The sequence below is a fragment of the Dromiciops gliroides genome, chromosome 3 (assembly GCF_019393635.1).
Source record: "Dromiciops gliroides isolate mDroGli1 chromosome 3, mDroGli1.pri, whole genome shotgun sequence".
Lineage (NCBI taxonomy): Eukaryota > Metazoa > Chordata > Mammalia > Microbiotheria > Microbiotheriidae > Dromiciops > Dromiciops gliroides.
The window spans coordinates 512,689,351-512,977,708 of record NC_057863.1 but is presented as its reverse complement, the minus strand read 5'-3'; the positions used below and the strand labels follow the sequence as shown (position 1 = coordinate 512,977,708).

Below are 288,358 nucleotides of genomic sequence, written 5' to 3'. Positions count from 1 at the left end.
ACAGATGAGAAAAAGTAAAATGACTTATCCAAGGTCATGTAGCTAGCATATCTATCCCTCACACAAGGCACATGATCTCCCAACTCTGCATATTTTCACCGGCTGTCCCCCATGCCTGGAATACTCTCCCTCCTTATCTCCACCCACTGGTTTCCCTGGCTTCCTTTAGTACCAGTAAAAATTCTACTTTCTTCAATAAGCCTTTCTCAATCCCACTTAATGCTTGTACCTTCCCTTTGTTGATTATCTCCAGTTTTTTTCCATATAGATGTTGTTTGCATGTTGTCTTCCTCATTAGATTGTGAGCTCCTGGAGAGCAAGCACTGCCTTTTGCCATACTTTGTATCCCTAGCACAGTGCATTCTGCCAGCCTCTCTCTCACCCTGCTACTCTAAGTATTAGGGATTTGGCTGGGAGTTGTAACGGGAGGTAAGGAGAGATGCCGCTATAGTGGACAGGGGGCAATGTTCAGGGTTGAAGAGGATCAAACTCCAGAACAATAGTAGCTTAGCACTTTGCTGGGCTTGCTTCCATGTCTAATAACCTTCCTCTATGGTGGATGAGCTGAGACCAGATGAAGTCAAAGGGCCACACTACAAATGAACCATAGATAGACCAAGGGAAGCAGGAGCCATCTAACAGGAAGTGAAGAGGAGGATTTGGCTGGTTGGTTTGCTAGTGAGTGGGGGCTCAGAGTTCATTTTGATTGGGTAAATAAATCTTCAGATTCATATACTACTTCAATCAGTCAGCCCCATTTGGTAGTGATAAGTGGAGCTTAGGGAGTCATAGGAAGCTTGGCTTATGCAAACCACTATGGCAAACATGGGAAAAGCCCAATTCCTGACCCAGACATTAACTATCAATACCACCTAGTGATTAAACTATTAAGTATAAGAGCCAAAGCTCAAACTAAATTCCCCTGACTCCAAGTCCAGGGCTCTCTCCACACTATTGCATAAGCTCTTGTGTGTGTGTATGTGTGTGTGTGTGTGTGTGTGTGTGTGTGTGTGTGTGTGTGTGTGTTCTGAATGTGGATATAGGTCAAAGCTCACACAAGGTTAGCAAGCCAAGCCTTTTCTCAGCAATTAGAAAAATCAAACTGTGAGGAAAGGGACAGGAAGACATTGAGTTGGGCCAGCTAGGTGGTACAGTGGATAGAGCAGGGTTATTGTAGGATTAATTAGGATAACACAGTGGATAGAGCACTGGCCCTGGATTCAGAAGGACATGAGTTCAAATCCAGCCTCAGACACTTGACACTAGCTGTGTGACCCTGGGCAAGTCACTTGACCCTCACTGCCCCGCAAAAAAAAAAAAAAAAGACATTGAGTCAGGGGCTAAAGTCCAATGAAAAACAGATCCAAGAAGAGAAAATCCTAGAAAAGAACACAGCAAGTTTGAGTACAAGGCAGGCTGGAGCGAAGAATCCAAGATGCAGTGAAATCAGAGACAAATGAGGTTAACAACCCTTTGTCTATTGTGGCTGAATTTCGATGGTTCTAACCCTTCTTTTACTTAAAGGGACTCCTTCCTTAAAAGGAAATTTCTATGCCCTTATAGATGGCTGGGCTTTGACAATATGGGAGGGAATTCAATAGGGAAGTAGCTAGGTAAAGAGGATGTAGGGAAGTATTTCAGTTTTTCCCAGAAAGGAACTTGGGCACCAGCTTAGGAGGGCCACAGATTAAGTTCATACCCTCTTATTTTCTCTCACAATCCTGTAATGGGGAAACCAAGGTAGAATGAGAGTTGTTACCTGTACCTGTGTATAGGAGTTGTTACCTGTATCTGTGTACAGGTAATAATTGGAACATACTGAACCTCAGTGTTGGAAGTAGTGGCCTGGATCACTACCCCCAGATCTGGTGACCTGTGGTAAGTAGATTTTCTTTCAGTTCTGACACTCATCAATCTTCAGGCACAACCATCTCTACCCTTATTCTACCATTACCCTGCCTCAGTGCAAGAAACAAATGGGGTGGGTGTGAGATGTCTTATAGTTATGGCAGGCTGTTTTCTCAACCTTTCAATGAGGGGAAATAGGAAGCAAAGATGTCCAGGAAGGGTGGAGGCAGAATGGGTACTAGAAATCAGCTTCATGCCAACTTTTGAAAGTCTAGTAGAATTTCAATTGGCTTAATGACCTTTGAAAATGATTTTCAAAGTCTGGGTAACAGGATATGTAATCAACTTTCCAGGCAAACTTTGCCTATGCTTAATTAGGGCAGGTTTTCTTCTAGAAGAAAAGCAAGGAAAGGGCCCAACAGCAATCCCGATGCCACCTGAGATGACATATAACATGTCTTTTGGCAGAGAACACATTTATTCTAGGTATATTGAAGAAGGAATTCTTGTTCTGGTAAGGATCGGATTCCATGGCCTCTGTGATGATTTCTAGCTCTGATAGTCTGTCTTTCTGTGACTATTAGCACTCTCATTCTGCATATTATGTACTTTTGCCAATGTAGAAACTTCTCTTCCTTGACTATGGCACTCAGAAATGAACAATGTCTAATCAGTCCTGAGGGGACAGTTTTGTCCCCAAAAAGTCATTTGGGGTAGAGACCTAGGATGGAAAACTATGAATTGCCCAGGGTGGGAGAAGGTTGAAACACTCTGAGACCCAGCCCCTGGGTGGAAAACCACTATAGGAGGAGAAAGAGTCAAATAGTAAGCAATAGGGGAAAATAATGGGGAAAAGACTAAAATTACCAAGGATTCAGGAAGAAAAATCTCAAAGACCTTGAACATAAGCAGATAAATTCACAGGGAAAACATTAACAGAAGGAGGTAATGTGGCCTCTAGATCTAGTAAGCAAGTTCAGGCATCTATGAATAAATACTGGAAAATAAAGGGAAATGATTCCCATTTGATAAGACAAGGGTCCTGTGGAATTTGAGGGGAACATGGAACCACAATACTAATGGTCATTCTTTAATAGAATATTTAGAGGATATAAATAGTTCTCAAAAAAGAGAATTTGCAAGTATTCACAACCACATGAAGGAATGCACCAAATGACTAATAGTAAGAGAAATGCAAATCAAAACAACACTGAGGTGTCACCTCATACCCCATAAATTGAAAAAAATGACAAAAAATGACAAGTTGATATTGGAGATGTTGTAAAATATTAGGTACACTAGTACATTGGTGATGAAGCTGTGAAATGGTAGAACCCTTTTGTTTTTGTTTTTTTGTTTGGGGTTTGTGGTTTTTTTTGGTGAGGCAATTGGGGTTAAGTGACTTACCCAGGGTCACACAGCTAGTAAGTGTCAAGTGTCTGAGGCCGGATTTGAACTCCTGAATCCAGGGCCGGTGCTTTATCCACTGAGCCACCTAGCTGCCCTCCAGCTATTGACTCTTAATAGCAGCATGATCTACAATCTCTCAGAGCCTCAGTTTCTTCAGCTGTAATGGGGGGAAATAGTATCTGCATTGCCAACAGATTCCTGTGAGGACCAAATGTTTCATAGTATATAAGGCATGAGCCCTGTCTTCTTATTATGTGGCCAAAGTATTTAAGCTTCAGTTTCACTATTTGATCTCTCTCTAAATTCATGTGAATTACCTAATGACTGCTCCTTGGGTCTGACCATTCATTTATTTTGAATTCACCTAACTGTACTATAATCTAGCTTACACCTCTCCATCTTTTCCCAAAAAATAGTATGAAAGACTTTGTCCAATACCTTGCTGAAATCCAGGGATGTTATGTTGACAGCATCTCAGTCTAGTGAGCCTGTCAAAAAAAATAAAAGAAAGAAAATGAAGTTAATCTCCTCCTCCTTTTTCTTCTTTTGAAAATAGGAATGTTTTCCCTTTTCCAGTCCTGAGACACTACTCTCATTCTCCACAGTCTCTCAAAGGTCACTCTCATTGTACTTTGAACCTGGTAGATATACCTCATTTGACAGATGAGAAACCAAGGCCACACAGTAGATTTGAACCCAGGGATTCCTGACTCTGAGATTGCCTCTCCTCCTACTTGACCTTTTCAGACATGCTGCTTTCCCAACATCTGTAAAATAAGGAAAATGGACTATATGATCTCTGAGGCCTTCTACAATTTTATCAGTCCATGTTCTGTGTTCTATATTCTTTATTCCTTCTAGCTCTAAGAGACTTTTGATTCTAAGTTTTAAAGTCATAGAGAGGTCCCAACCACTTACTTAAAGACTATTTAATGTAAATTGTTCTTTGAGGTTTGTGAGGGAAGGGAGGAAAAGGAGGGAACAATCCCCTCCCTTTATCTTTCAAAACATAATATATTGATGTGATGAGATTCTCTATCCAGATTCATCAAAGAGAAAAATTTCACTTTAATAACAAGCTCATAGGAGAAATGGCAAGAAAGTGATATGTAGCAGACTTGGAAATTAACATGGGATTGAAAGGAATTAGGGTCTGTTGAAGAGAAATTAGATAGGAACCAAGTATAATTTGAAAATAAAAGTATAAAGCATTAATGTTGGGCCATCCACATTTGAAGGAGTGGAAGGAATACTGCTATTTCTAATTGACTCTTGGTAGCTCACATTAGAATAGGAAATGAAGTGTTTTAGAGCCAGAAACCACAGGCTTGGTTTGGGTCAACTTCCCTCAGTTCCTTGTGGCTTTCTCAGTTGGAAAACCTTATAGCTCAGAACATCTGGGAATAGGCCAGCCAGGAATATTCCAGGAGAGGTTAGGCCAATGGCCAGTGTCATCATCTTGTCAACCAATGAAAAAGCATAACTAAGCATGGGTTGATGTCAGTGGAAACCAATGAGACTTCTTGGTGATTCTATGGGAGCTTTCATTGGCTGATTGATTTTGTCTGATTGTGGGGTAAATTTTCCAGATGTGCACGGTGGGTATTGAAAGTAGGACTAAGGGGAAGTAAGAGAAATTATCCCTTCCATTTTGTGTTCTTTTTGGCATAGACCTGTTACACTTAGGGACCCTTGACAAAATTATGCTTCCTTGACCAAGAGAATTAGTCTCTCTTCCAGCTACCACCTTACCTCCTGCCAATTCCAAGTTACAGTTTCATTTCAATTAGGAAACCAACTTGTGTGCACCATTTAAACATCAAGACTATACCAAGCTGTTTGGGTGCATGTGAAAAGATCTGTGCCTTGCTTCTCTTGAACTCCATAAGATTTAACTAGCAAAAAATCAGGAGTAGACTAATTCTTTAGGGTAAAGCTTCTTAAACTGTGGTTTGAGACCCCATATGGATTCATGTAACAAAAAATTGTCAGTAAATTCTTGATTTGTAGACCTATTTATTATACCTATATACCAAGGGTCGCATAAAAATTTCTTGGGAGAGAAGGGGTTGCGAGTTGAAAAAAGTTTTGGAAGCCGTACTTTAGGGGATGAAATTGAAAACCATGGCTAGGTGGCACAGTGGATAAAGCACCAGCTCTGGATTCAGGAGGACCTGAGTTCAAATCTGACCTCAGACACTCGCTAGCTGTGTGACCCTTGGCAAGTCGCTTAACCCTCATTGCCCCGCAAAAAACAAAAACAAAAACAAAAAATCCAATTAGGTTAGTTGGCATGAGAACCTTGCTAATGATGACCATGTCATTCTGTCAGTCCTTAAATGGACCAATCATCTTCTCTGAATTCCACAGATCCAGACTGATTAGATAGTCCTGAGCCAACCGTCTCACAACTATAGTCCTAGCTCAAAAGGTTAACTAGGTAAAAGAGGTGGACAAATAGGAGCAAAACTATCCTTGCTACTAGACAAATAACCCCAAATTCATAGATCTGTAGGTTCACTATCTAAACTAAGCTGGTCATTTGGTCTGTCTTGTCTTTCATGAATTTTCTGAATTAATTGTCCCAAGTACTCTAGGCTTTTTCTGAGGAATCATTGACAGTTTTTATGAAGTTGGATTAAATTCCTGGACCCTGAATAAATTTCACAATCAAATTCCTCCTTTACCTGCTGGCTCCAGAGACTCTGACCTTGTACTTTAGGTATGGGAGGAGTCTGCTTTGTTGGGGTGCCAAATGCTTTAGGGGTACCTTGGCAGCAGTCATTCCTCTTGCATTGCTGGAAATTCCAAGACTGGCTGCCAAAAACAAACCCATGCAAATTAGAAGACTTCACAGGTCTCTAAAATATTTTTTTAATTTAACTTTGTTCAGTCATTTCAGTTGTGTCCAACTCTCTTCAACTCCATTCGGCATTTTCTTGGCAAAGATTACTAGAGTAATTCGCCATTTCCTTCTCCAGCTCATTTTACAGATGAGGAACTGAGGCAAACAGGATTAAGTGACTTTTCCAGGGTCACATAACTAATAAGTGTTTGAGGTCTGATCTGAACTCAGGAAGATGAGTCTTCCTGATTCCAAGGCCAGTGCTCTATCTACCATACCACCTAGCAGCCCTTTTCCTGAAAGAAATTAGACTAGACCTAAAAGACATCAGGTAGTGAGCAATAAAGCATTTAGATGGAAAATACAACCCACTGTACCAGGATAGTTCTTCCTCAGGACCCCAGAGATTGGTACTGAGATCCAGTATTTCTAGTACTAGTAAGCGTGGTTCAGTTTCTAACCCTTCAAGAAGCATGGTATGCAGATTTTTTCACAACTTCGGCACCTTACTTTCTTTTCTGTCATTCCTTCAAGGGTGAAGTAGTCACTCTTAGAAAGGTTAAGTGAGAGTCTTGGAGGAATCAGAGAAGTAAAATATACCTATATCCACCAAGCAAAAGATGGAGCATGATGTGCAGGAAAGAGTTACACACTCAGAGTGAAGTGACCAAGATTTGCATCTTGGCATTGCTAGTTAGGAGACCCTAAACAAGTCATTTTCCTCTTGATGAAATGGAGATTAAAAAATACTTCCTTGTGAGGAAATTGTTTAGAAGTCCTTCGAGAGCTCTTTTTAGCATCAGGATGTTATGCCACATTCTGCAATTCCAAGGGAATTCTGTGATCTGTCACAGGCCTTCAAAGTCACTGAATCCTAGAAGATGAGTCTGGACAAAAACTGCTAGGAAGCCACTTGGCACAAAGGGATCCATCTCCATCTTCCCCCAGCCTACATTTATGATGTGATACGAGGGTGCTTTTTGTGATGCTCACTCTGGATGATTGGTGCTGCTTGTGTTAAAAGAATGCAGCCGTGAAAATGAATGTGACAGCAGACTTGATCTACAGGTGAACTGCTTGCAATGCTCTCCAAGGAGCCCTGGAGAGAGTTGGCAGTTTGGCACAGGGCCTGGCCAGAGACAAGAGAAGCAATTCAGTGACCTCTAGAATTTCTTTCCAACCTAGGCAACTGGCCATTTGCCAAGTGCTTTCAGTTACTGGGGGGGAAGGGGGTGGGAAGCAGTCCTTTTAGGAAATACTTAGCTACCCTGCTTCTAAATAAGCAGAATCACCCTCGCTAAGCCTCCCTTCCTTTCCCATCCCCCTCTCCTTCCTGGGGCCTCTGATTCTTGTTCCCGTTTCCTGCCTTCCAGTTTAGTGTGGGTTTTTTTGTTTAAATCCTCTCTGCTTTTCCTCCTTTTGTTGCTATGGAAGCAGTGACCTCAATGGCCGGAGCAGAGTTCAGAGAAAACCACATTGGGGCTTAAGTACTAAGGAGACTTCAGGAGAAGGGTTCCATAGAATTCTAAACAGTTACAGCTGCAAAGGGACCTGGGACATCCCAGGGCCTGGAGCCCGCTGGCCTGATTGGTGTCCGCTATTGAGATCCTAGGCAGGAACACAGAGAGAGAGAGAGAGAGAGAGAGAGAGAGAGAGAGAGAGAGAGAGAGAGAGAGAGAGAGAGCGAGCACGCGCTAGGAAAATGAAAGTTTCTGTCTGAGAATGAAAGAGTCCAGATATGTGTATGCGTGTGTCGTGGGGAGAGGGGGAGCAGAGGGGCAGGGAGTATTCCAGAAAAATGAACAGAGCAGAAAGGTTGGGAGAATCAGACAGAAGTAATGGGGGTGGCTAAGGCAGAAAAAAATGGTTAGGTGGAGAAAGACCAAGCCAGAGAAAACAGAGGTTTGGCTGGACTATAACATCTCCTCAATAGAATGGAATAACCATGGTCTACTGCTGCTGTCCATGTGGAAGATTTTAGTGTGTAATATGGCCAGAGAGATCTTTCTTAAATGTCCCAAATCCCACATTTCTCTTAGAAAAGGGTGACAGCTTTGCTTCCCTTCACAGACAGAGAGCTGGAAGGACCCTCAGAAACCATCAAGTCCACCCCCTTCATTTTATAGATGAGGAAACTGAGGTCAGGAGACATTAGGTAACTTGTCAAAATTCACACAACTAATAACTATCTAAGGCAACATTTGAATTCAGGTCTTCTTGACTCTATTCCCAGTACCCTAGCCATTGCACCATATGGCCTCATAATAATAATAATACCTCACATTTGTAGGACATTTTACAATTTCCAAAATACTTTCACAGGCATGATCCTGTGATTTGATTCTCATAACCACCCTGTGAGATAAACAGGGCAGGGATTTTTATCCCCATTTGACAGATGAGCAAATTAAGACCCAGGGAAAGCAGAGTGACCAGACAGACACTCGGTCAAGTAGCATTTATTGAACCCCCACCATGTGCAAGACACTGTGTGAATTAGTATCTGAGCCAAGGCTAGATCTTAGAACAGCCCTCTTTCTGCTCCAACATGCTGCTTGGCATGTAAGCCTCTGGGACCAGTCTCTTGCTTGCGCAACACTTTCTCTTTGCTCTGCTTGGCCTGGAGGAAGATAAAAGACTGAACCTTAACTAGGACAAGAGGCAAGAGCTTTGTTCCTGGGTTCAGAAACTGAAGGATCCTAAAAACACTTGAACTCCTTTATCAGGTAGAAACAACTAAGCTTGACACCTAATTAATTAGCAAGAATGATTAATGAAAACAGGGAACTACCAGATAACACAATCCCAGACCACCCTGATGCTTCCATCTTAGATGAGCTCTTTTTAAAATTTATTTTTTATTATGAATTTAACAGTCATCAACACACACGAATGCTTCAGTATACAAAGAAGATAAAAGATGCTTGTATCTGAAATCATTAACTTCTCTTTCTTATGAGTTTTAAATGCATATAATAACTTTAACACAGTAGTAATTTCTTTGTGCCCCTTTTTGAACATTTTTGTGGATTTCTTCTGTGCTTTTTAAAATGTTTTATTGGGGCAGCTAGGTGGCACAGTGGATAAAACACTGGACTTGGATTCAGGAGGACCTGAGTTCAAATCCAGCCTCAGACACTTGACAGTAGCTGTGCGACCTTGGGCAAGTCACTTAACCCTCATTGCCCCACAAAAATTTTTTAAAAATGTTTTACTGATGCTCTCTTCCCCTTTTGCATCTCTATCACTACCCATTTACTACCTCATCCCAATATCTGCCCTCTCTTGTAACTTTAGCAAAACAAATAGACTCTGTGGCTTGAAAATTTGTATCATTCTGCACTTCAGGTCCCTATGCTCTCTCCCAGGCAAGTACTTATCTACCTCTTAGCTAGGTAGTACAGTGGAAAAAACACTGGGCTTAAATTCAGAAGGACCTGAGTTCAAACAGGACCTAAACAATTATTATCTGTGTGACCCTGGGCAAGTCACTTAACCTTAGTCTGTCTCAGTTTCCTTAACTGTAAAATGGGGATAATAATAGTACTTACCTACCTACCTACCAGGGTTCAAATGAAATATTTGTAAAGTGCTTAGCACAGTGCCTGGCACATAGTAAGAGCTTAACAAATGCTTCTTCTCTTCCTTTCCTTTCCCCACAATCTCCTGCCTTTTGTCTCCCCAGCATTGCCTAGGTGTCTCTGCCCTCTGGCATCTGTCTCTCCCTTCCACCTTCCTCCCTTCCCCCAGTGATATTAGGATCTTTCTTCACAAAGTACCTTTTGTCAGTCTGAGATCTCTTTCCCCACACTCAACACATGAAATGTGAAAGTGCTTTTTTTATGTTACTCATCCTGGATAAGTTGGATGGTATTTGTCCGAGGGAGGGAGGAGCTCATTTCAGAAGTGTCCTTCTTCAGCTTCAGAAAATGGGCAGAGTGTCTTCCATCATGAGAACACTCTCTACCAGCTCTCTACCTATCCTAGAACCAATAAATAATGTACTGACATCCCACTTTGCTCATTGAAGCCCCCATTAGGAATTTTCAAGGCACCAATGGCTATCAAAAATCTCTTCAAGTGACCAGACATGCCTAAGGTGGGAGGTATGTATGTGTGTTGGGGCAAGGGTATTTCTCAAAGACCTGAAGCATATATCATCTCAGGAATTTATTTGGGGAGGAGTCACTGGGATTATACCTCTAAAGGTGGGTCTAGTCCAACCTCCTCATTTTACCAATAAGAAAACTAAGGCCTGTGATTCCCCAAGGATACACAAGTAATAAGCATCAGAGGTGGGAATTTGAGTCTGTGCTTAGGTCATAAATTTAAAAAAGAAAGGAGGGGCAGCTAGGTGGTGCAGTGGATAAACACCAGCCCTGGATTCAAGAGGACCTGAATTCAAATCCGGCCTCAGACACTTGACACTTATTAGCTGTGTGACCCTGGGCAAGTCACTTAACCCTCATTGTCCTGCAAAAAAAAAAAGAAGAAGAAGAAGAAGAAGAAAGGAGACTTAGAGACCAACTAGCCCAACCTTTTCCCTTTACAGATTAGACAATTGAGACCTCGAGAAGGTAAAGAACTTGCTTAAGGTTATACAAGTACCACAGCAGTGGGATTTTAATCTGGGTCCTCTGAGAGGAAAAATCTAGCAACCATTTCTGGAGCAAAGTGAACCTCTTTTCTCCCTGGATCTCATATCAGTAAGTGACAGGGTTCCACCACCTGCACTGACAGCTGAGGTCCCAGAGCTGGGGAGGCAGGATGATTATTATTCTATATTTGTTTGAGCTTCAACAGCCTGTGAACACATTAGTACACCTTCATTTTCTTTGGCTTGGCTTGGGCTGTCAGGTCAAGGTTAACCAGCATATGGCTTAATTATTACTGGCTTTAAATGTCAGACAAATGCCTGCTCAGAAAAGAAAAAATGTCTTTTCCTGAGATGGGAAGCCACATCTGAGCTGCTGCTGCTCTAATGGAATGGAAATTTGGCGGTGGGGGAAATCTGCCTTTGTAAAAGCTCTGGTCACCATAGCAACAACTGGGCCATCTTATTAAAATGTGCAGCCCATCTTTTTGGACAGACTATTTTTCCCTTATTCAGATCCATTGACGCCCCTCTATCATCATTCCTCCCCTCTCCTTCCTAATCCTCCATACCCTACCTTTCAATTGGCTGTGAGATCCTTAACCTTCTGCTTTTCAACAGCTTTGTTCCAAATAGGAGTCATTTGTCCGTGAAAGACCTACAGACTCAGAGGCCTTGAATGCAAAAGTCCTTGAAAATCATCTACTCTTGATTCCTGAATTTTACAGAAGAGGAAACAGAGAGAGGGGGAATAAACTACCAGATATCTCTAGATTGTGGTAGGTCCAGGACTAGAATTTGGGTGTCCTGAGTCCCAGATCTGTTCTCTCCTCTCTTCTGGATAGAGAGCTCTATACAGCAGCCATGAGATGAGAGCAACAGGTCTTTAGATGTCATTTCTTGCTGCGATGCCCAGGATCATGGAACCCAAGAATGAGAAGGCAGGGACGGACAAATCTACCCTTCCCACCAAGAAGGCTGGGAGTTGGGGTCCTGATTGGACATGGAAGACCTAAAGGAACAGAGAGTTTCACCTTATTCTTGGGTTGCCTTCTTTAGGGGAAAAATAAGAAAAAAGTAAGTTCTTGGAGGGCAGGGAGAGTCTATCATTTTTGTCTGTCCCTTCAGTGCTTAGCACAGTGCATTGCCCATAGCAGGTGCTTAATAATTGCTTACTAAATTGAACTGAATTTCATAGTCTCATTCCATTTCTGAGGAACTATGGCAGTGGGTAAACTTTGGGAAAATTGGGAAGAAGAAAGAATAAATTCTTGAGGATACCTACAAAGTGGTGTATTCAGGGGCTGCTCATGACCTTGGGTGTGACTACTTTGGACACATTTCTTACACATTTCTGTGGCCATTTGGGTACTATATAATCTATTTCTCACTAGTTCAAGTGATCTCTTTTGATCTAAATGTACAAAGTCATCATGTAAGATTTTCATGGCTATAGCATGAAATAGCTGGGGCAGGACCATCCAGGTACTTTCTAGTGCCATGTGTTGAATCAATTATAGCACACCATAGAAGAACCCTGACTTCTGCCATTTTCTCTAATAATAAAAAGCTAGCATTTATGTATCATTTTATGGTTTTCAAAGTACTTTACAAACATCTCATTTGATCCTCACAACAACCCTGAGAGGTAGGTGCTATTATTATAGTTTTTATAGATGAAGAAACTGAAGCAGAGAGAGATTTAGTGACACATGTGGGGTCTGAGGTCAGATTTGAACTCAGGTCTTCCTGACTCCAAGTCCAGACCTTTATCCACTGTACCACATAGCTACTCCTAAATAAGCTCCCTAGGGTCATTTCCTCTCTTTATTGTTTGCATGCCTCTTTTATCTTCTCACCACACATCTGTTCCTCCAAGGAACATTGAGGCAGTGAAGGTTGGTTAGGTACAACAAAATTCACCTACACTGGTGATACAACTGCTGGATGGCAGTCCCAAGCTCTTAGCTGTGCTTCCATTTGATTGCAGACTTGATCCTGGGTATATTACAAAGAGCTTTTACACCTTCTATGGTGTCAGGAGACTTGGGGCAGGGAATCTGTACCCACATTTATTTTGTTGGGGTGATAATAAATGCTGACAACAGAATTGGTGAGTGCTGCTACTCCCTCTGATAGGCAGCATCCAAGTTGCCACTGGTCAAACTATGTCAGTGAATTATTAGCTGTCCACAATTAAAAATTATCTCCATACACATAATTTATGAACTTCTCAAAGCCCAATTTCAAAGCGAAGAATACCAGTTTGTGTGTTGGATACTGAGTCTATAGTTGAAGCAGGAGGGAACTCTACCCCAATCAAGCCAGTGGCTAAGATTGTTACTGTCCATCGTAGAGTAATCCCAGGAGGTCCAGCAGATCAACCCATCCTGGAAAGATGCCACACTCTAAGAAAAGCCCATTGGTGGAGAGACTTGCCCCATCCAGGTCCAGGTACCTGCAACCAATTGACCAAACTACCTGCTCTTTTACTTGATCTCTATTGGTGATGTCCTTGCATCAGTCATGATCTCTGGTCCCTTGACACCTGCCTTTTCCAATTGTAACAGTCATGTCTGCTGTTCTATCCTTCAGTGGATGTTCTGTAGGTACTTGCCCTTGCATCAGGGCAAACAGAAATGGTCACTTGTCTATACCTAGATGCTGTACTAAAGATAGGTTGAACTTTTCCCCAAGTTAAATTGTTCTTTCAGGCTTTGAAATCATTCATAAACAAGTATACTTTGTCCAAAAACTGATAGAAATTTGGCTGCTTTTGTTTGCCCTTAAGACAAATTAGGAACATATATATCTCTGGCACCCAGTATACCTCACCTCCCTAGCTCCAGCCCAATTATATTTGCTTTCTTAGACTTCATTGCTCTTTTCTCAGGCCCCTCTAGTTGACTATCCATCCCCATTATAAACCTGAAGAGATGTTCTCCTCTTTGCTGAGTGGTAGACTGAATTAATTTGACATGTTTCCCATGGTGCCTCACTATACTACTTTTCTAGTTTCTACAAGCATCTTTGCCATGTGACTTTCTGAAGCCTTTAGATTATGCAATTCCCAAAGCTGTGCCTTAAACATTTTCTAGCAATCTCCCTTTTTGCCACTTAAGATGCTTGCCAATGCTATAATGCCTCAGCCACATTTCTGACCCATATAAGCAATCTTTTCTGCCTCAAGAAGTCATAGGTTCTTTCCTGAGAAAAATGGTGCAACATTGTAAATTGTGGAGTATGGAGGCCTATTGGCATTTTTGGCTGCTTCTGACACTTTGGGTGGCTTTCCCTTTAAGAATAATCCTGGGGGCAGCTAGGTGGCGCAGTGGATAAAGCACCGGCCCTGGATTCAGGAGTACCTGAGTTCAAATCCAGCCTCAGACACTTGACACTTATTAGCTGTGTGACCCTGGGCAAGTCACTTAACCCCAATTGCCTCACTAAAAAAAAAAAAAAAAAGAATAATCCTGATTATTTATCTCTAAATATTAGTTTTAATTCTCTCTGAGAGGACTGGTAATCAGTTTCCAAGCATTTTGGGAAATTCCTCTCCCACCAGGATTTTTAAAGGGTCCTTAGCCTGAGGTAACTTCAAAAAACAGATATACTTTTTTTTGGACTGTTTTTTTTTTCTTTTTCTTTTTTTCTTTTTCTTTTTTTCTTTTTCTTTTTTTCTTTTTCTTTTTTAATTTTGTGGGGCAATGAGGGTTAAGTGACTTGCCCAGGGTCACACAGCTAGTAATCGTTAAGTGTCTGAAGCCGGATTTGAACTCAGGTCCTCCTGAATCCAGGGCCGGTGCTCTATCCACTGTGCCACCTAGCTGCCCCAGCACCATATTTTGTTACTACCAGGAAGGTAGTGGGAGAGATCTAGTCTCCCCTTTTCTATAATTCTTCTTGATTCAAGGTGAGTTCCCATAGCAAGAGACTCCTCTTTTGCTAATAGATAATCAGTCCTGATTCAGCCAACTACATTTCTGTTTGGGGTCTTATGAAGATGACAGTCTCAAGACAAAGGCATGAGTGTTCCCTGGCTCCTAGAGGCAAGTTCATTGTTTTTTCTGGCCTCTTCTAGGGCAATTGAGATATTTCCATCTCAGACCTTTTCTAAGAAAGAGAATGTTCATCTTGCTTCCAAAGGTCTTACCCTTTAAATTAAATGTCTTTGTCTTTCCAAGCCCCCATCTCCCATCACTGAATTGTATGTAGATATTTCAAAGATCTATAATTTTGTTAGTTTGGGTAGTCCCTCCACTGAAACAGATCACAAACTCCCCTAGTCAATAAACTCCAGTGGCTCCCAGTTACCTGCAGGATCTAAAAGAAAATCTGTTTGGCTTTGAAAGCCCTTCATAACCTGACCCATTCCTACCTTTTCAGCATTTTCACCTTACTCCCTTCCACTTGCTCTGTGATCCAGTGGCCCTGGCTGCCTTGCTGGTCCTCAAACAAGACACCATCTCCCCAGTCTGCATCTTCACTGGCTGTCTCCCATGCTTGGAGTTCTTTCCTTTCTCATCCCCACCTCTTGGCTTACCTGGCTTCTTTGAAGTGACAGGTAAAATCCCCACCTTATGCAAGAAGTTTTTCCCTTCTCTGTGATGTTATCTCCAATTTATCCCCATATATAGCTCAGATACACGTGTAGTTTGCTTTTCCAGGTAAACAGCCAATCCAATATATACAAACACACATTGACACTTTCTTCTTCTCAAACTATGAAATCCTATCCATTCTTTTTTTTTTTTTTTTTTTTTTTTTTTTTTTTTGCAGGGCAATGGGATCAAGTGACTTGCCCAGGGTCACACAGCTAGTAAGTGTTAAGTGTCTGAGGCTGGATTTTAATTCAGGTACTGCTGAATCCAGGGCCGGTGCCTTATCCACTGTGCCACCTAGTCCCCATCCTATTCATTCTTCATGGACTCTCCCAAGACCATAATAGTTGTGCCAGAATTAGGATTTGAACCCAACTCCTGTGACTCTAGACCCAGGACCCTTTCCTCTGAACTGTCCTGGATCTCTAAGGGTCATTCTAGCTCTAGATTTTATGATCTTGTCTCTACTTGTCTTCCCCTTCCCAGAACTCCTGTAGCCATTAACTTTTTTTTGTGTGTGTGAGGCAATTGGGGTTAAGTGACTTGCCCAGGGTCACACAGCTAGTGAGTGTTAAGTGTCTGAGGCCGGATTTGAACTCAGGTACTCCTGACTCCAGGGCCGGTGCTCTATCCACTGCGCCATCTAGCTGCCCCAGCCATTAACTTTTTATACCAGCTCTCCTGGTCCCACACTGATTTTTAGCTCTCTGAGCCTCAGTTTCCTCATTTGTGAAATAGGAATAATAATGTCTTTAGAGTCTGCGTTACAAAATTGTGAAGCGCAAATGAGATAATATGTATGAAGGGCTGGGAAAGTGTTATAGAAATGTCTGTTATTTTTATCACTTCACCCATTTGTATTGCTACTCAGTTACCTATTTATAAGAGTCAACTAAGTGGTTCAGTAGATAGAATGCTGGGCCTGGACTCAGGAAGACCTGAGTTCAAATCCAACCTCAGACATTTATTATCTGTGTGACCCTGGGGCAAGTCACTTCACCCTGTTTTTTCCTCAGTTTCCTCATCTGTAAAAGTAAGCTGGAGGAGGAAATAGCAAAACTGCTTCAGTATCTTTGCCAAGAAAACTCCAAATGGGGTTGGATACAATTTAAATCACCCAATAACAAGAGTAGAACTGGGATCAGGTTGTCTTTAGAGCAAAAATGGTCTTTTTTTCCTCTTTGTATCTCCAATACTTAGCACAGTCTTTGGTACAGAATGTGTGTTTAATAAATGCATGTTCAATGAATTAAATTATTGATAATATTAAAATCTAAAAAGGGTTATAAGCTCTGTCATGACCAATTTATTTATGTACAAAAGTGTTGGGTTTTTTAAAAAAGCACAGGGAATCTGGTATCTCCCCAAACCAGAGACGCATAGGCATGAGACAGACATACACTTTTCCTTAGAGCCTTAGAAAGGCATGGCTTGCCTGTTCAGGCTTGATGAAAGACTGGCTGTGTTTTCCAAGATGTAGATATTAAAATATTGAAAATAGCAGACCCATCATTTACATACTGAAACTTACCATAAAGTAAACCTCTGATGTTCCACTTAGCTACAGACCCACCTCTCACAAAAAAACTTCATTAATTCCTAGATCAGTCAGCCAATAAACATTTATTACAGGCCTGCTATGTGCCAGGGACTGTGCTAAGTACTGGGGAAATTAAGGAGTCAAAAAGTCAGTCTCTGCCCTCAAGGATCTCACAATCTAATGGAGAGACAAAAAGCAAACAATAAGTACAAACAAGCTATACGTAGGAAACACATAGGAAATAACTAAAACAGGGAGAACTGTATATTATAGAGGGGTTGGGAAGTAAATCTATGGGATAAAAAGAAAAGTTGACTTCTATAAATGAAGGACATTCATTGCACTTAGATTCAATTTGGTAAATATTATTGCTGAGGCACCTACTATTTGTGGCACATTTGGTAATAGTATGTATTCAAAGCACTCTATTTCAAAAAATGATTAAGGAAAAAGGAAAAGAACCAATATGAACTAAAATATTTATAGCAGTTCTCTTTGTAGTAGCAAAGAAATAGAAACTGTGGGATAATGTGGAAGGGGCAACTGTAGTCAAAATTATTATTTGCTCAAAATTTTTTTTAAAGCAATATTGCTCTTATCATAGACAACATTTTCTTGGTTCTGCTCATTTTGCTCTTCACTATTTCATGTGGTCTATCCATGCTTTTCTTTTTTTTTTTTTTAGTGAGGCAATTGGGGTTAAGTGACTTGCCCAGGGTCACACAGCTAATAAGTGTCAAGTGTCTGAGGCTGGATTTGAACTCAGGTACTCCTGAATCCAGGGCCGGTGCTTTATCCACTGCGCCACCTAGCTGCCCCCCCCCATGCTTTTCTAAGATCATCGAGCTCATAATCTCTCCTAGCACAGTAGTATTCCATCACAATCATTTACCACAACTTGTTTACCTTCCTTAGCCAATGGGGGAGGCGATACAGGGACAACTCTTCAACTCCTCCCCCCGCATGGACACAGGTCAGGAGTAGATCTAATTGTGACCAGACTAGGGTTTCCTTGAATCATGTGATTTTGTTTGCTGGGGTTGGGAGGGTAGGAGAGGCAGACCTTTTCCTCAAACAGGTCTGGATTGAGAGGAGCCTAACCCCCATTTCCTCACAGGGACTATCTTTCTTTTTGTTTGTATTTATATCTCCAGAGCTTAGCACTGTTCCTGATACACATTAAGTGCTTAATAAATGCTTGTTTCTTTCCCTCCCCCTTTCTTCCTTCTTTCCTTCTTATCTTTTTCCTTCCCTCCCTTCCTCCCTCTCCCCATCCTCCCTCCTTCCTTCCCTTCCTTCCTTTTCTCTCACCTATCCAAAATCTTTATGACTGTGGCACAATGGAAAAGAGCACTGGTTCTGAAATCAGAGGATCTAAGTTTAAATTATTACCTGTGTGTCCGTGGACAAGTTGCTTGGCCTCCCTGGCCTTGGGTTCTTCATCTATAAAATGAAGAAGCTGGACTAAAGGGCTTCTAAAGTCCCTTTCACCTCTAAATCTATGGTCCTATGATTTTTCTATTCACAAAACAAGGCTATTTTTTATAAGGATACTAGTTGAGAAAAAAACAGGCTTTGAAAAGAGATATTTGGTATGCTCTGCATATTTACAAATTATTTTATTTTATTTTTTTAACTTTAGTGAGGCAATTGGGGTTAAGTGACTTGCCCAGGGTCACACAGCTAGTAAGTGTTAAGTGTCTGAGGCCGGATTTGAACTCAGGTACTCCTGACTCCAGGGCCGGTGCTCTATCCACTGTGCCACCTAGCTGCCCCTTACCAATTATTTTTAAGGCAATGATGAAATCATTTTAAAGACTAGACTTTGCCAAATTAGAATCAATATTGTACATGGGGTTATAAATAATTCTACATAAAACTTTACATATCTACACCATAAACATTATACCTATATGAAAAAAGTTCAGTACATTTTTCATAGGATTTTCTTTTTAATTTTCAACTCATGATCTATGTTGATAAAATCTAACATTCATACAAAAAGGCAGCTAGTATGACTTACAAAGTGCTCCAACAGTTCCCTTGTGCAGCTCAAAGACTGAAATAATTAGCATTATTTAAAGTCTTTTTCAAGCTTTTACAGTGAATTCAGTGGAAGATGGTACTTGGGCCAAAATTGTCATTTTTAATTTTCAGCTATTGGTTAGATTTCAAAATCATCATAAATCTAAATTGAAAAAGTGACAATATCGTTATGATAACTGTTGGCTCTGATCTTCCTGCTAGCTCTGAAGTCATTATGGTAATTTACTTTGATAAGACTACATCAATACTCCTTTCTCCACTTTCACTCCCACTGAATTGCAGTAAAAATGCCACATTAGAGACATTTTCCATATTGGAAATGAAACATTATCATCAAGATTTAAGAGCAGCCAGGAAACCCTTTGCACCCTGGAATGTAATAAATAGAAGAGCCTTCATGATGGGCAGAATCTTTGTAGGCAAAGATTCCTACTGAACAGGATGCCCTTAGCTCTGTGGGGAGAGATAAAGGAAGATAGTTCCTAACCTCCAAGGGGCTTACAAGCAAATGGAATTGTGGGGCTGGGGTGGGGGTGTAAAAGAAGAGACAAAGCCAAAATAAATTAAAGGAGAAAAAGATCAAATTAAATAATGTATATAAAGTGCTTTACCATCCTTAAAACAATGTTGATATTATTATTATTAGTAGTAGTAGTAGTAGTAGTTATCATTATCACCTTTTCCAGTTTCATGTCATCTTCCAACTTGATCAGTATGTCTTCTGTGTCTTCATCCAACAATGAATAAAAAATGTAAGATGAAAGTATTGCTCTACAAATTCTTTCTTTTTTTTTCAGGGCAATAGGGGTTAAGTGACTTGCCCAAGGTCACACAGCTAGTATGTGTCAAGTGTCTGAGGCCAGATTTGAACTCAGGTACTCCTGAATCCAGGACCTGTGCTTTATCCACTGCACCACCTAGCCACCCCTTACAAATTCTTTCTAAGGTCCCTTCCACTTCCAAATACTATGACCCAATGTTGAAGTGAACACTCTGGGACAAGGGATTTAGCTATCTCACCAGACTTCTCTCTGAGTTTAGTTACAACTCTTTGGGCCCAGTTGTTTTACTTGTTTTAACTCTATCTAACAGAGTTGAGAGAACATACATCTCTCCATCTTATGCAAAGGTATAATAATAAAGATAATAGCAATTACAACAGTAATAATAATAATAATTACCATAGGGGGCAGCTAGGTGGCGCAGTGGATAAAGCACCGGCCCTGGAGTCAAGAGGACCTGAGTTCAAATCTGACCTGAGACACTTGACACTAGCTGTGTGAACCTGGGCAAGTCACTTAACCATCATTGCCCTGCCAAAAAAAGAAGAATAATAATAATGATTAGCATTTATTTGTCACTTTAAGGTTCAAAAAACTCCTTGGCTGTAAACTCCTTGAGGTCAGGGACAATTTCATTTTTGTTTTGATGTAACTAGCACCTGAGTTTTCAGCGCCTAGCACATAAATACTTGTTGAATTGAATCTATTTATGGTATGAGGAAGAATACAATTATTACTCGCACTCAACCCAATAATAGCTAACATTTGTATCAGACTAAATTTTATAAATCTCCTTACATGTCATTTGAAATGTAAAACAGCTATATGAGGGCAGCTAGGTGGTGCAGTGGATAGAGCACCGGCCCTGGAGTCAGGAGTACCTGAGTTCAAATCTGGCCTCAGACACTTAACACTTACTAGCTGTGTGACCCTGGGCAAGTCACTTAACCCCAATTGCTTCACTAAAAAAAACAAACAAACAAAAAACAGCTATATGAGGCACATGCTATTATTATCCCCATTTTAATAGATGTGGAAACTGAGGTTGAGAGGCTAGGTGATTTTCTCTGGGACACACAGTTAGCAAAGAGAAAAGATTTTAACTCAGATCTCCAAGAGTCTGAGTCTAGTTCTCTCTTCACTGCAAGGAGACAGGTGGCATTTGGGTTGGATTTTAAAAGACTGATAAAGAATTCAAGCTTATCAAGAATCAGGACATTTCCTGCTTCTTACAGAACTTCTCTCATTGTTTTTTGTTCTCATTCAGTCATTTTTTCAGTCCTGTCCGACTCTTTGTGATCCCATTTGGGGTTTTTTTGGCAAAGATACCAGAGTGGTTTGCCATTTCCTTCTCCAGCTCAGTTTTTTTTTTCCTTCCTAGTAACTTAATGCACAGAACCCTTGTTTGGAAAGGATCCCAGAGACTCTTCAACCCACCCTATATCTGAATGGGAATCTCTTCTACCCTGCCTGACAAGTGGTCCTCAGTCTTTTCTTGAATACCTTCAGTGATGGTTAGAATGAGAATGAAACCCACTTCCTTCCATGGAGGCCGATTCCACTTGAGGATGCCTCTCATTACTAAAATTGTGTAACTTCTGCCCATTACTCCTGGTACCCAGAACTAAACACAATACTCCCAACGCAGACTGACCAAGGCACAGTACAGAGGGACTCTCATCTCCTTATTCCTGAAAGTTTTGCCTCTCATTGTAGCCCAAGATGCTATTTGCCCCTTTGGCTTCAAGAGCAAAAAATTCCTATGGAATTTTCACTTCACTAAAACCCAGAATCTTTTTTTTTTTCAGATAAACTGTTATCTAACCATGCCTCCTCTAGGTCTAGGTGAAGTTGATCACCTGCCTCATATTTAGCAGAATATAAGACTCTACATTTATCCTATTCGAATTCCTCTTTTTAGATTCAGCCCTATGTTTTAGCCCGTCTTTGGATCCAGACTCTGGCATCCAGTCTTTGAGCCATCTGTCATCCATGCTTTGTTTGTCCAATGTGGTTTTTATGTTGTCTCACCCTCTGAACTGTGAGCTTCTTGAGATCAGACTTTTTACTACTCTTTGTATCCCTAGCACTTGACACAGTGCCTGATACATAATAAGTGCTTCACAAATGCTTGTTGACTTGACTCTGTGTTATCTACAAACTCAGTTAACTTTGACTTTAAATTCTCACTGGAGCTGGAAATTTTGAAGGAAAAAATGTACCTTCTTAAAGTGGTAACATTATAACTTAAGACTTCCAACCAACTACCACACCATTGTACTTGAAATGACTACTCATTTGTACCTGGTCTTCTGCTGAAAAGAATTGGAAAGTGTGAGAGACCCACTTTGTGACACAGTCAAGTACTATTTGAGCCCTGGTCTCTGATGACCCCAAGTTTAGTATTCTACACACTATACCACACTGACCAAATAAAGCTATGAATATATATTAGTTCTCTGAGAGTGCACAGATAGCACAAACTTTGTTTAATTGAACAAAGAATTCATTTTACTCTTCCCTGTCTTTCAACACCTATATCAAATCAATTGCCAAGTCTTATCAATACTTCCACAATATCTCTCTCTTCTTTTTTCTTTTTCTTTTTTTTTTTTTGCAAGGCAATGAAGGTTAAGTGACTTGCCCAGTGTCACACAGCTAGTAAGTGTCAAGTGTCTGAGGCCAGATTTGAACTCAGGTCCTCCTGAATCCAGGACCAGTGCTTTATCCACTGCACCACCTAGCTAACCCCCACAATACCTTTTGCATCCAACAGCCTCTACCCTAGTCTGGGCCCTCATCTTGCATAAATTGTTGCAATCACCCCCTAATCGTTTTTCTGCCTCTAGTTTCTCATTTCAGCAATCCATTCTCCACAGTCTACTAAACTGTTATTCCTAAAACATAATTTGACCATGTCACCCATGCCAATCAAAAGTCTATTATCTATTGCCTCTAGGACGCAATTAAAATTCTTCATCCTGGTATTTAAGGCCAATCTGACTCCCAATTACATTTCTGGTTTTATTTCATATTAAATTAATTTCATATTAATTATTTCATAATTATTTCACAGTAAATTATTTTGTATTAATACCTTTCAAGTACTCTCCTTTCCAGTCAAACTGTATCTCCAGCAAATTTAGCTTTACAAAAGTGGTCCCCCATATAAAGGATGTATTCCTTCCTTTTCTTCACCTAGAATCTTTAGATTCCTTCAAATCACAACTCATGGACCACCTTCTACATTAATAGGTATATAGGGTGGCCATGCATACTGTAGTACCTAATGCCTCTTATACTCTGTGTGGGCATCTGCTCATTCTGTAGTCTGGCTAGCTTACTCCAATCTGCCCTCCCAATGGCATATCTAGATTCCTGGAGAAGAACACCAGCACATAGTTATACTCAAACTCTCTCAGACTACTAGGAGGTAGCCCTGTTATGAGGGAATACTCATTCCTCACTCATACTACTTAATGCTTTAGCCTCTGAGCCCCTGATAATGCATTCCCACTTATATAAAGCAGCTGTCCATAGCAGTGACACTTCTAAATCTTAAGCTAGCTATTAATTCAACAACAACAATAATAATTGTTGTTGTTACTTTGTCCTTCATTTTCAAAAAGGACCAATAACATCACGGGTGGGGGTGGTGTTTTGACTTGCTTGTGAATTGGATTTAATTGTGGCAGAGTTGCACAAAGTCATCAGCCTCACTCTTCAAGAGTCATCAAAGTCTAGTGCTAAGACAAAAGTCAGGATGACTAGCGACGGCTCAAGGTGCCCCTGGTATCTTCAATGTTTGACCAAGCTCTAAGTTCTTCATAGTGTTTGCTTCAGCTGCCTTCATGGCCACTGGAACAAATTGTTCCCATCTGCCTGCCCATGGAAGTCTTCACATGCTTGGGGTAGACATCTCCCTAACTCATCAATGGGTTTGAGGCCTGTAGGTTACCCTCAACCTAGTTTGACCCATCTCCAAAACAATTTTCTAGGGTGTGGCCACTGCACATGCTTCTTGGAGTCACAGATGAGAGTTGAGTGCCAAAGGTAGATGAGCAGCCCTGAAAAGGGCTCTGCAAGCCCTCATTGCAGAAGTGCTAGTTCTCTTTGAGCACCCCATACATCCCACAACAATAACTAGCATCTATATATGCTTTAACATTTTTAAAGCACTTTATATATGGTGTCTCACATGATCTTCACCACTATGTAAGTTAGTTAGGTGCTATTATTAGCTCCCATTTTACTAATGAGGAAACAGGCTAAAAGAAACTAAATGAGCTTCCCAGTGTCATATAGCTAATAAGTGTCTGGGACAGGATTTGAATTCAGGTTTTCTGGACTCTTAAGTCCCGTATGCTATCTACTTCAAACATCATCAAATTAAAGCAAATTCGGGAATAATGAATAAATCACAATACACAAATAGACCTGAGTCACATTCTCCCATTGATGCACACAATATCTGTGGAGGAGAATGGTCACACAAGTATAGAAATCTGCCAATGAGGCATGTATATGTGTGTGTTAAGAAAAGCCATGTGCCTGAGGAAGCTCAATTCTGAAACCACAAACTTGGGCATCTTTCTGTCTCAGAAGCTGTACATAAAAGTTCTTTGAAAAGCTTAGTCACTGTGTCAAACAGATGTTTCTACTGGTAAGTTGAGTTGATCCATGCTGTTTCATTTATACCTTACTAGGCATGACATCTGAACCAAACTAGTTGATTTGTTATGCTTTACCAGAAACTACGGTATCCACCACTTCTAGCTTTAAGATTAAAGGAAGCCGTTCTGAAATTTGTTTCTCTCTCCTCTTTCATCTCTCTCTCTCTCTCTCTCTCTCTCTCTGACAGATAAAACATTTAATTGTTTACTATATACCAGGCACTGTACTAAGCACTGGCAATACAAATACAATCAAAAAGACAGTCTCTGGACTTGATTTTTGTTGTTATGGAGCCATTGATATTCTTGATGCTCCCTATGATATTGTTCTCACAGTCCCTGCTGAATGCTTCTCCACTGCTTGGCTGAAGTTGCCACAATATCCAGCTCTAACTCCACTGAAATACTGGCTCCTGAAGGTCTTTTCAGAAAGAGTTGAAGCTTGTATCCTAAGACCAGCAGGAGTCTATGATCTGGGATTTGCCATCTCCCAAGCGGGATCACAGCTCTAAACTTCAGACATTCAAATCATCTCACTAACTTAACCTGACTCTTCAACTATTCTGTTCTACTGGCTTCTGCAGTGTGATTTTTTTTTTTTTTGCAATATTCCACTGTATAAGGGAGGGAAGAGGAAAGAGAAATTTTCCCCCTTTCTTTTGCTATACTCTCTCAGAAGTACAAGAGAAAAGGTAAAGACTAGACTCAAGAGCTGAATTCTTCCTCTGTCACTAGATTTCTTCTCAACTCATTCAGAGTAGGACCAGCCTACCTTTACTGGGTATGACTGATGCTCAGCCAGTCATTTTTGTCCAATAGCCAATGCCTGATGTAAGAACAATACCTATCTTGTTCCTGCCATGTAGGAAAACAGGAAAGATGGTTCCTGAGATTTGAGTGGTCTAAGAGACTAGGGGTCCAACTACTGATGAAGCTTTCCCAGTTGCTACATAGGCAAGGTGAGTTTTTTTTATCTTTGCCATGAAAGTTAAGCTACTCTCACCCCTATACTTCTATATCCCCACAAAGGACAGGGAAGTTCCCAAGAATTGATTGATCCTGGCGAGTGGGACCCTAACCATTGACATAGCCTCCCAGTTTCCTAGAGCATAAAAAGCCAGCCCATGAAGTCAGTGAACCTCAGACTTAATGGATGCCCCACTATTCCATGAGTCACCACACACCTCTGCCCCAACCTATTCTTCTGAACCAATGCATTCACATATGGAGGGGCTTGGGAGGACTAAAGCTACCTGAGCTAGTATTGTATCCTTGTTGAGTTTCCTTCCTATGCTCTTATTAAGCAAACTTTTTGTTAAGGTTTGGACAATTTACAAATGTCTCATTCTTTCCAATCCTGAGCCTGAATCCACAGGTTTGTATGAGTCAGACCTTGAAGACAACATCTGATAATATTATCAGGCTGTTAACATTCTTCTATCAGGATATATAGGTTACTCCTTTATACCTCATTATCATATTGTTCAGAATAATTCATTAATTTCATTAGAGACTACTTTGATACACCTCCCTTACAGATTGTAGCAGGCCCTTAATAATTATTCATTGATTTAAATGAAGGGGAAGAGGATTCAGATCTGAACTTGTTGAGATGTGGTGTTTTTCCTTACTTCTTACTTAGTCTTACTCTCAATTTGGAACTATACTAATATGTTGGCACAGGTGTAATTTTAAACAACTTTGAGATTCCACATAGATTGTTTGCCGTTATACATATTAGTACTGAGTCAGCCAGAGGAGCAGAATGCTGGCCTTGGATCCAGGATGACCTGAATTCAAATCTGTTCTCTGAAACTTATCATTTGTGGGACCCCAGGCTAGCCATTTAACTTCTGTGCATTTCCTTGGGATTTTTCCATCTTCCTTCTCAAGCTATAACTCATAGAAAGGTTGCAATCTGTGTCAGTAAAAGGACTTTCCATCTTAGGAATTCCCTTGTGTTGAGAAATCACACCTCTATCCTATATGCCTACTAAAGTAGACCAGTTGAAAGAAAGCTGTCCCTCAACCTTTAATAGATCATCATATGTTCTGAACCCAAAAATTAGGATACACGTTCAAGCAGTTTTGTCATTTGGTAATGAGTGTGCTGATGTCTTCATCTATGTGTATAGAGTAGAGTTTGCTGACTTCATGATTAGGAACATCATGGCCAGCTGTTGTTGTATATATGTGGTATACACCACATATATACCTATGTGAGTTATTCTATTTTGGACTAGTGTGTATGTGTTTTTGTGAGTAATCATGAAGCTTCTTTGGCTTGGGGATCTTCAAAATTTCCTTACTCTCAATCTTTAATTACTTAGATGTATAAGGACCATTTGTTTGTTGTATTGCTATTTATTTTAGGATATGGCTATTATATGGTGTTATGGAACATTCTGTTATTGTTCATCCTTTGTTCTCAAAGAAGACCAGTGACATCAGAAGGGTGATGTCTTGACTTGTAAATGAATTGGAGTGAGGCAGAGCTGTGCAGAGTCACTAGCCTCACTCTTCTCCAGTCATTGGAGTCCATCAGCAAGACATAGGTCAGGACAACTGCCAATGGCCCCAGATACAATGGGAGAACCTGACTTTTTTCAGTTAAGATCTTTACCAGGTCTCAGTTTGTCTGAGGCAACATCCATTCAGTAATTAAAGGATAGGTAGAAATTGAGGCAAAAGATGGCTTTAGTTTGACCTCCCAAAAGAATCAGTCTGGCTGGGGAAGACCCTCAGAGTTTCTGGCCAGAACAAAAATAATTGTTATTTACACTTGCTCTGAGCCATCCAAACCTAAACAATGAGCTAGTGAGGCTTGGGCTGGGACCTAGTACTGGCCAATCAGAGAGAGTCAGAGTGATTTGGGTTTAAAGGCATAGTCACCTAGCTTCATTTGAATCCCAATGAATTTTATCAAAGCCTGGTTTACCAGAGCTTAATTCAAGAAATCATGAATGAAAATCACATGAGACAAAAGAGTTAATTGTCCTAGTTTAATATATACACACATATATACATATATAACAAATAGATAGATAGATTAGATAAAAAGATAAGCAAAGAAAGAAATTAACCAATTAATTAATTAGTATTTTCTTTCTTACCTATTTAGTTAGTTATGGAAGATTCTAGATTCTAAAGAATTGAAAATGAGTACTGTCCAGAAAGCAATAGAGACAGGGGTGCATGGTAGGCAATGGGGAGGCTGAAATCCACTGCAAATAAGAAACTAAGATGGAAAATCAGAGGAAAAGATGTCATAAAAAAGAGGAGCTAATCACATTCTGAGAGTGATAGATGGACAGCCACTGGCATTCATGTAGACACAAAAGAAATAGAGGAAGACCTCGAGAATGGTGAGTGAATCCCCTGTATTGAACTTATGGAAAGATGAGGACAACCATGGCACAGAATGAACTGGCATGGATGGGATGGGATTTGTATTGTTGGAATGGACACCCAAATAGGTAAGGTCTCAGGCTAACAGTTTATTCTTTTGCTGTTTGCCAAAGTACTGAAATTTCTAGGGCATTATGAGGATAGTGGGACAGAACATTTGAAATCAGGGTCAAAAGGTTCCCAGACCTCAAAATAATACCACATGTCACCATAAGACCATACCCCATGGCCCAAGGCCATGAGACTAAGGTTTGTCTCCCCAGATGCTAGAATGCCAGGGATATTTGATAAAATCAATCATGGAAGCTATATTTATGAACAAACACATGACAAATGTTTTGAAAAATAAAGGCCTGGGTGAGTTAAAGCCATTCAGTTAATGACCAATTGTTATTATTGAATTGGATCGTTTTCTACTTTGGAAACTAGTTCTATATATATGCAAATTCCGTGAAAGAACATCATTGAAATGGGAGTTATGTGGTGGAAGATAAGAAGGCTCAAGTATTTGAGTGAATTTTCCCCTCTTTCAGATGTCTAGGCCTCCCTGGTCTTACAGAAAATGGTTTGACATTGTAATCTTAAACCAGCCTGGGCAGCTGCTTTCGGGCAGAATGTCATAATCCTATCTGTATTTAATTGCTGCCTATTATATGTCACTTCCAGCTGAAATGATCAGCAGTTCAATTATTCACCCTTTTCTTCAAGTACTTGGTAACTAATGTCTTCTAAATCGTTTGGGGTGATGCAGTAAAGCTGAGTTGGATGTCCATATGCTTAGGAAAGCTTTCCTTTTTTTCTTTAACTTTTGACTAATTCCTTAAACGCAACCATTGGAGAATAAGAGCTTGTTAATCACTTTCCCCAAAATGGTAAGGTCTGAAAAGCGCTTTACAAATATTATCCCATCTTTTCCTCACAACAACCCTGAGAGGTAGGTGTCATTATTTTCCCTATTTTACAGATGAGAAAACTGAGGCTTGGAGAGAATAAGTGACTTGTCTAAGGTTACACAGTCAAGTATTCTGAAGTGGGATTTGCACTCAGTTCTTCCTGTCTCTAGGTCCAGTGTCCTATCCACTATTGGAAGCAGAGTGAAGCAGTAGAAAGAGTTCTGAACTTGAAGAACCTGAACTCAAACCCTAGCTCTGCCACATGTAGCCTGAAAACCCTGCCTCTTCCTCATCCTTGACCCATTGCTACCACTGATCATTGGGTGGAATGTTCAAAAATCTGTAACAGAGGAGATAGTCACCAACTCTTTTTTCCAAGGATTTATCTACCCTTACATTGACTATGTCTATGCACACAGACTTATATAACTAAGCACAACCAAACCAAAACAAAAATGAACAAGCTCTTGTGAGACTCGGGAGGATAATTTTTTCAGTTTTAACAACAGCAACAATAGTAGCTAGCATTTACATAGCATGATAATTTTTGTCAGAGGGTACATAGCATATTTCATAAAAATATGGAATTTTTAAAAGAGTTTCATCAGAAAAACGACTTCTCCCCCAATGTTCATTACTTCTGGTTTTGTCTTACCCATGACAGGTTTTTTTCCTTCACAGCAATAGTTAGTAGCTGTTTTTTTATTGGTCTTCTTGCTGCTTTTCTAATTTCAAAAAGGCAATGCAACACTGTAGAAAGATCCATAACTACACCCTCCTTGTTGCCGGTTCCCTTGGAAGGTCTTTTTTCCCCTGAGGATTAAAGTTGCCATTTTGCAGTAATTATTTTCAATTATTAGCACTATATAATAATAATAACATTTTCAAAGTGTTTTACATGTGTTATTTCATTTAATCCTCACAATACTCCTGGGAAGTATATATTGTTGTTATCTGAATTTGACAGATGAGGAAACTGAGGCAGAGAGGTGACTCCCCCAGTGAGTGTCAGAGGGAGGCAGAATTTCAATTCAGAACTTCCGGACTACAAACCCAGCACTCTATTGCTCTGCCTAGCTACCTACCTGTGTACCATACCAACAGCCAAAGATAATGCAATTATCTTTAAGTCACTGAAGAGTGTTGACTTTTGACTAATTCCTTAAAGTAATATCCATTCTTTAAAACCACCAAATTAAAACACAACAAGCACATGAAATGTGTATTTGAAACCAGTTGTCAAATGACAGTGAATTGAAGGTGGGAGAAACCAGCTCAATCTGATTTCATGTGGTCAAGGTCCACAATTCTGCATCAATCTAGTATTAATAGAAACCCACATTTATGACCATTACTATCAAAAAGAAAACTATATGAAAATCATTGCTCGTCTTTAGTATTTAACATACCACCAGAGCATATTGGATATCCTCCAACTCTCTCTCTAGCAATATATAAACAACCATATGAGGTTTCACTAAAGAAAGAGAAATGTTTAGCCCGGAGAAAAGAAGACATATGGAGGACATGAGAGTTGTGGCAGTATTATTCAAATGTTTAAAAGGCTATAAGGTGGGGAGAAAATTCTTAGACTTGTTTTAATTGACCCCAAAAGACAAAAATAGGAACAATGGATTCCTGATTTCAAAACTCTCCTCAGACATTTACCACCTATGTCACCCTGTGCAAGTCACTTAACCCCATTTATCTCAGTTTCCTCATGTGTAAAACGATCTGGAGAAGGAAATGGCAAACCACTCCAGTATCTTTGCCAAGAAAACCCCAAAGAGAATAATGAAGAATCAGACACAACTGAAAAGTGACTGAACAACAACAACAAAAATGATTGGAGTCAAGTCAATAAGCCAGTCTTTTGTGACAGACACTTTGCCAAACACTAGGGATATAGAGAAAGACAAAAAAAAAAGTCTCTGCCCTCAGAGTCTTAGAAGGGAAAGAACATATAAATAACTAGTACTAGTACTAGCAAGTAAAACTTATGTACAGACCTTCTCTAGAAGGTAGAATTTGAGTTGAGTCTTGATGGAAGCCAAGGAAATTGAAAGGTGAAGAAGGGGGACAGCCAGCCAGTGTAAGGGCAACAAAGATAGGAGATGAAATGTTGGGTGCATGGAACAATGAACAGGTAAACCAGTGAACCTGAGTGTGTGGAAGGGATTTAAGTGTAAGAAGATTGGAAAGGTAGAAAGGGGCCAGCTTATAAGGAGCTTAAAATGCCAGAGGTCTTACATTTGATTCTGGAAGTAATAGGGAGCCACTGGAGTTGGTTGAGTAAGGGGTGACAGTAAAGAGTCAGGCCTAGGTTTAGAAAAAAAATCACTTTGGCAGCTTTAATGGAGGATGAATTAAAGTGGGGAAAGACTGGAGGCAAGAAGACCAATTATGAGGCTGTTGCAATAGAGCAAAGAAGAGGCAATGAGGACCTCAACTAGGGTTGTGGCCGTGTGAGTGGAGAGATTTTGTGAAGGCAGAAATTACAAGATTTGGCAACAGATTGGATATAAGGAGTGAGTAGAGAAACAACTGTTGGGGGTGTAAAAGAGCTGTGGGCTTGTGTCCTTGTGTTTGTGTGCTTGTTTCCTGGATAAATTTTTAAGATAATAAAGACACATTGTTCAATAGGAGTTGCCATTATTTTAACTGATTAACAAAATAATTTTGGCACCTGGATAAATTCTATACGGACATTCTACTGTAGAGATAATGTGATACAATAAAATGAGCACTGGTTTTTGAGCCAGAAGACCTGGGTTTGAATCCTGACTCTAATACTTACTTGTAATAGGATATGGCATCATCTTTGACTCTACTCTTTCCATTACCCTTATCATCCATGAGTTGCCAAATATTCTTGATTCTATCTTCATAATACCTCACATCTGCTTCCCTTCTTGTCCACTCAAACTACCACTGTTCTAGTTTAGTTTCTCATAATGACTCATAGTAATTTCCTAATTAGTCTCCCTGCTTCCAGTTATTCTTCCCCTCCCTCACCCAATCCATCCTTCATATGACTGCCAAAAGAATCTTCCTAATGCAAAGGACTTAGCACATCATTCTGCTGCTCAAAATCATTCAACACCTCCCCATCTTCCATAGGATAAATTACAACTTCCTTAGCCTGGAATTAAAAACCCTCCATAATCTGATTCCTTTCCAGACTTATTTCACTCCATTCCCTCTCACTCATCCTGCCCTCTCCAGCCTCTGCGTGGTAATACAGGCCATGTCCCTATGCCTGGTGTGCATTTTCTCTACATCTCTGCCCCATAAAATCCTTATGTGTCTCCAAGATCTAGCTCAAGTGTCACTTCCTCCATGAAGTCTTCCCTGACCTTCTGACAGCTAAAAGTAATTTCTCCTTTATATTTCTCTTAGTACTTTATTTAGATGCCTTTCTTTTCCCTTAATAAATTATATCTTGCATCACAATTTTTAAATATTTATTATTAGATTGTAACCTACTCGAGGGCAGGTACTGTGTTTTATGTTTTTATATCTGTAATGCCCAGAACATTATCTTGCCACTAGCAGGTGCTTAATAAATGTTTGTTGAATTTCAAATTGTGTAACACCAGGCAAAATCATTTCATCTTTCAGAGCACCTCAGTGCCTTAGACTGTCAAATGGGAATAAAATATTCATATTATATACTTTGGAGGCTAATTATAAGGAGCAATATAAATGTGAGCCACAGTTATTAAGACAGTCTTATGAAAATAACTCCATAAGATGGTATCTTAATTATGCTCTGGAGCCAAATTTTGTTTTCACTTAAGGCATGTTTTTGGCTGGTGGTGTGGAAAATTAGAATTCTCTAAGTAAGTGCGGGGGAAGCATAGAATATAAGCCCCTTGAATTTCCAGTTTGTGAATTTGCATTGCCAAAAGCTTCTTCCAGAGAATTCCTAGCATTGTCAATTCCTTGGCCACCTTCCAGAGGTGTTCAAGAAAGTCCAGTTCTTTGGTGCTGACATAGTTAGCTAAGAATAAAATCTCTTTTATGAAGATCGGTCATCTTCCTTGAGAATTTGAGATCTGGCAGAGATTTGGCCTGATCGGGTGACTCTGAAGTACCAGTGACATGGACCTCATGCACATTTGGTGGGACCTTAGCCAGGTCACTTTCCTGATGTGCCATTTACCTCAGTAGTTAAGGAGGGGGTCAAAATAACAGTAGAGTATTGAGAACTTGGGTTCTATTCATGGCTCTAACACTGACTATGTGACCTTGACAAATTTATCAAACTTCTCTAGGACTCCATTTCTTTTTCTGTAAAATAATAAATAGTAATAATAAAATAAAATAATAACAATGATGATGATAGCTGATATTTATATAGCATTTACTATATAAATATATAGGGAATATGCTAAATGCTTTGAATATATTATCTCATTTGAGCCTCACAACAACCTAGGGAGGTAGGTGTTATTATTATCTCCATTTTATAAATACAGATTAAGTGACTTGCCCGGGATCACCCAGTCTGAGGCTGAATTTGAACTCAGGTCTTCTTGACTCAGCACAGCCCTCTATCCATTATGCCATCCAGCTGATCTCTAAGGTTGTCTTCAGCTTGAATGTTCTGTGATTTTGTCATTCTTGATTCACTACCAAGAGGATAGAAAAGAGTTGCTTTGATTTTTCAAACCTAGGGATGGACTCATGCTTAGCCATTTTTACCAATGAACCCATGACTATGGCCCAGAGCAAAATGGAGGGGCATCAAGAAAACACTGAAATAAGCATCAATGCTTTGCAACTAAGCAAATGAAAACTGTGAATTGTGGACCCTTCCAAAAAACTATACATGCCCTACACTACATCTCTGCCTCTCCTTAATCCACATTTTCATAATTTATATTCCCTCTCTTAAAAGTCTGAGAAAGTGAGTGAATGGGGAGAGAACTCAGCAGGGAGAAGAGGGTGACTTTCTCTGGCTAATGTATGCTATGATTTATTTACTGAACAGCTAAGTGATGCAGTGGATAGAGCACTGGACCAGGAGTCAGGAAGACTCAATTTCCTTAGTTCAAATATTACCTGAGACTCTTACTAGCTGTATGAACCTAGGAAAGTCTATTATATAATTAAAAAATAATTATAAAAACTATAAACATAAAATTCTAAAACTTGAAATATAAAGTAATTACATATATTTTGTGTAGGATAGTCTGTAAGAATTATTCAAAGAAGTAGTTCAGCAAGAAGGCTTCATATGCTAACTTTCATCGGCAAACCACCCAGTTAAATTTATTTCACAAATGCTGTCAAATATGCATAGCATATCAGAGAAATGTTACAACTTGGAAGATGTCTAAGATAATGTGATAACATATAAACTTAATTTTTATAGTGGACTTTTTTATTTGAACAAAAGTTTACCATATTTGGCTCAACATGAGAAAAACACAGTCTTAAATCTGATTCTGCATTGTGTTTATTTCTGTATTTTGATTTAAATCAATAGTGAAAATGCTCACTCACAAATGTGGCCAAAAATAATAGATAAATATCATCTCTTTTGCTGACAGATGGAAATTAATTTTAATCACCTAGTCATTAAAATGAATAAGTAATTATGATATAAAGTATTTGCATTTCAACTGATTAATGACAAATGTATGAAATGATAAATGTAATAAAGTTTAATTACATATATTACTTCATTTTTAATAATGTTGATGTGTAAACTAACCTTTGTAAGGAAAGAATATCTTCAGATGTGACTTTCTTCTCTTCTACCACTACACATTGGCTACCCTCTCACAGAAACTCCACTGAACGACTGACCAGTGTTGCCAACTAGTTCATTTTAAAATTCACTAGATAGAAAAATACTAACACAAGGTGAGGATAAGTTTGCACTTGACCAACCACTGAGAATCAGTTTGCACACAAATGTAGTGGTTTGGAAACAAATTGATGACATATTGAGAAACAGTAAGAACACATTGTGTTTAGTCAGAAGTAATCAGAGTTTGATGTAGTCACTGAACAAATACCAAAACTCTTGTGCACATGATGGATGACACTTTCAAATTGCTGCAGAAACAAAGCTATATGGTTTGAATATGCACATTCTTATTTGTTGTCAAAGAGGAAAAATATATTTGTAACATAACAAATTTGGATCAACATCAAAGAATTCTGTGAATCCTTTATACCATTATTCACAAACCACTATATGGTAAACACTGCCTAAGAGTGAAGATTCTCATAGGATGTTGCAGAGATCTGTCCTTGGCTCTTGTGTTCAACATTTTTATAGATGACTTGAATGAATGTATAGATAGCATGCTTATCAGATTGAAGAATGAAAAGCTGGGAGGGAGGGCTACTATTCTGGATGATAGGATCCAAAAATATATGGATTTGCTAGAGTGGTGAGAAAATTGAATAAAATAAAATTTATTAGAGATAAAATTAAAGTCCTAAATTAAAAAAAAAAAACTTAGAAGTTCAAAATGGAGGTATTCTGTCTAGACAGAAATTTGTGTAAAAAAAGTTCTAGAGGTTTTGGTGGACTGCTTAGTACAGTGCCTGGAGCATAGAGGAGCTTAATAAATTCTTGTTGACTTGACTATAAGCTTATGAGTAAAAGGTGGAACATGGAAGTTTAAAAAAGCTCATATAGGCTACTTCAAAAGTCATAGCACAGGAGGTAATGGTCCCATTGTTTAATATCCTGGTCTCTCCATCATTAGAGTTCTTCAGTCAACGACTGAATGATCACACATTGGGGGTATTATAGAGTGAATTTATGTTCAAGTATGCATTGGTCTCTGAGATCTCTTTTGACTCTAAGCTATAGTTTCCCAAATGTGATCCAGCCTGATCTTCTACCTCTGTTCAACTCTGAGTTCAGCCCATTTTCCAGCCATCACACCTGTCCAATATATATGCACCTAACTGCATGGGTTTTTCATTCAATTGCCTATCATAAAATGGGACAGCAGGTAAGACAATCATGTCTTATGAAATAACATTTCTTGTTTCCCTTAGGTACACAATGAAACCAGCTCCTCCAGCTTCTTTCTCTCTGCAAGGAGAACTTGTGAGCTGTCCTTCCAATTAATTGGCTTCCTCTACTAGGAGAATGCCTATCAATATTCACATGATTCCTTTCTTCCACAATATAGCCATTCATCGGTGGAGAAAATTCTCACAGCCCCAAGAATCAAATGAATGTTTTAAAGGGTCTAGAAATTATGTGACTCTTAGCACCCTCTGCCTCATTTTTCACCACTGCAGAAGTGAAAGGGGACACATGGGATGGAGGGCTTTTTAATTCATATCTTTATCGCTTTTATGGTTTGTTGTGACCAAAAGATCTGTCACCAGCAATATTCTTAGGGTGAGCTTCTCTGTGGTTGGCCAGACTAATTCAATAGACCAAAGCTCCTTAAACTGTGGGTCGCAACCCCATATGGGGTCATGTAACTGAATGTGGGAATCACAAAAAATTGGCCACAGTAAAAGGTTATGTATGTCTATTTTATATACTTGTATAACTGGCGTCACGTAAAAATTTCTCTGGCAGAAAGGGGTCATGAGTGGAGAAAGCTTAAGAAGCCCTGCAATAGACAACAGACAACAATCTATCACTGGGACCATACTCAGTCTTTCCAACTTGGCAGAAACGGCCATAGATTGAGCTCCACGGGCTTAGTCTTTGAGGATACTGATCACTATCACATACATACATACATACACACATACATATACCTACATGTGTGTATATACATGTTCATGTGCCTATATGTGTAAATACTGCTTTAGGATTGACAAAATCCTTTGCTCCTGATACCCCTGTAGAGAAGGTAATGCATGTATTATTAGTTCTACTTTATTGATGAATAAACTGGGGTTCAGGGAATTTAAGTATCCTCCCTGCTCCCAAATCTTTTTTTTCCAAAATCACTGAATCAAAGCCACCAACAACTGCTGTATCCTAGCTTCTCTGTATGCATAGCCATCAGTGCAACAGATGCACATTTCTCTCTAGAACATAAGCAGGAGTTTCCTATAAGTGTCCCACCCTCCTAAAGTCAGATACAAGATGGTTGGGAGGATGAAAAGAAAATCATATCATGCCTTTCATGCCTTCTGCTGACACTGAACTCCTGAGTAATGTGGGGAATTATCTTGTTATCTCCTTCAGGACCAAGAGGGAGAAGTAAGAAATATGGGAAGGGAAGATATCAGGCCAGCTCCACCTACCTAAGAGGACAGTTGTAAAGCCCCAATGAGATTATGGGTAGTTTTTGTGAAGTATGAAGAGTCTTACAAATGAAACCTATTGTTATTAGAGTCACTGAATCACAGAATGGCAGAACCCTTAGTGATACTGGGCTCAGTGGTTCCAAACCATTTCTGATATGAAGACCCCGGATATACCCCACCATATTAGCAGTGGTAATTAGTATCTGTTAATTAAGAAAAAGATGATCAATTAAGAAAGTTGTTACAGATTCAGTTACTGACTTTAAGTGAATATATTGTATTAATCATAACAGCATTTGCACTTTTGAAAAATAGTAATTTATTATTTAGTCACTTTCAGTTGTGTCTGCTTGGCAAAGATACTGAAGTGGTTTGCCATTTCCTTCTCTAGCTCATTTTACATAATGAGGAAACAGGGTGAAGTGACTTGCCCAGGGTCGCACTGCCGGTAAGTGTCTGAGGCATGATTTGAATTTAGGTCTTCAGCTTCCTGACTCCAGGCCTGGCACTCTATCCACTGCACCACCTAGCTGCTCATTACATGGCAAATATACGATATGTTTATTCAGCCTAAAGGAGGCGTGTTTGCTTATTTATTATCATGGCTCGTTTAAGGAGATGGGTGGTTTTGCAGCTTTCAGATACTGTAAATCTGGTTGAAGTAATGAAAAATGGAGCTAAGTAGAGTTTTAAAAATACAATGCTTTGTGGACCTATGGAATTATGGACCCTTTGCAACGATGCTCACTAGGTGGGATCTATTATTAGCCCGTTCCTGTTCACCATAGCCCAGCCACTAGAGGGAGACATTGTCAATAACGAAATGGATTTTTCCTATTCCCAGGTTCCAAATCGGTCCCACCTGTTTCCATCTTAGAATAGTACTTTTCAGTGTACTTAGGTGAAGTAGCTAACCGCCTACCTGCTATGCTTTCATTGCTTCAGGAAGGCCTCTGGCCTTAGTCCCCTCATTCACCTCTTCTATGCCTGAAATTTTACCATTAAAGATTCATTCCTTTGACTTAAGGTTAGTAAAATGCTTAAAATGATCTTTAGGCTTTTTTATTCAGTCATCCGCAGTAACCTAAAATCTCATTTCCTGGGTGCAGGTTTTTTGACATAATAGAACAAATATGGAAAACTGGGGTGGGGGGAGCACTGAGCACTTAGGGGCAAGGAGGATAGGGAGGGTTCAAAGAGTTTGGAGGGGCGCTGAAAGAAAAGGTCTGGAGAAAGAAATGACAAACTACTCTACTACCTTTGCCAAGAAAACCCTGCACAGGGTCACAAGGAGTTGGAGATGACTAAATAATTGAACAACAAAAAAGAAAAGGTGCTGAAGGAAAATTCCACATACTTCATCATTTTGCTTGGCTAGCCCTGCTCAAATAAAATATATCCCAAACCAGCAGACATCCCCATAAAAGGAGCTATAAGATGACCCATAGCTCAGAAGATCCCACAGAAAATACAAATTGCTCCACAATATTACTTCAGAGAATACCCCATGGATTGTAATCTTTGGTTGACTCAGGTTAGGCAATACATGCCCCAGCCCCCCCCACCATCCCCACCCTCACTCCCATGCTATAACAGGCTTATAGGTATCTTGCTTCCATGACCTGGGTTTCAAAAATCAGTGGCCCAGGAAGACCTTAAGTATGTGCTAAATTTCAAGAGGTCCCAGAGGTGTTAGGTGGACTATTCGGAAGGACTGACAATTTGTCCTTTAATAATTCAAACCTGGAATGAGCACTGGATTTGGAGTCAGATGGCCTGAGCTGCTCCTAACTACTTGTGTGATCTTAGACGAGTCACTTAGCATCCGTGGAACTCAGTTTTCTCATCTGTAAAATCGAAGGAGTTTGTTGAACTAAAGATGATCCCACCTAACTCTAAATATGTGGTCCAAACTGGGGAGTACAGTGATTTTGGTTGCTGTTGCAAAGTAAGATAAAGGCCTTTAACTTCATCAAACCCATCTGACCCCTTTCAGCCTTACTCATGAGTTGAATTATATGGCAAGCAGGGACATTGCTGGGAAGCTGAATTTTTTTTTTATCATATTTCTATTCAGCTTCCTTTAAATATTGCTAAGAGTAGGCAGGCACAAGCATTTTGTTAAACCTCAATTATGTACCAGACACTATATTAAGCAGAACAGATACAACTACAAGATAAAATAAAAACAATCCCTGCCCACAAGAAACATACATTCTAATAGAGGAAGACAACACATAAAAGGAAGCCCCAAAAAGGTAAACACAGGGGCAAGTTGGTCAAGTCTGGAGAGACAAAAGCACAACCAGGAAGGGAGTAAAACATAACCAGACTAGGTCTGTCCCCCCAAAATGGAGGCTCCTACGAAGAAGTTACAGATGAGAGAAGATAGTTTAATCACTAGACAACTTGAAGGGGACTCAGGCTAGTCCACCGGGACCATAACTCAAACAAGAGTTTAGAATTAAAGATCAAGAGTGGTAGTGGAAGCAAAGGGATTGGAAAAGACAGACTTAATATCTGATGGCATCCTTAGTTAGCTGCTGGATAGTTGTGGCTTGTCCTGGTCTGAAATCACAAAAGAGCTAAATATTTCCTGCGATTATGAGCTACGATTGTTGAAAGATGCTCTCCCCAAAGGGAAAAGGCTAGATAGATAGTGGTTAGAGAGTCAGAGAAGCAAATGACCCTAGCTCTGCAGAGAAAGCAGCTTGCCCAATGACCTCACTACAGAATTCTGGAGGTTCTGTAGGGGGATGATTGGAAGAATTGGAGGTATGAGTTCTTCCAATCATGTGTGTTCCCTTGACATGTCTCCTACATGAATATACTTCAGTAGATGCTCCTTAGTTTTATATGTTCCTTGGCCACTAATTTCCCTAGTGTTGACTTCTAAAATGACTTTTGTTAACTAGCCCACCTGGCACCTCTGAGACCTACCAAAATTTAGTATATACTCCATGTGTATAGGATGTGTTGTGGTAACCTGTGGAAGAGTTTCAATCCTCAGATCTAAATTTGGGGTTAAAAAATGATCACCATACATGTTGGGTACTATTTCATACAGCATACAGAGTGGCTTCTTCTCCTTTGGGTCATTAGGACAATCTACCCACCTGTGGGTTCAATTTTCATGTCTAATGCTTCATTGTATAATTAGTTAAGCCACACACTCATTAGAATCCCACTTGGATTAAAAGAAATATGCCTCTAATTAGCCAGCTTTTTTGCATTCATTATGTCTGGCTACTGCCAAATGCCTGTCAGCTGTTATTGTTGGGGCTTCTTTTTCTTTGCCTTATGGAAGCCTCTGCAGAAAGGATGAAACGGCAGCTACTGCCTTAGCTCCAGTCACTGAGGGCTGGGAATGAACAATCCAGTTTGTCTTCAAGACATTTCTTTTAAAATAAATTTTCATCAGGTCACATGAGCAACAAGATGGCAGACTAGACATTTTGTCCAATCCCAAGAACCTCTCCAAAATGGACAATATAAGACAAAATAAAGCAATTTCACATGTCTCTAGAGCCTAGGACACCCAGAATCCAAAAAATTGTTTTTAAAAAAGTCAGTAACTAGTACTTACTAATTCTGAGATGAGTCAGCAACCTTCCTCTACCTCCCACGCTACTGACAGCAAGGTTCCATTAGCAGATCCAAGAACACAACACAGCCTTACATCAAAACCCACCCCTACTCCCTGGTGCCCCATCTCTCTTTGTAGTGCCATGGAGACCCTGACTTAAGGCTACAGAACTCTGTTTAGGGCTCAACAGCCAGCTTGACCATAGCCCTTCAGAAGCAAAAATCTGCCAGGGGCTGCAAAGCTGGGAACTTGTGGTGCCAAAGAAAAGAGACTCTGAACTTCTGGCACTGTGCCAGAGAACTTAGGAATAGAGGGAGTGAGACAAGTAACCAGAACAAGGCACTGTGTATGTAAAGGGCTGTACAGCATTCCACAAAGCCTGAGGGAAAGAGCATAAGACCCAGTAGTGGCCACAGTTCTGACCATATAAAAGTCATTTGGGACAGAGACATAACCTGGTGAACTATGAATTACCTAGTGTAGGAGGAGGCTGAGATGCTTTGAGATTCAGACCCCAAGGAAACTATGATCAGAGGGGAGTGAGTCCAGAAGTGAGTAACAAGGAAAATAGGGAAGAAAAAAATACTGAATGTACCAAAGATTTCAGAAGGGAGAAAATGTAAAGACCTCAAACAAAAACAGGTAAATCAACAGGAAGAACAGTAACAGAAGGAAATAGGGCCTCCAGATCTAGTCAATGGGTTCAGGCATCTGTGAAAAAATACAGTAAAATATAGAAAAATGATCCAATGCTTGATAAAACAGAGAGTCCCTTGGCATTTGAGGAAGACATGAAACCACAATACACTATCTTTGAGTGGTTTAAAAGACAAATGAGAATTAAGAGAGTAGGATTTTTGTCCTGCACAGCAAAAATAATGAGCAAAATACAAAAACTTAAATCTGAAATGGCAAGCCTCACCAAAGAAATAAAAGAGAGAACAATAGATTCACAGAAGTGAAGGACAATCTAGAAGAAGAGAAGTAAAAATAAAAAATATTAAAAGAAAATATGCTCACTATGAAAACAAAACATTCTGATTTCAGAGACAGGATTCATAGAGACAACCCAGGTCTCCCAGAAGAACAATGATAGAACAAAACATCTTAATACCATAATGAAGGAAATAATAGAAGAGAACCGCCCAAAACTTCTGAACATAGAAAATGAAATTCTAATTGAAAGCATTCACAGATTGCCTCTAGAAAAAAACACATGCACATACAAGACTGCAGACTCCAAGACACATAGTGGTAAAATTTAACAATTCAATTCAGAAACAAAAAGTTCTGCAAGCTATCAGGAGAAAAACCTTCCAATACAAATGAAATAACATCCAAATGACACAAGACTATTCCACATCCACTAGAAAAAGGAGGGGGGAATGAATAATGTGTTCCAAAGATTAATGGAGCTCAGGATACAGCCCATTGTGACCTGTTGAAAATCTAAGCTTAACCACATAGGACAAAAGATGGATGGTCAATGATAAAGAAGAGTTAGAAATATTTTTAGAAATAAAACCAGAACTGAAGAGATCATTTGCCTCTTGAACATCCCAAACAAGAGAAATGCAGGAAGACTGAAATACTTGCAGCAGGCAAAGATAGCAACAGCAACAAAGTGACAACGGAAAGACCAGTAAGAAATTTCTTTCTAAATAAATACAAGGAAATATGGGTGAAGGCAGAGATCTGGTAGAGGTAACAGTAAAGAAGTAGACTGGGAGCATTATGGACAGAACCTGGTGATTCCCTGTCTTCAGGTAAATACTTCTTTTGTGGAATTACATTCCAAGATGGGAGGGCATATAAAAAGGAGGGAAGGGAATGGGGCGGGGTGGGGGGGGGTGTGCAGATACAGAGGACTGTGTGAAGCATCAGGGTCTAATCAAGGTCTAGCAATGAGGGAAAGATGACCTCTCTGGTCTTAGGAAGAGAAGAGCCTACAGGGGAGTAGATGAGAAGAGGAAAAGATTAAAAAGATGGGGAAATGAAGGGTGCCTTACTATGAAAGTGGGAGGAGCTTCTATGGGTGAATGCTTCTGCCTGAAGAGAGATGTTTGGTGAGGGAAATAAAGATCTATATTGGATAAGGCCTTAGGGAATTGGTGCTTGAAAAGTCTACTTGTCCTGGAGGGTTGGGGGGGCGGAGTTGGAACCCTTGTGGGGAACTGGAATCTAGAAAAATGGCTGAGCATGGAGAAGGGGTAGAAATTTCCAGGCAAATATACAAAAAAAAATATAAATAAGAGAGAATATAGTTTATTAGTGAAGGACAGGCCCTACTATGGGGAAGTGTCCTCTCTGATACCTGTAATAATTGTCATTGTTCTTGGAGGAAGGAACAATGGAAAAGGGAATACATAGTGTAATCCATACAAGGAAGTGGAAGAATGTGCCTAAATGAGAGAGTCTAGAACAGATACCTTGGAAACTTTGATTACATGAAGAATACAGAAAAAAAAAGAGAGACCAGATAATTATAGGGGTCATGAATCAGAGAATGAGGATCTAGAGCAAACAGAAAAAAAGATATATAATGAAGAGAGAAATCCTTTTTTTGGAAAATGGCATAAAACGAAAATTTTAAAGATAATGAATGAACAGGACTAGTTGAAGGGAAGGACAGGAAGGGGGAATCTACTTGATTAAGTGAGAGAGAAAAAGCAGAGGGAGTGAAATATATGACTAGATAAAAAATGAGAGAAAAGGGAATTAATAAGCAAAACTATAAAAGGAAAGGAATAAAAAATGAGAAAGGGGATCAAGGGTAAAGAGAAACAGAGCCAGTAGAAACAAGGCTACCTTAAAAAAAAAAAGATGAAAGTAACTGAAGGAACATAATACTGTGTTTACAACAGGAAAAAGGAAAAAAATCTTAACCTGAAAAAAAATTAGAGACAGATGGAGGAAAATGTAAACTTAATTTCTATAAATTTAATTGTAAATGCATTAAACAATCCAATAAAATGAAAAAGAATTACAGATTAGATAAGAAAATAAAATTCTACAGTCTGTGGCTTTCTTTTTAATGTATTGATAAGTTTCACTAACTTTTTCCTCTCCAAAACATATAATTTAGGGGCAGCTAGGTGGCACAGTGGATAGAGCACCGGACTTAGAGTCAGGAGTACCTGAGTTCAAATTCGGCCTCAGACACTTAACACTCACTAGCTGTGTGACCCTGGGCAAGTCACTTAACCCCAATTGCCTCACTAAAAATTTAAAAAAACCATATAATTTATCATATGGAATGGTTCTCTGCGAGGAGGAGGAAGAAGGATACATGGGATACTATAGGGATATAAGAAAAAAAATATGAATAAAATCTTGTTAAGAATAAGATAAAATAAATTTTCACTGCTATCTTGTTTAAACCTCACCCACATTTCCCAATGTAAATTTCCTTCCCTTTCAGAGAGCCCTCCTTTATAATACAAATTAAAAAGAATAAGCAAACAATTTGTTAAAAACTAACATATTAAACAAGTTTGATATTACATGCAGAATCCTCTGGGATGTGCTGGAGCCATGCCAATTGTTAAATTTTCAAGTTATATATTTTTTTACATTCTGTTGTAAATATAGTACTATATTCTTTCATTTACTTTAGCTTATTCGTTTTTAGGGTGACCCTATTCCCAATGGCTCTCTCTCACTCTCAATATCCTTGGAATTTCATTTTCTATGTTCAGAAGTTCTGTACAGCTCTCTTCTGTTATTTCCTTCATTATGTTGTTATGGTTTTGTCGTCTTCTAGGATACCTGTCATCCTTAGATGGTTTCTGTGTATCCTGTCCCTGACATCAATATATTTTGCTTGCATAGTGAGCATATTTTCTTTTAATGTTCTTGTTTTTTGCTTCTCTTCTTCTAGATTAACCTTCACTTCTGTGAATATATGAATCTATTTTGTTTCTTTGGTGAGACATGCCATTTTAGATTCAAGTTCTGTTATTTTTTATTCAATTTCTGTTTTGCCCATTATTTTTGCTATGCAAGCCATAAATTTGGTTTTCTTAGTTCTAATTTCTCTTTTAAACCACTCAGGGACAATATGTTGCAATTCCATTTTCTCAAATTGCACAGATTTTCTGTTTCATCAGGTGTTGGATCATTTTCCTTTATTTTGCAGTATTTATTCATAGATGTCCTAACTCACTTGTTAGATCTAGAGGCCCTTATTTCTTTCTGCTTATGTTTTTCCTGTTGATTTATCTTCTAATGTTCAAGTCTTTAAGTTTTCTTCTTCCTGAAATCTTTGGTAATTTCAGTCTTTTTCTGACTCGGTATCCTCTGATGATGGTTTTCTTAGGGGCTAGATTTCAAAGTGTCTTAGCCTTCTCCTGTGCTGGACAATTCATGGTACATTAGCCCAAGTCTCTAACCCAAATGACTTTGGGGTAGACAGAACTGACCCCACCTGCCTCACACAATGAATCTTGTCCCAGTATCCTGTTCTACTCCCTCTGTTCCTCAGTTCTCTGGCCCAGCACTGGCAATGTAGAGACCTGACACCCAGGTGCTACAGGTTGATTTTTTGATGGTGATACTCTGAACAGATGGGGAGGAGGAGCAGAGGATGGGATGTGGTGTTGAGCTCTATTTCTATCCCAGACATGTGCCCTTCCCCTTCCCCTTCCCACTTCCCTCTGTCTCTGGCTCTCCTAAAGAAATATTTTGCAGCACAGAAGGCTGCCCATCATGATGCTGGGACCAAGTGATGAGCTTTGGTAGCTATCTATCTTAGCCAGAGTAAATTTTCAGGAGTCTGACTCATGCTATGGTACTGAAAAAGAGTTGCAGAGACATGGTCTGGGTTTGGGTTTTGTTGCCATACTGTGTGGGTCTCTTAGTGAAGCCTTGGTGTATGTAGTATGAGGTGGGGGAGGGGTACTGAATGAGCTCTGTGTATTTGTTGTTTCATGAATTTATTTATTTTAGTTTCTTTTGGATTCTGTATGTTTTAAATTATGGAGACAGCTGAAGTTTCTTTATCTTTGATGTATAATTTCTGTTTTGGAGAGGTTGGAGACATTGAGAAGATCAGAGAAAAGATCTAATCCTCCATCTTGTCATGAGACTGAAAGTCCAATTGTTAAATTTACAGTGTGAGCATTTGCACCTCTGAAATCAGCAAATGTTGCAAATCAGGGCTTGGTTTATTGGGGTTTTTTTGGCTGTTTAGTCTTAAGAAAGTGATGGAGAAAATGCTAATGTTGCAGATTAGATTTAAGAGTGTGATGTGAAATCTAGTTGTTAAATATTTACCAGCGCACCCCTGACTGTGTTCCACACTTATTGCCCTTTACCTCTGCAAAGACACAGGGAAGTATCTCTTTATAGCTCTTCTTTAGAAACAAGCTCAGTTATTATAGTTTCATAGCTTTTTGTTTCAGTTGTTTCAGACCCAAAGAATTATCATTGCTACCCTCAAACAGAGAGGCCTCTAGTCAGTGACTACAATCCCTAATGGAGGCACTTCTGAGAAATAGAAACAAGAATTCCACAGGATGAGGTGGAGAGGTCATAAACTTCATCTGTGGAAAGAGAACCAATAAGCCAATGAGATGACGATTTGTGCAAGGATTGAAGTCAGTTTAAAAGAAACAAACCAACCACTGGTAAATCGAAGTGTGGAGTTGGTAAGGGCAGAGAAGAGGAAGGCAGATCAAATATAATCACTTTGATCACCATCTTCCCTCAGATTCTTATGAGGCACCCTGAGTACCCTTCAGCAAGAAGTGTTTGGAATAGCAAGCTTCCAGCTAAGTGCCAAATGGGTTTTGACATTAGAAACTGATATGAATTTACCAGTGAAAATGGCATTAAAGAAGAGACATGCACCCTAAGGATCATGGGACCTTTTTACCTGACTTGCAGCTGAAACCTTCTATACATGTTGTCTACCCCATTAGAATGAGAACTCCTCTGGAGTAGGGCCTCTTTTTTTTTTTTTTTTGAGTAGGGTCTCTTTTGTTTTTCTTTTTGTCTCCTCAGTGCTTAGTCGGTGCTTTGCATATAGTAAGTGCTTAATAAATGCTGGTATTTATTCTATTCATTCATTAATTTATGCATATGCATTTTCACCATTCAGAAGATTATAGATTTAGAGATCATATAGTCCAAATTCCTCATTTTACAAAGAAGGAAAGTGAGGCCCCAGAGAGGTTTATTAACAACAACAATAATAACCATTTGTATAGGACTTAGTACTATGTGCTAGCCTCTATGCTAAGTGCTTTGCAATTTTCTCATTTAATCTCACAACAACCTTGGGAGGTTGGTGTTGTTATTACTTATGCCCAACTTTATAGTTGAGTATACTGAAGCAGAGATTAGATAACGTGCCCTAGGTCACATAGGTAGTAAGGAACAGAGCCCAAGATTTAGAATTCAAGTCTTCTGGTCCAAATGCAGCCCTCTTCCCATGACATCTTGCTACCCCTTTCTGGGAGAGCTCTTTGGTGCTTAATAAATTCTTGTTTATTGATCTCTTTCACATAGAGAACTCATTTTAGTTCTACATTCCATAATTTCCAAGAGCCATTTTAATTTGGACTATGTTATTATATGAGAAGAGTTTAGAAGTCTTTGTGGGTGAGGTCCACATGTTGCAGGTAATGTCCCTTGCATGTGAATGGGGGTGTTGTTGCATGGCTCAAAAGGAGGTAGAAGAGACATCTCTAGCCCTATTCTCTCACCATTTTCTCAAAGAGAGACTTTAACTCCTGCCAGGAAGGGATACAGGAAGTTGGGTCCATAGGTAGCCACTCTGTTCTCCTCAGAGAGAAGGGGTAATGGGCTAGAATTATATCCATCTAACTCCCTTAAATCAGGTGCAAACTAAATTTTTATTGCTATTTCATTATTGGAGGGAAGGAGGACCCAAAGCTCTATATCCAAGACTTGACCCTACTTACTACCAAGACAAGTCCCATAATGAATTATCAAAAAAGTTCCATTTACCCAATTTAGTAACAAAACAGAATTAAAAGAAAGTATACATATGAGAATATATACCAAACAATGCAGAGTGAAGGAGGTCTTCCATTTGGAGCAAGGCAACGGCTCAAACAAGAGAGAGTCCTAGATCTTCTCTTTTGGAAAAATTTCTCAAAATCTGTAGTATAACAATATGGAGATGAGGACATGTTAGAGACCACCAACTCCTCTCTCATATTTTCCTAGAGTCTGATAGGGGTTAGCCGCATCCTTCTTCTTTCTTGAACCTGGAAGCCAAAAGTGCCAAAAATGGCTGCAGAGCCCAAAGAGATTCAGATTCTCAAAGAAAATTTGAGGAAGACAACAGAGATTTGAGCTCTCCCACTCTCACAAACTCCATGTGTCCCCTAATGCAGGAATGGGGCACTGATCTCCACCAATAAGCTTTGGAACATGGAAGAAATGTTTCCCTTAATACATATCCATGTTGTATAAATAGTAAAGCTAGACATGGCTCAAACAAGGTCCCAATGTGCAAGCATACCCAATGACCAAACCAGAACAGCAAGTTAGGACTCTGGCTCCTTGATACTCATATAAAGTGGGGTGTTCTTTTTTTGTTTGTTTGTTTTGTTTTTGTTTGTGTTTTTGTAGGGCAATGAGGGTTAAGTGACTTGCCCAGGGTCACACAGCTAGTAAGTGTGAAGTGTCTGAGGCTGGATTTGAACTCAGGTCCTCCTGAATCCAGGGCCAGTGCTCTTTCCACTGTGCCACCTAGCTGCCCCTAAATTGGGTGTTCTTAAATCTGTAAAGACTCTTTGCTGATCTGTTTGTCCCCTTCTACAATTCATACCATTAAATTTGTTTATCCATTCAATGGCTTTTTAAGCATCTTGGTGGTGGTGGTCCTTTGTTCTTGAAGAAGACAAGTGACATTATGGGTGATGACTTGCTTGGGAATGGAATTTAAGTGAGGCAGAGCTATGCAAAGTCATCAGCTTCACTCTCTCTTCCAGTTATCAAAGTCCAGTAGCAAGATATAAGTCAAGACACCTGGTAATGGCTTGAGATATGCCAACAACTGCACTAAATGCTGGAGATAAAAGAGACAAAATTGCCCTTAAGTTGGTCATATTCTATTTGAGGAAAACAACATGTACATAGATAATTAAATATAAAATCATATATATATGCATGTGTGTATATTTGTATATATATGAAAATTTCATCAACAATAATAATTTGCTTCTGTGTGATGTGCGTATGTGAATCATTGTAGCTGTCGAGTATGTGTATCTGTACATTCCTTGATCTCTGGAAATCCTCAAGAATGTCTCTAATCACAGGCACACCGACTCTTTAAAGTTGTGCTGTTCTGGGTTACTTTATCACAATACTTCAGTGCAAATTAATAGATTTCAAGAGTGTATCAACATTTGTGATCAGCATCCACTAACTCTTTTGGCTTTAAGAAAAGAGATTCCTATTCTAGTATCATCCATCAACATAACTATCCAAGCCCTAGCCTTGCTTTAAGGATCAAAGGCTTCACAGAGTAAGAAAATCTCCAGCACATTATCTGCTCTCTTTACTGAGGAACAGAACTATAAATAACTAGGGAAGAATAAACGAGAGCTTTATCCGCAGAGCAAGAAATTTAGAAGGGACTGAATGTATTCAGATCCATCAGCAGGCTAGATACAAGAGTCAATTAGCACCTAAATTATCAAAAATAGTTAGTTATAAAAGGAAGCTACCAGGTAAGTGTTTTATCCCAGAGTCTTTGGCCCTGTCTTTCAGCCTAATGGCTCACCCTGGGAATAGTTTGTGATGATCATCCTGGTTGAAAAATGACTAGTTATGGCTTTGTGCTGGAGAAACACCCAAAGGGAGACTGTAACATTTGTAAACGTCTTGGTTCACAGAACCTACCATGTCCCAACCTGTTAGTTTTAGGTCCTGATTCCCCATGTGAACTTGGCTTTCCACCACTTGCTGACCACCAATGTCAATAAGCATTTATGATCATGAGGCAGGGAGTATAACAGGCCTCTGAGAAGTCAAGATGTGAAATCAGCATTTTCCTAAGCATTATAGTTAGCCAGGCTATTAGATGGGCACTCAGAGTTCTTTGTTCCATTTCCCAGCTTTGCTTGCATGACCTTGGGAAGGTCACTTATCTTCTCCATGTTTATTTCTCCCAGATACTTCCTAGAGACCACAGATGAGACTCCTTAGAAGTGCAATATACAGTCAATGGTAGTTTTGTTACAGTGCGGAGATTCAACTTTTATTAGGCACTGCCCTTATAACAGATATTGCAGAATAGCTTGTATAGGGAGATTTTGTAGTGTCCAAAATAGAGCCCCAAAGACAAGACTTTATTTGTTGTATTCTGGCCAATGCAAAACCATACCATCTCCCAATACTCCTATCCATCATGATGTTTATGCAAGCATTATTATCATTTCTTGGAAGATTGGAAGAATACAGGTTCCCTAACTCTAGGTATTCTGCATTTTCTGTGAATCAGCCCATCATCTTGCTTTGCAGTGGTTATATTCAGAATTAGATAGGCTTCCAATAATCTTTATGCCATGCCTGAATCTCATAATAGGAACATTTCTCTCCACTTCAGTTTGTTCCATAGGTTTTTGGGGTTTTTGTTGTTGTTGTTTTCAAAGTTCCTGGGGAATGAGGCCTCAGCTCTGAATCTGTATTTGGAGAAAATTTGGTCATCTTTTAGGTCACTATTCATTTTGACAGCAAGAGGAGGTGAGCAGTAACAGGTCAATGCTGGCTGGGAGCCATCGAGACAGGGAGGCTCAATTAGAGCAAAATTGTCAACACTGTGGAGACTCAAGAGACAGGCCTCAGATGTGTAAATCTTGGAGCCCTCAGAGGCTGCTTATGATGTTCCCAAAGGGGTCTTGGCTGAAATCACTGTGCCGGGAACATCTGGGAAGCTTTTTGGGTTCTTCTTTCTTATTCTACACCCTAAAAACAAGATTGCTCAACAACTAATTATTTATTATTATTATTTTTTTTACGGGGCAATTGGGGGGTTAAGTGACTTGCCAGGGTCACACAGCTAGTAGGTGTTAAGTGTCTGAGGCCTGATTCGAACTCAGGAACTCCTGAATCCAGGGCCGGGTGCTTTATCCACTGCCGCCACCTAGCCGCCCTCAACAACTAATTATTAAGAAGCCTGCAATATACAGGGCAGTGTGCTAGATGCTGGGGTGAGGAGGGTGGTCAAAGGGACCCAAAGATAAAGAAATCTTGGAGTTTCCAGTCTAATTAAGGGGATCGTAACACACATAATAGGTCACTAATGTTTACGTAGTACTTTAAGGTTCACAAAACACTTTACAAATATTATCTTAACCTGATTCTCAAAACAACCCTGAGAATAGGTGCTATTATTTCTCATCCCCATTTTATAGATGAGGAAACGGAGGCTGAGAGAAGTTAAATAACTTGCTCAGAGTCATATAACTAAGACAGTGTCTGAGGTGGACTTTTCAGGTCTTCCTAAGTCCCAAGTACTCTATTGAGTCACCCAATTGCATCCTCTGTATCTGTGCTGGTCTGGGATCGCACAGGCTTCTTGCTCCAAAGAATTTAAGTGATGATGAAGTGTGGATCTTACCCATGCTCAGGATACCTCTGAGAACAGTTTTGGATGAGGTTATGACCTATCCCCCATAATTCAAGAATAGCATGGGGAGCCTAATGGTGGTAATAGAAGGCACCCTGAGACATTCAAGTTGTCAGAGCTTTGGAATTCCACTATTATTGCTGTCATTTAAAAGCTTTATCAATTAGTTTTCAGTCTTTATATGACGCAAATGGAAACCACTTGTGTCCAGCAAAGAAAGCACTGACTTATTCATAGCCTGCTTTGACATCTTTCTAGGAAGGGAGCCTTAATGTACTCTTCACTCTTGTCTGCTGTGTAATGAAATGATTCCAGGTGTGAATTCACTATGGTCCTCTCTGATTTCTCCTCACATCATCTGTATGTCACTTTGTCACACTATGTGTGAAGCAAGGCACTTTGGAAAGCCCTCCAGATTTGGAGTCAGAAGTTCTGGGTTAGATTGCTTTTTTAATGTATTTTAAATTTTGTTAATTTTTTAAAAAAATTGAGTTCTGACTTCTCTCCCTTCTTTCCACCCCTTCTCACTCCTTGAGAAGGCAAGCATTTTGATATCTTTATACATATGAAGTCATGCAAAACATTTCCATATTACTCAAACATAGACAAAAAACAAGAAAAATAAAGTTTTACAAAGTATGTTTCAATCTACATTCAGATTTGTATTTATCAGTTCTCCCTCTGAAGATATATAGTACTTTTCATCATAGGTCCTGTAAAATTGTCTTAGATCATTGTCTTGATCAGAGTAGCTAAGTCTTCTACAGTTTTCATCATTGCTGGTTACTGTGTACAATGGTTTTCTTGGTTCAGCTCACTTTATTTTGCATCAGTTCATTTAAGTCTTCCCAGATTTTTCTGAAACTATTTGCTCATCATTTCTTATAAACAATAATATTCTACCACAATCATATACCACAACTTGTTCAGCCATTCCCCAATTGATGGGCATCCCTTCAATTTCCTAATTCTTTGCCACCACAAAAGAGCCGCTATAAATAGTTTTGTTTAAATAGGTCCCTTCCCCTCTTCTTGATTTCTTTGGGATACAGACTCAGTAGTGGTATTGCTGCATCAGAGTATACACAGTTTTATAGCTCTTTGGGTATATTTCCAAAATTGTATTGTCCAAAATGGTTGGGCCAGTTCACAATTCCAGTAGTGCAATTAGCGTCCCAATTTTTCTCTTTCCCTCCAGTATTGGTCATTTTCCTTTTCTGTCATGTTGGCCTATTTAACAAGTGTGACATAGTACCTTGGAGTTGTTTTAATTTGCATTTCTCCAATTATTTGTGATTTGGATCATTTTTTCATGACTATTATAGCTTTGATTTCTTCTTCTAAAAAACTGTCAGTTCATATCGTTTGACCATTTATCAACTGGGGAATAGCTCTTAATTATGTAAATTTGGTTGTTTCCTATAATACTTGAGAAATGAAGCCTTATCAGAGAAATTTGCTAATAAAACTTTTAGATTAATTTTTCTGACACCATGACCTTGGGATAGTTCACCTCACTAAGTCTCAGTTTCCTCAGCTGTAGAAAGAAGTGGTTGGATCCTGCTCTCGGATATTTCTCCTTCAATTGTCTGTTGCAGTCACAAGAATTGTGAAGTCATCACACCCCTCTCTTCTTTCTGCCCTCTTCCTTGTCTGAAAAGTCAAATCATGTCAATAAGCATTGATCAAGTGCTTACTACAAGCCAGGCACTTGTACTAAGTACTTGGGATACAAAAAAAGAAAAAAATACAAATTATTGCCCTCAAGGAGGCTTATTACAACTGTGACATAACTATGTTCTTCCTGCTCTCTGCCTTCTTCTTACAGAGCTCTTCAGGTCAGTCACTACAGATGTGAAGTCATTCACGTCCTCTGCACCCTTTACTTAACTTCTTCCTATTACTTCTAGGATTCATTATAAACTCCTCTGTTTGATATTTTAAAACTCCTCATAAACTGACCCCTTTCTACCAGGTCTCCAGCTATTTCTGTGCCTTTGTACTGGCTTGCCTCCATCCCTGCAATACTCAGCCCCCTCATTCCTGCCTCTTGGTTTTCATGATTTCAAGACAAAGCTCAATCCCACTTCTACAGGAAGGTCTTTCTTGGTTCCCTAGGCACCTAGCACTTTCTCTGAAATTACTTCCTTCCTCTCCCTCCCTCCCTCCCCCCCCTCCCCTCCCCCCCCTCTCTTTCCTTCCTCTCTCTCTATCTCTCTCTCCTCCAAGAGAGAAAATTTATATCATATATTTACAGTTATTTCTACATTGCCTCCATTAAAATATTATTTCCTCAAAGGCGGGGGCCATGTCTTTGCCTTTCTTTATATCCAGTGTCTAGCACACGTCTAGCAGATAGTAAATACTTAATAAATTCTAGTTGGACTTTCTACAGTCACTACAAAGATTAAACTTACCCTTTATTTCTTGCTCTTTGACCTCTTTTCTCTCACCTGTCTTCAAAGATGCTCCAGGAGTAAAGTCAGGACACGCTGGCAGCTTACTACTGGGACTAAACACACCAGTCCAGTGGTACTAGGAGTCAGATACTTACATGTCCTGCCATTTTCTCTACGAGCCTGAAACCTGCTTTTAAAATTCGGCAACTCAAAATAATTCTTTACTCCCACTCTCCCTTAAAAACCTTGTTTTGGGGAATCCTTTCCCTTCTGATTTCTCATCCTAGGGTCTATGCTAGGAAATGCAAGTAAGTAGGCAATGACCCAAATCTTGCCATTTGGATATACTACCTAACCACAATATATACAACACTTTACTTAGGGAAATTTCTTATTTTTCTCCATAATCCTTTGAAATAGCCACAGGAAATTTCCTACATTGGAGGTTTCTCTACTTAGGGAGAAGTGTGGAAAGAGTTCAATAACATTCTTGCCTGATGTTCCAGTTCCCTAGAGGAGGGGGAAAGAGAGTATCATAATAACAATATTTTTTTTCTGCAGTGAATAGTGGCATCAACTCTTGTAGCCCTCCCCATTAACAACCCATCAGCCTTCCCAATTACCTACCTTTTCAGCTTTGTTGTGACACAGGGGCCCCTAACTGAGGAGTTTATTCATGGACCTTACACTAACAGCAGTCATTTGGCCTGGGGCTAGGAAATACTAAGAGCTGGTTATAGCCCTAATAAAAATTAGCAATTGTTCAGATTCTAAGTTAGAGCAGACCTTCTGAAACCATCAATCAATGAGCTTGAGAAGTCAGTGGCAATCTTGACAGTTACTGAGATTGGAGGGCTCTTGGGGCTCCTGGGAAGACAGCTCTGTTCATAGTATTTGGCAACACAAAGAGGCAGCAAGAGAACCTCTGGGTTGAATAAGAATCACAGAATCCTAGAGCTGGAAGAAGCCTCACCAAAGAGGCAAACAGGTAAGGTAAAAGACCCGAGTTGGATCTACTGAGTCACCCAGCTGCCATAAAGTCACGAGATCTGGGTTTGGGTCTTGCTTTTGTCAATTATCATGACTTTTAATAAGTTACTTCTTTCTCAGCCTCAGTTTCCTTATCTGAGGAATGAGATTGGACTAGGTGATTTTTTCTATTTTTTTGGCAGGGCGATGAGGGTTAAGTGACTTGCCCAGAGTCACACAGCTAGTAAGTGTCAGTGTCTGAGGCCGGATTTGAACTCAGGTCCTCCTGAATCCAGGGCTGGTGCTTTATCCACTGCACCACCTAGCGCCCCAGACTAGGTGATCTTGAAGGTCCCTTCAGCTCTGATAGTCTGTAATTCTGTGACCATGTCTTTGATCCTGAGTTCAATAGTAAATGGAAGAGAAAGACAGACCTGTCTTGTTGACACAGTTGGCCCCCAGAAGCCAGGGGAACCATTTCATTCATTATATTTTCCAGACTTGGTCTGTTTTAATTACCCAGGGCAGTGTCTAAAGTAACAAATGATACTAACCAGACTTCGCATACAGAGCCATTAAAGACTTCCCCCATGTGATGCAAAAGGAAACGGTACTCCCTGCGACAAACCGTCTCAGGGCATTCCCTTTGTCCTAAGTAGTCTGGAAGGGGGCACTGACACCTGAAGACCCCTGTACCCCTGGCGACCCACATCCTTTTCAGGGACCTCTGCATCAAGCAGTTGCCTGAGCATTATAAACTGGGGGTGGGGGAGAAGCTGCAGAAGAAGGAATTAACCATTTCTGAATATAGAAGTTCAAGGGTCAGAGAGCCAGACTTGTAGTCAGGAAGACTTAGGTTTGAGCTTACCTACTGCCTTTGGAGAAGATAAAAAAAAATGGAGGAAAAAGACCATTTAATCCATTTATTATATACAATATTAAGCACAAGTTTAAGCAGCAAAGAATAGGAAAATCTTTGGCTGACCAACAATATCAATATTTGCTGTGGGGGGACACATCCCCATCTGGCTGTACAACACTGTACACCCCATTCTATACAAACCAGCAATAATTGCATGCCAATATTTACAACCAGTTACCTGATGTCACCTGGAAATATACAGCACAAATTCACAAAGCACCAAGACACATACACATGGAGCAGGGCAGGAATAACAATAGAAGGTGCCTGTGCGTAACCATCGCTGGAGGTTGGGGAGAAACGTCCAACCCACTATACTTCCTCTAGACTCTGCTCTCTCATCCAACTCTGGGGAATAAAACACTGCTCTTTCCAAAAGGGGAAAAACACCTCGATCCAATTGAAAATGCTGAGATACCTCCGAGAGTACTTTTCTAAATCTGCAAATAGTAAATGGAGTTTCCGTTTGTGTTTCCGTTCCATTCTGTAATAAATAAAGTTGTTTACGAGGTGGACAAATTTCAGAACAAAATCGTTTGTAAACACACTGCTGGAGAGCAAAACTTTCTGCACTGATAGAAGAAAATGCTGCAAATATATTTATTTATATATAACTGTATTTTTAATTCTACGAAGTAGCAAAATCCCACAGCAAAAGCATACTGCAATGGTATTATAAAGCGACATGCATTTCGTAGAACACGGGTTTGCTCAATACCTAGTGAACATACGTACTAATGAAAATACATATACTCGCAGAGTGTGCATATACATATAAACACATGCATGGCATTATGAGAGTGATGGAACCTTTTACTAAAAAGAAAACAAATATACTGGAACACATACATCCAAATGAGTGTCATCCCTCTATACTCCTTGAATGATGGTACTAATAATCAAACCATTTTTGCAACTCCTCTTTGGGCACTGCTGCCAGAACTAAGTTTCAGGCCACAGTTTACTTGGCTCTCTTGGAACAATGGTTTCCCAAACCAGAGGTAAATATATTGTTTCAGCAATTCTATGAAAATGAAAAGGATTTCATCAGCATGGACACTGTGGGGACTTACCACACTGATCCAAATCACAACTTATAATGGGAACTGCAAGGCACACAGAACTATCCAAAGTGATAGCGGCTACCCTAGGCAGTAACAAAGTTCACCATCAATAGAGGCCTTCAACTGAAGTTGGATGACCACTTCACTGCGTTATTATAAAATAATTCTGTTTAAGTAAAGGTAGGACAGGATGAGCCTCTGAGGTCTTCCAACCTGGAAATTCTGTGATTCCTAGAAAAGGAAATCAGCTTTGGGAGTTATAACTTTATTTTTGCACACACGAAAAAAATTGGTTTTACCCAGTTTGATTACCCACTTTATCCAAGAGATTTGGCACCAAAAATTGAATAAATCTACCTTTAAAGGGAGAATATTTGTCTGCACACCAAGAATATTCAAAGCAAATTACAGGCAAGATGTGGTTCAGGCATGTTTTAATCAATGGCAGCAGCATGGAATAAATGTATGGTGCCCTAAGCAGAAGTCTTTAAAGGGTATATCATTCACTTGGATGTATAAGGTCTGGTGTATTTGCTAAAAATAAAAATTATGTTTAGTCACATCACTTGATAGTTACTCCTTGTATATATGCACTTACATATATACATGTATATGTACACCATTAAATATTTAGAAGAGAAAAGAGTACAACTACTATAAAAAAAGAAAGAAACTTTCAAAAGGGGCATTTTTGCCATTTCTTTGAAGAAATTCACTACTAAAATGCTAACCACTGTCATCTCCCTTGCTGACCATTTCTTGGTAACTTGCTAAATAATCCATTTGCATTAAGTCCACACTTTTGCAGGTACAAACACTTTAAACAGTCCACACACTGAACACACATACTGTAAAACATTTAGATTTCTTCATGAAGAAAGAAACAAAGGTTTACAAAATATATACTGAGTCACCTAAGGTCTGGGGACAGGAGTTGGACTGACAAGAAGGAAGATGCATATCACACAGTCTATCTGGCAACATGAAAGAGTGTCCATGGGATTTCTCTTGCTATAGACATAGCATTCCTTTGATAAAAAGCTCAAAACCATAAAGACTGACACAAAAAATGTCTTTCAGGTACAGACAAAAAATAAACGCATAGAACTAACAAGACGGGTGCTAGAAAACATATCTCTTGGCTTTACACAGTTCTCTGTGATGTAAAGGTAGCATCTCTGACTTTTCTGGCCACTGTTCCATTAGCTGCCCCCTCATCATTGCCTCTTTACATACAGTATTGGGCTGTAGTAGGAATCTCTAGGTTCCTGGTAGGTGTTTGCATTGGGGAACCCAAAGATAATCTCCTTCTCCTTCATCACGATGTTATCTCCATGGCAACCAGAGTTCCATTAGAATTCAGCATAAGGGTTTGTGTTTTGGCCACCATAGTTATATATGCTCATAGCCATATGATAAACGGGTAGACTGAACACAAGGAATGCAGATGCTTGAATAGAGGCACTGAAGCTTACCCAGGAATCACTCAAGTCTGGGGTGGGGCTAAGCTCCAGGAAGTTTTATTCCCTGGTACCTGAGATTCAGGAGGGAGGCTCCCTTTCATGACTGTTCACAAGACCTTCTTTGTGTTAAAGACCAGAAATTCACTCTAAACAACTGGTCTCCAGATTCAAATCAACTTTTCTAATTGAGTTCAAGAACACACTGAATAGACTCCAAAGGCAAGTGCTCGTTTCTGACCCTCAAAGCCTTATTTCTAAGGGGAAGAAAAGGCTCATTGGCTTTCATTTCACTGCAGAGAAGTCCAATGCTCCTCAATGGAAAGAAGTGAATGATGTCCTACTCTGGAAGCACATTCAGGATAAGCTAAACTTGGCACTTTTACCATTGTCTGGGTAACTAACAACTGGGAAGTTCAAGAGAGCAAGGATTGAAAGAAATGAAAAGAAGACATTCTTGACAGGTTATGAAGGCCTCTTTTCTATTTTGGTGTGTGTGTGCTGGGGGGAAGACAGGGCTCTTCTGTTTTTAAAACATAGCTGAAAAATCTAGTGTCAAAGGACTACCAGTGTTTCATATTTGGTATAGCCCCTAAGAATACCCTTTGTACACATTAACTATAGGATAGGTGAAGTTTTTTTGATGAGTTGGAAGGTGTCATCTGGTCCAATTTCCTATTTTAACAAGAAGAAACTGAGGCCCAGAGATGCTAATTTGGCATGATTTCATCATGGTTAATCTATTCAATGTTGTCAATGAAATAATTTGAATAGTATATAAAAAGAGTTTATTCATCTCTGGGCTTTTCTGTACACATATCAAAGTGCCATTGACTCTCCATCCTAATAACATTCCCAGTGGTATTCTATGATAAAGGCCTAAATCTGCTGAACATGTGGATAGAAAGTCCTTTCTCCTGGTCAACACAGAAGTAATTTCAGAGAGCGCTTTCTTTTGTTAGCACTGTTTGTTAGAGAATGCTAATACACAATCTTTATTACTAATAACAATGGACATTTCTCACCTATGGCCCTTAGTGATAGAATTCAAAGGTCTCAGTTCTGGGCTTTCACCCCAGTTTTCTGTATACTACAGATGTGACAACATATGGATTATTAATCCCTTGCCTCTGAGAGGATCATTAAATATTGATGATGCTTGAGATCAAGGGGCCAATAATATCTTCAAAAGTAGTTGCTATCAGCTTAACCCTGTCACCAGTCCTAGTAAAATGGCTCAGAGATGAGGATAGGAGCATCCAATCCACTTTGCCTCTCACCTATACTCCACCCAACCCTAAAAGCCCTGGGATTTCACAATGAAAGAGATAAAGAGGACTGCCTTCCGTGAACCTTGTCACATGAACAGAGAGCAGGTTTCAACAAATGAATATGAACCAAAATCCATTCTGGATCAAAAGTTAGTGGTTTTCTCCTTCCTGCTCAAATGAAAACTCCTTTATTTACTTTCATCTTGTCAGGTTGTGAGCTCATGTTCTGGGGAAGCTGTGATTTATACATCAGCTAAATTCCCAAGATTTGCCTTAAAAGAAGAGGTCAGACAAGTGGGGAGGGAGGATTCCAAAGGTATTTTTATCTCTAGCTGTCAAATAGGTGAGACCACACACAAGATTTCACTTTTTTTCCTAGTAGACCATTGGAAGAAAAAAAAACTAGAAAAAAAAAGAATGAAGGAGAGAGAATGGTAAAATCTGAAACAGAAGAACCTTGGTTCATCCCATTCACTTTACAAAAAAGGAAATGGAGGCCCAAAAGGCAAAATGAGTTTTCCATAGCCAAGTTGGTTGTCATGGATGGTTAGATAAATACTCCTTTACTGACTGATTTGGAGCCATTTTGGAGGGGTAGTTCTGAAACCAAGGCTCACCCCTTCATGACATGGAACTTTCCAAATGTTCAAGGGAAACCAAATTGAGAGTGAGGAAACATGCCATGTCACTTTGACCCGTTCCACTCCAGGAGTGCAAGAGGAATAATAACTACCTAATATATCATCTATTTTTAACTTCGATGTCCTCCCTGCCTTGTCTAAGAAAAACTGATCAGAAGAATAATACTAAAATGCCTGTACTATATGTGCTAGTGTTTTACTAAACACATTCTTGGCAGAGGGAAGCTAAAGGCTATATCCAACCAAGAAATCTGCTGCTCGTTAACAATCGTGGGGATGAGGATGTAGGTGTATATGTAAGGGAAGATGTTCTGGGTCCAAAAGTACAAGAAATCTTCAACAAAGATGGCTGCCGAGGTCCAGAAGCTCTTTGCAAACCATCACCGAGTTTATTAAAGCCCTTTTCCCCACTCTCTTAACTAGAGAAATCTGAATAATGGGTTGGGTAAGAACAATTAAACTCCTTTGAGAAGAGGTCATGTGAGTCTGAGAAAAGGCAGTGCCATGCTCTTAATGAAAAAAGTCATATATCAACGGTGTATCCTACTTCATCAAAGTTTAACAAGTGTTTCACAGTCCAAATGGTTATCACATACATGAGCTAGGGGCCTGGGATGGGGTGAAGAAAGAAGTAGGATTAGAATATGGCTTTAGAAAGCTACTAGTTAATTACAAAAGCACAGAAGGAATAACGGGAACACTTATAATGATGGCTCTTAGAAATCTCAGTTCTAAGAAGAAAAAAGGACGAACTTCAAGAAGGTGGAGAGAGCACCAAAAACCCAAGGAGAATGACCTCTTGGAAGACACTGCTGAATCTAGGATGGGAAGGTAAGAAGAGGTTGTCCAATATCCTGGAAATCTCGATCAGGCAATGAGATTGCTTAGGGACGGCCATCCCTTTCCAAATACCCCACCTCCCTGGGGATATCTAATTTTACTTACTCACCACCCACACTGACATGCTCATAACCTTCATGGGAAGCTCTGCTGATGTTTCAGGGATGTTATGTACGTCTCAGGAAGGGTTCTAGTGATGTATAAACTTTTTTTTCATATAAAAGGCATGCAAAAAAGGAACACAGGGCTTTCGAAGGAAAAGCAATTTGGAAGCTTAACCACTCAATCAGAGAATGGTTCTGAACAGATTCTCACCAAGAGATCCTTTTCTATACAATGAAAACCACTACTTTCTATTTTCTGTTAAATTCCTTTCCAAATCCACACTTATCTTCCCCTTTCCCTCTCTTTGCAACAATCTGGTGTACTTTCATTCATCTTCAGTCATATAGGTCTCCTGTTTCCAACTACCTTTAAAAATACATGTGCTGGGGGGCAGCTAGGTGGCGCAGTGGATAGAGCACCGGCCCTGGAGTCAGGGAGTACCTGTGGTTCAAATCCAGCCTCAGACACTTAACACTTACTAGCTGTGTGACCTGGGCAAGTCACTTAACCCCAATTGCCTCACTAAAAAAAAAAAAAAATTACATGTGCTGGGGCAGCTAGGTGGTGCAGTGGATAGAGCACAGGCCCTGGAGTCAGGAGGACCTGAGTTCCAATCTGGCCTCAGACACTTAACACTTACTATCTGTGTGACCCTTGGCAAGTCACTTAACCCCAATTGCCTCACCAAAAAAAAAAATGTGCTTTTAGAGTCTTAAATCCCTATCTTTTTGAATTATTCTTGAAATCCCACCCACCAACCTTCTCCGTCTTTCTCCCTCCCCTTCTTTCCCATCCCTTTTCTTTGCCCTAAAACACTTTCTTGGGCATCAAAATTCCATGGGAAGGTAGTTCCCTGGGGCAGAGAGCAGCTCCTAGATAAGAACTTCCATCATCTCTCCATCCGAAACTCAGGTTTATGAAGCAAACTGCTGACTCGCCCTTTGTTATCAGGAGGCTTCCCCCTGGCTGGATGAGTTCTCTGCAAAAAGAAGGAGAAAGATATACATACATGTGTGCATATACACACAAATACATATATGCATACTACACACATATATACCCATATATGTGTGCATATATACACCATGTATATAGTGTGAGTGTGTGTGTGTCCATATATGATAATAGCCATTCATCAAAAGAAAATACAGCTTTAGAATCTCTTCTTCAAAACCATACTCTTTCAATATCATCAAGTATGTTTAGGGGAGAGGGGAAGGAAAGGAGGAAACCTAGCATTGTAAACACCCTTTCTAAAACAGGTCCTCAAGTTTACAAGTGGGATCCAAGGATGATTCTTGTTCTTTGCATTTGCCTGTTCATCTTTCTCCTTAAATTAACTCCCTCCCTTCCCCACCAAAGCACACACATCTTGAGTCAGATTTCTATAAAGATGTCTCATGCTTAAATGACTCCCTTAAAGCAAAGGTTTCTATTGTTCAGAACAAGAATAAAGTACCATTAATATGTTTTAATGAACCATAAAGTTCATTTTTTCTCAAATAAGAACTGTGAAGAACTGCCCTCCCCCCCCCACCTCCACCTAGGAAGGTCTAAACTAAAATCGCCCTTACATCCAAAAAAGCAGCCTTCCCTTGGCTGTGGCAAGAACAAAATACTTCTCTAGCCAATGAGTGTTTCAGAAAATGCTGATTACAAAAGCTCACACTTCCCGAGAAGCCTTTTCCAAACTCCACAGTAGTATCAACTACTGTGCTCCACACTTCACAGGGAAACATGTTATCCCTCTCATTGGGATATGGACTGAATCTATTATTTCACTGATATGAGGGCAATGATGTCAAACTCAAATAGAAACTGATCCCTGCCTGAAACACATCAAAATTAGAAAACCATAAAAACATTAGCTATGTTGTGGTTGTATTTTTATTCGTTTTGTTAATCGTTTCCCTGGTTCTCGATGGAGGCTGAAAGTTTGACACTTCTGGTGTAGGGGAACTCCCAAGGTGAGGAAATTCCCACTACAAAGCCAGGTCTGTACCCTCTCTGCAAGTTATAGTCCTAGCTAGTTTCCTAGAGCAACGGTGTCAAATTCTAATAGGAACTGGGGTCACTATACAGTACAAAAGGATCCCTGCAGACCATATTTAGACTTAGAAAACCACACATTCTATATACTGTACTTATCTTAATTAATAGATTAACAATATATTAAATAACAAATGAAGGTTGGTATATTTTATTAATCTGTAGTAATATTAATATATTAATATGATCTATTTTATTAATACATTGACACATTAAAATCAGAGCAGAACTACATTTTCATTTGGTTAGGATTGTACCTGGAGTGCTGTGGGCTAACATCCATCCTGCGTTTGACACCTCAGTCCTACAGCCCCCAGAGCTTAAGCCCTCTGCTCAGTTCACGTACCCAGTGTGTATCAAGTCAGAAGTAGGATCTGAACCTAGGTTTTCCTGGTTCTGAGTCTAATTGCTTTATTTACTACACCACTTTTGCCCTCATGCTCAAAGACATTTTGCTTTCTAACTTCAGGGAGGGAGTTAAGTTCAATAATAATTAAATACAAAGTGTGTATCAGACATCTCTAAGCCAAGATATCTCTCCTACCTGTGATCTCTACTGACCCTAGCATCCCTCTCTGCCCTTCCCCTCCCCTTACTGGACAGACACATTCAGATTCTACAAGAGGGGAAGTACTCACCCAACTTTTCTCCAGTGCCCTTGGCCCCTGTGTGTTTCAAGATGGGGCTGTTGAAGGGGTAGTGCTCAGTTTGCCACGACTAGGGAAAGTAGCCATGCTGGACAGAAGAGTTCGGGGTTCTTGTCAGTGCTGTGTGCTGCTGTCCTTGCTGCCTGTTTTGGCGTGGGAGCTGCTGACTAGAACCATGGAAGCTGCAGGAGACAGAGATGAGGCTGCCGGAGGTGGCAGGGGAGGAGGAGTTGGCAGCAAGGGAGCAGAAGCGTGGTCATGGTGTTCTTTCCCTAACAGCAGCCCTGAGAGTGAGAAAAGAAACATCTTTCAGTATCAGGAGTTTTTTTTATTAAGCTTGGGCAAGATTTTCCTTCTTGTAGGACACAGACAATGGGTTTCCTGTCTGGATCTGTCTTAAGAAAACTGGCCTCCCTCATAGGTGATGTGTTCAATGGCCTAAAAATATTCCCTCTACTAGCCTGCTTCTATTTTTGAAATTCTACCCATTATAGCCAATTTCTTGGCTGTGACTCTATGGTCTCCTGTAGACCCCTGCTAAAAAGCAAACTGCTACACACTATTCTCAAGTCAATGATTGTTTTGCCAGACTAGTTAGGAGATGGTGGAAGAAGAGGTACATTTTATTTACCTTGGGTGGGAAAGAAGGTTAAGAAAATTGGGCAACAACAGAGCAACCCCAATGGGATGGAAAAGCTCTGGGCATCTGGGATCGAGCAAACTTCTCAGTACTCATGAGGAGCTAGCCTCCCTTCCTTGACTGTATCCTGCAGACAATGCCTAAGGCTATAGCTGTTGGAGAAAGAAAATGGGTCACCCTAGACATGAAGGCCTCCTTATCCTCAGATATTTCCAAGCAAAGTTGATCAGTGAAGATCTTGTCCTGAGGCCATTGCACCTGAGAGGAAGACACAGGGCACATGTGTGACTCCTGAGAAGAATATACAAAAATGGCTAATTTTTCAAAGGAGAAACTTGAATCAAATATGAAATTTTTAGTGTGGAAAGATATATCTTTTAGGAAATGCTGTATCCAAAAATGCTGGGCTTTTACATAGACTGTTAAGTTCTATTCATCAGAGGAACGTAGGCTTAGAGTTTGAAGGGACCTCACAGGCATCTTGTCTAACCCCTTCATTTTACAGATGAAGAAACTGAGGCTAGGGGTTAAGTGCAATGGTCCTACAGAGAGTAAGTATAATAGATCAAGTCAAGTCACATCAACCAGAATTTATCAAGCACTGTGCTAAGTGCTGGGGCAGAAAGGCAAAACAGTCCCTGAGACCTTCAAAGAGTTCACAGTTGAATGGGAAAACAATATGCAACGAACTGATGTAAAAAACAAGATATATACAGGGATACCTCACCCTTATCACAGTGGGAAGGCACTGGCATTAAGGGCACCTGGGAAAGGAATCTGAACCCAACTCCTTTGAATCTAGAGTGTGTTCTTCCCTCATAACATGCTGCTTTTCTAGCCAGTTTGTCTTAGTTTGGGTAATTCATAAAACACCCACATCAGCTAAGTTTATACATCCTCTTTCCCAAAGCAGCCTAAACAATGATTTCCTCTCACTACATACAGGTGTACTTTGGCCTGAAAGAGAAGCCGACTCAGTATTTTGCTCTGAGTCGTCATCCCAAACCAGGGATATCTCAGTTTTGCCAGGACAGTTAGGAAACTTGCCTCAGCCCCTTCCCCAAACCAGAATGAGATGTTGTGAGGCTGCCATCTACTTCCGTAAGAAGTCAATGAAGATATGTGTCTTAGAGCCCTGACTCAAACACAGATAATGGGCTCTGGTCCATGGGTCATTACTGAAAGTAGAAATGGGAAGGAGGGACAGGGGAAACGGGCCATGGAAACATTTCCTGAAGACCTGAAGTCTCGAATCAGTTGCAAGGAAAAACTTGCTAACACCCAGAGTTGTCCAAAATAGAAATGGGCTGACGGAATCTCCCTCTTACTGAAGGTTTTCATGTAGAGACCACATGTCCAGAAATAGCATAAGAGGGGAATTTTGTTCAGGATAAAGGTTAGATTGGGAGACTTCCTTCTGACTCTGAGATTCTAGTTGAATCTGTTTTGGTTGACACGCCTGTTCTATGCTTAAAAGGCTTGGAAGGGGGAGGGTAGGCAGCAGAAAACAAATCGACCTGGATGAGTAGATGACATAACCGACCTTCAGGCTGGCCTCCTTCTGACATATTTCTAGCCGTCTCTTTCCTTGGGTCATCCCAGCAAGCCTCTCTATCTGGGGGCGGAGCACAATTGCCCTGGAAGGGGTCTTTGATGAGCACAGCTGCTGTACACACACCCTTCTTTGAAGTCAATTTCCTTTGAGGGCGGGGGGGGGGGGGGGGGGTGGGGGGGGGGGGGGAGGGCTGCTGAGACAAGGCTGTGGAGGGACTTCAAACAGAGATCCTGGCTGGGTAGCTTTGATCACCAGACTTCTTATCTTCATATTCCCTTATGTTCTTAACCCGCCCCCCCCACCCGGGCACTAGGCAGTCAGAATTCTCTAGTGTTCCTGGGTTTAGAACCCTACCTCTCCACCCCCTCAGCCCTCCCACTCCTGTCTGCAGTGCCAAGGGAAAATATCCCACAGGGCACAAATTCTGCTCCTAAGGAGGATCTTCAAAGGAAGCCTAATTTGTCAGAGAACTGCCCTCCCCATCTTACCCCACCACCCCAGCCGCTTTGGAAAGTCAGCATGGGAGAATGAGGAATTCTGAAAGGAAAAGATGTCTAGGATTGTGCCTGTGGACAAAACTATTTCTAGGCCTTCTTGTTCCCTAATTTTTAACCCTTAGCTATGGCATTTCTTCCAGGAACTCCAGTGGGGAGAGCACTGAACTTGGGAGTCATGGAACATGAGTTTGAATCTCCAGTCTTCTATTTATGGCCCATATGACCTTGGAAAAGTCACCCAACTGGACTCTCAGAATACTCCATTTTGTAGCTGCTGCCTGGTTTCAACTCCATGGAACAAGATACTCTGCACTGGGTCCCATCTCCAACCCGATTTCCTGTCTCCTTTTGTGTGTTGTCTCCCCTTTGCGATTTTAAGCCTGGCAAGGACAGGGAGTTTCTTTCTTTTTATTAATTGTATCCCCAGTGCTTGGCACAATGTCTGGTACATGGTAGGTGCTTAAAATATGTTTACTGGATTGGAGTGGATTGGACCTAACTTCTCGGAACCTCATTTTCTGATCTATAAATGAGGAGGCTGGATTAGCTGACATCGAACATACCTTTTGTCTCCAGATCTATGAGCCTACTATTAAGTGCGTACCTCACAAAGCCTCCACGAAGTCCTGCCCTACATAATAGGAATAACAGATATCACATCATCCACTAATGTCTTCTTCCCATGCCCCAGTGTGGTAAGTAGTGACCCCATGACCTCAAAGGCTGTGTTGGTGGGATGCAAGCTCTGGCAGGTCCCACACAAAGCTGGAAGGTGTTTGGATGTAGCCATGGACTTGTGTATCTGCCCGCTGAAAACCAACCCAGCCAAGGAGTAGGACGATCATAGACTGGAACTTGGCTATGGGAGGAGAAACATCGGGCCAGTGCAGCTCAGGAAACTTCCTGCTAAAGGTCAAAAGGTCTGAAGCTCATCAGGAGAGGATGAAGCACCATATATTTCTATGGCACGTTTCCCTTTTCAAAAAACTCTGAAGTCTATTATTTCCTTGCTCCTCACCTGGGAGATGCAGCGGGCAGTCATTAGTGCCCCTAAGAAAGGAAGCAAAGTTAAGGAACTCACCTAAAGTCTGATTCAATAAGTGACCAATGTAGGCCTAAAATGCAGGTCTCCATCCTCCTATCTCTTTCCATTGAATTGGCCTGCTCCTCACAAGTTCTCACACAAGGCAATCCATCTCCACTCACCATGCATTTTTCCCTCCAGGGCAATGAGGGTTAAGTGAGTTGCCCAGGATCACACAGCTGGTAAGTGTCTGAGTCCAGATTTGAAATCAGGTCCTCCCTGAATCAAGGCCGGTGCTTTATCCACTGTGCCACCTAGCTGTCCCAACACCATGCATTTTCACTGGCTGACCCCACGCCTGGAGCGCTCTTCCTCCTCACCTCTGGCCTCCTGGCTTCCTTCAAATTTCAGCCAAAGCCCCGCTTCTAAGAAGCCTCTCCCAGTCCCCCTTAAGGCTAATGTCTTCCTCTACTTTTTCCTATTTCTACAAAGTAGTTGATATGTTTTCTATCCCATTAAATTAGGAGTAGGGATTATTTTTCCTACTCTTTTTATCCACAGTACCTAACACAGTGTGTGACACATAGTTGGTACAATTATTAGGTACCTAGTAAGTAGCATTTATTAAAATGCTTACTGACAGACTGATATTTCACTGTGACCTGTTGTTCAGTACAGAGAACATTAAGAGGTGTGGAACTTACCGATGCTCCCTTTCCAGGTCCTCTCCTCCTTCTTCTCCTCAGCCAACTGGTTGCTGGTAAGAGACGTTTGGCGTGAGTGTGTGCCAGTGGCTGCAGCGATGGATGGGACGGAGCGGGCAGGACGTAAGCTGGAGGCATCCGTCTTTCCTGCATCTTTTCTCGATCGCTGCTGAAGGACCTTAATCATGGCATCTTTCTCTATGATTTTGGCATGAAGATTTTTTATGCTGGGGAGAGAGTAAGAGCAAAAATTCCCTAGGTTACAGATAGAATTCTCATGTGTCCCCACACAGTAATACCTTCAGAGAATGGGTGGAATCACTGATACCATCTTCAAAGTAAAATTGTAAGATGCAGGGGCAGGCAGAGTGTCTGTACCAATCTAGCCCAAACCTTGATCTGACCAATAAGGTCATCACTGGGTTCCTCATCACTGAAGTACGTATTAATGTGTGCTTGTATGTATCTAGGGCTAACTATTCATTGCAATTTAATTATCACGACTTCTATGCTGACATCTCACTTCATGGATCTAACACCAGGACTTGCCTCCCCCACCGATGTCTTCATCTAAGAGCACAGAGAATACCAGGGAAGCCAGTCTAGCAATATTTATTTATTGCATCATCTTTCATATACAAATCACACTTCCCTACTGTTAAGGGCTAAAATTCTAGCTAGTGTGTCTAAAATATCTAATCAGTGGTCACCAATAAATTATAAGCTTTAGCAAGAGTTAGACTTTTAAGCATTTATTAAGGAGAAGAAGAATTTGGTAAAGAGAGAAGAAAAGGCCTAGATTCCTATCTATTAAAGGGAGAACACATTTCTAGCTCCGCTTTCCACTAGAGTCCAAAGGAAAGAGCCCCAGTCAAAGCACCCAGCTCTTCCTTCTTCCTCCCACTGGCCAACATCACTTCCTGACGCCAAAGAAAAGATGCATGTTCGTGCCCTCAAAGACCTTCCTTTCATGGCGGAACTTTTCTACAGGAAGTCTCCAGCAGGTGGCGTCATTCCAATCATTACACTACCTTCTGCCTGTGGCTAACACCAATTCTTGTGCTGAGAATAATGCTGTTCTTACATAAGATAGGGGGAAGATAGTGACCCAGATGATCTCCCAGATCTCTTCTCACTCTTAAGGTCTGTGATTTTATGAAGTATTTTCTACATCCTCCAATTCCACCCCACTCCCAGCCCTACTCTGACCTTCAGTGGAATTAGAGGGAGACAGATTAATAGCTACAGAACACAGCTCTTGTTAACATAACCTGTTTTAAAGATGGGTTTTGGCATAAAATTACATGGGGATTTAGAAGCTACATGTACCAACTTCTCCTTTGTGGACAATAGCTAGATCTTCCTCCCTTTCTCACTCAGAAAGTACCAGCTCAGTGTCACTCAAAACTGTTTATCATAAAGGACTTTCTTTTAGGACTCCAGAGCAACTGAACAAGTAACGGGCCTGCACAATTACTTTAGTGCAAGTGTTCAAAGATCTGGAAAACCATTACAGGTTCATTTCTGGCCCCTTGGTAGAGAGCTGGTAGACTAGGGGTATAAAATGAGGCATATATTTTCAAACATGACCAATGGGATTATTTGTTTTTCTTTACTTTACTTATGTATTACAAGGGAGGATTCTATTACAGTGACAGAGGAGAAGAGAAGTTAGAGAAGATAGTGATGTTTAAAAACGAGAATATCACTGTATATTAAAAAAAGAAAAAGGAAACTTCTGTGGTTCATGAGACAAATGGTCAGAGCTGCTAAGCCCCACGGGAATAAGTGAGCAGTGGGTCCCTTACGTGTATTCCATGTCCTGGCACCTCCTATTGGCTTGCACGACTTCTTCCTCCTCCTGCCAGATGCGGACCTCTAGGGAGCTCTCACTGTAGCTGCCATGCCTGGAGTGGCTGATGATTGTGGCATCCCTGACAATAAAAGACAAAGAACACAATTCTATTATTCAGCATGGCCTGATGAAAAATTAGGTGCCTGGTCTTTCAATGCCAACAGATATCAGCTCCTATCAGCATCACAGGTAGAGATCTCTCCCCCAGCTGACAAAACACTTTCCATCTACATTATGAAGGATGGGCTTTAATATCAACAATTCATGTTTATATTAGGCTTTAAGATTCACAAAGTGCTTTCTTCACAACAACCTGATGGGAGTGAGCAGGGATGACACTATTCCCACTGAAGAGATGAGGAAACTAAGGTTCAAAGGGCTAAGTGACTAACCCAAGGTCACACAGCTAGTACAAGGAATGGATGGTGGACATGTTACTCTCCCGATACAATGAAAGCTCTCTGAGATCAGGAGCTGTTTCGGTTTTGTCTTTCTATCTCCAGTGCCTAGCACATAACAGACATTCAATAAATCTTTGCTTATTTTTTGGAACAATTTTTCTTTGTAAACGTTTTTACCTCTTTCATACTGAGTTCTTTGCATCTAGCTCTCTATAACAATAGCTTTTATTCATATAGTACTTACTATATGTCAGGCACCATGCTAAGTGTTTTACAAATAATATCTCATTGGACCCTCACAATACTGGGAGGCAGGTGCTATTTTTATCCCCATTTAACAATTGAAGAAACTGAGGCAAACAGAAGCTAAGTGACTTGCCAAAGGTCACATAGCTATTAAATGTCTGAAGCTGTATTTGAACTCAAGTCTTCTTGACTTCAGAGTACTGGACCAAGAATGAGATACTTGGACTCTAGTCTCAGTTTGGCCACTTACCAGCTGTGTGTCCTTGTGAACAAGTCACTTACCTTTCTGAACCTGTTTCCATATCCTTTCCCTTTTCCTTTCTTTTCTTTTTCTCTTCTCCTCCTCCTTTTCTTCTTCCTCTTTTTTCTCCTTCTCTTTCTCCTCCTTTTCCTCTACCTCCTCTTTCTCTTCTTCTCCTCTTCCTGTTCCTTCTTCCCCTACCTTTCCTCCTCCCCCTCCTCCTTTTATTTTGAGACTAGGTCTTCCTATCTCCCCCAAGCTGGAATTACAACAGCTACTTCCAAACCTAATCCCACTACTTATCACCATGGAAGCTTTGACTTGCTGCATTTCCAACCTGGTTTGCTCCCTCCTTGGGCAGCCTGGTGGCTCATCTGACTTCTCAACATTCAATTGATCCACCAGCTTCATCCTCCCCAATGGCAAAGGTATATGCCATTCACCACACTCATGCTAGATCTTTCTCATAAGAACTGCTATCTAACCAGGCTTCGTTTTGTGCCTGTGAAGTTGATTTTTTTTTACCTCAGGTGTAAAGTTTTATATTTATTCCCATTAACTTCATCTTATTAGATTCAGTCCAATCTTCCAGCAGTTCAACATCTTTTTGGATCATATGACTCTGCCATCTCTCTCAATCAGCTTTATTTCATCTTTAAATTTGATAAACATGCCATCTGCATCTTTTTTTACAAGTCACTTATAATAACATTTTTATGTTAGCCATTTTTATCAGTGTATACTTCTCCCCCTCACAGAGTCCTTGGAAGGATCAACTGAAATAATGTCCATTAAAGTGCTTTGTAATCTATAAAACTCTTTATAAATGTCAGGTATTATAATATTATCTCATTTCTAGGCATCTCACCAGAAATTCCTTAATTCTATACTTAAGTAACAAGCACAAGAACTTCTTAATTAGTTAATAAAGTGCCCTCCACCTAATTAGCATTCATTAAAGGAAAACCACCACCAATTTCAAAAGGGTAACCAAAGAAATATGGCCTAATAGGCCATTTCAGCTTTAATCTCTGTTGATTCAGGCCCAACTAGCCTCAGGAGATTCACAAAAGAACCTATAAGGCTGTATTTTTAGATGTTCTTTTAAAATTTTAAGCCATACTTCAACCCCAGCATGATCCTAGCCCAAAGCTTGGTGCACTTGGATTCCAGCACCCAAATAGAAATCATATACAAAAGATTCTAGTTTGGGGACATGGCTGATGATTCTCTCAGTTCCTAGTCTAAGCAGGCAACTATAGATGTGTGAGATTCAGTGGCCAAGGGGAAGCTACTTGAAAACTGTTTCCCCCCAAAGAATAAAAGCTCTGAGGGAAAATATGGACTACTTTGTTTTCATCATAGTATTCCCAGGGCTTGGCATATAGTAGAAGGTTAAAGATGCTGATCGACTGACTAATTTATTGATTGAAATTGAGCTGACAGCATCTATCCTGGAGACAATATCCACTGCCTTCAAACAGGAATTTGAGAGGTTTGGGGCTTTCTTTGAAAGAAAAACAAGACAATGCCTGTATAAGGAAGAAGCAAAGATATAGAATCAATAACTGTTAACAGCAGCAAATCCTTTCTAAATAAGCTCCCCAAAGATGACCACTTCCATTTTTAAAAATTAATTAATTAATTAATTAACTTATTTATTTTTTTGGGCCATGACTGAATATAAACCCAGGAGACAACAAGAAAGGAAACTGAACATTTTGGTTACAAGTGACAACAAAGGACCTTCCTCTTTAGAGAATATGAAATCTTCCCCCCTGGTACCCTTAGCACAGAACTTGCTATCTAGTAAGGACTTTTTTTCATTCATTCATTTACCAGCAGGGGCTGGGAAGGAGGCTTCTGTCTCCATTAGTCCCTTAAAACTGCTCTCTACATGGTTCCTAATGACTTCCTTATTGCCCAAACTAAAGGTTTGTCAATAATCATCACTCTATTTAACGTTTCTACAACATGAATCTATTGACTTCATTCTTGATGCTCTCTCCTCCCTTGGATTCCTTAGCATGACCCTCTCATTTATTCCTCTCTCTAGGAATGCCCCCTTTTTCTCTCTCTCTCTTTAACTACTCATCCATCAGCCACTTAAACATGGCTATCCACTAATGTTCTGTGTTTGATCCTCTGATATCTTTTGTCTTCCCTCTCCTGGAAATCACATCAATTCCCATTGCTTCAATTATAACCTCTATAAAAACAATTCCCACATCAATTTCTTTACTCCCTACTCCCCTGAGTTGCAGTCCCACATCTGATTATGCAACATAAAACAAGTACACTTTATTCGATGTTACTTGAATAATTCAGATCATGCCATATGAGGACTGATTGTAGAATCTCAAACTATTTGTCTTGAAGAAATGGAGGTGTGAAGGGACATATGGTTGTCTTCAATTATCTGAAGGGTTGTCATTTAGAAGAAGAATTTGGCTTTTTCTGCTTAGCTCTGGAGGGAAGAACTAAATGCAATAAATAAAAGCTATGAAGGGACACATTTAAGATTGATGTAAGGCAAGGCATCTTAACAATCAGAGCTATGCCACAGTGTAACAGGCTATCTCTAGAGTAGTTTCCCACTCCCCTGAGGTCTTCACAAACAGGCTGAATGATCACTTGTTGGGTGGGTAGATTGTAAAAGGGATTTTTTAAAAGTATGGGCTGGATTTAATGGCCAGAGAAATTCTTTCCAACATGAAGATTCTGGAAGTTTCAACTTCCTCTCTTGCTCCATGTCCAAACGGTACCTCAAACTTACTGAACTCATCAGTGTCTTCCCCAAAGCTGCCATTCCCCTTTACTTTGGTATTTCTATCAGGAGACTATCCTCTTCCTCAATTGAATCCTTGGTCATCTTTGACTCTTTCCTCTCCCATCCCCCACATTCAATCAGTTGAAAAGTCTTATCAATTCTGCCTTTGCAGTATCTTCCCCTAGAGGCCACCTCCTCTCTATTCCCACTATAACCCCTTGTATTCTACTATTCAAGTCCCTCTGTGATCTTGTTTTTCCAGCCTTAGGCTCATATGTAAACCACTATGTACAAATAAGATATATAGTGGCTAAACTGGAGATAATCACAGAGGAAAGGCTAACTAGGATTAAGGGGAGTGGGAAAAGCTTCTTGCAGAGATGGAATCTGAGTTGAGGCTTGAAGGAAACCAACAGATGAGGGGAAAGAGAATTCCAGGCATGGAAGAGAGCTGGTCAGAATTCCTGAAGTTGGAAGATGGAACCTCTTGTTTGAGAAGCAGCAAGGAGTCCAGTGTCACTAGATTGTAGGGTATGTGGAAGCAAATGAAGCAGAAGAATACTGGAAAGGTAGGAAGGGGTCAGGTTCCAAAGGGCTTTAAGAACCAAAGAGAGGGGGGCAGCTAGGTGGCATAGTGGATAAAGCACCAGCACTGGATTCAGGGGGACCCGAGTTCAAATCCAGCCTCAGGCACCTGACACTTACTAGCTGTGTGACCCTGGGCAAGTCACTTAAGCCCAATTGCCTCACTAAAAAACAAAAGAAAAAAAAAAGAAAAACCAAAGAGAGGACTTTCTTTTGGATCATGAAGGTAATAGGGTCACACAATGTGAGGGAGGATTCAAACCCAGATCTTCCTAACATTAAGTTCACCATCCTAGCCACCACACCTGCCATAATGACTTTGGTTAAAGTTTTGGTGAATTCCAAACGTGTCAGACACACCCATATTCAAACCTGGGTAGAAAAACACATCCCCAAACCAAAGTAATTTGGGGTATTTGCTGTTTTAGATTATGCTCTACTGGTTCCTGCTCATTTGCTTGGATAATCAAGAGCTTGACCATGCAAACTTTGGGACTAAATGTGCAACTGGGTATATTTACAAAGATTATAACCACTACATTGGGATTTGCTGACTCAGAGTGGTCAAACTATCAATCAACAAACACTTATTACATGCTTACTATGTGCCAGGCACTGTTAATTTAGTGCAGGAGATACAAAGAAGTGAAAAATCATGAACTGATTTTATCTTAGAACAATAAAATACAGTCTTTGAGTAAGAAAATCAGTAGTTACCTATGTCAGATCTTTCTTCATTGTGTCAGCAAAGTACTCAGTCATTCATTCCTCTGGTTGGTTATCAATGACTCTGTGACCTTGGCCTCCAAACTCAACTTCCCCTATATATACATGTCATCAAAAAATAACAGGGTCTTACCTCTCAGCTGCCGCAGTGGCAGCAGCATTCATGGCAAAATGTCGAATGGTACTCTCCTCCAGGTACTTCTGTTCCCACTTGGTCATGTCAGCTTCCAAGGCCAAAATCCTCTCTTCCTTCTCCCTCACAAGCTCCATCAGTGCTGGGGCATTGTGGTCTGCCATATTACCTGATTGGTTATTTCCATGTCTCTGGAGAGGACAAAGAAATAATAATCTTGATGCTAGGATGTACTCTGAGGCAGGTACCTTACCTTCTTTCCATGTCAGCCACCCGCAGGGATAAGGCAGCACATGGTCCATGCATGCAGACCTGTAGATACTATGAGAAGACACTTGCACAAATAACTATTCATACTACATAAGCACGTACTCCCTCCCCTACAGCAATATACGATCAACATGAATTCAAGTTCCATAGGTACAAACCCATATCCATCAAGCTCTCTCACAAACCAACTGCCTTTTCTGGTTCAAGATCATAAGATCATGGATCTCTAGAGCAGGAAGGGATCTTAGAGGGATCTAGTCTAACCCTTTCATTTTACAAATAAGGAAACCAAGGCAAATGGAGATTAGGCTCTCATAGGTAGAAAGCATCAGCAATAGGTAGGGCTTGAACTCAGGTCCTTTGTCTCCAGAAACAGGGCTTTTTCCATTGTACCAAGATTTGTCAATGGTAAAACCATCATAGTGCACTATAGTCAAGAGCACCATCATTTGAATCCTGGCTCTGCTGCTTATTCTCTGTGAAACATGCAGCAAGTCTCTGAACCACTCCTGTCCTTATTTCTTTGTCTGTAAAATAATGGAGCTGGATAAGATGAATTCTAAGGGCCTCTCCTCCCTTAAATCGGTGGTCTATTCCCCTAATGACCTAGGAATGGAAGAAATCTCAAACATCTTCAACTCCTTTCTTTCACCTCCTCCTCTCCTTCACCTCTATGGCAAGTCACCAAGTACTACTGAATTTTTCTTCAAGTTTTTCTTGTCTCCTTTTCTTCCTATTAATTCCCATTGCTATCAGCTTAGTCCATGCCCTCATAACCCCACACCTAAAATACTATACTAACCCCCTTAAGCCCAGTCTTTCTCACATACTACTGCCAGATGGACTTTTCTTAAGGACTCCCTTAATGATGTCACTCCCTTGCTCAAAAAACTCCAATGGCTCCCCAATTCATACTACATTCAAGTCTAAACTCCCTATTTCCTATTGCTCCCCAACACAAATCTTACTTTCTAAACCAGATTGTTCTCACTATCCCAGCTCTCATAGGCCCCTGTCTCCTAGATCTTCTACATACATCTAGTTATCTCACTCCTTTGCTCAAAAATCTTCAATAGCTCCCTGATGCTTACTGAACAAATTTCAGACACATCATGCCTATCATTGAGATCCTTCTAATAGCTGGTACCCCTTTATTTTTTTACCACCACCTTATTTCAGGGTCAAGACAAAATCTTCCTTACCCTTTTCTCCCAAAGCACCTAGCAAAATGCTTTCTCTACACAACTAGGTGCTTAATAAATGCTTATTATTCATTATGTTACACTCACTCTCATCTCTATGTTTTCATCAAATTCGTTCTTTTTGCTTCCCTTCTTCTTCTGCCTACCCAAATCTCATCCATCCTCGCAGGCCCTGATCACATTAAAGTTTGGCTTTTGAGCTGTGAAGTCTTATTCAACATTTCCAACTCTTACTTATCTGCCTCTTCCCTGAGCTCCTCTATTTTGTACCAAACAAGTGAACATTTAGTTATTTTTTGTTTCTGTTTTCGGGGCAATGGGGGTTAAGTGACTTGCCCAGGGTCACATAGCTAGTAAGTGTCAAGTGTCTGAGGCCGGATTTGAACTCAGGTACTCCTGAATCCAGGGCTGGTGCTTTATCCACTACACCACCTAGCTGCCCCAAACATTTAGTTATAATCTGCTGTGCATGGTTCAGTGTTCATCTTGTTTTCCCAAGTAAACTGTAAGTTCCCTGAGAGCAGGGGCCATGATATACTTTTCCTGTATACCTCAAAATGCCAGGCATTGCTGGACATATACTCTGTGTGCAACAATGAGTTACTGTTTGAATGACTGATGCACCCACATCATCACCACCCCCTCCCATTGACAGAATTTCAGAATCACAAAACTTTAGAGCTGGGAGGGACCATGAGCAGTAGAGATGGTGAAAAGGACAACAGGCTACAAGTTGTAATTCCTAGGTTTCAAGACTGGCTCTGACACTAGTTGTCTGCCCCTAGGTGAGTCACTTAATTTTCTGATCTCAGGTTCTTTATCCTAAGAAAGGAAGAGGTTAGACCAAGTGATGTCTATGTTCTCTTCCAGGGCTAACATTCTGTTCTTATACCTGCCTCTCTGCAACTTAATATTGTCAAAGAATCTTAGATCAAGAGTCGAAAGGGGTCTCAGAGGCTCTCTTGCTCAATCCCCTCATCTTACAGATGAGGCCTGGGCCCAAGGCACCAAGCATCAGAGGTGGGAAATTTCTCCCCACTGTACCTAATCCTGTCATCTGGGGCCAACAAGACAAATCAAACCCCCCTCCTCTTAACCCTTTGAATGCTTGAAGACAATAATCATCCCTCTCCTCTGACCTAAGCCCCCAGACTCCTTTTCTTTAGTCTAAACATCCCAAGTTCCTTATGGCATCATTTCTAGCCCACTCATCCTCCTGGTTGATAGTTTAGGAACTTCAAGGGGAGACATACATGGATGGAAGCACACACAAGGTAACGCAACTAGGGGTTTTCCTCTTTCCCTTCCATGGGATTGATTTCAGCCCAAGGAGGAAATAGGATGGCCGCCCTTGTATCGTAGCCCTCAACACTACCAACTCTCTTCACAACTGGTACAGGACTAGTCCTTATGCCTTTTGGTACAACTGAGGCAGCTCCTTTTGGCTGTAACGGCCGTGACGCCACTCCTCCCTCCCCTATCTATGACACAGATACCACCAAGATCTCCAGGAAAGCAAGAGAAAGGACAGTGGCAACAGCCTATGATCTTAAGTGTTCTAAAAACTAATGTCATTTAGAGCTGCATATATAACATCATCCTATCTCAACCCATCTCTTAATGGGAAGATACAGTGGGAAGAACACTGGGTTGACAGTCCATGCTCTTCCTACTGTATCTTCCCATTAAGAGATGAGTAGGAATAGGATGATGTTATATATATGTTATATATATGGCCCCAAATTACAGACCTGGGTTCAAATCCCACCTCTGACCCATACTATTGGTATGATGCTGGGAAAGTCACTTAGCTTTGTTGAGCCTCACTTTCTTTTTCTTTTTTTTTTCTTTTTTGCGGGGCAATGGGGGTTAAGTGACTTGCCCAGGGTCACACAGCTAGTAAGTGTCACGTGTCTGAGGCCAGATTTGAACTCAGGTACTCCTGAATCCGGGGCCGGTGCTTTATCCACTGTGCCACCTAGCCACCCCCGAGCCTCAGTTTCTTTATCTGTAAAATTAGGGGTTTCAACTAGATGGCCTCTTATGTCCTTTTTTTGCTCTAAATCTATACTATTATGATCCTCACAAATCAAAGTAGTACCCCAGGAGCACAGGAAGCACCGTCTTACTATAGCTTACTCCAGCAATGGGGAGGGGAAAACTGCCTAAGTCCTTTCCCTTAGCTTAGCCCATCTTGTATTTTCAAGGATGCCGAGTCTATGAATCCATGGGTGAAATAGCCTGAAGAGCCTCAATGCTAGTTTATGGAACCTCTGTGCCATCAAGATCCTCACTGGAGCTTCAAGAAGCACCAACCACTGTAGCATTTGGGCTCAGTTCCACAGTTGGCCACCAGCCCTGGCATCTGTGGTCAGTCCTAATTTAAGGCAGGGCAGGAATGAGATCAAAGCTATACCAGATGCTCCCTTGAACATTGGAGAATGCAAATTCCCAAATACAGAAGGAGATTCCTTTGCCCGGCTCCCACCTGCTCTTGGGAAGCTGTGCATGAACTCAATTCCAGGAAAAGAATCACTTTGCCCAAGCCCCATTTAGGCCCTGGCTGGAGGGCTTTTTTTGTCCCACTCTGTGTAGGGATTGAAGGACTGCTGTTCTGTATCTCAAGGATTAGTCCCAGAAGATAAGTTGGTAGCCAAGTGTGCTTACCCAGTGGAACATTTAGGCAGACAGGGAATAAACAATGTTACTCAGCTTCTGAGAAGAGGGGCAGGAATATAACAGTTAGGACTCCCACCCCCACGTGCCCCAGAGATCTCCGGATGACTTCCCTCTCCATGTTTATCAGAGTCTCATTGTGGAGGAGAAGACTTGACAATATAGTCCCTTATAATTACATAGCACTTTTATTTGAAAACACAAGACCAGAACTCCCCGAGGGTGGAGCCTGTGTTTCCATCATTGGGCAAGGAGTGACATGGTCTGGCACTTGTCTCCCCTACCACCCTTCATGTCATATGCCATTAGGGACTCGTAGTAAAGAGACACCAATTCTAATCCTGAGTTCAGCATTAATTAATTATATTACCCTGGACAAGCTACTTATCTGTTATTCAGTTTCCTATCTAAAATGAGGATAACGTTTGCCCTTCAACTTCAGAGTGATTTGTGAGAATTAAATGAATATATGTGTATGTGTATATATATGTGTGTGTATATGTATGTGTGTCCATATATACATACACACACATATATATATATATATTTACATATACACATACACATACACTTTTCAGGATACACACACACACACACACACACACACACACACACACACAGAGGAACCCTGAAAAGTACAAAGTGGCGTATAAAGTTAAGGTGATACTGGGTTTGGTTTTTGTTGGGGGAGGGGAGAAGGGATTGGTAAGCCTGTCATTTTATTGATATAGGGAACTCCCTGCATGGACTCTTCCTATCAGAGCAAATCAACAATTGCTCCATAACTTAGATGGCTTCAGGCATTGGTAGGTTGCATGACTTGCCAAGGTCACATAACCTATTTAAGTGTCAGAAGCAGGACTTGAACCCAGATCTTCCTGACTGAGGAAGGTTCTCTATCCACCATGCTATGCTGCCTCTCAAAGGTATTATTATTATTGTTATTATTAAGAGTGGTCATAGAAAGACTCAAAACTAGTAGATTTCATTCTACCACTTAAAAGCTCTTGACCTTGCCTCTCTGAGCCTCCCTTGCTTCATCTGTAAATTGGAAATCGTAACACTTGCACTCCTATTTCCCTTTACAGTATCATTATGAAAAGTGCTCCGTCCAATACAAAGCACCGTCCAAGGGCGAGTTATCATTGTTATGGTTTCCATTTCACAGATGAGAACAGAAAAGCTGTGCTTTTCTCGAGGCCATACAGGTTAAATGTGTGACAAAGCTAAGACTAGGAGTCAAGCCTCTTGATTCCCATCCCCTGTACTGTTGCCCAGAACTAGTGGAAATGATTATATTTATGCTTCATTCCTTCTGTGGCTGGGATTATAAATAAAACATCCAGTTCTGAGTCATAACCAACTTTGCTTTTCCAACCAGCCCCTCCATCACCCTAGGGAGAGGTGGAAGGTGCTGCATGAATACAAATTTAACAAGGTCAGGCAAGAGGACTGTCCCAGATGAGCTGCTCTCTAGCCAGAGATAATAAAGTCCCTGTGCCTCCCTAAGACTCAGTTTCCTCATCTGTAAAATAGGACTAAACGACCCCTAAAGTCCACATGGCTTCTAAAACCCTTATGATTCTGCGATTGTTATTTTTCAGATGGTTCCCTTTGAAAGACCTGACTATTTTTGTAATATGGGGCGTTGGGAAGAAGATGACATAACTCCTATGCTCTCTGTCACAAAGCAAGAAGGAGAGAAGGTTGTCTTGGGATAAAAAGCAGCAGTCGGTGTCTAACCCAGGCTATTTGTTGCTCTCCTTAGAAGGTTAGGTAGTTCAGCAGCTGCTCAGTGTCCTGGTATAGCCATTTCCATGATGTTCTGGAATGTCTCCTGAAGTCACATGCTTGAATTTCTGTGCCAGCCAAGAGGTATGCAAGTTCCCTGTCCTCAGCGATCTATGCTACACCCTAGATTAACAAATGAATTTGGGGGTTACCTATAGGAACAGCTGGATTGAATCCTACCAGAAATAGAACCGGTGAGGAAGGGCAGGGAACAGATGGACCTAGGAGTTATTTGAAGAGCATATTTCTTCATAGTGTCCATCCCTTCCTCCTCCTTTTTTTAAGATATACAGAAAATTCTATCACATGACCCAGCAATCCCATATCCCCCAAGGTAGTCAAGGACAAAAATCAAAGGTATGATATCTGCTAAAATACTCATAAGATCGCTCTGTGTGATAGCAAAGAACCAGAAACAAAGTAGTGACCCTTTGATATAGGAATGACTGAAGATTATTATTATTATCTGTTCATAGATCTAGGGCTAGAAAAGATCTTAGAAGCCATCTAGTATATCCCCTTCATTTTACAAAGAAGGAAACTGAAGCCCAGAAAGGTTAAGGGATTTGCACAAGGTCATATAGTCATAAGTGGCAGATGCCAGGACTTGAACTTGGGTCCCCTAATTCCAAGTTCAATGCCCTTTGCACCATCCTACTCTGATTCGAATGTAAAGGGGTATTTATTTTTATGCAGTAAGAAATGGGGACAATAAGGACTTTAGATAAATATGGGAAGGTGTGTATGAACTGATGCAGAGTGAAATGAAAAGATCCAAGAAAACATGATGCACAATACATAAATGAAATTACCCTAAGGAAGCCAAACATAATGAGAAATAGGAAAACCAAAGAAGAGAGAGAATTAAAAACATTTAATCACAGAAATTAGGAAGGTGCAGAGGCCAATAAGACAGACTATTGTATATACTTTCAGACACAGTCTCTATATCATATTTTCCCCCCTAAATTATTAAATGTAATCTTGGCCTGCATTAATATGATGATGATAATAAAAACTAAGGTTTATATAGTGTTTATTATGTGCCAGTCACTGTGCTAAATGCTTTGCAACTCTTATTTCACTTGACCTTCACAACAACCCTGGGAGGTAGGTCTATTATTATCCCCATTTAACAGAGGAGAAAATTGAGGTAAAGAGAGGTAAAATGACTTGCCCAAGGTCACTTAGTCAGTGTCTGAGGCCATATTTGAACTCAGATATTCTTCATTTCAAGGGCAGCTCGGTGGTGTAGCTGGGCCTGAAGTCAGAAAACCTCATCTTCCTGAATTCAAATCTGTCCTCAGACACTAGTTGAGTGACCCTGGGCAAGTCACTTAAACCTGTTTGCCTCAGTTTCCTCATATGTAAAATGAGGTGGAAAAGGAAATAGCTAACTACAAACCTTCACCAAGAAAACTTCAAATGGAGTCACAAGAATCAGACATGACCAAAATGACCAAACAATAACTTCTTGGCTTGAGTTCTAGTGCTCTATCCACTGCAACACCTAGTTGCCCATTAAAAGGAATATGGCTTCCAAGGAAGGGCGAGGTGATAGTCCTACTACAGTATATTCTGTCCTCATCTAAACTCATAAAGAATACTGTGTTTGGGGGTCAGCCAGGTGGCACAGTGGATAAAGCACCAGCCCTGGATTTGGGAGGACCCGAGTTCAAATCTGGCCTCAGAACACTTACTAGCTGTGTGACCCTGGGCAAGTCGCTTAACCCTCACTGCCCCGCAAAGCAAAACAAAAATAAAAAACAAAAACCAAAACCAAACAAATGGAAAAAACACACACAAGAAAACTGTGTTTGGTTATCGGCATCACAGTTCCAGTGACACTTTAAGTTAAAGTGCATTCAGAGGAGGGCGACCAGGTTACCCGGTGAAGAACCTTCAACCTATGACATACGGGGAATGGTTGAATACACTGGCTGTGTTTTGCCTGGAGAAGAGAAGCCTCAGGAGATGAACAACAGCTGCCTTCAAGTATCTGAAGGGCTTACGTTGTGTAGAAAGACTCAGCCTTGTTCTGTTTGGTCCCAGAGTGCAGAACCAGGAGCCACGGGTGGATGATGCACATACTTTGGTTTGATATCTAGGAAAAAAACTTCCTGCCATTTGGAGCTGTCCAAGAAGGGAAGAGGAAGCTACCTCTCTCTGAAGGTCTTCAAGCAGAGCCTTGATGACCATTTGTGGAATACATTATAGTGGAGCTTCCTTTGCTCTATTGGTCGCTTCCAACACTCATATTCTCTGATTCGATCTTTGTCAAGCAGAGGGTCCAGCTAGAAGGCGTGGGCAGGAAAATGGTGATGCAAAGACCAAAGGCACCAATAGAAGACTTTGAGGTGTTTTTTAAAGATACACCTAAAAATTCTAGTGTCAAAGGTTTTTACTGACCAATGTCAGTTTGCCTGCTGAGGTGAACCTCATGTTATAAAGAAGAGCCTTCTCGGGGCAGCTAGGTGGTGCAGTGGATAAGGCACCAGACTTGGATTCAGGAGGACCTGAGTTCAAACCCAGCCTCAGATACTTATTAGCTGTGTGACCCTGGGTAAGTCACTTAACCCCCATTGCCCTGAAAAAAAGAAAAAAAAAAGAAAAGAAGAAGAGCCTTCTCTTATCTGAGGCATGTAATCATAGTCACAGAGCTAGAGAGAACCTCAGAAAATCATCTATTCCATCTTCCTGACTTCCAATGGGATAATAACTAAATGATAATAATAATGGAATATAGTGAAAAGAATGCCAATTTGGGGGTCAGGTAACCTGGATTTGAATTCTGCTGTTGCTACTTATTGTCTGCATGGCTTTGCACACAGTCGCTTACCCTCTGTGGCTCAGTTTCCTCTTTTGTAAACTGAGGAGTCTGGACTAGATGATACCCCAAATCCTTTCTAGCTCTAAATCCTGTTTTGTCTTATCCAGATGAGAATCCATCCTTTTTCCAGAAACTTTATGGGAAGTTATCGTACCTTTTCAATGTTTAAGAACTTTACTGCCAATAAATTCTTCCTTTCATCCCATCTAAACTGACCAACTAAGTTGATGTTTTTTCATTTTCACTCAACACATTTTGAGGTGCCTGCCATATGTTAAGTAACAGGAGAGGACAGACCTGATGAAGTCTCTGCCATTGAATAACTTATGCCTATGAATGTCAGTTTGAAACAAATGGCACCACACATACTACCTTCACATGGCAAGAGCAGCTATGAAAATAAAACCACAGAAAAGAGATCTCTCTTGTAGCCAGTCTGATAGAAAGAGGACCCAAGCGATGGGAATCAAAGTTCTAGGCTCTCCTCTTTTTGGTTAACTATTTGATCATGGGCAAGGGAATTTAACTTTGCTGTGACTCCATTTTCTCATCTACAATGAAGTAATACTTAGGAGGTATCATGGATAGAATGCTGGCATTTGGCAGACCCAAGATCAAACCCTGCCTTAGAAACTATGTGACCCTCACCTTAAACTTTCTCTGCCTCAGTTTCCTATCTGTAAAATAAGGGGGTTGAATTCTATGGTCTCTAAGTTCCCTTACAGCTTTACATCTATCATCTGTGATAATAATTTCCATCTTCCCTCTCCTACCTCATAGAGCCAATGGGAAAAATCACTGAAAGATGACACATGGAAATTGTCTCAAATCCTTTGGAAGTATTCAGACATGCTGATTTTCTTTTCTCTTTCATCTCTATTTTCTCTGCCCCTCTACTCCCACCTTCGTGTGCTGCTAAGGACCAGCTTTGTCTCTCAGCAAGAACCTATCAATTGAAGGCTCTCTTTCCTGAGTAAAGTCTTTTTGTGCTAGGCTGGCTTCTCAAGTGTCTCCTTTTGGGCACTAACCATCTGTACTTCTGTTACTGTCTCCAATGGGATTGGGAAAGACTGAGGGGAAGGGAAGGGGATGATGAGAGGAGAACATAGCAGAATGGTCCAGGATATGCCACTGGAATTGAGCTGACTCTCCAAGTCTAACAGACTCACTAAACAACTTCTCTTATCTACAAAGTCCACACCTCTATTAATTTCCCAGAGTAAACAAAAATTGCTGTTCTTACCAACCTTGAGAATAATGGATAGGTCACCCACCATGCCCAGCATTTACAAAAGTGCTGCCCTGGGAAAGCAGGAGTCCCAAAGCATGACCATGCCCTGGCACAGATTTAAATGCAGAGCCCTAACTTCCCTGCAGAGATTCAATGAGCTTTCTAGACCTCTCTCCAAAAATGCCATGTAAAAATCATGCCTCACAGGATGTGGATGGTAATATTGGTCTTGCTATTGCATTGGGGGTGGAGGGGGGAAAGGGGGCCTTTGTGCTATATTTAGCGTGACACAGCCCAGTTTTAGAAGAGAGGGAGAAGCGAATGAATGGCTCTTTGACACCGTCAGTGGAACACTTGGAGGCAAAGAAGCAAGGTTTTGGTGTAGACTGGAAAAGTCTTTCAATAGTCAGCCAGGCTGGGGCCAAGAAGCTCCACAGCCACACAGTGATGGGTGAGTAAGGTGAGGATCCAGCTTCAGTGGTCATCTGACACAGTCTGCTGGGGCAGGAGGAGCCTGGGACACCTTTGCAAGGTGAGAGAAGGGAAGAGGATAGGCATTGTATACAGCACCTACTATGTGCAGAACACTGTGCTAAGTGCTTTACAAATATTATCTTATTTGATCTCATGACCTGTTTATCAACCCTTGTTTCCAAGAGAAGCATCCAGCTCTGACCACCTGCTGGCAGGGTTGTGGTCATTGTACTTTCTCGGCTTGCTGTTTTCCAGACAGATCCAAGGGCTATTACCTGGGCTACTTAGAATCTATTTGGGGTCTGATCCACGGGAAGCCATTCAGACATATGCACAGTTGTGCCCTGTGTGAATCCTCTGCCTTCAAGGCTCAGCTCAAGCACGACCTACAGCATGAAGACTTCCGGGATACTCACAACTGTGAAGATCTATCGCTATTCCAAACCACCATGTAGTTAAATATCCTTGCTTGTATTTATTATCTTTATATTATATGTATATAGGTATGTGTAGATTTGTGTGTATTTGTTGGGGCTTCTTAAATTTTTTCCCACTCACGATCCCTTTGTACCCGACATTTTTACATGACCCTGGGTATATAGGCATATAAAATAGGCATACATAACCTTTTACTGTTGCCAAATTTTTTGTGATTCCCACATTCAGTTACATGACCCCATATAGGGTCGCAATGTACAGTTTAAGAAGCTAGAATATATGTATATACACACACATATGGACTTCCTGTCTTCTCATTAGAACCTAAGTTAATTGAAAGTGGGAACTGTTTCATTCTTTGTACTTATTTCCACGGTACCTGGCACATAGTATGGGCCTAATAAATGCTTACTGATTTATTGACCATTTGTGAATAAGTAGCCAAGAGGCAGTATTGCCTAGTAGATAAGGTGCTGGCCTTATAATCAAGAGGACACAAATTTGAATCCCACCTTCAATATTTTTTTAGCTATGTGACCCTGGACAAGTCACTTATCTCTTAGCCTCAGTTTCCTCATCTGAAGATAGGAATGTAGCGACTACTATAGAGGGTTATAAAGATGAAATGAGATTATGTGAACAAAGTGCTTTGTAAACTGTAAAGTCCTGTATAAAGTTCAAGCATTATTTATTCAGAGTGAAGGGGAAAGCAGCCAATGTCTTGTCTTATTGAAGGGAGAATCTTGAGTATTTTATGAATGTTCAAATGGAAGAACGAATGCACATCTTATTGCTCGAAGAGGAGCTGAGCCTGAAGCTTTTGCTCACTGAAAAGATGCACTTCTCCTTCGACCCTCACATGACAATCACAAAGAGTCGGGGAACCCCTGCTAACAATTCCGGAGTCTACATCCAGATCTCAAGCAGGGCTATTTCCCTGGAGGGCTCAGGCTCTGAAATCCCCTTCCTCTGATGGCCAGCCAAAGGCTTTATTTGTCAACCTTCAGGGCACAGCAGGAGCATTTTCTGCTGGGCCTCTTAGAGAGAAGGCATGGGGAACAGGGAAAGATGAGCACACTGTTATTTATTCTCCGAGTCTTTTGAAGCATTTCCAAAGGATCTTAAAAACTTCCCATCTCCTTGTTACAAAGGCATCAATGGAAACACAGTGAAAATAAGGAGGGTATTTGGTCTCTTGGATACTTAAGTACCACAATTGGAAATAAATCTAATTAGTAGAGTAGAGGTAATACAGTTATCCCTTCCACACTATAACTTTCTCCATTGCAGAGTTTCACGATACCATGGGTTGGCATAAGAAATTAAATGGAAATTTGGGAGGAGTTTTCCAGAAGCTACAGACAACACATGAAGGCCAGGCAGACTACACAGAAAAAGTCCAGAAACTCAAAAATGCATAAAAGATATGTATAGTGTTGTATCATGTCAGCATATCTTATCTTTTAATACTGCAAACACTCCATAAAAAAAGAAAAATCAGACTTCTCTCATACAAAGGGAGGCCAAAAAATTTTACACAGATTTTCCAGATCATAGGGGCACTTCACCCTTAATCCCCACAATGTGGAAGGGATAACTGTAATTGTTTTGGGGGCGAGGAGTCCAGACCTGTGATTTTGTCAGGGTAGAGAACACCCAGTGAGCAAACTCCCTTCAGTGATGCAGATAAGCAACTTGTCTATATTTTATCATCTTAAGAACTCCCTGGGGCACTGAGAGGTTAGAGGTTAAGTTACTTGCCAAAGGTCAAGTGGCTTCTGTGTCTAAGGAACAACTTAAACCCAGGTCTTACTAACTTCCAAGAGTGCCCCTCTATATACACTGCGCCACAATGACTATCAAACAAAGTAATAATCGATATTTCTATAGAGCTTTACAATTTGCAAAGTTCTTCAAGTATATTATCTCAGTTGAGCCTCATAAGGGCTTTGTGTAGAAGGTAAAGTCCAATTCCAGTTGCTTAGGGGACAGAGATGTATTCTTGGAATTTTGCCACCAAGTGTACATAAAATGCCTACTTGTGCCTCTAGCACCGTTCCCTCCAGTAACTTACAATCTGGTTGGACCGAGAGGAGATGAGAATATGACGTCTCTAAGGAAAAAGCAGAGAACAATACTTGAGAGGATCTAATTAAGTGCTACAGATGCTATGGGACGTATTGTAAAGAGAAAAGACAGACCCTGTTCTAGTGGGACAAGGTCTATGAAAAAATAATGGGGGATTTTGATTTTTTGAGGATATGCTCTAACACCCCCACTTTCTGGAAAATACCCACAACCAGAGTAAATTACACACCGCTCTAATCAGAAAGCCAGGCTGGTTGCCATTTATATCTTCAAGTGTTTACAGGCACTTTGGACAGAAACCAGTGAGAGCATAGTTCTCCAGAGGAAGAACTCAGGCTTTTGTGTTCTCTGCTTACCCTTAATTCTCTGTACATCATGGTCACCTACCCAACAAGTGGGATATGCGATGGAGGCTGAGTTGGGGGTCATTTTTTAACAGACTTACTCATAGCAAAACCTCACAACAACCTTGGGAGGTAAGTGCTATTAATACGCCCATTCTACAGTTGAGGTAACTGAGGCAAACAAAGGTTTACTAACTTGCCCAAGGTTACACAGCTAGAAGGTGTCTGGGGTCAGATTTGAATTTAGGTCTTTCTGACTCCAAGGCCAGCACTCTATCCACTTAGCCACTTCACTCTCCTCATTCTCCACTAGACTTCCACAGGCCTCAGTTTCTTCATCTCTAAAATGAAAGGATCAACCAGAAGGCCCCTGAGGTCCCTTTCAGCTCTTGATCTATGATATCTAGGATAGATAAACGCTCCCATACACCAGCCCATGTGAAATAGGAGCCGAGGATGCTAGAGACCCTATTGTTGACCTCTTACCTGCTGCATCCTCAGGGCTTCCAGTTCTCTCTCCAGCCGGGTCCTCAGCCTCCGTTCCATCTGCTCTCTCTTCTCACATGCAGCCTGCAGTTGGGTCAAGGCCTGTTGCAACTTCTCCACCTTCTCCACATAAGCTTGTTTCTTCCGTAACTGAGGTGAAGAGAAAAGAAAATGAGAGGGGAAGGGGTTTAATTCAATAGACGTTTATAACATTTATTAAGCACCTACAGTGTACTGTATGCCTGACACTATACTAAATGCTGAGTATACAAAGGGAAAAAAACACAATCCTAGCCTCAAGGAGGCTGGATTACAATCTAATGGGGGATAGAACATACAGACAAGTGAGCATAATGAAGGTAGAATTGGATGAACAAAGGAAAGATATCTAAGGAAGGTGAAATACCTTTCAACTGGGAAAGAGAAAAATAAAAGACCACCCTTCTTTTTTATTTATTTATTTTTGTGTGTGTGTGAGGCAATTGGGGTTAAGTGACTTGCCCAGGGTCACACAGCTAGTAAGTGTCAAGTGTCTGAGGCCAGATTTGAACTCAGGTCCTCCTGACTCCAGGGCCGGTACTCTATCCACTATGCCATCTAGCTGCCCCCAAGACTACTCTTCTGTTTTTGTTTTTTTTTGGGGGGGGGGGCAGTGAGGGTTAAGTGACTTGCCCAGGGTCACATAGCTAGTAAGTGTCAAGTGTCTGAGGCCGGATTTGAACTCAGGTCCTTCTGAATCCAGGGCCGGTGCTCTATCTACTGCACCACCTAGCTGCCCAAGACTACTCTTCTAAGGAGATATTTCAATATGTAGAGATATAAGAGATATAGGTGGAACACAAGCAGACTGAAGGGGAATAAGCATCAAACAATGGTCACTACCATGCTTAGAAGCATTATTCTTGTTTTATTTTTTTCATTATTGCTTTTATTTGGTCAAGACCTAAGATTTCAGGGCGGGGTGGGGGGGAGACTCCTAATGTGGAAAGTCTTTCCAGCAATGCAGATTGCAGCAATTCATCTGTAATTTATAATCTTAGAGCTTCCTGGAGAACTGAGAAGTTAAGTGGCTTGGCCATGGACATAGCTGATATATCTGCGATGGTAGGACTTGAATCTTTCCTCTATCCATTTCTCTGCAGCTCAAAAGGATTATAGTACTTAGTGTTCAGATTTCAAGACCCTGAAGGGCAGGGAATATATCCTTTTACCTAAATTTGTGCAGCCGTTAGCCCAAGGCCTAATTGAGCCCTTAATATTGACAGTGCTTCCAGAAAATGTCTAATTATTGGAGAGCACCTTTTACCAAAGGCTATCGAGAGGTTCTAAAGCACTTTAAAGACAATGAACTGCTAACTCCACGAGAAGGAAGTTGGGGAAGCTTCATATTCAAGAAATAAACAAAACTGACAAGTAAGGAGACGAGGCCCAGAAGGTGTCAAGTTAAGGCAAACTTATCAGAAGATCTCATCAGGAACGATGATGCTTGGAATATGACGAGAACTCTAGACTCCCACTTGCCCTCCTATAATCACCAGAGCATACTTCCTCCCATGCCACAGATTAGTTAATGACCATAAATCTCGGGCACATACATCCTGGGAATTAGCTGATACTCAAAATCAGGCTGAGATGGCTACACAAAACCAGCCCTGAGAAACCAGATGCTCTTTCCTGTCATTCGGCACCTGGCCATGGAGATGCCTGGGGCTGATTCAGAGTATAAATTCAAGCTGTTCTGAGCCCCTCATGTTTGTACATGCAAGTGATTTATAGGCTCCCTGCTATGTGAGGATTCTGCAAACCACCAGTTGAATCCTGAGAGAGATCCTGGCCTCAGCAAAGATTCTGGCCCCACTAGGCATCACCTCCCCTACTGAGCGCTGCTAGAGTGGTGAGGGACATTCCTGACCTTTCAGAGAAGCACGGGGATGAGAGCTTGAAGGAGCTCCAAGCCTGCTTCGCGGGTCAGTTTTCACCCTATACTTCTCCTCCCGTGCTTCTGGGTTACTGAGAGCTGTGAGTTTAGGTCCTGGGAATGAGGAACTATTGGGCTAAGGAAAACAACAGGATTAAACTGGGAACCAGATTGTGGTTACTCTATGACTGATTAGAGAAACTCCTGAGAAGGTATACTTGGCACCACGGATGGTTTAGATGTCAAAAGCACCATAGAAGAGGCAGCTATGGCAGTACAAAAAGGAGCACTGGAGTCAAAGACCCCAATATTTGAATCCTGGATGGGCAACTTGGTTTCTTCATATGTAAAAGAAGAAGGTTATCTATAAAGATGAGCTGCACAGTCCCGTCTTGCTCTAAATTTATTATTTTATGGTCTCCAAAGTCTATTCCAGTTCTAAATTTTCTGAACCCAACAATAACACACTTTCATGGTGCATTGTAGTTTACAAAGTACTGTTCCCAGCTCTTGAGATAGGCAGTCCCAGTATCATCTCCATTTTATAGACAAAGAAACTGAACATCAACAGCGATAAGTGGGTTTCCCAAGGGTCACACAGCTAATAAATGACAAGCCAGCCCTTCGGCTCTGTACTTGTGGCTATAAGACCAATGCTCATTCCATTAGAACAAGTGGTTTCTCTACACCCTGATCGTGGTCATGATTTTTTATGTAGTACTTGGATGCAAGAGGCTCACAGCCACCTTAAATAGAAGTTCTGAACCAAGATGTTCTCAAGACCACATATGATTTGGGCATCAGATTTGGAGCTAGAAGGACACACAATTTCTAGGTGGCCCTTCCAGGTGCTTGGATCACCAGCAAAAGGTACAACCTCTTATACAAAGAAGTTCACATGAGCATCACCTCCTCTCCCCATTCCGCCACCCCAGCCCAGTCTGTAGCAGCCTGTCTTTTTCACATCCCACCAGAAAGACGCCAGTGATTTCAGTAATTGCTTTTTGCCCCTGTTTCCTCACGGCACAGGTTTGGGGCAGGGAGGAGCCTGAGAAGTCATCTAGTCTAACACCCTGATTTTATAGATGAAGAAACTGTGGACCAGGGAATGGATGTGACCTGCCCAAAGTCACACAGGGAGTAAGTGACAAAGTCATCATTTGAATCCAGGTCAACCAGTCAAATCATCAACAAGCATTTTTGTTGCTGTTTCCTTCTTTTTGGCCTTTCTATATGCAGTTCCTAGCACACAGATACTTAATAATAATAATAATAATAATAATAATAGATACTTAATAAATGTTTGCTGATAAACTGATTGATTAAATGCCTACTGTCTGCTACCCTCTCTGCTAAATGCTAGCTCCTCTGACTCCATATTGGGTGCTCTTACAGTCCCATCCTCCATTCTTGCTCCCCAGCAAGGAGGTATTTTCTATAAGAGCATCTTTGCCACTCAAGACTCCGAGCTGATGCTTCTATGGGATATGCTCGTTGTCCACAAGGGTGCCATTCATTATGAGAAAATCTCTGGGTGCAGAGCTGCAAGAGCCTCAGGTGTCAAATGTCATTGATAGTCCAGGCCTTCATCTTCCTACCTCCTCTTTCTATCTCTCCTTTCTCCCCTCTGACTCCCTGGCTAGGGCCTCAGAAAGAAATCATTCCAACCCTGCCCAGCTAGGCTTAAAGGAACAGTATTAATTTTTTTTAAAATTGTTTTAAACCTAGAAAGGTTTGGTTCCTTTAGAAAATGTCAAGAACATGATGCTTGAGAAGGGTCAGAATTTCCTGGACCATCGTGCTAGGGATGGCTGGGCCAAATCCCCAGAGTTGGACAGAGTTTTGCTGCTCACTGTACTCCTTCATCCGATTCTCTCCCTCTCCCCAGCGCTCCCCTCCACACCACCTTTTTTCATCTTAAGAAATTTGCCTTATTCTGTGTAATTCGAATGAGACTGAGGTCCAAAACACACAGCAATTGCATATTTTCCAAATTTATTCCAAGGCTGTTTTCTCTTTGCAAGTCCTGATAACTTCCTGGCTCCACACTCATTTCCAGCTGGACACTCAACAATTCCTTGGTTCTCATGTTAAAGGTTTTAGGCTCATTAATGCCTGCAATCACAGCTGCCTTTTACAGTTTGTCTGGCTCGGGGCTACATAAATTCAATTTGTATTATTTTTATTTGGGACGTTTCCCCATTTACCACCACCCCCCTCCCCACAACAACTCCAAAATTGGCACCAATTAAGGACTGGAGCTGAACAGGCCAGATGAAGAGAGCCAAGCTGGAGGTTCTCTTGGCTCAGCCTCTCCCCTACAGGAATCATGGAAGGTCTCACCTCTTCTTCCAGTTTGACGACCTTGCCTTGGGCGTTGTTCAGAGCCTGGTCCAGGATCTCCATATGCCTTCTCTGATCCTCATTAGCAGAACGTGCTGCTGCTAACTCCATCTCCAACTTCTCCTTTTCCTTCAAGTACTCTTTGTCTGGAATGGAGACAAGAACAAGATTGTCTCTATTATAACCAAGCACTCACTTGGGCCCCCCTGACAATCTTATCTTCATCTAGGTATTTTTTTTAAAAAGAAGTGAAGCAGCAGAGGGTCAAATTACCTATCACCCTTCTTCTTTGTTAATAGGGGTTGTATTTGTGGAAAGGAGAAACACAACTAGGTGATACATCCTGAAGAGAACGAAGGACTTGGAGTCAGAAAGACCTAAATTCAAATCTAGTCTCAGGCACTTACTAGTTGTGTGACTCCTAGCAATTCACTTAACCTCTCCATGGCCATGTAAAGTAGGGATAATAATGGCTCCTGCCTTACAGGGCTGTTTTGGGGATCAAATGAGTTAACACATGTACAACACTTTGCAAACTATAGAGCACTATATAAATGCTAGCTAATATTATAGTTGTTATTATCATTGTAAAACCACCACTGATGCAAGATTAATCACAGGTTATGATTTTATGGGTTTCAGAGATGAAGAATTTGCAAAGAGCTATTGACATTGTACAAGCATAAGGTTTTGGTTTTTTTAGTAAATCAATTTATAAGCATTCATTAGGCACCCACCATATGCCTGGTATGGTACTAGGCACTGGGGGTTCAAAGACAAAAATGAAACAGGCCCTTTCTTCAAGGAGCTTATATTCTATTAAAGGAGACGTGAATATAAATAAGCATGCATCAAAGAAATACATAAATACAAAATAATTTAAGGGGGAGTCAGGAAAGGTCTTACTTGGAAGATAACGCCTAAGTTGAGCTTTGATGAAAATTATGAATTATAAACGGCAAAGGTAAGAAGTGGTTCAACCCAGATATGGTGAACAACCAAAGCAGTGTGGTGTGGTAGACAAAGGAATGACCCTGAAGTCAGAAAGCTCAGGGTTCAAAATCTGCCTCCAGCACACACTAGATCTGTGACTATGGGCAAGGCATTTACTATGCCACAGGCCACTTCCCTTTTTTTGGCAGGGGAGGGTGAGGCAATTGGGGTTGACTTGCCCAGGGTCACACAGCTAGTAAGTGTCAAGTGTCTGAGGCCAAATTTGAACTCAGGTCCTCCGGAATACAGGGCCGGTGCTTTATCCACTGTGCCACCTAGCTGCCCCACAGGCCACTTTCAAAGACTATAAACTGCAGAGCTGCTGATCTATGGCAAAGGGCACTACTGCTAATCAAGCCTCTTGTCCACAAGGGTGTGATTCATTTTGAAAATGCCTTTGGGTAGGAGTTTCCATCTCAGAAATTGGCTACACTAATAAAAATCATAGGTCTAGACTAAAATATGTGGACTTCACCATATATATTACAGTATATGCACACATATATCTACTTATTTGTATGTATATGTGTGTAAATGTATATTTTTACATACACAAAAACATTTAACTTTTCAAAGTACTTTTACATCCACTATCTTCCTCTATCATAATAACCCTAAGAAGAAAGTGGGTCAGGCATTATTATTATTCCCATGTACATATGGGAGTTTAAGTGCCTTGTTTAAGGTCATAACATCTTGCTCAAATTTATACACCATGATAATGTTTGCAAAGTGCTTTCCTCACAACAGCCCTGTCAGGGATGTGGGGGAAGGCATGATTATCCATATTTTGTAGATAAGGAAGTTCAGGCTCTGAAATGTTAAGTGACTTGCCCTCTTTCCAGTGACAGCACCATCAATTTCCCAATCATTTTTGACTCTTCTCCTGCATCTGAGGAGCCAGCATGTTTGGTTGATTGCACCTTTGCAATATATTCTGAATCAACCCTTTTTTCTGGGATAATGACAGTCTGGCAATTCACCTGCATGCCCTTGTACCAAAAGGCATAAGGGATTTAGAACAGCATGGACCACACTGTAAATGTTTGCTCTGCTCATGTAACTCATTTTACATTGACAAAAGTTGTATTTGTATCTTAATTCCCTCTTTATGTTCATTTTCTCTGCTTTAGATAGAGAACTCTACCTGGGGCATTTGTTTATTTAACCAATGCTATCAAGTAGCTGGAGTTAAATGCTTTCTTCCCATTCTGTGCATGTGGTAGCCGGGAATAACCAATGGATTACTGGACTTGGTGTCACTCGAATCCCACTCCTCTCGCTTACTGGCTATGTGACCACAGGCAAGTCATTTAACTTCTGACACTTGGTTGGCTCTCCAAGACTATATGGACTATTGATGGCAGGCAATCTGACTCCAATGGAGGGACTTTCAGCCCTAATAAAATCACAGGTCCTTTGTGTATTGCACTGTGTTAGGAGTTGGGGATACAAAAGCTCTTCCACACAACTTAGCTTTGGAAGAGCTTATAATCTCTTTAAGGAAACAGAATATATTGATTAAAATAAATAAATAAAAAGGCCATAAGAAACAGATAATACTTTCAGGGTGAAATCCCAAGAGAACAACTCTTGGATTTGATGTTAGCTTGAAGTCAGCTAAAGCCTTAGTCTAGGGCCTCAAATTGTGATATGGAGGCAATGCTGGGTTCTTAAAGAGTTTGCCAGTGCAGTATAAACTCTGGCAGATGGAGTCCCAGTGATTTTCTACTTTGCACCTCAGAGAATAGGCCAAGTCACAGAAACTAATCACTAGGTTGGCCAAAGGCTGATAGATTATTTTTAGCCATATGAAATCTGGAAGACTGTCTACTAAGTTAGGGTAGAATTGTGGTCCGAGGTGGCAGAAGGAGTACCTACATTGATGAAATTAAAGATGGCAGTGTATCATGGAGGATAGAGTATTAAATCTGGAGATTAGAAGACCTCTTGGGTTTGAGCCCTACTGCTCCTAGGCTGTATGACCATGAGAAAGTCACTTCACCTCTCTAACCCTCAGTTTCCTTATCTGTAAAATGAGGATAATAATGCCTATAATGATTACTCCATGGAATATTGTCAGGTCCATATGGGATAATATATGTAAAGCTCTTTGCCAACCCCATCACACTAATTTAATGTCAGCTACTATTATCTATGATTATTACTGTAGATCCTACTGAAATAACAGACAGATATGTATAGCAGCCATACTTCCTAATGATAATGGTAACCCTTACAAACAAAATCTAAGATACCCAGATCTTGCCTTGTAATAGTGCACCTGCTAGGAACCTATCAAACTCTAGCTAGAGAAGTGTTTGCTTTTTTCTTCTTTCCTTTCAGTGGCAATTTACCTGATATTTCTGTGTTCCCAAAGCCCAAAGCCTCTTGAGCCAATGTATACACAGGGCATCACAAAGAAAGGTCAGTTGTAGTGAACCCACAGGTTTTGGTACCAGTCTCTGTGTCACCGAATCAAACCTCTCCGTCCCTCTTTTTTCCCCTTTGGAAAAGTCCAAGGAATAGCCCCATGGGCCTGGACAGCATCTCCTCTGGCCAGGTGCCAAGTGGCCTTGTCAAGTCTCTGGAGTGCATCCAGACCTCACCGTGCGAGCATTCCTGTCAATGAGTCTTTGGCATTTCAGCCTAGCTAGCTTCGTGCCCAGCTGAGCAGAAAGTTCTTTCTTCAACCAAATGGAGGACAGTGCCCAGCCTGGCAAGTTGGGGCCACGGAAATGGGTGAGGCCTGTACTTGAAATGGCAAAATCACAACTGAAACTCAAAAGGAGGGACTATAGTAAAGGCTTCCCTTCTCTTAGGTGACTGTTACGATTATGATCATGATGTCCCATTCATAGGTGGTTCTAGATAATGATTCTAATGAGTTAATGATAATAATAGCAGCTCACATTTACATGGTGCTTTGGGGTTTTGCAAAAACACTTTCTATATATTATCTCAATTGGTCCTCAAAATAACTCTGAGATAATAAATGCTATTATTATCCCCATTTTATAGATGAGAATACTGGGACTCACTGAGGTAAAGTAATTTCCCAGGATCCCAAGAGCTAGTAAGTATGTGAGTTAGAATTGGAACTTAGGCCTCATTTACTACAAATCCAATTTTATTTCTCAGAGACTTTTTTTTAATTCCCCTAATGTGCTATTTTTTCAATGCTGTATTTAAACCTCAATACCAAGCATCAATACAAAACTAATCTTGTTCTCTAATTTAATTAAGTGCAATGCATAAAGTATTCTAACACTATTTCAGATATCCCCTCTAAATTCCCATTAGAGTTTTCTATCTGTCCTTTTTAATTTGCTTTTCTTCATGTGATTATAGTTAGCATATACTCCAGCCTAGAGAAGAGGAGGAGGATGTCATGCCAGCTATCTTAAGGTATTCACAATTCTAAAATGTAGGATAGGGATTGGTTTTGAACTTGTTGGTTTCAAAGAAATTCCAAAAAGGGACTGGGCAAGGAAGTTTTGAGCTGTCCAAAAATGGAATAGTGTGCCTTTAGATAGTGAGTTTCCCTTCACTGGAGGTCTTCAGGTGGTGACTGAATGATCATCTCCCTGATTATGGCAAAGAGGACATTTCTTCAACGTGGGAGCCTTTGGGGGTGAGTAAACTGAGGCTGAGACTTACTGAAATTTAATTGATTTGCCCAGGGTTACACAGTGTCAAATGCAGGATTTAAACTCGGGTCTTCAGATAAAAGAAGGACAGTAGGAAGACTGGACAGAATTCAACAAAAAAATTTTACATGCTAATTTCCAAGGCTGTCAGACCAACTGGTCAATTGTATTGGTACAAGCTCTGGGACTAAAGGAATATTCATGGTGTTCCATGTGCCTTTGAGAAAGAAAAGGGTCAAAACTATTTTTATAGCAATCCTAGGGAGTTTTACATTTCTAATATGGTAAATTACAATAGATATAATCCATATAAACAAACTCTTTGGGGAGAACCCTAATCATTTTTTTTGTTTGTTTTTGTGAGGCAATTGGGGTTAAGTGACTTGCCCAGGATCACACAGCCAGTAAGTGTCAAGTGTCTGAGGCCGGATTTGAACTCAGGTCCTCCTGACTCCAGGGCCAGTGCTCTATTCACTGCGCCATCTAGCTGCCCCTCCCCTTACGCTCTTAAAAATGATTAGGGGGACAGCTAGATGGTGCAGTGAATAGAGCACTGGCCCTGGAGTCAGGAGGACCTGAGTTCAAATCCGGCCTCAGACACTTGACACTTACTGGCTGTGTGATCCTGGGCAAGTCACTTAACCCCCATTCCCCCCCCCCAAAAGAATGTAAGGGGATCCAGAGACCAAAAAGTTAAAGAGATGCTATTGTTGTAACATCATCATCTCCTGTATCCCTATCTAATCTCCCAACTGCTGGAGCCTTTCTTCCCAAACTACTTTGTCTTTATTTTAATTATACACTCTATTTTATCTATTTTTACATGTACTTGTGTCCTCTATTAGGTTGTAAGCTCCTTGTGAGTAGGGATTGCTTCATGCTTTGTATTTCTTCATTCCTGTTTCCTGAGAGTCTAGCACAGTTCTTGGCACATAAAAACAGCTTAATTAATAACTTGATTGGTTGATTGATTCACGTTTCTGGTAGGGATACAGACCAGGCAGCCTTCAACTCCTTCAAGATGTCCTGACTGTCTTGCCATGGTGACATTGGCCATGGCACCTGCAAGGGCATGACTGGCTCTCCCACAGTCTTGGTCTCCCCCCTCCCCCAGTTTCAAAGCTAACAGCTGTTGAGTCAGAAGAGGCCAGGTTGCAACCCTGCTGTTCTCAAGTGGGCATTAATTACTGAGCCTTTCATCAGAGCTTTGGGCCCTGACAAGATGTGGTTTCTGATGAGTTGTTCCCAAAGCACTCTGGGTCAGAGGAACCCGAATCTTCAGATGTTGCTGCCAGCCTCATCAAAGGGTGACTAAGTCCCTGGAATGCTCGGTGAGTAACAAGATAGGCTTTATTCCCTATGCTCATTCTGATGCAACCTGAGAGCCAACCCATCATAGACAGCTTCTCTAGGGCCCTGGGTCTTTCTAAGGGAATGCTCAGTATTTTTTTAAGCAAGGATGAAAATGGATCCAGACTGCTGTTCCCCTGCGGCCCCCATTAATGCCCAGATCTGAAATGCCAGCATGACTTTGCAGGCAGCAACTCTTGTCACTCACACACTGTCTTGTAAAGCACTGTAATATACTCCACAGGGTTAGGTCTCTGGCTGGAGATGCCTAGTTAGCATAGATCATAAAACCATAGATTTAGACTTGGGAGGGTCCTTCTTTAGAGGTCATCCAATCCAACCCTCTCATTATGCAGGTGAGTAAACTGAGGCTGAGACTTACTGAAATTTAATTGATTTGCCCAGGGTTACACAGTGTCAAATGGAGGATTTAAACTCCGGTCTTCAGATAAAAGAAGGACGGTAGGAAGACTGGGCAGAATTCAACAAAATAATTTTACATGCTAATTTCCAAGGCTTTCAGACCAATTGGTCAATTGTATTGGTACAAGCTGTGGGACTAAAGGAATATTGATGGTGTTCAAACTACAATCAGGCTATAAGGAACCCTAAAAAGCCTTACTGGAGAAGACTCCAAGGTCCAGGAATGGGGCAGAAGAGCTGAACCAGCAGGTCACTAATGGTAGGGATATACTTGCTAACACCTGCCCCACCAATCCAGAACCCACTACCAAAGCAAAGGCTCCAGTGGTTAGCATCACTGAGCTAAGCTTAGAAAACGGAAGGACAGTACTGATAGCTGAAGGTATAATGGAAGGGGATATAAGAGAAACATGCATCTGGATTTTGCAATTCCTCTTTTCTTTCTACTCAGTTACTTAAGATCATTGATGAAAAGGATCCGGCAGGGACCTCAGAATCCCTTCATTTTAAGGACAGAAAAAGCGAGGAAGGGAAGGGAAGTGATCTGTTCAAGGTCACATGGACAGTAATTCATTCTGTCTCTGCTATGTGTGATCTGAGGAAGTCACCCCTTTTCTATGGGCATCTGTTTCTTCATTTGTAAAATGCAGAGATTGGATTAGATGGCTTCTTCCAGGTCTGAATCTATGATCTTATGCTCTAACTGTCCTTCCCTTTATGGTTTTGCTCCTTTTATCATTCCCCCCAAAATAGGGTAGAGAAATTGGGATTCACTGAAGATGCAAAGTACAGAACAAAGAATATGGTAGTCAGTGGGTTTAGAGTCAACCTCTAACATTTACTACCTATATCCCCTTAAACAAGTCATTTAACCTCCCTTAAGGGATGCCCATCAATTGGGGAATGGCTGAATAAGTTATGGTATATGACTATGATGCAATACAATAGTACTGTGAGAAATAACAAGGGAGATGGTTTCAGGAAAATCCTGAAAGACTTCAATGAATTAATTCAAAGTGAGCAGAATCAGGAGAAGATTGTAATGATGATTAACTATTATAGACTCAGCTACTCTGATCAAGACAATAATCCAAGACAATTCCAAAGGACTCACAATGAAAAATGCTATTTACATCCAGAGAAAGAACTGATAAACTCTAAGTGAAGATTAAAGCATACTTTTTCACTTTATTTCTCCTGCTTTTTTGTACCATGGCTAATATGGAAAAATATTTTACATGATTTCACATGTACAGTTAATATCATATTGCTTGCTTTCTCAATAGGTCAGGAAGAGGTGGGGGAAGAGAGAACCCCAAATTTTTGGAACTCCACATAAAAAAATTCAATGTTAAAATATAGTATATTTTTAAAATTTGAAAAATCTACCTCAATTTCCTCATTTATAAAATTAGTGGGTTGGTCTCACTTGATTTATGATTGTGTGATCCCACTTGGTAATACTTTAAGCCTGATGTTGGTCTGTAATCCAAGAAAACTGGTAAATTTCCCACAATCTTCAATGTTTCATTAAGAAATGATATTAGGGGCAGCTAGGTGGTGCAGTGGATAGAGCACCGGCCCTGGAGTCAGGAGTACCTGAGTTCAAATCCGGCCTCAGACACATAACACTTACTAGCTGTGTGACCCTGGGCAAGTCACTTAACCCCAATTGCCTCACTAAAAAAAAAAAAAAAATAGAAATGATATTGCTGGAAAACAGCCTGGCAGAAAGTAGATATAGATCAGTATTCACACCATATATCCAGATAAGGTCCAAATTGGTTACCTGACTTAGACATAAGGGTAATATTATAAACAAATAAGGATCAAGGAAGAAATTGCCTCTTTGATATGTGGATAGGGGAAGAATTCATGGCCAAGCAAGAAACAGATAGCATTGCAGAAGATAAAATGGATACTTTCAATTCCACAGAATTGATATTTTTGCCCCCAAAAAAGTTGAAACTAAAATTAGAAGGGAAATGGGCAAATGGGCAAAACATCTTTGTAGCAAGTTTCTCTGATAAAAGTCTAATTTCTAAAATATGTAAGGAGGGGGCAGCTAGGTGGTACAGTGGATAGAGTACTCACTGGCCCGAGAGTCAGGAGGACCTGAGTTCAAATCAGGCCTCAGACACTTGACACTTACTAGCTGTGTGACTCTGGGCAAGTCACTTAACCCCAATCACCTCACACACAAAAAAAAAAGAACACTAAAATATCTAAGGAACAGATTCAAACTGATAAGAACAAAAATCATTCTACAGTTGATAAATGGTCAAAGGATATGAACTGACAGTTTTCCAAAGAAGAAATCCAAGTTATCAATAGCCACATAAAAATGTTTGAAATCATTTATAACTAGCAAATCTGAAGTTCCACCTCCATCCAGAGACTTGACAAACTTGCCCAAAGAAAGAAAATGATAAATGTTGGAGGGACTATGGGAAAATAGGCATATTGATGCACTTTTGGTGGAGTTGGGAACTGGTCTAGAAAACATTTGGAAATATACCCCCAAATCCACCAAATTGTGCATACCTTTTTGAACCATGGATGGTTCAAATAATAATAGACCTAATAATTAATAAATAATCAAATAGTTAATAGACCTAAACCCCAAAGAGATAAAAGCAGTAAAGGATCCATATGTATAAAAATATTTAGAAAAACTCTTTTTGTAGTGTCAAAGGGGTAGCAATTAAAGGAATGTGAACCAATTAGGAATGGAATAACAGACTTTTGTATATATATATATATATATATATATATATATATATATATGGAATAGAATACTATTATACCATAAGAAATGATGAAAGGAATAGTTTTAGAGAAACCTGGAAAGATTTGTATGAACTGATGAAGAATGAAGTGAGCAGAATCAGAACAATTTATATAATAAAAACGATATAACAAATAAACAGCTTTGAAAGATTTAAGAACTCTCATCAATGCAATGATGAGCCAGAGGATGGTATAGCATGTGGAATAAGATCCATATTTAGATGTGGCCAATGAAAGAATTTGTTTTGCTTGACTATGTCTATTTGTTATTGGATTTTGGTGTTTTTTGTTGTTGTTCTTCTTCTTCTTCTTCATCAGTGGGGAGAAGGGAAGCAAGAGGGGGAGGAAAAAAAATTTTGTTCATTGAAAAAATAAAATTGAACTTAAAAACATTACTCGTTTGTTGCTGAGTAACAGAATCCAAGGAACTAAAGATCTAAGGCCATTAAGATTCACTGTCTAAAACAGGCCTACTCATAAGGAGTAGGTGTCCAAATTACCACTAAAAATATTTTTCCCCAGATTCTTCCTGCTGTATAACTTCATTTACTAAGTTTTGGTTTGGATTTCCCTGATGTGCTTTATCCTAAACTGTTAAAAAGATGTCAGAAGAGGATGCATTCCAGGGGTTAACTACATTTTATTGGAGCTAAGAGGTCAGCTATACCAGGGCTTCTTAAACTTTTTCCACTGGTGACCCACTTTTGCCCAAGAAATTTTTTCCCAGCCACAGGTATAAAGGGATATAACATGGGTATACATGACCCTTTACTGTTGCCAAATTTTTCACGACCCCCCACATTCAGTTATGCAACCCCATATGGGATCTCGACCTACAGTTTAAGAAGCTAGGAGCTAGCTATACAATCAGGTCTATTAAATTGTTCCTGTTTATTTTGGGAAGGAAGGAAGGGAAAGAGTGGAAAGAAGGGAAAGTGAATAGATGAGAAAGTAGGAAGGCGACATTAAATTCACCTTAACATTTACAAAACTCAGCCTGGTGTAATGGCGCATATCTGTAATCCCTGCTCCTCAGGGAGGCTGAGGTTGGTGAATCACTTCAGCTCAGGAGTTCTGAGTTGCAGTTGGGATAAAGTCAATTGGGTGTTCACATTAAGTCAAGCACTGGCATGGAGGGCCCCTTAGGGAACAGGGAGGCCACCAGGATGTCTAAAGAGGAACAAACCATCCCAGGTGGGAGACAGAGCAGGTCAAAGCCTCAGCAGTGGTACTGGATGCACTTACAGACTGGTAGACAAAGAGACCCAAATAGTAAATTAGTCAATAAACATATATTAAGTGTCTTCTGTGTGCTAAGCAGGAGCAGCTAGGTGGCTCAGTGGATAGAACGCCAGACCTCAAATCAGGAAGACTTATCTTCCTGAATTCAAATCATCTACTGTCTGCGTGATTTTGAGCAAGTCACTTAACCCTGTTGCCTCAGTTTCCTCATCTGTAAAATGAACTGGAGAAGGAAATGGCAAACCAATCCAGTGTTTTCACCAAGAAAATGCCAAATGGGGTCATGAAAGTCACACAGGACTGAAAAATTAATAAACAACAAAAAATACCTTCTATGTGCTAAGCACTGGGGTAAATAAGAAAATATAATATAGTTCTTGCTCTCAAAGACCTCAGTTTCCAAAAAAAAATAATCATCACTCAAAAGATTTACAAAACTCATAGGGATCTTTCAGCATCAAAATACAACGGAAACAGATTTATTAGTATAGTAGAAAGAAGTCCACTGGTTCTTGAGTCAGGAGATTTTGGTTCAAATATTACCACCTGTTTAGCTTTCAAAAAGACATTTAACCTCCTCAGAACTCAGTTTTCTTAAGTGCAAAATGAGGAGAGGTGAATTTGATTGACTTCTGGGATCCCATTCAGAGCAGTAGTATCATCCTTTGACTCATTCAATGCAAAACTGCCTTCATTGGGCAAAGGACCCAATGCAGCTAGGTAAGCAGGCACCATAAGGAATCTTAAATGTCCATCTCCAGTAATCCAGAATCAGAAAACCAATACAAGGTTGCCCAATCAGTTTTGCTTTTTAAATATTTTGACAGTTTTTCCTGGGTAAGGGATCCTTATAGTTCCTCAAAAAGATCCTTAACCTTAGTATTACCAAGCCTACAAAATAGGTTGCCATGGTTTCTCCTGCCATCTCAAGACAAGGTTGTGAGTGGGTGGTTAAATAGGCCCATTAACAAACATGGAGATAATCCTGTGAGGGCCTCAAAGGGATGAGGTAGTGAACTGTTTCTGAAATGAGTTCCTTAAGAAAGAAAAGAAAAGAGGTTTAGACAATGAAAAAGGGAATAAAGATCTTGTAGAAATGGCTGTTTTTAAAAGGTGCACAAGGAACCACTTGGAAAAAGGCGCATCAAATACAGAGGCAGATAGGTTACCAAATCTAGGCTGTTCTCTGGGGTTGCTGAAAAATTCTTTCCATGAGTTTTAGACCTGATTCAGATATGTTGAAAATCAACCATGAAGACTGAGTATTGGTCAAGTTATTAATTATTCTCTTTTCTTTTCATTAGTACATGAAGTAGGACTGAGAATTTTAACAGAGAAGGGGACATGTGGGTCCCAGCCTCATTGTAAGGCTTCCAATGGAAAGATTACTGAATCTGCAGTCACAGGACCTCAGTTTGAATTCTGACATTGACATCAAATACCTGGATTCAAATCCTGATTCTGCCACTTTGTGCAGAACCTTGGACAAGTCACTTAGTGTCTCTGGGTCTCAGTTTAAGCTTCTGTAAAATAAATAGGACTAGATGACTTCTAAGGACCTTTTCAGTTTTCTATGAGTCTAAGATTACCCAATCCCTTTCATTTCATCTCATATTCTTAACTGATACAGAAAAGAATAAGCAAGCTATTGGAATACAAAAAGTCCAGGAAATGGATTCTCTGAGTGACAGGAGATAATGATTGCTGATAAACTTTCTAATTCTGGATGTTTTGTTGTTGTAAGAATTGAGACAAGATGGACTAATTTACCATCACAAATGATCAGTCTGGCAGTAAAAGATCCTCAAGGATTCCTGCCAGAACAGAAAACAGTTACTATTTATGCTTATTCTAAGCCATCAAAACCTAAACAATGAGCCATAGATTCACCAATTATTAGGAGAAATGATCAAACAAGATGTGTTCTAATATATTAACCAAAAAGCAACTAAGTAAAGCCACAGAATTCTCACTAAAATAGAGTAAAAACTACATTTTGACTATGATTTGTATATTTGGTGTTTATCTCCTTTTTGTGTTTAGAGGGTTTTTTTTGGGGGGGGTGCTTGCTGTGACTTCACTGATATAGGTAAAAATTCATCAGTCTGTAGAAATTTGGGACTGGAACTTAGGAGAAAGACTAGAGCTCAATATATTGATCTGGGAATCATTCATAGAGATAATTGAACCTATAGGAACTGATGAGATCATCAAGTGAGATAGCACAGGAAGTGAAGCTAAATGTATATATTTTGCTAATGTAGGGAGAAAAAATAGTGGATCACACCTTTAGGAATATCAGAGGCCATATAATCCAAAACTTTCATTTTAGATATTGGGGCAGGGTGGGGGGGAGAATTAAAAATTTTTTTTAAAAACTAAAAAAAGCTAAAGCCCAGAGAGATTTAAGTGACTTGTCCAAAGTCACTCAGTAAGTTATAAAGGCAGGATTTGAGCCAAGGTCCCTTAAACTCTAAAGCTATTTCCACTTTCTTTTGCTGCCTTCTTTACCATCTTTTCTTAATATCAAAATAAAACCAACAAATATTTTTAAAACAGGTACTGGGAACAAATCGGGAATGAAATCAATCTACTGAATATAAGAAAAGGAGGGAAAGTTTCTCTTCCCAGAAGCCTATTGCAAAGGTTTAAATGCATCTTACATATGGGGAACAGACTTGTTGGATAATGAGACACACCATTCTGGGCTGGATCAGAATCTTAATTTTTTTTTTTTTTTTAGTGAGGCAATTGGGTTTAAGTGACTTGCCCAGGGTCACACAGCTAGTAAGTGTTATGTGTCTGAGGCCGGATTTGAACTCAGGTACTCCTGACTCCAGGGCCAGTGCTCTATCCACTGCGCCACCTAGCTGCCCCCTGGATCAGAATCTTAACAGAGTTAAGGAGGGAACTTTGAGAACACAGTAACACACAGATTTCTACTCTCCCCACCCTAAACATGAATAGCTCCTTTCATCTGCAGTTCTGTAGCAGATCCTTCATCTTTTTTCCTTTCCATTCTAACAAGCCATAGTCTTTCTAAATAAATACAGGCTGAATCAGTAGCAGAAGAAAGCTTTATTTTTAATTGTCTGAGACCATTCAAATTTATTGGATTTAAATTTAAAATCTTCCCACTCCACCCCTAGCCTCACCAAATTTCTCTGATTCCATCATCATCCAGCAGTATTCTCAATACACTTTTGGAACCTCTAAGAGTTACAAAACAATTTACCATTAACTCCAAATCATTTAGCAAATCCATTAATTTTCTCCAGCTTATTTTTAGTTCTTTGTATGAGAAAATTATGTATGTGTATGTACATATATATACACATGTGTGTATACATTATATATAGAGATTTTTTTCCATTTCAATGAATGTTTAGAAACCTTTATTCACACTGTCCTGCAAAAAAGAAGAAAGAAACCTCTATTTATAGTGGGAGAGCTATTCAAAATAATCTACCCAATATTTGAAAAGCATATGTCAGATGACCAACAAGCCCCTTGCATTAAAAATAGCCCTGGTGCCTTAAGATAGAAGTAGAATTCAAATACACTGAGTGTTAATTTAAAGGACAGACACTAAAATAATTCATCCTAAGATTTTTGATTAAATTACTCTTCAATCATCATGTATTCTGCTAAATGATATGTGTAAATTGATGGTATAGAGATAAAAGGCCCAGCAACTATACTGAGCATTCCCCAATCCCTTCCCAAGGACAAACTATAAGTCTGGTAAATTTTCCCCAATTACTTCTTGGATGCCTAAGCCACCAGGCCCCACTATGGTAGAGCACATCGGCCAGGTCTGTGAAACAAGGCTTACTTATGCTATAGCTACTTTTTACACAACCTCTCCTGACCTCCCTCCACCCAAACACGCATTGTTGGTCCCACTCCCTTTGGGCCCCATACCAGTTTTATAAGGTGATGGCTAACTAACTAGATGAATAACTCCTACTAACACAGTCATGGATGATAAAAAATTATATTATACACTGATTGCACAAGTGGAAAGAAACCTGGGCTTGAACTCAGGAATCCTAAAAACCAGTCATGGCTCTACCACTAAATAACTGTGTGACTTTGACTAAGTAAACTTCTCCAGGCTTCAAGTATTCTCTGTAATTATAAAATGAAAGACGGCAGTGAGAGCCGCCATTTTTCATAGCCCTTGTATTTGATCAATCTGTTTCATACCGTGAGATCCCCAATACTGAAAACCCCCATTCTAGTACCAAGCAAGTCCTGTTTTAAATTGTTAATAATCCATTTTTCCTAAGTGGCTCATTGATTGGGAGCCTAAAGGAATATGCACCCCAAGTCACAGAAAAAGAGATAAAAGTTGTTGAATCATACATATAAAGGAAACCTCATTCCCTTTTCATTTTATGTATCTTTCCCAGATTTCAGACAACGAAGTTTTCAACCACCTCTAACAACAACCCTTTCCCTTTTCATTTCAAAAAGGAGGCAGCTGGGTGCAGTGAAAAAAATTCCTGGAAGTCAAAGGACTTGGGTTCAAATTTGGCTTCTGTTTAACCTGTATGAATGTGGGCAAGTGGTTTAAGCTCTCTGGATCCCAGATGCTCATCTGTAAGATGAGGGGACTGGACTAGATAACCTCTAGGATCAAACTCTAGGTTTATGATGCTGTGATCTACTTCCACCCCCATTCTACCCCTATGTTTTGATGATTTATTGGGGGCCCAGAACACGGACACAGACCCTGAAAGTATAACAATAAAAGTTGCCATTAAAAGGTAAGGTTGTGGGGGCAGCTAGGTGGCGCAGTGGATAAAGCACTGGCCCTGGATTCAGGAGGACCTGAGTTCAAATCCGGCCTCAGACACTTGACACTTACTAGCTGTGTGACCCTGGGCAAGTCACTTAATCCCAACTGCCTCACCAAAAAAAAAAAAAAAAAAAAAGCAAGGTTGTAATAAATGCATTTGCCATTTAAGAAGGTACCTTAAAGATGGTCTTATAGGATAATCTTCCTCTGATTCCTGAATTTCAAACAAGCACATAATTTCTAATTATATTTGGCATTCCAGTTTGCAACCAATTCCCTCTGTACCATCTCAAGAAAAAGTTGGATTGGGTGACTGACCAAACCCAAAGAGTAGCAATTAATTGATTTTTGTCAACATTTTTATTAATTGAAACTGGATAAGATGACATATGTAGAGTGAGGAGCCATAAAGTCTAAATCCTTTTTTTTTTTTTTAACAAATAATGAAACTGAGGCCCAGGGAGGTTGAATGGTTTGCCTGAAGTAGCATAATTTGAACCCAGGTCTTCTGACTCTTTCCACTGTACCACACTATTTCCCAAGAACTAACATTTAAGAAATATTTCTTTCCCTTTACTTCTATCCATCCACATCCCTATTTCGACTATCCCCTCTGACCACCACTACCATAATTTTCTCTTCTAGTCAGAGCTAACTCTCTCCCTCTCCCTCTCTCTGATGCCACTACAGTTCCATCACCCAAACCAGACACAGCCCAGAAGCCAAAAGCTTGGCCACTTAATTCTGAATTCCCTGCAACCTCAATTCCCTCATCTCCCCTGAGGTCATTTTCTGCCCAACTACCAGGAAAGTATAACCACTTCCTCTACCTTCTCTGAGGACTGCAAGCAAATCAAAACTATCAATACCTCATGAAGAGGTGTGTCAATGAATTGCCCTGTGCACCTATCATCCCTGTGAATTCTCAGACCAGAACACTCTATACATGTTAACTCCTGCTGTTGGAATGTAGCCTTCTTACATCAATAATGAAACTAATTGAAATCATATGATTATCTCAATAGATGCAGAAAAAACCTTTGACAAAATACAGCACCCATTCCTACTAAAAACACTAGACATCATAGAAATATATGGAGCTTTCCTTAAAATAAGCAGCATTTATCTAAAACCGTCAGCAAGCATCATATGGAATGGGGAGGCATTCCCAATAAGATCAGGGGTGAAACAGGAATGTCTATTATCACTTCTATTATTCAATATTGTACTAGAAATGTTAGATTTAATAGTAAAAGAAAAATAAATTGAAGGAATTAGAATAGGCAAGGAGGAAACAAAACTATAACTCTTTGCTGATGATAAGATGGTTTACTTAAGAGAATCAACTAAAAAACTACTTGAAACAATTAACAACTTTAGCAAAGTTGTAGGATATAAAATAAACCCACATCAGCATTTCTATATATGACCAACAAAGCCCAGCAACAAGAGATAAAAGAGAAATTCCATTTAAACTGTAGACAATATACAGTATTTGGGAGTCTACCTGCCAAGACAAACCCAGGAACTATATGAACGCAACTAGAAAACACTTTTCACACAAATAAAAAATCAAATCTAAATAACCGGAAAAATAGCATTTGCTCATGCCAAACTAATAAAATAAAAATTATAATTCTACCTAAATTAATTTACTTATTCAGTGACATATCAATCAAACTACCCAAAAATTATTTTACAGAGCTAGGAAAGAATAACAAAATTCATGTGGAAGAACAAAAGGTCAAGAATATCAAGGAAATTAATGAAAAAATGCACAGGAGGGTGGCCTAGCTGTACCAAATATAAAACTATATTATAAAGCAGCAGTCATCAAAACTATTTGGCACTGGCTAAGAAAGAGTGGCTAAGAAAGATCAGTGGAATAGATTAGGCACACAAGACACAGTAGTAAATGACTATAGTTATCTGCTGTTTGATAAACCTAAAGACTCTAGTTTCTGGGATAAAAACTCATTATTTGACAAAAACTGCTGAGAAAACTGGAAAATAGTATGGCAGAAACTAGGCATATACCAACATCTTACTCTGTATACCAAAAAAAGGTCAAAATGGGTACATGATTTAGATATAAAGGGTGATAGCATAGGCAAATTAGGAGAGGAAGGAATAGTTTACCTCTCAGCTCTATGGAGAGGGGAAGAATTTATGACTAAGATAGAGAATATTATGAAATGCAAAATAGATTATTTTATTACATTAAATTAAAAAAGGTTTGTACAAACAAAACCAATATAACCAACATTAGAAGGAAAGCAGGAAGCTGGGAAGCAATTTTTTTAGTCAGTGTTTCTGATAAAGGCTTCATTTCTAAAATATATAGAGAACTAAATCAAATTTATAAGAATACAAATTATTCTCCAATTGAGAAATGGTCAAAGGGGGGCAGTTAGGTGGCGCAGTGGATAAAGCACTGGCCCTGGAGTCAGGAGTACCTGAGTTCAAATCCGGCCTCAGACACTTAACACTTACTAGCTATGTGACCCTGGGTAAGTCACTTAACCCCAATTGCCTCACTAAAAAATAAAAAAATAAAAAAATTTAAATAAAAAAAAGAGAGAAATGGTCAAAGGAAATGAACAGGCAGTTTCCAGATGAAGTAATTAAAGCTATCTATAGTAAAATTGAAAAAGTTTTAAATCACTATTGATTAGAGAATTGCACATTAAAACAACCCTGAGGTCCCACTTCACACCTATCAGATTGGCTAATATTACAAAAATGGAAAACAATAAATGTTAGAGAAAATTGGAATACTAATACATTGTTGGTAGAGTTATGAACTGATCCAACCATTCTGGAGAGCAATTTGGAGCCATGAGCAAAGGGCTATAAAGCTGTGCATACCCTGTGACCCAGCAATACCACTACTAGGTCTGTATCCCAAAGAGATCTTAAATAAGGAAAAAGGACCCACATCTACAAAAATATTTATAGTAGCTCTTTTATTGGTGGCAAAGAAATGGGAACTGAGGGGATGCCCATCAATTGGGGAATGGCTGAACAAGTTGTAGTATATGAATATAATGGAATACTATTGTGCTATAAGAAATGATGAACAGGCAGATTTCAGAAAAACCTGGAAAGACTTACTTGAACTGATGTTGAGTGAAGTGAGCAGAACCAAGAGAACATTGTACATAGTAACAGCAATATTGTGTGATCAGCTGTGATAGACTTAGCTCTTCTCAGCAATATAATGATTTAAGACAATTCCAAAAGACTCATGATGGAAAATGCTAAACATATCTGGAAAAAGAACTATGGAATACGAATGCAGATCGAAGCACGTTATTTCCACTTTTTTGTTCTTTCTTTCTTGAGGTTTTTCCCTTTTGTTCTGATTCTTCTTTCACAATATGACTAATGTGGAAATATGTTTAGCATCATTGTACATATATAACCTATATAAGATTGGTTGCTGTCTTGGGGAAGGGGGAGGGAAGGGAGGGAGGGAGAAAAGTTTGGAACTCAGAATCTTATAAAAACAAATGTTGAAAACTACCTTTACATGTAACTGGAAAAAATACTATTAAGATTAGAAACAATGTAGTTTCCATGAGGGCAGGGACTAGTAAGTTCTCTTTTGTATCTGTATACCTAGTGTTTAGCACAGTGCTTGGTATATGATACTTAATAAATGCTTTTTCATTCATTCATATATATGCAAAAGCCACTTCCTGATTCTGACTTGTCAGAAAAGATTAGGTTTTCTTGGTGCCAATTAAGACCCTCTGGAGCAGGTATGTAGTGCAGTGGATAAAGCACCAGCCCTGGATTCAGGAGATCCTGAGTCCAAATCCAGCCTCAGATGCTTGACACTTACTATCTGCGTGACCCTGAGCAAGTCACTTAACCCTCACTGCCCTGCAAAAAAAAAAAAAAAAAAAAAGGAAAGGAAAAAGGAAAGGGAAGGGGGAAGGGGGAAGGGGGAAGGGGGAAGGGGGAAGGAAAAAGAAAAAAGAAAAGACCCTCTGAAGCTACTCTCAGGCCCCAAAGAGCTCACAAAACTAACCCATTCTCAAGGCAGGTTTTAGCCTTAGGTTCACCCCTCATTCCTATGAGAACAGGAAGTACTATTGTCCAGCCCTCTGGTTCAAAAGATGATCCCTGGTATTTCTTGCCTTCTCAACGGATGGGGGAGGAGGAGGAAGAGAATTTGGAATTTAAAATAAAGCTTTAAAAAAAGATGAGCCATGGACATGGGAAACCTATAACAAAGCTCCAGGATTCTCCATATAAGCACTTGTCTCCATGGTTTGTATATTTCCAGTGGAGAAGCTTTTAAACTCTGTTACAGTGATATGAAAAAGGGATTTAAAAACAAAACAAAACCACAACACAAAAACTAAAGCCTATCCTGCACTTGTGGGGACAGGAATCGAGGCAAGACCACCAACCAAAGACAGCTCCTCATTGTATCTGGCCTGTACCTTTAACCATGGAAAGCCACTGTCTGATTCGAGTCACTGGAATGCTGCACTTGGATAAAAGATATGTATGTATATAAACAGAGGCCCTGAAGCCTGCCCTCCCTTCTGGTTGTCATGAAGGTTTCTGGTTTCTCTATGCTGCCTGTCAAGGATGATCAAGTGGGCATAAGCGGTGACAGGCTTCGCATTACAAATCCAGCAGAGCTCTGCATTACTTTTTGGCATTTGGTGGGACTCAGGCCCATTTCTTCTTGGTCAATGGAAAAAGAGAGCTAAAATAGACACAGAGAAGGGTTTGGTAGGGGGAGGGGGATAACAAGGGGTCTACAGAAGCATTACAGAAACACTGTGGAACAGTGAGGAAAGCCCTAGCCCTGGATTGAAGGGACCTGGATTAAAATTCCATTTCAGACACTAATTAGGTGAGGAACTCTGGGTGGGTCACTGGACTCCCTGAGCCTCAATTTCTTTATTTATAAAAAGGACATATGAAGAAAGACACTACCTGTATCCAGAGAAAGAATTGAGAAATAGAAGTATGCGTAGAAAATATTTTTGCATATACACACATACCTATTTGTGTCTAATGCTAGCCATGGCGGGGCGGGGGGGGGGGGGCACAGAGCAAGTTGTACATAATAGATTTGTAGTTGCGTGAGCAGAAAAAAAATTAGGGGGTTGGACTAGAGATCTTCTGAGGTCCCTACCAGTTCCAGACCTATGATCCTACAAGTGCATTATATACTTTAATTTTTTTTTTTTTTTTGCAGGGCAATGGGGGTTAAATGACTTGCCGAGGGTCACACAGCTAATAAGTGTCAAGTGTCAAGTGTCTGAGGCCGGATTTGAACTCAGGTACTCCTGAATCAAGGGTTGGTGCTTTATCCACTGCGCCACCTAGCCACCCCCCATTATATACTTTATAAACAGAAAAGCAGCATGTTATAGTGGATAGAGAGTTAAGAGTAGTAGATAAGAGTTGTAACGATTGGAATGATGCCACCTGCTGGAGAGCAACTGTAGGAAAGCTCCACCATGAGAAGAAGGTGCCTGAGGGCAAGCCATGTGGCTTTTCTTTGGCATCAGGAAGTGATGTTGGCTTGTGGGAAGAAAAGGGGGCGAGGCTGCCTCTCTCGCTCTCTTTCATCTGGACTCTGGTGGAGAGTGGAGCTAAAAATGTGTTCTCCCTTTGATAGATAGATGAATCTAGGTCTCTCTCTCTCTCCACCAAATTCTTATTCTCCTTGATAAATGCTTAAAAGTCTAAAACTCTTGCCAAAGGTTATAATTTATTGGCGACCACTCACTGGATATTTTAGACAGTATAGCTAGAATTTTAGCCCCTTACAGAGTGCTAGGGTTGGAGTCAGAAATACCTGAGTTCAGATCCTGCCTCATTTATTTATTGGTTCTGTGACCCTAGACAAGTCACTTAACCTATCTCTGCCTCAATTTCTTCATTTGTAAAGTGAAGGAATTGGATATGATGGCCTCTTAAGGTTCATTCCAATGTTATGAGTTGTAGGCTAATGTCTAATCTGCATTAATAGACCTAATCACCTGGTAATCTATTTATCTATGAAATAATAGGCCCAGAAAAAAAAGATAACAATTACAGAGCCACTGACCCTCCACAGCTGGTGGGTGTAGTAGCTCTGATGCCTACTGAGTTAGTGGAGAGATGGAGTTACTGACTGGTTCTCTATACCAGTGAAATCAGAGGCCTGAACTGTAGAATGCCCTTTATATTCATTACTACTCCTTATAGCTCTCTGAGGTGGGGCAATTATTAATGAAGAGAAAAATGGAGGTGCTGGTCATTGATCAAAATAGTAGTAGATCAGTCAGTGAATATCTTCACATGACCCCTGGCTCTGAACCTGAGCCTATAAGGTCAAGGTAAAAGAATACTCTTAGCGGGGCAGCTAGGTGGTGCAGTGGATAAAGCACTGGCCCTGGATTCAGGAGGACCTGAGTTCAGATCTGACCTCAGACACTTGACATTTACTAGCTGTGTGACCCTGGGCAAGTCACTTAACCCTCAATGCACTGCCAAACAAAACAAACCAAAATAAAATAAAATACTCTTAGGGGAAAACGGGATAATAACAGCTCATACTTATTTAGTGCTTTGAGAATGGACTTCCAACACAAAATCAGCGAAATAACATCTCCTCTGGTTAAAGAGCAACTTTGTCCCTTCAGCCCAGCATGGTGGACATTGAGTCCAAAAAGCGATCTTTGCTCGCCTACATCACATAGCCTAGACAGATGACCCATATCTGGCTGAAATGCAAATCTTAAGATCACTCAAGAATCTCAAAGACAGAAAGGACCTCAATGGGTAAATAGCACAATTCATCCCTGAAGAAGAATCTCTCATTCAGCATTCCTGATGAGTGGAAAGCCAGCGCCACCTTCATTTACAATGAAACAATCCAACAATCACAGTGTAAAAATGCAAGTGTTAGGGTGTGGACTGAAAAATCACACCTTTACTAGAAGCCAACAGTCTACCTAAATGTTTACTTGGTTTTCCTGAGTCAAAGAATTCATATGCATAATTACTTCTTAAAATGAGAAGAATTAAAACTGTTCCTTATCTGAGGATTGTTGAGAATTGAACCATAACTTTTGTTTACCGAGCTGTTTGCATGTGATTTATCCCTATTAGCATGCAAGCTATTTGAGGTCAGGTGCTAGTTTTTGCTCTTTTTATTGTACCTTCAAATCTTACTTAGTGCCAGGCACATACTGAGAGCTTTACAAAAAAAAAAAAAAGAGGCGTACTGACTGTGTAATTTAAGATTCTAAATGTGGATTCTAATCTGTTCCCCCAGTTTTGGGGGAAACTGACTAAAATCACTGATAAAACAAGTTTAGGTTTTTAAGGGTTTATTGGAAAATAGAAAGAAAAAGACTAACCGATTGACTAAATATGAACTTGGGCGTCTCCTAATCAGGTTGGGAATCGATGCATTGGAGAAAAGAGAAAGTTTGAGTGATGTTATACTCAGTGAGAGTTTATTCTTCATAAACTATCAGACATAAAAAAGAGCCTGATTGGGAGACAAAGATAAGTAACACCCCACATCCTGGAACAACATCTGCTCTTTCCTTTGCAATGAAGATAGATGGAAGCCAACACAACTTGATGTAATGAAATCCAATGAGCCATCAGCACAATCTTCCTTGATCTCCCTACACTCCAGCTGAGTCAGTAGCATTAGTGCTGATGTCTTTGTCATTTCTGATATTCTTCCCATCTGGCTCTGCCAGGAATAAGAAACTCAGAAGTGCTTTTTTATTATATTATTTTAGAACTGTTCAGGTTCTTTGAGGACTCAAGGACTATCATAAGGCCCTTTGCTCTGGGGCGGGGGGAAAGGGAAGGGAATAAGGTATAATGACAATGAAATACATCAATATTTTTTTCAAAATCCTGGATTTAATCCAGACCCTAAATAAATCTGGCCCAGATCATTTTTTTCCTCTTAAGTTTTTAAACCCACGTGGATTTTAAGAGAAATCAAGTCCATATGTTTCTGACTCATTTACCCATAACTCATCAAAATGTTGTTTTGTAAGAATCACTGGACATCCAAGAAGCCCTTGGGGTCTTTTTTTGTTTGTTTCTTCTCTTTCTTCCTCTCTTTTGCATAAGCCCTTTTTTCTTAGAAAGAGAAACATTACCCTTTGCCCATCAGAAACTAACTTGAACAGGTCTCAGTTTCTTTGGGAGTTCCAAACCCAGAGTGTCAAAAGGGTGGCAACTTTGGTCCTCTTGTCTCTGTGTAAGTGACAAACATGTCAGGACTAATAAACTCTTTACTAAATCCTAGCAGTTCATTGGGAAGTGAATTTAAAACCCCAATAAAAGTGAAATTTCACCCTTCTCCACATATAGTAGTTACTTTGCATACAACAATTTAGCATTCAAATGCCTGGCCCCAAAGATCATTAGTTTATTGGAGGACTTAGTCCTATTATTTTTTTTTCCTCAGAGAAAATAATCAGCAAGATTTAATCCCTTGGAAAACATGATTAAGGCTCTCTTTTCTCAGAAAATATTTAAGATTTAGAAATGACAATATATTAAGAAATCATAAGAAACAATAATGTAATGAAAGACAGAGAGGTATGTTGGGACAGAGGGTCAATTTTGGAGTCAGGAATTCCTGGGTTCAAATATATAAAGAGACAGGGAGATAGCTATAGATATATACATGAGTGTATACATATATTTGTGTGTGTGTACATATACAGAGAGAGAGAGAGAAAAAGAGAGAGAGAGAGATCTTTCTAAGACTATAGCTTGCAGGGGGCAGCTAGGTGGCACAGTGGATAAAGCACTGGCCTTGGATTCAGGAGGATGTGAGTTCAAATCCAGCCTCAGACACTTGACACTTAACTAGCTGTGTGACCCTAGGCAAGTCACTTAAGCCTCATTGCCCTGCAAAAACAAAAACAAAAAGACTATAGCTTGCAGATCAACTGCCAAGTTATTTTACTAGAGGGAATTTCCAACCAGAATTTCTCTATACACCAATAAAGTCACAATTCCAGTCTCCCCAAAAATGATAATCAAAGTAATATGTCTCTTTCAAAACTGGTAAATATAGTTCTGATGTGTGTTAAGCAATCAAAGAAGTATTAACATAAAAGGGCAAAGAAACAATTTTCCCAGGGTTTGGTTATCTTTACCCTTTAAGCTAGGAGATCATTTTTTTTTTAAGTGAGGCAATTGGGGTTAAGTGACTTGCTCAGGGTCACACAGCTAGTAAGTGTTAAGTGTCTGAGGCCAGATTTGAACTCAAGTCCTCCTGAATCCAGGGCTGGTGCTCCATCCACTGTGCCACCTAGCTGCCCCATCACTTGTTTTTAAAAAAAGGGAAAAAATATTCTCAGCCTTCTCCGAAAGGATCACTGCAACACATAGAAGGGGAAAAGTGGGTGTTGAAGGAAGGGGAAAGGAGAGAAAATATAAGAATGGAAAAAAATCTTTACATTCAGAAAACTCTAAATAATGAGCTAAATATTAATACTTCTTAAAAGTTGTGAATATATTATATTAAACATAGGAACCCTGAGGGGAGAACAGGAATGGACTGAATTCACTTCACTTTTCAAACTGAAAGGAAGCCTTAATCTATCTGGATGACCATGTCCTTCTTTAGGAGTCAAGCTGAAGACAGTCAAGGCTGACATACAGCCTTTTTAAAAGGGAAAAAATCCAGCGCCTCACTGCTGGAACTCAAACAAAAAGGTCAAGAGTATTTTAACCTTTTATCAACTGTGAAACAAACAGTTCATCAGTAGAATTTCTCACGATCTTCTACTTGACTGGCCCTGAAGGAAATGATAGAGTAGGAGTAGGAGTTACACATTTAGGCCTAGAGATAAGATGGGGATGATACTTTTCATTTCCCAACTAGACTTTATTTCTCTACTACATACTTGCCAATGCCTGTACATTTTGATCTTATTTCCCTGATGGAGAGATAATAATCCCAAGGTATTGTACCCCAGACAAATGATGTGTGTATGCCATATTTTCAAAATGACACTGATAATCAAGAGAGAACCTAGAAAAAGATGGTGGAGGTGCCACTGGCTGAAGGAACTGGAAATGTTTGGCCTGAAGAAGTGAAGACTTAGGGGAATCCATCTGAAAAAAAATATATATATAGCCATATAGTTGAGGGATTTGGTTTGCTCCGCTTGGCCACAGAGGGCAGAATTATAGACATAACAGAAGCAGCATGTAACTTTCTTCATGTGATGTAGAAAGAGTTGTGGTTGTACAGATGTATGTTCAATGTTAGAAAAATATCCTAACAATTAAGAGTTTTAACAAAGTGAAAGAGTAAAGAAAGAAGCAGAGGGTCTGTGGAAAAAAATTCTGGGTGACCCTTGTACATGCTGTAGAGGAGACTTGTTCAGAAATAGGCTGGATGAAATATGCTCTGAGGTCCTTTCTATCTCAAAGAGTCTGTGACTCTGTCCTCCATGTTACCAAGAGGGGTGGCTGTTTTGCTTTACCTATTTCTAAGCCAAATGTCAAGATTCAAAAGACTCATCTGAAAAGTATGACTCTTACATGGGCAATGGATATACTTACGATTTACTCTGACAAAACATAACTTTTACAAATCTGGGAGGACATAATGAGCAGCAACAAGAGATTGTGGTATAAAAGAAAAAAAGATGAAACACGGAGAAAGATGAGTTGGGTCTGAGTCCCTGTTCTGGCATTTACTGTGATAGCAAGCAAGATATTCAACCTTTTAGAGACTCAATTTCCTCATTGGTGAAATGGAAACAATACTTATATTACCATCTCAAACACTTCCTGTAAGTAAAGCGTTCCATTAAGTGTCACATAAATGTGTTACCACTGTTTTTGTTGGGACTTTGTTACTAATGGACCATGTAATTGTGCAAGTCACAAGTCACTCTCTAGACCTCTATTTCATCTGGTTTTTTGGGGTTTTTTTTGCAAATTCTGGATCACCAAATAGTAAACAGGACTTCCTTAACCCCTTATTAACCATGGCTGAAAAAGTTTTTTGAAAGGATCAGGGCCAGACTGTGTCTGCCTTTTCCCAGATCTAACCTTCCGTGACTCCACTGAGTGACCATAAAAAGAGGTAGGTGTGGTTACATGCATTTCTGTGCTTTTAAGTGAAGGTATAAACACACACACACACACACACACACACACACACACACACACACACACACACAAAACTGCTTACTGACCTCTCAGCATTTTTGTAACTGCTAAGAAGGCAGCACAAAGGATAGAGCACTGTCCCTGGAATCAGAAAGTCCTGAGTTCAAATCTAGCCTCACATATTTATTGTTTTGTTTTGTTTTGGTGAGGCAATTGGGGTTAAGTGACTTGCCTAGGGTCACACAGCTAGTAAGTGTTAAGTGTCTGAGGCCAGATTTGAACTCAGGTACTCCTGGCTCCAGGGTCAGTGCTCTATCCACTGCGCCACCTAGCTGCCCCTCACATATTTATTAATTGTGTGACCCTGGGCAAATCACTTACCTTCCGTTTGTCTCAATTTCCTCAACTGTAAAATGGGGGTAATAAGAGCACCTACTTCTCAAGGTGGTTGTGAGGATTAAATGAGATAATATTTGTAAAGCACTTAGCATGGTACCCAGCACATAATAGGCGCTATAAAAATTCTAGTTATTCTCTTTATTCTACTATACCTGCAAACTTGATCCAAATATCAATAACACAGGAAAAGTGTGACAATGACAAAAATGACATATAGTGCCTTAAGCATTGCCAAGCATAATTCGTAAATAATTTATTTCATTGGAGCCTTACAAACCACTCTGTAAGGCAGGTTACTAAAGATATTGTTTTATTGTTATGAAGTCACTTTTCAGTTTCATTCGACCCTTCATGACCCCATTTGGGGATTTCTTTGCAAAAATACTGGAGTGCTTTGCCATTTCCTTCTCCAGCTCACTTTATAGATGAGGTAACTGAGGCAAAGAGGGTTAAGTGACTTGTCCAGTGTCACACAACTATTAAGTGTCTGCGGCTGGATTTGAACTCATATTCCTGAGTCTTCCTAACTGCAGGGCCAGCACTCTATCCACCTAACTGCTCTAAAGATATTGTTATTACCTCATTTAAAAGAGGAGAATTTCAAGAGTGATTTGCTCTTAGACCCATAGCCAGCAAATGTCAATCCCAGGTTCCCCCAGATTCCAAATCCAGCATTCACCCCACCACACCATACTGCCCCTCTAATGACACTGCTGCTCTGTGTCATAAAATGCTTTCACACTTTTTATTGAATTTCTTCCCTCTACAGTCAAAAGGAAAGATATAGTTACTTCCATTGTACAGATGAGAAAACAGAAGCATGCTGATGTAGGTCAGCCATGCACAGTTGGCTTAAGAGAAATTCTAGAAGCTCTGTCCCTCCTTTCTTTTCCCATTTTGTAAAGCATCCAAAGGAATGTGTGGGTTTAAGACGACATGTTCGTACCTGGGGATGCAGAGAATGTAGAAAGGGGTGAGCAAAATGAGGAGTAGCTGGGAGATAAGGAACAGTCTGGCCAAAAGACTGGTAAATTGTTTTGTTTTATTTTAGATTTAAGGACCAAGATTTTTTTAAGGCTATCTATATAAGTTTCATCCATGACATCTCAAAACATCTCAAAATTCTGATTCCATGAGTTTTATTCTCTGATCTTCTCTTCATTTCATCAGTAGCTATTGGATTTAAATTCTTGGCAAAGCCAAGAGAATACACCTATCAATCAGTCATCACTTGACAAACAGTAATTTAACATCAACTATATGCCAGGCATTGTGCTGGGACCTTTGAAACTGCGGATATGAATACAAAGAATGAAACAATCCCTACTCTCAAGGAACTTACATTATAAGGGAGAGAAAACCAGGATATACAGAAGTTTATACAGAATAAATACAAAGAAAACATAAGGTAGTAAATATAAAGCAGTTTGGGGGAGATGGAGATCTGCTTTCTACTATGCACCAGAAAGTGTGAATGAATTGCGGTGTATCTTGTGGGTATGGCACAAATACCTGAGGGAATGGCCTTTGGCAGGGTACTCAGTTTTCTTATCTGTTGAGTGGGAATAATAGTATCACTAAATCTCTTAGTTCTAATGTCAGGAAAGTAAGGTGATTGGGAAGCCCTCTGGAAAGCATAAAGTATACAGGGTGAAGGCTAAGTGAGAAAATTAGCCCAACATCAGTTAACCTACTTGCTTCAAGCACAATGACTGTATTCAATTTCTTGCCTATCACATACATCACAGATGAAAAACATTTGAAATGCAGCTGGTCGATTTCTGGGACCTCATATGAAGGGAATGATTCTGACTTTGAGATAAAGCAGAGTCACATTTTCACTGCTAGAAATCCTCCCTCAGCTAGAGGGGCCCCCTTTCCCATCTCCTTTGTGCCATGCCTTCAAGCCAGAAGGTTTAAGAGGTGTCAAGAAAGTTTCCATGCTCACAGAACACCAGGCACTGCTGCTCAGTTGTGGTGAGCTAGTTCTAGAAAGCTCCTGCCAGAGGCCCAGGAGATGAGACCAATTCTGATGGACTTTTTCCATTCTGACCTGAAATGGGTGATTCCAACTCAATGTCCCCAGGCAAAAAGCCAAAGTGTGAACCCATCTATACTCCTGACACTACTGCAATTCTTCTCTCTATACAAACTATAATTTACAAGTAACATGCTGAAATTCCAAACACAGCTCTCACTTAGAGAAAGGGCTCAGATTATGTAATAAATGAGGATTTAATTTAATGAGTCTGTAAGAATAAATAGGCCAGGCTGATGTTCTGGAGCAATGAACAATTGATGGTACTAATGCCAAATTGCAGACAGACAGGTCTTTAAAAGTCATCATGGATTACATGAAGAGTTGCAGAAAAAGACTCAATAGCCTTGTTTATACTAAAACCTCTTTAATGGACAGATGTAGAGGGGCATTTTTAACATGATAAAAAATAGATATCTAAAACCCAAAGCTAGCATTATTTGAAAGGGCTAAGCACTAGAAGCTTTACCAATCAACATAACAGTAAAGCAAGGAAGCTTCCTTTTTCTATTGTTATTTAACATAGTTCTAGAAAAGCTAGAGTTAGCAATAAGGCAAGGAAAATAAATTAAGGGCATAAAAATAGGCAAAAAGAGACAAAACTATCCCCATTTGCTAATGCATGGTAACTTACTACCTCAGAGAACCAGCAAAGAAACCAAATGAGACATTCACATGATAAAAGTACCAACAAAAATAACTACAAAATGCTTTTAAAAAATCTTTCAGTCAATCTTCCAAGGCACATTTAAGATCTATATAGATAAAATTATACAACATTCCTCAAAGAAATCAAGAATAACTTAATAACTGAAGGTATATTCAGCATCATGGTTGGGCCATGCCAATATTAATTTACAAATTCAATGTCATAACAATCGAACTATCAAGAGGTTATCTTACAGATCTATGCAAAATAATAACATAATGCATTTGCAGAAAGAAAGTCTAGGATCTCATGGGGAATATGTGGGAAATGGGGGAAAAAAGAATAACATTTCTTCCAGACCTTAAATAATAACATAAGCAGTAATCACCAAAACTATTTAGAACTGTCTCTTAGCTCTAATATCAGGAAAGCTATGTAAGTGATTGAGAAAAAATATTTACGAGTAACACCATGTCTCAAACTATATTAGAAAGCAGTAATCATTTAAATGATTTAACACATATTAAAAATTAGGATGTTGATCAATGGAACAGATTAGATACACAACTTGGTGAAGTTAATGAACATAGTAGCATAGTGTTCAATAAATCCAAAGACTCCAGCTAATGGGATAAAAACTCACTATTCCACAAAAATTACTGGGAAAATTAGAAAGTAGTCTGGAAAAAAATAGGTTAAGACCAACACTTCAAACCATGTATCATTATAACCTCTAAATGAAGACATGATTTAGGTATAAAAGTTTGCCTCATAAACAAATTAGAGAAACAAGAAAGAAATGACTTTCCAAATCTATAGATAAGGGAAGAGTTCATTACCAAACAAGGGAGTGAGAGGATCACAGAAGATAAAATGGACAAATTTGATTAGATAAGTTAATATTTTTGCACAAACAAAACTGATGCAATTAAAATTAGAAGGAAATCAGTTAACTGGAGGGATCTTTGCAGTAAGTTTATTGATTAATATTTAATTTCCAAAATAAAATTTTAAATGTACCTAAATTTAAAAGAATATAAGCAATTCCCCAAGTAATAAACAGTCAGAGGATGTAAAAAGGTTGTTTTCAAAAGAAGAAATTCAAGCTATTAATAGCCATATAAAAAAATGTTCCAAATCAGAGAAATGCAAAGCAAAGCAACTCTAAGGTTCTACCTCACACCCATCAGATTGACATTCTATTCCACCTCTCCTCTGCCTTGCAATCGAAATCTTGTTCTCCATCCTCACCATGACCTCTAATCAGGACTCAGCCCTTTCCTAGGCTCTTTCCCAGTTCTTTCCTCTCTTCCCCATCTTGACCCATTGATGAACCAATCAACTCTACGCTGTTCTCTTGAGTTCCTTGCCCCCTTATTATATCATCAATCTTTCCTGTCAAGCCTCAACCTTAGATCAATTCTTAGGGAGGTAAAATGGATCTGTTGTGCACTTTAGGAAAATTACTTTGGCAGCTATTTGGAGAATGGTTTGGAGTAGGGAGAGTCTTGAAGCAGAAAGATCAATAAGGAGTCTTAGTCCAAGCAAGATGTGATGAGGGCTTGAACCAGGGTGGTAGCTATGTTGTGGATGGAGAGAAAATGGATTCAAAAGATGTCAAAGAAACAAAAATGACAAAATCTAGAATATGAATGGGTATTTGAGGTGGGCAGAAAAAGACAGTATGACTAATATATAGAGTGCTAGCTAGATTTGAAGAAAGGAAGGGTTCAGTTCAAATACCTCTTCTGATACTATGTATGTAACAAGGCATTTTACCATTCTGAGCTTCAAGCAGACATTTTCTGTAAAGGAAAAATTAGTAACCAAACAACGGGTAGGGGCAACCAAAGAGAAGATGGATAACTTTTATTATATAAAACTGAAAAGCTTTTGCATGAACAAAATCAATGCACCTAAGATAAGAAGGGAAGTTGCTTACTGGAGGGAAATTACCTTTAGTAAGAATCTGATATACAAAATATTTAGAGAACCAATATAAATATATAAAACCAAAATCCAAAGGATAAGAAAGAGGGGGGAAAACAATTCAGCAAAACTAGCCAGCACAACAGCCGAGTCTGATGTCATCAGCTATGCTTCCCCCTCATAGTTTTCGACCTTTACAAAGAATGGAAGGAGAGATGTACACTTTCTCATTTCTTCCTCAGCAACAAACTTGGATCTTTGTTAGAGGAGATGCTCTCTGGGAAGAGTAGGAAGGAAAATAAAAATGGAAATAAAGGTGTTGTAAAAACAAAATAAATATATTGATTTTTTTTAATTTGGGGAAAAATATTCTGGAATGAGATACTGGGGTACTAACACAAGAAGCCAAAACTAATGGGGAACAAATGGGGTTTTGACCCAAATGTAAACCTGACCAAAGAAGATTTTTGTAAAAGAAGATAAAATATGGCAATAGTTACTGGAAGATTTAACTAATTATGCCCCTACCTCCGAGCTTTGGAGTTCTATCCAGGAATTAAATAACAATATCATGGGATAGTTGGTTTTCCATTTTAGGAAGGCTATTGTTAAGCCAGTACATAGCTGGAGAAGGGTAGGCAGGATGATAAAGAGGCTCAAAACTAGGCCACAGAAGACTGATTGGAAGAAACTAGGACTGCTTATTTAGCCTGGAGAAAAAGAGGGAAAAGAGAGGAAGCATGATCACCATCTTCCATGATTTATAGGGCTGTTGTGTGGAAAAAGGATTCAACTTATTCTGCTTATCCTCAGTGGGCAGAAGGAGGAATCATGAGCGTACATCACAGAGAGACAGACCTTAGGTTTGATTTAAGGAAAAATGTCCTAGAAATTTGAGCTGTCAAAAATAGAATGGACTGCCTCAAGAGATAGTGAGTTCCCCATCATTCTTCAAGCAAAAATGCAATGTCCACTTCTCATGAATTCTGTGAAAACTACTCCTGTCCAGATGTGAGTTTGGACTAGATGACCTCCGATATCCCTTCCCATTCTGATTTCAAGCATAATCTCACTTTCAATAATCTAAGCCTTAATCAATAGCTTCTCAGGAGCTACCTGTGTTAATGAAATATCTCCCCAACTGCTCCAGGCAGAATAAAAGCATTTTCTACCATTTATTTGGGGAATACAACTTTGTTGTAACTCAAATGCATTTAAGGGCAGAGGGCCGGGAACTGCTACTCACTTATGAGAAATAAGTGAGTGCCAGAGAGCCAGTTATAGTAACAATAGGTCCCTGCTCCCTTTCCACTCCAGATCAACCCCAACAAAAAGTAAACATCAAGGGTTAACACGTCTGATGTACAAAAGTATGGTAAAGTTTCTTCCCTATCCCCCACCTTTGGAGTCTTACCCAAAGAAAGAGAGAGATCATAAATCACAGAGGAGAGGCTAAACCTAAAACTAAATTTGTGACAGTAATATTTCCCTGTGCTCCACATTTGGCAGGCTTAAAGAATACTTGGTCTGTGGTCCAAGCAGGTTACATGCTGAATTAATGGGTAGATGCAAATACCAGAAAAGTCTCTCTCCAAGTTATCATGATTCTCTTCCACTGCCCAAGTTTAAAAAAAAATCAGAATAAATAAATTTGAATACTTACTTTGGGAAGCATAATGACCTTCTGTTGCCTTATCTTCATGCCCATCATATTCTCTGCTGGCTAGTTGCCTGATGGCAGTCTCCAGTCGGTCTACACATAAACAGGAAATGCTTTAAAAACAAATGCATATGAATATAAAATCATCAGTCTACCAAGAAAACAAAATGGGTGCCAAGAGGAGGGCAGGAGCTAAAAAATGAGGCAAGCCTGAAGGTCAAGAAACTGGTGAAAATGCTATCTTCCTGAACCTTTGGGGAAGTATGATATTTCTGTTCCCAAGTCATAAAAAGAAGATTCTCTAAGGGTAGCCTCAAGTTGGTGACTTCTACCAAATTAATGTAAGTCTAGTCCCTGGGGCATCAACTGAAGTTCCAGGAAAGTTTCTGAGAAAGGCATATTTGGATGTTTGTTCCTCTCCCACATGCCAAGACAGGAAGCCTACTGAAAAGAGGGCCCTTCCCAGGAGGCTCAGCCTTCCCATTCTGAAACCCAATGCCATGGTCAGAGGAAAAGCCCTCTGATCGGAATTTCAAACAGGACTGGTGCCAACATCTCCAAACCCCTAGGAGGTATAGATAGATGGATGGACAGATATAGATATCTTGGTTTACATACATATAATGTATCATATATATATATATGTGTGTGTGTGTGTGTGTGTATTATATATATACATATATACACACCTAGGAGGTATATATGTAACTTGAAAAAGGGACATACACACAGGGTAGAAACTTCTGATCTTAAGTGAGCCATCTGACACATTTTTAAATTTATTCAACAGCATATCTTGGGGCCAAATGTTTTATTCATTTTGAATAGTTCAGTTAAACAAATACAAACAGAGGGACTGTGTCTCATACATAGATGGCTCTTGATGAAGGAAAACCTGAAACATAATTGGGAATTGTTACTACCATGTAGTATGTGTAATAGACACTAAATAAAGGCTTGTTGATGATAGGAAGACAAGGTGGAGTTTAGAGGATGACCTCCTTCCTTCCTTTTTAAAATATTCAGAACTCTAGAGTAGTTAATCTCCCATCTCGGAGTGGTCAGACAGTCTTTTATTAAGCGCCTACTATGTGTCAGGCACTATGCTAAGTACTGGGGATTAACAAAAAGAAGAAAAAGCAAAAACAAAAAACAGTCTTTGCCCTCAAGGATCTCACAAGCTAATGGGAAAGACAATAAGCATAGAACTATGTGCAAACAAGCTAATATGATATAAAAAGGAAGGAATCAAAAGAGGGAAAGCACTAGAATTAAGAGCAGGTTGGGAAAGGCTTCCTGTAGAGGGTGGGATTTTAGATGGGAATTAAAAGAAACCAAGAGGCAGGGATGAAGAAGGAGAAAATTCTAGCCATAGCAGACAACCAGTTAAAATGCAAATGGTCCACATATTCTTTATGATGCTTTGTTCTGGGGAATGGGTGGAAAAAGAAAAATTTATTAAATTTGGGTTTTTCTAGGAAAGATTAATGTATTTTTCTGTCCTTAAGCACATCTTATCAAATAGCATTATTTTTTAACAAAAGAAAATTATATATGGACACATATAAATACATAAACACCAGTGATTCTAATGCACATAGCAACATAACATCCTACAAGGTAAAGAGAAATGATGCTGTCCTTTAGCAATCAAAAAAGGCAGTTTAGTTTCACCAGCTTATCTAGCACAGGAGAAACACTATTTCATGACAAAGAAAACTCTGAATGTTGATAAGTAAAGAATATAACAAAGTACCCAGAACTTGAAGTGGAAAATGCACACAGAAATGAACATACCTCGTAGGTCTCTGTTGAAATCATGAAGTCTTCTAATCTCTCCTTCCAATTTGTTCCTCATGGCTTTGTCCAAAGACTCGCGCTTGGTGGTAGACTTGACTAGACTCTCATACGCTTCTGAAATCCTCTGAATTTCTATTTCAAACTGAAAGATAAGAAAAAGTCAGTATGAAAAGAGAGGTTATAGTATAAGCATCTTTGATACTCAAAGGAACACTTGAAGATGGTCTTATAGACTAAGACATATTCCCCATCTTCCAGGTAAGCATGTGATTTCTACTTTGTAATCAACCTCCCTCCCTTCTCCTCTCTTAAAAAAGTACTCAGAAGTTCTACCTGGCTGATGGAACAAATATTCCAGGTCACATGTAGTATGGCCTCTAGTCTCCAGAAATGACTTTACCTAAGATTCCTTGTATTTCCTTCCATTACATAGAATAACAGAATCCAAAGAAGGAAGGAAACTCAGAAGATGCTATGAATCCCCTCTACCACATTCCTGACAAGCATCCATCCTGCTTCTGTTTGAAGCACTCAAGTGATGAGGGCTGACTGCCCCACTGCCTTCATGACCAAGATGGCCAATTTCCTGCTAAGAAGTTCTTTTCTTTCTCCTGTTAAGTTAACATGTGCTTCTATATATCTATGTCTCTCTCCATTGGTCCTAGTTCTGTTCTTATCTAAGCAGAAGTAGAATCCCTTTTCCACATGACAATCCTTCAAATATTTGAAAACAACTTAACACTCCACCTGCCCCAAGTCTTTTCTAGTCTAAAAAAAAATCTCAGTTCCTCACATTGAGCCCCTAGTGGTATGATTTCAAGTCCCTCTGCCATATTCACCCTCCAGTGGACATGCTGTAGGGTGTCAATTTCCATTTTAAAATGTGGTACCCAGAACTGGAAACAGTATTCTAAATGTTGTCCGAGATCAGAAAAGGGCAGCAAGCCTATCCCCTCCATCATCCTGGTACAATTCATTAACACAGCTGCTGTGTTGCAAACCACAAAAACCCATTAGGGCTTTTTCACATGAACTGTTGTCTAACTGTGTAATTTAAAATTCTAAATGTGGGTTCTAATCTGTCCCCCCAGTTTTAGGGAGAAACTGACTAAAATCACTGATAAACGAGTTTAGGTTTTTTAAGGGTTTATTGAAAGATAGTAAAAGAAAGAGAAAGATTGAGAACAGATTTCTTATAGCCTGAAATCCTTGCCTTCCTAAACTCCCCTGTGAAGTTCTCTGCCACCATGTAGATGTCTTGCAGCCAAAGAGGCCTCTCTTACCAGTGTCTGCTTCCTCCTTCCTGTTCCCCTCCCAGAAATGGGAGGTTCTTCAAGCTGATTGGCTAGTGTTATTCAAATTCATTGGTTCACTGGACCCAAAGGTAGTCAAAGTTCAAAGTTGTTAGCTTCTGAGAACAATTACTTTCTTAAGTACCCTTAAGTACCAGCCAGGGAAGTAAACCAGTAATCCAGTCAGCAGTTAGTCACCTTATCCAATTCAATCAGTTTAAACCAGTCTCCAGGTGGGCCCCTGAGTATCTGCTAAATCTCATCTATCACATTCCACTATCTTGACACAAACAATGCCTTTCCAATTCTTTACTTGTGTGGTGAATTTTGTTAAAGTATCATTTAGGACTTTACAAGTAATCTTTTGTACTTCAATATGATATATTAACCAACCTATTATGTTGGTCTGTCAACTTCATTTCAGATCTTTATTCAAATAACATTCAGTGTGTTAGCTCTGTAATGATTGGAATGATGCCACCTATTGGAGACTTGCTATAGGAAAGCTCTTTAACTGAACTTGTTTTCTTTTTGTCTCACTCAGTCTAATCGCCTGTGGCCTAGCGCAATCAGTGGCTGTCTCAAAACCATAAGATATGGTATGATAATCTTTCCATAACATTTTCAGGTGTCATGAACACATACTAAATTTGGCTTTGATCCAGACACATGGTGGTAAAAAGTGAGATTGCATAACTACCTCAACCCTCCGTTATATAAATAAGGGAATGTAATGGAATTTATTAATTTGATCATTGACAACGCTATAATAAGGTTTAGTAAAAATCCAGCAATTCAAACAGTTAAAGAAGAGAATCCAGTTTTCCAGACCAGAATCCAGTTTCCTCCTGATGACATCTTACCACTCCAAGAAGACGAGAGAACTCAGAGACTTTATATGAATATTTTGTTCTGCTGATTAGAATCCACATTTAGAATCTTAAATTACACAGTTCTCACTCTCCCATCTCTTAGGCCATTTTCAAATAACCTAAATATAGCAGCTATGTCCCCTATCACTTCATTCAAGTTATTGATAAAAATGTTGAATAGGGAGGGCCAATTAATAACAGAACTCTAACTATCTATGAGAAATCTCCATCCAACTTCCCTTCAATCCCTTCACTCACTATTCTCTGGTCTTCTTGATTCAGTTAAGAATCCATTCAAATGGCTTGTCATTCAGTCTGTTTTATCTATAATAATCCCATGTGAGATTTTGTAAAAAATCTTGATGAAACCCAAGTTTACTCTATATCCACAGAATTCCCCTGAAACACTGATGTAGCAATCCAATCAAAACAAGCAATGTCCTTGGTCTAACATGACTTTAGTGATAGATTTATACTGGTTTCTAAGAATCACCATTTGCCTTCCTAGGAGCTTTTAAATATATATATGGCCTTCTTATACATATAACATAAGTGCTTTTCATATATGTGACATAAGCACTTTGTTATTTTTCCAAAAGTCTTCCTAAAGCACAATTTGCTACTCTGAGCACATCTGATCTAAGAGAACCCAAACAACACTATGAACTTTACCAGAGATCTCCATAATTTTTTACTGCATATCCATATTAATAAAACCTTTTGAGCATATTTCCCTAATAAAGGACTAGGGACAAGGACAAGACCTGTGATTTTATCAATAAAGGGAACTCCCAGCTGAGGAAACCTTCTCCCAATATGGATTAACACCTTCTTTGCAACATATATTCTAGAGTTTCCTAGTGCACTTGGGAAGTTAAGTGATCTTTGCAGGCAGTTAACAATAGAGTCTGATACAGAATTCAGATATATTCCCAATCCTTCCGGACAGAGAACTTTCAGAGAAGTCATTCAATATGGTTCAAGATCGGATATAGTTCCTTCTTATTTTTTCCCTTGCTTCATTCATTAAGTTATCCAAGTATGATAAGAAACTTCCGTGTTATTAGGAGTATTTAGCAGATGAGATAACTTCTAATGGTCCTTCTACATATTTATGATCCTTTAAATCCCTCTTTAAGGAAAGTATTAGGGGTAAGAACAACGTTCATACAATTAGGACAAGAATGCTAGGTCATATTTTACTTTCTTTTTTCTTTTCTTTTTTTTTTTTTTGCAGGGCAATGGGGTTTAAGTGACTTGCCCAGGGTCACACAGCTGGTAAGTGTCTGAGGCTGGGTTTGAACTCAGGTCCTCCTGAATCCAAGGATAGTGCCTTATCCATTGTGCCACCTAGCTGCCCCTGATATTTTACTTTCTATAGTACCTAGGATTGTAGGCATATGATTTAATCATCAGGTTACATGAATCTATAGGAGATTATGTGTTTGCTATGATGGAGTTTAAATGGATTTTATAGCGGATTTCAGTAAATTCAACTTATCACAGACTAGATTATGTTCTGAGATTCTTTCTGGCTCTACATTCTATGATTCTAAAACATATATAGAAATGAGTGATAATATGATACACAAATTGACGGTATCTTGCTACTATATTAAGTGGATGATCACACAAGAGATTCTAAAGTTATTTGACCAATTGAAAAAAAAATCCACAATTTTATCACTGTGAATTCTTAGTGGGGGAACATTAACCAGAGGTAGATGAAATTATGTGTTCTGGGATCACATAAGTAAAAGGGGGGAAAGGTAGCATTTGTACCCATGTCTTACTAACTCCAAACCAGGAGATTACATTTTGCTTTTGGTTACTTCAAAGAATTATGTTACATCATCACCGTTGTCATCATCATCGCTAACATTTATACAGCACCTACTATAGGTTAGGCACTGTGCTAAGCATTGTACGAATATTATTTCATTTGATCCTCATAACCACCCTTTGAGGCAGGTACTTCTGGCTCAACATCCAAATTGCTGGTTTTTCAGTTGTTCCATTTGAACTACCTGAGGTCAACTGGTTCTCCATCTGCCTCAAAAGGCCATGGCAGACTATATCAAAGGCAAACTGGCCAAAGGATTTGGGGTTTTTTTGTACCAAGGTCCCCTTTAGACAGGATCGTGAAAATACAGAACCCTAGAATGCAGTGGTCAAAAGGGTCCTTAGTGCTATTCGATTCTGTTTTATATGTAAAGAAATTGAGACATAAAGAGGTGAAGTCTTTTGCTCCAAATCACACATAAATCTAGTAGCATCACCATGATAATGATGATGATTTGATGATGTAATTGCAGTGAAATTGATGTCTTTTGCTATAAACAGTGACATTTTTCCAAGGAGAACTTCCAAAACTTAGAATTCAAAAAGGTCCTTAATTAACCAGGGTCCTTTTCCATATAGGCATCTTGTGATTTTTTCTAAAGGTCTCCCTAAAGCACAGTCAGCTAGTCCAAGCATATTTCATTTCAGACAGCCCTATTTTCTATAATGTGGACTGCTTTTTATGTAGCAGTAGAGGGTACAACATGTCCTGAAACCATTTTCTACTTTAAACACAAATTGTTATCCTCCCTTTCAATTTTGTTTTCAAAGAGGTGGCTTTAAGACACATCATCATTTATATGCTAATTCCTTTTTTTAAAAAAGGTGACCTTTGTTTTGAACTACATACAGGCATACCTCATTCTGATCATAGGGTCGTAATTCTAGTTCACTCATTCATTCAATTTGTTTATTTACTTTTGTGGAGCTATGAGGGTTAAGTGACTTGCCCAGGGTTACACAGCTAGTAAGTGTCAAATGTCCGAGGATAGATTTGAACTTGGGTCCTCCTGAATCCAGGACCAGTGCTTTATCTACTACACCACCTAACCCCCCACCCGCATGCATTCAATTTAACAGAAAGAGCATTGAGTTTGGAATCAGAAGACCCAGAGTTTGAATCCAGGGTCTGGAATAATCTACCTATGTGACAATGGACAAGTAACTTCACTGCTCTACACCTAAGTTTCATCATCTGCAAAATGTGGGAGTTGGATTAAAACAAAAGCCTGGGGGGCGGCTAGGTGGCGCAGTGGATAAGGCACCGGCCCTGGATTCAGGAGTACCTGAGTTCAAATCCGGCCTCAGACACTTGACACTTACTAGCTGTGTGACCCTTGGCAAGTCACTTAACCCCCATTGCCCCGCAAAAAAACCAAAAACCAAAAACCAAAACCCAAAAACAAAACAAAAGCCTGGCAAATCCAAGAGATTATGCTGGATGTGCTCCATGGGGTATACAAAAAAGAATAAGACATGGTACCTTCAAGGAGAGAACATAAATAAGTAAAACTAAAGGTAGAATGTTGTGAGGACCAGTAAAGGTACAGAGTGCTATTATAGGGAGACAGATTTAGGAACATGCCAATTAAACTATAGAAGAGCTACATAAAGCTCGATCTTGAATGACAAAGAATTCTGACAAGCAAAGAGAGAAAGTGTTTGTCAAGGGATGGCCAAAACAAGGAAACAGAAGGAAAAAGGAAGGCATGTTTGGGAAACATGAATAGCCCAGTTTGGCAAGAGAATATAGTATATGACAGGGTAATGGGAGAAATGTCTGGAAGGATGGATGGATGAGGCCAAATCACAGGAGGCTTGGAGTGCCAGGGTAAAGACTTCAGATTTTATTCCAATACACAACAGGAACCAATGAAGTTTTTGTAGTGTGGGTGGGGCATGGTAGTGACATCATAATGACTGTGCATTAAGAAAACCTACCTGGGGGCAGCTAGGTATAGCAATGGGTAGAGTACAGGCCCTGGATTCAGGAGGACCTGAGTTCAAATTTGACCTTAGACATTTGACACTAATTGTGTGACCCTGGGCAAGTCACTTCACTCCAATTGCCTCACCAAAAAAAAAGAAAAAAGAAAACCTACCTGGCAAAAGTGTGAAGAATGGCTTGAATGATGGAAAAACTGAAGACAAATTCTCAGTCTCAAATTGGAGACAAATTTCTTCAATGGCACCCTTTAACCCATTCCCTCTTAGCTACTCTGGGTCCTTGGTCCACTCTCTCTCACAGCTCTTCACCATCTCCCTGGTCAGAGATACTTCCCTTCTGCCAATAAACATTCTCAGGACTGCCTGATTCTAAAAATTTTTTCTTGCTCTTTTGGGTTCATGCAGTGTTCATCTCATTTCTCTCTGCCTTTGAAACTCTTTGGGGAAAAAATGTTATGTACACCCTATGCTTCCATTTGTTCACTAACCTCTCTCTCCTCAAACACTTGGATTAAAGCCTTCATCCCCAACACTTTCTGGAAACTTCTTTCTTTAAAGCTATCAATGAACTCCTCCTTCTCCCCTTTATCCTCCCCCACTCCTCTTTCTCCCTTTGTCCATGTAGGGGGTCATACCCTTACATGTGGGTGCTCTGTCCAAAGGAATATAAATTTTGATTGCTTATACCTCACAAGGTATCTTGGAGTTGGGTCTTAGAATAAGTGGAGAAGAAAAAAATCTATCATTGTTTCTTTTTGCCCTGAAAAACTGGGATGATTAACTCTTTTGTCTCATGTAGCTTTCATTTATAATTTCTTGAAATATAGTTCTGGAAAACCAGGCTTTCATAAAGCCCATTAGGAGTCAAATAGAACTACTTGACTATGTCTTCAAACCCAATGCACACTGGCTCTCACTGATTGGCCAATAATAGGTCCCAGCCCAAGCCTCACCTGCTCATTGTTTGGGTTTAGATGGCTCAGAGTGAGTGTAAATGGTAATTTTTTTTTTTTGTGCTGGCCAGAAACTCTGAGGGTCTTCCTCTCCCAAACTGATTCTTCTGTGAAAGCAAATTAGGCCATCTTTTGCCTCTATTCTTACCCAGCCCTTGCCTCAGACAAACTGAGACGTGGGAAAAGGCCTTAGCTTTAAAAAGCAAGGGTCTCGGGGGCAGCTAGGTAGTGCAATGGATAGAGCACCGGCCCTGGATTCAGGAGGACCTGAGTTCAAATCTGGCCTCAGACAGTTGACACTTAACTAGCTGTGTGACCCTGGGCAAGTCACTTAACCCCAATTGCTTCACCAAAAAAAAAAAAAAAAAAAAGCAAGGGTCTTCCAGTGCATGCAGGGCCATTGCCAGTCCAGAGTCCACATCTCCACCTAGATGTACTTCCAACTCAACTTGTCCAAATGTTGAACTCATTATTTTTGTCCCTAAGCCTCTTCCTTTTGACTTAATCTTCTCTCCCATATCAATAACTTGGGAGCTATCACTTTTACTTCTTATTTCCAATGTAGATCAAGTCTATTGATTCCATCTCTTCAGTGACTTTCACATATCTTCTGTTCTCACTTCCACCACCCAAAATTCAGACTCTCATTACTGTCTATCTGTACTATTGTAATAGCTTCACTAAAGGATTTCCCTCCTCCTCTCTCACCTCTTCAATCAATCTTCATACTGCTAACAGAATAACCTTTCTTATCCATATACCTGGTAATATCACCACTGTACTCAAAAATCTTCAATGGCTCCCTACTACCTGCAAACTAAAAAGTCTCAACTCTTTTGCCTGGCATTCAAGGCCCTGCACAACCTGGTGCCACCCTATCTCTCTAGCCTTATACCCTAAATATTCTGTGCTCCAACTAAACTAGACAGCTTTCTGTCATCTAAGCATGTACTGTCCTGTCTAAAGTCCCTTTGCTCACAGTGTTCTCTGCGATTCCTTCTCATTCTCAATTCCCTCTTTTCTTTTAAAGCCCAAGTCAAATACCACCTCTTAAAGGAAACCTTCCTTGATTTCTCCTCTCCCTCACCCTTCACAGTTGGTAAAGACCTTGCTGAGCCTCATCCTGAGCATAATATTTTGTTTTTTAATTCTTTAATGTATATATCATTTAATATACTATATTGTATCTACTGACTTGGTGCCTTATTCCCCTATTAGACCATAAGCTACTATAAGTTTTTTTAACTTTTTTATTGATGTTAGCAATTATTACCAACCTCAGCTCATTATTATTTCTGATAATGATAACAGTTGACATTTAAGGTTTTCAAAGTGCTTTACATAAATTGTCTCATTTGATTCTTACCACAATCCTATGAGGTAAGGGCTAATAGGATTATTATTCCATTTTTACAGATAAGGAAATAGCCTGAACAAGGTTAAAATAATTTGATCTCAAATTTAATAAATTTTCATAGGTCAAGTTCAATTTGCAATTTGCAGATTCAGTGCTAAACATAATTTTAGACTGAGTATAAACTGCAGTTCTAATCTAAATTTCTTGGGAATCCTATGGACTGGGTTGGGGTAGAAAAAAATAACTATAAAACATTATGAAGAAAATGAGTGTCTTTTGCTAACTTTGGGATGATCTAGGTACTGGGTTTCAGTATTCTTTTTTTTTCATTTCTATGTGATAGAACAGAAGTGTAATGATCTCTTCTATTGAATTCAACTTTCAAAGAGTCTCTCCTAACTGGTCTGGTCATGTCTAAGTTTGGTTTGTTGGGCTTTTTTTTGGGGGGGGGGGTCATCAATATTTATTCAAGATCATATTCCAAACATTTCCAGATCAAGGAGTATTTAACTCTCCTTCTCTTCCCCCCTCTTCTACAGTCAGAGGATCATAGATTTAGAGGTCAAAGGAACCTTAGAGGTCATTTAATCCATCCCTCTCATTTCACAGATGACAAAACACAAAAGGTTTTAAGAACAGAACCAGAGTTGTTAAGTGACTCACCCAGGTTCACACCTAAGAGTCCGAGGTAGTATATGAACCTACTTCTTCCTGACTACAAGTCTACTTCTCTATCTCCCATACTAGGTTGTCTCTTCCTGGTTAATGTGAAGTAATATTATTCATAGCTTTCCAAGCTATTGGAAACTAAACAGAACACCTTAGCAATAAAGGAACCAGAGATGTTGCACATGTCCTTAAAGCCATTTTATAGCATGTCCCCAGATAAAGTGGGTGGAATAAGGAGTTGGGAGGATGATCATTTTGGTCCAAATAGCCAAGGGTTAGCCAATGTTTTACTAGAAGACTCAGAGACATAGTGAATTTCTCCTAGAAAGATCCTGCTGTCCTCTAAAATTAATCTTCACATCAGTAGGTAGTAGAAATAAAATAAGCTGTCTTGAGGGGTAAGAGGCTCCTCTTCGTTGGAGGTCTTCAAGGGGAAAATGGAGGACTATTTCTTAGGGATGCAGCGGAGAAAACACCTCTTCTGACACAGGTTGGATCAGATTCTGTGATTTCCAAATTCTTCCTTGGATATTCCAATAGCACCCTCAACCTCAATATGTCTAAAGATGAACTACTCATCATGTTCCTCCCAAAAATTGCCCTTCCTTCTTTTTATTTCTGTCCATAGCACCACTACCCTCCTAATCACCTGGCCTTAACACCTCAGAGTCTTCATTGATCCTTCCCTCTTTCACATCTCCCACATCTTCTTATCCAGTTTCAAAGTCCTGTGGATTCTTCTACAATCTTTTCCCCGTATGTCCCCACCTTTCTATTCAAATTACAACCCCCCCCATACATACACACACACACACACACACACACACACACACACACACACACACACACACACACACACACGAGGCTCTCCAGATAAACTCTGTGGTCTACTAAGCATACACTTGAGTGTATAGAGTACTAGGCTTAGAGTCAGAAAGAACTTTAGATTCTAACTCTATAATTTAACCTCTCTGGCCTGAGTTCCCTTACCAGTAAAATGAAGGGGTTGGACTCAATGATCTATAAGACCCCTTTCAGCTCTAAAGTTATGGATCCTATGATTTTCAGTACAATGCCTCTCATGTACTTTGGAAAGGGGAAGGGATGGAACTAGAATGATTTCAATCCACTGGAAGCTACTTAAATGACTGGCTAGTGGGAAGAGCTCCAGAACCTCTGTTAAAGCTGCTGATAGCAACAATACTAGGCCAGGGATAAGTAAAAATTTGACTTTTAAAAGTCAATTTGGTCCATGTGCTAAGTGGATGAAATACAGGCATTTGGAGCAGGCAAGAGACCGAGAAAGCTTGGGAGATAAAAGAATTTAACTATTTCATAGGAATCAAGGACTAGAAAAAAGCCTTAGTGATCATCTGGTTAACCCCCTCAATTTATAGTTGAGGGAACTAAGACTCAGAGAGGGGAAGGTACTTACTTGCCTAAAGGAAAAGCTAACTAAGTAACAGGGCTAAGATTCAAAACCAGGTGTTCTGATACCAAATCCCATGTTCTTTCCACTACACCAGACTGACTACACAATATGTTTATCAGCAAAGTCTTTCCAAACCCTCCTACCAATAAACAAACAAATAAATAAAACACAACTAGGATTGAATGGGAAAAAAAACCTTCCCACCAACATTTGTCCCACTGCCCTGTATGGGGAAACTGAGTCACCAAAAAGTTAAGTGACTTGTTCAGGCTTGCACTGTGAGTCACAAGCCAAGGAAGAAATAGTGTGAGGTTCTCTCAATACCTGGTCCCTCCCTGTAATCATTCAACCACATTCCATGTCTAAAGATCCAGAGCCAGATTTTACCCTTGGATGCGTCTAAGCAAGGCCTATCTGCCACAGATCATTATTAGGGGAAAGAAAGAAATATTTGTTTCCTGGAAAATGCTGAGTCAGTCCTTCACTAATCTCACTAATAAAGGACCTAACCCAAGAGATTTCAAAAGCAAGCTAAAGCCTGAAGAGGGGTTTGACCAAAAAGCATGTGATAGCAATAGCATTTAGAGTGCCACATGACCACCTCCGAGGGGTGCTACTGTTATCCAAAGGTCCTTATTTGCCCCTGGATCAGTTAGTGCCTTCCTCTTCCCTCTGACCAGAGGTAGCCACAGTGACTGGAGCCAAGCCCAGCCTCACCACACTCACATGGAAATCCCAGACACAACAGTCATGCCCATATAAGCATGACAAGAGCACACAGAGGCTGGGAATGCCCATGCCATCTCTCATGACAAAAGCTCTAGATTCTTAGTATGAGGCTTCTGAGGGCACAGTATACACAAGGCTCTTTTATGGAAGTCATGATGAATAACCTGCTCAACCAATCCAAGCTCAGTGCTTCACCTCTGGGCTAAGGGTGAAATAAATGTCCAGCAGGGACCGAAACCTATCCCGTAAATGGATTAACTGTCAAGGCACCCAGTTGACAATGGCTCTTGAAAAGATGTAGCCTGTATTGGCCTCTGTCCTTTTCTCTACTTACAAATGACCTTTTTTTCCCCTTCATAAGCCAAGGACAAGTACTCAATAAGACTCTTAAGTCTTCTTAATTATCTCACAGTCATCTCCGTAAGGTCACTCCCACAGCTTAAGTGGCCTCTCCTCTCTGAAGCTGTAGAATACCTATCTCCCATTCTAGGTCTCTGACCTTCCTCTCCTCTAACTCTACTTGCAGCACATAAAACAGACTATACACCAGGTCAAAGTCAAATCCCTGCTTGGCAATGGCTTATTCAGGCAATGACTTATTCAGCATTTCCCATTTGACCTTCCAAAGAGGGAACCTTCACACAAGTTGCTTTGTATCACTATATTAATAATATCAATCCCTTTTCTTCTTTTATTTTTACTCCAACACACTAATAATAGCCACTGGTGCTGGGCCTACAGAGCATATTTCAACCTGAAAAACCACCCACTCAAAGAACTCATCCAACAGAGAAAGGTACCAAACAAAGAGGCTATGGACAGTGTGATGAAAGAATATCTGAAGTGTTCGTTGTTTTCTCTGACCAAATTTCTGTTACAAGTGAGAGTTCTAAGTGAGGTAAGCCATTGGAAGTGACAATTACATAAAAAGGGAAAGACCACCAATAAAATATTGTTTTAAAAAAAGGGAGAAGGTAAAAGAACATTGAACTAGGAATTGGGAGACCTGGTTTTCAGTTTCCCCTCTGTTACTAGAGTTATATAAACTTGGGCAAATCACTTTACTTATCTAGGTCTGTTTCTTTCTCAGTAAAATGACCCTTCCTTGCAGATGTGGGGGGGGGGGGGGAGTCATGGGTGTGGAACACTACACACATATACTATCAGATTTGATTGGTTGAGATGAACTGCTTCCTCCTCCCCTTTTTAGTCTTTGCTACAAAGGATGGCTCATAGGGTGAGGGAGTAGATTTAATTGGAAATGAAGGTGATATGAAAAAGTAATTTTTTAAAATGTAAGCTGCTTAAAGTGAGGGCTTCTGAGCTTTTGTATCTGTGTTCAGAGTGCCTAGCATAGCGCTTTGCATGTGGTAGGTGCTTGACAAATATATGTTGAATTGGGAAAAAAAGAAAATTAAGGAATTGGACTAAAATGGCCTCTGTGGTCCCCTCTAGCTCACCAGTTCTCTGAATCTATAAATACCTGTCCACATTGGATAAGAATAGCTAACAGAGATATAGCACATGCAGCTTTACAAAGAGTTTCTTCACTACTCCAAGAGGTAGGTAGTGTAAGAATGGCCATCCAGTTTTACAAAGGAAACAGCTTTAAGTTCTGAGAAGATTAAGTAATTTGCCCAAGATCCTAAAATTGACTGGTCTTTGAACTGGGACTTGAATTCAAGTCTTTTTTTTATTCTTAAGACCAGGACTTCGGTCTCAAGAAAACAAAGTGAGGGTCCATTTGGATAGAATGATTTCTCAGGAGAACCTTAGTGTAGTAGAAAGAACACTGGACCTGGATTTGACATTCAACTCTACCAATTATTAGCTGCTCTACCCTAGAAAAATCAGGTCACCCTTGTAGTCCTTAATTCTCTCCTCTTTAAAATGTACGGGTTGGACTGGATAATCTCTAAAGGTCTCCTCTAATGTAAACTTAGCCAACAGCTTCACATACTTTATCTCCTTCAATCCGCACAACAGCTCTGTGAGGTAGATGTTTTTCCCCCCATTTTACAAATGGGGAAACTGAGGTTTGGGAAAGTTAAGTGACTTACCCAGGATCACACAGCTAATAAATGACAGGGGAAGGATCTGAATTCAGGTCTTTCATCCTCCAAGCCCAGCACTCTAGCCCCAATGCCACTAAGCCTGATCAGATAGTCTATGATTCTGAGAGTTAGCCAATAGAAGCAGGGACAGAGAAGGAATTTTATTCAGGTCACCTGACTGAAAACTTGAGGGTTCAGTCACCAGGTGACTCTCATATCCACTGCCCAACTAGGGACTCACTAACTACTAAGTTTGGGAGACTTGGGTTCACTAATAGTGGATAATTTTGTATGGGGTATATAAAGCCTTTCCCATAAATCATCTCATCTTAACAGTTGCCAGGGGAGATGGGTATTACAGATATGATCATCCCACATCCCTAGAGATGTGCAGGGATTTGCTTGTAGTTACACAGGTAATAAGGGCATCCAGGTGGTACCTAGAATCAAGAAGACCTGAATTCAAATCTGCCTTCAGACACTTACTAAATTCAGACCCTGGGAAAGTCTCTAAATCCTGTTTGCCTCAGTTTCCTCATCTGTAAAATGAGCTAGAGAAGGAAATGGCAGTATCTTTGCCAAGAGCTACCCCCCCTCCAAAAAAGGGGTAATGAAGAGTCAGGCACAACTTAAACACCACCACCATCACCACCACACAAGTAATTTGATTTATTCCATTTGATTCCATTGATTTGATTTGATTGATTTGATTTGATTTATTCCATTTATTTGGTTACACCATACTGTCTCTCAATAAGAGGAGAAATAATGCCCTACCCTCCCAAACTCCCATGCCAAAGAACATTTCCCCTCCCCTTTCCCCCAAAAGTCAAATACATACCTTCTGAAGCTTGTCAGCTTTGTCATAATATCCCTCAATTTCCTGACGGAGCACCCGGTTTTCCTCTGATAGGATTGCCACCATCTGCTGTGCCCTCTCCACAATAGCAAAAGCTTCAGGGCCAAGCTGCTGGCCTGGGGGTGTGGCAGGTGGAGGCTGCTGGGGCAACATGGGCAATGGAAGGGGAGGGGGCATGACTGAATGCAGCGGGCCGCTGATAGAGGAGGCCTGGGAGGACATGGGGCTGTGCTGCTGCATCGACGGGTAGGGGAGTTGGCATGGCCGGCTGAAAGAAAAAGGAAACGAACAGCATTAATCAGACCCCAGAGGAAACGGCGGGAGCAGGAAAGCAGAAATAACAATTTGTGCCCTCTCTATCTCTGGACATCAAAGCATTGCTGAATGCTAAGGGAGACCACACCAGACTCTCAGTGGGAGAGAAGTGAGGACGGTCATCTGATAGACCAGAAGTCTACTTACTGTATAAGACCTCAAGGGCAAACCTAGTAACTGAGCCCAGGAATTTCAGGTCTCAGTTGAGAATCATTCCCTCTTTCACTGCTTTTTTTTTTCCTTCTTAAAAAAAATCATATTATTTTTTGATTTTTATATCAACATCTTTTAAAAAAAAATATTTCCCCTTCCCCTGACCCAGCAATTCAAGCCTTGAAAGCAAGAAGAAAAAAAAAAGGAGAAAAAAAGCAGTTCAGTAAAACTAACCAACATACCAACTGAGTCTGACAGTTTAAACATTGTACCAAACCCATAAATTCTCCATTTCTGCAGAAGGGAGGGAAGTTCACAATCTTTTTCATAGCAAGGTTCACATATTGTCTAAGCCTGTGTCCTTCTGTTCACCTGCCCCTAACTAAACAAAAAGCATTTATTAGGCACCTACTATGTGTCAGACACTGTTCTAGGATACAAAGACAAAAGTGAAACTGTCCCTCCTCTCAAGAAACTTACATTCTAGGGAGCAGCTAGGTGGTACAGAGGATAATGCACTGGCCCTGGATTCAGGAGGATCTGAGTTCAAATCTGACCTCAGACACTTGAGACTTACTAGCTGTGTGACCCCGGGCAAGTCACTTAAACCTCATTGACCCATGGAGAGGGGAGGGGAGGGGAGGAGAGACACATAGGTATTTTGTTCAGCCCCCTCATTTTAGGAATTTAACAAATATTTGCTGGATTGGACCAAATGAATTATAACTAAGTATTGATGCTGCCTTATGATGTTAATACTTCTCCATCTTGTAGAACAGATATTTCCATTTGGGGTACCCTTCTGGAATAGAGGGAGTCTTTCTTTAGTTTGCCTTTCCTGCTAAGTCATAATCTTTATATAACTGGGATACAAGGTAACTTGGAGAGGTAAAGTCGAATTTCTTGTTTCCTTAAGGAAGGTTCAACCCTTCAAAGAGTCTTCCAATTATAGAAAGGAATGCTGTCAACAGGAAGATTTATAGACTGGCTTTCCATATTGCATAACTACTTGGTCTTTCTTTGGGAAATAAAAGGTTTCCATTTTCTGGTGAAAGATGGACCATATCCAAACAAGGAAACCTGTTTATGTCCTTGAATGTACATATTTGTATGTTCACATATACACGCAGAGACGTTAAATCTCAGGTCAGAAGGATTGAGATATTTCTTGAACTCTCTCTAGTAGTACCGTCATCTCTCTCATAGTATTATGGGAAGTCCTTGGAGGCATGAATCAAACCTGCTGTCTCTGTAGACCTGAATAAGCACATTCCTGTAGATTGGCTGAATCCTATAGTAGGGTGTGGGATTTTTTTGCTCAAGAGGTTACACTTGGCAACCCATTCTATTACTACCTCAGGTTTAAAAGCAAAGGCCCCCTTCCCCAGCCCTAGTGAGCAGGCTTGTTGTTCTGGTAGCATGGAATCCTTTCCCCATGAAAAAGGTGTTAGGGATGGTGCTGTTTTGCTGTGGGGAAGTGATGTAATAACCTGCAACCTGAACGCAGAGCTGCACAGAATGCCTGGGCACACTTGCATGGCTCTGCCCCATGCTGCATCCAGGCCCATTGAATCTGGCTTTGACTGATGACCTGTGGCTCTGGTGTTCACATATTATTTATGGACAAAGTGGATATTGCTTCTCTATCTGAGGAATCCTGTCATTCACATGTGGTTACATGGCAATAATGAAACACTTCAGGGGCAATCAGACAAAAATAAAGTTAATGCTTTAATCTTAAACTAGTTTGCAAGCCTCCTGACAGCAGGATCAGGGTCTCCAATTCGACAAACATTTGTTTGGAATATATTAATTGCTTAATAAATGCCTTTTGCTTGACTGATGGATGTATTTGTGTGTAGACCAAAGTGCTAACAACCCAGAAAGATATAAAGTTGAGAGAGGAGTCTGTCCTTGCCTTCAAAGAGTATTTAGGCCAAAGCCAGGTTAAATCTCATATACAAATAACTAGCATACTAAGTACATGATAAGCAGAAGGGTCCAAGCAAGTGCCACCTAAAACGTTAAGGGAATGAGGGTCAGACTGATGGAGGATGAGGGGAATCAGAAAAAGTCTCCTTAAGGAAGTGATATTTGAATTGAGCTTCAAAAGGTAGGTAGGCACTCTCAAGAAGCTGCTTGAATCTGGGACAAACCACCCAATTCCCATTATCTACTCCAGCAAAACCTTGAAGTTCTCACCAGACAGAATAATGAGATAAATTAAATAGGAAATGACAGAAAATTACTTTTTTCCACCCTAGTACTGCACAAAAAGTGACTCAGAAGCCCATGGCAACAGGAAAAGAAGCCCATTAACCAAGCTATCATGAGTGCAAGGTTGTCTTCCACTGTGACCTGAGACAGACCAGGGACATATGTAAACTACAAGGTTCTGTTACTGAAGGAAGCAAGAGTGGAAGGTCCCAGAGAAATACCCAGAGGAGTCAGAAAGTCCGAGGGTGGAGACTTTGGGAGCTCCCCAGAATTTACAAGGGAACAATAGCAAATATTTAAAGAATAAACAATTCATATGCTAGGTAAACTGTTAGCAAAATCAAAGAAAGCCAGGATCTTGCCAAGCTCATTTTATGAGATACATAAAAAGCTTGATAATCAAAGTGGGTAGATAGAAAACAATAATAATACATGCAGCTAATAATACATCACCAAAAATAATAGTTGATATCTCTCTAGAGCTTTAAGGTTTTGCAAAATGAGAATGGAAAAAAGTAACATAGGTTTTAACAATATATTTCTGAAATCATTCATTATGACTAAGTTAGATTGGGGGGTGGGGGGGTGAGGCAATTGGAGTTAAGTGACTTGCCCAGGGTTACACAGCTAGGAAGTATTAAGTGTTTGAGGTCAAATTTGAACTCAGGTCCTCCTGAATCCAGGGCCAGTGCTCTATCTACTGTGCCACCTAGCTGCCCCTAGGTTAGATTTTTTTTACCAGGAATACGAGGACAGTTCAATACTAAGAAATGTAAAGATAATTAATCTTATTAGTAACAAATAATGAAAATAGCATGCTCATAGCAGACAGAAGAGCATTTATTTATGCAAAAACACTCAAAAGCTAGACACAAAATAAAAGGATTTTATTATGATAAAAAGTATTCATCTAAATTCAAAAGCCAGCATTACTTATCATGGAGAAACACTGAAAGCTTTCCCAGTAGGATCATGAGTAAATCAAGGATGCCCACTATCTCAATTACTATTTTATAAATTTATAAATTATTTATAATTGCTATTAAGATGCTTTCAGACAACTAGGTGGTGCAGTGGATAGAGTTCCAGGCCTTGGGTCAGGAAGACTCATCTTCCTGAGTTCAAATCTGGCCTCAGATGGGTGACCCTGGGCAAGTCACTTAACCCTCTGCCTCAATTTCCTCATCTATAAAATGAGCTGGAGAAAGAAATAGCAAATCACTTCAGTATCTTCGCCAAGAAAAGCCCAAATGGGGTCAGGCACAACTGAAAAAAATGACTGAACAAAAATGATGCTAGCTATAGCAAGAAGATAAAAGAGAAATAAACAAAAAATGCCAATAGCCTCTTGAAAAAATTTCAAAATCACTAATAATTAGAAAATGAAATTTAAAATAGCCCTGAGATATCACTTCACTCCTCTTAAGCTAGCAAATATGCTAAGATTGGAAAACTCATCATTCTCTGGGATACAGAAAGGCAGTCATGCTACTTCCCTGCTAGTGAAACTATGGAGAACACTTTGGAATTATGCCAGGAGAGTGACTAAATAGGTTATACCCTTTGATCCAGAGATTACCTACTAGGTTTAAATCCTAGAAGCTATTGACAGCAAAGAATGACATCACAGGTACAAAAAGGTTCAGAGTGGCATCATCTGTGATAACAGAATGCTAGAACTTTAAATATGTGCATGCTGACTGAAATGGCTAAAAAAATTATGGCATATGCACATAATGGGATATTACTGTGTCATTAGGTATGAGGAATATTATGAATACAGAGAAACATGATGTGATGTTTAAAATCTAACTGTGATGTCTAAATAATCTAATATGTGGTCGCCTTAAATTAGAAGCTTTAGCACCAGTCTTTGGGCATTAAGCATTTATTAAAGCATACCAGGTATTCATATGGAGTTCAGAAAGTTAAGAAAAGGCCTATCTAGCCTAGAGTTCCAGCCTGGTCTGGTTCTTCCTCAAGTCCTCCGCCACTGGCCTGCTTCAACGATGGATTCCTCTCAAACTGAGTGTGGAAGCTTTTTATAGGTCTAGCGTAGAGGCGGTCCTTACACACTGCTTCAAGTTGATTGGTTAGCATCATCCAAATCCATTGGTTCACTGGACCTGAAGGTGGTCTCTTGTTGAGTTCAAAGTCCTTAGCTTCTGAGAAAAATACCCTCTTAAGGGCTAGCCAGGTGTGGTTACAATCTAATTAATTTGAAGTAGGCTAATCAGCAAAGTCAATCACTCACTTAATTCAATCAGTTTAGATTAATCTCCAGGTAAGCTTTTGAGTATCTGCCAAATCCTATTATTTTCTCACAATGGGCAGAGGAAGTAATGCTGATTACAGAAAGCAGGGCCTAAGAACAATATATACAATGACTAAAGCAACCATAAGTCATGGATAAGCAACAAAACCCCAATCAAATACAATGATCAATGTTGGTCCCTCTTTTCTATTAACAATCAATAAACTAACTTTTTCATGGAATTTCTTTTGCAGGGACAGGAGGAGGTATTACAAGATGAGGGAGGAATTGAAATTTTCCTGTAAAAAATTGTCTCAATTAATTTAGTTCCTTCAGAGCCTGTTTCACTATGTCTTTTCTGTCCTTTTATCAAGTGTTTGTTGAATCTTGCTGAGTCAATTTAATGTAAGTTATTTGCATCAAAAAACTAGGCTTAAATTACTGATGAAGCTGCAGTTTGGTATTTGTAATTGTACTAGATCACTATATTTTCTTAAAATTTCAGCCTAAAATTTTACTTCAAAAGAATCTTAGTCTATACATTATCAGTGAAGAAAATGATATCATTTTATGTCATCTTCTTATGTGATCATCTTTTTTTAAATAGCCTTGTACATGAGAGAAGACAAACTGGGTGGCAGGAATGAAATGGTCTGGGGATCTTTACCTGGAACCCACCTGGAGTAAGAACAATGGCTCACATTTATATACTTTTATAAATTACCCTCACAAATACCCTGTGAGGCAGATAGTACAAATATTATCACTTCCATGCAACAGATAAAGAAACAGAGGCTCAAAAAGCTTACATGACTCACCAAGGTCACAGCAGTGGAAAACAGAAAAGATAGGTAGAGAGCTAGGACTCCTGACTCCAAATCCAATGATCTTTTCATCACCCCAATCCCTGCTCTGAACTCAAAAGTAATTACCATTTCTTTGGACACTGGCTACCTGATGAACTGAGTTTTGGTACAATGGAAAAAAGCACTGGACCTGAAGTTAGAGGTTCAAATCCTGCCTTTCACTCACACTGTCCCTATGACCTTGGGCAAGTCACAACTTCTTTGGGTCTCAGTTTCCTCTTTTGTAAAATGTGGGGTTGGGGGCAGCTAGGTGGTGCAGCAGATAAAGCATTGGCCCTGGATTCAGAGGGACCTGAGTTCAAATCCGGCCTCAAACACTTGACACTTACTAGTTATGTGACCCTGGGCAAGTCACTTTACCCTCATTGCCACACCCCCCAAAAAAAACGTGGGGTAGGACTAAAGTATCTTCCAGCTGGAAATATAGGACCCTGTGGTCCTTTGCTATTTAAACATTTTACTATTTAACTTTCACATGTTTATATTGTCTCTACAACTAGATTATTTGCTCCTTGAGGACAGAAACTATTTTTTTTATTCTGAACTCCCAATAGGGTCATGAAAAAAAGTGCTTCTATTTTTACGTATCCTTTCTACAATCACCCTATAAAACCTTCCCAAAAATCAACAAATAATGATGCAGAGCCAACCAATATAGCAACCAGATCTGACAACATATACAATATTCTAAACCCATTGCCTCCCACCTTTCTCCTCTAAAAAGAGGCCACATTTCCTCATCTCTTCTCTAAGACCAACTCTGGTCATTGTAATTATACCTACTTATTTGTTTTATCCCTAAGTCTGAGGATAAAGATGGGAGATCAGATCAAGCAAGCCCCAATTAGAAAATTTCTCCATCTTTCTGACTAAGAAGATGGTTAGATGTAAATAAATGAATGTCTGAGGTGTAGTTCTTAGACTCCTGAAATATGGAATTGCCAGCATGTCATTTTCAGATCAAAACCACAGCCTCCGCTTTTCTTCTGTCTGGGTTACAGAAGGAAGAAGAAAGGTGGGATTACAGTGATTACATCAGAGAAATGTTCAGATGAACACCCCCCCCACCCCCGCCCAAACCAAGAATCTGGCTCCTACAATCCTGCCTACCCCCTGACCCTACAGCACAGGAAGCATTCCCAAAGGAATCTCTCTGTAATTATACAAGGAAGGAGTCTGAATGTCTCCTCTTTACCTTTTCTAGGCATTTAACTACAAAGATCCATTTGGCCACATAACACGTGCCCCAGGCCAGCCCAAAGGAAAAACTGTGAAAAGAGAAAAGGCCATTGCTCTTTTAACCAAAGTTGGTTTTCGCTGGTTCTCTCATCCAGGAAAGATGTCATCTGGATGCTGACTGCTCAAGTCTTCTTGTTCTGGGCTAACAACTAATGTAATAACCTACTAGATAAACTATGAAGAGGATAGAGAGAGGGTAAGGTTTGGAAGAGATTGGATGGATTCTCCTTCTCCCAGGCAATGTGTGTATGTATGCATGTATATATTGTGTGCATATAGGTGTTAAGCACATACATATATGAGCATGTATCTGTATAGATATGCGCCCGTTTGTAAGCACATGTTTATAAACATATGTGTACATATTCTTATACAGATGTATGCATGTATACATATACATATCTATTTTATATGCATATGGATATATGTATACATATATTTTTTTTCCAGGGCAATGGGGGTTAAGTGACTTGCCCAGGATCACACAGCTAGTAAGTGTCAAGTGTCTGAGGTCGGATTTGAACTCAGGTCCTCCTGAATCCAGGGCTGGTGCTTTATCCACTGCCCTACCTAGCTGTTCCCCATACATATATATTCTAAAAATGTATTTTAATATCTAATCCAATGAGGAATCTATTATGGGACTGACACAGCCTATCCTTATGGCCTTTTGCTCATCCCGGCCCAAGGACCCTCTGCCTATTAGATCTTTTGATTACTATCTCATCCAACTGATTTGTATTGAGATTAGTAATTACAGATTACTAAAACCCCCAGATAGCTGGGGTGGGGCCCTCAAAAATTTTTAGAGTAAAAGGGGATCTAAGGCCCAAAAGTATGAGATGTGCTGGTTTAGGACTTAACAACAAAGCGATGAAGAGGCAGCACGGCATGGTAGGTAGAGAGGCCAGCAGGCCCTAGATTCAGAACACCCTAGCAAGGGGAAAGAAGTCAAAATACCTAAATCTGAATCCAAGCTCTTTTCCCTACTGGGTGACCTTGATTAAACACTCAGCTTCTCTGGGCTTCAATTTCTTCACTTATAAAATGAAGTTGTTGGATAACATGGCTTCTATGGTTTCTTCCAACCCTAAATCTATAATACTTTGATTTCCTCCACTGATATAAACCACCCTGCCTCCCCCAAGTAAAACTATGACTGCAGTTCCTCAACAATATTTCTTCTACCTTCTTCTTTTAACATATAAGTGCCATTAGACTGTGAGCTCCTTGAGGACAGGAACTATTTTTTTTTTGTCATTCTTTGTATCTCCAGTACTTGGAATATTGCCTAGGACATAGTGAGTGCTTGATAAATGTTTGTTGAGCAAAACACACATTAGAATGGGCCCCACTTTTGGAAAGCTGGTCCTTCAGAATTCTGTAACTCAAAAGATAGCCATGAAATAAGACTATCATGACTTTAACCATCAAATTTTAATGCCTGAAACTTCACTTTGCTTTTCCCATGTAACAGAGCCAATATCAATGTACCACCAGCCATGTAAATTTTCATGTTATTGACTCAGCACTTTGGTGAATTAAGATCAAATCACTGTCCTCCAGCATTGGAGTGGATAATCTTCCTGTTTGGAGCTGTTATTCATTTAAATCTTTATAGCTGGAATTGGGCTGGGTTCCCTGAGAAAGTAACCTGACCTTGGCCTCTTGAACTCATTCAGCAAAGCCGTTTCTTAGCATAAACAGAGGGTTTCACTTGACTCAGAAGACATTCTTCAGCTGAAAATTATACTAACTCCTCAAGAGTAATGCTGGTATTCAAAATAAATGTTAGTCAACTCATATTTATTAATCACCTACTGTATGCCAGCCACTAGACTAAACTCTTAGAATACAGAGAAAGCATATGAACAAACAAAAACCAGTCCCTGTACTTAAGAAGCTCACAGTAGCTGAGAAAGATAGACAGGCGGACAGGATGAATAGACAGAGTAGAGTAGATAGACAGATAGACTACAACTAGGGAATGGGTTAGGAAAATCTCCCTGTGAGATGAGGCACTCAAGCTAAGCCCTGAAGAAGGCTAGGGATGAATTCCAAGGAGCCGAGATGAGGAGGAAATGCATTCCAGGCACTGTGTAAAATTTGCCAAGATGGAAAGACAGAACATCATGTTTGGCAAACAGGAAGAAATAGGCTGCTGTTCATCCTTCATTCTCAAAGAGGACCAGTGACATCATGGGTAATATCTTGACTTGCAAGTGAATTGGATTTAAGTGAAGCAGAGATGGGCAAAGTCATCAGCTTTGCTCTCTCCTCCAGAGCCACAGTCCAATCACAAGACAGAAGTCAAGATGACTAGAGATGGCCTGGGATGCAGGAGATGACCGTGGCCTTTCTAAATTGGGGTCTTTCCCAGGCCTCAGTTTGTCTGAGGCGACTGGCTGGAAAGCAAATCAGGTGAATGGAAGTGACAATTAATACATCTGGAAAGCTAGGGTAGGCCCAGGTCATGAAAGCGTTCAAATGTTGAACTGGGGAGTCTGTATTTTATCCCGGAAATAATAGGGAGGGACACGAATAGTGAGATGTTTTTGGCCCAGGGAGTAAGGAATTGAGTCTAAGAGCTAACAGTGGCACTGACTTCTGTAATGTTCATCCCATCCAACATTTCCACCAACCTGAAATCCTACCAGCTCTTCAGGACATAGATTAAATATTAGCTCCTCCATGAAATCTTTCACCAATCCATCCAAAAAATTCATAGGTAATTTAATCTATACACACAGATACACACCTCCAAAAACCTTTGTCCCTTTCTGTGACTGTGTTCTATATTCTAATATTGTTATCAGTATATATAGCTTTTCTACTCTTTCTGTTGTTATTCAGTCATTTCCAACCTCCCACAACCCCATTTGGGGTTTTATTGGTAAAAATACTGGAGGGGACCAGCTAGGTGGCACAGTAGATAAAGCATCAGCCTGGGATTCTGGAGGACCGGAGTTCAAATCTGGCCTCAGACACTTGACACTTACTAGCTTTGTGACCCTGGGCAAGTCACTTAACCCCCACTGTCCTGCCCAAAAAACAAAAATACTGAAGGGGTTTGCCATTTCCTTCTCCAGCTTATTTTACAGAGGAGGAAACTGAGGCAAATAGGGTTAAGTGACACAGTAAGTGCCTGAGGCCAAATTTGAACTCACAAATATAAGTCTTCCTGACTCCAAGCCAGGAGCACTATCTCCTTCACCAACTAGCTGTCTCCATTATCTACCTTACTAGACAGTAAGCACTTTGTGGTCAGGAAGTGTCTTGTTTTTCTTTGTATTTCCTCCAGTCCAACAAAACAGTATTTTAATTAGCAGACACTTTAAAATGTTAGTATCAAATTAACCATTCTCACCAGAATTAATTGAATCATTCTCACCTCCCCTTTTAACTTTGTAAACAAAACCCAGATGTTATATGGCTAGGGATATTTTTGTGGGGTGATTTCATCAGTGTAGGAAGCTCCTAGCAAGGGAATTCCTCTTCCTGTGAAAATCAGCACCATCTCTGAAACTTAGGAATTTAGAAAGGTGAAAGAACAGTGCAAAAAGATCACACAACCACCATGTGTCAGAGCTTCGATTTGAATATGTCCGAGACCACGCAAGATCATTTTCCTTGTTTAGCTCTACAGTTGCCATTTCCTTAAGACAGTGCATATCCTAACTAGCTAGACCATGTAGAACTTAGCTAACGTGAAACCAGCTCCACTGACTAACTGGCTAGTGATAACAGAATGTCTCTATCAGCTATTAACCTCTACTTAAGATGAACATTTGTCACTAACTAGAAAGAGTTCTGGTGTTAATGGTTAATCTGCACATTCTAGCTATATCTCTAGCGTTTGCTGTCCAATTTATCATTCTACCTGTTGTACATCTTCCCCTTCTGCTTTCTATTCTTTGATATGTAAATCGCTATTTTCCCTTTCTGCCCTATTTACAATTCCAGCAAATCAGTCCTGCCTATTTAACTAAAACCCACATAAAGCTGCCAAAATGCCTGGTCAGGACCCACTGGGTTTTTGTGGGTCTATGCTAAGAATATAAAAAGCCAGTTATTAAAACCTCTCTGCATGTTGGTAAGTATGATTGGCAATGTCTAGCAATGAATCCTTGGACAATTTTATGTCTAAAATCAACTCTCAAGTCACTAAAGCCCCTATCCTCTAGAGGTACATACACTTAAGAGTGTGTGTGTGTGTGTGTGTGTGTGTGTGTGTGTGTGTGTGAGAGAGACACACACACACACACAGAGACACACACACATACACAGAGAGAGAGAGACACAGAGAGACACACACACACACACACAGAGACACAGAGAGAGAGAGAGACACACACACACACAGACACACACACAGAGACAGAGACACACACAGAGAGAGAGACTGTGTGTGTGTTGATTATTAATGGTATGGTCAGATTGAGGAGACATGAGTGGGTTACTATCTGTTCCACACTGATAAGCTTGAAGATTCATTGAAGTTTTAAGGATCTTTAAAATGATACCCTTATGGAAGTTGTCAGATTTTCTGCACACCATATGGATAGATGTGTGCCCACTCATTAGCATCCTCTGGAATATATGCAATATTTCTTTCACTACACAGACTGTTGGAGGTCAGGTGTCACAACTATTTCATTTATGTGCCTCCTCAATGTCATATTTCAGGACTGTTTTCTTCATTCCCCCCCCCTCTCTCTCTCTCTCACACACACACACACACACACACACACACACACACACACACACCCCTCTGTCAGTTAAAATGTTCTGTTAATTTCAACTAATTTTACTACTAGCCTATGCAAAACATAATTAGAAAGGTAATGCTTCTAGGACAAAAATATTAAATGCTTTCTAAGGCCAAATATAAATGATTTTATAAAAAAAAAATTATCCCTGCATGCAGTTCTCTACTATTCGGGTGAAAGTGGACTCTACTAACTGGTGACAATTATGATGCTAGCCAATGGCTAGGTTTTCGCCTGTGATAAAGTAAAAGAGGCACCCACTCCAAAAAAGAAAAATCAGGACGTCTTTACCACCAACTTTTACTCAGGTTGGCTCAGCAGTGCATAAGCCCCAAATTTTTATTTTGTGTTCTTTATGGTGTATCTATCCAAAATAAGAATCAACCTAATTCCTTTACAAAGAAAAAATGAAGGGTCATCACCTTCTTCACTTAGGAACAAGTGGCCCATCAAAATCCCTTTCTGCTGACTCAGCAAGACTCAGCAATGATTCAGCAAGATTCACTTGCTAATGGGACTAGAGAAGACTTGTTCAAACAGGCTCAGAAGGCAGGAAGAGAGCTAATTAAGGTGCCCATCTTATGAGAATGGCATTTATAGGCATATGGAGCCTCTCTTCATGAGGTCTTCTTGACTAGAGGGAAGTTTCTTTGGCCATAATTCCCATGCAATTTTTTTCCCTTCTACCACCACTACTATTGCCTCCCCCCCCCAAAAAAAATAGTGTTTTTCCTGCAAAACAAGTGACTAATTCTGAAGAGTCACACTGACTTATTCAAAATTAAATATTAAATGCCAGCTAAGTGCAGTAAGGTATGGGAGAGGATGATAAAGATAAAGAAGACCCCAGTCTTCTCTTTGAAGAAGTTTACTATCTAATAAAAATCTTCATCTTCACCATCATCATCAACCTCAAATACTGAAGGATCTGTGATTCTGACATTGTGAAGCACACCCTCCCACTGGGGCTGCTCATATACCCCCTCCATGCCCATGTGAGCATATATTCTTTCCCTACAGAATTATTGTGGCAAAATAAACAAAAAATAAAAACAAATCTCATTGCCTTGTCATCCATCTAATAATAATCTCTGAACATGGCTGGGTTGATCCTCAGGCAACAGACACAGTACATTTCCTGGATAGCTTCATAGGACCACCTGTCAGAACTTGCACTACAATGATATGGAGAGCACTGGGTCATCTCCAAGCTAAAACGAGGTGCGGAAGTATCATTGGCAGTTATGAGTCATACTAAGAACTGACGTGTATCCATTGTAGGATTTTAGGGCTTACAAAGGGTTCTATATGATTATCTCATTTCATTCTCACAAGTCCCTTATGAAGGCAGACATTATTATCCTCATTTTTGTGAGAAAATAATTATTAATAATGCATTTCTAGGAAAAAATCCAGATGTGTTAGTGTTAGCTGCTCTCTCCCCCTCCCCAGAAACCAACCTGGGATGAGCCTTCAGCTTAACAAAAAGGATGCAGATTGATCCTTCTGATTAGCCAGGGGAAGAAGCACATCTGGATGGTTGGAATTTGATCTCTAGACCACCCCCCAAGTCATATCAATCAATGGAGCTGAATGATGCTAACCAATTATCTGATATCAATGTGTAGTGACCCACCTCTAGGCTTGCCCTCTCCCACTCCATGATGGGTATGTAATTGCTTAGGCCTGTAAACCTGTGACTAACGGGTAAGTCAGAGAGACACACATGGTCAATACTTTATTAATATGAGATCTTAATTAATAATAAATGCTTACTGTCAAAACTGGTATGATAGCCATTAATTTATAAGCAGCAATGTTTTAGAAACCCCAGCCTAGTCCCACAATATTTTAAATAACACAATTTGGTGACCCACTAGGGGTGTTTTGAATCCTGAGATCTTCTGATCCTGATTTTCAAGCAATCTTCTGGGTAAGAAATTCTATGTGGGTAATTTTAGGTGTCTATCTCTTTAAATTTTCATATGCCTTTTTCTGCCCATTTCTAAGTATATGGGGACTTTAACTCTCAAACTTTCTGATCTGGCCTAGGTGCAAACAGGGAGACATGGGGAAAAGATTTCTTAGAATATTTTAGCCAGTTGTCTTAACAAACCAAACCCAAATCATTTTACGGACTGAGTTGATAAGATCCTGTTAGGTTTTTTTGCGTGTATTCTTTGATGTAGAAAGGGTGATTTTAAATTACATTTCATGGGGGCCAAAAACACTAAGAGATATGTCCCTTATTAAGGCAGGTATTATTATCCCTAAGGGTCCCCCTTAGACAAACTTCTTATACAGTGGGATATGGGAAAATTACCAGTTAAACCAGGAATGAAAAAAGAAAAAGCTCGTTGGACTGTTACACATGGTACAAAAATTACTTTAACTTATCACGGGAACTTTTATGGCCTAGATAAAGTTCCCTTAACTCTCAAACACTGAGGGATTTAAGATTTGCTATAGTGAATAAATGTCCTAAAGATTTAATATACTGGGATATATGGAAGAGATTGAGGAGACCACACAGAGGGAGACAAGCTCAGCTCCTCCCTCCCCCTCCCCTACTCTTGCCTTACCAGATGGACTCTCACCTCCACAATCTGCCTCAACTCCTCCTCCTACAAACTCTTCTGCTCCTCCAACATCTCAAACTCACCTTCCTGTTCCCTCACCTTTTTCAAATCCTTACCCTATGTATCCTGATTTTTACACCTAACTTTTCCTGGGTTGCCTTCTTCCCCTCTCCCATTACCACACCTCTTCCATCTGCTTCTCCAGCTAAAACTCCCAGCTCCTGCTTTTCTTCTGAATACCTGGAGGCAATGACCCAGCCTTCTTCAGGAGGGGCTGCACCCCTGGCTTTGCCAGCCTAGGCTGAGCCTGCTTCTCAGGCTGGGACACTCCACCTTGGCTCTGTTACTGAGCACTAGGAGGCAGCAGCCCCACCCCTTCCTTCAGCCTCCCTCCTCAGGGCTGAGGCTCTACCCACTCCTCCAAAAGTTACCGTACCTGTGGTGGTGAGCGCTTTGTCTCTGACTCTGCCTGCACCTGCCCCTTCCCTCCCTCCTCCCCCTCAGGTTCGTAGCACTGTGGTCACTCCACCCACTCACACTCTCAGGGCTTCCACAGCCAACCAACCATTCTATAACTCTGATTTAGAAGACAGGGAGCAGGAAAGGTCAATCTCAAGTAAAAGCCTAGGTTTAGAGAGAACAGAAAAACCTGACTCCTTCCTACCTCTACAAGAGATAATTATCCATGACCAGGGAGGATTCTATGATAAAATATGTGAGTTAGATGCCTTGAATCCTAGAGATGCACATTTCATTTGTAGTCATTTTGTTCATCAGTTTTTTACTGGAAATGAGATATTTTGAGAAGTTAAAAGAAATAGCATCATATGTGTATGAAGATAATGAGAGAGAAGACAAAGGGAGAGAAAAAAGAGAGAGAGAAGGAAGAACAAGAGAGACTCAAGTAACAGAGAAAGAAAATATGGAAGAGGTTATAGAGGAAAAGCTTAAGCTGAATAAAGAGGTAAAAGACAAGAAACAGATACTAAATACCCCTGAGGAAACAAACACAATCCAAAGTATTTTAGCTTCCATACAAGAAATTTCTAGTAAACTAAATCAAGTGGCTGAGTCGCCATCAGCCTTCACCAATCTGTTACTACTGCCATAAGCAAAAGCATATTTTGCAGAAGTGTAGAACAAAGCAGCAAGACCTTAAATAAAGGAGAGGCTCCCAGAGGGGGTGAAACCAAAACTGTTCTAGATTCTCTCAGAGGAGTAATGCTAGTGAGCCAACCTGACTTTGAATGACCAACTCAAATGCTGCATAAATGTTCTTTTGGGATATTGTATCCACATTTAGAGTGAGTTAAATGGGTTTTTATTATCATGGGGATTGTTATTCTTTTAAAATTGTGTTTTTACTGTTGTATTAGAATATGCTCTGATTTTTCACAAAGGGAAAAGCTTTTGCCAGTTCACACTACAGATAAAGAATATGTTGGTAATTGTGTACTTAGCTCATAAATAAGGGATTTATAGACAGCTTTTGTTGATTCCCGAGGTAATATGATTTTAATTATTAATACATCAATGGAAGTTATGTAATAATGAATAATGTTAGTCATTTGTCATTTACTTTCTATATGATTGCAATTATATATTTGGAGTATTGTTTGGGATTGTATATTGTAACTATATCCTGAGTCAAGAGGCAAATTCACATTCTTTGCTATCATGATTATCCTCAATAGTTAAATTCCTGAGTCTTTGATTATTGGAACTTAATATTTAAGACATTAATTGATATTATTCTGAGTCTACCAAGTATGATCATACTCCTGAGCCAGTGAGTCATGGTGCCAGCAACCCTGAGATGTCTTATGTGCATGAATTCCACATGGTAAACTGTGATAGGAAAGGCTCGGAGAACAACTTTGGCGAGGGCTGAGGTAGGATTCTCCTGAGTTATGTGTCACATGGAGTAGAAGCACATCCCACCTAGCTGACTGAGTCTGGCTCAATACACCTGGCTGTCTGCAGAACTTTTGTCTGGAACTGTCATGAAGTTTGGGAACTATTTATCCTCTCTTACAGTAGTTAACTTCCCTATTCTTTTGTGGTAATGTCCTATAATTATCTCAGATGTCATATCATGAACACAGTATTGGATTTGGCCTTGACATCTATTACCATTTATGTTAGATTCTTTAATTTCTCATAATGGCATGAAGATAATTAGGCAGATGATACAAAGAGTGATGAAGCCAAGATATGAATCCTTTTCTTAGTCAGTATCACAATTGTCTCAGTCCTATATTAAATAAAAGGTATATCAGCATAACTTGTGGACTTTTGCAAATGCCTTGAAGAGACATCCACTTTTGTCAGTGGTTATTACAACTAAAGTTAATCTGACAGCTTCTATACAATTTTGATTTTGTATTAGACTACTTCTTATAGATAGGAGTTTGAAATTCCTTAGTGAGAATCTCATCTTCCAGATGGGGGATTGAAATAATGTTAAGCAAAAAATAATAATATTGGGTTCTAACTTCTTGTTTTGATTGTATCTGAGTTTCATATGTAACAACTGGACAATACATAATTGTAAAATCTCTAAAATATTCTGAATTTCTTTAGACGTATGTTTTTGAGAACTTTTATTGTTCAATTTGGTTATTGGCAAAGTTATTTAAAGTTGTGTTAAGATCAATTTTGTAGGAGACTTTCCAGCTGAGGAAGAACATCTAAAGAACCTGGGAAAGACTTCTCTGCCACTATACCTGAGACCACACCCAGATTACAGAGCTACTTCAAGATTCATCAAGAGATGAGACTTCCAGAGACTTAAATGGACATTTCCCTTTTTGTTTCCCTTTTCCTGTTGCATACATTATTTGTAATATCTACCTCCTAAGGGGGACTGCCCCCTTTAGTTTTGTCACTGTGTCCCTCAAATTTTTTCCCACTTCACATTTTTAATCATCATAAGCCCCATAGTTAAGAACCCTTTGTAAAGTATTTGTAATATTAATTATTGTTTCATTAAGGAAACACTAGTTTCTTAATGAAGCAGATGGGAGATTATGAGAAAATAATTATTAATAATGAATTTTAGGAGAAACCCAGATGTGTTAGTGTTAGCTGCTCCCTCCCTCTCCCCAGAAACCAACCTGGGATGAGCCTTCAGCTTAACAAAAGGGATGTAGATTGATCCTTCTGATTAGTTAGGGGAAGCAGCACACCTAGATGGTTGGAATTTGATCTCTAGACCCCCCAAGTTACGTCAATCAGTGGAGCCAAATGATGCTAACCAATTATCTTAGATCAATGTGTGGTGAGCCACCTCTAGGCTTGCTCTCTTGCTTGCTTGCTCTCTCCCTCTCTCCCTTTCCTCCCTCCCTCCTTTTTCCTGGGACTCTTACTCTCCAGAATGGGTATGTAATTGCTTAGGCCTGTAAACCTGTGACTAATGGGGAAGTCAGGGAGACACATGGTCAATACTTTATCAATATATTATCTTAATAATAAATGCTTACTGGGGCAGCTACTTGGCCAGTGGATAGAGCACTGGCCCCAGAGTCAGGAGGACCTGGGTTCAAATCTGGCCTCAGACACTTGATACTTCCTAGCTGTGTGACCCTGGGCACACGCTTGCCTCACACACAAAAAAGAAAGAGGGGGGAGGGGAGAAGAGAAGGAAAGAGAGAAAGAGAAATAAAGAGAGAGAGAGAGAAAAAGAAATAATGTTTAGTGCCAAAACTGGTACAATAGCCATTAATTTATAAACAGCAATATTTTAGAAGCCTCAACCTAGTTCTGCAATATTTTAAATAATATATTTTACAGATAAAGAAAATAAGTCTGGGGGGGGGCAGCTAGATGGCACAGTGGATAAAGCACCAGCCCTGGATTCTGGAGGACCTGAGTTCAAATCTGGCCTCAGACACTTGACACTTTCTAGCTGTATGACCTTGGGCAAGTCACTTAACCTTCACTGCCCCGCAAAAAGATAAAATAAAATTAAAAATAAGTCTCAATGAGGTGAGGGGACCTAACCACAGTCACACAACTAGGAGATGTCAAGCCCAAGGTTTATGACTAAATCTATTGTTCTTCTTACCATACAGATGTGAGCTATTAATGCCTAAGTGTAGGGGAAAACAATCCAAGGAGTTGGGGAAGTGATAATAACTAACAATAATGGCTAACATTTGTATTGCATTTACTCTGTCAGACACTGTGCTAAGAACTTTAAATAATAATAGCTGACATTTATATAGCACTTAAGGGTATCTAGGTGGTGAAATGGATAGAGTGCTGGGGCTGAAGTCAGGAAGACTCATCTTCCAGAGTTCAAATCTCACCTCAGACCCCTAATAGCTGTGGGATACCCGGCAAGTCACTTAACCCTGTTTGGATCATTTTTCTCACTTGTAAAATGAACTGGAGAAGGAAATGGCAAACTACTCCAGTATCTTTGCCAAGAAAACTCCAAATGGGGTCACCGACAGTCAGACATAACTGAACAACAAACAAGTAACAAGTAACATGGTGCCTACTATGTGCTAGGCACTATGCTAAGTGTTTTACAAATTACACCAACCCCATTTTACAGATGAAGAAACTGAGGTAAATAGGGTTTAAGTGATTTGCCCAGGATCATACAGCTACTACATATTTAAGACTGAATTTCAACTCAGGTCTTCCTGGCACTCTATCCATTGAGCCACCTAGATGCTCCCATCAGAACTTGGTTCATTTTGGAGTATTAAAAAATACACATTTAGACTACATGGCAACTTCCAAACCACTCCCACTGAAAGAATCAGTAGCTGAAGTCAGCAGACAAACAAACATATTGGAGCCACCTGCCCATGAATCAGTGCAGACAGCATGGATAAAATGCAAAAACTTCTGCAAGAGCACAGAAAACTCCTATGTCAAGCAAGAAATGCTTCACTTAGGACACTTTTCAATGATGCATAGTCTTTCCCTCTAAAAGTCATCTAGCCCTCTCCACCATTCATCATCCACATCTACACACACACACACACACACACACACACACACACACACACACACACACACACCGCCCCCACCAAGAAGGGGTAGAAAGAATCCTTGACAGGCCATCTTGGCTTTGCCACTTCCTCACTTTGTGATCTTGAAAAAGTCACTTGAACTCTCTATGCCTCCATTTCTTCATGTGGAAAATAAGGGGCCTAGATTGGATGGCCTCTCAGGGCCTTCCCAGCCCTACATCTATGATCCTATATATGATCTTCTAACTAATATGCTTTGGTTCCATAGTTCAGGCTGGCAGCAATTTAAGGGAGAGGGATTTATGGGTAAAGAATATCCTGAGACTTTCTCTATGATTTTACTGAAAGCCTTTCCTAATCCCCTTAATTTCTAGTGCCTTCTCTCTATTGATGAGCTCCAATGGTTCTGAATGCCTTTTGTTTGTATATGGTCGTTTGTATACTCTCTCTCCTATTATTACATCATGGACTCCTTGAGCGCCAACACTGTTTTTGCCTTTCTCTGTTTCTCAAGCATTTAAAGTAGTGCCTAGAATACAATAGGTACTTAGTAAATGTTTCTTGACTTTGTTTAACTTCCCCTAGAGTTTCTGGCCTTTGCTTAGTATGTTGGTAGGCATTTCCAGCTCCACCAAAAGCTATAACCGTAATATGACTTGTCAGAATTAAATGCCTGGGCTATGGCTGCTAATGACAATCAGTGTAGGCTTCATTGGTAATAGTAACACAAACCCTCCAACATCTTCTTCTAACTTTTTTTAATTAGCAAGAATTTCTTTTTTCTCTCTAATCCTTCTCTCCTTCCCAAATGAACAAAAAAGAAAAGAAAAGAAAAGAAAAAAAGAAAAACCCTAGTAACGCATATGGCATGATCCTTTCAAAAGTCCTCAACCAAAGGGCGTTACAACAACACCTCCATTTTCTAATGGAGTGGGTGAGTGGGAGGGTGGGTAGATGGTTTTATAAATCATAGCCTGTCAGTGGCCAGGAGCAGAATGCATAAATCCTAGCTCCTTTCATTAAATTAAAGATTACAAGGACTCTCTAGGGAAGAAGCAGTGAAAGTTCAATTACTTGACTCATTTAAAAATGGCAAAATGACACTGGACAAAACTATTTAAACATTAACTGCAACCATTCAGGGAGATGGGCTGGATGATCTCATTCCAATCTCTCCATTTCTGACCCTGACGGAGTCTAACATCTATTTACTCAACAGCCTATGGGCAGTTACTAAGCCATTACTATTAATGATAAATTATTCAGTAACCAAACCTCGAAGCCCAGAGGACAAACTGGTGGAATTCAAAGGAGACATCCCCTGACTCTATGATCAAAGGCAGCCCCCCTAGTCCATCAAAAACAGCTGGTTTTGGAACCCATCCAACTGAGTTCCTGCTAAGTTAACCGAGTCTGAAAACAGGGTCCATGTGGATGCTACTTTGTTTATACAGTCGGCAAAGGGCTGCCTGGCTGGAGCCATTCTGGCTGGCCATAGGAAGGCTTACAAAGAAGTCTTTGAGCTCTGGAGCCCCTTACCTCAATAGCCTGTCTGTAATATCAAAGGACTTTGGCTCTGTCTTGTCAATCTAGCTGCCAAGCCTGGCAATCAAGTCACAGACTAATCCAAACTCCTCACACATTTAACTTAATTTTTTTAAGTCATAACCTTCCCACAAATCACACTTTCCAGCAAATCACTTGATAGACTTTGGAATGCTTCTCCCCTCTATTTTTCCTCCTTAGGTATTACTTTTCTATCATTCCCTTTCCTTTCTTCCTTCCCCCAGTTTACTAGAAAAGTAATAAACTATGATCAAATAACAAGCAAAACTTTGGGCTTTCCATCTTCTCTACAAAAATCCCTTCCCTTTGGGAGGGGTCAGGAGTAGAGGGCTAGATCTATTATTTAAATGGTATAGGAAACTCATTAGATGTAAGCACCTTATGTACTGATTCATATGGGCAAGCCTATAGTTGTGTAGTCTTAAAAGTTTTTCTGGGGTAGAAAATTTAAAGGGCTTGCCCATAGCCACAGAGCTAGAAGGTGTCAAGGCAGGTCTTGAGTTCAGGTCTTCTTTGATTCTGGGTATCTTTCATCTGTTCCAAGGCCAGCCCTCTCTACCTACTACACAATGGTACCACTCATCTCCTCCCCTTACTGAATTCAAAATAGCAAAGCCGAGTTAGAGGAAATATTTTTCCATCATCTTCAAAGTGAAAGATTTAATTCAACCACATTATAGTCACACTGTTAAGCACCTGAGGCTGAATTGAATTGAATAATTAAGGAAAATGCAAGGCATCACTGACCAACCATGACATTATGCTAAGCTGAACTGCACACTTTCTTATAATGCAACTTAAGTAACTTAATGAAAACCCAAGGACTTGAGAGAGGAAGATCTTGACGTGTTAAAAAAATGCCATCCAACTGGTTAAGCCATTGAACCCATTTTTCCCTTTTATCTCAGGTAAGCCACACAATAGAAGGAAAGAAAAGCCTCCTTCTTGACCCCCTTAGTATTTGTCCAACAGAACTTGTTTGTCCCCATTTCCAGGGAGAATTAGCCCTATTATGGGTGGCAGGCAGTTTATCTATGTTGCTTCCTAGTCAATACTATAAAACTCTGTAGAAAAGCATTCTGTTAGCCCCTGTGGTGAAAGCAGATCATGATTTTGGAAGTGGAAGGTGCTTTAGAGATAAAATCATCTAATCTGAATTCCTCATTTTTTAAGATGAGGCAACTGAGAGGAAGTGAATTGCCTAGAGTCATATGGATAAAGCTGGGCTATGAACCCAGGTCCTCTGACCCTCCCCAACTCAAATCCAGTGTTCTTTCCATTGCACCATAGAGCAGAATCACTATTTCAAAGCATTTGTTCCAATAACTTCAGTGATACCCACTTCAGTTTACATGGCCATGATAAGCATGGGCAACAAGCTCACACAGAGACTTCTTCTATGGAAGAAGAGGAGAATCTTGCGTTTCATAAACCCAGCCTCACCACCACAGATGACAGAATCGAGCTTCTTTAGTTTGAAAGGCAAATAGATAGACAAAATACTAGAGGCAGCTAGGTAGTGCAGTAGATAGAGCACCAGGTCTGGAGTCAGGATAGACCAGAGATTAAATCCATCCTCAGACTTTTACTAGCTGTGTGACCCTGGGCAAGTCAAGTAACTTCAGTTTCTACAGATGCAAAATACGAAGAACAATAGCACCTATTTCCCAAGATTGTTGGCACATAAACCTATCTCCTGTTGTGTCCCAGCAAGATGAGACTTCAGAAATGAGAAGTACAATCGATACCTCTTCAAATTGAAGGAGGCTTTGTAAGGGAAGACCTGGACATCTCTTTTGTGGCTGGGACACCAGAGAATTTAGGAAGTCATCCAGAAGTCCTTACACAGTAGACTATGAGGCACAGAAAAGGGTTGCAAGGAAATGGCATAGGAGGTCAAGACAAGGTGTCAAGGAGCTTTGACTTGGCTATTAGTTGCATGACCTTGGACCAATCACTTAACTTTCTTGACCTTTCCTAAATCTATAAAATGACAGAGATATATTCAATACTGCGTATGCTCTATTACAGCCAACCAATCAACAAATACATGTTAAACACCTGCTGTGCGTCAGGAACCATGCTAAGCCCAAATACAAACATGAAACAGTCCCTGTCCTCAAGAAGCTTATATTCTGTTGGGGAAGAAAACATGTCCATAAGCAAGTGTGTAAAAAATATATAGAAGGTAAATGGGTGAAATGGGGAGGACAGCAGCAACCTGGAGAGAAAATAGAGCTTCCTGATCCCAAGCCATGCACTGCATCCTAGGAGCTATCTCTAGCCTTTCCTTTAAAATTAACCGAAGAAGGGCAGTTAGGTGGCGCAGTGGATAGAGCACTGGCCTTGGAGTCGGGAGTACCTGAGTTCAAATGCAGCCTCAGACACTTAACACTTACTAGCTGTGTGACCCTGGGCAAGTCACTTAACCCCAATTGCCTCACTAAAAAAAAAAAAAAAAAATTAAAATTAACCGAAGAATGGTGGAAATGCACTGATTTTAGAGTCAGAAGATATGGGTTCAAATCCTACCTCTGAAGCTTACTCACAATGCTATATAGTAAGTCCTCTTAATGTCTTACTACAAGGAAGTCCTTCAAGCTTCCCGGGACTCAGTTTCCTAATCTGTAAAATGAGGAAGTTGGACTAGATGGTTCTCAAGGTCCCTTCCAGGTCTTTATTTATGATCCTATGAGTCCTCAGTTATCCATTCCAGGAGGTCTGGACTATTTCAGTCATTGACTATTTCTTGCCCCATCTGACAATCGCTCAGAGATCCAAGAGGTAGCAGGCTACTGCTGCTCCCTCTTTAACTTCTTACTATGTAAAGAGCAGGTGTTACTGCCCTGCCCAGTGAGCAAATCACACACTATCCGGTGAGATAGTTCTCCACTACGTGCCACAATAGACAGTATGTTGGATTGAGAGTTCAGAAGACCTGGACTTGATTTCTGCCTCTGTTATTTAACACCCCTGTATTAAGTCACTTAACCTCTCCTGGCCTCAAATTACTCATCTGTTTAAAAAAAATAGGCAAGTTGATCTCAATGGCCTTGAAGATCCTGTGAACTAAAATATTTTCTGAAAATAATGGGAATGGAAATCGACCATAGTAACCCAAATACCCCATAATCACCTTGTTACCCCATACTCTGGGGGTGGCTGATACCTCACGACAGCAACTTCTGTTCTTGCTGGCTGAGGAGGTGGGTAGGGTTTGACCATCTCATGGATCATCCCCGGGTGCTGGTCATTGTAATAGAGCCCATGTTCCTGGGTCTTGCTGACTGGGGACATCATTGGCTTAGCCTTGAAGGGATATTCAGGTGGAGGGCCCCGTGGGTCCATCACTTTGCCCGCAGGCTGGGCTGGGGGGGGTCCCCCGCCAGCCTTAAACCCTTTACCATTCCCTGAGCTAGGGAGGTGTTGCTTAGCCCCGTTCCTCTCCAGTGACAGCTGCATGATTCTCTCGCTGAGAGAGCGAACATGGCCCTGCTTGAGTTCCTTGAGGGCATCATCCTTATGAGCCTGGCCACTATTGGCTCGATTCACCGTGGGCCTCCCTTCAGTCCGGGACTTCTGACTAGTTGTACTGGGCACATAGTAACCATGGGCGACAGCCCCCTGCTGCTGTTGCTGCTGCTGCCCCCTGAAGAACTGGGACTGGGCCTTTGCCTCCTCGTAAGTGGGCAGCTCCTCATTGTTCTGCTGAGGCTGAGCGGGCCGGACCTGTTTCTCCATAACCGTATTGTCCACCTGATGTTCTTGCCCCTGAGGTTCCTGCCGTGCTGACTGGTGGACCATTGGTGGGTCTTCTTGAGTGAGGTTTTCCGTGGAAGAAAGGGTGCTCGTTGTACTGTTGGATGGTCCCGCACTCCCGGTGGCCTGGTGCTGAATGGCCAGCAGATTCATGTTCTCGGTTGGGGTGCCATACCTGAGTTGTTCCTGGATCAACCTCTGTAATACTGTGCCAGATGCCCCATCCTCTGAACCTCTCATTTCCACCTCTGAGATCCTCAGGAAAGTTGGGGAGTAGAAGTTACAAAAAGGGTCCTCAACTGGAAAAAAATAAGGAAAAAGAGTCAGGCTTTTATAGAAAAGGGGGGCTGTCGGTGTGTATATTTTTTTTTGCCTAGACGGTAACATTTTAGCTATATGATCAATAACTCTCAGTTAGTTGGAACACAGCTGCAAACTATGGAGTAAGACTTAAAAAAATGGACTTTTGAGTAATGGAGGGGGAAAAAAACCCTGCTACAAACACATGTGCATTACTACATAGTAGAGTTGGTGAGTCATGTTCACACATATAAATGAAGATTATTGACTTAATCAGCTAAGTTCTTGGGTTTCAGTGGACAATTTTCAATTCTGTTCCCATTTTCAATAGACACCAGACGAGGATACTAGCTGGAAACATCCAACAACAGCATAATCAAGTCAAGTGAAGTCAAATCAATTCAGCAAGCATTAAAAAAAAACAAACACCTATTGTGTGTCAGACACTAGAGTGAGTTAGGGATACAAATAAAAGGGGGAAGAGAGACTCTTAAACATGCAAATAATTATGAACAAACGAGATACACAGAGATAAACTGGAGATCATCTCAGAGGGAAGGCACTAGCATTAAGGGGATCAGGAAAGATTTCTTACATAAGAAAGCATATAAATCTTAGCTAAAATCCCATCAGAAAATTCAGGAGTAAAGACAAGTAGAGAACATTCTTGGCATTGAGGATAGCTCTTGAAATGCTCAATTAGGAGAAGGACTTGCTTGTATAAGAAAGAGTAAGGAAGCCATGTTGCTTCAAAGGAAAGATTCTTAATCTAGGATTTTGGAACTTTTAAAGATCTATTTTGACACCTGTATTTCAATAGAATCAGCTTCCTCTAAAATCATACATATTTTGTTTTATGCATTTAAAAAACTCAATCGTTTTCAACATTATCTCCAAGGGGATCCATGACATAAAAATGGGTAAGAATCTCTGGCAGAGAGAAGGGGTGGCTAAAAAGGGGAAAGACAGAAGGAATACTGGGTGGGAAGTCTATGGCCACTCATGATACAAAAATTCAATAATTCAGATACTTTATTCCCTAGCAATGTCAGATAAATGATGCAATATATTTAGGTGAAGATTATTTCTGCATTTGAACTTTCAATTATTCACTCTGCATGTAAGAAAACAAAGAATACAGATGCTGAAAAGAGAGTAGCTGTCTAACTCCGATTCTTTGGAGTGGCATGTACAGTAACCTAAGAGCTATGCAGGTATAAATTTTCTATGAACAGAAAATCTAAACAAAAACACCAACAAAAAAACCTGTCATGTAACTAGCAGAAGTGATATTATTGTCAGGTAAACTATTGAGGGTATCACACAGTGACACCCTCAACAGTGTGACAATTATAATAAGTGATGATGGTAGTAGTTACAGTGATAATAAGAATGACACTACTAATTACCTATGTAGGTGTTCAAGAAAAAACAGCAATTACCTAATCTGTTCACTATCTGCAAACCTACATTTACACTTCAAGTCACAGAAAAATTAAACATTCTGCAGAGGCCAACTATGGAGTTGATCAAATATTTGCTGAGTAACTAGTGAGTCCAAGGTACCTTAGGGGAATAGAGAGGTGCTTCTTGTCCTCAAGAAGTTTAAAAATACAAATAAGACTGGAGAGAAATTTGTTAATGAGTATTTAAGCACCAGACATGTACCTTGTGCTGGGGATACAACAACAGAAATTACACAAGCCCCTGCCTTCAAGAAGCTTATATTTCATTGGGCAGAGATTCTTATTCTGGAATCTATAAACTTATTTTTTTTAATTTAAAATGCTATTTCAATAAACTGGGTTTCTTTGGAATCCGATATATTTCTTTTATGTATTTATGAGATGGGATCCATAGGCTTCACCAGACTGTCAAAGGAGCCCAGGACACTAAAAAAGGTTAAGAATCCTGGTCTAGGGGGAGGAGAATGGAAACATTGTAAGGATATACCAAAAAAAAAAAAAAAAAGTAAAAAGGGGTAGCTAGGTAGCACAGTGGATAAAGCACCGGCCCTGGATTCAGGAGGACCCGAGTTCAAATTCGGCCTCAGACACTTGATACTTACTAGCTGTGTGACCCTGGGCAAGTCCCTTAACCCTCATTGCCCCCCACGCCCCTCCAAAAAAAAGCAAATAAATACAAGGTCATTGATGAGAGGAGGGCACTGGCAGCTAAGAATGGGATGGGAATCAGAAATCTTAAATAGTAGTGCAAAAATTAAAGCACAGGGGCAGCTGCTAGGTGGCACAGTGGATAAAGCACTGGCCCTGGATTCAGGAGGACCTGAGTTCAAATCTGACCTCACACTTGAAACTTACTTGCTGTGTGAACCTTTGTCAAGTCACTTAACCCTCAATTGCCCCACCAAAAAAAAAAAAAGAAAAGAAAGAAAAATTAAAGCACAAGAGAAGGTAACGATAAAACAGGTATTATAAAAACATTTGTGGATATGCTTTATCAGGAGCCAACTTCCATTGGGTTAAAAAAAAATATGCCAAAGGAGCAGATTTGTTCAGATTTGTAATAAAGGAATCATCAATACAGATCTAGAAAGGGGAATTAGAGTTCATCAAGTCTAAAGCCCTGATTTCAAAGATGAGGAAACTGAGGCCCAAGGGAGGAGAAATGACTAGCACAAGGTCTCATGAAAAGTAAGTTGGTAGAGCTGGGATTCAAATTCAGGTCTTTTGACTCTGTATCTGGAGTTCCTTCCAAGAAACAGTTTCCAAAGAACCGTGTGGTCTTTCCCTAAATGGCTCTACAGAAAAAGAAGCCAATGGAATTCTCTTGAGTTCTGATTTCAGAATGTTTAAAGCATATAGTAGGGGCTTAATAATTCAGTATCTATTAACTAATTTAGCCGAAGGCAAAAGACCTACTTCCCCGAGTGATTTAAACATGCTCAGGTGAATATGAGATTACAGAAATAGCGGGCACACTGGCACACACAATGTTTAGGACAAAGGAGTCTGTTTTATTACCAAACTAAAACTTTGAACTTGAAATACTTAGGGAATGTCTGTTAAAAATCAGTCAATCAATAAGCCTACTGGCAATTGGAATAAAAGAAAAGGAGAGATGGGAGAATGGAGGAAAAGAGAGAGAGAGAGAGAGAGAGAGAGAGAGAGAGAGAGAGAGAGAGAAAACGAACAGTGAAGAGACAAGTGAAGCCTTGAGTAATTAGAAAGACTCAAATTCCTACTTTCCTAAATTGAAAACAAGAAATTATAATAATAGTCCTGCCTACCATAGCACATGAGCCAAATGAGGCATTTCTCAAGGAAATGGGAAACAAGGATCCAATATGTTAGTTCCTAAATGTATTAATGGGGGGAAAGGAAATAGAAAGCCTGGGAGTACACCTGAAGAAATCACCTCATGTTAAAAGTCAAAGATGGGAAAGAAAACAAGGCTTAGTTTTTCCGACTCCGACACCAAGCAAAGGAGGCTTACCAGCTTTTTCTCTAGTGCTATTGCCTGCCTCTACTGTTAACGGAGAAGCTTCATGCCTCCCAGAAAAGAACTGCAGGTCTGGGAAAAGATAACTTGTGTCTTCTAGTAGCTGGGCCGGGCTACTCGGACCGCAACACACAGGCAGGGGGACCTGGAAACAAGAAAAGTGGGGTGTTAATGCCAATAAATTCCGCCATCCTTCCTGCCATGACTCACAATAGCAGCCTTTGAATCATTCCTTCAAAACAATTTGAGTTGTAGTAGAAGCTTGTTTGACTCTGTTATTTTTTGATTCATAAAATTCCAGAGTTACGATGCAAAATCATCACAAGGTCAGCCACCCACTAAAGTGGCCCACAGGGGCCCAAACTACAATAGCTAAACCACAGGAAGCTGAGGCAGAGGCTTTCCTACCATGTGGCCTGCCGAATGAGCAAAACAAAAATCAAATCCTCCCCCAAATGACCCAAGCAAGTCCTAGAGCACAGAATGGGCCACTGGGGGTGGGGAGGAAAGCAGAGGAGGATGGGAAGGGGGAGAAGGGACTTGGGCCAGGAGGGAAGGGGGGTAGTAGGAGCCGCCTCTCAGAACAAGGAAACAGAAAGGAGCCATAGTCTCAACCATGTGCTAGCATGAGAACATCCTAGCACGGATGGAGTCAGGCACTCAGCCTCACATTCAAACTGTGCACAAAAGTCTTAGGAGTCTCATGTTGCTGTGTGTAGTCAGGGTCGTGGCCCTCTGCCAAACCCTGGCCTTTCAGCTCTCATTTATCTGCTTCACACACAAACTGGGGTGCATTTCCTGTTCCAATTAAATGTGACATTTTCCTCTAGCCTACAGTCGCTAGACATGAAACACCACTACAAAAACACTGATAAAGCGCATGCAGAGTTCACAGGAGCATTTTGCAGGGTAGGGTGGGCTCCCTTCTCAGGCCTGGGATCCTTTCTCTGGAAGAACTTACAGTCTGGCATTCACTTTCTGCCCCCTTCCCCTCCCCCACAAGATAATATGATCTACCCTAGGGAAACAGAATCTCACTGCATGCCTCACAATGAAAATTCTTGCCAAAAAGAAAATTCCATTAGTAAGAAAATTATTTTTCTCATTGGCCCCAGAATAATATTGAGTTAATAGCCAGTAAAATGTAAGCTTCTTGAGGACAGACATTGTGTTGCTTCTGTTTACATAGCATATAGCATAGTGCTTGGCATATATCGGTCACATAATAAATCTATTTTGATAAACTGAAATAAATTCTGTTAACAATTTGATTATTTGTTTTAACATCTCTTAGTAAAAGTAATTGACATTTATAAAATGCTTTCAATTTCCCCAACCTCTTCAGCACATGAAATCATTTGATCCATACAATCATATGCAATAGGTACAAATGGGTATTAATCCGATCTTACAGGTATGGAAACCAAGGCTCTGAGAAATTAAATGACAGTTTTACAGAGCTAGTAATGTTCCTTACCTAATCAAAGTTAAAGGACTGCTGAGAATTATATTTGTTATTTAGAGATCTGGGTTCAAGTCTTGACCCTGCTACTAATTAGTGTGAACTCAAGTAAATTACTTAACCTTGGTTTGCTCAACTATATGCCCTAGGAAATGATCTCTAAGCCTCTCTCTACTTCTTTTGTTGTTGTTGTTGTTTTTAGTCCTTTTGGTTGTTTCTGACTCTTTGTGACCTATTTGGGTTTTTCTTGGCAAAGATATTGGAGTAGTTGGCCATTCCTTCTCCAACACATTTTACAGATGAAAAACTGAGGCAAACAGTGTGAAGTGACTTTCCCAGGGTCACATGACTAGTAAGTATTCAAAGCCACATTTGAACTCAGGAAGATGAGTTTTCCTGCTTTGAGGCCTACCACTCTGTCTACTGTACCGCCCAGCTGCCCCAACATACCCCACACATCATGACAATCTTCAAGAGAAGAGAATGAGCTCCACTCAGAGTCTTAAGGAAAGTCCAAAGGATTATAATAATTTTAGGTGATCTTCCAGAAACAACTGGGAGTTTTTCAACACCCTGATTGGGAAGAGGGCTAACTGCACAAACAAGCAGATTGTCATCTACAAAGTTCAAAGTGAGGAGTACCAGAAATCCTGTACCCTATCATCTCCACTGACCCATCACTTACACATGAAATGCCACCATTATAAATTTGTTCCTTTGGGTGATCACATAAGCCCTGGGAGAAATAATGCAAAGACCCTGGGAGCCATTGGAATACACTCTAAGCCATTAATATGTTCATCAGCTTATCAGATCCTATCCCATTAAACACAACCTGAGTACAGATACTTTTCCCATGGGTAAATGACAAAGAATCAAAGCCAGGGTTTTGGTGACTGTCTAGGATGTAATGGGTGAAATCTGAAAAAAACGCTCTCAGAAGGACAGATAGAGCTATGACGGGTCCAGGGTCAGCTGAGTAAGAGCTGTGATGAGCTGGGACAGGGTAAATTAAAAGGTAAATGGGAAAGAGCCAGAGCCCAGCTCTGCCTCTACCAAGTTTGATGAAGATTCGTTAGTACTAGGAAGCATAGCTTGGAATTGTAGGATTGTAGGTTGTTCTAACTGGAAAGGAATTTTTTTCAGATAAGGAACCTGAACCCCCCAAAGGTTAAATGATTTGTCCAAGCTCACACATCCTCAAACCAGCTGCACAACTGTTGTTAAAATCCTAGCCTCCCAGGTCTTGATGCAGAGCACTTTCCATCACACCAAGAAATCTAAGGGTCTGCCTCTCTAAGGGCTGGGAAGAAACCGAATACGTAAAAACTATTTACTCACCCATAGGATGTGATCTGGAGTCAATGGAAACATATGCACCGAATGTTAATGATCATTTGGTGTTCCTTTGTCTCCCCCAAACACAGAAACCTCATTCCATTTACATGGGTGGAATGTTCTCCCTCACCTTGTTCTCCAGGAACCCCTCACTTCCTTTAAGACGCAGCTTGAGCACCAGCCTTTCCTGATCCCCCTTGGCTGCCAGTGCCCTCCCTAGCTACCTTGTATTTATTCTTTATATTCTCACATATGCATACATCATATCCCCCAATAGAAGGTATTGCTCCTTGAGAGCAGTAAATGACTGTTTTCTTTTTCTGTCTTCCCTAGCACATCACTGATGATTGGTTGATTTCCACAGCACTGTGATTCTATCAGCATGCCCTGAAACAATTCAGATCAAAACCAGTCTAGAGCCTTTTCATATGCCAGGCACTGTGCTAAGTGGTAGAAATAGAAAGAAAAGTAAAAAGCAGTCCTTGCCCTGTAGGAGCCTGCAGTCTACCCAGGGAGAAATAAGAAAAACACAAGATAAATTGGAGATAATAAACAAAGGGAAGTCACTAGCATTAAAAGGGAATTGGTAAGGCTCCTGGTAGATGGTCAAATTTTAGCTGGAATTAGAAAGAAGCCAGGAGGTAGAGATGAGTGAAAATGCCCAGAGTTGAGAGATAGAGAGGGTCGTGTGCAAGGAACGCCAAGACATCCAGTGTTACTGTATCACAGTGGGAATGATTGAGATATAAGAAAAGTAGAAGACGGGAGGGTAAAGGTGCCAGGTTATATAGGGCTTTGAATGCCAGAGGATTTAATATTTGATGCAAAAAGTGATAGGGAGCCACTGGAGTGGGGTGTGCACGTACTTGTGTGTGTGCATGTTTGTCTTGGGCGACTTGGTCAGACCTGTGCTTTAGAAATATCACTGAAAGCTGAGTGGAGGAAGGACTGAATTGGGGAAACACTTGAGGCTGACAGACCCACCAATAGGCTATTGCAATAATCAAAACATGAGGTGATAAAAGCCTGCACAAGGGTGGTAACAGTGTCAGAGGAGACAAAGGGTCATCTATAAGAGAGGTTATGAAAGTAAAACAATCAGACCTTGGCAACAGCTCATATCTAAGAGGTGGAAAATAGTGGGGATGGGGGCAGCTAGGTGGCGCAGTGGATAGAGCACTGGCCCTGGATTCAGGAGTACCTGAGTTCAAATCTGGCCTCAGACACTTGACACTTACTAGCTGTGTGACCCTGGGCAAATCGCTTAACCCTCATTGCCCCACAAAAAAAAAAAAAGAAAAGAAAAGAAAAAAGAAAAATAGTGGGTAGTTGAAGGTGATATCCAGGTTGGGAGGAAAGTTGTGTCCAGTTTTGGACATGCCGAGTTAAAGATGTCTGTAAGAATCTGAATCTTATCAATACCTTGTCACATATCTTCCATTAAAGGACTACCCAACCTGCCAGAAGCCTTCTTCTGGTTCTTTCAATATACTACAGATATCAACAATAGCATGCTAGTTGTCTATCAGCCCTGGTTCTTGTTAAATGACCAGCCCACCTCTTTTTCAGGTCCTTGAGAGCAGTGGTGTCAAATTCAAACAGAAATGGGAGCCACTACATCATATATAAGGATCCCTGTGGGCCCATAAATTAACTTAGAAAAACATATATTAACATGCTCTATATCCTACTGTATTTTTATTTGTTCTGTTAAATATTTCCCTGTTACATATTAATCCTGTTAGGGCCATGCCAATGAGTGTTGGGGCTGATGGCAGCATATGCTATGCCCTTGATGATGTCTATCCTAAATCACTTCTAAGTAAAAACAATCGCTGTAATAGTCCCTGTGTCGTCTCCATGCATTTCTCCATTGCCCTCTGGATCACTTTCAACATTTGTGTACATTGGAGGGAAAAAACTAACTAATTTACATGTTTACTGAAGACAAAATTCCCCATCTGGCTCTAATGTGGTTCACTGCTCCAAATCAAATCAATGTCAGATGTGAATCGAACCTAGGAATAAACAAAAATGAGCAGCAGCAATAGCAACAAATCACTGAGGGGGACACAGGAAGGATCAAAGGATCACAGATTTAAAGGGGGAAGGAACTTCAGAAGTCATGAAGTTCAACTCTCTCATTTTAAAGATGAGGAAACTGAGGCTCCAAGAGAGAAAGTGGCTTATCACAGAGATCTAAAACTTAGCTGAGGTGCCTGGCACACATTAGACCCTTAATAAATGTATTGATTTGAATAGTGAAGGAAAGGACTTCAAAGACTATCTAGTTCAGCCCCTCATTTTATACAGAGGAGGACTTAGACCCAGGGAGATTTAGTGATTTGCCATAAGCAATACAGCAGACTCTCCAACTTACTAAATGGACTTTGATATTCCCTAAACCTTCCTGAGTTGATCTTAAGACATTTATCCAAGATCAAATGGGCAGGTTAGTTTCAGATGCTCCAACTCCAAAATCTGTTTTTTCCACAGTAGAAAATGGCAAACAAGATTCAAACCCCAGTCATCTGGCTCCAAACTTAGCCCCTATCAAACCAGCCCCAAAGATGGCATAAAGAAATCACTTCCACTTGCAACCCTTTTTCTTAAAACAAGCTAGCTGCAGATGTATTCTGTGGAATCCTTTTTTGAACCCACAGATGAGGCTGCAAAACATTTAGTACTGTCCTGGGTTAAGTCCCAACCTCTAGAAATCTGAACCCTAATCCTAACCCCATCCTGGCCGCCTTGTGAATGTCTCTGAGATCTTATATCTCTCTAGTCTGCTCAAGGAAGCTCCCTGAAGGCAGTGAGCTTGCATTTTCCTTCTTCTGTATCCTCCACAATGCCTAGCATGGCCAGCATTCAAAAGTCAGAATAACTGCATTTCAGAGTTAGAAGGGACCTTTGAAGTTATCTGGTTCAGTCCCTACCCATTTGTTGCCTCCTTGGTTATATGATAATAATCTATATTAACATAGTGATTAAAAGCTCTACAACGGCTTTTTACCACATTCGTGTTCTGTAGGCAGCAAGTACTATAAGCCACATTTTACAGATGAAGAAACTAAGATGTGGATAGATAAAGTGACCTGCCCATGGTCACTCATCTAATAATTGTTGGAGACCAGGTCTCCAGATTTGGGAGCATTGTTTTCTGTCTCACCCTTGTTCCCAGTGAATGAATGAGTGGATGGATGAAAACATTTATGAAATGTTTATTATGTGGAAAGCACTATGCTAACTGCTAAGGATACAAACAAAAAAACAAGATAATCTTTGCTTTCAAGGAATTCACATTCTAATAGGGAGAGACTACATGGATAGAAAGGGGTTTTTTAAGCAGCAAGCTATATGGAAAGGCACAGAGATCCCTAGGGTGTAGCAGCAGAGCAGATGGTATCTTTTTTGATGTCATTTTCATTGTTAAAATTATTATCTATTCAGTAAGTATTAGGGAGGTTATAAGGAGCTTCCAAGGAGAAGTAACACAACATACACATAGTTAAGTAAAGACAAAATGATATATAGAAAGGAAAAGCCAAGAAATTACACGTAGAGGGTGGGGTGGGAGAGAAGGCTGACAACTGAGGGGAACAGCAGAGTGCTCAAGTAGAAGGTGGTGCCTAGGACAGAGCCAGAGATTCCAAATGATAAAGGTAAAAAGAGGGAGCGTTACAGGTATGGAGGCTTAGCCTGTGCAGAGGCAGGAGATAGAATTTCATGTATAGACCACTTGGTCTGGAACATGGAGCACATGAAGGGGAATGATGTGAAATCAATCTAGAAAGGGAGGCCAGAGCCAGACACAGAAGGGTTTAAAATGCCATCTAGAAGCACCAAAGCTACCATTGAAAAAGTCCCTCTTAAGTTAAGGTTCTGCAGTTCAGAGGAGCTCGGAAATAGACCAACCCCAGTTGAAGAGCCCATTCTTTACAAAGAGGTCATGAATTCAGCAAGCCCCATTCACAAGATCTCCAGGTCCTTTCACACACACACACACACACACACACACACACACACACACACACACACACACACACACACACACACACACCTGAATTTACATACGTTAATATCTTACATTTATATAGCCCCCTTTGTGCATTATCTCATTTGGTCCTCAGGAAAACTGGAATTAGAGAGTATAATTATTATGAATATGGAACGCAAGGTCTTCTGATTAAAAATGCAGAAGTGCTTCTCCAACATCATACCCCCAAACCCACGTTAGCTAAACCCTCTAAACCTGGCTGAAGGCAAAGACTCAGGGTCTGTGAAGTCTCATATCTTTTAGTCTACAAGAAGAACATACAAAGAGCAAAGGGGAATGGCCGCAAAGGAGGCAGTGGAGCCCTCAGACCTTAATCCAAGCTGAAAGAAGCCTTAGAGATCATCTTAGTCCAAGGTGTTCATTTTACAGATGAGGAAACTGATGTTCAGAGAAATTTGTGGACTTTCAGAAGGTCAGATGTGGAGGGGGGAGAGAAAATCCGCAAAACCAGAATTTAAAGCCAGGATCTGACTCCAGGGCTTTTTCTGGAGCAGCCACCTCCCCACCCTCCAACTTCCTTTTTCTTCCTCCATTGGTACAAATCCTTAGTAGTTTGTGAATTGCAGGAAGACTAAAAATCTGTTTATTTTGCAATTTATGAACATGGAGGGAAGGGAAGCTACTAGAAATATATAGAGTAAAGTTTCTGTCTAACTTACCAATTCTATTTTATTTTTTAAAGAAGTTCCTCCTCTCCCAGTAAAACCTGCCTATCTTTTGTCAAAATGAAGAATACTTGGCTTTTCTCTCTAGGATCATGATTTTTTTTTGGCTTGCTTCTGAAACAGTGAAAACTTCCTTCCTGTGACAGTTCAATGCTGTTATTTTCTTTGTTCCAGCCCCAGAAGCCTTTAGGCAATGTTACCCTAAACTGGGCTCTTCCTTCTTACTCATTAGTAGTAGAGTAACAATGGGCCTCATCTTTCTCCCAACAAGGAAACTCTCACCCAGGGAGACAATTAACTTTTCTGCACTCTAGACAACCTCGGAGGGAGGGCAGAAGAAATAAGACTCCCCAATAGCCTGATGCCCTTTTCTGACCTTCTCTCCCACTGCTAACTGGTTTGACTCCAAGATCCTGATGAGGCAAATAGCCCTGAGTATTTTCTAGGATCAAAGATTGATCTAAAGCTGGAAGTGACTTCAGATGCCATCTGGTCCGACTCTCTAATTTTACAATTAAGGAAAATGATACACAAAAATACCAACTGATTTGTTCAAGGTCACTTAAGCAGTAGTCAGCAGAAGACAGGATTTTAATCCAGCACCTCCCAGGCCAGGGCACTTTCCACTGTACCACACTGCTATTTCAGAGTGTGCTCTTAGTGTCTCCTTTCTGCCCAATCCTGGAAGACATTAGAACCTTCCAGAAAAGTCTCTTGCCTCTTTTTATTTGTCCAACATACTACTGCTTTTTCTGTTTCTCAGTAATTAAGCCCTGTCTGCCTCTTTGTCCAAAGGGTTTTCTTGGAAAATATACTGGTTTGCCATTTCCTTACCCAGTGTGTCCCATTTTACAGGTGAGGAACTAAGGTAAATAGAAGTGACTTGCCCAGGGTCACAGAGCTAGTGTCTGCCATTGAAAATGAACTCAGATCTTCAGGACTCCAGGCCCTGTGATGTACCTACTAGCTACCCTAATATTGCCCCAAAACTACTGCTAGATCTTATTAATAAACATCATTTTCATCTTGTTCCCCTCAGTGCTCAAAATCCTACAACTGATTCCCTACAGCCTACCACACTAAGTCCCAAATTCTCCATCTGGATTCCAAGGTCTTCCATAATCTGGTCCTTCCTTACCTCTATAATATGACAAAACTCCCCTGCATGCCCTACTTACAGGTGGGCCTGTCTCCTTACTGTCCTGGCAATATGTGACACAATCATGCCGCAAGCTTAATTTCCCTAAATCGAACACCCTCTGCCACCCTCTCTATTTTAACCAATAATTCACAAGTGAAGAGAGTCCTAGCAATGGAAACTCACATTCCAGCTCTGCCCTCATTAACCATGAGATAGTAGGAAGGCCACAAAGTCTCAGTTTCCTTATCTATAAAAATGAGGATATAAGGGGCAGCTAGGTGGCGCAGTGGATAGAGCACCGGCCCTGGAGTCAGGAGTACTTGAGTTCAAATCTGGCCTCGGACACTTAATACTTACTAGCTGTGTGACCCTGGGCAAGTCACTTAACCCCAATTGCCTCACTTAAAAAAAAAAAAAAGAGGATAATATTTAAAATGCTTAATTCACACAGGTGAGAATAATAGGCTTCTTATTTAGAACACACTTCTATCTCGCCTCTACCTCTCAGAACTTCTAGTTTTCTTTTTCAAGGCTCTGCTCAAAGGCCAACTACTCTACTTGATCCCTCTTTTCCTGATGCCTCCGGCTACTGATGCCTTCTTTACAGAATTACTGGGAGCCTTCCTTGTATATACCTATATGTGTACATATCTCTCCTGACTAGATGATAAACCCCTTGAGGGTAGGCCCTGTTTCACATCTGTCTTTGCGACCCCAGCTCCCAGCATGGCTTTTGGCATATAGGCTTAATAAATGCTTCTTGATCAATTAACCAATATCCACTCAAACACTAGGTGCTGATTCCATATAATAATCATGTTAGCTATTGAGAGGGACACAAAAACAAATATTAGCTGACATTTATATAACACCCACAATGTGTTGAGCCCTTTACAATTATTATCTCATTTGATCTTCATAACAACTCTGAGGGGCGGTGTGTGCTATTATTATTCTCATTTTACAGATGAGGAAAGTGAGACAAAAAGAGGTTAAGTGACCTGCACGGGGTCACACAGCGAGTGTCTGGGGATGCGTATGTACTCGGGTCTTCCTGATTCCAAGCCCAGGAATCTACCACTGTACTACCTAACTGCCTCTAGAGCATTTGTTCTTGCGGAGTTTATTCCCTTCCATCCAACAAGACGACAAAAAGAAAAATCACCTCCAGCCTTGGGGGGGGGGGATTTTATTTTTATACAATTATGCTGTGCTCTAAATTTACTTTCAACTTTCTGATTCTGAGACTACAGAGAGCACCACAGCACTTCCCCCCAGCATCATACTACTACATCCACTACTACAGCTAAGTGGAAGTTTGAGGTCAAAGACAGGTCTGACTAGCCACCTCCCCCTTCCACTGCCCTGGGGCCACGGAGCCCTTGCTGTCAGCGGATGCTGTGCTCCAGGGGGTCGGGAGGCTCCATCACAGCCCCTATCGATTGCAAAAACAATCTCCCAGGTGTTATTTTGCCAAAGTGCAGGAACTTCCTGCCAGATGCATGTAACATAAACTCCTCACACTATGAAGAAAAATCACAGCCCAAATTAGAACAGCCCTCAGTGGTTTTAGAAGAGAGACTTTAACCAAAACAGCAAACCCTTGGGTGGCTCTGACCTTTCAAAGAATTGAGGAATTCACATACTGTGCCAGAGAGCCCAAAGTTCAATAAAAGCAACCAAAAATCTTTTGAATTGACTTGGACCTCAAGGCTTTTCTTGGAAGCCGAATACCACATTCTGGAGTATGGATGCCCTGGAAATGATGTCCATTAAAGTTGTTTGTTGTTTGTCCTTCACGCTAGAAGAGGACCAATGACATCAGATGTTGAGGTCAAAGTACAGTGTGTTTCAACTATGGTTGATGAGTCCAATGTGAGCTTGGAAGGCTCTACCACAGATGGGATACAAATTGTCCGTTTGAAAATTTTGGAGGGAAATGTCTCTAGATTTGCCCACCTAACCTTTCCTTTGTGCTTCTGCAATTCTGCTTTGCTCATTGAGCACAACACCTTCTTTGATGCTGGCATGCCACCCTGGGTGTTGCTGTGCCAGCATCTCTCATGTCTCACAATCAATTCCAAAGTTCTTCAGTGCTCAAGAGTATCTTTGCATTGCTGGCCTCCCTGTGAATTCTTGCCTTGTGCAGGTTCTCTGTAAAATAGTCTTAGGCAAACATACATTTGGCATTTGGGCTCCATGGCCAGCCCATCAGAGTGTGCTCTCTGCAGTAGAGTTGGAATGCTTGGCAGTTGAGCTCCTGAGAAGACCTCAGTGCCTGGTATCTTACACTGCCAGGTAATCTTCAGAATCTTCCCAAGACAATTCAAATGAAAGTGATCAGTTTCCTGGCATGGCACTGGTAGACTGTCCAGGTTGCATAGGCATATGACAATGAAGGCAGCACAACAGCTCTGTAGACCTCCAGTTTGGTAGGCAGCCTACAAGCCTCTTCTCTACTACATTTTCTCTTGAAGCCTCCCAAACACTGACCTAACTCTGGTAATGCATGTGCCAAGGTAAGTGAACTTATCTACAACATTTGAAATATCTCCATTTCCTGTAGCCAAGAGTTCCATGTGTGGATGGTGCAATGCTGGCTATTAGAGAACCTCTATTTTCTTGGTGTTGATTGTCAGGCCAAAATTAGCGCAAGATTTTTCTTGAGAGCTGAATAGCCTGTTCGGGAGTATGGATGCACTGGAGATGATATCTATTAACATATAAGAGAAACCAAGGCCCAGTTACCTTAGAGCAGGGTCTCATCCCTGCCTGCTTTAAACATAATGAATTGTTCTGTTTCGAGGGTACTTGTTCCAAAACCCAACTGGCTAGCTGTACTTAGCCAAGTTCAAGTTATAGGAACCTGAGAAATATACCTGAGAGATGTATACATATTGTATCTCCCTACTCTTAGAAAATGACAGAATTTCACTTCTGAAAAAGATGGGAGTCAGAATTTCTATTCCCCACTTTCCTTCATCAATCAATCACTCAGCAAACCTTTATTAAGGCATCTACTACGCATGTTGCACAATTGTTGGAATTTCTCAATTAGGAAGTGGCCTCCTGGGAGTATTTCACCCACCAAAGGCTTGGACAAACTGTAGGTCAATGAAAATGAGTAGATAAACTCATATGGAAAGAAGTTTATTAGTGTACTAAGAGAGACTGCCCCCTTATGGGGCATGAATACCTTTCCAGGCCCACTTGCAGTACACTGCCAATCACTAGCATTCTGTGTTGAGTAAATGAAGCTTATCTAACCAATAAAGTGTTAAGTCATTCTATTTGGGAAGGTCATTACTGGAACCAACTGCAGCTACCTCCCTGATCTAGGAAAGAGCAGACAAGCCTCCCATTGCAGACCTGGATTATTTGAAGCGAGTAAGTGGCCTCATCACTTCACCGTCAAAATGGAGATTTGCAATCACATACATTCTCAGAATAGAAGTGTTATCCTTCCAGATTAAGTAAAAGGAAGAAACAAGGATGCAGATTTAAGTGATCCCTACTTGAAAGGGCCCTACATTCATGTACCATTATGTTGGTGCTTGGAGAAAACTAAAGGTGGTTAATTTCCAAAAACCCTGTGAAAATATAGGGCACCCCCATTCATCATACATACAGGTTCCCATGCTCAATAAGAATCAAGACTATGATATAAGAGCCAAGCAAGTTAACGTGGTTTAATTTTTTTTCCTTTTTCATTATTATGAACTCGACAAACATTAAACATACTTTTATGTACAGTGCTAGGATTAAGGGCCTAATCTCATTGGTACTCTGCTCTAGAGTACATAGTTATCCCTTCCACACTGCAGGGGTTAGTGGTGTGGCACTCCCCACCCCCCAATCCTCCCTCACTCCACAATCTGGAAAATCCACATAAAAATTTTGGTCCCTTCTTTTTTACCAGAGAAGTCTGAATTTTTTTCTCTTTTTCTTTTAAGGGGCGTTTACAGTACTTATTGTAAAATTTGGGTTAAGTATTTGTTGATAAGCTCTGTGTCATCTGTGGCTTCCACAAAATTCCTATTTAATTTCTTATGCTGATCCATGATATCAAAACCTCCACAGGGAAAAGTCTCAATGTGGAAGGGTTAACTGTAGTGTTCTGTTCAGGATGCCACGTTTTAGGAAAAGACATTGCTAAACTAGGTGAAATTCAGATTAAGGCAACAGGAATGATGTAAGACCTTGAGAACATGTCATGTGAGCAATAACTTAAAGAAAAAGAATGGTTTAGCTTGGAAATGAAAACACTTCCATGGTAGAAGAAGATACACAATAGCTATTTTCAAGTATCTGAAAGGGTCTCTTGGGCAGAGGGATCAAATTGCTCTGCTTGGCCCCAAAGGGCAGAACTAGGAACATTAAAAAAAAAACTACAAAACTATAACTACAGAACAGGAAGATTGATATCAAGGCAAACTTCCTAACAATTAGAGTTAACCAGAAATGCAATAGGCAGCCTTATGAGATTGAGTTTTTCTTGTTAGAGGCCTTCAACAAAGGTCAGAAGACCACTTTTTGACTATGTTGGTAGAAGGCATGCATGTTCAGGTGTGGATTAGACTTTGACCTCTCGGGTTCCTTCCAACTCTAGGATTCTGTAATCTCTGATTCTGTGTCACCAGCTTAGCTGTCTGACCTTCAGCAAGTCACTCAATGACTTGGTGTCATTTTTCCCAACTGTACATTGAGGATAATACCTATCTCATGAGGGCCATTATGAGTTAAGAATGATTACAAAACCCAGTTGCTGAAAACAAGCTAGGAAGGTTCTTATCATTGAGACTTAGATGGTAAACCTTACAAAAGGCTTTTAACATGTACTAAGTGATGGGAATACAAAGAAAAAGCAAAAACAGTTTCTGTCCTCAAGGTGCTCACATTCCAAGGAAGGTAGGGATGGGCCGATAACATATGTAAAATCAGATCACACAAGATAAATATAGAAGATTTGAAAGGTAACTTTGGAATTAAAAGTAATACATTCCAACCTTCCACAGTTCTAGCTCTGCTCTACTCACTTCCAATTAACTAGAAACTGATGACTTTATAAGTAACCCAGTCCTTTGGTGGACCACTCTTAATTGTCAGCTCTTCAAATGGCTGAACTTAATTTCTTTCTTTTTTTTTTAATTTATTTTTTTATTTTAGTGAGGCAATTGGGGTTAAGTGACTTGCCCAGGGTCACACAGCTAGTAAGTGTTAAGTGTCTGAGGCCGGATTTGAACTCAGGTACTCCTGACTCCAGGGCCAGTGCTCTATCCACTGCATCACGTAGCTGCCCCCTGAACTTAATTTCTAATAAATCATTAAAGCGGGTCTTAAAAAGAGGTATATTTGGAAACAGTTTTTGTTGAAATCAAGTTCAAGTTTCTATAGGAGTATGTAACAGTAACAAAACTATGTTTCTTTTTAAGTATTCTTGAATTTTATTGTATGACTAATTCATACTGGCCTCCCTCCATGCGCATGAATAAATAATTTTTCACTTTGTAGTAGCATATGCCAGACCTAGTAATTTGCTGTCACTAAAACTATCTTTAGAATTAGATTTAAACAACTACCACCATAATAAAAATGACTCACTAAAATAAGCCAGATCTTCCCAGTATCTATGACATTTCCTAATTAAAAACATTTCATTCAGTTCTCCAAAATCCAAATTAAAACAAGAATCTCACAATAATCTTAATAATGAAACATTTTACATATAAACATCCTGTTGGGCACTGAAAGAAGAAAAAAAATAAAGGGAATCCCATATCATATCCACTGTCTCACATCACTATCATTCTGTATAAGGAAGCATAACAAGTTTCCCACATAGCCTTGTGGCTAAGGACTTGGCCAAAGAGAGAGGCAAATGATACAGAGGCTAAATCATACCTAAAACATACCATCAAGAATCTGCCCCTATTTTTGATCACTTAGTCTCAATTACATTTTTCTCCTATAGGACAAAGACCATAAAAGGTTTCCTGTCTAAGGAAGAGGTTGCTTCCATTCTGAAGTTTCCTTATAGCTGAAGCATAATGGTGTTTTCTTCTGTTCTCTTGACTCCTCTTGCTTGGCTTTAACCTCTGGTTTCTTTCTATTCCCTGGCTCTAGATGGCTATCCTCCATCCATCTTCTGTGTATTTCCTGAGTCTGGACCACATTCTCAACATGCTGTGCTCTGCTCTCAGCCTCCATCATAGCCTTGGTTTTACATTAGAACTCTGTCTCTGAGAGCAACCATCTGCAATAGCCCGGTGTGAAAGACACTAATGAAATCCTTTTAAGTAATAAATTCAGCACCAGCATAGACTGTTGGAATCTCAGTTCAAGACAGTCTCTTCCTAAGATGAAGGATAACTTCAGTACCCACCTTAGAGAGTTGCTAAGAAGATGCAATGACCCCCAATGACAACATTCGTTCTTTTAAGGGCAATGAGCCCAATTTTTCAACCCACAAAGCAGAAACCCAAAGAAGGAAGTGCTTACTAGGGAGGGGAGGCAATTTGGCTCTCCTTACAGGAGCAGAAATGCTACGAATATGGCTTTCTCCCTTGTGACCATGTTGGGCATTTTCTTCTTCCCTAGAGAGCTGAAATAGGACAATCAGGCTTACTAGTTTGGACAATACTAACATTAACTTAAACATCTCTAAGTATAGCTTCCATTTTATTTCCTGGTAAGTATCTAGTATCTACTTAGAAGATAAAATATCTACCCTTGCCTTTTTTTTCTTTATAATCCATTCTGTGTATTAAAATGTCCCCGTTTCTACTTCATGATTTCCATTTTCCTGTATCCCTGGAGCTAATTATGTCTTTGTACACCTTTCTTAGTAATTACTAGTTACCATCAAATCTTGAATATCCAATTTGTAACAATTAAAATGAATTTTTAAAAATCAACTTGAAAAAAGTCGGGAAGATATGATTGAATCAACTTTGGGGGGAGGTTGAAATGCAAACAATACAACAAAATACCGCAAGGTCTGAATGTATGAACTCCTTTACAAACTAAATCATCTTTCTTCATAAAACCTTAATGTTAGCAGACTTTTACCAAGCAACTTCTTGCTGAAGAAATAAATCCAGAATTTGGAAAGTGATTGGTGAGAAATGTATCCTATCTGCTCTAAGTATCACAGATTTAGAGATGAAAAAAACATTAAACATCATCTGGTTTTAACCTCTTTATATTTTACATATGAGGAAACTTTGGGCAAAGCATGGTTTATTAAATAGGGCACTGGACTTGGAATCAGGAATTGTTTTTATTCAATCATTTTTCAGTTGTGTCCAACTCTTCATGACCCATTTTGAGGCTTTCTTGGCAAAGATACTAGAGTGGTTTGCATTTCCTTCTCCAGGCCATTTTACAGGTGAGGAAACTAAGGTAAACAGGGTTAAGTGACTTGCTCAGGATCACACAGCTAGTAAGTGTCTGGGACCAGATTTGAACTAATAAAGAGTCTTGCTGACTCTAGGCCCAGAACTATATTCACTGTACCACCTCACTGCCCCTTTAGCCAGGATCCCTGGACTCTAAAATCAGTGTTTTTTCCCATTGCACCATGGATTTATATGGGTTGATTACAGTAATTTATTTGTATCTCATAAGAAATCAGAAAAGGTTTCAGGCAGCTAATTTGTCTGCCACCTTCAAAAGGAATAATGACAGATAAGCAAATCACTCTATTGGTTAAACCATAACAGCTAAGGTTGGCTCAAAGAAATGTCAGGAAGTCACGAAATTGCAGAATTGTAAAGCTGAAAGAAAGGTTAGAGATCGTTTTATATATTGGGGGGGACTGAGGATTGTAGAGATAAAGTCTTAAAACTCCTATTCAAGACCCTCCACACTGGCACCAAGAGGTACCATCTAGTGAAAAGCCCTAGACTCAGAATCAAGAGAATATGGGTTTGGGGCGGCTAGGTGGCACAGTGGATAAAGCACCGGCTCTGGATTCAGGAGTTCCTGAGTTCAAATCCGGCCTCAGACACTTGACACTTACTAGCTGTGTGACCTTGGGCAAGTCACTTAACCCCAATTGCCCTGCAAAAAAAAAAATCAGTTCTTCCTTGTGGGTGAGAATAAGATCTATAATAGTGGTTCTTCTCATTGATGATTCAATCTTTAGAGGGACAAAGCTATCATTAAGGCAAGACAAGAAGTTATTAGTTACTCTGTTTTTGGCAGAAAACTCCAGCAGACAGTCAAATGATGAAAGCTCCCTATCATTACTATTTAATACCTCTATAGGGTTGTGATCCATTTTTCAATCTCCTCATCTATTTCCTCTTTCTGTTTAGGTGGTCTATTGCATGATATCAGGACAATATCATTTCTGTTTCTGTCTGCACTAATTTTTACTCAGATGTTTTCCATCAAGGTTCCTCATCTATTTATTCGATTTGCTCATTATCTTCTTAATATATAATACCCTGCCCTTCCCTTTCCCTTTTGCCCATCCTATTTCTTTTAAATAAATATAACCTTACAGAGCTATATTCTGATCATGGGTCTAATCCCAAATTCCAGAGGGACTTGGTCTAAGTATCTCTTTATATTAAAATATTCAAAGGTCAAATTTTTCTCAATGAATTAGAATCTCTATTTCATTGTGCTTGCTCTCATACACTACCAACATGCATATTGATATCCAAGGCCATCATTTCATCAGAGGCTCTTTTCTTGGATTTTTCTCTCCTGTGAATTTCTGACTCTCTCTGATATCTCACCCATTTACTGGATTTCCTTATTTGAATGTATCTTCTTAATGCAGAATGCCCTGTCCCTCCTCTTCCTTTTATTTTTACTGAGTATCTCTACTGCTCTTTTTTTCTTCCTGAATTATAGCTATTCTCTAAGTTTCTAACCGGATGAATGAACATAGATGGTTTTCTTCCTACCACCCCCCTTTGATATCTAGTTTAAGGTTCTTTTGATTAGCTCTGCAAAATTACAGGAAAGTACAATCTTCTTATCCCTTGTTGGATGCATTCCATCTCCCAACCAGAAATTCAGCAATCCTTTATTTCAAATCAATATCCAGAAATTTAAATCAAACATCTTCTTAACCAACTATTTATGTTCCAAGTCTCCCTTATGAAACCCCTGACTTTAATAGGCAGCAGTGATGAAAATACCATCATAAGCCCTCAAATCTTGAGTTTCTTGCCCAGGAATCTCCAATCTGGCTTACAAGCTTTTCTGCCCACATAATTCACCAGATGTTGGTGGTAGTAGGGTCGCATAATCTGACGAGTCTTGCTTGGAATGTTGTCTCTCATCTTGGAAGATGGCAAATTTCTCTCTTATTGTTATCAGATTAGCTGCCTTATTTACCCTTTGTCAGGGAGTAATTAAGCACAACTACTGCTGTTTCCTGCTTTAGATCCTTACTGAATGGTCTCTCATTTGACAGGACCTGTGTATCCACATCACTCCCCAGAGAACAAGCAGTTGCTTCTTTTTCTAAAGGGCCCATCCCCCTTATCTTCAGGAACAGCATCATAGCTGTTACTTAGCACTGAGGGATGAGTGGCCCTAATTCCCTTTCTCCTCTGAGTCACATTTTTCCACCTTCCAACCTCCTGACACAGGTCAGAACTCCCCTCTGCCTCTTGGGTTTTTATATTTTTTGTTTCTAAATTGAAGCCCTTCTGTTGTTTTTAAAAGGAAATCTTTATTCTCCCTGATAACCTAGAAAGGGCAAAGGAATTCTTTGATCATTTTAACTTTTCCTCTAGGAGGAAAAACCAATCAACACTTTGAGCATAGATAGCAGTCATTTGGCCATGTCAAAAAATGTAAACAGTGAAGACTCTATGCAGGTCAGTACATAATTCACCCCGCTTTCCATACTCAGTCATTTATCATTCTTACTAGTGTCTCCCAGGAGACCTGTTTTGGGGGTCTTCTCTTAAGTTGGTTCTTAATGATCAGCTTCTTGACAATCACACCCAATTTCCTTCTTGTCTTACCAAATGATTATCTTATCAACTTTCAAATTTTCTTGACAATTCCTTTCCTCTTCCTTCAGCTCAATTCTGCTCCTTCTCTAAGGTACTCGTCCCATACTACAGCACCTCTCGTTTGAAGGATACAGTTCTCCAATTAGAGTGTAACACTATAAATATAACTCATAAAGTAAAAGGGACACATGACGGGAATCTTTTATATTGAGCACTGATTCTCATTTGGTATAGTGACTTTCCTTCTAAATAGTCCAGAGAAGAGCCTCTAAGAAGCCTGTAAGATTGGACCTATAAAAAAGTCTATGTCAGTCCTTTGTACACACCAGCAATTTAACGAACATCTGTCAAATGTGATTTCTCACTTTGCAAAGTATAATAGATGGAGCACAGTTCAGAAGCCCTAAGTTCTAAGCACATAGTCAGAAGGTCCAGGCTTGAAATCTTGCCACTAACTAGCTATATGATCTTAAGCAAATTCCTTAAATTTTCTGGTTTTCAGTTTTCTCATCTATCAAACAGAAATAACAATATCTACCTGACCTATCACAAAGGTTTGAGTTTTTACTTTATTATAAATTTAGGCAATACTTGTAAGAAAACTCTACAAAGTCAAAAGTATCGTACAAAGGCAAAGTATCTTCAGAAAACTTCCTAAAAGGTTATCTGAAAATAATAAATTACATCTCATAAAATCACAGACTGTAATTAATATTCCAGGATATCTTTGAGGCAAACATGTATTAGTTAAAATGATTTTCCGTAGGATTCTTGCCCCAAGTGGATTTTGTGGGCAAATTTCAATATGCTTTCGGATAACTAACTGATCATAATACATTTCTAACTCTTCCACTCCTGTGGCTCTGAGGCCTCTTCATTATATGGAGGTATCCCATGGGCTCTCCAAGGCTTTGCCAATAACGTACAAGTTCTGGTAAGTTCTTCCAAGTTGGAAGAGCCTGCCTGAGGCCAAAGCTAGCTAAGATCAATGAAGCTTATTATGGGGCTGTCCTCAGGGTAATGAATGTTTTGGTAATGCAACTCAGCAAGACGGTGACTAAGGGGTAGACAGGTTATGATCTGCATTGGAAGGAGTACCCACCCAAACAAACCATATATCTTTGAAAGGCTCAGTGTGAGTTAATAAAGGGCCTGCATCAGGATAGTGGCAGTGTAAGAAAAAAAGAAGGGAATTCATTCAAGAGATGTTGCAAAGGTGAAATTGACAGGCATTGGCAATAGATTGAACATGGGCAGAGGGGGGGTGGTGAGAATGGTGAGGAATCCAGGATGACTCTTAGGGTCACACCTGAGGGACTAAGAGGATGGTGTTGCCCTCAACAGCAGTAGGGAAAGTAGTAGACAGGAAAAGACAATGAGGTCCGTTTTGGACATATGTATAAAATATCTACTGGGTATCCAGTTCAAGATGTCTGAAAGACAGCTGGAAACTCAACACAGTCAGCAGCGAGGTTGAGCAGAATAGGTAGTATATAGATGGTAATTAAATTCATAGGAGCTGATGAAATCACCAAATGAAATCATGTAGAGGTAGAAAAAAGACAGCCCAAGAAAGAACCTTATGAGACACCTCCTGTTTGAGAATTAGACCTGGATAAGAATCCAGCAAAGGAGACCAAGAAGGAACAGTCTAATAGGAGGAGAACCAGGAGATATGTTTGGAAATAAAGGTGATGCAAAACCAAGATATGAGTAAAAGGGTTTTCCAAAATATAAGCTTCCATGCAATGGACATGCTCCTGAAAATCTGCATGTAAAATGAATTTTTGTATATTAAATTATACTTGAAATGCACTAGGGCAACTAGCAATTTTAAAGGAAATAGTTGTGCTTCACCAACTCTCAGAAACCTGCCCCAAAATCAGCCCACCTGCTTGTTCAGTATCAGCTGGGGGGGCTCTGGGATTTAAGACATGATGGTTTGTTGCCCTTATCCATTATCTCTGATGAGGAGTGAGGTAAGTTCTCTGCTCTTAAACTCCCAAACCTAGGAAATAACCAATGATCAACTTATGACTAGACACAAAAAAATATATAAAAAACCCCAAAATATATGTTCACATATGCTACTCTGATTGGCTACAACAATTACCACACTACATTATTAGTCATAGTGCTTACACGTATACTTTCTCCATCATTACCAAATTATCATCCTGGTAATGTAGTACTTCCTCCTCTGATTCACCTTTCACCTATATAATATCATTCTCCCTTCACCAGCATATTTTTCCTTCTGCCCACACATGGAATATAAGCATTTTTGTTTGTGCATACTTATGGTTTATGTCTTGCCTCAGCTTCCTCTTTTTCTCTTTTAAACAATCCACCTGATCTTAATTCCAGGCACCACCACCACCACCACCACCACATTTATTAGAACAGAGGCTATTCTGCTGTCTCATTTTTTGTTTCTTTGTTTTATTTATCTTAATGTCTGCATAAATAATTAGTTCATAGTTTAATAAATGGTTGATGCATAAAAGAAGGAATACATTAATTTTGTCTTTATTTTTACTTCCTATCAATATACTGAAATTTACTCTACCAGCACAAACCTACGGCCAAGTTTTCCTTCCAGTTAACATCTAAACCACCGATGCAGGGGAGGAAGACTTTAACAAAACTGAAGAATTCTCTATTAAATAAAGCAAATTATTCCTTAATTTGTCAAACTTTTAAATGTCAATTTTTCTAAAAATAGGTAAAATGGTTTTACTAATCACGACCTGACATAGGATGTCCTAAAAGTCTTAGTGCAACTTTAAATTATTAAAGTTTAAGATAAGTTTGTTTGTTTGTTTTGTTTTTTGTGGGGCAATGAGTGTTAAGTGACTTGCCCAGGGTCACACAGCTAGTGTCAAGTGTCTGAGGTCGGATTTGAACTCAGGTCCTCCTGAATCCAGGGCCAGTGCTTTATCCACTGTACCACCTAGCTGCCCCTATATAAGTTGTAATAATTTAAAGCTTCATTAAGAGTGTCAGGACATGCTGTATTTTATAAAGGCCTGATCTGGGGCAAATGTTAGGTGAGGGTATATATGACTTCTTGATTTGGATCCAAAATACCTATCACTGAACTCCCACTGTGGCATTAGCAAGATGGTCATACTCAAAATTAACACCTAATCACTCTGCCAAGCACAACCTCACAGCTTTGCATACAGATGTAGAGACATGTAAAGTTCACTTCTAACTCCAGACCTAGGATGCTATGATCTGGTTTTCCAGTGGTTGAGTAAAACATGTAGAATAAGGGAAATCTACTCATTAGAGACTAACATTCCAATGAACTAATTCTATCAATTTGAACTACTTTGTTTTAGACTACTTGTTGGAAGCTGGCACTGGGGACTCCTAGAAATAGCTGATATTGACTAAGACCCTTACACACACACACACACACACACACACACACACACACACACACACACACTCTGCAGTATGTTAAGGGGCCAACTTTGTGCCTTCTACCTTCAGTCCTCCCTTTCCCTCTCACTCAGCCTTTCAGATTAGCCAAGATGCCAAGTGGGCCTCTGCTATCTTAGCAATGCCTCCATGCAATCATTAGTGATAGCAACAAGAAATCCTTGGGGAGCATGGGCAGCTTAAGAATGGAGGTAGTGAGGGGAGAATGGAGGTGAGGAAAAGGAGGTGGGATGAGAAAATCTGAACATCACTGATTTATAGGAAGACCTATCTTCCACTGAATGTGAAGATTAAGAGATCTGAGACCACAAAGAGTAATTGTTGAAAAGAAATTTTATCTGGCTATATGTCATATCTTCTCCCATTACCATATATTGCCTTCCCGCCCCATCTCAACATACCCCTGAATATAAACTTCTTTTTTTTTTTTTTTTTGGTGAGGCAATAAGGGTTAAGTGACTTGCTCAGGGTCACACAGCTAGTAAGTGTCAAGTGTCTGAGGTCGGATTTGAACTCAGGTCCTCCTGAATCCAGGGCCGGTGCTCTATCCACTGCGCCACCTAGCTGCCCCCGATATAAACTTCTTGAGATAACAGATATTTGAGTCTTGTCTTTGCAAGTGCAGACATTGTGCCTGGCACAGTGAAGGAGCTTAAAAAATACTTGTTGATTGGTTGATTTGCACACAGTAAGAGCTTAATAAATGTTGAATTTTAAAGCCTTTTCAATGCTGAGCAGCCCCTGAGCTTTAGTTAATGATGAGAACCTTATGAAGGAAGCATTTCAGTGTTAAAGGAAAGTGGCCTGGCATCAGAGCAGCTCTAGGAGAATACATATGTGATACAGACTGTATGATCCTTCAGGAATTTTTCTATAAGGGGATAGAATCATCAATGACAATATTTTTCTTGGGAGGAGGGAACTCACGTGATTCATCTTGGGTGGGGGGTGGGGGGAGAGAAATGAGTGTAATAACAAGCGCAGCAGGGAAATATTCATTACCAGCCAAGGATTTCAGCCAGACAGTCACTGGAGTGAGAGGAGGATAATATGATATGATCCCTCATGGAGGGAACAGAATGATTCTGTCAAGCTGAAGACCAGAGCACAATAAAAGTTGTTTTTTAAAAAAACAAAGTTGGAAGGGGGGAAAAACATCTACACTATCAGGGATGGGTTTCCAGTGGATTTCCTAACCAATATGATTCTTACCTAAATACTTACAAGAAAAGAGACAGAGGATGGGTACTAAAAACTTCCTGAAAAGAGCCAATGATCAAACCAAGAATGCATTTAAAAGGAAAAAGGAAGAGGCTCTGGCATATTGAAGATTTTAGGGGCCTACTTGAGTCAGTCAGCCTGGTAAATGCTTGGTAAACTATGTGGTGGTACAGTGGATAGAGCCCTGGGCCTAGGGTCAGGAAGATTTGAGTTTGAATCCAGACTCAGACATTTACTAGTTGTGTAACCATGGACAAATCATTTAACCATATCTGCCTCAATTTCTTCAACTGTAAAATGGGGGCAGTAACAACACCAACCTCCAAGGGTTGTTGTAAGAATCAAGTGAGATAATAACTTTAAAGTGCTTAGCACAGTAGATGGCATATAAAAGTCACAATATTTAGTCCAGGGGGGCATGAGAACAAATACAGAAGGTATCATTTAATTAGAGAATGGCTAAACAAATTGTGATACATGGATATAATGGAATATTATATTAGTGTAAGAAATGAAACATAAAAACAGAAGCATGGGAAAATTCATATGAACTGATACAAAACGAAGTAAGAATAATCCCCCCCAAAATAGCTACAGAAATATAAATGATGTGAAATAACAACCTAAAACTTAATAGAGTATAATTATGATGACCAAGCTTGGGCCCAAAGAGATGACAAACAGCACCCTTCTATGCAAAGATGGAGAACCATAGATATAGAAGAATGTATATCAAATGCAGTTTATTTGTTAGTTTTGTTAAACTGCTTTTTTCCCTATCCTCTTTTTATTCTATGTTATAAGAGATAGTTCTCAGTGGAGGGAAGGAGGAAAGGATATATTTGTAAATAAAAGTGATATTGGGCAGCTAGGTGGCGCAGTGGATAGAGCACTGGTCCTGGATTCAGGAGGACCAGAGTTCATATCCGGCCTCAGACCCTTGACACTTACTAGCTGTGTGACCCTGGGCAAGTCGCTTAACTCCAATTGCCTCACAAAAAACAAAACAAAACAATAAAAGTGACATAAAAAAAGACATCCAGAGAAATTGTCAAGTAGCCCTTTTCTAGATAAGGTCATGAACTTTGAAGCAGAAATGAACTTGTCCAACCCCCTCACTTTACAAGTGAGGAAACTGAGTTCCATGGGAAGTGTCGAAAATGGAATCTGAACTCAAGTTTTTCCTGATTCTAAGTTTAATACTCTATCAACTATGACATGCTGCTTCTCTTTTAATATTACTTTTTTTAAATGCATATCTATTAATGCCAAAAATGCTACAACCCATGGAACAATGATTAATTTTGTGAAAAGTCAAGTTATGTGCTACTATAATTGTTCAATACCTCCAGTAGGCAGTATCAAAGAAGCATACTTTTTTTAAATGAGTGTATTGTATGTGCATACAATTGTCCATTAGAATGTGAGCTCCTTGAAAACAGGGACTGTGTTCTTGTACTTCTTTGTATCCCCAGCACTTAACATAGGGCCTGGCACATAGTAACAGCTTAATAAATCCTTGTTGACAGACTGACAATCATTGACTCTCACCCAAGCCACACAAATGTTTTGTATTGGCTCTGTCCCCATTATAGCTGGAAACTTCAACAAAATGGTTCTAAGATTATAGGACTGAGAGTTGGAAGGAGGCTTAGAAGCTATCTGTTCCAAACCTTTCATTTTGCAGAAGAGGAATCCAAGGCTCAGTGGGACCAAGAGTTCATCCAGGTTCACAGAGCTATTAAATATAGGAATCCCCCATATGAAGCTTATGATCCCAGTTACAGAAATACTTTCCCTTGTATTGTAGTCCTTTTTGTATATAAATGACCATGTGGTAAGAGAGGTACTAAAGTCTAGAGTGTGAGAGATTACTTTGTATAAAGGCAACCAAGAAGGCATCCTGGGGGCAACGGCACTGGAACTGGGCCTTACAGGATGGTCAGGAATTGGACTGGGCCTTCCAAACAGAGGTTAGAGTGAAAGTAGGAAAGTAGGAAAGTAGAGTGAAAGTAGCCATTTGTATTGTGTTGAATGTACATGAAGGAAGAGTATTGGGAGATAAGACTGGAAAGGTAAACCCAGGCCAGAGTTCCAAGAGACTTGAATGCCAACCTAAGAACCCTGGAATCTAATCTATTCTTCACACTGTGACAAAGTGATTCTCTCAAGGTTCAGATCTGAGGATTCCTGTGCTCAAGAAGTTTCAGTGGCTCCCAACTGCCTCTAGGAAAAAAAAAATACAAATTCCTGTTTGGCATTTAAAGCCCTTCACACTCAGGCTCTCCAAACTTTACCATCTTTACAGGCTAATAACATATTACTCATCTAAATGCACTCACTCTATGTTCCAGGCAAACTGGCCTACTTAAGTTTTCCAATACACTTCATTTCAGCTAAATAGCTTTGCACAGGCTGTCCCCAGTGCCTGGAAGGCTCTCCATCACTTGTACCCCTTGTAATTCCTGGTTCCATTCAAGGTTCAAATTAAATTTCCACCTCCTCCCAAATCACTATTTTGTATATTTTCTGTATAAACTTATCTGTAAGCATAGTGTATCCCCCTGGTAGGATGCAAGTTTCCAAAGGGCAAGGGTTGTCTCATTTTGGTATCTATACTCCCCACATTTAGCTCAGTGTTTCACACATTCTAAGTGTCTGACAAATGCTTGTTGATTGATCAACTAATATTACAAATGTAAATATTATAAATAATAATTGGTTAATATGTCAATAGTGGTTGACCATGGAAAATTTTTGAACAAGATAACATGATTAGAATTGGGCTAATCAGAAGATCAGAGTAGCAGCAAATATGTAAGAGAGAGTCAGGGACTGGAGGCAGGGAGACTACTCTCACGTCATACTAGAAGGAAATCTTAGAAAACATATAGCTCAATCCTTTCATTTTACATATGGGAAAACCAAGGCATATGAAATCACTTGTTCAAGGTCACACAACAAGTCAGTGGAAGAGCCACTGGCAACTCAAAACCCTGGTCTCTTACCTCCAAAACAGATGAGTTCTCCACTATACCTTACTGCTAAGAGAAAGGTAAGGAGTAGGTCATGGAAGCAGAAGTGGAAAGAATGACTACAGAGCTTACACAGATAGAAGGAACAGGAATTAATGAATGCGTGCAGGGGAGTGGGGCTGAGGGAGAGAAGGAACCCTCCAAAAATGAGCTCTGTGGCCCCACAAGGAAATAAATGGTCACTAATCATGAAAGGAGAAGACATGAGTTCTTCATCCAGGAGCAAAAGATAAGGGGACAAATCCAGGCATATTTTCTCACACGCAAAAAGAGGGTGTGGCAGCCTGTAAAATACAGTAATAAACAAAGGGGCAAATGAAAGGAGATGATATCACTCCAAGATGTGAAACTTTTTAGTAATTAAAGAGACAACAAATATCTTTTCTGAGTTTTGCTCTATGGCACACATCTGATTACTTCAACCCAGATTGAAACTTTGTAGCAAAATTAAAATAAGTTAGTAACCATTGGCAAGCTACCCATTTTCCCATGGTAGCCAGAGGGGAAAGCATGAGAAATGATTCATTTACTGAGTAAGCATGGTGGCACAGGAGATGGAGGGTATGGAGTCAAGAAGACCCAAGTTCATATGCAGTCTTATATGACATTGGAGAAGGTTTGCCTCAGTTCCCTCATTAGTTTAAAAAATATATAATAATAATAGACCCTACTTCCTAGGGTAGTTGTGAGGACCAAATGAGATACATTTGCCATCTAATTACTAGCTATTATGATGATGTTAAAACAGCAGGAAAAAAAGACTCTCCAGTTACAGAACCTAGGATCAAACAATGAAAATTCAAGCAGATAGCATGCTTGCTAGTTACTTTATGATTAAATTTCTGTTTAGTCTTTCCCCCAAGGTCTATGAAGTTAAATTTTCCTGAACCATTGGTGTGGTGTCAATCGTAAGACATTGCCCTTGGATAAAAGTTCAGCTCACATTTGAAGGACTTTGGAATAACAACTCAGTACTCTAATACTTATGTCAGAAGGGAAAGGATGAAGTGTCTTCAGTTTTCATGTCTTGAGCAAACCCTCACAGACTCTGACATCCTACTCCACCAAGCTTGCCCAACCTGACCCCTCTATGTTGTCTCATGCATTAGCCATTGGCATCCACCAGTTATTTTCAGGGTTTCCACATGTTGTCCTTTCATTACAAAGGATGCCTATGAAGTATGCAGGCTGTCCAGGTTGTGCCTTGCTCTCACCACGTAACAAGTCCATCTTTCTTTTTTTCCCCTCATGACATACTTGTCTTCAGTTGATTCCAAATACAAATACCAAGCTTGGCTCCTAAGGCACTCATACATATTTCATAGGCCTCATCTACCCTTGGAAACTGAAACACAGTACTATGAGATAGGATTTAGGCAGATGGGTTTTAATCTCTACACACGCTCTTTAAAAAGAGGGCTAGGGGCAGCTAGGTGGCGCAGTGGATAGAGCACCGGCCCTGGAGTCAGGAGTACCTGAGTTCAAATCCGGCCTCAGACACTTAACACTTACTAGTTGTGTGACCCTGGGCAAGTCACTTAACCCCAACTGCCTCACTAAAAAAAAAAAAAAAAAAAAAAGATATGTAAAAGAAGGCTAGCTGGTCACGGGCAGCAATTGAATCACTTTGTGCCAGACACTGTGTTAGGAGCTAAGGATAGAAAGACAAAAATGAGCCAGCTTCTGCCCTCAAGGCACTTCCATTCTATAAAAGAAGAAAATATGCCTACCAATAATAATTTACAAAAAAATGCAAGGTAATTATGGGGGGGCACGAGAAGCTGGAAATCAGGAAAGTGCTTCAAATAAAAGTTGAGCTGAGTTTTGAAGGAAACAAGGGATTCTAAGAGTCGGTGGTAAAGGGATGCGGTGCTTTTAAGGCACAGAATATTCAGTGCCAAGGCACAGAGCCTTAAGGGGAAATATCATGCATGAGGGCCAGTCTGGCCTGACCCATAGAATGTGGGAAAAGGAGAAATATATAATAAGGCTTGTAAAGCAAGATTATAAAGAACTCAGAAAGCCAAACATTATTGTTTATACTTGATCCTAGAGGCAATGAGAGACTCTGGAGTTTAGTAATGTGGTCAGACTTGCACTTTAGGAAAAATCACTTTAGCAGTTATGTACAGGGTGGATCAGAATGAGGAGAGATGAGGTAAGGAGACTAATTATTGTAAGAGGTTAGATGAGAGGTGATTGGGGCTGAACAAGGGTGGTGGCTGAGTGAAAAAAGAAGGTAGATGCAAGAGATTTTGTAGAGAGATAAACAAAAAGACTTGGTGATTGATTGGATAGGGAGTATCTTCCCAGCATTCCTGGGCTGTGTATTTTCTAAGATGATATAAATGCAATTAAAGAGAATTGACAAAGTTTAGCTTTCTTTGGCATCTAACACATGGGAATACATGTGATCCATCAAGCCTAACTAAAGGTAAGGGGAAGAGAAGAGGAGAATATAGATTCTGATAAAGGCATTACAAATCATTCTCCAATTGATAAATGCTCAAAGGATATGAACAGGCAGTTTTCAGATTATGAAATCAAAGCTATCTATAGTCATATGAAAAAAATGTTCTAAATTACTATCGATCAGAAAAATGAAAATTAAAACAATTCTGAGGTACCACCTCATACCTATCAGAATGGCAAATGTAACAAAAAAAGAAAATATTAGATGTTGGAAAGGATATGGGAAAACTGGGACACTAATCCACTGTTGGTGGAGTTATGAACTGATCCAACCATTCTGGAGAGCAGTTTGGAACTATGCCCAAAGGGCTATCAAATTGTGCATACCCTTTGATCCAGCAATACCACTGTTAGATTTGTATCCCAAAGACATGCCAAAAAAGAGAAAAAGACCTATTTGTACAAAAATATCTATAGCAGCTCTTTTTGTGGTAGCTAAGAATTTTTAAATCAAAGGAATACCCATCAACTGGGGAATGGCTAAACAAACTGTGGTATATAATTGTAATGGAATATTATTGCACTATAAGAAATGACAAGCAAGATGATTTCAGAAATACCTGGAAAGACTTATTTGAACTGATATAGAGTGAAGTGAACAGAACCAAGAGAACATTATGCACAGAGCCAGCAATATTGTTTGATGAAGAACTGTGAATGACAACCACTCAGCAATCCAATGATCCAAGACAATCCCCAAAGAACTAATGACAAAGCATAGTAGCCACCTCCAAAGAACCGATACTGATCGAACACAGATTGAAGCATGCTATTTTATGCTCTCTTTCTTTTTTCTTTTTCTTTTCTTTGTCTTCTTATACAAAATTACTAATATGGAAAAGTTTTATATAATTGCACGTGTATAACCTGTATCTGGTTGCTTACTGACTCAGAAAGGGGGGAGGGAAGGGATGGAGGGAGGAATAGAATTTGGAAGTCAAAATTTTAAATTAAAATGTTTATTAAAAATAACTAATTAATAGGTCTTAAGTGAATATTCAGATGCACTGAAATTATAACTAACTTTTGGCATGCTTCTGGATAATCAGATTTTCTAGTTAGTAGAATGTTATCATTTTTCCTCATAAGCTAGATAACCCGTTTTCAAAAAATTAGAACACAATGTACCTGCAATCCTTTTCCAAGTCATTCTCATTAGCTATTAGACACAAATAAGAACCTTGGTAACATTCATGAGTACCCACAGAAGCTCAGAGTTGGAAGGGACCTCAGTGGTCATCTACTCCAATATGTAGCAGAACTGGAATCCCCTCTACAATATACCCAGCAAGTATTTACCCATCCTTTAATTAGAAGGAGCCTATTACCTCTGAAGAGGACCCATTCTACTTTGGGACAACGCTGTTGTTGCCCAGACTAGCCTAGAGCTTATTATCAACTGCACCCATCACCTAATAATCTCACCAGCCCTCAACTCCACTGACATTTACAGATCAGGAGGACCACACCAAGGACACAGAAGCCCGGACATTTCTTTTTGGCCAGTGCCCAAGGTGTTAATACATGCACACATATATACATACATACATGTTCCCCTGCTCCTCTTCTGTAGTCTCAGTTTCTCTCACACTCTCTAATTCCTCTCTCACGCACTCACTCACTCACTCACTCTGTCTCATACTCTACTTCTCTTTTTTTTGTTGTTGGTGAGGCAATTGGGGTTAAGTGACTTGCCCAGGGTCACCCAGCTAGTAAGTGTCAAGTGTCTGAGGCCAAATTTGAACTCAGATCCTCCTGAATCCAGGGCCAGTACTCTATCCACTACAGTACCTAGCTATCCCACCTGTCTTTATCTTTCTGTCTCAGATACTCAGTGTCAGTAGATAAAACACTGGGCCTCATTTCAGTAAGATTTTAGTTCAAATCAAGATACTCACTAACTGGGTGACCCTGAGCAAGTCACTTAACCTCTGTTTGCTTCCATTTTCTCAACTGTAAAATGGGACAATAATAGCACCTAACTCCAGGGGTTTTGTGAGGATCAAAGGGAACATTTGTAAAACACTCAGCAGTGTGCCTGCTACACAGCAGGAACTTAATAAATCCTTGTTCTCCTCCCCCTTTCACCCCCTTTCTGTCTCACCTCCATGGCCTTTGTATCACTTTCTGACTTTGTCCATCTGTCTTTGTGTTGCTCTGTCTCCTCAAAACACAAGAGCAAGGTTGTTCTGACTACTGAACACTACTTGGGAAAAGTTTCTATGGGTGTGAAGTCCTACACAGGTAGTAAGAGGAAGAATCAAGATTCAAACCTCTGACTTTGAACACAGAATTCTTTCCATGATACCACACCCTCACAGCCAGGATAAAATCTTCCAGAGAAGCTAAAATGGGCCACTAAGAATCTCCAGTTGGAGAATGTCTCTGCCACAGGACTACAGCCTTTGATGAATATAACAAGATAATTTCAACACTAAAATTATGTTGAACATATGTAATATTCCAGTGGTGACTCAGAACTTTGTAGTACCTAGAACTCAGCAGGATGAACACGACCTTTTTTTCACTCTATTGTTGAACTTAAAGTTCAAATACATAGAAATGTAAGGTTGATGGAACAAAAGAATGGAATGGCTGCTTTTGCTGTTTGTAAACTCAAAAGCTTCACAGCAGGTTTCCTTCCTAACAAACTGGGAGAGTAATCACAATAACTTACACTTAGACAGCTCTTCAAGGCTTCCAATAAGCTATGCAGTGAGACATTTCACAAACAATGTATCCCATCACCTCATGGCTTCTTAAATAACTTCTCAAACATTAAAGAAAAACCACATGTGCCCCCAAAAAAGTCCCAGAGTCTGCAAACCCTGATCAAGAGTACTCACATCAGACGTAGCAACCTCAATCAAATCTCGGGAAACATTAAACTCGACACAAAAGACCAACAAAACTCACCAGAAACATGTTTCCACAAAACATATTTCATGCCATTCTTGGCCTCTCCCAAACCACCACATATTTTTAAAGGGACCCCCTGCCCTCAATTTACAAGAATCTTCCCATGAATCCATTCGACAGCCACCTCCACGCAGCTACCCCTGAAGAAAATAAGGGAGTAATCACAAAGTGATACAGATTTTCTAAATTTTTATCACCTACTAAACAAGAAAAAGGCCTTCTTCTCAGAAACTGGCTGCCCCCTCCCCCACAGGTCTGCTATAGAGACAGAATTGTCTGACCTCCTGTGCATGTGCAGAGGATGTTCTATTCTCATTACCTCAGTGTCTCACTGGATTAGAGATACAAGGAAAAGGGGGGAGGGATAAAGCTTCATGGTACCTGTGGGATTGGCAGCAGGGCTATATACACAAAATTGCACGTTTCATCATGCTCTTTTAAAAACGAATCCAATAACCACAAATGGGGGCTTTGCTTTAATATTTTACAAAGGTAGTGATTTTATAGATGCAATCATTTAAAAAAACAATTCCCTTATTTCAGGGAAACATGGCCAGTATAAGTGGCAGAGCTGGGACTATTATTACTGGATCTCTTAGCCTCTAAACCTATTCTCTTTCTGCTGGATCATGTTGCCTGGAGAGAGTACCCAGCATTCTCCTTAGTTAGGGAGTCATGGGTGGGGCCAAACAATTCCTCTAAGGTATTGTTGGCACCTAGACACAGGGAGGAAAGAAGGAGGAAGAGAAGACAGAGAAAAGGAATGAGGAAACAAAGGAAAAGGTTGGGGTGGAGAAATGGATTGGAGAAAGATTAAAAAAGATGTGCCTATCATTGAAGTGGTAGAGTCACATCAATAGTTGTCTCAATGCCTCCCACTCTTGGACACTTCACCAAGGAAACAAATATGAGAGAGAGAGAGAGAGAGAGAGAGAGCGAGAGAGAGAGAGAGAGAGAGAGAGAGAGTGTGTGTGTTGTGTGTGTGTGTGTGTGTGTGTGTGTGTGTGTGTGTGTGTTGATAATGCAGGAAGTATAGCCAGACAGCAGTTCTTCTTAGGGGTAAAAAGGATCTGGGGTTTTTAGTGGCCTACAAGCTTAATATCAATCGACATTATGATTTGGCAGCCAGTGCAATCAGACTCTGATAAAGAGGCATAGGTATCCAGCACTAAAGAAGTATGAGTCCTAATATAGTCAACTCTGATTAGACCACAGCTGGAGATTTGTGTTCCATTTGGAAAAACACATTTTAGGAAGAACATTCCTTCCTTAAAGAGAAAGTCCAGAGGAGGGTGGTTTCTAAGAATTAGGAATGTTTAAGCTAGAAAAGAGAAGACATAAAAGGTACCATGGTGATGAATCTTGGTCCTGAAAAACACATCATCATCATCATAACTTACATTTATTAAGCACCTACTATGTGCCAAGTACTGTCCTAAACACTTTACAAATATTATCTTATTTCTCCTCATATCCACTAAGGGAGAGAAGTATATTATTATCCTAATTTTACATTTAAGGAAACAGACAGAGCTTAAATATCTGGCCCAGAATCACACAGCTAGTAAGTATCTGAGACCAATTTTGACTTTAGGTCTTCCTAAATCCAGACTCTTTATGAATGGTGCTCCCTAGATACTTCCCTCCTCTAGGCAAAGAGAGGTTAGAGGATAGGTGCAGAATGATAAATATACTATCTTTTCCTTTTTCTTCCCCCCCCCACAGGGCAATGAGGGTTAAATGACTTGCCCAGGGTCACACAGCTGGTAAGTGTCAAGTGTCTGAGGCCACATTTGAACTCAGGTCCTCCTGAATCCAAGGCTGGTGCTTTATCCACTGTGCCACCTAGCTGCCCCCCCTGAACATACTATCAAACATAGCTAGTCATCAGTCAGGTTGGTTTAGCTTAACTTTTTTGTTACAAGGGAAGATTCCATTGGAGATGGGGGGGGGGGAATACCAGGAGATAAATGGTGTCAAAACCAAGTGATATCAATAAAACTTAGTTGAAATGAACTACCTTGGGAAGTAGTGGGTTCCTGGAGATCCTAAAGTCAAAGCTGAATTGCCACTTGTTGTATATGTTACACAAGCCAGGGTTCCTTTGTTCAAGCATGTGTTAGCCTAGAAGATCTCTAAAATCCCTTCCCACTGAGATTTTGAGATCTTTTGAACAGGTCGATTGTCATCCTAGTCTTTCAAAATGGATTTTAAAAGTTGCCATTTTAAAAAAAAAATAACCAAAAAAGCAACAAAGAAAAAAGCTGTGATGTACCATATAGCATTTGGCAACTAATGTCCCATTTCTTATATAGTATGTACAAGAAAACTGTTTCAAATTGCATTCGAGATTGTTAAGTAAAGGATAATGACTTTGCTTTCAAAGATGGTCTATCTCAGAGCTTGGGGAGGTTCAATGCTTTTTCTAGGGAGTAGCAGAAGTGCTAATGTGTCAAATAACCTCTTCCAGGGAATGACAAAAAAAACTTCAAGAGAGAAAAGCTTTTAATGCCTGAACTAAATTCCCAGACCTTTCAATGTTTTAACCTTACATATGCAAGACTTTTGTATGAATGGAACCCCAGAAATAGTTTTGGGATCCACAACCTTTCCTTTCTTTACACCATTATCACTGATAGACTTAGTTGTCATTCAACATCAGGTCAGTCAGAGTCACCTTTAAGTGGCTGGCACACCGGCACAGGCTTATGATACTGACAGAAAGAGAGGATGCTAGCCACTGCAGCTGCATCACCATAGGAAGGCTCCTGTTAGCTGTCTAAGGAAGACAAGAACCACAAAAAACACTACAGATGCTCTGGCTACTAAATTGTGCCATTTTGCCACTCTCCATGGGCAATCAGGGGAATCAGGGAAGAGGGAAGATTCTCCACTGAGGCCTGAGTATCCCAGAATGCTTTAGTGTGGTAAGAGCCTAGCCATACCAAATCCTGTGTCTTTTTGCCTTCATGGCATATCCAGGACCCTCCAAAATACCCTCCTCCTCTTTATCCAACTTCCTACTCTTTCTGTCTTGAAAAACGAGATTCACAAAATATCACCTAGCAATCCAGCAACTGACTCTTTTCTCCTTCAGCCATCAGCAAGTAATGGGTCTCTTAAGACCCCATCAGAGAACCATGGCTCCTGCTTAGTTCATGGGACAATGTTAATGGATGACAGAGCTACTCAATGCATATTTTTTCATCTTTTTTCCTGTCAAAGAGAAAAAATAGGAAGCGGCTAGGTGGCACCAGCCCTGGATTCAGGAGGACCTGAGTTCAAATCCAGACTCAGACACTTGACACTTACTAGCTGTCTGACCCTGGGCAAGTCACTTAACCCTCATTGCCCCACAAAAACAAACAAACTAAAAAGAGAAAAAAATATTCGGGAGGGGAAAGATGAAACTAAATTAGCTAACAGGAAATTGGAAACCCAAGTAAGACGGCAGTAAAAGAGAATATAGCTAGGTGGTACAGTGGACAGAACTCTGGACCTAAAGTCGGGAAGTTGTTGCTGTTGTTGAGTTGTTTCGGTCATGTCCAACTCTTCATGACTTCATTTGGGGGTTTCTTGGCAAAGATACTAAGAGTGGTTTGCCATTTCCCTTTCCAGCCCCTTTACAGATGAGGAAATTGAGGCAAACAGGGGTAAGTGACTTGCCCAGGGTCACACAGCTAGTAAGTATATGAGACCATATTTGAACTCAGGTTTTCCTGATGCCAGGTCAAGTACTCTATCCACTGAGCTACCTAGTTGCCCTGGAGCTATACCTACCCCAGTCACAAAACCACTTGCTAATAGCTATTTTTCTGCTAGTATCCTCATGGCACAATCTCTGTGGAAAGAGCACTCACTAGATTTGGAGTCAAAAGATCTGGAGTCAAATCTTGGCTCTCCTTTGCTTACTATTTGTATGAACCTGTGAAGGTCACTTCTCCCTTTCTGGATCTTAGCACCTCATCTTTTAAATGAAGGGTGTGAACTAGATGATTTCTAAAGTCCATTCTAGCTATAACCTTATCTTCTTCCTATGAACCAAGCTGCTCTTCCACAAAAAGAGCTAAACCATATCCTTTCTGACTTTCTCATGACAAATGAAACCAGAAGACATAAACCAATGACAGTTAAATAGAAGAATGGCACATAGGTTCTCCCCCAGAACGGTACACAAAAGAGTTGGACCCAACACAACTCCAAAGAATTTCACTGATATTCTCTGAGACTAGGGGAAGTTTAACTCTTTTCTCTTTTGATTTCCCCATGTGTAAAACATGGGACTAGCTGTTGGCCAGCCCCATGATTAGGACACAGAATTCATGTATTGGCCTTCATTTGTGAAGATGATGCTATTTACCTCATTATCCAAAAAAAAGCATATGTGCTTCTTTTCCGTAAGTGCTTACAAGACTTGAATTAGCCATCCATGCTGTCTCATTTCTTATGACCACAAACCTTCATGACCAAGGTTAGGACTTTACTCCAGGGACAGCAGCATGGTTCAGAGGAACAATCACAAGATTTGGAGTCAGAGAAACCAGATTTGAACCTTGACTCTGCTATTGACTCTCTGTGTGACCTCAGCTCAGTCTCTTAACTGCTTTGGGTCTCAACTGGAGTTGGGCCAGGTGAGACGTTTTGTTTGTTTGGTTGGTTTTTTGTGAGGCAATTGGGGTTAAGTGACTTGCCCAGGGTCACACAGCTAGTAAGTGTTAAGTGTCTGAGGCCGGATTTGAACTCAGGTACTCCTGACTCCAGGGCCAGTGCTCTATCCACTGCGCCACCTAGCCGCCCCAGAAGGTGAGAGGTTTTAACCAGATTATCTCCAAATAGTCCTGTACCAGAACCAGCTCCTACCAGCTAAGGAGAACCAAATATTACATTTTCAATATGAGTGTTTACACCTCAAAAATCAGCAAGTAGCTGCAAATCAGGGCTTGATTGATTGTTCTAGACTTAAGAAGTGATAGGGAAAATTTTAATAATTAAATTTAAATGTTAATTCAAATTAAACTCAAAAATGGGTTACAATTACATTCCCCCTCCCATAGAGGCTGTTGTTAAAGATTTACCAGTATACCCTTGCTTCCAAATCTATGCCCTAAATCTATAATTCTATGATTTATGGATAGAGAAGTGGGTCCATGTGAAAATCAAATCTATAATCTCAGGCCTGTGCATAGGTTAGGATGTGCCAAAAACAACACTAGTTGACTATTTTCATTATGCATTTGTGTGTATATATATATCTCGATACCCCCACACATATGTGTATATATACATGTGTACGTATGTGTATATGCAAATACACACATATACATGTATACCTATATACATATATATTTAATGAAAGTGTGACTAAACAGTAAAGAAATAAGTGTCCTTGTGTGGCTTGTGAAATTAGTCTCATTAACTGCTAGTCAAATCTCATATAACAAAATTCACAGATAAGAGGTGTAATAAAATAAAATGACAATATTAAGGTGTCTCCACTCCTAATACCAGGAAAACCAGCTTAAAATACAGGAGTTTCATTTTCTATAACAGGTAATAAAGCTGTACCAAAACTGTAATTACCTAGAAAGCTTGGCTCTAGAATACAAGAAAGACTGGTTCACAGGAATTTATGTCTTCACTATTGAAGAGAAACAAAGGACTTGAGTAATTCAACCCAAATAATTTTGAGTTGACTAGAAATCATTGAAAGACAGGACTGTGATTAACCAATTAAATTAAAATAAATGCTGTGACCATGCCAGTTCTCATATGCCGATCCTCCTCTAGTTTCCACAATACTGAATTCTCCAATGGAGTAAGATTTAAAGGAGTAACTACCCACAGGCATTACTTTAATTTGCTAACTTAAGCACAACCATGTTTCAAGGGAAAAAAAGTAGTAGGGTAAAGGCAGAGGTTTGTAAGCTCCCCATACTCCCTATCAGGCTGCTTTGATTAGTGGAAGAACACACCGAGGAGAGCAATAAGGAGAGTGACTGGCCTCAAGCCCATGCCTAATCAGGATCAGCTGAAGTAAGTGAGGCTATTTAACCTGAAGAAGAGAAGGCTCAGGAAAGGCACATTAGCTGTCTTCAAGCACTTAAAGGGCTGTCATGTTGAATTCAGTCCCAGAAGAAAGAACTAGAATAAATGAATATAAGTTGAAAGGAGGAAAATTAAAGTTTCTTACAATTAGAGCTACCCCAAAATGGAATAGCCTGCCTTGGGAGGTAATCCATTCTTTCTCACTGAAGAGCTTTAAGTAAAGGCCAGATGGTCATTTGTTGGGTGCTTGTAACAAGGATTCTCTTTTGAGCATGGAACATCAGACTATATGGCCTCAGGGATCCCTTACAATTGAGAAATTCTGGGACTTTTCCAAGATGTATCACTCTCTCTATTTCCCTCATAAGTATAAGGAATTCTTCAATTTAAGAGTACAATTTGTTATCTGTTCTCCCCTTCTTAATGTGCTCTGTTAATTATTATATCTGTACATATTTATGTTCAGAGTACACAAATTATTTTATTTCCAACAGTGTGTGACGTAAATTCCCATGATAATAGGCCACTGAGCAGAATGTTCATGGGCTGTTTCCTCCCACCAAGAAAAAGTACAAAAACTGCTGATTATTCTCACAGGAAGTAAACGATGCCTGATAGACCTCTGGAATATCTGACCCTGACTCTATATTTCTGCTTTGAGAGCAAAAATCATGTCTAACATTTACCACGTACCCCAAGCATTCTTTAACCACTCAATAAAATACCTGCTGACTGGAGGACATAGTAGCTATTTTTAATCAGAGAACATGTCCTTTTCTCAACATGGCTCCTTTGGCCTGGCAATAAGACAATAGGGAAGAAATGCAGGAAAATCTCCTTATGAAGAAGGATCATAGAAGCATACATTTAAAACTGTAAAGAAATTCAGAGAGCATCAGATCCAACTGCCTTATTTTACAGATGAAGAAAATGAAGTCCTTTTTAAAAAGTAAAGTGCTTTGCCAAAAGTCAAAGAGGTTCTTGGCCATCAGAATTTGAACCTAAATCCAATCTTCCTTCCAATGTACTACACCTACAAATATTTTCTAAAGAGACAATTTAAAGGTCCTGTGCCCCTTGTACATAATGATGTACACTGAACATGGTGAACAATTATACCACAGTGTCAAACTCAAAAAGAACCACATCCCTACAGCTTCATATTAAGTTAGAAAACCACAAATCTGCATTATCTCTGTTGTACTGCATTTTTATTTTGTTAGACATTTCCCAATTACACTGACCCACATTTGGATGTGGGCCTTGAGTTTGACACCTCTGATATATAATACCTCTGGTACTGAGAGGAATAGCTACCAGAATCCCCCTTGTTATTCCTTAAAAAGCACTGAAACTGTCCTGGAGACCTGATTGGTTCAGGGGACTAAGGGATCCTGATGGAGGTTCCTGGTGTCCTAGTTACAAAAGCAAGGTCTCAAACAATCACCTGGATCCTACTCAGTCTTCTCACCAGTAGCATGACCAACACAGGCTATTGAAAGTTGTGCTCAGCTGAATCAATGCTCTATCTTCATTAAATATCTTCCCCCAATACAGATCAGTAAAAAATTATTTTTGCCTACTGTTAAAGGGACTAACTAACTGGAGCTTACTACAGTCACAGTACATGGAAAACTTGGACCATCACACTTTAGAGTAAGGTTCTACTTCATTAAGTGATGGCTGATATAAAAAAAGAAATGAAAACCACAGACAGAAAGTATGCTAAAATATGTAAGATCCAAATAGCTTCTTCAGGTCTTTCTGCTTTCATTCAATTCATCATAAGAGACCATTTCAATCAAAATGCATTTATTAAGCACCTACTAGATTCTAGACACTTTGCAAATTCTGGGAATACAGGGACAAATGAGTCATACAGCACTAAGCACAGAGTGCTTAACCAAAGAGTTCAATAATTTGGTGATTATTAAATCAAACAAAAATGAAAATACTAGTCACCAGAGCCTCACAATTCAAAGAAAATTCATTATGGAGAACAGAAATGTGCCAAATTTCTCATTATGCTTTTTGAATGATTCTGACAACTATGAAATCTTAAATGCTAAAGAGAATTACCTTTTCTTTTCATAGCATGACAGATTTAGAGCTGAAAGGGAACTTCACTAACAAAATGCCTAGCATTGTGTAGGCACTTAATAAATGTTGACTGACTGGCTGATTGATTGATTAACCTCAGAGTTTATCTAGTCCAAAGCTTCTTAAACTGTAGGCTGTGACTCCATATGGGGTCTAGTAACTGAATGTGGGGGTTGTGAAAAATCTGGCAACAGTAAAAAAATAAGTATATCTATTTTTACATATCTATATACCCAGGTTGCATAAAAATTTCTCAGGTGAAAAGGGGTCATGAGTAGAAAAGATTTTAAAAGCCCTGATCTAGTCCAGCTGTGACCATAGGTTGATTTAGAAAACCACAGATTAACATTATCTATCTTACATTATATTTGTATTTATTTTGATAAACATTTACCAACTTTATTTTAATCTGATTCTAGCAAGCTCTGGGAGGTTTTGTAGGCTCCCATGCGTCTGACACCTCTTGATCTAATTCTCCTTGTTGCACAGAAGGGTAAACTGAAGTAAATAATGGTGAAGTGATTTGCCCGAGGTCACACAATTATTAAATAGCAGAGTCAGGATTTTAACCCATGTCCTCTGACTCCAAATTCAGTACTTTCAAAGAAGGTCACTGAAACATACCTTGAACCTTTAATATGAAAGGTCATATTCCAAGACAAGCAAGAGCCAGCTAGTGTTGTCCAGGGAATAGCAATGACTATGAATGGCAGACATGCAAAGATGGTAAAGTCTATGAACCCCTTCTCATAATAATGTTTTAAAATGCATAAACTGGGGCAGCTAGGTGGCGCAGTGGATAGAGCACCGACCCTGGATTCAGGAGGACCTGAGTTCAAATCCGGCCTCAGACACTTAACACTTACTAGCTGTGTGACCCTGGGCAAGTCACTTAACCCCTTATTGCCTGCAAAAAAAAAAAAAAGAAGAAGTTATGTCATTTTCCCCCCTTCCACATTTACAGACTTCTAAAATCTATCTACAGACCTTTAACTCTAAGGGGTCCATAGAGTTAAGAAGCCCTTCTCTGTAGTGGTTATTTTCCATCACAAAATTGTCTCACTATCTCCTCACCTTTAAAATGAGAGGTTTTGACTAAATGAGATCTCCTTTCTAGCACTGTCTTTGATCCCAAAGAATGCCTATTTTGCGTGTTCAGATGTGGAGGAACCACTATATAATGCTATTTGGGAAGTTTATTCTGTTCTGCTCAAAGACATTTCAAAATGCTCTACAATTTTTTAAGGGTAAAACTCCTTTTAAAAAAAGGAGGCTAAGAACTGCTAAGCTGTTGAAAGAACCTTTAGTAGACTATGCAAAGTAACTTGTAGACTAATGTTGAGCTTCAAAAGATGTTGGAATGAGAGACAAAGAAGTCTGGTTGCCAAGGTCACTATGTACCATGGAAGATGTGACCTCTTGCTGATGATAGGAAAAGACTATCACAGAGTTCTTACACAGACATTTAGGCCTGGATTTTTTTTCTAACTCATAGAAAGCCAAGCCAGAAAGGCTAGGGGACTATTTTAAAAATAAAGCCATGGGTTTTTTTTAAAGCCACCTATTTGCAGCAAAATACCAAGTTCCTCTGGCAAGATAAATCAATGAAAAAGCATTCATTAAAGTGCCTGTTTTTGTGGCAGACATGACATGAATAAAGATAAATAGAAAAGTAACTAGCTTCAAAGCCAAGATCTTTGTTCAAGTAAGTTCTGCCTCAGACAAATACTGGTGTGATCCTGGGGGACAGTCATTGAACTTGGTGTTGTAGGCAACTCTGAGATAATAAATTTGCAGAGGCCTTGGCCTGCATTGTTACAGTGTTTCCTCACCTGGGAGTTCCCTATACCAGTAAAGGCACAAATCCAGTCCTTACCTCTATCCTTATGTGCCACACATTGAGAGGATACCAAAAATATTTTTTAAAAGCAAAACTATACCTGCCCTCAAGGTGTTTTTATTCTATTGGAGACATTTATAGTTCTACATACTGTATAAACACAATAATAAACAAAAACAAACACAAGGTGATATGGGGGGGGCGGTATTAGCAGCTAAGGAGATCAGGAAAGAGCTCATACAAAAGTCTGAATTTAGTTTTGAAGGAAACTAGGAATTTAAAGAGATGAGGATAGCTTGTGTTCCCATGTTATTTTGGATACTGTTATCCACCAGACTATGCTACTTAAAGAATCCGGAGTATGGATGGTTATATTGTACCCATACTACGGATTGATACATCTATTGTACAGGACCAAATATGAAGCCTTCTTAAAGCCAAGACAAAGGATATTTGTTGTTTTCACTTGGTCTAGAAAACTTGTTACTTTGTCATAGAATGAGATTAGTTTGCAGGATTTTATTCCTTACAAAGTTATTCTGTTCATTATCTAATTGTTCTGTTCTCTTCAAGGTATTTGAAAATTGATTTTGCATTCACTCTCATATTTTTTCCAAGCAGAGTTTGCTATGATTTCTAAGGTCATCCTATTTAATTCTAATGTAGGCAATATATTATCTCTTCTCAATTATCTGGCGCTGTCCCAATTTTCCCTGAATTCTAAAGTACTGGATTTCCTAGGTCTTATAACAGAGGGCACATTTTCCACTTTCTTGTCACATAACTACCAAAAAAATATATTATATGACATCAGTGAGCCAGAGGAGCTTACATGATTGAATTCAGATGGCAAAGAAATAGGCCAGATTTAGGGCAGGAAAATCAAAAAAAGGACTGGAATGAAGATCATGGAAGACAGAGAGGAGTCAGACCTGCCAAACTACCAATCCTGCTACTGTTTTCTCCATCAAAGACAATAATTTTCCAATTAGAAAAAAAGGATAAAAGTAGTTAACAAGGAAGTTAAGTGATGGTAAGTAAGAGAACACCTAACTATACCAAGTGTGTTCAGGTTACTATGTCTCAAGGTAATAAAAGAACCTGTGGATACGTTGACTGTTTTTGCTGATAGAAAAGGGCCACAAGACTGGAGGATGGCAATCTTTGTCTAGTTTTCAAAAAAGAAAAAGGATGGATGTCCATCTGGAGGGAGGTCTCTAAGAGTACTTTAGAGCTAACTTCTTGGTTCACTCACATTGAATATTTTTACTTAGGTGAAGGCAATGATGCCATGCTTATAAAAGTTGTGGATTCATGAAACTAAGAAGAATGGTTTTGAAGTTCATTAATCTTAGAGCTGGAAGATAATACAATAGATAACAATATCTAGACCAAAAAAGATCTCAACAGCCTCAACAGTGGTCTGAACTTCAAAAGTTACAATAAAATTTAACAGATATCAATCTGAAGTCCTATATTTACTTGGGTTCTGGCAGGTAGGTGTGGCTAGTGCATCTGGCTTGGAGTCATGAAAACTCATCTTCCTGAGTTCAAATCTGGCTTCAGATACTTACTAACTGAATGACCCTGGGCAAGTCACTTAACCAACTTTGCCTATCTGTAAAATGAGCTGGAGAAGGAAATGGCAAACCACTCCAGTATATTCACAAAGAAAACCCCAAACTGAAACAAACTCAAGATCAACAAAAAATCTTGGGTTCAGAATATCAACTATATATGTACCCAACAGAATGGGGTACATGGTTAGGAAGCAAATTATAAGAAAAAGACCAACAGGCCTTAATAGACTGCAAACTCACAGTGAATCAATAACGGGATGAAGTTACTTAAGAGATATGAGACTTTTTCCAAATAAGATGAAGCTGGAACCTCTGAGAATCCGACTTGTCTACTAAGGAACACTGTGGACTTAGAGGTACTATCAGAAGAGAGATCATCCAGCAAAGGTCGGTCAGTCAAAAAACATATTATTGTGAAGTCTAAAGGAAGAAGAAATGAGTAGTAATGGTTAGTAACTCCCTAAGCTGAAGTGTACAGAAGTAGAGAGTCTTTCCATAGTTTATATCCAAGCTGTGAAAGATTCAATTCCTACACTTGTCAAACTAAATGATTACTACCCTTGTTTGGTGATTCATGTGGCAAAAATGATACTGTCACACAGAATCTAGAAAGTATTTCTAAAGACTACTAAGTTCAAGGCAAAAAACTAAAGATCTTAGGGTTATAGGAGGTATATTTGTCACAGCTGCCAGTCAAAGGTTGGAGGATATAGAAGAGTAGGACAGATCTGGTTAAGAAGATGGTTCCTGGGGGCAGCAAGATGGCCCACCGGCCCTGGATTCAGGAGTACCTGAGTTCAAATCCGACCTCAGACACTTGACACTTACTAGCTGTGTGACCCTGGGCAAGTCACTTAACCCTCATTGCCCTGAAAAAACAAAAACAAAAAACAACAAAAAAAAAGAAGATGGTTCCTAAGAACAGAAATTCAGTTTCTATACCATCACTTAAAATATAGGAATGACAGGCAATTGTCCAAGGACTACACCTTTGTGCATTTGTATAGAGTCTGAAAATCTAATAAAAAATACTTTAAACAAAAAAGAAAGGGGAGAAAATGAAAACTGGTTATGTTTCTACCAAGCTAGATGACCCTAAGAACAGATACAAACAATGTAGAAAGTCGAATAGCAGTAGACGCCACAAATACATAGAAGCCAAAATCCAAGAAAGGAACAGGCAATATAAAACTCATAGCCGAGGATGCCTAAAACACACAAATTCAATCAAGGTAAACCAGATCCTGATGAAAGGAATCAAATTTGAATACATAGGCATTAATGAGATTTGGTGGGATAAGAACCATTAACCAATCAACAAGTATTTATTAAGCATTTACTATGTTCAGTGTTCTAGGCAACATGAAGTACCCTAACTACTTTGTAATAGAGAAATGATGGACTCCAAGGTGCAGAATGAAATATATATTTTTTTCAGATATGGTCAATATAGGAATTTGTTCTGCTTGACTGTACATTTTTATAAGGGGTTGGGGTGGAAATGGAAAGAGAATAAGGTTTGTGAGTCGAAAAAATGCAATTTAATTTTTTAAAAGAAGACATATTAATATATAATAATGGGGGCATAACAGAACATTTAGGTAAAGATGGAAATAGAAATAAAAGTAATCTTCCCATTGGAATCAATGAGGATAGAAATAAAAAATGGATGAGAAGTTTAAAAAACAGATCACAAGCCTGATATAAAAGAGTATGACATAAAAGACTATTGACAGGAATGTTAATTGTCTGGGCATCTTCTGGAGCACTTTCTCTGCCAAAAACTGAGCAACTAATAAACTTAACTTCCATTAATGGTAATTCATCCTTCAAAAGGTAAGGAAGGGAGGTAGCTAGGTGGTATAGTGGATAAAGCACCAGCCCTGGATTCAGGAGTACTTGAGTTCAAATCTGGCCTCGGACACTTGACACTTACTAACTGTATGACCCTGGGCAAGTCACTTAACCCCCAATGCCCCGCAAAAAAAAAAAAAAAAGTAAGGAAGAGAGTAGATCTGGATCTGGATCCAATCCTCAGGAACAAAAAGAAAGTGATCAATAATAGTAACCTTGGGGAGGAGTGATCACTATATCTTAGACTTTGTAACACCAAAGAAGAAGGAAGTCAGAAATAGTCTGACATGCACCCTAGGTTTGTGGAGAACAGGTTTCAAAAGGTTCTAACAGGTAAAATGATGATCTAAGAATGTAAAGATAAACAATACAGATGAAAAGGGGGGAAAGTGTGATGTTTAAAATCTAAATGTATGGTCACCTTAAATTAAAAGTTTTAGCACCAGTCTTTGGGCATTAAGCATTTATTAAAGGTATTAGAAAAAAAGAGAACACGTGGAGTTAAGAAAAGGCCTATCTAAGCCTAGAGTTCCAGCCTGGGCTGGTTCTTCCTCAAGTCCTCCACCACGAGCTTGCTTCAACCATGAACTCCCTCTCAAACTGAGTGTGGAAGCTTTTTATAGATCTGGAGCAGAGGCGGTCCTTACACACTGCTTCAAGCTTATTGTCAGGCCTCATCCAAATCCATTGGTTCACTGGACTTCATCCTTAAGTAGGTACTTAGTTTCTCATTCTCACCCAATTCAAACAATACTAAATCAATCAAGTGGGAACCCCTGGGCATCTGCAAATTCCATTATTTAATCACAAAAGGAATTGTAAAAACAAAAATCATCAATATGAATGCATAGAGAACTCATCAAGCAACTTAAAATTTTTAAAGGCATGTATAAAAGATAAATCTAGGGAAGATAATGGAAGATGAAGACAATAGCATGGCAAGGTCCTATAAGAATAGGATCAAGAGTACAAAAACCCAAAATGAGTTGAGACTGATAAGGAAAAAATAAGCACTACCAAGACAATTTTTCAAACTATTTTGGGAAAGAAAAAAAAGAAGAGGAGAATCAAAGAAGGGATAGAACTGCTGCTCCCATAGTACAATAAAACAGAGACAATTAACTCATTCTGCTTTGACTCTGCCAAGGAAAAGACATTTTAGACTGGAAAGTAAAGAACAAACATTTCTACAAAGAAACAACAAAACTCCATAATAGAGTTATTCTAGAAAGAAGAGAATTTAAGGCATGATAGTTGTCTTTTGAGATTTAATGGGTTATCAAATGGAAGAGGGATTGAACTTCCTTTGCTTTGCCCTGGAGGACAAAGCTAAAACCAATTAGTAGAAGCTTCCAGAAATCAGATTTCTACTCCAAAAAGGGGGAGAAATTAATCATTAAGGCTAATTAAAACAACAGAATGGGCTGCCTTGGTGTATAGCGAGTTCCCCATCGATGGAGGGTATATGATTACTTTTTAGGCACATTATCAAAAAAAAGAGCCATGCTTTGGATAGGGATTGGACTAATAATTTTTAAAATCCCTTTTCACCTCAGCAATTCTATGATCTAACTTTTATAATTTACAGATGAAGAAAATGAAGCCCAAAGAAAGTTCTTCTTAAAAGAGAGTTGCGCTGGAAGATTTCTTTCCAATACTTTGCAGCCCTATAAATTCCTGTAAATTCCCTTCCCAGGCTCTCCCAAATCAATAGTGCTGACTCATAGGAAGCCTGGTTTCCAGAGGAAAGTAGGTAGCATTTAGAGTGAGTCAGAATTCAGCATCAAGTCAGGAAGAGAAAGGCACCTACACTTTAGTGATAACATGTCCAGGCCATGATAGGCAAACCCCTCCAAGTCAGCTAACAAGCAGGTGTGCATTCAACAATAAATAGCCAAACAATTATTAAGTACCTACTATGTAGCACTGTTGGGGGGTAGAGGGAGGCAGAGAGGGAGGGAGGGAAGGAGAGAGAGGGAGAGGGAGAGAGAGAGAGAGAGAGAGAGAGAGAGAACGCAAAGAGAAAGGTAGTATGTTATCTTCATGGATAGAAAGCTGGACTTGGAATTAGTAAGACCTGGCTTTGAAAATTCCATATCTGAGACCCACTAACTGTTACCATCAATGAACAAATTCACTTAATCATTCTAAATCTCACTTTCTCCTTCAGGAAAATGAGAATTATGATGTCTGTGATATATCTTGCATTCATGATTGTCGTGAAATTCAAATAAGATACTGCAAGGTTCTTTGCAAACCTTGAAGCACTACATAAATGAATTATTAATTTTATTATTAAAAATGAGAGGTAGGGGGCAGCTACGTAGTACAGTTCAGGAGGACCGGAATTCGAATCTGGCTTCAGACACTTGACACTTACTAGCTGTGTGACCCTGGGCAAGTCACTTAACCCTCATTGCCCCACAAAAAAATAAAATAAAAATAAGAGGTAGCATGGCATAGTATTTAAAAAAAGATCCGGCCTTGGGAGACCCAGATTCAAGTGCAGCCTCTGCCACAGAGTGGCAGGATGACACCTCTTGTTGCTCCAGGCAACTCTCTGTAATGACTGTAAATGTCACAGAGGCATTGGTAGCTGGATTGGTAGAGGGAGCTTCTTCATCCAGAGAGTTCTATCAATGAAATCATAAGACTAGAATCTCTTAGTCAATGAACTGAGTCCTGCAGAGAAAGGGAATCAAAGATGAGCTCTGGATTGTGGAGGAACCAAGCAAAGTAATCGCCTCCCCTCACAGGCTCAGGAACTGGGTAGTGAGAGGCTTCGTAGCAGGAAAGAAACCTAGAGATCCTAGAGTTCAACTTCCTTGTTCTGCAAATGGGAAATGGCCCAGATGGTGGAAGGGACTTGTCCAATTAGTCAATAGCAGAGTAGATTCAAATCCAGGTTGTCTTATTGACCACACAATTTATTTCTCTGGACTTCAGTTTCCTCATATGTAGAATGATAATTATAATTTCTTTCAGCTCTAAATTCTAACCATGCACAGATGCAGAGGGAAGAACTAGGAACAGTTGGTAGAAGTTGCAAAGAAGAAAATGTATAGGCTCAAAATAACAATTCCTAATAATCAGAGCTGTCTGGTGGATTGGTTGCTTCAGAAAGAAATAGGTTACACCCACTGGAGGACTTTGAAGCAAGGTGCACGGACCACCCTCCCCTCCACCATGTTTTAATGGGGCGGTGGATTCCTCTTCATTTACAGGTTGGTTGAGATGGCCTCTGAGGTCGCTTCTGATTCTGAAATTCTATTATTCTGTGACTTGTCCAAGGTCACAAAACAGAGCAGGAGTTTGGGACCCAAGTTTCTTAGCTTCCAGCACAAGGTCCTTTCTACTATATCGAACAAATAAAAGTCTCTAAGGTGGGCTTTCAGGAGAAGAATGTGGATAAAAGCACTAAAGGTTGGACATAAAATCCAGGTACCTTGATTCTCCTGCTTTTATTAGCCCCCACTACCTCAGAATCCCCTTTGAAATCCTACCTAATGTGACATTCTGGCAGCTCTAAAATGTGGCTCCCTAAATACTAAGTCTGACCTGATGGTCACTTTTCAGCCTTCACTATGTCTGAATACCATAAGGTCCTAGTTCTAGGTGGAATAATACAGAGAATGCTGGATTTGGAATCAGAAGTTATTGTTGTTGTTTAGTCTTTTCAGTTGTGTCCAACTCTTCGTGACCCCATTTGGGGTTTTCTTGGCAGAGATATGGAGTGGTTTGCCATTTTCTTCTCCAATTCATTTTATGGATGAGAAACTGGGGCAAACAGGATTAAGCGACTTGCCCAAGTTCACACAGCTAGTAAGTCTCTGAGACTAGATTTGAACTTAGGAAGATGAATCTTCCTGGCTCCAGGCTCAGTACTTTATCCATGGCACCACCTACCGGCCCTGGTTCAAACACAGACCTTGATACTTCCTAGCAGTGTCATAACCTCCTCAGGCCCCAGTGTCTTCACTTGAAGAGGCTGACCTAGATCATCTCAAAGGTATTTTCCAGTTCTGAAAATCTATGGTCTTATGATCACAAGGTGATATATCAGTCATCCTGTTTACTTAGAACTTGGTTAATAAATCTGAAACTTTATCTGATAGTAGCCCCAATACTCATCCCCAAGAAGGCCCCATGTAGAGCAGAGAGGAGGATCTATCTGATCTATTGAAAAGTGAGGCCTGCCATCTAAAACAAAACTGTGCTGCTTTGAGAAAAATGAGGCTGGCTTCTCTCTCCAACAGCAGGAAACAGATGGGAGCCAGATCACATCTGCCTCAAGCTGCCAAAGAGGAAAAAAAAAGTTAGATGGAATTATATTTCTCGACTGAGAGTCCTTAAATTCATTGAATGTTTCTGCCAAACCACAGACCATTTTCTAAGTCTAACTTCCCTCCCCATGCAAATAGTTAAATACACATCAGGTGTCCCCAAGACCATACATCATTCAAAGGCAGCCCTCCTATAAAGGATGTTACTCAGTGAGTCATATCTCCCCAAAACAATAACAATTGTCTCACAACAAGAGCTTAAAGTGGGCAATGAACAATGAACCGGAATGATTTCCCCAGGGCTCCAGCCTGACAACACCCACCTGCCATTTTGGGGGGAAAGAAAATGAATCTGGATGCTAAAGGGGGGAAATATGAGAGGAAAAAAAGAAAACTAAAAGAGTAAAAATGGAGGGGGCAGAAGGTTATAAAAGATGCTCTAGAATTTTCCACATTACTAAAAAATGCTGCTAAAGCTGGAATTGAAAGCTCATCTAACCCAACTCCCTCACTCTGTGAAGCCTAGAGCAGTTATGTCTTGACCAAAGTTACAGATGGAGTTAATGACAAAACCAGAACAAGGACCAGGTTTCCTGCTTCTCAGTTCAGTGCTCTTTTCCACCTTAGTCAGTGCCTTGGTTCATAGTGAAGCCCCTTAAAAAGGAGAGCTTCTGCTCTCCCTTCCTCCCCCAAGCACTGCTCTGAAACCAGGCTTGTTGAATGACCAATCTTTTCTGTATCTATGACATGTGCCATAGAAATCAAGGGCCCAACTGTGCCAACGCACGCACAGTCAGTTGAAAAACAATAGAAGTCCCCTGTAACAAAGATATCCAGCGATTAACAAGCATTTGTTGAGCACTCACTATGTGCTCTGTGCAGAAGATGCAAAGTCAAGAGTGAAAACAGCCCCTGCCTACATGCTATAGGGGAGACATTTATTCATAGAGGAATGTAAAAAATCAATACCAGTTTTTTGGGCAGGAGAACCAGGAAAGAACTCGTGAAGAAAATGGCCTTAAATTGAGTCGAGGAGACTCAGAATTCAAAGATAGGAGGCGATGTATTATTTGAAGGAAAGCAGATACAAAAGCATTGAGCTCAGTGACTGTACTTTTTAGAGAGCAGTTAAAAGGAAGAACGCCAGTTTGATTGGACTCTAGAATATGTGAAGGGGAGTATTGTGTAATGAGGTTGGAAAGGTAAGATGGAAACATTTTAAAGAAAAACAACTTTGATAGACTTGAGAACTCTGATCAATGCAATGACTAACCACAATTCCAAAGAACCAATGATGAAACATTGCTGCCCACCTCCTGACAGAGATGATAGACTCATGACACAGAATAAGATATGTTTTTGTATATAATCAATAAGGCAATTTGTTTTGCATGTTTGTTATGATGGTTTTGTTTTCCTTTTTTTCCCTAGTCAGGAAGAAGTATAAGGGAAGAGGGAGAAGAATAGGATTCTCCCACCTCTAAAAAAAGAAAAGGAAGAAAAGCATAGAAGGAAAACAAGAGAGAATTATAGACAAGCAGGACAGCTTTGATGGTTACACTTTGTTGTTTGTCCTTCATTCTTGAAGAGGACCATGACATCAGGAGGTGATATGACTTGCAGTGAACTGGATTTAAGTGAGGGAGGGCTGTGAAAGGTCACCAACCTCACTCTTCCAGAGTCATCTGGGTCCAGTGGCAACATATACTTCAGGATAACTGGTGATGGCCCGGGATGTTTAAGGCAATTGGTGTTGTGTCTTGCCCAGTAACACAGCTACTAACTGAGGTGAGATTTGAACTCATGTCCTCTTGACCCCTATATTTAATACACTTAAAAAAGAAAAGTGGGGCAGCTAGGTGGCGCAGTGGATAGAGCACTGGCCCTGGAGTCAGGAGGACCTTAGTTCAAATCCGGCCTCAGACACTTAACACTTACTAGCTGTGTGACCCTGGGCAAGTCACTTAACCCCAATTGCCTCACTAAAAAAAAAGAAAGAAAAGTGACCTCTATGTAACAGAGATTTTCAGTTTCATGCACATTTGCTCTTATTTTATAATGTATATGGAGACGCTCATTTATTTTGTGTTTGTTAAGTTCAAAATAAAAATAAAATAAAATTAATTGTTAAAGGAAATAGGTTAAAGTCAGGCTGTGAAGGGGTTAAAATGCCACACATTTTTTGATCCTAGAGGTAATAAGGAGTCACTGGAGTTTACTAATTAAGGAAGTAAAAACAATCTTTCCCAAAGACACCAAAGTAGGCCAGCACACCGATAGCAGGATTTTCTGATCTCCATAAGAGGAATGAATGCTCAAGATCAATTCCAATGAATCGATCCAGTCAAACACTTGTTAAGGATCTCTTGTGGAAGGTGCTGAGGAATCAAAACCAAAGAATAAAACCATCCTTACCTCAATGAACTTATATTCTAATGAAGAAGACAAGTATGTTAATAGGTTTATACAGAATAAATAGAATTCAAAATAGTTCAATATAAGGTGACTTTTGAGAGGCAAGACACCAGCAGTTGGGGAGCTTGGGTAAGTCTTCATGGAGGTGAAATCATAAATCCATGAACTCTTGAATAGTCCAAATCGAAAGGGGGGGAATACAATTTTTTTTTTAAAACTGCAATTCCACCTGTGATCTGAAAGGTCCTAAGACCTTTGGCAAATTCCTGCAGTACCTCACTCTTACCTATGGTTCTCAAAGGCTTAGCCAGGTCCTATCCAGCTACAAAATCTTCTCGTGCAAGCCTACTAACTCAGCCTACTTTTTGAGAACCAACCTCACAAAGTTTCAAGAGTTTCATCACCAAGAACCTGACCATGGAGGGCCATACATCTTTCTGTCTCAACAACTCACAAGGGCTAGAGTGCTGTAACCTTCAAATGCAAAAGGTACCCCCAACTAATGAAAACATAGATCCTAGAAGTGATATCCCAAATGTAAGGGTTTTTTTTTTTAAAGATATGGCAAAAACTGCAAAACTGGAGTTCTGTTATTGTTCATTTTCCAAAAAAGGGAGGGGGACATTATATAAAGAAAGGGGAAGGGAACAAATCTAACTCGTGGAATTAGACTTATAGGAGACCTTAGAGGCCATCACATCAAGTACAACTCCTTCCTTTTAAAGAGGAGAAAACTGAAGCACCAAATAACCAGGGTCATACAATTGATAAATGTTTGAGGCAAAATATGAATCGGTTCTGACTACAAGTCTACTGCCCTGTTTCTTCCTGTTGTTGTTTGTCCTATGTTCTTGAAGAGGACCATAACAACAGGATGATGTCATCACTTGCACTGAACTGGATTTAAGTGAGGGAGGGCTGTGCAAGTCACCAACCTCACTCTCTCCTCCACAGCCATCTGGGTCCAGTGCCAAGATATACATCAGGATGACTGGATGTTTAAGACAATTGGCATTAAGTGACTTGCCCAGAGTCACACAGCTAGTAAGTGTCTGAGGTGAGATTTGAACTGAGGTCATCCTGATTCCAGGATCGGTGCTTTATCCACTGTGACACCTAACTGCTCTGGCTTTTTCCTGTTCCTATAAGGGATGTATTTCCCAACTCCTCTCTTGTAGCCACAAAAGAGAAAGAACAAAAAAGTGAAAAATCTGAGATCCCCTGAAAGGACTGTCCAGAGAGAATCTTAAATTAATCTGCACTAATATTATAGTGAAGTGCATTGCACTTCTCAGGCAAGCAAGTCAAAGTTACCTTCCTTATTTACAAAGGTGGAGGACTGTGACAGTGAACTGTTACATACGCTATCAGATTCAGTTGACATTTATTAGGATTTGGTCCCAGGTTTTCTGTTTCTGCATCCAGCATTCCTTCTGCCACACTACATTGCCAGCTTCAATCTACCTTTTAGAAATTTATAACTAAAAGGGCGGCTAGGTGGCGCAGTGGATAAAGCACTGGCCTTGGATTCAGGAGGACCTGAGTTCAAATCCAGCCTCAGACACTTGACACTTACTAGCTGTGTGACCCTGGGCAAGTCACTTAACCCTCATTGCCTGTATACACATACACACACACACACACACACACACACACACACACACACACAAACAATAAATCATAGAAAGGAACAAGCGTTTGAGATTGAAAGTCATAAGATAATATGTGTAAAGCACATTGAAAATCTTAATGTGCTATAGAAATGCCATCTGCTATTACAAACCAGTCTTCATAGATTGGGTTTAAGAAAATACCAAAAAAAAAAAAAGAAGAAGAAAAGAAAATACCAACTTAGAAAAATCCTGCTAGTTTATAGATTTTATTTTTACTAGCCTTCCTCATGCTTATGCAGTTAAGGACAATTACCACCACTAGTCCAGAAAAGTACAGTACTACTATTTATAGACTGTACTTTCCAAGACCATTAACACTGTTATCTGCCCTGAGCCTAATTTCTTTCCATTCATTCTGATTTCCCTCAAGCCTGTAGGGACTAGCTGCTTCATGGTTGGGGCAGAGATCACAAAGAATGAGCCCAAGGATATGAAGCCTTTGGTTTAATTGGCCAAGGGCAGACATTCCCTAAGTAGAATGCCTTCCCCTATAAAATCACTCACATTTTTGCATTCATGAGCTCTTCTTAACTACAGTATTTTCAAATCTCATTTAAACTGAAAATCCTCCATTAACTTTCATGAAAAGATGTATTTTAAATGATGTTTGATCTTCACATGTCCTATGGAACATTAGTATTCTGCTCTTCCAAGTGCAATACAGAATCTTAAATACCAAGATTTCTTTGAACCAAAAAAGGAGGGATACAAATCCATGCTTTTCACAATGAATTTCTAATGAAATTTACTAAACAAAAACAAAAATATATTCAAAATCCAGAAGACTGAAAACAGAACACTGACTTGTCTTACCTAAGGCCTAAAAATCAATTCTCACAATTTTCATTGTTTAAACTACTGAGCTACTATCTTGGTCCTACAAAACAAACAGGTGATAAATTGCACCTCCCTTCTATTTGGAAGAGAAGCCATTGGGCATGTATAATACTGCTCAGGCTATCAGACATTCCCTTGAGTCAGCTGCTTTTTTCTTTGGTCCCATGGGAACTTGGGATGGGGGGAGGAGCAGGTGATGACAATGTCTGGAAACAACTGATAAGCGGAAAAAGAAATCAGTAAAACAGTTTAAAACATAAATGCGTGATCTTCATCTGGATCTTTAAGAATTTTGAGAATTGATCATTTGCCATTAATAATAATAATTATTATTGCTCATACTTATAAAAGGGTTTCCATAGATCACTCATTCACAACATGAAACCCTATGAAGGCAGTAGCAAAAGTATTATTATCCCTGTTCTAAAGATGGAGAAACTATGGCTTCAAAAGAGTAAGTACTTTGCCTAAGGTGGAATAGCTAAGAAGGTAAAGAGGCAAAGCTCCAAATTTATTGTTCTCTGGACAGTAGATGAAAAGCTACCATAAGTGTATTCAAATGGTATTCATATACCTATAACATGTATGCATATTACCATACAGTAAGGACAGTTATAGACATTCTCAAAACTTTCCATTAAAGATGTCTTAATGATATACAAGCCCTATACAGGAATTCTGTACAAGTGGTGTTCCAGAAAATTATGGGGCACATCAAAATGTGTGTGAAGGTGAGGACTACCCTCCAGTAGGGGTTTCAATGTCTACATATGGGGCAACCCCCCAAATCCCCCAGTACACTTAGAATCTTCATTGCTCATACACATAGAGTAGTGCTGAGTGCCCAATTTTTCTTTCTCCTTGGATCTCAGAAACATATCCTCATTAACCTAGATAAGTAGAGGTACTGAGGGCAGGGGACCAGTAAGGAAGACACCCAAAAATCTCTGCTCATTTGATAAGGTTCCACAGGCCACAGTTTGGAGAAGTAGAAGCCAGCTGATTATTCAACATTTATCAAGCATTCATTTGTTGCCTTCTGGAGGAGAATTGCTGGAGCATAGCTATTAATATCACTTTAATATGGTTTCATTCATAAATGTTTACTGTGGCTAAAGAGTGAGCAGTTTGTTAACATGTTGCTCCCATGGGTGGTCCACATCATGCACAAGTTATCTTCTTTAATACGTATGTGCCAGGCACACAATAAATTTTTTAAAAATGTTTTAGTCTATCTTCCTGTCTATCTATGTGGCACTTTTGAGCTTTTGCCTAGAAACTCCAGGAAGTTTGTAGTCATGATAAAAACTCACTTATTTTCTTAACATCTCCATTAGTGAGGTAAAGGACAGTTAGAAATATTCTGTCTAAAGACTACAGCAACAGAAACAAATAACAAAAGACAAAGTAGTCTGCCTAAAGTAAAAACAAAAACAAAAACAAAACCAAAACAAAACAAACCACAGTTTGGAGCTGGAAGAGATCTTAGGAATTATGTAGTCCAGCCCTTCCATTTTCCAGATGAGGAAACTAAAGGCTAAAGGGTATATTATTTGCCAAAAGTCACACAGGTAGTAATTAGTAGTGTAATTCAAACCCAAGTGCTCAGACTCCAAAGCCAGGGCTCTTCAAAGAAGTTAGGGGATACAATGAATAGAGTGCTGGGCCTGGAGTCAGGAAGACTGGGGTTCAAATGTGACCCCAGGTACTGACCGGCTATATGACCCTGTTTGCCTCAGTTTCCCCAACTGTAAAATAGAGATAACAACCCTCCCAGGGTTGCTATGAGTATCAAATGAGATAATGTTTGTAAAACAGCACACTGACAGGACACATAGTAGACATTATATAATTGCTAGCTACATACATATACATATATATATATTTAATTTCCAAAGCAGCACTTGTTTAGGGACTGCCTGATTTTTTTTTTTTTTAGTGAGGCAATTGGGACCAAGTGACTTGCCCAGGGTCACAGAGCTAGTAAGTGTTAAGTGTCTGAAGCCGGATTTGAACTCAGGTACTCCTGACTCCAGGGCCGGTGCTCTATCCACTGTGCCACCTAGCTGCCCCATAAATTGCAACAATTCTTTTGGGGGGGGCAATGAGGGTTATGTGACTTGCCCAAGGTCACACAGCTGGTGTCAAGTGTCTGAGGCTGTATTTGAACTCAGGTCCTCCTGAATCCAAGGCTGGGGGACTGCATTATTTTTAATGATTCCCATAGTATAGGGCAAAGGGCCTTGAATTTGGGAGTCAGAGGATCAAATTTCAACTCTACTACTTACTACCTCTGTAATCTGGGCAAATCTATAAACATAAAAGTAAGTGAGCCACTCATGCAGTAGGAACAGGATAACAGAGACCATCTTGAGTGTTGCACCAGCATCCACAGAAGTTAGCAAGTCCCACAGGCAGACCTCCAGCACACTGGGTAGATTCTCTACAGATGATTTACAAAAAGACAGGGACCACAATAGCACAGAAGGAACAGTATGAGGGGAGGGGAAGGATAGAGGTTTGACTAGATGACATCGGAGGTCCTTTCCAACCCTATGATTCTGTGATTACATTCTTTGGGTCTCAGTTTCCTTAAAATGAGGAAATAAAACTATATATCTCTGTGATACCTTCAGGCTCCAGTTCCTAAGGCATAGCAGAACTAGAACCAAAGTCCTTGGACCTTCATGAACTCTGGATTTTCTAAAGTGTTCCCTCGGGGACACGAAATGGGGTTGGTGTGGGAGGGCAGGTAGAGGAGGTAGTATGAGAAATTTTGGTAGAAAACAAAAATGGGAAGGAGGCCCAAGCATAGTTTGGATGCTCAGGAAAAGGTCTTTAGGCAAGTAGGGTATGGTAAATTCTTTGTCAGGAGGAGAGAGAGAGAGAAACACCGAAGAATTTACTCATACTGGCTGGAGTACTAGAGGCATAAGTAGTACTCTGCCTAATTTATCCAACTACACTGCTTCATTATCAAGCACAACTTAGTTACAGGCACATAAGGGGGAGGGTGCGGGAGGAGGAGATGCAACAGAGGGGTTCGGGCATTAACACATCTCTAATGGTATCCCAACTGCCCGGCGGCTGTCAGAGAGGGATGTGCTCTTCCCTGCCCTGTCACAAATGTCATATTCCAAGAAAAGCCAGTTCCACTTAGAAAGTAAAATTCCTCCACATTAGACCTCTCCTCCTTCCCCCCGATTATTTTAAAGCTACTAACATGCTGCGGCAGGGCTTTATCTAACTCTCCTGTTTCTGAACCCTAGGCTGTATGGGGAGAACAAAGAAGGCGCTCGGGCGATCTCCGCCTTGGGGTCCAGGGTAGGTTCCCTGCAGTCCCGGGCGGCGTCGCCCGACGCATCCCATCGGAGCGAACGGGCGCAATTCCGTGCTCCTCCCAAACAAGAAGGGTCCTGAGTACCCGAGCTCTCTGCCCCTCGGGCTGGGTGGAGCTGGGGGTAGCTCTGTGTGTGTGTGTGTGTGTGTGCGCGCAGAAGTGCCTTTGTCCTTAGCAGCGGGCACCCCCCTCCCGGACATCCCCTCTGAGCTTCTCTCTCCGCCAGCGTCCCTTCCACTCCTCCCTCACCCCAGTCCCCCACCCCCACCCCATTCCCATCTAAAAGCAATTTTCCGAGAAAACTCTACTCGGCCCCTGCCTTCGCTGCCTCAGCTAGATAGCCTGCCCCCCACAAAAAACTACAACCATATGGCAGTACCTCCCTGGGAAAGCCAAGCTCCCCTCCCTGCTACCCCTCCTCGCAGAGCGTTCGGTGCCCGCCTTCGTCCTGGGGGCGGACCGCAAGAACCGCCACCGCGCACCAGTTCAGTCGCGACACTTTTTGTTTCTAAAAGCGGGGAGCGGGGATCCGGGGAGGGGGGAGCTTCAGGAGGGCGTCCCCCTCCTCTCGTAAGGGGGTGGGGGTGCACAGGCACAGAGAGTCACCTCCTCTTTTTCTCCCCACCGTGCTCTTTTTCTTTTAAAAACTCCGGTGCAAGAGAACGAGAAGTTGTAGTCCGGACTACAGCTCCAATTCCTCCCCGGCCCTGTTGCCTGACCAGCGGTCAAGCTCAGTCCCTGCTCCTCGAGCTCAGGCCAGACTGGCTGGCCGCAACCTCCCACGCCCCCCGCTCCGAATCAGCCCTAGGAAGGCAAGGGAAGGAAGCGGGGGACGGGCTGGATCGGCGGGCTGCGAGGCAGGCACGGAGCCGCCTCCCCTCTCCACCCGGAGCCCGAGCCCAAAGCGAGCTGGAGACGCTCTTTACCTCTCACTCCACCAGGCTCGGGAGTTCCCAGGAGAAACTTTGCCATCCACATGAGGCCACCATGGTTAGTTCACTTCCCGGGGCTGGGAAAAGCAGCGGCGGCCGCTGGGCATCATGCTGGACATGATGTGTGCGAGACGGGAAGAGAAGCGGAGGGGAGAGCGGGGATCGGCGACCCAACAATCAGCCCCATTCACACAGGAATGAGAGGAATGTCAGGCCTTTACCTACTGCCCAAATCATAGCAACCTCTGCTGGGTCCTAGTGGTGCACCATGTATTCGCCGCCACTCCAGTCCCCAGCGGCCCCGGCCGAGTAACAGGGGGAGGGGGCAGGAACTGGAATCCGTCAGTGTAACCCTACACTTTCAAACCCACCCCTACCACCCCAAGCACGGCTGCAGGGCCCTAATGCCCGCCTAGTCCCAAAAACCTTTCACCTCCTCCAGCATCCGCGGAGACTTGACGGGTGAACTTGACTGACACCCGAACTCCTCGGTCCCTAGTTCATGTGTAGTGTGGGGTCCGAGACGTGCCTGAGTGGGGACAGCTAATCCTTTGGTGCCTCTCGGTAGGAAGCAGGACTCGATTGTTTTATTTGGAGTCCTTGCATAATTACGGACTCTGGATTTTCTCTTTTCCTACCTTCTCCACTCCCTCCCCCATCCTCCCAACTCAACGGGGCCAAATCGAAGCAAAGGAACAGAAATCGAGATTAGGAATTGTCCCTGGTGTCCAGGTGGGGTTCTGCCTAGGGTTTTGTTTTGGAAAAACAAAACAAAAATCCTTCCAGGTTAAAAGGTTCTGATGTTATGAATTCTATTGTATTTTTGTCTTTGTATTTACCCTCAGGATCTCCCCCCACCCCTCCCCGCCCCCGTCACATGTGGTTAGACTTCAAGCATCGACGTGCCCTCCTGCCAACAAACAGTAGAGCTGAAATAAAATAGTCTCGGGATGCTTAGATGGGAGACATAGAAGCAATACAAGGTGCCAATCAGCCACCAAAAAATCATTGGCCTGAGAAGGGGCAAAGCAAATGACTCGAGAAAAAGCTTCTGATTCAACTTGGGTTTCTTTGAAAAAACTAACCAATTATCACCCTTTCCTCAAAGATGTAAAGGGAGAGGAGGGGGGAAGGGGGAGGGGCCCGCAGGTTGGAAGCAGCACTCCAGTGCCTAAGCATTCCCTGGCCCAAAAAGACTCTCCAGATACTTAGAGGAAAGTGTTGGCTACAAGGATGACTCAGAGCTACAGGAAACGGGGAACGAGGAAAGGTAGGAAATACCAAGAGGCTGCCTCTCCTCTTTCCCATCTGTTCTTTTCCTTCCCCATATTATAACACTAGTCCAGGCCCACATCCTCTTCTGCCTGGATTAATGCAGTTCTGTCCTAATTGGTCTTTTTTTCACCAGCTTCTACTTTTCACATTCCCAAAAGCCAGGGGACACGGGGCTCAAATGAATCATCCTACAACACAACTTTCATCATGTTATTCCTTGCCTCAAAAAAAAAATCAGTGCATTGAAATCACGGAATAAAATACAAACTTTGGGATTTGTTCATTCATTCATTCATACTTTCATTCATTAAAAAAAATCAATTGAATATCTTTGAGAGAAGACTGTGGGGCAATATGTACTGGATGGAGGGGCTGAGCTTAGAGGCAGGGAGACCCACATCCAAGTTTTGCCTCTGATCCATACTAACTGACCCTCTTAATCACTTAATGTCTTGTTCAATAGCCTACCCAACTCTTGGATCTGCCTTAGCATAGTAAGTTTCCAATGTAGCAATTTTCTACAATAATGAAATTGAACAGGTAGGCACAGATTCTCCCCAAAAAAATTGCTCACGGGCAGCTAGGTGGTGTAGTGGATAGAGCACCGGCCCTGGAGTCAGAAGTACCTGAGTTCAAATCTAGCCTCAGACACTTAACACTTACTAGCTGTGTGAACCTGGGCAAGTCACTTAACCCCAATTGCCTCACTAAAAAAAAAAAATAATAATAATAAAATCGCTCACTCTCTCATACATACCCCATATTAAATCTGTTGCCAAGGCCTGTCAGATTTTGCTTTTGTAATATCTCCTGAAGATACCCTACTCTTCTCTGACACTGCCACCAGCCTGATACAAGCCTTTATCATCTCACCCCTGGACTCCTGCAATAGCCTTCTGGTAGCTTCCTGCCACTCTATTCCATCCTCCAGTAGGCTGTTAAAGTAATCTTCTAAAAACAGGACTAACCTTGTCACTCTCCTACTCAATAAACTCCAGTGACTCCCTGTCACCTACAGAAGAAAATATAAAATCCTGTTTGGTGATCAAAGCCCTTCAAAGTCTGGTGTCCTAACTTTTCAGTATTCTTGCACCTTACTTACTCCCTCCATATCTTTGCTATTTTGCTTGGTTAGTTGGTTTTTCAAATTTTATTTTAGTGCCAGATCTGTGATGTCATTGGTATGGGACATCAATCTATAGACACTGTTCTTTGAACAAGACAATCCATTTTTCCAGCTGTCCCCTTATGACTGAAATGTTTTCCCTCTTCATTTTTACCTCCTGCCTTCTCTGCCTTCCTTCAAATCCTGGATGAAACCCCACCTTTTATAGAAAGCCTTTCCCAATCCCTTAATTCTAGGGCCTTTCCTCTGCTGATTATTTCCAATTTATACCGTATAATAATTTGTTTGTACATAGTTGTTTGCATGTTATTTCCCCCAGTAGACTGTGAGCTCCTTGAAGGCAGGGACCATCTTTTGATTCTCTTTGTTTTCCCTGTATTTAGCATAGTGCCTGAGAGGTGGGAGATAGGTAAACAATTAAGAAGTGTTTATGGACTGACTGAAAAAATGAACTAGATACTGAGTGAAATAGAAAAAAATAAAATATGATTCCTTCCTTCCAGAAGATTACCTATGCAAGAGCTTCTAGTTGTAGAGACAAGATATACACATACTGAAACAGTTAAGTAGCAACAGTATATGCTAAGTGCCAAGAGTTAAGAAGGACCTTCTAGATGAAAGATTGAAGGAGAGGAATAGCAGAAAAGTAGGAGGTAGCATTTGAGCCAAGCCCTGAAGAATGAGAAAGAGACAGAGAAACAGAGAGAGAGAACGCCATATGAGCATATATATGCTCAAAATGTACAAGTCCAAATAAGCATGGCTTGATATGTTTGGGAGAAAGTACCTGGAGTGGATCATCTATGTTAGGAAGCAAGTAGGTAGGTTTGCATAGATTTTTTTTTTTTTAGTGAGGCAATTGGGGTTAAGTGACTTGCCCAAGGTCACACAGCTAGTAAGTGTTAAGTGTCTGAGGCTGGATCTGAACTCAAGTACTCCCAACTCCAGGGCCGGCACTCCATCCACTGCGCCACCTACCTGCCCCCTTGCATAGATTTTTTAAATGGGCTCACAGAATTAGAGGATAGAGGGAGGAAAGGGACCATAGTGACAATCTAATTCAATCCCCTCTTTTTACAGATGAAGAAACTGTGGCCCAGTTGCAAAGTGAAGTTACATAGAAAGTTAGCTGGCTAAGCTAGAACAAAAACTCCGTATGCCCTATCAAGTGGCACTCTGTCACTGCTTAATTAATTGATATTTAATTATTAATTAATTAATTAGCAACCCAAACTCAGGTGAACAGTTCTGGTCATTACTGTATTGTTTCCCAAAGTCATTGCTATGTCAGCCTATATTTTCTGCCTTTTGTGAGGGCTATCAAGTACATTGTATCCAGACTCTGCTTTGTTCCCCTCATTTCCTTTGCCTGACAAATCCTCTCTCCATTCCCCTTTTCACCTGTTAAATTCTTGAAGATATTTTGAAGTACCGCTCAAATCTAACCCCTCTCCAATGAAGTCTTCCCTGCCCAAGTTTTCCCTGGTCAATCCAGCCCCCACTAGCCTGAACATCTGATCTGGCCACTGAGAATGTGTCTCCCCAGAAAAGGAGCACTTAGATTTTATTTTATATCCAGTTCCTTTGTTTCACATTTGTTAGACCCTAGTTAGACCCCATATGGAGCTGCATAACTGAATTTCAGGGATAATGAAAAATTTGGCAACAGTAAAAGCTTATGTGTACCAATTTTATATACCTGTATGTCCAGGGTCACAAAAAATTTTCTCTGGCAAAAAGGAGTCATGAGTGGAAAAAGTTTAAGAAGCACTATGTTAGCCATGTCTTCTCAAATAGACTTTAAATTCTTGGAACGCAGAGATCATTCGTGTTTTACACTTCTGAATCCCCCACTGTCTGCCATAATGGTAAGCACACACCCACATACCTTTAGAAAAAACTGCCTGATTGTTTCCAGAAAGCTTATTAAAATGAAAACTTTGGGGATTTCCCTGATAAGATGGTTGGCTAAAAGGTTGCTTGTGTAGTGGAATCTGGTACATTTATGGACTCCATCAGCATGAGGACAGGATGAAACACCACAAATATTGTCTCTCCATGTGGAGAATACAACAGAATCGCTTTCCAGGAGAATCATGATGAAATGTAGACCTAGTGTCTTGGAGAGACTGGAGCATGCATGGACATTCTGTAACTGGTTTTGATTGGCAAGAACCTTTTTCTGCTGGCTGCATAGTCAGAACTGTCAGTGTTTTCAAAAAGGCCTGAATCAGCTCCGGACATTTCTTAACCTCACTGTCTTTAGCTGCATACTGGAGGTGTGACTGCTAGTGAATGAGAGACTGCTGAAAGGAAAGGGGCTATGGGGTCTTCCCTTCCTGAGGCCACCAGCCCTTTAAGAACTGGGTCCTCACTTTTGGGTCTTTTTGCCAAAGAAATCATGGAAAGGGGAAAGGGACCCACATGTACAAAAATATTTATAGCTGCTCTTTACGTGGTGGCAAGGAATTGGAAGTTGAGGGGGTGCCCATCAATTGGGGAATGGCTGGACAGGTTGTGATATATGAATACAATGGAATACTATTGTGCTGTAAGAAATGATGAGCAGGAGGAGTTTAGAGAAACCTGGAGAGTCTTGTGTGAGCTGATGATGAGTGAGATGAGCAAAACCAGAAGAACATTGTACACAGTATCATCAACATTGAGTGTTGATTTACTGTGATGGACTATATTCTTCTCACCAAAGCAATGGCACAGAAGAGTTCCAGGGAACTCATGATAGAAGAGGATCTCCAAATCCAAGAAAAAAAAAAAAGAACTGCAGAGTATAGATACTGAATGAACCATACTATTTCTTTTGTTTGGGGTGTTGTTGTTTTTTTCTATTTTGAGGTTTTTCATGATTGCTCTGATTTTTTCTCTTATAACATGACTAATGCAGAAATAGGATTAATGTTATTATGTGTGTATATATATATATATAAAACCTATATCAGATTACCTGCTGTCTAGGGGAGGGGGGAGGGAGGGGAGGGAGGGAGAAAAATCTGAAATTGTAAAGCTTGTATAAACAAAAGTTGAGAACTATCTTTACATGTAACGGAAAAAAATAAAATACTTTATTAATTAAAAAAAAAAAAAAGAACTGGGTCCTCCATGGCCTTCTCATTCATTCTTTCCCATTCTAGGTACAGAGAAGGGAGACTCTAAACTTGGGAAAACAAGCCACGGGAATGCAGGAGTCAGAATCGGGTTTTACACTATTAGTGCCCCTAGGAGCAAGGAGTGACTTTCAAGCCTCTAGCCCAGTGAAAGAGTGCACTTGGCAATTTGGTGGTATCAATGCTATGTAGGCACAGATCTTAGTTTTGAGCCTAAACCCCACCCCAGATTGAAGTAGAATAGGGGGAAACATTTGAACATTTGTTCTTCCTATATCTTTGAAGTAAACATTCCCTTATAATAGCTAATTGATGGCTAGATGGAACTGAGATTCCCCCCAAAATGGGGGCACTTAGTTGCTTTAAGGCTTAAGCTGATGGCAGAAAAAAATACTTTCCAAATCCCATAAGGTATCTGGGAACACTAAAGGAGAAATATAATTTGTCTGGCTATGAGAGAGTGAACTAGAGTATACTTGTTATAGTTACAAGTCCATATCCTCCTCACCACCTAAAACATCTAGAAATATGCCAAGTAAACTAAAAACTCAACAAGGTGACAGGAAAGAAATCCTCACAAGGGACCCATCATCAAAAAAGCCAAGGTGAATACAGAAAAGGAAAGCAAAGAAAATCTCTTAAACCATAAAGGAATAAAGTAAGACAGTTGAATTTCTTTACACTACTCCAGAAGAATGAAATAATTACAATTAGAGCCCCAGAAAAAGAGAACATAATCACAATCCATGTCGGTCTGCCCTTCTCCCACTCAGCGTCATTGGAAGATGTAAGAAAAGAATAGAAGGAGGAGATGAGGAATGAATTTCAATTCATTTAAATCAATATTGATTAAATGCCTACTGTTTGTATGCAAGACACTATACTAGAAGCTTGAAATATAAACAAATGTCCTACTCACAAGGCATTTACATTCTACTGAGTGAAGTTAAAACTCTTCATAAAAAACTCAAAAGGAAAAAATGTTTACGCAAATTTAGCTAAAATCAAGAGAAGTAAATAGCTAAAGGGTAAAAAATATTTGCAATAAGTTTCTCCGATCTCTTTCTCAAGATATATAGGGAACTGATTCAAATCTGTAAGAATAAGAGATATTCTCCAGTTGATAAATGGTCAAAGGATATGAACAAGCGGTTTTCACAGGAAGAAATCCAAACTATCCGCAGTCATATGAAATATGTTCTTAATCACTAATAATTAGAAAAACAAAGACTAAAGCACCTCCGAGATTCTACCTCACACCCGTACCTTTGACAAAGTTGACCAAAGAAGGAAAGAAAGAAAGAAAAATGACAATCGTCAAAAGGGTTGTGGAGAAACAAGTATATTAATGCATTGTGAATAATGATCCATGCCCCAAAAGTCACCAAACTATGTTACCCTTTGAACCAGGGATTTTTACTCTTAGGTCTATACCCCAAAGAGATGAAAGAAAAGAAAAGGACCATATGTACAAAATTATTTAGAGAAGCTCTTTTTTGTAGTAGGAAATAACTAGAAACTAAAGGAGTGCCCATGAACTGGGAAACAGATGAAAAGACTATGATATATGAAAATGGAATACTATTGTACCACAAGAAAGATGAAAGGTTTCAGAAAAACCTGGAAAGACTAGTATGAACTGATGCAAAGTGAAGTGAGTGAAACCAGGAAAACAATTTATGCAAATAATAGCATTGCAAAGACAAACAACTTTAAGAGACTATAAGAAATCTGATCAATGCAAAATGACAAAGCACAATTCCAGAGTACCCATAATAAAACATGCTACTTACCTACTGACAGAAAAGTAATGGCCTCAGGATGCAGATTTAGGCATATATTTTTATATGGCCAATGTAGGAATTTCTTGTGTTTGACTACGCATATTTGTTACAAGGATTTTAGTTTTTAATTTTTCCATAGAAGGGCAAAGAGGAGATGGGAAGGACAGAAGATAGATTTTTACTCATGGAAAACAATGTTTAAAATTAATTTTTTTAAAACTCAAAATGAGAATATATGGCTTAGACATTAAGCTGAAAAATCTTAGCAAAATAGTAGATACCCTAAAAAATGGAAGAACTAAAAATGTTCAATGACCCAATAAGAAATATTAAAGTAAAAATTGAAAACTACATAAGATACCTACTATCAAAACCAACTGACCTAGACATAATATCAGAATTATTAGCTTCCCAGAAGAGTAAGATGAAACAAAAAACTGGAAAACCGTATTTCTAGAAATCATAAAAGAAAATTGCCTGAAAGTATTGGAACTAGAAGGCAAAATACAGATTGATAGCATCTGTCAACCACCACCAGACTGAATTCCCTCTTCCTATTAATAACTTTATGAATAACTCATCTAAACATGGGATTTTCAAGTTCTAGAATTCCCAAGTCAATGAGAAAATATTGGCATTGAACAAGAAAAGACAGATCATGTACTAAGAAACTCTACTCAGAATCCCATGGGACTATCTATCTGTGACAAGAAAAGAAAGGAAGTAGCAGAATATGACCTGCTGAAAAACAAGGTAAATTAACCCAAGTATAATTTATCCTGCAAAATTGAGGATAATTCTATGGTGGGAAAATGGCTTTAACAGAATTCATTATTTCTAAGCATTTATTGGGGGAAGGCCAAAGTTAGGGGAAATGTCTGAAATGGAAACACAGAGCAATAATGTTTATAGGCAAATAACTGGCATTTCAATCCTGGTTCTGCCACTTACTAAGTGTGACCTTGGGTGAGGCACTTGACCCTCAATACCTCAGTTTTTTCTCCTACAAAATTGGGAAAGTAGACTAAATCTCTGAATTCCCTGTTAATGCTATACCTATGAACCATGATTTTGAGAACTGGTAAAAGAAACTATGGAAAGAGCACTGAATTTAGGGTCATAAGACCTGAGTTCAAATCCTAGTTCTGATAGTGTCTTGGCAACTTTGGGCAAGTCACTTAAGTTCTCTTGGTGTCAGAGTCTTCATCTATAAAATGAGTGAGTTGATGATGACTTTCAAGGCCCTTTCCAGCTAAAGATATAGGACTCTGTTTTTTGTTCTTGTTGTTTGTCCTTCATTCTGAAGAAGACTATGACATCAGGGTGATGTCATGGCTTGCACTGAATTGGATTTAAGTGAGGGAAGGTTGTACAAGGTCACCAACCTCACTCTCTCCTTCCAGAGCCACCTGGGTACAGTGGCAAGATACATATAGGATGACTGGAGATGGCCCTGGATGTTTAAGGCAATTGGGGTTAAGCAATTTGCCCAGGGTCATACAGGTAGTGTCTGAGGTGAGATTTGAACTCAGGTCCTCTTGACTTCAGGGCTAGTGCTCTATCCACTCCACCACCTAGTTGCCCCTGGGATGCTATGACTTAAGACAAACAAGCTTGGCTAGCTTAAAAGTCCCCAGAGATTATCAAGGTTTTATATTCTTCTGAAAGGTGAAGACAAGAAGGAATGTTCAAAAAAGAAACAGCCTAGAGAAAGAAAAAGGGAAAGGGAAAAACAGCATTCACTGTAATTAGGGCTTCATAAGTGAAAGTCATTCAAATAAAGGGATGGGAATGAAGAAGGAATTTCATCAATCTCACTCTAATATGGAAGGCAAGGAAAGGTTTTAATTTTTTTTTACTAGTATAGGTATATAAAGGAATTGAAACTAATTCAAATCCATCTATAATTATTTCTGTACTCTTTTTTTATTTTTGCTTGGGGCAATGAGAGTTAAGTGACTTGCCCAGGGTCACACAGCTAGTGTCAAGTATCTGAGGCCGGATTTTAACTCAGGTCCTCCCAAATCCAGGGCCAGCACTTTATCCACTGCACCACCTAGCTGCCCCTCTGTACTTTTTATTTTAAAAAAATGTAAAGAGGGGCAGCTAGGTGGTGCAGTGGATAGAGCACCAGCCCTGGATTCGGGAGGACCTGAGTTCAAATCCGGCCTCAGACACTTAACACTTACTAGCTGTGTGACTCTGGGCATGTCACTTAACCCTCATTGCTCAGCCAAAAAAAAAAATTAGAGCCTCATAAGATCCCTGTGAGGGGGTATAAATAATGATAATAGCCATTATTATTACTACTACTATTATCTCCATTTTGCAGATATAGAAACTGATGCTCAGAGAGATTAAGTGACTTGTCCATGGTCACACAGCTAATACATGTCAGAGGACTTCATGAGTCTCTGTCCAACACTCTGGCCACTACCTATAAAAATGTAGATAAAAATACAACAAATGTTGAATCTTAGTACTACTCTGTCAGAATTAAAGAATGCATCCTTTCTGAAATGCTGTTAAAACAATCTGTTCCAGCCATCTCGATGGGCCTCAGATCTCTTATATATAAAATGTAGAGGTTTAGACTAGAACATCTCTGAGGGGATCCCTGCCAGCCCTGAATCAATACCTCTGTGAGTCAGTAAATTGACTTGGTTTTGGTGAAGGCATTTTGTTGGGTGAGGGGGTGTTGCTTGGGTGTTCACTGGGAAGTGTCTCTTGTGCCAAATCAATATATCAATAAATTATCCCCCAAAACAAACCAATAAGTAATGTCAACCTTTCAATGTCATCTTTCCATGTCATCTTGCTGTCACCTTTAGCAGAGGTTGGAACAGCTCTTCTCTGGATAATGGAATAGAATAAGAAACAGGTTCAGTTGTAGTGGGGAACAGCAGGAGGGATGCTTGGCCCTGGCTCCAGCTTTTCATCTTGCAAAGAACTTTCACATACATGATCTAACTTGATCTTTAAAAAAAATAAAGGGCAACTCACATTTACATAATACTTTAAGATTTACCAAGAGTTTTCCTCATAAACACGCAAAAATAGATGTAATGCGAGTATTAGACTCATTTCAACCGATGAAGAAACCGAGGCTTAAAAAGTCAAAGTGACTTGCTCTTGCTCATCTATCTCACCTATCTTGTAAGAGCCAGGATTTAAACCCCAAATCCTCAATCCCAAGTTGATCCTTCTTTCTGCTATATCTTGTTGTTTTTTGATTTTGAAGGTGATGAATAATCAGAACTGCTCGCCAGTTTCATCTTATAGGATTCTTTTTTACTTGTATATTGGGGTATTAGGCAGGTAGGTGGTACACTGGATAGAATACTGGGCCTGAAGTGAGGAAGACTCATCTACCTGAGTTCAAATCCAACCTCGGGGGCAACTAGGTGGTGCAGTGGATAGAGCACCGGCCCTGGAGTCAGGAGTACCTGAGTTCAAATCCGGCCTCAGACACTTAACACTTACTAGCTGTGTGACCCTGGGCAAGTTGCTTAACCCCAATTGCCTCACCAAAGAAAACCCCCCAAAAAACAAACCAAAAAAAAACCCCCAAATCCAACCTCAGACTAGCTGTGTGACCCTAGGCAAGTCACTTAACCCTGTTTGCCTCAGTTCCTCATCTGTAAAATGAGCTGGAGAAATAAATGGCATACCACTCCAGTATCTTTGCCAAAAAAAAAACCCCACAGGAATATCTCTGGAAACACCCAGAGCTATTCTGTCTGGCTGCATTCAGTCATAAATATCTCTGCACTGAAAATCTTGGCACTTTGAAGTGATGGAGAAGTCCCCATATTGACTACTAAGCAGCAAAAGCAAATGACTCAGTGGATATTTTTAAGGGAGTAGCCTCACTCTCAGTTCTTTCTACCCTTCTGTCTGTGGATCACATCAAGACTGATTGATTGGTTGATTGATTGATTGATTGATTAAATCATTTCCCATATGAGATGAGAGGATAGTGTGTCTTATCCTTCATCCTAGATGCCATGTGGCTATGAGCACATGGCAGATAACACACGTTATGTCTAGATGAGCTTAAACCTGGACCTTGGGCTGTTCTTTTCATGTTTTTCCCTTTGATTTTAGGTGACTATATCTCAGTTGATCTTCACAGCAAGTAGTTATTCAGGTGAGGTCAAGTGATTTGCCCAGAGTTTCACAGCTAGTAAAATGGCTCTGGGGAAGTTTGATAGGATGGTATTAGGACAGGTCAACTTTCAGGCAGGACTCTGGGCAGCCAGAGAGCCACAAGAAAGCAGTGGCCATTTAGAGTTACAGAGGCATGGGACAGAAAAAATAAAGGAATCTGTAGATAAACTCCACTTGCCATATGGTAGATCTTAAGGTTAGCCCCCAAGGGAAGTTCTTTATAAAGATTCCCAATTGGAGAAAATATGAAGGAATCCCCAGGACTGCTGACGCTGGACTCTGTCTTGGGCAAAACTGCATTGTCATCCCACTCATTTATTTATTCATCAGTTCACTCAACTCACGTTTATTAAGTTCCTCCTATATTCAAGTCCTCGTGCTAAATGTTAGGGAAGATACAAAAATGTGTTCATCATAAGCCTTCAAGCAAAGACCAGATGACTGGCCAATAGGCATGTGATAGATGGTACTTTGATTCATGTGTGAGTTTCTGAGGTTCTTTCCGACTCTTGAGACTGTTAAACTTTGCTCTTGGGGCAGCTAGGTGGCACAGTGGATAAAGCGCTGGCCTTGGATTCAGGAGGACCTGAGTTCAAATCCGGCCCCAGACACTTGACATTTACTAGCTGTGTGACCCTGGGCAAGTCACTTAACCCTCATTGCCCTACAAAAAATAAAATTAAATAAATAAACTTTGCTCTTAAAAATGAGTCCTCGGGGGCAGCTAGGTGGCGCAGTGGATAAAGCACTGGCCCTGGATTCAGAAGGACCTGAGTTCAAAGCCATCCTCAGACACTTGACACTTACTAGCTGTGTGACCCTGGGCAAGTCACTTAACCCCAATTGCCCTGCCAAAAAAAACCACAAACAGACAAACATAAAAAAAAAGATGGATATCCAAAAAATGAGTCCTCTAGGGGGAAGCTAGGTGGCATAGTGGATAGAGCACTGGCCCTGGATTCAGGAGGACCTGAGTTCAAAGCCAGCCTCAGACACTTGACACTTACTAGCCGTGTGACCCTGGGCAAGTCACTTAACCCCAATTGCCTCACCAAAAAAAAAAAAAAAAAGAGTCCTCTAAATTTGTCTCTGGTACCTCCCCTGTTGGTGCTCCTCTTCATTCTTTATACCCTCTTCCCTCAGCCACTCAACTTTCCTTCTAATGTCCAAAATCCTTGAGCACAAAGGACCTGTCTGAAGACTCCCAATTTAGCACCCTTTGAGGCCTACTCTACTGAGGTGATGCCTACAAATTATAATAAATTATCCTGCCCTCCTCTTTCTGTTTTCCTTTGTTCAACCAACTCAGCTAGATATTAGGAGAAAATAATAATAATAATGATGATGATTCACATTTATATAGAGTTTTTAGGTACAAAGTCTTTTCCTCGTGTAATGGGGGATTGGATAATGGGGGTTCAGTCCTTAAAGCAATAAATAGTAATAGCCTTTTATTTGGCTGTTGAGCCTCTGTCTCTGACACTACATATGTGACCTTGAACAAGTCACATTGTAGGCGCTAATAAATACGAACTAATTGGTTGACTGATTAGTGCAGACCTAGAAATGAGGGTCTTCCAAATGAGAATCCATTAAAGATCTGAACATGGGAGAGAAAGGGGAGGGGGGGAAAGGCAAATAGAGGCTGAGAGACCAAAGGATCATAGATAAAGAGTTGGAAGGGGCTTTGAAGTTCATCTAGTCCAATTCCTTCATTTTATAGATGAGGAAACTGAGGCACAAGAAGCAAGTGACCAATGCTGACCTTGTTCATTTGTTCCCTCCATCCCTTCCAAAAGAGGTAAATCCTATAGTGATTTATTTCCCCCTCCTCCCCTGAAAAACCAACTGAGAAATTAGTTTGAGTTCTCATATTTCTGATGATGTTTCAGACAGATGCTTTGGTTTATAAAGCTGCAAACATACCTAGGTTTTAAAACAACACAAAACTTAGATTTAAAAAAGAGAATCAAAATTACTGAGGGAGTACATAGGTCAGCTTGTTCATAATGGAGATCTCTTGCAACCTGTTTTTAGATGAAGCTTGTTTGGATTTTTTTATTATTGTTGTTTCTAAAACCCAACCTTTTGCCTCACAGCTAGACAGAACATTTGCCTGGATGGGCCACTGTTCACACCCATTATGGTAATTCTAGTGTTTTCAGACGTTCTGAACATTTTCAGGAACAAAAATAAACATGCACAATAGCATGAAAGACACACACATATCAGGCACAACTCATAGAATAACATTTAAGAATTTAAGGAAACCACAGAGACCATTTTGTCCAGCCCCTATCTGGACATCTCAGTTATAGGTGCAGAAGTAGGGAACCACTCTCTCCATTTCTTGTTGTTTCCATTGCTTAAAATAGTTCCAGGAGGGGCAGCTAGGTGGCCCAGTGGATAGAACACCGGCCCTGGAGTCAGGAGGCCCTGAGTTCAAATCCAGCCTCAGACACTTGACACTTACTAGCTGTATGACCCTGGGCAAGTCACTTAACCCCAATTGCCTCAAACAAAAAAAAAAATTTTTTTTAATTTAAAAAATTAAAATAGTTTCAGGAAAGTAAGACTTGGATTCTAATCCTGTTCCTGTTCCTACATAGCAATGTGATGCTGGGCAAACCAATAACCTCTCTGGATCTCAGTTTTTCCCTATGTAATAAAATGAGAGGGTTAAACTAGAAAATCTCTAGAGTCTCTTGTAGCTTTAATGTTCCATGGTGCTCAATGATTCAGACTTCAACAATCTCGTAGTTTCTGCTATTTGTTCATTTTTGAATTAAGAAGAATTTATTAAGTATCTACCATGTCCCATACTATAGTAGGCTTTTAGGGACAGGAGTTTTCTCAGCTGTAAAAAGCACCTATCTCACAGTGTGGGTTGTGAGGATAGAATGAAATAATATTTGTAAAGTGTTTTGCAAATCTTCAAGTTCTATATAAATGTTTATATTATTACAATTGTTACTACTTACTACTACTGTCATTATTACATATGATATTTATTAGCTGTGTGACTATGAGCAAGTCACTTCTTGACTCTCAGTGTTCTTATCTAAAAAATGTAGATATTAATCCCTGCAGTACTTTAGCTCATTGAATTTTTGTGAGGATCCAATGAAACAATACATGTAAAGCATATTGCAGCTTTTAAGTGCTAGAGATATTTCACCACTGGGTAGCATTGGTAGCCAGTATTCTGAACCTATTCAAGAGGAAGGAGTCAAAGCTGGGTTGGGGGCGGGGAGGAGAAGCCTCACATTTAAGCTATTGGACAGAAGGGTGATGATGTCTCAAGTTGTCTATGGTTCTCAGAGAATTCCTCAGCTGGGCCTCTCTCTGCAGGGAAACACAATCTCATTATCTAGGGTTTGAGATGCATTGTGCATTTATCCAATCGGAAAGCAGCTTTTGTGCTCCCACCTCTAGCAAGCAGCTGCTTCCTCCTTGCTTTTGCTCTTTCCTGAGTTTTCCTCCATTCAACCATCCCATCACCAGCAAGAACCTCTAACTGCTTATCAAGTGGACTCATTACCTGCTTTGGCAATGAAAAACCTACCATCACCATGCTACTCTGGGGTTTCTCACACTGCTAGTTTGGAATTCCCTTGCCACAGCTGGTCTGTGCCATTTCCTCTTTCACTCACCCATCAGAAACTGAACTTGACTACTCCCTCTTCCTTGCCTGATCCTATAGTTCCAGGGTGTGTGTTTGGGGCGAGGGATTTGCAGGTAAGGTTACTTACCTAAATGTCAGTTATTATTTTACAGAGTAGGAAACTGAGACCCAGAAAGGTTGGTATTGCTTTAAATACTTGGAACTCTGCCAACATCATGGCAGGAGTCATCATTTAGATGACGTTTAGGTGGCTTCTAGGATTAATTTTTAATCCTAGAAATTTGCTCTGATTTAACTTCTAGCTACATCTGGTTACCATTTACTGAATTATGTGGTGACATTGGTACTTTGTCATTCTAATGTGGCACAGTAGAAAAAGCACTGGGCTAACCTTTCACCTCCTCTGGGCAGCCTTTATTCATCCCCAGCAATCTCCCACCCCAAAATGAACGTATTTATTCTCTCCTTCCTCAAAGGTCCCTAGAATCCTTTGGATATTTCCTTTTCCTCATCAATGCTTATATTATTCTTGTGAGAGTACTTATTTTAACTACCCCATCCCCTCAAAAGAATGTAAGGCCTTTGAGGACAGTCTGTCATTTTTATCTTTGTATCCCCAGAACACTCTTCTGTGCATAGAAAAGACTTGAGAAATATTTGTTGTTTGTTGATTTGTCTGAGAATCAAGATACCAGGGTTCTAGTGCCAACTCTACCACCAGCCAGGTAGGTAACCTTGAGTCAGTCAACTCTTGGCCTCATCTGTAAATCTAGGGGATTGGATTAGCTGACCTCTAAATTCCCTTCCAGATCTAGAATTTGTTTTGTTCCCCACCACCACCAAATGTTTAATTTAGCAATTACAAATGACAGGAATTAGAACATGGCCCCATAATGGAGAGAAAGAACACATGGAAAGTTCCAAAGTATATCCTTCTGCAGTGAAAAGAGAATCCCCCCACCCCCCAAGAGTAGGACGATTTGACAAACTTCCATTCCAAGGATACACTCCCAGGACTGCACAGACCAGTTTGGAGACTTGCTGGGACTCAGAAAGGGGTGGAGGCAACAAATTCATAGCCACACTGATTGTATCCTAATATTCCTTAGTTTTCCTAGAAATTTTGAGTGTCCAGATTTCCATGTTCTGAGAATTGGTACATATACAGGACTCTTTCTGGGTACTTCAGTGGGGCAATAGAAAAGCAATTTTCAGGGCAGCCAGGAATGAACATAATTGTGCTGGAGGATGTAAGAGGCAAGATAAGGGGATATAAGAAAAAGGATGAAGGACAAAAAACCCAATAGAGAAAGGCTAGGTATAAGCCTAGTTCTTAATCATATAAAATCAACAGTAAAACTAATAGTGATAGAAGAAAAAATGAGTAAAAAAATTAAGGGCCATAATATAAGTGGACAAATATTATGCTATACAAAGAAAATAAAAGAAAAATCCCCAGTGAAAAAGACAATTCCATGAATTCCCCAAAGATCATAGAATACTAGAAAGAAATTACAGCGGAGTTTAAAAGAGAAATACAACTTCCAAAAAAAAAGATATTATTATGGAAATCGGGTAAGAAATTGAAGCTCTTAAAGTAGAATTAACCAAGATAGATTAAAAGAATATGGGGGGGGGGCTAGGTGGCACAGTGGATAGAGCACCGGCCCTGAAGTCAGGAGTACCTGAGTTCAAATCCGGCCTCAGACACTTAACACTTACTAGCTGTGTGACCTTGGGCAAGTCACTTAACCCCAATTGCCTCACTTAAAAAAAAAAAAGAATATAGGGGCAGCTAGGTGGCACAGTGGATAAAGCACCGACCTTGGATTCAGGAGGACCTGAGTTCAAATCCTACCTCAGACACTTGGTACTTACTAGCTGTGTGACCCTGGGCAAGTCACTTAACCCCCATTGCTCTGCCAAATATATATAAAAAACAGAGGAAATATCTGTGATGAAAATCCCCCAAAATCAGTATACTAAAAAAAGAAAATGAAAGATTTAGAATGCAAAAAATATAGAAGAAAATTTGGCAGAAGAGAATAAAAAGACATTATTTTTGAAGGAGCACATGAATTCTGTACAAGCCAAAGAGATTAGACTTGAAGATATGCACAGATATAATAAGATCATAGGTCTCCCAGAAGAACATGATAATTTTTTAAAAGCTGAGTATTTTTAAATACTGTAAGAAATAATATGAAAAACGTATCTGAAACCTTTAAATTCATACAACAAAGTAGCGATCAAAATCATGGATCACCTCCAGAGAAAAATTTGCACATGAAACTCCTCTGCAGGATAAACATCCATAGCCCCATCCCCATTTCTTCATCTATGAAGGAATGTCAATTGAAATAACTCAGGATTACTCTATAGCCACAATAAATCAGAGAAAAGAATGGACTATTATAAACTATGTATGTACATATCTATACCTATAATTATACCTGTACCTATACCTGTACCTATACCTATATCTATATCTATCTATATGCCAAAAAGCTTGACCTAATCATCAATAAACATATAGCGTTCTTTAACCGAAAAGATGCATTTGAGGCACTACAGAAAAAGAATTGAGAAAATTCAGTTTACAGAGACTCTAAACAAGATAAAAACTAAAAAGGTAAGTATATCCATTTAAAAAAAAAAGACTAAGCAGTAAAACAAATTCCCTCATGTTTAAAGGCTAGTATTTTTAAAAAATTAGATTGAGGATTTAAAAAGTAGCAAAAAAGAATCACCACAGGCCAAAAAATAAGGGGAAAACCAGAATTAATATTAATTTAACTAACCCTCATACTTCCCTACAAATTATTCAATAACTCATGAAGGGAGAGTAACACACTGAAAAAGTTACTTGAGTCAGGGGAGAAGAGGCAACTCCCAATATGCCTTACAGATGAACAGAGAAGGGATGCTAAATCCTTTAGTATTTCAAGAAAAGTGGATACTGTGGAAAAGTAGAATAAAAAGAGTGAATGGGAAAAATTGAGATGGGGAAAATGAATAAGTCTCAGCCTCAAAGGAAAAATTAAAGGGAGTCATTTAAGAATATTTCAACCCACCTTCCTTTGCCCCAGCACTATCTCTTCTTTTCTACAGAAGTTTGCCCCTTCAATTATTCTCTTTCCCTAACTTTCAATCTCTCTTTATCACTAGCTTCTTCCTTTCTTTCTACAAATATGCCCAAATTTTCCCTGTCCCTAAAAAGCCTTCACAATGGTACTACTGTTTGCTCAAGTTATAGTCATATATCTTTTCTTCCCTTTAACAGTTAAACTCCTATTTTTAAAAAATGTCTATTCATTTCCTACACTTTCTCACCTCCTACTCATTCTTCAAAGCCCTGAAGTCTGCCCTCTGTCTCCATCATTTGATTGAAATTACTCTCATCAAGATCACCAGTTATTTTATTGCTAAATGTAATGACCTTTCCTAAGGTCTCACCCAACTTGGCCTCTCATTGGCGTTTTTTTGTTTGTTTTTGGCGGGGCAATGGGAGTTAAGTGACTTGCCCAAGGTCACACAGCTAGTAAGTGTCAAGTGTCTGAGGCCGTATTTGAACTCAGGTACTCCTAAATCTAAGGCCGGTGCTTTATCCACTGCTCCACCTAGCTGCCCCTCTCATTGGCATTTGACACTATTGTCCATTGTCTCTTTATGTATATTCTCTCATCCTCAGATTTTTGTGGCATTACTCCATTGTGCTTCTCTCTTCCTATCATAAATAACTACAAAAACCCAAGATGTGGAAAACAAATGGACAAAATTCTGATCTCTTTACATATGGGTCCTAGATACCCTTAGTACCAGAGCCTTCTTAGTGAGGGTAAAGGGCAAGAGGGGTTCTCACTTCAATTTAAACAAATATTTGTTGTCTTCTATGTGCAAGGCACTGAGCTAAATAGACCCTGAGGATACAAAGGCAAGAAATGAAAAAAAAACAATTACTACCTTCAGGAGCTTATATTCCACTGGTGAATGATGTGATATAGTAGAACTGGACTTGTGGTTTCATTGGTATACAGGGCTAAGTGGTTCAGTGAATGGAATGGTGAACAGAGTTATGGACTTGGAGTCAGGAAGACCTCAGTTTGAATCTGGTCTCAGACATTTACTAGTGGTATGACCTTGTGAAAGTCACTTAATAAGGGCACCTATCTAACAGGTCAAATAAGAAAATACATGTAAAGCACTTTGTAAGCCTTAAAGTACTAAAGAAATGCTAGTTAATACAGGGAACTCCCAATGAGTTAACTCCTTCCAATAAGGGAAAAGAGGTGGCTAGGAGGAAGAGAAGGAATAAATGTTTATATAGTGCCTACTATGTGTAGGGCACTGTGGTAAGTACTTTCCACAAATATTATAAAAATATTAAAAAGATAAATAACCTAACATAATTTGGAGATTGAATTCTTTCCCTTCTGAAGGATACTATGTAGAAGAGCCCTACTTTAGGGCAAACTTTCAAGTATTGTTTAAAATGAGAATCACAGAACTACCTAGCCAATGTCTGAGGCTGCATTAGCAAAGTGGACATTTCTTTACAGTCACTCTAGTCAATAAATAACAGAATATTGGAAGGAGAATAGCACCTCTAACCATTTGTGCTGCCCCACCAGATGTAAGGAATTCCTACACCAATTCCTAATCAAAGGTCCCATCTGTGTCTTATATAGGATTTATTTCAAAGTAGGCTCCACCCCCAAGGCAACACACTAATAAAGTGAATTTCTGTGAAATGCTTTATATTATGTAAAGCCATATATCTGGCTATGATATCTATTCTTCTTCAATAGCCCTGAAAAATCCATTTGGAAAGGTGTTAAAGAATAAATCATGTTACCAGATGGTCAATATTTTTTTCAAATTTGGGGTTTATGGAAGGTCACAGAAGAAGAGAATTTAGCTCCCCCCAAAATATGACAGCATTAAATTAACCACAAGCCCTTGCTATGGTGACAAAGGCTCATATTTAGCCAGTCCCATACAGGGTGCATTTCAGCAGACAGTGGAGGCTGTTGGAGATAGCAAAGCCATACCTTCACATCTGTTTTCCCTATTTTGCCAAGAAGCACTCATTTTTCTTCTTTTCATAATTTGACCTCTTTTACTTTCTGGCAGAAGACCCTGGGAAGCTGAGCACTGGCTTCTCTGGGCCCCTTCCAACTCGAGGAGACAAAAGCAAAAGAAAAGAGGAGGAAAAGAGGGTGGGGAGAGAAGGCAGGAGAGGGGAGAAAGAGAAGGAAGGGGGAAGAGAGAAAGTGAGAGAGCTGAATGTGACTACTTGCTTAGCTGAATAACTCGGCAAGTTTGTTTGTGTTTCTCCTACACAACCCAAATGAAACAGGATTTACTCCAAATCATCCAGTTAGAAAGTGTCCCAGAAACTGTAATCAGGGGAGTCCAGCTCCTCCAGCACAGTTCTGTGGTTATTTATACAGTTCTTTTAAATGTGCAAAGGACTGCCGAAATGACTAAATGTTAGAGAGTTTTTGCATAGATTGTCACACATGTTTACCATTCAGGAAATATGGGAGACAGCCTAAAAAGATTTCCACTGGCAACCTATCTTTAACAAACAGAAAACATGCTAGTTCAGGTCCTATGGATTTTCTTGGCCATTTTCTTTTGTCTTGTTTCATCAGATTCCACTTGTTCTGCTTTGCTTTACTTGGTTTCTTTAGCCAAGGATATAACCAGGTTCCCTTCTGTCCCATATAGCCCAAGGCAGAGAGAGCATTTTCCTTCCTAGAATACTTGCAGTACTACTCTGTTTTAGAGGACAAAGCAAGGGTGGATTTTGAAATTAGAGACAGTGCTTCATGTGCTTCTGGATAAGCCCATCTATCCATACCTAATTTCATCTACCTCAAGAGAGGACCACTGTGTCCGATTATCTTGCCAGATAATTTTCAGAATCTTCCTATGACAATTCAAATGGAAGTGGTTCACTTTTCTGGCATGGTGCTGGGAGACTGTTCAGACATTGGCATAGCATCCACCCAGCATGGTGTGCCTGCATAAAAGGTGCTGTGTTCTATGAGCAAAGCAGAATCTCAGAAGCTCAAAGGAAATGTGAAATATACAAATCTAGAGACATCTCCATCCCAAATGTTCAAACAGACTATTTGTGCTCAACCTGTGGTAGAGCCTTCCAAGTTCATATTAGACTGATCAGCCATAATTAAACACAGTGTACCTTGACCCCACTCTTGTGATGTCATTGGCCTTCTTCAAGCATGAAGAATGAACAATGACAACTTTCATCTACCTGCTACAGAAATTTTAATTTCCTCTCAAAGATGATGGTTTCCAATCAGATTCCAAATTGTGCACAGCTGCAAAGATGGGCAAAATGTTCTTTTGTTAATGGTCACTGGTACAAGAAGAAAACTGTAAGAAGTTCCAGAGTACAGAAATTCTAAGACAGAAAAATGTAGAGCTGGAAAAATACAGCAGGGATCTTTCTGGTTCCTATTTCAGACATGGTTAATGAAAGTTCCTCGGGGGACACTAACCACTATTAATCTTGAAAAGATAACAATGTGATCCAACCATTCCGGAGAGTAATCTGGAACTATGTCCAAAGGGTAACCAAACTGTGAATACCCTTTGACCCAGCAATACCATTACTAGGTCTGTATCTCAAAGAGATGATAAGAAGGGGACAGGACCTACATGTACAAAAATATTTATAGTGGCTCTCTTTGTGGTGGCAAAGAATTGGAAACTATGGGAATGCCCATCAATTGGGGAATGGCTCAACAAGTTGTGGTATATGTATGTAATGGAATATAATTGTGCTATAAAAAATGATGAGCAGGCAGTTTTCAAGGAAAAACTGGAAAGACTTATATGAACTGATGCTGAGCGAAGTAAACAGAACCAAGAAAATACTCTACACAATAACAGCAATCTTATTCAATGAAGAACTGTGAATAACTTAGCTAATTTCAGCAATACAATGATGTAAGACAATTCCAAAAGACTCACGATGGAAAATGCCATCCACATCCAGAGAAAGAAGTGATGGAGTCTGAATAAAGATCAGAGCATTCTATTTTCACTTTATTTTTGTTTTGTTTTTCCTTTTGTCCTATTTCTTCTATCACAACATAACTAATATGGAAATATGCTTTACATGATTGCACATAACCTTTGCAAACCATCTTAGGGAGGAGGAAGGAGAAGGAGGGAGGGAGGAAATTTGGAACTCAACATTTCATTTTAAAAAATGAATGTTAAAAATGGTCTTTACATGTAACTGTAAAAAATAAAATATTCTTTTTTTAAATGTTGATTTAAAAAAAAAGAAAAGATAGCAGTGTACATTGAGTGAACATCTGGTTGAATGATTCCTCACCTTCCCCACCTCTGGAGGTCAGTGCAGTCCTGACCCAAGCCCCAATGAACAAGCCTGTAGAAGAAATCTCAGATGCCATCTAGTTCAAACCCCTCATTTTACAGATGAGGAAACTGAGGCCCAAGGAGGTTAAGTGACTTGCCTGTGGTAGGTACAGAATTGCCTCAGGAGTGACTGCTCATTTAGAGGGCTGTGGACCTTAGAGAACATTATGCATGCATACATACACATTCACCCATTTATACACATATAAATGGAGGCAAATATTAAGTTCATGTATAAAATATCAGTTTTATCATGATAGGATCATACATTTAGAACTGGAGAGAACCTCAGAGGTCCAACACCATCATTTTATTGATGAGAAAACAGGGCTGGAAAAGTTAGGTAATTAGTCTAAGGTCACAGAGGTTTAAGTAACAGAGTTGGGATTTGAGCCTAAATTCTCTGATTCCATTGAGCCACAAAACTAGAAGAGATCTAAAAGATTATCTAGTCCAACCCCCTCATTTTACAGATGCGTTCACATCATTTCAAGCAGAAGAGATCCATCAATCCCTGCTTGAACCAAGCCCCTGTGTAATTCTCAGGGGAGCAATAGGGGTCTATTAGCCTAGGGATGCTCTATTACTAAGGCTGGTTCTAGGTAAACGTAATGTATGCAAAGTCTATCTTGAGCACTGTCCCACCTTGTCGTTCTCTTCTCTTCTACCATCTTTCTCCCCCTCAATATTTGGCGACTTCATGCTGCCCCCTCACTACCCAGAGGTTCATCCCCCTCTAGAACCTGAAACCCTGCTCCAGATTATCTTCCATAGTACCATTTTATGATAAAGTCCTTTCCCTCTATAACATCAAACCGTGCTAGTCTCTCATAAAGGAAGAGCTAATTTGACAAATTAACCAGTGCTAATGAGATGATAATCTCTCCTTGCATTCTAAGCTTTCCAAGGAACCTCTCTTTTGTCACCTTTAACTCTTACAACCTTCCTACGAGGCATGCAAGGTGAACATTATTATTATTAATTCCCATTTTACAGATGAGATTATTTGCTATGGGGTCACACAATATGGTGACAGTACTGAGATGAATAATTCCTAGATTCATTGCTTACCTATTAATTGGCTAATGCCTTAATCTTTTTAGCATAAAGCAATGGCATTTACTTTTCAGGAAACCAGGTTTTTTAAGTCAGAAGAGTGACACTAAATGTTGAGTAATACTAATTGTTGAGAATTTCAGACATTGGCTGGGCAATGGAAGGGCCATTGTTGGACAGGCTTTCAAATCTAAATACATTGTCAGTCTAGCTCATTTTCTCTTTCCAAAGCTTTCCCAGGTTGTGGTTCCCTGGAGTAAATCAATGGGAAGAGTCCTGGATTCAGTCTGAAGATCAGAGTCCTGGTCCAAGACTACCTACCTGCCTGACCTTGGGCAAGTCACTTAATCTCTACCAGCATTCTAGCTTCCCCATTTGTAAATGAGAGGACTGGACTAGAACTCTCTGAGGTCCTTTCTAGATCTAAATCCTATGATGTTGACTTTTACTTGTATATAAATGTGGGTTAAAAATGAGTGGTTTTCAACATGACTAATGCAGAAATATGTTTAATGTGATTGTACATATATAACCTATATAGGATTGCTTTCTGTCTTGGGAAGAGGGGAGGGAAGGGAAGGAGGGAGAAAAATTCAGGACTAAAAATCTTATGAAAACAAACGTTGAAAATTATCATTGCACATAACTAGAAAATAATAAAATACTTTTATGATTTTAAAAAATGAGTGATTTTCTTAGCTTTCCATGCCTTTTTGGGGTTTCTTCAATTCAATTTAAAAATTTTTAAATCACCAACCATGTGTAAAGAACTGTGCCAAGTTCTGGCAAGGTTTAGCTAAGACAGGCTCCTTGACTTCAAAGAGTTCATAGGCTAGATAAAGGAAATGACACATACATAAACAATTCTAATACAAACCAACACATAAAGGCCTAAGAAAGGTACAAACAACATGCTGTGTCAGGTCTGAGGACTTCCTGGATGGCATACCTGTTGAGTTGAGCTTGGGGAACAGAATGAACAAAATATGGATGTGGGAAAATACAGGGCATATATGGGGATCAGTGAGTCATCCAATTTGGCTGGAATGCCAAGTATAATGAAGAGAATGGTATGAGACAAAGTTGCAAAAGTTTGGTGGTGTATGATTGTGAATTACCTCAAATGCCAAGCATAGGTATTTATACTTTCCCTGTTGGGCAACAGGAAGTCACTGAAAGGTTTTGAGCAGAGGAATGGCATAAATTGATCTATGGACCCTTGAGCTTCCTGAAGTTCATCTACTAGGCTAACATAGGGATTATATGATCATACACCTGTAGTTTAAAGGAATTTTAGAGGTTATTGAATCCAACCCCATCATTTCACAGATGAGGAAACAGAGACACAGAAGTTAAGTCAAGGTCACAAAATTAGTATGTGGCAGAGGTGGGACTAGATTATTATCCCAAATTCAGTTCTTTTCCCTAAGCACCATGCTCTACAGATACCACTCATGAGAAAGCCAAATTTTATTATCATAGCCTACATAACAAAAGCAGACTCCTACAGGATTGGACTGCCCTTAGAGGTATCTGGGCATTTGTCCAGTGGCCTAAACGGCAACTCATACTTTACAGGATGAAGGGTGGGTAGACAGTACAAATATCCTGCTGTCCCACCTCCTTCCTGCATCCAGGATATCTATCATCAATTCTTCCTAGCTTTCCCTTGGCCTTTCAGGCTCCACCCAATGATCTGGCATCGTAAAATTAGCCTGGCCTTCTGGGTGTAGGGGAGGCTACCCATAGTCCTCCACTGACATTAAAGAAGAATGCCATCTGGTGGGAGAAACTGCATTAATTGCACACTCTAACTAATCGAGTCCAAAACTATTCGAGAGCTTCAGTAAAATCATAATCCTTAAAGTTAGCACACACTTTTTTCTTATTATTTTTAAAGAAGTTATACAAATGCTATGTTAGTCTTCGTTCTAATGAAAGGCTTGCTCTCTCCCAGAATAAGGAGGTCAGGAATAGCTTTTCTCATGGTATATCTGGTCCAATTGGAAGCAAGCTTGGGTAACTTTCCAAGAGCAAATATTCTCATGGGATGCCTCCCTCGTTCCTCATACAAAGGACAGTTCACAGGGTTTGGTGGGATTGGACAGGCAACTGAACTTTGGGAACTCCTGATTGTCAATTCCCTCATCACTGTGTGGTAGGGAAGCAAACAATCCCATGTGGCCAAAAGAATAAGAGAACCTAAGGGAGTGAAACATGAAAAAGGAACCAGGACTTCTAGGGGTGGAGCTATGATAGCAGAGTAGAATAAGCACTCAGTCAAGCTCTTCTAGCATTCTTCTCCAAACAACCTCAAGTTGAATTCTGGAGTGGCAGGGTCAACAAAAGATCAATGTGAAACATTCTTCCAGCCCAAGCCAACTTAGGAGATCAGAAAGAGAGATCTGTGACCCAGAGATGGAAGCTGATTTGGAGCCTATGTGGATGAAACATCGGTGGTGGGACTAGTTCAGTGGAGCAACAAAGCAGCAGAAGCTTCAAGAGCTCTCAAACCCAAGACAGTAGGGGGGCCTGGCAACAGGTCAGAAAAACCAGCACTAGACACAGGACCAGATACTATTTGGCAGCTCCATTGCCTATATGATTTCCAGGTCACAGCACAAGGGCAGAAAGGAGCATTTTTGTTTAAGAAGGAATGGAAACCCTGAGAAACAGTATCACTTTTGGTCGCAAGGGAGTAATAGTCCTAAAGAGCAGTGTTAATTGCAATCCAAAGGGATTAGGGGACCTTCCAGGATAAGAAACAGAGTGCAGACCAAGACAGCAGTGACCACATCTCTCCCCAGATCATACCACATTGGAAGCACTGAAAAATTCCAAGCCCCCAGAACTGGCTGTGAAAACAGCAGTGTAAAAAAAGCCTGAAGCTTGAGACAATGCCTTTCCCCACTCCACATATGAGGAACAGAGCCCAGCTTTAACATAAAGTTCAAAATTAAGAAATATTGAGATTAAGAATTATTAAATTAAGAAAATTAATAAATTTTAATTGTGAAATATTAAGAAGTAAACAAGCAAACAAACAATCACCTGAACATAAAAAAATCTAGTATGGTGACAAGAAAGATCAAGGCATAATCTCAGAGGAAGATAATGAAGTCAAAACTGCTCCAAACAAAGCCTTAAGGGGAAAAAACATGTTAGACAAAAGTTGAAGAACAATTCCTAAAAGAGATAAAAAAATGTTTTCAAAATAAGAGTGGTAGGGGAAAATTAGGTAAAGAAATGAGAGTAAATGAAGAATATTATTAAAATATAATTAACAGCTTGATAAAAAAGGCATGGAAAATGCTGAAGAATATAACACTATAAAAAACAGAATTGGCCAAATGGGGGAAAAGGAGGTATAAAATCTCACTGAAGAAAATAATTTCTTAAAAATCGACACTCGAGAACTGGAAGTTAATGACTTCATGAAACATCAAGAAACAATAAAGCAATTGTAAAAAAACAAAAAGATAGAAGAAAATATGAAATATCTCATCAGAAAAACAACTGACTTCAACATTAGATTAAGGAGAGATAATTTAGGAATTACTGGACTCTCTGAAAGATATGATCAAAGAAAAAGTCTATACATTTTATTTTGAGAACTTATCAAGGAAAAATGTCCCGATATCACAGAACCAGAGGATAAAATAAAAGTTAAAAGAATCCACCTATCACCACCTGAAAAAGAACCCAAAATGAAAACTCCCAGAAATATTATAACCAAATTTCAATGCTCCCAAGTCAAAAAGAAAACTCTTCAAGCAGCTAAAAAGAAACCACTGAAATACTATGGAGTCACAGTCAGGATCACATAAGATTTAGTAGCTACCATATTAAAGGAGGAGAGAGCTTGGAATATTCCAGATGGCAAAAGAGTTGGAATTACAACCAAAAATAACCTACCCAGAAAAACATAATCCTTCAAGGGGGAAGAAATGGATACTTAATTAAATAGAAGACTTTCAAGTATTCCTGATGAAATGGCCAAAGCTGAATAGAAAATTTTATTTTCAAAGACAAGACTCAAGAAAAGCATAAAAAATAAACATGAAAGAGAAATCATAAGGTACTCAATAAGGTTAAACAGTTTACATTTCTGTTGGAGAAAATGATATATTTACCTTCTAAGAATTTTATTATTATTAGGGCAGTTAGAAGGATTCTACATAGAAGGAGGGTGCAGGAATTAGTCAATTATCTTGGGAAGATATAAAAAAGCTTATAGAAGAAAATAATTCTCTACAAATTAGAACTGGGCAATTGGAAGCTAATGACTCCATTAGATATCAAGAAATAGCAAAATAAAATCAAAAGAATGAAAAATTAAAAGAAAATGTGAAATATCTCATTGGAAAAACAACTGACCTGGAAAACAGACTAAGGAGACATTATTTAAGAATTGGACTACATGAAATAAAAAAAAAAGCCTAGACATCATATTTTTTTAAATTATCAAGGAAAACTGCCCTGATATCTTAGAATCAGTCAGTAAAATAGACATGGAAAGAATCCACTGATCACCTCCTGAAAGCAATTTCAAATTGAAAACTTTTAGGAATAGTTTAGCCAAATTCCAGAGCTCCTAGGTCAAGGAAAAAAATATTGAAAGCAGCCTGAGGGAAAAAAATCAATTTAAATATCCTGGAGCCACAGTCAGGATAATATAAGATTTAGCAGCTTCCAGATTAAGGAACTGGAAGGCTTGGAATATGATATCCTATAGTGCAAAAGAGCAACCAAGACTCACCTAACCAGCAAAACTAAGTAAATACTTCTGAAGAAAACGGATATTTAATGAAATAGAGGACTTTGAAGCATTCCTCATGAAAAGACCAGAGCTGAATTTTAAAATTTGACTTTCAAATACAAGACTCAAGAGAAGCATAAAAAAGTAAACATGAAAGAGAAATCATAAGGGATTTCATAAGATTAAACTGTTTACATTCCTTCATGGGAAAATGATACTTGTAACTTCTAAAAAACTTTATGATTATTAGGGCAATTAGAAGGAATATGCATAGATAGAAGGTATGAAATTATTATGATGGGATGATATAAAAAGATAAATTAAAATAAATTAAGGGGTGAGAAAGGAGGATGTACTGGGAGAAGAGGGAAGGAAGTAGAATGGGGGAAATTACCTCACATAAAAGAGATGTGAAAAGAAAAGCTTTTAAAGTGGAGCAGAGGGAGCAGCTAGGTGGCACAGTGGATAAAGCACCATCCCTGGATTCAGGAGGACCTGAGTTCAAATCTGACCTCAAACACTTGATACTTACTAGCTGTGTGACCCTGGGACACTTAACCCTCATTGTCCTGCCAAATAAAGTTGAGGGAAAGATGGCAGGGGTGGGCAACATTTAGACCCTACTCTCATCAAAACTGACTCAAAGAGGGAATAATATATACATTCAGTTGGGTATAGAAATCTATCTTATTCTACAGAGAAGTAGGAAGGGAGGGAGATAAAAGAAAGGGGGAACTAATAGAGAGGAGGATGGGTTGAAGAAAGTAAATAGTGGATAAAGGAAAACACTTTTTTTTTTGCTGGGCAATGGGGGTTAAGTGACTTGCCCAGGGTCACACAGCTAGTAAGTGTCAAGTGTCTAAGGCTGGATTTGAACTCAGGTACTACTGAATCCAAGGCCAGTGCTCTATCCACTGCACCACCTAGCTGCCCCCAAATGTTTTTGTTGTTGTTGTTGTTGTTGTTGTTTTTTAGTGAGACAATTGGGGTTAAGTGACTTTTCCAGGGTCACACAGCTAGTAAGTATTAAGTGTCTGAGGATGGATTTGAACTCAGGTACTCCTGACTCCAGGGCTGGTGCTCTATCCACTGTGCCATCTAGCTACCCAGAAAACACTTTTGAGGAGGGACAGAGTGAAAGGAGAGAGAGAGAGAGAGAGAGAGAGAGAGAGAGAGAGAGAGAGAGAGAGAGAAGGATAAACAGAGGAAAATGTAGGGTGGAAGGAAATACACAGTCATCATAACTGTGAATGGGAATGGGATGAACTCACCCACAAAACAGAAACAGATAATGGATAAGATTAAAAAACAGAATCCTACAATATGTTGTTTAAAAAAAAATACTTGGAACAGAGAGACACACACAGAGCTAAAATAAGGCACTGGAGCAGAATCTATTATACTTCCGCTGAAGTTAAAAAAAAAAGGGCAGAATTAGCTATCTTAATCTCAGACAATGCAAAAGCAAAAATAGACATAATTAAAAGGGATAAGCAGGGAAACTACATCTTGCTAAAAGGCACCATAGACAGTGAAATAATAGCAATACTAAATATATATGCACCAAATGGCATAGCATACAAATTCTTAAAAGGTTAAATGAATTACAGGAGGAAACAGAGAGTAAAACTATACTAGTGAGGGATCTCAATTTTCCCCTCTCAGAGTTAGATAAATCTAACCATAAAAAATAAGAAAGAAGTTAAAGAAATTAATATAATCTTAGAAAAGTTAGGATAGACTTCTGGAGAAAACTGAATGGGAATAGAAAGAAGTACATCTTTCTCTCAGCTGTACATGCAACCTTTACAAAAATTGACCATATATTAGGACATAAAACCTCACAATCAAATGCAGAAAAGCAGAAATATTAAAGGCACCCTTTTCAGACCATAATGCAATAAAAATTACATTCAATAAAAGACTGTGGAAACATCGATAAAAATTAATTGGGGGTAGCTAGGTGGTGCAGTGGATAAAGCACCGGCCCTGGATTCAGGAGGACCTCAAATCAGGAGGATTCAAATCTGGCCTCAGACACTTGATACTTACTAGCTGTGTGACCCTGGGCAATTCACTTAACCCTCATTGCTCCACCAAAAATAAAATTTAATTGGAAGAATGAGTGGGTTAAAGAACAAAGCATAGAAACAATCAATTATTTCATTAAAGAGAATGACAACAATGAAATGACATATCAGATTTCAGCCAAAGCAATAATTAGAGGAAATTTTATATCTCTAAACATGTACATCAACTGCAGAATTTTACTTTAGTTTTCTTGGGGTTTTGTCTGTTTTCTTTTGCAACATGTCTAATATGGAAATATGTTTTGCATGACTTCACATATATAACTGATATCAAATTGCTTGTCTTCTCAAGGAAGGGGGAAGGGATGAGAGGAAGAGAGAAACATTGGAACTTTAAAAAAATTTAAAATTGAACGTTACATTTTACATGCCATTGGAAAATAATGAAATAAAAATATTTTTTCAAAAAAAAAAGAAAGAAAAGGCACTAGACATGCTAAAGAAAAGAACAATGGAGAGGGACTTTGTAAGTTCCAACAGAAGGTCCAATTCACTAGGCAGTGTCTTTATGAGAGTAAACTCCCATCTCAGAAGAATTATTGAGGGTCATTTATTATTTATTTTTAGATCTTTTCCCCCTTTATCCCATTTATTTGTTCTTGACAACTCAAATCTCATTCACTTCTATTGGTTAGGTTAGGCCTGACATGGTGGAACTAAGAGAAGGAGAATGAAGTGGAGGTAGATTGTGGGGAAGGGAGAACCATGTTTTATGAAAATGATTTTTAAATTTCTGTTTAAATAGTTTGAATTTCTTTTGCCATCTAGATAAATCCAATCTATTTTACTTCTGCTGATCTGTGTTTTGTACCGGACGGCTGCAGCAGGGGAGGAGCAGACAGTTTGGGGATTTTGAGAGAGGTACAGAAAGAACCATGGATGGGTCTAGCCCTACACGAAAGTGTCAGGCTTTCTCCTGGCTGAAGGCTGAGCCAAATTGAGAAGGAGAATCTTTAGGTTTTTATTAGTAATAATCTTTTAGAAATTATCTTAATAATCTTATAAATTATTTGTAAATTTTATAAATAATCTTTAATAAATTTTTGAAAAGGCAGTCCCAAATTGGATGGGAATTTTTCTTTCTTCACCCTAGGCTAAAAATGATTCACAACATCATTTTGATATCTAGACAAGGTTGAGCTGTTGGGACATGTAGCCTCATTTACTCCTCCTCCTCCCCCTACCCCCACCCCCGGCAACCACTGGGGTGGAGTTGAGGGCAGTGAGTAGGGAGTAGGTATTGCTTAGTAGGAAGAGAAAAGGTGTGGTTGGTCCTGGATGACAAGGCCCACATTCCAGAGGTTGGGGGCCAGAGAAGAGAGGAAATATTTTTTTTTCTCTAGACTTTGCCTTTTACCTCAAGCCTCTAACCAGGCAGGTACCAAATGAGATATTACATAGATGTGTATGTATGTATGTGTATATATAAATATATATGTATTTGTGTATAAACACACATAGTTTTGTGTGTATGTATGTGTATTTATATAGCTATGTAATCAGATCTATTTTCTACCCTTCTATTTACTACCTCCTCTTCCTCCCCCAGTTAAATTTAAGCTCCTTGAGGAAAGAGACTCTTTTTCCACTGATACTACCCTTCTACCTAGTACAGTGCTTTGCCTGAAACAGGCACTTAATGATTTTTTTATCGAATTGAATTGGAACCATCGCTAAAGACATTTGAGACTAAAATTTTCTCATTTGCCTCACCAAGAGAAATCAGAGAAGGAATACAATTGATCTAGTACACACAAGGGGCACTTGTTTTCAGAGGTTAAATAGCCTGCGGTGAAGAGTCAGCAGAATCCTAACAATTTATGGCCATCAATGGGCAGAATAGCACAAGAACTTTCCTATCACATTCAGTCTGGTTCTCCCCTGAATGCATGAAACCAGTTGTTCCTTGGGCAATCAAAGAAGAGGAACTGGTTCTTCATCTTCTGATGTTCTGGTCTCCAGAGATGAGCCCAAACTGATCTAGACTGTGAGGAAGAACAGCTACTAGTAGTAGCTAGAAGGCTGGCCACGAAGTGAGTCATGTAAAGGGGAGGACAATACCTAAGAAATGTACCCAAAATGTCAGATCAGGTCCTGAGGGAACATTCAACCACTTTCAGGCCATCAGCCTCCAGTCAACCTAAAGATGTTTCTTTGCATCCCCAGCCCCTAGTACCATGGCTTGGACACAGCAAAATAAATGTTGTTTGAATTGCATTGAATCATGGAACTGTTGTGGGGAGAGAGTGGAGATGGTGAGGAAAATCGCCCTTTAAATCCATCATTCCCTCAGCCACAGCATGGAGAAATTGATTCAAATATCCAGGACTCACTAGTTATATAATATGACCATGGCTTCTTTTGCAGAAAAAACAGGTCCTACCTTTGTTCACAGTGATTTCTTTTTTAAAATTATGTTCCCTACTACAGTACAACACTAGTTCCCTGGGTGGGGAAAACCAGTCTATCCTCATCAGTAGAAACCCAACTTCTCCCCAAATAGCTGGAGGACCCTGCTCAACTGGGGAGAGGAGGGAGGGACTCCTTTTGATAGGTGCTTCCAGCTATGCAGAGGACAGTCTCTAATTCTATAAAGCTCTCCTTTTCTTTTAATTCCATTGGTATTTACCAATATAGAGTAATTTGAGGAAGCTGGAACACAAGGAAACTCAAACCTAGGAACTCACAATTACAGAAAGCATTCTTTGTATGCAGATAATCTGGCACTAATAATTATCACATTTCCCTGAGTAAGTAATTTCTTTCCCAGTCATTGATTATGCTTATCTATTATTTACAAATATTAATCACTTTTTTTGCAAGATAGGAAGCCCAGCCAGAAATGATTAATAATCAGAAATCAGCTGAACATCTAATACTTGCCCAAGGGACCTTTCTCTTTCCCCTCATAGTATTGTCCTACATGAACACAATTTACCCAGTGTCAGAAAAATCTCTAGCTTGAGCCTTTCTTCTGAAAGAAGGCTATAGGTATTGTCCTTGTTATACAAAGATCAAGAAGGATGATCATTTCACCTAGGGATTTACCCCCAAGGGTTCCTTTAAAAGCATGTTTCCCCTAGACATGTAAAAAAAATTAATTTGATTTCCAAACATTTGATTGATCCTCAGCTTCTTAGACAGATAATGAATACAGTGAGATCCTGCTGTGTGCTGGTCCCTCAAAATGCCTGCCTTGACCCTGTAGTTTTGTGTGCCTACTGGAGAAATGATTAGAAAATCATCATCTGAAGTGAGATTCCACTAGGTGATGTCAGGATAAATAAAGGCCATTCCAACAGAGCAAGGGGCTGATTGAAAAGAAGTGGGTGGACATGGAAAACAAGGTTTTTCACAGTCATGATAAGTGAGTAGGGAGAATATTCTGAATAGTCCAGCTTGTTAGCAGCTAAGGGTTCTGGGAGGGCAACACACACACACACACACACACACACACACACACACACAACCATTTAGAGTAACAGAGGGCATCCTGAATACCCACTAGGGATTCTGATCATGAAAATACCTTTGCAGTTAACAAATATGGTTAAGCTCAGCTTTTGACAATATTTCAGTCAAACACACCAGATCCCTGTCCAAAAAAAGGCACAGAGATAAACACAAGTAAAGAGAAATAAGCTACCTGAAGACATCCGACAAAAATAAATAAGGGTTGCAGCTCCCAAACATGTACTTTAAAACTCTAGCCTACAGTGTCTTCCTCCACTCCTACAATTAATGAGGACCTATACGTTGTTGTATACTTGCCTATAGAGTGGGCTAGTACCCCGTAAGGCAGTTACAGAGAAGACACGGACAGTCCCTGCTTTCTAGGGCAGGCTCAGCAGCCAGTGGTAAAGGAAGTTCCAGTTTGTTTTGTGTTGAGCTTGAAGTGGATTCTCTAAAGAGCTGCACCGTTTCCATCCCGCCGCGCCCCCCCTCCCCCCACACACACACACTTCAGTTCAGCCACATAAGCTACATGCCCAGGGAAAAAAGTCAGCTCACATCGCAACGGAAATATCTAAGCTAAGCCAATGTGATTAACATAAAGGACCGGGACATGCCAACACATAGAAAAGTATTCCCCACAGTTCCGACTCATGGCCTGGCGTCGGGATCCTTGCAGAGAGGCTGGCCCCTCGCCGGAGCTCTGGAGTAAGTCATTGGGAGAAATCAAAAGACAGGAAGGAAAAAGACAATGCCTTTATCCAACAAGGGTTCAAGAACTTACCCAACTCCTCTGGGTTGAACTGCGTTGCTGTGGATTCCGCAAACTCATTGTCTGCAGGAGGAAGGAGAGAGGGAAATAAAAATAAAATAATAATTTCTCAAAAAGACTCGCAATGCTTCAGTCGGTGACTCAGTTAAGCAAGCATCAGTAAAACTGCTTTGGGCTCGGCAGAGAACTCGCTCTGGTGTCCCTGCCGGCCTTCGGGGTCACGGCGATGGCACACCTGGCTCGGACAGTCAGATCTCCCGGGAGCGGACGCTTGCCAGAGAAACTTCGGGTCAACCAGAGGAGAGACCAAAGCATCCTCCTGGCGCGGAGAAAGACACTGACTGCCCGCCCCTCTGGTCTCTACAAACTTTGCACAAGTCGATTTGCCAAGCCAGGGTTAGAGCACCCAGCAGCTTGACTACTTCGTGATCTGCCCTCGCCCCCTGACTTGGGGCGGGGGTCTTCACATCCCACCGAGGAACTCCACGATGACATCGTCCTGCTTCCAAGAGCCCCAAAGTTTCATCCTCATCAACTGGATATAGTCAGCGCGTGGGGTGGGCAGAGAGCTCCTACATCACATGCCCACCTGGACTCACACATATAGACAAACACATTCCCCCGCCTGAGTGTGACGAGGGAAGGAAGGTGGGGAGAGATGGATGGAGGGATGGAGCCCCTCTTGCCTCACAGACCCGCCTCCTCCTGGTTGCTAGGCGACCACAGCAGTCATGTTCTCAAAATGCATTAGACATTACCTCCCAATACCCTGTCATAGGGTTTTCGTTCTCTCTTTTTCCCCCTTTTAATTATTTATATAAGAGAAACACAGCCATTTCCTTTATTTAAAAAAATGTACCCCATTTGTTCAGCAACACAAGATTCTCTTCCTATTTTATGCTTAGGAAAAACCTTGATTGTTTCTTCCCTGACCCCCCCACCCCCAACCTTTCCTGAGGAAAAGGACTTTCAGAACTGGGGATGAAGGGGCTCTCTGGAGAACCCCTTGCTGTCTCTCTTATATACTGGAACTAAATTTGAATGCCGACCCATTCTTATTCCTTTAGATAGCTCCTGGAAGAGACTTCAAGAGATCCCTTCTCACTTTAAAACATGTTATCTCTGAATTACAGATGAGCTAACTCAGAGCCAGGAAGGTTAGGTCAACCTGAGTAAGGGTCTTGCCATTAAATGTGATAAAATTCTATCATCCCACAGAAAATAGAAAATAGGAGACATTAGAAGGAACTTGAGAAGACTTGAATGTAATATAGAATATATGCTCCTTGGTTCCATTTTTGTCTTTATAGTCTCAGCCCCTAAGACAGTGTCATGAGCACAATAGATACTTAATAAGATACTTGTAGAATTGAATTGAATGAATATAAGACGTAATGATAAGCAGTACAGGAAGCAGAACTAAGTGAACAACACACTTGGTGATCACAGTAATGCAAAGAAAAAGAACACTAAGATAACCAGAATTCATATTAATGTAATCACCATAACATTGGTAATTACATGGATGAAAAATGAAATATATTTCTCACCTCTTGGTAAGAAGAGTGTAGACTAGGCGTGCTGAAAGCTGACTTTACTGTCAGACATCATCAATGTGTCAGTTTATTTTCCTGAGCTGTTTTTCTTTGTTTCAAGGAAAGTTCTTTGGAGGAGGGAAGTCTCAATGTAAAAAGCATAATGAATTGATTTTTTTTAAACTAAGACTGTCAGTGCACCTACTAAGATGAGAAAAATGTTTTAAATGGGGTCCCCAATGTATCTATCATTCAGAGACCAGTCCAACTAAAATTGAATACCACATGGTGGCTTTGGGATTCTTTTTTGTTTACTTGTTTTTGGTCATAACAACTCATGAAGAGCATCTACTAAGGCACAGAAAAATTGTAATCTGCAATACTGAAAATGTATTCGCCCTGATGAAATCATGGATCCTTAGTATATTAAAATATGTGCATCCTAATGTGATAGCCACTGTGGAAAATTTTTCCCATTAGCTCTCCCCCTAACCCCAGGCCAGTGGCCCAAATCATTTGGGCAAACACATCCTGTAGCTTTTGTTTTTCCCCCTGGTTACTTGACTAATTGCTATGTTCCTGCCTAGCTCTGGATGCCCTGGCCATGGTTCATTGTGACCCAATGTGAGGACACCAAATTGGGTGATTAGGAGGGTAAAGGTTGAAGGAGCAAATATAGAAAATAGCATCCCCCTTTCCCCACCCACCACCTTTAAGGATCACTAGCATGAGAGAGTCAATGATCTTAGTTGCCACCTGTGTCTCTTTGGGAGGTGGGATGATGTCATCATGAAGCTCCTGGGTGGGATTTGAGGACCCCCAACCCATGTCAGTGGGTGAGGGCAGGTCACAACGTAGTCAAGGGGGTTTTGGGCACCAGTTATTGCTGCCAGCCCCTAGATATTAAGTTAGTTCCCACTCTTTATCTGTGATGATATGTACCCATGTTGGTAGATCTACAATTAGTGCCCAATTTTCCTACTACCAGACTTCTACTTTTTAAATAACTCATAAAAGGGAGCAAAAAGAAGTTGATCTAAGATGAAAAAATATGGCCAAGGACTCTGGACATAGTGCTGTCTCTACACATTTTTTGCCAGGCTCTCTTATTCAAATCCTTTCCCCCTTACTTCACCTCTTTATTCCCCTGCTAGAGCATAAAGATTTGACATAGGATAGAATGCAACTGGATAAATATTTGGACAAATGACAATCCATCCCTTACTCCTGTACTACTAACTGAGCTATTCTGGCTCTGAAATGTAGGTCAGACGGTGCCTGGCACATAGTAGGCATTTTATCAATGCCTGTTGATTTATTGACTGTCTCTGAGTAAATGAGACTTTATTCCAAAATAATAGACCTATATCCCTGAATCAGCCCTAAAACCCAGCTAGTATTCTGGACCATATCTAGACTATGCATGAATAAGCCTTATATGAAACCTACCAGACACTAGTTAAGTATTCTATTTACCTAATGGCCTTTTAAAGTGAGGTATCCTTCTCCTTTTATTGTGATGTAGGGAAGAAGAAGGATGACTGAGGAATTAAGGGCTGTGATGATAAGGGGATGATGATAAGTATAGTTGTTTTTCCCCTCAAGCTGGAAAGAGGGACTTAAGGATGATGGGAGGTGAAGAAGTTGCACAAGACAGGGCCCCTAAGAGAAACCCAAGAATTTTGGAGTTCCTAGGAAGGGAGAAGAAATGGGGTGAAAATTCTTATTATCAGCTAACAGTCCCTGCTTTTGTTAACCCCCACAGAATATAATTATTAGAGGTTAAAGCCTTGTCTGGCTCACTGAACCACTTAAGGAATGATCTGCTAGGATACCTCCAAGAATTTTGTTTCCCTGATCATGTTGCTGCTATGTAGTTCTGGTGAATTTATTCCCTTTCTACTTCTTCCCCTTCCCCTGTTTCATCATTGCTTGGTTAATTGGCATTGCTTTCCCTTAAATCTTGTTTATTTACTGTATATTTTTATAATAGGTTTTGTCTCCAGATAAAGATAAGTTGATTTTCATTGCATTCTGAGCAAATGTTTACTATAAAGGACTTACAGCTAAGGAAGGACCAAAGTGAACCAATGAAGAAATAGCCCTAAACTTAACCCCAACCTATCTTTCTGTCTCTGTTTCTGTCTCTCCATCTCTCTTTGTCTCTGTGTCTCTGTCTCTCCATCTCTTTTTGTCTCTGTGTCTGTCTGTGTTTCTCTCTCTCTCTCTCTCTCACGTGCACGTGCACACCTGCGTGCTCTGTCTGTCTGTCTGTGTGTGTCTCTGTTTCCCTTACATATACACACAACACACACACTTTATAGACACAGGGAACCAGAGGTTTTATTATGGCCAGAACACAAAACTGCCCAAAATGCAGAACAATAGACTGTGGAGGAAGCATGGTTGACTTAGGGAAGTTGTTCATGGCAGTCATAACAAATAAGGACAAGAATGTGAACCAAGAAATGAACAGTTACCATTGCTTTCTTTTTGTTCTTGCTCCATTTCATATGCATGTTAATCAGAGAGGCTCTTGGGAGCAAAGTGATTTGGTAGCCCCAACCTCTAAACAGCATCTAGTAGTTTGGAAGAGTCCCTGATTTGGGTCTGGGGGCAGAAAATCTCCACTAGGCAGGTCAAATACACTCTTTGGGCCTTAGTTTCCTCATCTATAAAATAAAGGGGTTGGACTAGATAGCCCATGAGGTTCCTTCTGGGTCAAAATCTATGATCCTATGATTTGCTTTGCTGTTTAATTAAATGTCTTTTTTTTAAGTATATGTCTTCTAGGGGCAGCTAGGTGGTGCAGTGGATAGAGCACCTGCCCTGGATTCAGGAAGACCTGAGTTCAAATTCGGCCTCAGACACTTAACAATTACTAGCTGTGTGACTCTGGGCAAGTCACTTAACCCCAGTTGCCTCACCAAAAAAAAAAAATTATACATCACCTGGCTGGTTGGTAAAAGTAAACATCAGAGGGGGTTCATGAGCTATGTTTTTTGTTTTTTTGGTGGGGCAATGGGGGTTAAGTGACTTGCCATGGGTCACACAGCTGTACGTGTCAAGTGTCTGAGGTCGGATTTGAACTCAGGTCCTCCTGAATCCAGGGCCAGTGCTTTATCCACTGTGCCACCTAGCTGCTCCATGAGCTATGTTTTTAAAAGATATTCAACATTAGAGTATTACCAACCTGGAGTAGCTCTTCTGGAACAACATAAAAGGGTCGGTAGCCGAGATATATATGGGTTAAATGGGTTTTGGGGGGCTAACCTGGGAACCTAACTGCTATATATACATTGCTTCTATGGAAAGACATTTTTCAGATTCCAAATGAACCCTTTTATGCATCCTGTTCTTAATGTGGTGATTACTTGCACTGTGCTTATCTGTAAAGATTGAAAATCCTGGAGGTGCAGATGTTGGGTAAGGGAAGATACAGCATTTGTGCAGCTGCCTGCAATTGTTAATTGCCTCCTGGACAATAAAAGAGTGTCAAGATATTTTTGTGCTGCTCTAAAGAGTGATTTGACAAGGTGGTATCTAACACCTGTGTGTTTGTAACAGAGCTCTTTGTTGGTGGGCTGTGGTAATCAGGAAAATGGATCAAGGAAAAAGATACCAGTTTGGGTTCGAATGAATGGGTTTCATGTCAGAGAGTGATGTTATATGTAGGGCAACTGAGTCAATGCATGTGTGTGAGGAAGAGTTACTGGCTACGACAGTGAAAATGCGGCTATGGCCAATGTGGAACCCAGTGGTTTGCAATCCTACAGGAGGGTATTTATACCTTTGTGAAAATATAGAAAGAATTAGTACTGGATCTGGTGGAGCCTCGAGTGCCCTGTGGAGGCGTCGGGCTCTTGACTACATGAGGCTGTGGGTTCCAGTGTCCTCCCATGGGTCAATATCAGAATGTAGAAAGCCATGAGGACAGAGACTTAACAGATGCTAAATCTGACTGGCAAAATTCTGAATGCCCAAGAGTCTCTGCTTGGGAAAAGAAAATGACCTTGAGCAATGGCATAGGGGTGGCATTGTTTGATATCAATGGGAGTACAAGTCAACCGTTTGACTGAGCCATTGAAGTGCATAATGCATTTTAGAAAGATTTTCATCCAAAAATAGCTTAAATTATTTTATTTTTTAAAAAGCACCAATCTTTGGCACTTAAAGGATTAAATTTCAACTACTCTTTTAAAGGACCTCATTCTCCAGTGATAAAGGAGACGCTGTTTTATCTAGAAGCATTGGTCATGTCTCTGGGATCAGATTATTTGTACATTTAATTCTTCCTTGCAGAAGGTTGAACACTTTCCCCAGGTGGATAGAGAAAGGAATGTGCAACTTCCCTAGAATCTCAGGTTACATTCCCCTGCTCTACTGGCTACACAACCACTGATTCCACTCCCAAAGCTTCTGTTGGGGCAGGGCAAATAAGAGCAATGGTCAGCATGTACTTCTGTTCCAGGAGAATACACACAGGTGGCTACACTTTCTGGAAAACCTCCTTCACTATCCCACCACCCACTACAGCAATAAGAATGCCTGCTTTGGCTTAGAACTGTGAGGTCAGAACACCATGTAATAGGAGAGACTTCTATTACCCCACACCCTTTATATATTATAGATATAAGAATGCCCCTCTGGCCATGAGACACACACCTCTGGAAGCATTCAAAGGTAATGTGACCCCTTTGTGGTACAGTTCAGGTAACTGAGGACCAGGAAGCCTACAGATCATACAGGTGATAAGTAGAAGATGGCATAGAAGAGAGGGATAGAAAAAGCATTCCATTTGTAGTCACAGAACTGTATTCAAATTCTAGTTCTGTTACTCACTGCACTCGGCAAGTCACTTGGACTCTAGAGACCTCAGTTTCCTCAAATGTAAAATTAGAAACATGGACCAGATAAGAGGTTCTTAAGTTTTCTTATGTTGTGGACCCTTTTGTCAGTCTGGTGAAACTTATAGGGCCTTTCTCAGAGAAACATCTTTAAGTGGGTTAAAGTGTAAAAAAAGGTTAAGTAATATTTTCACGTGTTTAAAAATTAAATGATTTTTGGATAAAAATAATTGTATTACCGACGTTTAATCCTTAATTTCTTGCTTTGGAACTCGGGGTTTTGCAAAAAGCCATATACATCTCTGCAGGTTTCCTCCAGGGTCCTTGTTTTCCTTTCAGTACAAACCCACTCCTCACAATCCATGATGAGGCCAAAGCAAAAAGAAAGCATAGTTATCCATAGCCACACTCTTTCACTAGAATGAAAACCCAGACCTAGGTAATCATCAGATTACAAAAGAAACTATATTAAAATACAGTTATCAGGGGCAGCTAGATGGCACAGTGGATAGAGCACCGGCCCTGGATTCAGGAGTACCTGAGTTCAAATCCGGCCTCAGACACTTAACACTTACTAGCTGTGTGACCCTGGGCAAGTCACTTAACCCCAATTGCCTTACAAAAAAAAAATACAGTTATCAAAATATCTAGAATTCATATATGTACATATGTGGTTAAGAACCCCTGGATTCGATACTCCTTAAGGTCCTTTCCACCTCCAAATCTATGATCCTACACAGCAGATACTTACTAGCTGTGTGACCCTGGGCAAGTCACTTAACCCCAATTGCCTCACCAAAAAACAAAAACAAAAACAAATTAAAAAAAAAAGGAAGGGGGTAGGCAAAGTGATGAAATTTATGATGGTGGAAGCCAGATTGACATTAACAAACTGTCTCCTCCAGGATCCTGAAGAATCTGGGGTCATCATTCCAAAGGAGAAGAACAAAGAGAAGGTGGGCACAGCCCCTGACAGCCTCTTATCTTCTGGGATGGCAGCAGCTAGTTAGCTATCTGTCTTTCCATTACTCTTCCTGTATTAGGCGGAGGTGTTTTGTCTCTTGCTGCCAAGCCAGTCCCCTTGCCAACTGTAGAGCCAAGAGGAAACAGTTTGCTGCCTCCCTCTCATTCCCCCTGCCTTTGAAAGCATGGTTAGAACTAATTCAAGGCAGGGTTATGACATTGTATATACAAACTCATCCTGCTCTTCTCCTCTTTTTGCCTATTCTACCCAATTCTGGAACAGATGAACAAATGATAACCTAGGCAAAGATATATCCTCAAATGAGATATATCAGAAAGAAGCCCCAATAAATTAAGTTCAGCATTACTTTGAGGGTTTGGTGGTCCCAACAGACAAGAAGACCATGGTGCCCTCTTTATGAGTAAAACTGTATTGCAGACATTTAGTCTCTGGGTTCTTTCTATTGGACTTAGGGTCTGCTTCTGCAAAGGTCATACAACTCTTATGGCAGGATCTCTCCTGGGTCCCTGTTTTCCTTCCATTATAATCCTACTCTTACCAACCCATGATGGGCCAAGGGAAAAAAGAAAACATAGCTGCATTCTTTCACTGGAATGAAAGCCCAGTCCCAGGTAACTGCAAATATTTGGCATCCTCTAGGAGAAGAAAGTGTGCTTACTCATAATAACAGCTAACTATAGCTAGCCTGGAAAAAGTCATTCTCTTGAGCCAAAAATAAAAATAAAGAAAAATGAAGAAAAGGTTCTACCAACCGGGAACATGTCTGCCAAGGATTCATTCCTATCCTACCAAAATATCACAGGCAAGTTTCATTTTGTAAATCCCGTTTAACAAGAAACCATCCATGCAAGCCAGGAGTTCTATGAAATACATACAAGTGTCTAATTTGCCCAGGTTCCCCTCCACCACCACCACCTCCAAGAATTGGGCAACCAAATATCACAGAGAATGGAGGATTCAAAGAAATCCTAACTCAACACCAGGCCAAAAGGGAAATAAATAAAGGGGAAACTTTGACAAGATAAAGAAGTCACAAAATAGAGAAGTAGACATGAAACACAATGAAGAACCATTCTAAAAATACACACAAAGAACATCCCTACAGAGAAAATTCATACACTTCCAACTTGTACTCAGTTTGATCTACTGAGTGAAATAAAATAAAATACCCTCTTAATATAAAAGGCAAAAAACATTTGCTGCTATTGAAATCTATGACTAAACCTTTTTTTAAATCCTACAGGCTGAGTATGTAATAACTACATTGCAGAGGGCATGCTGATCACATGTTATTCAACCTTAGCATCCTGCCCAGAGGCCTGCATGGGAATTGTTTCTTTTCATGACCACACATGAAAGTGTGAATTTCATTCAATGTTCCAAAATGTATAAATTGCTAAACTTGGGGTCCTAAGACCTAAATTTGAACTCTGCCTCATATCCTGGGCAACTCTCTTAATTTCTCTGACACTCAGTTTTCTCTTCATCAGCTTATCTCCCAGCACAATTGTGAGGCTCAATAGAGAAAATGTATGGCAACCACTTTGCAAGCTTGAAAGCTTTCTATAAAAATCGGTGGTGGTGGTGGTAGTGATGATGATGGTGGTGGTGGTGGTGGACAGTGATTATTGAAGTAGCATTCAGAGAGGGATGTGATGAAGTAAGCTCAAAATGGCTCCCAAGAAATCGCTACTCAATTTTCAGTGTGAACATTTCTACCTCAAAAATTGGCAAAAGCCAAAAATCAGGGTGTGATTTATTGTTTTGCTGATTGTCTAGTGTGACTTAAGAAAGTCATGGACAGGGGGCAGCTAGGTGGCACAGTGGAAAGAGCACCGGCCCTGGATTCAGGAGTACCTGAGTTCAAATCTGGCCTCAGACACTTAATTACTAGCTGTGTGACCCTGGGAGAGTCACTTAACCCCAATTGCCTCACACACACACACACAAGTCATGGAGAAAATGTTAGCAATTCAGATTAAATTTAAAAGTGTGTGTGTGTGTGTGTGTGCTGTGTACACAACTACCCCCTTCCCCAAAAGCCAGTTGTTAAACAGTTCCCAGCACACCCCTGGCAAAGGACGTAGACTTTCATTCCAACTCTGTCCCAAACTAGCTACGTGAACATACTCAAGTCTTTACCTATTTTAGCCTTAGTTACCTCGTCTATAAAACAAGGGGGTTGGATTAGATACTGCCTGTGAGCCCTTCCAGGTCTAGATTTATGATCCTAAGTCACTTCAGCAGTTTGAGCCTCATTTTCCTGGCAACTAGGTCATTCAGAGTGACAGCCCTGGGGTCAGAAGGACTTGAGTTCGAATCCAGCCTCAAACACTTACTAGCTGTGAGACCCTGAGCAAGTCACTTAACCATCTTTGCCTCAGTTTCCTCATCTGTAAAATGAGCTGGAGAAAGAAATGGCAAACCACTCCAGTATCTCTGCCAAGAAAACCCCAAATGGGTGAAGAAGAGTTCAACAGGACTAATCAACAGAACAACAACAAAATGAGAAACTTGGTCTATGGGATTTTCAAGACCCTCTCCCACTCTATTATGATTCAAATGTACTAATTGTCTGTTGAATGTTCTATACAATAGCCATAATCTGACAACTTCCCACCTTGGTGTGTGTGTATCTGTGTGTGCTTGAAGTTCCAGAAAGAAACAAAGTCTATGTAAAGAAAGGTAACATTCCAAAAGGTTGTGCATGAGAGAAAGACAGTGACCCTTTTAAAGATACCCTTGAAAAATTGCACAGGGAAAAATCCCTTCTATTTACACCTCCCTGTTTTATGGTTGTTCAAAATATCCAAAACCATTGGAATTCTCAAACACACCTGGCGAACAACTGCGGGTCACAATCCAGAGACTTCCTTTACCTAGACCTGATGAGAGCCTTTTGCAAGATTAGCCCTATGCAGAGAAAGGATGAATAGCAAGTTTCCCAAGCAGCTGAGTGCTTCAAAGCAAGAGAGAGAAGAAATGTCTTAAGACCTTCATGGGGGAGAAATAATCCAAAAACCTCACCTCAAATTATGTGGCCTAGCTATGGACAACCGAGAAACCAGAAGAACAGACAGACCAGTGTGTTATAAAAGAATTGGGAATAAAGTGGCTATTTTCAATCAAAGACAACCAGCAGAGAGTAAGGCAAAGATGAAAAATTGCAGCCCTAAGCTCTGCAAATAAAGGCTGCAACCTCTAATACTGAGGAAAAGGCACATTTTACATGGACAGGATGAATAAATTTGCTGGTCACATGGACAGCCATATATAGTTATAATGTGAGTGTATATATGTGTCCAGCTTATAAATATATGTATATGTACATACATATGTATACACATACACACACATATATGATGTATTGCCTTAACCCTAGGATGGTTAATTTGGGAATTAGTCGACTGATTCCTGACATTAACCAAGACAGATAGCTAAGTATTGAAACATGGTACCAATATTAAGAGATCCTTCCATAAGGAACAAAACTGGCCATGATTAATAACATGGACACAACCTCAGGGGCAAAAAATTTGTTTTTCTAGTTGTATCTTTAAGCTTAAACCAAATTTAAGCCTCAACTTACTGTAAAATAAGGAATTTCTGAACCTTATACAGGGCAACTAGGTGATACAGTGGATAGAGTGTCAGGCCTAGAGTCAAGAAGACTCATCTTCCTGAGTTCAAATCCATACTCGGACACTTACTAGCTGTGTGACCTTGGGCAAGTCACTTGACCCTGTTTACTTCAGTACCTTCATCTGTAAAATGAGGTGGAGAAGGAAATGGCAAACCACTCCAGTATCTTTGCCAATAAAATCCCAAACAGAGTCAGGAAGAATCAGACAGAACTGAAAATGACTGAACAATAACAACAAACTTTACACAATACAGACTTGCCTATGCAAACAAATAGATGTTAACCATTATTCAACATCCCAAAGGTGATGTTAACAGTAGTTACATTTTGACCTTTGACTGTTATATGGATATGAATATGTGTGTGTTTATATGAGCCAGTAATGGCATGATCTTCAAAATACTTTAGAAACAAAATTTTTATGAGTTCAATTTTGTGAATACTCAGAATACTACAAATTCAAATGATAATGAGGGTATATAAAGTTATGTGCACAGTACAGGGAATCATGAAAAATGAACATTTCTATTATCAAACAGGGCATGTATATATGTTTGTGAATGCACAAAAGGACGGTCTTTTTCTGTACACCAAGCATAAACATTTGTAAAAATGTACATCCAAATCCTGGCTCTACCACTTACTAACAGTGTGGAGTTAGGCAAGTCATTTAACTTTTCTGAGTCTCAACTTCCTCATCTACATAATAGGGATAATAATAATGCCTACCTCATAGGGTTATAGTGAAGATTAAATGTAAAGCACTTTTTGAACCTTAAAATGCCATAAAAATGTTAGCTACCATCACCACCACCCCATTTATCATCATCACCTTCATCATCAACATGATCCTATCATAGTATGGAAGTGAATAGGACTGAAGCCTATTAGTTAGGAATCCATAAAGCCATCAGGAGAAAGCTGCAAGGGAAGTTAATGATTAAGCTCCCTAAAGAGAGAATTCCAGAAAACACAGGGTTGAAATAATGAATGAATGAAAAAGCATTTATAAAGTGTTAAGGATGTGCTAAATGTCTGAGATACAAATACAAAAGACCAGACAGTCCTTAGCCTTATCCTCAAGGAGCTTACATTCTAAATGGGAAAGATAATGCATATGGGGGGAAAGTACTCAGAAAGAGATAGTTTTTGTCTGGGAAGTTACAGGAATAATGAGCAGGGCCATGGGACAACTGATAACAACAAGTTATTAGCAGACTTATTCCAAGAGACAATTTGCCCACGTTTGAGTGGGGGAAGGACAGGGCACAGAGGGACAGGGGTGGTAACATGCCCTTTTTTTGCATTTTTTATAAAGGTTGGGAGGGGGATCAGTAGAGGGATTTTCCTTTGGAATCTCCACCTAGCCATCAGACATCATGGGAATTTTGCTCCTGGAAATTCTGCTTGGTCTAGTTTTTGAAGGTGGCCCCACCCTGATGGCACCTACACACACACACATGCCCTGAGGACTGAGCAGAGGTAGATGTTGTGCTTTCAGTTAAGGACTGTGACTCACCCGCAATGAATATCTCTCCGAATGAGCATCCCTGAAGATACTAAGAGGCAAGAAACAAAAGCCCAGGCTCCCTGAGATTTCCAGAAATTGTCCTAGTGTCTCAGTAGAAATGGAAACTGTATGAACACACATGGAAACTGAAACCAGAGACTAAGAGATGGAACATCTGGTATAAACCATGGTAGGGATGGAGGAAACTTAGAAGGAGATGGATATAGCAAAAACAAGTGGGTCAAAGTCATTTGGGCTCATTTATTGTGGTGGCTATAGGAGGGAATCCCTGAGGCTTTGACTCCAAGAGGATAACATTTCATACACTGGGACAAAACCTATTTATTTTCTTTTTCTGCCTTATGGGGACTGTCTTCTACTTTCCATGAAGACAACTAAATAAGCAATAATGATCATATAGATCTGGACAAAGTTCCAAACAGCCCTGGACAGACTGCAGAAGTGGTATAAAGACAGTATGCTATAAAAGAGGGCTCCCTTCACCTCTAAAATTCTTTAACTGTTGAATGGGTTAACCTAGGTTAGATCTGCACATGTCAACAAATAATCATAAATTGTCATTCTGATTGGAATGCCACAGATTATATAGTAGATATAGTGACTTGGAGTGAAAAGACATGGATTCCAAGCTTGATTCAGCTGCTTAGTAACTAACTGCAAGATCTCGGGCAGCACGTTTCATTTCTCTGGGTTTCAAATTCATCTTCTCTAAAATGAAAGAGTGTAACTAAGTAACTTCTAAGGTTTCTCTGCCTCTGACATTCAGTAATTCTGTGATACAAAACCATTTTGTTATTTGATTCAATTGGATAAACATGTGTTAAACAACTACCAGTTTTTGTTCTTGGCACTGGAGATACAAAAGAAAAAAGAAAAAAATGAAAAGTTTCTGCCCTCAAGTAATATCCATGCTATTATTGGAGGGGGGATGGGACGGACAGAAAAGAGCAGATACAAAGACTAGTAAATACAAAATTGGAAGGAAAAAAAGTAATTTTGAAGGGTGGACACTAACCACTAGAGAGTCAGGAAAGGCATTTTGTAAGAGGTAGCACTTGAGCTGATTCTTGAAGGACCATAGGAATTCTAAGGACAGAGATGTAGAGGGAAGTTATGCTAAAAATAGATGGGAATGATCTTGGGTCAAAGCGTAGAGATGGACAATTTAATGTTCTATAAGAAATTTATTTGATTGGAGCATAGAGGGGTAAGGAGGAATAATGTGTAGTCATCCTGAAAAGATATGCTTAACTATATGAAAAAAATGCTCCAAGTCACTACTAATTACAGAAATACACATTAAAACAACTCTGAGATTCTATCTCATGCTGATCAGATTGGCAAAGAAGACCCAAAAAAAAAAAGGGGGGGCAGCTAGATGGCGCAGTGGTTAAAGCGCTGGCCCTGGATTCAGGAGTACCTGAGTTCAAATCCAGCCTCAGACACTTAACACTTACTAGCTGTGTGGCCCTGGGCAAGTCACTTAACCCCCATTGCCCCGCAAAAAAAAAAAAAAAAAGATTGGAGGAGTTATAGGAAAATATGTACACTAATGCATTGTTTGTGGAGCTGTGAGTTGTCCCATTCATCCTGGAAAGCAATTTGGAACTATGCTCCCCAAATCACTAAACAGTACATACCCTTTGAACCAGCAATACTCCTACAAGGGGGCAGTTGGTGGCTAAGTAGATAAAGCACTGACCCTGGAGTCAGGAGGACCTGAGTTCAAATGTGACTCAAGACACTTGACACTACTGGCTGTGTGACCCTGATCAAGTCACTTAACCCCAATTGCCTCAAACATCCAGGCCATCTCCAGTCATCCTAATATATATCTTGCCACTGGACCCAGATGACTCTGGAAGAGAGAGAGAGATCCAGGTGGCTTTGCACAGGTCTTCCTCATTTAAATCCAATTCACTGCAAGTCATGACATCACTTCCCTATGCCATGGTCCTCTTCAAGAACAAAGGACAAACAACAACAACAACTACTACTACTACTACTATACACCCCAAAAAGATCAAAGAAAGAGTAAAAGGATCCATATGTACAAAATATTTTAGCAGTTCTTTTCATAGTACCAAAGAACTGGAAACTAATAAGGGGCAATATCCATAAACTGAGGAAGGGCTAAAGGAATTATAGTATATGAACATAATACTATTGTTCTATGAGAAATGCTGAAAGAAATGTCAAAGAAATCTGTGATAAAATGATACAGAATGAAGTTAGCAGAACAAGGAGAGTAATTTATATGATAACAGCATTGTAAAGACAAACAACTTTGAGAGACCTAAGAACTCTGTTCAAATCAAGTCAAACAATTATTTATTAAGGACCTACTTAATGTGTCAGGCACTGTGCTAAGTGCTAGGGATACCAAAAAAGGTAAAAACAGATCTGTTCTCAAGTAGTTCATAGTCTAATGGGGGGGGCAGTACATGTAAATAGCTATGGACAAACAAGCTATATACGAGATAAATTGGAAATAATCTCAGAAACAAGGCACTAACATTAAAGAGGATCAGGAAATATTTCTTGTAGAAGGTGAGGTTTTAGCTGGGACTTGAAGGAAGCCAAAAAAGCCAGGAGACAGAGATGAAGATGGAGAATGTTCCAGGCATGAGAGCTAGCCAATGAAAATGCTCAGTCAGGAGGAATAGCTAGGAAGCCGGAGTCACTGGATCTCAGAATATGAAGAGGGGAGTAGGATGTAGGAAGACTGGAAAGCTAGGAAAGGAGCAAGTTATAAAGGGTTTTTCTAGCCAAGAAGAGGACTTTTATATTTGTTCCTGAAGGTGATAGGAATCCACTGGAATGGTGAGAGGTAGGGGAGTTTGGGGTAGAATGTATGGCATAGTCAGACCAGTGCTTTAGATAGATAACTTTGAAAGATGAGGGGAGAAAGGCCCTTTGTGTGCAAAGACTTGAGTAGAGAGGCAAACCAGAAGGGTTTTGCAATAGTCTAGGCATGAAATGAGGAGGACCTGTACCAGGGTGGTGGCAATATTAGAGCAGAGAAGGGGGCATATTTTCAAATTGTTACAACGTTAAAAATCAACAGGAATTGGGGGCAGCTAGGTGGCGCAGTGAATAGAGCACTGGCCTTGGATTCAGGAGTATCTGAGTTCAAATCTAGCCTCAGACACTTGACACTTACTAGCTGTGTGACCCTGGGCAAGTCACTTAACCCAATTGCCTCACTAAAAAAAAAAAAATAAATAAAAATCAACAGGAATTGAAAACAGATTGGATATAGTTGAGGTGAGAGTGAGGAGTCAGGGATCTATGGCTGTAGCCTGGATGGTTGGGAGGATGATGGTACCCTGGACAGTAATAGGAAAGCTGGGAAAAGGAGGAAGTTAATGAGTTTAATTTTGGATGTGTTGGGTTTAAGATGTCTGCCAAGACATTTAGTCTGAAATGTCCAATAGACAATTGGAAATGAGAAACTGGAGTTTGGGTCTAGATAAAGTGATTTGATCAATGCAATGACCAATTATGATTTAAGATGATCAGTGATGAAGCATGCCACTCACCCCCTGAAAGAGAGATGATGGATTCAAGATGCAGAATGAGACCTACATTTTTGGACAGTTTTTTCCTTGATTATAAATATAGGGACAGCTAGGTGGCACAGTGGATAGAGCACTGGCCCTGGATTCAGGAGGACCTGAGTTCAAATCCAGCCTCAGACACTTGACACTTACTAGCTGTGTGACCTTGGGCAAGTCATTTAATCCTCATTGCCCCACCCCAAAAAAAGAAAGAAAGAGAGAAGTGAGTGCAATATAAGAACAACAGGTATCAATTAAGATAAAGAAATAGCTTTTTTCCTGCAGTCTTCAAACAGCAACTATCAAGTACCTAAAAATTTTGGAATTTATTAGGTGACATAGGAGATGCTGGCAAATCACCACCCAATATGGCATGCCCTCATCAAAAAAGGCACTGGCAAAGCAGAATTGAAGTAGTTCAAAACACTCAAGATGCTCAAATTTAGAGAATCCACCCCAAATGTTCTCATGGGCTTGTGCCCAACCTCTGGTAGAGCATTCTGAGCTCCTGTTGTTTTGATCAGCCAGTCAGATAAACTGCAAATTGACTCTAACATAGTGGTGTCTTTTTGGTCCTCTTCGAGAATGAAAGACAACAACAACCAATCATAAGGATACTGCTATATCCGGCTTAACCACGAAAACACACATCAGAGTATGGAAGGTGCAGTAAACTTCTTGGAAGGAATGAGTGGTGAAAGTATGGCTTTGACATAACAATAACATGATGTTATTGGTTAATGACATTAATTGGGATGTGTCTATAATGCAACTAAGAAATCAGTAGACATATCACTGTTACTTAAGACAGGTAGCTTTTATGTTGTATCAAAGCAAGGTGGGACCTGAGAACCACATTCTTAGACAAAAGTTTATATGGATGAGTTTGGGCCCTTTGGTAATCTGATCTGACTAGGGCCCTAGCTCCAATATGTCACCCACAGACACATGGTCTGTGGCTCCTCCACAGATCTATAATCTCCCAGAAGACAAAAAGTCCATTCTCTTGACCAGTGGCTAGGATGTTGACCCAAAGGGAAACACACTCAAAATCAAGGCCAGCAACCAGCAAGGGCAGATGTCTTCAGGTTACCAGGTCTTATACAAACTCCCTCACTTTATCCACATACAAATACCATTCCTCAATAACTCTGCAGGCCACATGACCAGCCAGTAGAAAGGATTCCCCCATGCTGATTTTTTATTATTCCTCCAGCCATGCTTCACTCTTTAGTCTGTGCCACCATATTGTTGCTTTCTTCCTCCAGTCCCACAGCTCTCTTTTCCCATTGTTGAGTTCCTCCCAGAGCCTCAATTTTGAGGAAGGGCCAAGACCAACTTTGTCACCATGCCTCCATTACTAATATTACACACACACACACACACACACACACACACACACACACACACACACACACTCCCCTTTCAGCTCTATTTTGTGTGTCTTCTTACCATTAGAATCAAGTTCCTTGAGGCCAGGGACTGTCTTTCTTTCGTCATTTGTATTTGTGCACCTAGAACTTATTAGCAAAGTGCCTGACACATAGAAAGTGCTTAATAAATGTCTTTTGACTGGACTTGACTTGACATGTAGCAGAAACCTTGCAGCTTTCCAGGTGGGCGTGTAGGCTGATCTATGGGAGTGGCTACAACAATTAGAGGTGGGAGGTTGTTTACAAGCATCTAAAGTGCTTCCTGAGCCCCAGAGCTTCTAGACCAAGGGGCCAAGGTGAAGGCTCTAAGCTTTATTGTTGTCAGGCTCATACAGAGACTTTGGTTCTAAGCTTTAGGAATCATGAAAGTAGTGAAAGTGGTGAAAGTGGTATTCTTGGGGTCAACTAAAGAATGCTTCAATGGAATGGGGGAAAACCCAAGCAGAAGAGGAGGCTCTAGAAGGGCATTGTTCCACTATGGCTATTATTATGACTAAAAATTATAATAATAACCTCATGTTTATGCTATATATTTAGGGTTTTGAAGTATTTTACAGCCATTAATTAGCTCACTCAACCTTCAAAATAACACTGTGAGCTGGTTAAAGCAAGTGTTATTTTCTCCATTTGAAAGTGGAAGAAACTGGCACAGTGTGGCACAGCTTCAGAGACGGGGCAAGATTTATGGGGCAAGGGAGTCATGAGACCTGAAAAACAGAGGTTGGCCATTTGGCCTTTGATAAGTCATTGAGCTTCTGGGTGCTTAAGTTTTCATATGATCATAGGATTTTAGATGTAGAAGGGACCTTGGAGATTCTAGTCCAACTCTCTCATTTTAACTGATGAGGAGACTGAGGAATGAAGTGGCTTGCCTAAAGTTACACAGTGAGGTACAGTAGGTAGGTGGCACAATGGATTGCACACTGGGCCTAAATTCAAAAAGAGTTCAAATCCAACCTCAAACATTTATTATTTGTATGAGCCTGGGTAGGTCATTTAAAAATTGTTCTCTGTAAATGGGGCTGCTAGGTGGCACAGTGGTTAGAGTGCTGGACCTGGGAGTCAGGAAAACTCATGTTCCTGAGTTCAAATCTGGCCTCCAATACTTATTAGCTATATTACCCTGGGCAAGTCACAACTCCATTTGCCTCAGTTCCAGGTCTGTAAAATGAGCTGGAGAAGAAAAAGGCAAAACCACACTAGTATCTGTGCCAAGAAGACACCAAATGGGGTCACAGAGAGTTGGACATGACTAAAAACACTCAACAACAATAACAACAATGGGGATAATAATAATAATAATACCTCCCAAAGTTGTTGTGAGGTTCAAATGAGATAATTGTAAAGCACTTGACACATTCTAGGTACTATGTAAATGTTAGTCGTCGTCATCATCACCTTCATTATCACCATCAAGGCAGAGCCAGGTGCCTTTGACACATCAAGTCCATTGCTCTTCTCACCACACACCATGGTGCTTCTCTAATATACTTAACCATCAAGCCTTCCATTCCCACAGACAACATCCTACGGACAAGAGAATCTTATAGCCTTTTTTTCCTGAGAGTGTCTTTTCTGATGAATGAACAGCTTATTCAAGGGAAATCGTCCAGCAGTGAAACATATGAGAGACCCTCCTAGCCCCTGTAGCAATATATCTGGAAGGTCATTTCTGAAAAGTGCTTCAGGCTTTGAGGATCTACATGAGGGTAAAGGACAATATTGCTTTTCCCTTGCCTTCACCCCTCACATATAATCACTTACCAATTACTGTCCATCCCATCTCTATAAAATCCCTTCCCGCCACAGTCTCTTCTCCATTCTCAAAACCACTTTCCTAATAAAGGGCCTCATTGCCAATTACTTTGATTGTTGCAACCACTAACAGAGCAACACTTAGCACAATGCCTGGCACGTAGTAGGCCTTTAATAAATGTTTGTTGACCAAATGACTGACTCCAATCCTTGCCCCCCCACTCCCATAAATATTTTTTTTACCACTCTCCAGAATAATCTTTCAATGAGAGGCAGCACCAAGTAGTAAGTAAGTAGGGGGTGTCAATGGGTTAAGAACTAAGGGCACTATTTATTCATATTTAATTAATATTTTTGATGATCAATATTAATTAATATTTAATGACCTCATTTATTTTTGCATGATTCAGAGCCAAATTAGCTCCACCCAGTAGGCTAGACAAGTTCTTATGATGCCAAGCTGCTGGGCAGAATTTCTTTCAGCAGGATTTCTGGGGTGTGCTTCAGGGGCAGGGATTGGTCATAGGTTTTTTTTTTTTATTTTTTAGTGAGGCAATTGGGTTAAGTGACTTGTCCAGGGTCACACAGCTAATAAGTGTTAAGTGTCTTAGACCGGATTTGAACTCAGGTACTCCTGACTCCAGGGCCAATGCTCTATCCACTGCGCCACCTAGCTGCCCAGTCATAGGTTTTTAGATTTAGGTGGGACAGAGGCCAGAGCTTGGGAGCCAGCTGCCTGTGTCCCCTCACACCTCTTTACTGGAGTAAGGCACTCTGAGTCCAGTCTCTGACACCTTTTAGCATGGGCAAGTCACCTATCCTCTCAAGGCTCTTTCCATCCCCTCAATTTCCCAGCCTTCCAACTCTCTAAGAGGATAAGTTACAGTTGTTTATCTGTATTGATGGAGGAAATTTTGACATCAGAGGTTCCCTTTTGTTGTTCAGTTGTTTCAAACATGCCTGACTCTTCTTGACCTCACTTGGCAAAGTTACTGGAGTAGTTTTTGCCATTTCCTTCTTCAGGTCATTTTACAGATGAGGAAACTGAGATAAACAGGGTTAAATGACTTGCCCAGGGTCACAGAGCTAGTAAATGTCTGAGGCCAGATTCAAATTCCAGAAGATGAATGAGTCTTCCAGATTGCAAGCTCAGTACTCTGCGTACCACACCAGGTAGCTGCCCCTTAGAGGTTTCCTATGTTGGTGAAAATATAGGTTGGGCATGTCATTTTTCTACTCCAGATCTTTCTTTATTGCTTTCCTTATCAAGTTCAAACTCCTTGCTCTGCTGGGCATTTAAAGCCCTATGTATTTTGACGCTATGATGCCTTTCCAGCTTTCTCTAAAACTGCTTCTTTCCATACTCACTATACTTCTGCCAAGATGAACAATCAATCCTCTTCTCTCCAAATGTGCTCTGTTTTCTCACATTTCTCAAATGTGTTCATACCATTCCTTGTGCCCAGAATATCCTTCTTCCCCACCTTACCCTGTTGAATTTCTACTCATCCTTTAAAGATCAACTCAAATGCCATCTCTTCCATGAAGCCTTCTCTGCTTTCCACTGTTCATAATGTCCTTTCCCTCTTGATTTTATATAGCATTTTTTCCTTCCAACCTTGAACCTAATGCATGTGCTATTGTGCGTTATCATTCTCTGTTTGTCTTTTATTCATTCCTCTGATGGGTCATAGCTCAATGAGGGTAGGGATTCATGTCTTTTCTGAACTCTATTCTCTAGCACCTGCAGAGTATTCTACATAAAATGGGTGTTTAATTAATGTTTGATGAATGAATGAAGGAATGAATGGGTGAATGCAAACTGCTGAGAGCTGCTATTGTTTTAATTACCTCCTCCTTAAAGTAACATAGACAGCTTGATCTGTATTAGTTTGTGGAGTTAGAGGCAAGGACAAAATCTCTATCCTTCCATGATGATATGATGATGACAGCTTACACTTATACTGATGGCTCTTTATATTATATCTATAGTACATATATGTATATATATTATATGTTACATATATTATGGACAGCTAGGTGGCACAGTGGATAGAGTTCTGGCCCTGGAGTCAAGAGTTCCTAAATTCAAATTCAGATTCAGATATTTACTATCTGTATGACCTTTGACCCCAAACAAGTAATTTAATCCTGTTTGCCTCAGTTTCCTCATCTGTAAAATGAGGTGGAGAAGAAAATGTCAAATCACTCCAGTATCTTTACCAAGATAACCCCAAGCTGGCTCATGAAGAGCTGGTCATGACTGAAACAAATGAACAGCAACAAAAACTTATATAGCTCTTTATAGCATTTATATATTTTTCTCATTTGAGGCTTAATTACAACTTTTTCAAATGATAATAATGAAAGTTAACTTTTATGTAGCACTTTAAGGTTTACAAAGTTTTGTTTGATTGCTTTTACAAATATTATCTCGTTTTATCCTTACAACAACACTGGGAGCTAGAAGCTATTGTTATCCTCATTTTATGGATGAGGAAATTGAAGCAGACAAAGGTTTAAATGTGACAGTCACACAGCTAGGAAGTATCTGAAACTGGATTTGAACTCAGATCTTCCTGTTTCCGGGTCCAGCATCCTATCCATTATACCCCCTAGCTGTCTAGATGGTTATCATTACCTACATTTTGTACTTGTAGAAACTGAGGCTCAGAGTTTAAATAGCTTGCCTGCATGGCACCATATATAAAGCAAAACAGAACAAAAGCTAGAACAATGATTTCATTGAGGTAGGGAGCTATTGGTGATAAATTTCCTCTACCGGTGCAAGTTGGCACCTTCTCTGGAAGATATACTCTTAGAGAATTGTCTAGAGCGTTGAGAGGTTAAGTGACTTGTCCAGAGAAAGGCCAGCTCTCTATCCATTGCCACATAAACCTTAATCAGATCTAACATGCTTTCCTCATAAAAAAAATGCTGTAGGGCAGGTCAGGCAAGTATAATCACTTTTATCTTGAAGATGAGGAAACCAAGACTTAAAGCCCTTTATGGGATATGCTCGGTCTTACAGCTTTTAAGTGGCAGAATCAAGACACAAATCCAGATCTCCTGACTCTAACCCTAGTCTTATTCCTTGTCTGCTTTACTGATGTTGGAACCTCTAGAGGAAAGGTTCTTAACCTGGAGTCTATAAACTTTTTTAAAAAATATTTTCATAACCATATTTCGATAGAAATGTTTCCTTTTTAATCTTATGCATTCTATTTTAGACATTTAAAACCATTATTCTAAGAAAGAATCCATAGACCTCACCAGACTGCCAAAAGAATCCATGGTCCCCCAAAAAGTTTAAGAAGCTCCAGTTGAGAGTTTAGCATTAGAGCAATGTGATCAGAAGAGAGAAAACAGCAGGTGGAGTAGGCAAGTGGAAAGCCATCCTACCTGCCCTTGAACTTGCAAAATGATGCATTCCAGGATGAGCCAACCTAGGACCTTCCTCCAAAGTCCATTTGTCACTGAGGTCCATTCTGTCAATGGAAGTCTTTTATGAGCGGCTTGTCAGACTAGTTTCCTAAAACCAGAAAGTGAACACACAAAAAGAGGGAATGAATTCCTACGACTGCTCTTCTAAGAGGGATAAGGGATTCTTTCAGGAATATAGTCAGTTTCTGGTTCATTATGTTGCCATCCCATACAAGGAGCTTGTGACCTTCCTGATGTCCACATTAGGCACCACTCTCTTGGGATGGGGAAGAGGGAGTGATCTCAGCAGAAAGGCAGCTCTAGGCTGAACTTGGAACAGAGCTTCACCTGTTCTGTGGTAAACTCAGTCTGGGCCCCCCGAGCAGCACAAAGACGTGACCTTGAACCCATATAGACATCTGAGAAGACCCCACTCAGTATAATGTCTCAGCACGATAAATTTAGAATTGAAAGGGATGTCAGAAACCATGTAGTCCAACCCTCTCATTTTACAAATGAAGAAACTGAAGACCAAGGAAGTCAAGTGACTACCTAAGGAAAATAAAGCACAATAAAAGTCTGGACCTGTGGACATGCTACTGAACCTCACGTGGTTTTTCTGCTAATACCCTCATATTCTAGTCATTGGCTTAATTAATGGCACACTATTTCTTGAGTGCTATTTCCTCTTTTGGACTCCAGATTCCACATAGACTCTAACTGCAGGCAGGGGCAGAAATATAAATACACTCAATTTCTATTTCATCCCAGCTATTTTCCGTAGCTCATGGGAGGCTACATCCTGGTGAAGCCTCCCTCTTTTACTCTCCTTTCACTAAACCTCCCTCTACTTTTTCTCTGACTGTGTTGTTCTAAGGTCTGTGTTCTCTTCCCAGGTTGTTTTCTTCGCAAAAGTGGAATGATGTCACCCATCTATGTCTGAAACCAAAGAATTTCATGCTGGAGGGCACCTTAAAGGCCATCCACTCCTGCCTTCTCATTTTACACATTAGGAAATTGAGGCCCAAAGACATTAAATGACTTGTACACTGGCCTCCCTGCCTCAAGTCTCTTCCCTTTCTAATCCATCCTCCACTCAGCTGTTCAAACTGATCTTTCTTAAAGCACAGTATTGGCATCACAAACCCAATAAACTCTAGTAGTTTCCTATCTTCTCCAGGACCACATATAAAATCCTGTTTGACATTCAAAACCCTTCATAACCTGATGCCCACCCTCCAGTTCTCTTTGTTGCTTTGTTGGGGGTTTTTTCCCTTTGGTGAGGCAATTGGGGCTAAGTGACTTGCCCAGGGTCACACAACTAGTAAGTGTTAAGTGTCTGAGGCTGGATTTGAACTCAGGTCCTCCTGACTCCAGGGCTGGTGCTCTATCCACTGTGCCACCTAGCTGCCCCCCTCCAGTCGCCTTACAACTTACTGACTCCCACCAACTCTGTGAACCAGTAACACTGGCTGCCTTACTGTTCTTCACACATGATACTCCAACTCCTGATTGAGCATTTTCCTTAGATGTATGTCCACTATACCTGGAATTCTCTTCCTCTTGGTTTCCCTGGCTTCCTTCAACGCCCAGTGAATGCCCTACCTTCTACAAGACCCTTTCCTTTTCTTCCTTAACCTTAGAGCCTTCCCTCTGAGATCATCTCCAATTTATCCTTTCTATAGCTTTCTATATAGTCCATAGTTGTTGCGTGTTGTGCCCCACCCCCCCCCATTGGACTGTGAGTTACTTTAAGGTTTTCTTTTTACCTTTCTTTGGATCACCAACACTTAGTGAAGTGCTTTGCACATAATAGAGGCTTAATAAATGCTAGTTGACTGACTATAAGATCACCCAGAACTAGTAGCAGTGCCCAAATCTGAACCCAACATCCTCAGTCTCCAAATACAGGACTTTCCCTACTACCTGGCAGTTCTATTTGACTCTATTTCTGCTAGGATATATAGTTATCTATATTGCAGGCACTATGCTTGATGCTAGGGGTACACAGACAGAAGTGGAATGGTGCCTCTCATTCTATTGGGAGAGACAATGTGGGATCAGAGATCACAGGATTATGGATAATAGGATCCAAGATATAGA

General features: G+C 40.1%; 1 protein-coding gene across 1 annotated transcript; it reads right to left on the bottom strand.

Moving 5' to 3' along the window:
* Positions 1 to 61,342: 61,342 nt before the first annotated feature.
* AMOTL1 (angiomotin like 1) lies at positions 61,343 to 229,192 on the bottom strand. Its single transcript, XM_043994938.1, has 13 exons — positions 228,885 to 229,192; positions 170,245 to 170,392; positions 165,866 to 166,787; positions 141,766 to 142,051; positions 127,775 to 127,919; positions 125,981 to 126,070; positions 92,921 to 93,066; positions 88,660 to 88,809; positions 74,830 to 75,020; positions 69,681 to 69,806; positions 67,873 to 68,099; positions 63,444 to 63,736; positions 61,343 to 61,735 (listed from the first exon to the last, which is right to left on the bottom strand). The coding sequence occupies exons 1-12, from the start codon at positions 228,936 to 228,938 to the stop codon at positions 63,567 to 63,569; spliced, it is 2,655 nt and encodes an 884-aa protein (XP_043850873.1). The 5' UTR covers positions 228,939 to 229,192; the 3' UTR covers positions 61,343 to 61,735; positions 63,444 to 63,566.
* Between the last annotated feature and the right edge of the window lie 59,166 nt (positions 229,193 to 288,358).

Coding starts and splice junctions, on each gene's coding strand:
- AMOTL1 (XM_043994938.1), bottom strand. CDS start 228,938: ATGTGGATGGCAAAGTTTCTCCTGGGAACTCCCGAGCCTGGTGGAGTG. Junction 166,788..170,244: donor TAGCACTAGAGAAAAAGCTG/GTAAGCCTCCTT, acceptor ATTTTTTTCCAG/TTGAGGACCCTTTTTGTAAC. Junction 93,067..125,980: donor AGGTCATTATGCTTCCCAAA/GTAAGTATTCAA, acceptor TCTCCATTCCAG/ACAAAGAGTACTTGAAGGAA.